General features: G+C 50.4%; 2 protein-coding genes and 2 long non-coding RNA genes across 10 annotated transcripts; 2 read left to right on the top strand and 2 right to left on the bottom strand.

Moving 5' to 3' along the window:
• Positions 1–58,634: 58,634 nt before the first annotated feature.
• LOC122208328 lies at positions 58,635–72,875 on the bottom strand. Of its 3 annotated transcripts, XR_006197202.1 has the most exons (5): positions 72,617–72,875; positions 71,735–71,833; positions 61,254–61,611; positions 60,023–60,217; positions 58,635–58,917 (listed from the first exon to the last, which is right to left on the bottom strand). It is a non-coding gene; the product is annotated as an uncharacterized LOC122208328 (long non-coding RNA). The 3 variants fall into 3 exon arrangements; XR_006197201.1 differs by lacking the exon at positions 58,635–58,917 and having other exon boundaries at positions 59,746–60,217; XR_006197203.1 differs by lacking the exons at positions 58,635–58,917; positions 71,735–71,833 and having other exon boundaries at positions 59,746–60,217.
• A 264-nt stretch (positions 72,876–73,139) lies between these two features.
• Positions 73,140–200,886, top strand: CHST8 (carbohydrate sulfotransferase 8). Of its 4 annotated transcripts, none has more exons than XM_042919854.1 (4): positions 73,140–73,469; positions 136,667–136,882; positions 198,728–198,765; positions 199,321–200,886. In XM_042919854.1, the coding sequence occupies exons 2-4, from the start codon at positions 136,753–136,755 to the stop codon at positions 200,428–200,430; spliced, it is 1,278 nt and encodes a 425-aa protein (XP_042775788.1). In that variant the 5' UTR covers positions 73,140–73,469; positions 136,667–136,752; the 3' UTR covers positions 200,431–200,886. The 4 variants fall into 4 exon arrangements, with proteins under 4 accessions (XP_042775788.1, XP_042775785.1, XP_042775786.1 ...); XM_042919851.1 differs by lacking the exon at positions 73,140–73,469 and adding an exon at positions 131,674–132,622; XM_042919852.1 differs by lacking the exon at positions 73,140–73,469 and adding an exon at positions 133,035–133,147.
• Positions 200,887–229,168: 28,282 nt separating this feature from the next.
• KCTD15 (potassium channel tetramerization domain containing 15) lies at positions 229,169–244,297 on the top strand. 2 transcript variants are annotated; one of them, XM_042919904.1, is made up of 7 exons: positions 229,169–229,298; positions 230,958–231,053; positions 232,645–232,737; positions 233,371–233,546; positions 238,695–238,839; positions 241,196–241,501; positions 242,718–244,297. In XM_042919904.1, the coding sequence occupies exons 3-7, from the start codon at positions 232,672–232,674 to the stop codon at positions 242,874–242,876; spliced, it is 852 nt and encodes a 283-aa protein (XP_042775838.1). In that variant the 5' UTR covers positions 229,169–229,298; positions 230,958–231,053; positions 232,645–232,671; the 3' UTR covers positions 242,877–244,297. The 2 variants fall into 2 exon arrangements, with proteins under 2 accessions (XP_042775838.1, XP_042775839.1); XM_042919905.1 differs by having other exon boundaries at positions 230,955–231,053.
• Positions 230,410–241,199, bottom strand: LOC122208639. Its single transcript, XR_006197309.1, has 4 exons — positions 239,056–241,199; positions 235,416–235,615; positions 234,105–234,186; positions 230,410–231,177 (listed from the first exon to the last, which is right to left on the bottom strand). It is a non-coding gene; the product is annotated as an uncharacterized LOC122208639 (long non-coding RNA).
• Positions 244,298–280,088: the final 35,791 nt, after the last annotated feature.

Here is a 280,088-nt window from a genome sequence, read left to right as displayed (position 1 = left end):
TGGCTCCTTTTGTCCCTAAGACACTGTGTCCTTCCAGGTTTCCCTGCTCTGCCCACCCCTCTCAACCTAGCCACATGTTCTTGCAGCCCCATAGACACTGATGACAGTTGGCTGCCAGGCGATGGCAGCCCCAGCAGCGTGGCCAGCCAGATGGACACGTGAGCCACCCTTGGGGCCTTGAAGGGGTGTCCCCTGGCAGAGCTGGGACATGGGCCCCGTCCATCTTCGGCTGCATACTGAGGACACTGGTCTGCTGGAAGGCTCTGTGGGACCATGCTGGAGGTGGCCTGGACGCTGGCTCTGACCCTGGCTACCAAGCTGTCCCCCTTGGTGCCACTCTGTGACTGGTCACACTATGAGGGGTCAAGGCCCAGACCCTGCCCTGGATGTCCCAGGACAGAGGAAGAAGAGGAGCCCACCATCACAAAGGCTGCTGTTTCCTCCTGCAATCAGTGGGGGGGTTCCTGATTCTGGGCAGGAAAGCAGGGGGGCCAAGCTCATGTGTGGGGCTCGAGCTCAGGAGGGTCACAGGATGGACCCAGAAAGAAGCCAGCAAGAGACCCTGTGCCAACCACATGGGAACACCAGCCTCAGGGTGTGGCATGTGACATGGGGTGTCATTTGGGGTATCCTTGATAGTTTTGCTTCTGCCTAGAATGGAAGACGGGGCTCAGAAAACCAGCACCAAATAGACTGAACAGAAGGAGTAGAGGGGGCGGGAATGGCACGTTGCTACCCGACCTCTCCGCCAGGGAGGAAAGATGGAAATGAAATGCCGGGAGGCTGCCTCTCCATCACCGCGCTGGCAGGTCCCAGCCTTCAGCCTCTGCAAAGTCAGCAGGGGTAGCAGCCGCAGGCCTCCCACCCACCCCACCCCCCGAGGCCTGCGTGGCCAGCCCCTTCCTCCAGGCCCACGCCAGGGTATCACCCCCATCCGCCAGCCCCCCACAGGAGCCCCCACATCACGGCACACTCCGCCTGCCCTTCCTCCCCACCTGCCCGCCTGCGTATCCGTCTTCCTGCAGAAAAGAGGCGGCAGCGGCTGAGGGGCCCTCCCTAGGAAGCCCGTCACCACGTCAGATGAAGTGGTCCCTGCTGAGTGCTTTGCCAGGGTCTACGAGGCAATTCAAGATGAGAAATGGAATGGTGGCTTCGGAAAGGCAAATCATTCCAACAGCACCTTAAAAACATCGACGGAAACAAGCTCTTTGTGTGTGTGTGAAAATGGGGAATATATTGTTTTTCACTGTTTGGAAGACTGTTTTCTCATCTTGAAATCACAAGCTGTTTTCTTCCAGAGAGACTTATAAATACATCCAATTATCGACATTCAATATAGGAAATAAAGTTCTGGAATGGTTTTCTTCCGTACACGCGGAGTGGGCCGGCCAGGTTGCGCAGGTGATAATGACTTTTATTTCTTGTGAGTTGCATCCGCGCAGAGTGGCTGGTCTCTGCACCTTTTATTGCTTTCACCTTTATTACATTTCCCGTGTTGTGCTGGGCTCTTCATTGGTGTAACCTTATTACCGCTTTCAAGATCTTGATAAAAATGAATGAGAGTCCTAATTTCAAAAGTAGGAGTGTGGGGTCCCAGAGCAAGGGGATTTGCTTAGGTGGCTTGTGTCCTGCAGAGAAATCTCCCTGGCGGGGGACGGCTCTCCAGCTGTCCAGCTCCAAGTACTGAACTTGTTCTGCTGACATTCACAATGGCCCTCTCCCATATTCCGGTCGGCGTGGCATTTTAAGGAGGGCACGTTTGGCCCTTCATGAAATCACCCCCAGACTGTGTCCCCAGAGGCCATTAACCTATCCATGCCACCGTTAAGGCTGGGGTCACCTGTGGCTCTGCCTTTTCCTGACCTCATGCCTATCACCCCTTTCTCTTCAGTGCCTTGTCCCTCCCATGCCTCTTCCTTCCTGAGGGCCTTTGTCACCACACCCCCATGTGACTGCCAAGGCTCCCCGGCTGCCTGCCTGCCTTCAGTCTCTCCCCATTCAGAGCCCCCATGCTCATTAGGATTCTTGGTAGCAAACAGCCCCTGAGTCTGTCTATCTCAAGCAGAAGAGGGATGGAAGGATGTCAGGCAGCACATTTGAAGGAGAGGAAGGCTCAGAAAACAGGCAGGAGCTGGGCGGTTGGTAGCCAGACCAGGCCACACCACACGCTGCTGCCCAGGACCCTTGCCACTACCTCTGCCCTTGGACATAAACTTGGACTGACACAGTATCCTGGCTTCCCTGCCCCCCATGGCCAAAGCCCTTGACAGGCAGTTCAGCCCATTACGAAGTCCAAGCCTTGTGCCCACTCTGGCTATCTCATCCCTTTTGGCTTCAGGGCAGGGGGCAGAAGGGGAGTGTTGGCTACCTAGCATCTCACCGAGGCCCATTCACCAAACAGGCGGGGGTTAGATCCTGCTATGTATACACAAAGCCTTATGACATACAGTGATGGCTCAGCTTGAGGACTAGCAACTCCTCCTCAATGAAACCTTGAGAAGTCCACAACTTGGACAGACTAGTCCTGAGTATTGTGAGCCAAAAGCCTAGAATGCAATTATTTCCATTTCAGCGCTGTGGGGAATAAGCTTAGAAATTCCCTGGGCTTACACCAATGGGTTAACAAGGCATAAAGAATTACAAAGCCATAGGGTGTTCTCACCCAAGCTTGAGTGAACAAGATAAGACCCCCAGAATGAAGTGGGGGGGGGGGGCGCAAAGTCCCCAGAATATGCCACAAAGGTATATGAGGTAAGCAAGATTAGGCAATTCAGGGCGAAAACGCCCCCCAATTTAGTACTATAGCAGAAAGCTGCTTTCACAGGACGGAAGGACCAAATTAGGTAAGCTGGTAAATAGGACTACAGACCGCTGCTGCTGTGGGTGATGCTGCCCAGAGCAGAGCTGATTAACAAAGGAGAAGGTGCCTTGATGACCCTGAGGTTATTCGCCCTATCTGTCTTATCCCCTAGGCTAGCTAAGATAAACAGACGCGGCGCCTCCTGTCTGCCATTAACAACCATCTGCCCATCTGCCCGGCGCCAGGATTTTGTTTTATATTGACCCAAACCCCAACACCGTATATCTTCAAACCCCCTTTTCCCTCATGCCCATGGGTTAATGTTCACCGATTGTCTCTTTGTGCACACCCATTACGTTTGTAAGCCTTCTGATCTTAATAAATACGGAACAAGGACCCTTATTCGGGGCGCTTGTCTTTTCCGGGACATTAGTCATCTCTCGCTTTAATCCTGCATCCCGCTCTTTAGCTTGACAAGAGAGAACTTTAGACTCAGAGTCTGTGACACAGCACAAGTGTGAATTTCTTGTTCCATGGTTTTTATTTTCAGTTTACATGGGAAGGTGTACAATCTTCACTTCTTCGGCTCTAAAGATCTTTCCTGGAAGCCCTGCCTCCGTCTCACCGACAAACAAAGATCCCCACATGCAAAGTGGCCCATTAGAAATCACGTCGTGTGGAAAGAAGCGCGTGGCCTTCAGAGTCAGAAGCTCGGTCCTCTGACTTCCTTCTCTGGTCCTCACTCTTTCCATTTGGAATTGGGCCCAAGATGCCTTTGCCTCCGTATGGGGCAGTTCCAGGGGTCAAATGAGGACTTGGGAGACAGTTTATACAAATGTGGCAGTAGTCACTTGCGTTATTATGATACTTCTTATTAGAGAACATTTACACATGGTGGTTAGGAATGTACAATACCAGGTCCAGTTCCTGGCTTTGCCGTTTACTCACTGTGTGGCATTAGGAAAGTTACTCAACCTCTCTGAGCCTCAGCTTCCTTGTTGGTCAAGTGGGGGTGATGGGTCTCAGCCTGGAGGATTGTTGAGGAGATGAGAAAGGGTGGTCCTATGAAACACAGCACAGCCCCTGGCTCATGATGGCCACTATCCTTACTTCAATGGTCAGGCAAGAAATAGGGGCATCAGGAAAGGACTAGGACCCTTATCCCATGCCCTGTGAGGTCACTCTCAGCCCTGTCCACCTACAGAACACTTTTACCCAAATAAGTGAATCTATAACCCCAAGGCCAGGTGGCCAGGGCTCACTCCCTTCGGGAGGACTGGCTGGCTGAGTGCTGGGGCTGCCTGGCCACCTTGAACCAGCCCTGGGCTCCCTGTATGTGGGCTGGCAGTCCAGCCAAACCCAGGGATATGGAAGAGCATCTTGCAGGGAAACTGAGTGAATGGGGAAAACTGCAGGACGGTGTTCCTGGCTGCACCCCGGACCTCTGACCCAGCCTGGAGCTTCAGTCTGCAGGGCTCCGCTAGGAGGCACGGATTTGCGTGTAGGGAAGAGGGTCTGACGGGAGGTTTGTGAGAGGGGCTAAGGACGTATAACAGATTGCAAAATTGGCCTCAAATTCTTGCTGCATCCACTCCCCTGCTTAGTGATGCTGTGACCCCTCCCACCTGGAAGTGGGGTCTATTTCACCAGCCCTTGAATCCGGGGTGGCCACTTGACTTATCTTGGATAATAGGACGTTAGCAAAAGCAGAGGCCTTCGAAGGTGCTCGCCTACTGGGGCTCACCCTCTTGCAGCTCTTGGATGCCCTGCCACCTTGTAAAGACGCGCTAGCTACTCTGCTGGAGTGTAAGGTGCCTGTTGGACAGCCTGCATACAGCAGACATAAAGGCTAGGTTGGCCTAGATTATCAGCCTCCAGCCAACCCGACGGCTGCGTACCGATGCACGAATGAGTCCAGCAGAGACCAGTCGAGCTGGCCTCTGGAATCCTGAGCTATACAAATGACTGTTTTGAACCATTACGTGGAGTGACCTGTTGTACCAGTTTATCAGAACAGACACAGGGCAGAGGGAGGAGATCCTGGGGCTCTCCCTACAGCCGGGGCCGCGGACAGATGCGGTAGGGGCTGTTTTCACAAGGAGCTCTGGGGGATGCAGGCCCAAGCAACACTGCGGTGGGGCCCTGAGGAGAAAGTGTGACGTTCACCTCACCCCTGCCTGGAGCACAGCCTAGCTTCAGCTTGGAGAAGGTTGCAGGGACGCTGATTCTGCCCCAGCACTCTGTGGTTGCACTACCGTGGGGGCCCCAAAAGGCACCATTTCCCAAAGCTGCTTTTCTGCAGGCGGCTGGGCAGTGGTAGTATAGAGAAGTGGGCAGCAGGCTTGAAGCACAGGAAGTGGGAGAACGCTGTGAGCTTCTGTAAGAATCCTTCTGGGGACCCCTGGGGACACCTGGAACAGATTTTCAAGGAGACTGGCAGGTCCATGGAATAGAGATGGGGTTGGAGCCAATTAAATTGAAATGATTCTGTCGATGGAACAATGTGTGCACCAAAAACCAATCAGTGAGCCTGGCCTGGGGGCTTGGCCTGTGCTGTCACATCCCAGAGCAAGGCTGGCATGGGGCGCCCACAACATGGGATTGTACCGGGTGGCCTGGATGCGTGCCTGAGACACGTGACAGTCAGCAGGGAGTTCACCCCTAGGTTAGCCTTGCTCAGACAGACTCAAACTTCATGGGTGCCAAGCATATGAAGACAAAGGTCCTGCTGCAGAGACACCTGCCTAAGTCTAAGGCTGGGACTGTCCAAGCTGAGCGCCCTCCCTCACCTCTGAGCACTAGCCACTATATTCTGAGCCTCTTTGACAGAGATTAATAGACACTCCAGAAGTTGCCACTGCTGTGCTCAGTCCAGACAGTAGCATGGTCTCTGCATCAGATGTCAAGTTCATCAGTAGTCCGATGAGCCAGCTGGGGTCTCGCTCCCCTCCCCATTTTTTTCTGAACATTCCATTCAAATAGGCTTTGGGAAAATCACAATTTTATTTCCAGATCTCAGAGATCAATATTTAGGGCTTGAGGGAGAATTTACTGGAAATCATCTCGCAGTGGAAACAGCAGAGGCAGGAGCTTCCGTCCATGCGGCTTCCCCGAAGACGCGTCTTGTCTCATTTCCCAGACCACGAATTCACCTGTAGGACCAAGCAGTCCACCAAGCACCGGGGGGTCTCCCGGCCTCCTCCCTCCCGGGTGGGCTGCCAGAGCCTCAGCACCAGTGTCGGTCGGGGGATGGCAGCCGGGCCTTTCTTCACAGAACTCTGGGAGGGGAAGGGACCGAAAACTTGCATCAGGCACCACCTCTGTTTGAGGGACAAAGAGGCCCAAACCGGGCTTGAGAAGAGCTCCTGAAATCTTTGTGGCTGTTCCCCAAACTCTGGTCTGCAGAACCGGCCGCACAGAAAACCAGTTTTAGCTTTGGATCTTGCACCAGGGGCAGACTTTGTCACTTCTGTCACTAGGGGACACTGGCTATGTGAAAATTATGGGCCCTTTCTTCCGGGTTCACATCCTCTGGGGACTTGGACAAGCTCCAAGCTCCTTCTGTGTGGTTTTGGGGGGTGGGGTTGCAGAGGCGGGTAACATTCAGGCCACCCCTCAGAGATCCTGACTGGCTGGGCTGAGGGGGGCCCTGCCGGCTGCCCCTCCAGGGATGAGGCGTAGGCCCTGGTCATCGATCCTGAGTTCATCGGCCTCCAGCACCCACACACTTATCCCCTTTCTTCCCCGCAGTGAGGGCCCTGCATGCCCAAGTCTCCCTCAAGTCCCGCTTCCCTGGGAGGCCCATTCCTGCCCTTCCCACGGCCTAGTCAAGAAAGTTCACTGGCCTGGCCAAGGCACCTGTGGCACCCACAGGGGGCCCCAGCCTGCTGGCCCGAGAGCCCGCTAGCCCATCACTCCCCTCCAAGACTGCCATGAGGTAAAGCTTGCTGAGACAAATGTTAAGAGGCTGTGGAGAAATAAATCGAAATGGCCTCTTTGGAGAGCACTTTAGAAATATCTATTAAAACCAAAAAAATTAAAACGAAGCTTTCTGACCCATAATTGCAACTCTCATGATCTACCCTAAGGCTCCCCCTCCACATGAGCGGGAGGAGATAGAAGCCAGAGCCCTCACTGCAGGATTATCTGTGATAGCGAAAAATTGAAAGCAATCTGAGTTCATAACTCTCACCAGCTCGCATGCTGTGAGAGCAGTTAGAGGGAACGTTCTAGATCTACAGGTATCCACGTGGAGAAATCTCAACAGCACTTTGTGGAGTGAAAAGCGAAGGCACAGAGCATACCTTGTTATGTCGTTAATGTTTACAAACCCATAAAACAATGGACTGTTCTATGAATTCTCTGTGGGCACACGTTTATGTTGTAAAAGCACTTACAAGGTCTGGAGGAAGATAAAAACCAAAGGTTGTCTTCAGGGAGTGGGGGAGGGTGCTGCGAGAGAAATCGAAAGGGAATGCAACTTTATTTAGTGGTCTAATTTCCTAAAAAGGAAAACATAATCATGCGTTTGTGTTGTCAAAAATAAATAAAACTACTTTAAAAAAGAAAATGCCTATCTCTGGGGCACCTGGGTGGCTCAGTCGGTTGGGCATCCGACTTCAGCTCAGGTCATGATCTCACACTCCGTGGGTTCGAGCCCCGCGTCAGGCTCTGTGCTGACGGCTCAGAGCCTGGAGCCTGCTTTGGGTTCTGTGTCTCCCTCTCTCTCTGCCCTTCCCCTGCTCATGCTCTCTCTCTGTCTCAAAAATAAATAAAAACATTAAAAAAAAATTTTTTTTTAAAGGAAGAAAATGTCTATCTCAAGGAGGCACCGCAACCTGTAGGGATCCCTTGCAAACTGAGGAGCTTGTTTTAATCCAGAATCTGTTGGAGGCTCCCAGCTAGCACCGGCACCCCCTACTCTGGCCCATCCCCACCACTGTGCTTCCCTCCCCACACCCCGCTCCTGGCTCTGAAATCACAGTCAGACTCTACCAGGAAAAGGAGGCTGGTTGGTTTGTGTTTTGACGGAAAAGGCCTGGTTATCATTTACGAGGCTCATATGCAGAGCGTTCCAGGGCAGTGCCCAGAGAATAGTTGTGATGCTGGCCGGCTGGGTCCGAGAACCCAGGGGAGGCTCCCACAGGACCAGCCAAGAGTGTCCTTGGCTTGACGCAGGGTAGATATCAAACACGAGCCAGAGAAAGTGAAAACAGAATTTATTGAAGAGCGTAAGTGACAGGTGGAGAATAGCACACGGCGCATCTTGAGAGACTTGGAGAGGAGAGGACACAGAGTCTCATCGTTGCTTGGGGCTGGGGGTTTATGTCAGGGGAAGGTCTAGGGTACGTGTTCCTCCAGGAATCCGGGGTAGGGTCTGGTCAAAGGCGAGCGTCAGGTGAACAAGCGACGTTACTCCGTAAAGCACGGAAGGCGGGTGTATTGATGCTGGTGTCAGCCGAGGTTCCATGATGTCCTGGCACATGTTTGGGATCTGGTTCTTCTTAGGTGTTACCAGGTGTTTGGGGCCTAGGATAAAACTCAGAGAATGATTAATTCTCTCGCTTCTCTCGCTTATTCAGAGGCATGATATGGGACACGAGTAAATGGGGCCTAACTGAAAAACAGCAGAGATGGGGCCTTTCTAAACTGGAATCCCTCGAAAGCTTCCCTACTTCAGTTGGGTGGTTGGGGCTGCTGGGTGAGGGGACCACTCTGGCTCATAAGAGCCCACACCCCATGTGCCACCCCTGTCCCCCGCCATGACTCCCCGCCCCACCCTCCTGCCAATCTCCCTCCTAATGCCATCCCCCAACCCCCGTTTCCCCTCTCCTCTCTCCCTATCCTGACCCTTGCCCCCCAACCCAGGGCCTGCAAACTCCTCCCAAAGAGAGAATCCTCCCGCCCTTGTTTTGCAGACCTTGAGTGAAACCGGTGGCCAGTCCTCTGGTGCAATGGCTGCCAGTGAAAGAGAAACAGTGTTTTAGGCATTTACTCATCAAGAAAGGGAGTCCTCCTCCCCCTCCCCAGGATTTGCAAGACAGAGCTCAGCCCCCTCCTCCCTTCTGATTTCCAGCTTTCTCTGTGGTTTCCATGGATTCCAAGATTGCTCCCAGCACCTGAGCCCAGAGGGAGGGGGAGGGGAGTGATGGAGCAGCCCAGACAGCCAGGGGAGGGCAGGGGAAGTTGCTCAGCGGCAGTCCCCCTCAGGCCCACCTGCCTGACCCTCCTCCCAGAGAACCCAGAGGTTGGAGGGACACCTGGGCTCCCAGGGGGCCTCACTGTCTCCTCCTCATTCTGGAAAGCCCAGGGCATTCCAGGAAACACGCCCTACCCTGAATGACTTCAAAGCCAGCTCACTGAGGGGCTGTCACTCCCAATAAGAAAATGCCAACTGTGGCCACAGCAAGAGGGGACAGTGTCCACACTGGCTGGTAAGGATCACACTATTAGTGAGAAGAGCCGGAGGTTTTAGGGAAGTGGACAAGGACATCCCTCGGTCAGTCTCTGTTCCGCGGGACCCAGGGTAGCAGAGAGCTCACTTGGGTTCCATGTTCCTGGGGCTCTAAGGGCTAGCTGCAGAATCTGGACCACCGGAGAGAAGGTAAAAAAAGGTTAATGATGGAGAATCACTGACCATCGTTCACCTGGGGGTATCCATCGTGCCCTGTTTAGTCCCTTCCAGAACATTCTTCACCCCACTCCCATCCTGCCAGAGCCCATGGGGCACTGTGACTGTGGCTGCTCGGCACCCCAACATCCTTTCTCCCTTGAGCACAACTGTGCAGACCCCAAGCATGGCCGGGCCAGTGCCCCGCTCAGCCAGAAAGGCTTCAGCGGGCTTCTGGAGCACTGCAGTCAGAGCCAGGGCGGGCAGCTGCGTGGGCTACAAAAGGAGCCGGTCCCTGTGGGGCCTCTAGGCAGAGGCTGTCCTTCCTGGGTCCTCCCCCAGCCTGGCCCCAAGTTCTGAGAGCTGCCTCACACCCTTCCAGTGAGGTCCTTGTCACCTTTGTTTGCCCAAGTCCACCTTTGAGAGCCCTGCCTGACATGTGTGCCCGTGGGTGGGTGGTCTCCACTGGTAGGTAGATGCTTGGGAATCCATTGTGATATCAGGGACCTGCCACTATCAAGACCTCTTCGTGTTCTGCCTCAGCTTCCAGAAAAATCTCCCAGAGAGTCTTTAAAAGCTCGTGCCTGGCTTCACCCCAGACCAAGTGAATCAGAATTCCTAGAATGGAGACAGCACACTGGGATTTTTGAAAACTCCCTGGTTGATGCTATTGAAAGTCAGGACTGAGAGAGCTTTGGAACAGAGTCTTCCCCAGATTTGTTGATGGGGACGGTAGGGTAAGGGTCCTACCTGACCGACTTCACAGTCAGTTCCCCACTGGGTCCACATCCCTCAACTCTGCTCCAGCCTCTGGAAGGCTGCCCCCGGGCCCGGCCTCCTCCTCTTCCTCCTCCTCCTTGTTCCTTTCCCTGAAATCCCAAATCCTTAAGGCACACTGCTTACCTCTGATCCGACAACCCCACCCCCGGGATCGTGCCCAAGGGGAAGCCTGAGCGTGTGTCTACCAGCAGGCACTGGCCAGCCTGCTGGAGGCTGAGCTGCTCCGAATAGAGCCGCAGACTGGGGCGACCCAGGGGCCTGTCAATGATAGGTTGGATAAATAAAGTCATGTTCTCATACAGAGGAATGCACGCCAGGAAGAGGAGGAATCTCAGAAGCACAGTGAGGAGTGACATCAGCCAGACACAGACGAGCACATGCTGGATGATTCCATGGCTGCCTTGCTCTCTGCAGTATTGAGTAACTGCCACAGAGACTGCAGGGCCTGCAAGCCTAAAATATTTATTACTTGACCCTTTACAGAAAAATGTGCCAACCCCTGACCCACATGGGAGGCAGAATGGAAAGAGACAGGGAGAGAAGCAAGACTTCTCAATGTGTACCCTCTTTTCTATCACTTTGTTTTTTGGGTTTTTTTTTAAAGTTTTTATTTATTCTGAGACAGACAGAGAGAGACAGAGAGACAGCACGACTGGGAGAGAGGCAGAGAGGGAGGGAGAGACAGAAGTCCAAGCAGGCTCTATACTGTCAGCACGGAGCCTGATGTGGGGCTCGAACTCACAAACCATGAGATCATGACCTGAGCTGAAGTCAAGAGTCTGATGCTTAACTGATTGAGCCACCCAGGTGCCCCTCACTGGTTTTTTGAACTTGTCAATCAATGTATGGCCTGTTTACTTAAAACAAAAAATACGGTAAAAACAAAATCAATGAAAAAACATTTTTAAAGAGCACTAGAAAACTCATCTAAACTGTGGGAAATACGAATAATGGCCACCCACGGCTCACAGGGCCTGGAGGGGGCATGGGAGAAACTTTGGACCCTGGTGGTGATACTGGGTTTAACTCCTCCAGGCGGCCCCATGGGCGCATTCGGTTTACGAAAACGCATGGGCTGCATAGGTAGGATGTATGCACTTTGCCCGGGGTACACTTGTATACACTTTTGCTAAACATAAACAAAACGTTGTAGTCATTGATGGGGATGCCCTCTGGGAAGATGGGGGAAGCATCTGCAGTCCCTCTTACTAAGGCAGGAAAGAAAAGGAACCTAAACTTTCAGGTGCATTTTAAAGTCAGCTGAATATTTGCATCCTGCTGGGGATCTGTCCCTCTCAGCCCCCAAAGCCACCTTGTACCCTACCACCTAGGTGCTGGGAGGTACAGACTGGAGGAGAGCCAGAGCAACCCAACCCCCGATCCTTGTCCCCCTGCAAGATCCAGGTGCCTTTCAACCTTGTCTTACGTGGCATCTTGACACCATGGGATGCTGGGGTCCACTCTCTCCTCCTCGAAACTCTCCCTGCTGTGTCTCCCACCTGCCTGCCCTCTGTGGAGACTCAGCCCAGCCCTCACACCAAGGGCACCCCCTCCCCGGGTTCTGCTGCAGACCATACGTCCTTGTAACTGCTGCCCGCATGCTAGCGGCCACAGCTTTATCTCCGGTTTAGATTCTTCCCTTGGTTCCATTTCTGTGTTGCCCAGTGGAATCATGGGGCCTCTCGGGAATCATCGGGCAAGACAAATAGCCTCAAACAGTCACTCCTTATCCTCCATTGTTATTCCCCACCTCAGTGACCGTGCAGCCAGCTGTCCACACAGAAATCTGGTGTCACCTCACCTTCATGGATACATCCCATCTGTCACCAAATGCAGCCAGCTCTCCCCTAAATATTTCTGGAATCCTCGCCCCTCCCACACCCACTGCTCTGGAACAAGCTCCCTCTCTCTTCACCAGGGTTATCGCTAGAACCTTCAACAAGGCTCTCCGGGCGGCATCTGCCCAGGAATCCTTTAAATAAAAGAGATCTAATCTTGTCCCTCCCGGCTGCTCACAGCACTTCAACCCTTAGGCTAACGCAGGGAGGTATCAGGCAGGGCTGCATTTTAGAATCGCCTGGAGAGCTTTTAACAATGTTGTATCCCACCCTACCCCAAAACCCCAACTGACCCCAGTCTGGGGCCCCAACCATTGGTACAACTCCTCCTGCTTCCTGCTGTCGGCCCCGTCTTTCTCTGGGCCCACCTCACCCCCTGCCCCCCCTTCCCTAATTCCACATTCCTGGCACCCTGACTCTTATGGTGCCAACACTCACCCACCAAGTACGCTGCTCTCCCAGCCTCGGACGCTCGTCTTCCCTCCACCCCCTGCAGGGACCACCTGGACCCTTTCCCTCCTCCTGTCTGCTGAGGAGTCCTTCCCCCGTGTACCCCCTGCTCTGGTCTTTTCCTCCTTATCCCTCCCCGTGGGCCCTGCTCTCTGTCCTCCCCACTAGGACCGCACTCCGGGAGGGCACTGCTCATGTCTGCCTCCGTCTCCTTGACAGAGACTCTCTCTTTGCCTAAACTCCGGCTCCTCTGACCCCCTTCTCGACTAGGCCCCAACCCTGGCCTGTAAGGGCTGCAGACCACCCCCCATCCCACCCCCACCCCACCCCCCCCCCCCCCCCGAGAGACTTGAGCACACTCTGGCATGATTTCTGACAGCTCAAGGCCCTAGTCCTGCACAGCCCAGCCTCCCTTAAGCTCCTGCCCGGGAAAGCTGAAGGCTGCCTTAGAAATGTGCCCTTTGCTCCTGCCAGTGTCTGAGGGTAGGGCCCCCTCTCCCAGTTTCTGGGGGAGGATAGGAGCCTATTTCAGTGAGCTCCAGTTAGCAACAACCACCTGCTTTTGGCCATTTTGCACTTCCCTGACTGCCCCAGCCCTGCTTGCTGGCCCTCCCCATGCCTCCCCCTTTAAACACCCAGTCACCTCCACCCAGAGGAGTTGAGCTCAGTTATACCCGCGGCTCTTTCTCCTTTTGTAGTGGCTACTGAGATCTGTCTTCACTGTCTTCACCTAGCCTCCCTCTGTCTCCCTTGTGCATATTCTGCTACCTTCTCTTGAGAGAAAGGCAGGCAGGGTGTAAGCAGGCTGGTTCCCACGTTTCTGTTGAGGATCTGAGGCCCCAGGCTCTGCACGTGGCCAAGCCCACTCAGGAGGGAGTGCCCCTGCCCCTAAGTGAGCACCCCAAGGATATTGACCTCCAAGGGCTGCTCTAACAATTCACCACACACGGGGTGGCTCTAAACAACAGAATTTGTTCTCTCGTGGTTTGGGAGGTCAGAAGCACCAAATCGGGCTGTCTGTAGGGTTGGTTCCTTCTGGAGGCTCTGAAGGAGAATTGTTCCATGCCTCTTCCCTAGCTTCTGGTGGCTTGCGGAAGCCCTCGGCCTCCTTGGTTTGTGGTGGCATGGCTCCAGTCTCGGCCCCCGTCTCTCATGGCCTTCTTCCCTGGGCTGTGCCTTCTCCCTTCCTGTCCCTTATAAGGACACTTGTCATCGTGTTTAGGGCCCGTCTGGATTCAGGATGATCTCGTCTTGAGATCCTTAACTTAGTAAACTTCACAAAGACTCTTATTCCAAATCTGGTCACATTCTGAGGTTCCGGGTGGGCATGCCTTTTGGGGACCACCATCCAACTCACTAGACCTAGGGCATGGTGGGCACCCCACCCTCCTTGCTTGTACTCACACCAGCATCACCAGGGAGATAAGACAGATCCATGGGGGAGAGGGCCAGGCAGGGAAGGTCTCAGGAGTATGGGACGGCCTGAGACAGAGGGTCTGAGAACCCCACATTCCAGCAGACAAACCCTCCCATCCTCTGTCAACTCCTCCCCAAAGATGAGCACTCAGCTCAGACAGAGTCAGGACACCTGGGTTTGAGGCCTGGCTCTGCCCGTCTACTCACTGTGATCTCTGGCAAGCAGGTCCCCTCTCCAGGCAAGATGAGCCCCACCCCCCGCCCCCACCCCTTGCAGCTTGGCTCCAGGACTGTGAATGCGAACCACAGTACATCCTTCTCACATCTCAGAGAGTCAGGTCTCCCCCACACATCCCAGCCCGGGAAGGGGGAGAAAGAGTGGCTGGGTGTGCCTGGGGGAGGGATGTGCCTGAACTGGTCATGTGGCATGATTTGGGGAGCCCTAAACTTCCCAGATGGTCGTGTCCCCACCGTGGTTTGTGCAGATGGCTTCTTCCAGCATCCACTGAGTCCCCTGCAGACAGCAGGGGAGGACACATGTGGCCAAGCACAGAGCAGGATGCAGTAAGCCAGACACCATGGGGAGTCCTCTGGGAACAAGGGTGGGGTTGTGAGCCCACTCAGCAAGGTGTCCTGGAAATCCATCAGTGGGGTTTGATGTCCACACAGGATATCAGGGGACTCGTCTGCACAGGAGCCCATGGGGCAGAGAGAACCCAGATGGAAACAAGAGATCCGTACCCACGACACTTGCATGGACCCCAGACCTGTCCTAAGATGTGCAGAGGACGAGCACATACCTGTCCACCCTCACCCCCACACTGAGACATGTGACCCTTCTGGTTCTGGGGTGATGCCAATACCCAAGATTGGGCCCAGAGTTGGGCCATCCACATTCTCTTGTTGGAATATTCAGGTCATGGAGGGCAGCCACGACCAGGGTGTGTGTGGCCATGTTTGTGCAGGGGCTAAGCCGGGGTGGGGGTGGTGGGGGTGAGGTGGGGGGGTGGAGGGAGAGGACTGATACTCATTCAGTTCCAACTCATTTCGGTCTCATAACGCACTGATGACATAAGTACCATTAGAATTCCCATTTTATAGATGAATACACTAAGGCTCAGAGAGTCTAAATAACTAGCCTAGGATCACACAGCTCTTCAACAAATAAGAAAGGCTTCCAACCTGGTTCGTCTGGCTTCCAAGTTGCTCTTTACCACCTCGGCCAAGGCCCAGGGCAAGCCATGAATGGCATAATGAACACATCACATGGGCTTATCAGCCAACACCAAAGACTCTGCCATGATGGTCCCCAAATAACATTTTCAACAATGGTTGTATTAGGGTTGTGGGACTGTAAGGGACATTCTTCTCTGTTTTCCAAGTGTTTGTTAATGTGCTGATGTTATCTTTAAAAAGCTAAACATTGAAAAATTATCTCCCCAGTTGCTCTTGTCGAGAGTACAGCTAGGATAATTATCATTCAGAAGCGGGTGCTCAGGGGACAAGCTGGCCATTCACAGATTCTGCAAGCCCTATTTCCCCCATTTCAATTCAGAGCGCCAGAAGATTCCACACCAGTACTGCCTTTCTGCACGTTCACGCAGAGCCGTTTCTACCAACCCACAACTTAATGCTGTGCCCTCAGTTTCTGCTGAGGATAAATAGACACAATCCAAACGTGTAGATAGTCTCTGCATTTTCCATAAAACTGCTCTCACAGACACCATCTGCTGTGTTGTTCACATCCCTTGCAAAGATCCAGTTGACAAACCCCAATTCGTAGTGGGAGGAAACACTCTCTTGATCAACCTGTAAACTCCTGAAGAGCTCAACTATGCCTGTTTCATTCACATAGTTTTCATTGTTTTCAAATGACCAGTGCTACACTGGGCATTTACTAAGCACTCAAGCATTATTTGTAGAATGAAAAAAATAATAATGTATTGACTTGCACAACCAAGAAGTCCAAAGGTATGTCTTGCCTCAGGTACAGCTGGATCCAGGGATCCAAATAGTATCATTAGGTGTCCACCCTCCCATCCTTGGTTCTGCTTTCTTGTGTTGTTTGCCTCCTTTCTCAGGAAGGCTGAGTCCTTATGGCAGCCAAGACAGCCACAAGAATTTCCAAAGTTATTTCTACACACCAGCTTGTGATCCCATAGAAAGAGGGTACTTCATTCCCCCAAAGACCTAGGGAGGACTTTGGTCAGCTGGCATGGGCCACATGCACATCAAGAAACCAACCAGGATGGCTAAGGGAATGAGGTCCTCTCATTGGCCAGGTCTGGGTCATGTCCCACCCCTGAAGCAAGGGGGAGGAGTCAGCTGCAGACCACTCTGGGACACAGAGCCTCTTCTGCCTAGCGAGGACAAGCTCTAGCACTAGAAGATGTGGAGGGAAGCTTGCTGAGTCGGGGCCACCCCCAAGCCCTACAATGCCCCAACCCCGACTCCAGATTTTTCCCCCTCTGTCCTGTACTTCCCCATCCTGATAAATGGTACAACCACCAACTATTCAGTTCCTAGAGCCTGAAAAGTTCAGATTATCCTTTGCTCTTTCTTTCCCTCTCCTGTGGGCTTACAGAAACTTGAGGCATGTGGCCACATGGGCCCAGCCACCCAGCAGTCCAGCCTTGGCCCAGCAGCTGCTTGACCAGGCCTTTCACAGCCCAGGGACAAAGAAATCATTATGCCCATTCTATGGATAAATACACCAAGGTCAGGCTGGGCTAATGATGCCTCTCCTAAGGATATGCAGAACCAAGGCAGAGTCCAGGTCTCCCAAGACTGAGTTGAGAAATACACCCCCTACTGCACCACACCTTGGCTTGTGGCCCTGTTTGCAAATGACCACCTGTACCAACAGGCCATGGCCCAAGGTCTCTGGCTTGGGAGCACTGGTTCTCTCACTGTGGGATAGGAGGAGACAAGGCTCCTGTGTGGACAGGGACTGGTGGCCACCACTGGTTGGCACTGAGCACATCTTTCCTCAGGAGCTCCTGGGCTTGGGTTCTGAGGCTAGCCATCACCATAACAGGCTTCTGGACACCCGGGAAGCTGCCAGATGTGTCTGCACACAGGCTAGGCTCTCAGTAAAGCATGACCCCACATGGTGGAGGGTAGGAAGGCCTCCAGACAAGGCCAGTTGTTCCTGGAGACAAACATGCCTTTGCTCATGGGCTCCTTGGATTTGGGGGATTTTAGTCTCTGATACAGAAGAAAGGCTGTACTTTGGTTTAGAGAATCCAACTCAGCTCACATCACCTGAGCCCCACAAGGTGTCTGGCAGGTGCGAGGTGCAACTCTGGGCAGTGCTGCGCTCAGTTCCTGTGCACGGTGACCCCGGGAGTTGTGCATCCTGGCCTGGCATTCTCATTTACATTATTACATATTACATCATTACATTAAATTATCTCATTCCAACCTCCCTGAAGCCCCATGATAGCCTGGTCATCTGGGCCAGTCGGGTTCTCCAGGAAGTGGAAACCGAGATGGAGTTAGGGGTGCAACAGATTTATTGAGGGCAATGTCTGTGAGAGATAGCAGGAGATGAAGTGATTGGTCAGGGAGAGCCTCAGATCCCAGTGGAGATGTGGCAAGATCTCAGCCAACCTTACAGGGAGCTGCACAACAAACACCGCCCACTAGCGGAGTCCTGCATGGACCCAAACAGCCAGGTCCTGGTACCCCTGCTGTGCTCGGTCACAGCCAAGGGATGTCCAGGAAGAGCCTGGTTGTGGCTCGCAAGTTCTTTGCAGCTCAATGACAATCCCTGAAGGGGACAGGAGGACTTTCATGGCAGCCTTGTGACCATTTTGCAGATGCAGATGCCTGTGCCAAGAGAGGTGAGTGACTCCCAGAGACGTGTAGCTGGCAGGTGGCAGAGACGGGCCAGTGAGGGACTGCCTGGCTCAGACCATGCTCTTGTCAAGCATAGGCTATGCCCGGCTCTTAGCTGGTGAGACGCCATTTTCTGCCATTGGTCAGGACTCCGGGACACATTCCCTTCCCATTCTCTGGAAGAATGACCACTGCAGCCAACTGAGGCAATGGCCTGTCAAAGGCCCCAGGTCCCTGCTAAGCCTTGCCCAAAGCTCCTGTCCCTGGGAAATGTGAGCAGGGTCAACAGGCAGAAATTCAGTCTTCCTGAACATCACAAAACTCTTGCTGTGTAATGAGAAGCCACTTGGATGTGGAGGCTCCGGTTCTAACAGGGATTCATCAGAAAGCCGTAGTATTCCCCCACTCTTCCCAGGGCCATTCTGAGCCATCTACCTGTCACCCACAGAGGTGTCTTCTCACTCCCACCTGCCCTACTGCCTGTGACACAACACGAGAGGTGATTTTATGGCTGCCTTTTCACCCTACCCCGTTGCCAGCTGCCATGATTGTCCAGAAATGCTTCTGGTTTGGGTTTTAAGAACTGGGGAAGGCAAAGCTTTTGATCCCCGTGTGTCCCACAGATGGAAAGCTGACTCCTCTAAAGGGAAGCTCAGACACACGTAAGTTCATTCTCCGACCCCAGACTTTTTTTTCCAGCCCCCCAATTCCCCCTTTCAGCAAATGGTTCCACCCTCACCCCATTGCTCAATCTAAAACTCAGAAGTCAGTACTACTCCCTCACCTTAGCTTCCCCTCCCCTGATCTCAAGGAATGAGGAGCAGACCAGCAAACCCTGTGGTTCTGCGTACCCTGGGGTTACCCCTCTCTCAGCGGCTCCACTGCTGGTCTGCCTGCTTCAGCTTGAAACCTATGAGGCCGCTCTTCACCCTGGAACTGGAGGGGCCTGGTTACATTTTACATCCGGTCACCCTCTTATGGTGGGTCTTCTGGTACTCACAGTGATAGCAGACCATGAGGTCCTCAACCCTGCAATTCAAAATTGCAATGTCAGGATCTCACCCCTGAAATTGGTCTGGAGTGGGGCCTAGACCTTGGAATTTATGAAGCCCCGGGCGCCCGAGTGGCTCAGCTGGTTAAGCATCTGACTTCATCTCAGGTCATGATCTTGCAGTTCATGAGTTCGAGTCCCACATTGGGCTCTGTGCTGACAGCTCACAGCCTGGAACCTGCTTCAGATTCTGTGTCTCCCTCTCTCTCTCTCTCTCTGCCCCTCCCCGACTCATGCTCTGTCTCTCTGTCTCTCTCAAAAATAAACATTGAAAAAGATTAAAAAAAAAAGAATTTATGAAGCCCTCCAGGAAGGCTAACTTTTATGTGCATGCAACCAGGACAATGGCATAGAGCACCATGCTCAAAGAGGGCCCCGTGCTTGGGGCTGAATCTCTGCAGCCACTGTCTTGAAATTCCTAACAATTTTTATCCTTGAACTGGTGTTTTATTTTGTAAATCAAGTCCAAAGAGACAATGGCAGGCAAGTGGTGGCTCAGTCGGTTGAGCATCCAACTCTTGATTTCAACTCAGGTCATGATCCCAGGGTGATGGGATTGAGATGCATGTCAGGCTCTGTGCTGAACATGGAACCTGCTTAAGATTCTTTCCCTCTCTCTCTGCCTCTCTCCCCTACTCGCACACCTACTCTCCCTCTCTCTCTCTAAAATAAATAAATAAAAATAAATAAAAATTTAACAAATTAAGTGTTTCACCATGCGTATCTTCTCTTTAAAATGTGACAATGGAACATGTGCTGAGGGCTTGGAGTGTCCCACTTTTATCATCTCCCCACATCCCAGGACGAGTTCCCAGATGCCTACTCCCCAGCCCCACCCAGCAACTGCTGTCACCTTCCACTCCCTGGGGGCCTGAGCAGAGTCAACGGGGGTTGGGAGTCAGTGTTGGGCTGCAGGATGGGGCCTGGGGGCCTCTGAGGATCTGCATTCATCCCACAAGTATCGCCTATGTCCAAGGGAGGGAAGCATTAAATAGCAAAATAATAAAAACAAACAAACAAAAACCCATCAAGAAAGGAGGAAATGTTTCCTGCTCTTTGAGCCAGCTTGCTTGCTTGCTTTCTCTTTCTTTCTTGCACTGGGCCCTGCAAAAATGTAGCCCTGCCTCCAGCGGTCGCTGTTAGTGCTGGTACTCACCATCTGAACTTATACTGGATCTCTCTACTGACAGCACCATGGCGCCTTCCCAGAGGCCTTTCTCTGGGAGAAGATGGGGCAACCACAGCTGCAGGAGAGTCCCTGAGGGCCTGAGCACAGTCAACGGGGAGAGGGGGGAGTGTCAGGGTTGGACTGCAGGATGGAGGCCTGGGGGCCTGTGAGGATCTGCATTCATCCCACAGGTATCGTCTATGCCCAAGGGAGGGAGGCATTAAATAGCAAAACAATAAAAACAAACAAACAAACAAACAAACAAAAAACCATCAAGAAAGGAGGAAATGTTTCCTGCTCTTTGAGCCAGCTTGCTTGCTTCCTTGCTTGCTTTCTCTTTCTTTCTTGCACTGGGCCCTGCAATAATGTAGCCCTGCCTCCAGGGGTCACTGTTGGTGCTGGTGCTCACCATCTGAACTTATACTGGATCTCTCTACTGACAGCACCATGGCGCCTTCCCAGGGGCCTTTCTCTGGGAGAAGATGGGGCAACCACAGCTGCAGGAGAGTCTAACAGGGCAGATGGAGGACTATCACCCTTTACCCCCTTGTCTGTCAACCTCTCTGAGCTCCAGTCCTCTGCTTCCCCCTCACTCCCTACCCATCAACCCCTGGCCTTCTTTCCACCCTCTCCCACCCCTCTGTGTCCCCTTTGCTTGGACTGCTCCTTCCAGCCTTTTCCATGGCTGGCTCCTTGGGCTTTCTTTCAGAGGGGCCCTCCTGAGCCCTGTTGCATTTCCTCCACGGCTCATGACTATCTCTGAAAGTCTATTTCATTATGTGTCTGTGGGTGCTCTGCCATTATATGTCTTTCCTTCCCTGCTTCCTGAGGGCAGGACTCTTTCTGTGTGGCTCACTGACATGTCCCCAGCACAGCGCTGGGCACAGAGTCGGAGCCCAGTAAACATCTGGTAAAGAGACAAGCGAGCAGAGGACTAACTTAGCATTTGGGCTAAGCTCCATCTAATGGAGACTCCATGAGTTTCCATCTAAGGAATGACTTCCAAGGTGCTAGGCCAAGACCTGACTGGACAGACCCTGTCTGGCTGGCCCACGCAGGGTGCGATGTGGAGCTGACCAGACCCACTGCGAAATGTTCAGCTCATGCCATAACCCACTCTCGGCAAGGTGGCGGGGAACACCAGCGGCCCAGAGGGAAAACCACGGCTGCTTCAGCTTGAATGACGAGGGAGGAGGTGAGGTGTTGGATACACTCAATTATTACCCCAAACCCTATCATCGCTCATAATCTGCCTGAGATAAATCACAGGCAGGTAATTATTATGTCAGGCCAGGTAGCAGGGAGAAGTTTTAAAATAGCAATCAAAGAACTTCCTGGTTAATTCAAATCTACCCTGACTCCCTCCAGGGGATAGAAGTGCTTTGGCTGTAGAATTGGCCGGGCGCGGAGAAACGCAATTGCTCAATGCAAAACGGGGACTCCTGGACTTAATGTTTCTCTCTGTCAGGTTTCAGACTAGCACACCTGTCAAGAGTCCTAAATCAATGATCACCCATCCAGAGTAAATCATATTGCAGTGGAGTCCTATATTTTGGGTGTCAAACCCATACGTCCCAGCCTGCTTGCCAGAAGTCACCTGCCTCTGCTCCAGTCAGGCCCCAGGACGCAGGCCCCTCCTCTTAGTGCTACCTCTGGCCTTTGGCCCCTGGGTTTCTCACACTAGCATGCCCTCCCCCCCCCCATCCAAATGCCAGCTCAAGCCACCTGGGCCCTGGGCATCCTGTACCCCAGGCCTGTACCTGCACCCCAGGAGCTCCCACGTGCCATTCCTACCCTCAGAAGACAGTGCTGGGTTATCTGCCCCTGGTCAGATACTGGTCAGAACCCTGGGCTTTTCTAGAGCTGAGGCTTCCCATTCTCGTTCACTTGAACAATACAGCCCCCTGGGACTGGCTCTGCCCAGCCGCAGAAACCAGTGTGGGCTAACGTAAGCCACAAAAGAGGGGCGGGTTGACTGGAAGGGTGCTGGGCAGGGAAAGGTCTCGTGGGGTGGCAAGCACAGAACACCCAACCCACTCTGGGCCAAGGAGACCCTTTCCAGGCAGGCAGGCCTCAGGCTGGGCTGGATTCAGCCACTATCTCTGGGCTCTGGGCTCTGGTTGACTCTCCTGGTGGCATTCCTGGGCTCCACGTGGTGGCAAGGTAGGTGTTCGCACCTGTCCAGGTGCAGGCCCACTAGGACATGGTGGACAGTGCTCCCCCTTACTCAGATGAAAGCCCTGGGGTTAGTTCTAGTGGGACCTGTGTGGCCAGAGTCACATGTGCGCCCCAGAGCCAATCACCGCGGCACGGGAGAGCAGGGTTCTGATGGGTTTGGGCCCTGGGCCGCATGCTGTCCTGTGACACAGCCTTTAGGCTGAGAATGTGGGACAGCTGGGGCGTTCCCAGAGAAGGGGGAAAGGGCTTTGAGCCGGCAGGATGCTGTCCCCGCTGCAACCCGGCCCGCCTGAACTTTGTTTTCCAAATTAATAATTACGTGGTTTTCCTTGTAGCTTGTGCTGTAATTCCATGGTGGTGAATTATCCGAGTGGAAAAGTGCCCTTGGAGTGCATCCTCCCCTGGCCTGGAGCTCGGGCTAGCCAAAGGCACTGCAGCAACAAGGGGGTGGGTTGTCCATTTTCTCCCTCACCGTCGGGTGGGGCAGAATTTACCCGGGATTTGTAACTGGTCAAATCTGAATGCCGCTAAGCGAGGGGGAGTGGGCAATCCCACAGAAGGCCATCAGTACCCCGGCCCCACCCAATGGCAGTGATTTTACGCACAGGCCTGAGCCCCTCACCCTCAGCCTGAGACCCTCCAGATGAAGTCCAAGCCCATTATTTCGGTCCTCCAAAGCCCCCATCTGCCCGCAGCCCTGTGTCCTCTCCAGTCCAGCCTCAAATCCTACCCTGGCCGGACCCCAGATTTGGGTGGTCAGTGCTCCTTTCACACCTCTGGGCTGCTGTTCCTTCACCTGGCATGTTCTTCCGGACTCGTCCACCAGGTAACCCCTACCTGTCCCTCACCACAGACCCAGGTGAGAGACACTGCTCTTACCTGAGCCCAGCAGCACCCCTGCCAGCCCCCCATTCCTGGGTCCCCCCCCAGGAAACAGACAGGAGCTTTGGTGCCATTGGGGGGCCCTGCAGCGAGTCTTGGCAGGTGTGCATGCTCTGGGGGCTCTTAGGGACCCATCTCTGGGGCCCCCCTGAGAAGCTGGAGGTGACCTCTCTACCCACAGACTTTTTTAAATGAGGGCTCTTGGCCAACATAGTAAGACTACAAATAAAGAAAGAGAAAAGCAGCACAAAGATTAGAAAGGAAGAGACAGTATTATCATTCTTGGCAGACAATATGTTTATGTTTACCTAGAAAATCCATGCCCATTAACTGCACAACAATTAGAGCCACTGAGAGAGCCTGGGAGAGTGGTTTGCTGGAAGATAAATTGGGAAAAATCCACAGCCTCCCACACGCCAGTGGAGGGCCGACTGGAAAATGAAATGAAAAAGGGGCCTCGTTCACAACATTGATGAAGCTACAAATTCTGTAAACTTGACACGACCCACGCAGGACCCAGAGGAAGAAACCATACAACATTAACAAGGACAATAGGATGGGCCTGGTTGGAGAGAAATGGTTTTTTTGGACGGGGACACCCACTATTGTAAAGATTCCAGCGCTCTCCACGTTTATCTGTGTTTTTACTGCAATTCCACTTAAAAAAAAAAAATCCCAAAACAAACTTGCTGGCGTTTGAGAGGAAAATGCACAAGTTCATCAGCAGCCATAACCCCCCCGCGGGGACACCACGGCCAGCGCCCCTTACACGACCACGTGGCACCGTGGCACCGGGGGTGTTCTGGCTCCATGACCTCTGGCCTTGGTGCTGTCCCCTGGGTGGGTGACCCAGGACAGACAAGGTTGCCTACAGTGTGTTCTGAATCTGTGATGGGAAGGTGACAATCTCCTGAGGGAAAGGGTGGCGGGCCCAGGGGAGGGGACCCCATGGTGGAGTCTAGACCAGGGAGGATGGCTGCCTGGTGACGATGTCTCTTCGGGCCCTCAGGGCTCCCAGCGCTGTGCAGATGTGCAGGGGAGAAGCAAGTAGGTCAGGGCACAGAGGACTCCACCTCTGTCCTGACGCTCTTCTGCGGCTTCCTGACACTGGGAGGCAGAGATCGGATCCCCTTGGTCTGCCACTCCTTTAGTTGTGACCCTGGACCACTGTGCCCCTGATGTTTTTCCGTCTCCCCATCTGTAATATGGCGGGTGGCTGCATCTCAGGGACTGGGGCTCTCCAGCAGGGCCTCCTTTCTTGGCAGGTGGAAACTGCCTTCGGATAAAGGGGAATTCGGATGTCCAGCTGGCTGGGGGGTTGGGGGGAGGCGGACCAGAGCTGAAAGCCTGGGACAGCCTGGGAGAGAGGTCCAGAGCAGGCCACTCATCCTTCTACAGAGGACAAACAGGCTGTAGGGAGGGGGCATGGACTGGTGAGTGGGTCTGTGTCCTCAACCCTACATCCGGCCTTCCGGAAAGCCTGGAAGATCCCGTTTTCCCGATAAGCCTGGGAACTGCGGTTGGAGTTGGGGCTTTGTACTGGTGGCTCAGGGAGCGCCCCTTCTTTCTCTCCCCTGACCCGCTGCCCCCATGCTGGAATTGGGGACGTTTTGCCGCAGGATGCATGATGGGGCTGGGTGGGGGCTGCAAGTTCCGCCTCAGAACTTAGGTTACTCTCAGATTCATGGGAGCCGTAAACCCGCGCCCTATTTCTGCTCTAATTGAGGCTATTTGTATTGTGACTAAAATAATCAGAGACAATTTTATTGGTATGTTCTAAAAAATAATTACATCCCATACATTTAAGTTACGTAACCACAGTGACAATCCGACTGGGGACCCCAGGGCCCCAGCTTGGAGGCTCTGTGCCAGAGGAGCCCTGTCCCGGCTCCAGCACCCGACAGCTTCCCAGAATCAAGAGCAGACGTGTCACTGACGGAAATGCATCCCTAAGACCTGCGGCACAGTCAGGGGCCCTCCAGAAGACGGCCAGTAAAGATTTGAGGGCGGGCATGCCAGCCCAGTGACCCCAGAGTGCTGCAGGAAAGCAGAAAGAGGGGTTCTCTGGATCCCGCCCAGACCTGGGCCCGAATCTCGCCTTCAGGGTGGACATCTCAGCTTTGCCGCTCCGCAAGGAGTCATCGGCCTTCTGGTCACCCCGTTCCCGTCTGGGGACCCCCCCCCCTCACTCTTTGCCCTCCAGCTTCTGCAGCAGCTGACTGTCCCGCCAGCTCTGGGGCAGGCCAATCAGAGCGTGGTATTCCCCAACCATGGCAACCGGTTCAGCGTTAGCTAAGCATGTTACCTACTCAGAGACCTGGAGCCCCAGGGCTATCCCCGGATTTCTCCCATACACGAGCCAGCGCATCCCACTTTGGGTTAAGTATGGTCGAGCTGGGCTTTTGTCCCTATGACCCGAGGAGTTCCAAGGATGTGATTTGCATAAGGGAGGGCAATAGCCTTCATCCATGCGGAGATGCGTGGAGGTGAGTCACGTGCAGCGCCAGGCACAGCGCCACCATAAACAGTGGCTGTGACTGTTGTCAGGGGCATCATGGAGCACTCGTCACTGGTGCGAGGAGATAGGGAGGGGCTCGGAGGGCACCCTGCAGCCCAAGAGGGGCCTCTTATTGGGAGGTTCTGGCCCACGTGTTCACGGGAGGCAGGAAGGGTTTTCCTGCTGGTTTGGCTGTGCCCCTTGCTTTCTTCCTCGGGACCCTCCTGCGTGGGCCTAACACAGCCGATTGTGCTCAGCCGTGGCCCTGGGTCACCGGAGGCCCTCAACTAGGCTCCTGCTCCCCTTTCCTCCTCAGCATCCCTCAGCTCTCAGCAGAGCTGACTGATGGACGCCTCGGCATTCCCAGTGGGCGCCGCGAAGCCCTCTGGGCCCTGCATTTGGAGCCGAGCAGGGTCTGGTGCGTGTGCCTGCCAGCCCCACAACGCTACCAGAAGCAAATCTAAACTCCCAGCTGCTGGGAGCCGGCTCTCTCTCCCACAGCAGCCGCTCCCCGACTCCCCAGGAAGCCACATTTGTCAAAGCTGCTGGCAGATGGTGGGAGCCTTGCCACCCTGCCCAAGAAAGCCTTCCGTCTGCTGGACTCAAACCGTCTTGATCTTAGGGAGAAAGCCCACTGTCTACCTGGTGGGGGCGACACCTTCTACTCCCGGGTCTTCCCTGGTGGGTCCACTGCCTGGGGAAGGACCAAGAGACATGCTGGGGCTGGAACACCCCTGGGGACCCCTAGTCCCCAAGACCACGTGGTTCAGTGGAGACGCTCACGCTTGCACGTGTGCATACTCACGTGTGCACACCCATGCACACTCACATGCCCCGAAACTCTTGCTTGCTCTGCCCACACCAGAGCAGAGAAAGTTCGGCAGGCAGCCCTCTATGGAGCTCCACAGCACCCACATGCCCCGGGCTCTATGTGATGTAAGCCCAGGAGACCACCTGCTTCTGGACGTCCTTGTCCTCCCTGTCCTCGGGGTCCCCAGCCTGACGGGTGGGTTGTAGCTACTAGCATCCTTGGTCCTTGTGAGTGTTGGGCCCACCTTCTCCATGGGACATTTTCTCTTTCCAGCCGCAGGAGCCTTGCCAGAGATCCCTGATTTCATTCCTTCCTGTGGTCAGCCCATACGTGCCACAGACGGCTTTGAAACTCCAGCTACCCTCCCAGGCCCAAATGTGAAGTGCAGAGGACTCCAGGCCCACGGCCTCAGGGAGACATGCAGACCCAAGGTACCTTTGGTACAACCAGTCCCTGGAGTTCAGTGTGTGTGCATGTGCGTGTGTGTGCGTGTGTGTGCGTGTGTGTGATGGAGGCACCCTCACCTCTGGGTCTGGGTTACAGGCCTCCCCTTCTTTGGGTCCTAGAGGGCACAGCCTGGCAGCGCACATACCCCTCTCTCCCCCACCAGCGGCAGCCCCTTCCTCCCAGTGATGGCCTCAGGGATTCCCCACTCCTACCTACCTGCTCCCACAGAGCCGTCCTCCAGACAAGGGGACTCCTGGACAACTTCCCACAAGGATCTGCTCACCCAGGACAGGCAGTGCCTTCCTCGAGCCACAGTGTAGGGCTCCCGTGCCCTGTGTCGTCTCTGATCATGTAGAACATGAGTCTACCTGACCTTAGACACTACAGGGGGCACCTGAGAGTCCGTTCTCAGGAAACCTCCCCTCTCCAGCCCAGTGTCAAGGAGCCAGGCCCTTCCAGTGCAGCCCCACCAAGTGGGACCCTTGTGTCTCCTGCCGATAGCCTAGTCAGCCAGGCCTGCTCAGCTCTTCCCTGACTTAGCTGTGCAGGAATCGAGAAAGACGGGAGTGCCCTGTGGGCCCAGAAGAGCCAAGAAGCCTTCATGCAGGAAGCCCTCTGCCTCCTCCCTTGGCCTCCAGGCCAGCTGGAGACCTGGGTCATGGTCAACCAGAACCTGGAGCATATGCAGCCTCAGGCAGTGGGCAGGGGGCTGGGCCTGCAGGAATGTGGAGCCCCGAGGTCCTGTCTTCGGGCTGCCAATGTGCACCCCTCAGGGGGCTTTGGGAGACACCATCCTCGTTCCCTGCTGGTAGAAGGGTAGCACAGACAACCTGGAAAGATGTAGAAGAGAGGAGGAAGGAGGGAGGAAGAGAAAGAGTAGGAGAGGGAGAGGGAGGGGAAGGGAGGGAGAGAGGGAGAGAGAGAAAGAGAGATTGAGAGTCCCTCAGAGGTATCTGGGGAAGCTGCCAGGCAGACTGGGAGCTGTCAAGGAGCAAGGGGAGTCCAGGTGGGGCTGCTAGAGGGACAGACAAACAGCATCTGGGTCCCACAGGAGACAGATAGGTCCACCCTAAAAACCAACCTTAAGACATCTGTGCGAACAGCCCTAAAGACCTCACTCCACCCCGTCCCCACTCCTTGTTCATTTTTGTTAATGTCTATTTATTTTTGAGAGAGAGAGAGAGAGACAGAGAGAGAGAACGAGTGGGGAAGGGGCAGAGAGAGAAGGAGACCACAGAATCTGAAGCAGGCTCCAGGCTCTGAGTTGTCAGTGCAGAGCCTGACACGGGGCTCGAACTCACGAACCGTGAGATCATGGCCTGAGCCAAAGTCGGATGCTTAACTGGCTGAGAGGCCCAGGCGCCCTCCCCCACTCCTTGTTCAGAGGAGGAAACTGAGGCAGATGGAGCTGTTCCAGGTTCCACTGTGGGCCGTGGGTGTTCCAAAACCCAGATCTCTAGACTCCTAGTCCGGTGCTGGGCTCTCGCCAGCGACTGCCCCACACCACGGCACCCGTCCATCCCTCCACTCTCCCTCCATCTGCAGGATGGGGGTGTCGAGCCAGAAAGTTGCAGATGCCCCTTCTGGCTTGGATATCCAGAGACTTCAGACCCCTCCCTCCGAGTCTTTGGGAGCCCAGCAGGAGCTCTGGCAGGTCCAGAGTCCCCTCCCCTCTCATCAGTCAGCACCGGATCATTTTTTCAAATTAGCTCTGTCAATCACAAAAGTAATACCTGCCGGCTCGTTAACCTATTTCACACAGCACAGAAAATACAAGGTGGAAGCTGGAAGTAAGTGCCTCCCACCCCGGTCTGTCTCCACTAGGTGCCAGGTGTTCTGTGCAAACAACGAGCAAACCCTTCTCTATCTCTTTAGGCTCTTCTTCCTGCAGCATCAAAGAAGACAGTCCGGAGTGGGTGAGCCAGGGACAGTCCTGAGGCCAGGCCCAGCGATCCCACACCCGAGCCAGCCCCTGCCCCCTGCCTGCACCGGCCCCTCCCCGCGCCAGTCCCCTGCGCTGAGCCCAGGGACAGGGGCTCATTATCCCATCCTGTCTGCCTTGGATGCCGCAGAGTGACAGCTGTTCCGTGTTTAATTACTGATGGGCTGCGGCTATGCCAACCCATGAATAAAATTACAAGTTGTTCTGCAATGCAAATACCACACCGCTAAGTCTGAGGGTCTGTGAGGTGCTTATTTTGATTGGCTGGCTTTTTTAATGAGAAAAGTTTCATTACACTTTAAAGAACATTAGTAATGATGAAACTCACACACCTAAAGATTTATATAGCACCGCAAACAAGTAGCAAGGAGAAGGGAAGTTATTTATAACTTCAAATATGCTCCTGCTCGGCTGATTGCATTGTTTTAGGGAGCAGAGCATTTTTAGCTGATAATTGCTTTAATGATAAATGTGGAAACTCAGGAACCAAAATATCTGAAGTGTCTTTAAAAGGCAAAAACCTCAGCTAAGATTGGGATGAGCTGACCTAATTTAGGGGAGGGGGCTGGAGAAAGGGGAGGGTGACCTCAGCAGGGCACGGGGGGATAAGAATAAATTACAAACCGTGGGCACTGGGGGGACTAGCCACCTGTGGGTGCCACCGGGGACAAGTTCAGCCTGTGGAACTGAACCGGAGTCGTGAGCTTCTCCTGTTGAAGCTGCCACTGCCTGGACCGCCGGACTATTTCTCCTCTGTGGTTGGGCCAGTCCCTTCTGAGTGATGCACCCACGCTCTGCGTGACCAGACATCTCCTCTGAGCCACAGCTGGATGCTAATACAAAGTGTGGATACGTGATCTAAAATCCACAGAGATCTAAAGACAGAACATCTGATCCGGCTCCCCCTCTCCCCGCGAACATGGAGCTTCCCCTGGGAAGGTGGGAATTCGCCGATTCATGGGCCTGGGAGTTGTCATTTCCCTCACTAAGTTTTCCGCGGAGATCCTTCGCTCTGCCGACACAGCTGAGCAGCAGTATAGCTGCTCCCGCTGGCCTGGGTCCTCGTCTCCAAACGGAACAGAGCTGACAAACGTACATTCTTTGTACCAGCCTCTGGTACATTCTTTTGCTCACTCATTCTGCCAGCGTGTGTTTGTTGGGGGTTTACCATGGGGCCAGACGAGGAGGATAGAGCCTGAGCCTCCAGAAGCAGCCAAATGGGGACGGCAGAGACAAGCCGAGCCCCATTAGGGGGCGATAATGGAGGTATGGATGCCCAGCTCAGGGGCAGCAGAGGAGAAGGACCCAGCTCTGCCTGGCGGGAGGAGGGGGCATCAGGGAAGGGGTCATCCAAGCCAGCCTAAGAGTTTGCTGCAGGCACCCGCCGTCTCCAGGGCTGTGGAAGGGAAGGGGACTTTTAGGCCAGGAGCACAGGGTGGTGTCTGTGAGGGGGGTGATTTGGGGCGAGGTGGAGTGTCAGGGCAATGCACCATGGCTTGTCCTGGAGCACACCTTTGCAGCTCAGAGCTGGGGTTCAGAGAGGCCCGGAGGTGGCTCTGATGGGGGCAGGGAGGGAGCCTGGAGAACGGGGCGGGCCAGCGAGCAGACCCGTTTAAAATAGTGAGAAGGCAGAGTCAGTGTTTTCTGCCTCCTTTCCCCGAGAGGTCAGCCAAGCAGGGTGTCTCCTGTCCCCTCGGCCAAGGACCCCATCCTGGCACAGAGAAACGGAAGAAAATGGGGCAGAGATCCCAAACCAGCTTGGGAACGTGTGCGCCTGCAGTCTTGTTTCTGTGCATGCGTCCACCTGTGTGCATGTCCGTGTGTGTATTGTGTGTGTGTTCCCACGTGTGCGCACGACCGTACACGCTTAGGTGTGTGCGTGGCGTGTGTATGCATGTCTGTGCAAAAGTGTACGGGGTGCCCACATCTGTGTGAGCGTGTGTGCGGGTGTCAGTGTGTGTGTCTCTCGTGTGTGAGCGTGCACGCTGTGTCAATGTGTGCCCGCGTGTGTATTTGAGACGTGTGTGTGTGTGTGCGCGCTAGCCAGAGGATCCACGTCTAGAGCAGACACTGCGTTGTTTTAATAAAGCCTGACACTCTGGGATCAACACCATCTGACACCGTGTTTGGAGCCTCTCAAATGAATCTGGTGCAGCCACGCACACAGCTCGTTCCCTTGGGCAGCTCAGGTTGCCGGAGTCTCCTCGGTGAGGGAAGCAAATAACCCGTAACTACCACTGCTGCCCCTGGGACAGCCCACGCCAGGCTCAGGGGAAGGCAAGGGCGAGAGGGCATCTAAGGAGAGCCGGACCAGGTCCCCCCACCCGGGCCCACCCAGCCTTCAGCCTCAGGGCCCCTGAAGACAGGAGAGGTGCCCCAAAGCCCAAGTGTCTGTGTACGTGCACATGGGTGTGTGGGGCGTGCACACACATATACATAAGAGTATACGTGTACAGGGGCTCCTGGGTGGCTTCAGTTGGTTGACTGTCCGACTCCTGATTTCAGCTCAGGTCATGATGTCACGGTTCGTGAGTCTGAGTCCCACGTTGGGCTCTGTGCCGGCAGTGAGGAGCCTGCTTGGGATTCCTTCTCTCTTTCCCTCTCTCTGTGCCCCTTTCCTGCTCACGCTCCTTCTGTCTCTATAAATAAATAAATAAATAAAGCATTTTTCAAAAAGAGTGTACATGTGCATATCCGTGCAGGGTGTGTGTGTGTGTGTGTGTGTGTGTGCGCATGACCTGTGTTTCCTAATCCAGAAACAACCATCTTCGTTGACCACAGATTTACTCAAAGTCACGTCCGAGGGGCGTGGGGAGGGGGATAGCTCTCTGACCCCCCAGTGTCAGAACTGCCCAGGCAACAGAGAGGTTGCTCCGTGAAATCAGGACAAGCCCCCGCCCTGTGCACCATGCCACGGTGGGAGGGGACTTCACGGCCCGCGGTGGAGGCCTGGTCTCTTCCTACTGGCTTGTTGGAGGTTAGCGGGCAACAAAGCCCGCAGGGACGGGGTCATTATTGGCTTTGAGGAGTCTTTCTTGGGCGGCAAAGTCATGCGAGCTTTGTTTCCTCTTCCCTCCTCAAGGCTGGGGCAGGCGAGGGGCTGGGAACCAGGCTGCGGCTGAGGGATTGGGAGACTGACTGAGTGGAACTTGCTGATTTTGGTGACAGCAGTGGGCCGCAGTTGTGACACAGCGGCCTGAGTGGGCCGAGTATCAGGGATGCACTAGACAGAGACAAAAGTGTAGACCACTTGCCAAGCCACCAGAGACAGAGGGGAGGTAACCCGGTGGGCGGATGGACAGAGCAGATCCAGCTACGGAACACCTCTCACCACAGACCGTCTTCACCCAGGAGCGGTGTCATGAGCTCATTTCACAGGCAAGAAACCGAAGCTCAGAGACATTGTACAGTGGCCTGTGGCCACTCAGCATGCCTGCTCAGAGCTCTGGCCTGCACTGAGATCCTGAGCCCACGGTGCTGCCTCCTCCATGCAGCCCTCCTCTCTTGTCACTCCAGCCAGGTAGTAGAGCCAGGAGGGCCAACAGGACCTTGAGCTGGAAAACAAGGTTTTCCTTTCACCTCAGCCCCAAGCCACAGATCCTCATTTGCTGAATGATCTTCATTTGCAAATTGTGCTCTAAGGGGGGGGGGAAAATGCCTTACTTTGCATTTTAAGGAAAGGCAATAGTGAAGTGGTGGGTAGAGGTCTGGGCTGTGAGGTTGCATTTCAGAGGCTCTGCAAGAAGAAGAGACTGACTCTGGGTCCCAAAGAGGAGCCCAAATTATACTCAATTTTGTGAAAGGATAAAATATTAGGTGTTAATTAGTCCCTCTAAAGTCACTACCTGGTATGTATGTGTGTGTGTGTGTGTGTGTGCGTGCACATGCCTCGTGTATGCATATAAAAACACGTATGCATATATCTACGTGTATATATGTATATATGTGTGTGCATATATATGTGTATATACATAAATTATTATTCCTAGATGAGTTTGGGGCGAGATTAGTTTTACAGCATAAACCTAAATAGCATAGTGGTGGTTTTTTCCCCTCGGAAGTAATATGCTTATCCACCAATGTTCTCTAGTAAAAGCTTGACTTTGAGGTAAAAAGATAATCCCAACCTTAGGCTTTCTGTATTTTCGAGACTTGCTGCATGCATCCCTCACTGTAAATATGGAAACACAGAATGCGATTTCACCATAACACAGGATTGAAGCAGGGACGTCAGGTTGTAACAGGAATACGAGTGACAACTTTTATTCTGATAAAGAAAGCCTAAGCCTCACTCACTGATCTCCTCTGATCGAAAGGCTTTGCGGATATTCATTGTCTTAATGAATTCAAGCCATGGAACCTGAAGTGGCTGTTAGTTTTCCCGTCTTCAGACAAAGGAGCTGGGCCTTCTTTATCTCCACATTTCCCAGAGACTTTATCATAAGAAAAATATGTTTGCCCCTTGTTACCGTTCACAGGGGGTTGGGGGGAATGACTCCTCAAACCCTAGCCATCGACGCGCGTGGTGAGGAAGTATTCAGAGGGTCTTAGCTGACGGAGCACGTTACTTACCAGGCGTGGGCTGTGTGCGCGGAGATGGTGGTGCAAGGAGGCCTCAGATCCCTCCCCGAAATGAGAAAAATGTAAAGACGCAGACTGGAACGCCCTGCTGATGTTCAAGAGAAGCCGCAGCCGTGTTTTGCAGACTTCCGAGGAGTTTCTGCCGGGTGCTGGGCAGCTGAGCCAGACGCGGTGGTCGCTTGGTGTGGACCCAGAGTCCTCCTTCCTGGGTGTGGAAAGAAGTGAAAGAGAAGGGTGGTGACAGGGAAAGTGAGCAGATGCTGGAGGACATGATACATGTCTTCTGCTCTCCGGGGTGAGGCTTGCGGTGAGCGCAGTCACCGGGAGGTGGGGGCCAGTACCTGCTACATCTCCAGGCCCCTCGGGGGCCCCAGCCACAAGGCCATGAGCACATCCCTGGCTGCACCAGGACAAAGCCCTGGGTGCTGGGTGGTTTATCTGACCTGGGCATTAACTGGTGTGGAGGAACTCCTTCCAGCACTTTCTAACTCAAGGAGCACCTCTTGTCCCTGGGGCCACCAGCCACGAGGCAGCTGTGCCGGGCCTGGACCGCCTGAATGTCCACACCATGCTGAGTTCTGTAGCCGGGCTCTTGTCTTAATTGCCCCTTCCCCACTGCGGTGGGCTTATCTGTTCTGGAGAACGCCTTTCCAGAACAAGAGGGATGCACCTCATTCACGCAGTGGGATGAAGCATACCCCAACTCGGAGGCAGAGACCCGGGAGTGAGGGTGAACTCCGTCACACAACAGCTGAAGAAAAGGTGGATGGAACAGAAAACCATATTGTGCTAATATCAAGGAAGGAGAAGGAAAAAACCAAACTTTAAAAATATTTACTCCAGTGACAGTAAATATCTGGAGAGGCCCCATGGACGGTTGACTCGGACGAGTGACACGGAGAGTGAGTTTGAGAGGATTTTTCGGAATGCAGCAAAAAAGGACCAGACGAGGGAGAGGTAATCAGAGAAGGGACGACACCATGGAAGGCAAGATATTGGGAATCCAGTAAGGGTGAGGAGTGCCAATGAAGAGTAGAGCACAATTAGCAGAAACGAAAAACCTTCAAAAATGCAAAAGAGGAAAACTTGCTGAATCGAGACAGATGTGACCCGTGTGTTGAAAGGGTTCCCTGTACACCTAGACAAAATGAATAAACATCAAAGGATGGCTGGTGGAAGGATCTAAGCTCTTGGATTAATGTGGAATAAGGGCCTCCCGTGACAAACATACCGGACTGGCCTCACATTGTCCACCTTCTTGTCTTCCTTGGAGTGAGCCTTGCCCTGACCTTTTGGCTTCTCTTTCTCGGCTCTCCCTGCCCCTGCCGTCAACCCATCATCACTAATCCCAGTGCAATGTACTTGCACTTCTCCTGGCCCTGCCCCTGGGCTGCCCAGAGGCCCCAGGTGGGACATGAGTCCTCGATGCCCAACAGGCAGAGTCTCGGCCAGTCAGGCTTTCCCAGACCAGGACCCCTATCTGCAAGTAGGATCTGGGTAGGCAGAGGGGAGAGACCCATCCTTCTTTAAATCTGGATCAATCAATGGACAAACCCTGAAGAGCAGAAGACACATAACTATTGGACCACATTGTAGACCAAATGTGTGACCTGCTTCCCCAAGTCAGTGGGGGTGTGCCCAGGCTAAGCCAGAGGCCACCAGTCAGGGCTGCCAAGTCCCTGACGATCTACCTACCTACCCCATGACCCAGCAAGGGAAATGGGCTGCTCACCAGTCTCTTCCGCAGCAACTGTCTCCCAGAAGGACGAGAAACAAAATTAAAATCTCAGGTGCCTTTACCCAAGGGTCATTCCAGCTGGAGAGCCTAAATATCATACAGTGTATGAATGTGCTGCATTTATTATTTTCACCATGGAGACGTCCAAGGAAACTGACCTTTTCAGCTTCAATAAAAACGGATTTTCCTGTAGGTCCTTTGACAGCAGCTGTGATGGTGAGCCAGGCTGAAACTCAATATTAAGCACCAAAGAACAGAAAAGGAGGTGCCTTCTCTTGGCCTGGGGAGGGTGGTGGGGAGTTATTGACTCTCATCTGCAGTTACATATGGGAAAGGATGTGGGGGCCTGAGCCCTGCTCTGAGGAGAGGCCTACCACTCCTCTTGGACCCTGATTGTTTCGACACCCCTCAGCATCAAAAGTGCCTGTTATTCAAGCACTTGGTTCAAGGAGGATTATATTCAAAACAAAGCCACAATAGTGGGCTGTTTTGGAATTCAGAAGGGCTGGGTCTGACTTGCTCAGGATGCAATATCCCCTCTTGTAAAGTGCCCGAGAGCCCCCAGATATCCGACTTTGACCCATATTCCCCTAAAATGCAGCCTGGGGCTGGCCATCTTTCTGCTGCTTGGTCACACTGATGGGAGAAAACCTTGCAGACTTTCTGCCCCACCATAATAGCCAATACACAGAGGAAAAATTAACAGTCAACTGGCAACAAGGCTGCCTTGCACTGAAACAAGATGTTTAACAGTAGCAAAACCTGGATTTCCTGTTAAAAATCGGTGGCTTGGTTGGGGGATGGATGACAGTTCCAGAGTTACCGCAACATGATACTCAGAATGTCTAGGTCTCCACGAAAAAGGTGAAGGAGATTAAAAAGTAAAATCTTCCAACTATAAAATAAATAAGATGGCAGGGGGCGGCTCCTGGGTGGCTCAGTCAGTTAAATTTCTGACTCTTGATTTCAGCTCAGGTCATGATCTCATGGTTTGTGAGTTTAAGCCCAACATAGGGGCCACTGGCAGCATGGAACCTGCTTGAGATTCCCTTTCTCCCTCTCTGTGCCCCTCCCCTGCTCATTCTCTCTCTCTCTCTCTCTTTCTCAAAATAAATAAATAAAACTTAAAAGGAATAAAAATCAAATAAATAAGATGTGGGGATATAAAGTACAGTATAGGGAACAGAGTCAGTAACATTGTAACAACTTTGTATGGTGATGGTTGATAACTTAACATTGTAAGAGGACCATTTTATAGTGTGTATAAATGTCTCATCACTATGTTGTGGACCTGAAATTAATACAATATGGTATGCCAATTATTCTTCAATGAAAAGCAAAACAAAACAAACAGTGGCTTGACCTCAGGCATTTCCTCCTCCCCCTCCCAACCCAGCCACAATGAAAGTGAATAAATTTTAAAAGGTAAAACCAACAAGGACAAACACAGATGAGGAAGTAAGAGCAGTGAGGGATTTCAGTGAATTCTGCAAGGCAGAAAGAACAGGAAGAGTGAAATCTGAGAGAGCAGAGCAGAGAAAGTAACACTGGAGGCGCCTTGGAGGGGACACTGGTGAGCATGACTCCACAAACCACAGGATGCCCAAGCTCAGGTGTGGAGGAGCTGTGTTCCTGGAGCTGGGAATGGGAGAGAGCTGTTTTAATGGGGGATTAAAAACAGGGCAATTGAGGAATATCACAGAAGATGGCAGGGTAGGAAGCTGTCCCTTCATCCAAGTAACTATTGAGCTGTCAGGAGCTCTCTGAAACTGCTGTCATGAAGACAACAGCCCACATTTATGCTCCTGGTGTGGCTTACAAGTGCCAGGGTGGGCAATAAGGAACTTGTCCCCTAAACATCAGGGTTGTGGGGTTTTAAATTTTTTTTTAATGTTTATTCATTTTTGAGAGACAGAGAGAGACAGAGGGTGAGCAGAGGAGAGGCAGAGAGAGAGGGAGACACAGAATCCCAAACAGGCTCCAGACTCTGAGCTGTCAGCACAGAGGGCAATGTGGGGCTTGAACTCACGAACCACAAGATCATGACCTGAGCTGAAGTCAGACACTTAACCAACTGAGCCACCCAGGAGCCCCCAAGGTTGTGTATTTTGATTGCTGATTGCTGCTTTAGATCACTGAGGTACTGGCAAGTCATTGCTTGAAACTCCGTGGGCTGAAGCAGTTTTCCCATCATGAGAGAATTTAAAGAGATAGTACTCCACCCCAGCCATTTAACTGAATGACCACAGAGACAACAGAATAGAAACTTTAGTGACCATCCACAATAAGGAATACACACTTTGCAGAAATAGTTTGGGAAGCTCACACGTTTATGCTCCCAGCCCTCAAAAAGCAAACTTCAATGATCTCTGGGGATTGGGAGAATTAAAGTTCCAGAATTACTGTAACATAATATTCAAAATGTCCAGTTCTCAACAACAACAACAACAACAACAAACTACAAAACATACAAAGAAATGAGAAAGTATGGCCTATTGACAGGGGAAAAAAAATAATTTAATGGAAACCATCTCCAGGAAGACCAGGCATAGGAATTATTAATCAAAGGCATTAAATTGATCGTCTTTAATACATTCAATGAGCCAAATGAAATGTGCAAAAGAAATAAAGAAAACAAGGGAAATGATGTAGAAAACTTGAGACTATCAACAAAGAGAAATTATAAAAAAGGAACCAAACAGAAATTTTGAAGCTAAAAAATACAATAATTGATATGAAAACTTGCAGGAGGGTTTGACAACAGATATGAATAAATAGAAGAAAGGTTCGGTGAACTTCAAGATGAGACCATTGAAATTATCCATCCTGAAAAGCAGAAAGAAAAAAGAATGAAGGAAAATGAACAGGGCCTGAGGGACTTGTGGGACACCATCAATATAACACAGAAGAGAAAGGGGCAGAAAAAATATTTGAAGAAATAATGGTGAAAACTTCCTAAATCTGATGAAAGACATGGTATAAACACTCAAGAAGTTCAACAAACTCCAAGCAGGATAAACTCAAAGAGATGCACACCGAGACATATTATATTCAAATTTCCAAAGACAAAGAGAACAAATTGGAAGTGACTAAGAGAGAAGTAAATGGTCATGTACAAGCGTTGTTCTCTGATTTATCATCAGAGATCGTGGAGGCCAGGAGGCACTGGGATATATTTAAAGTCCCGAAAGAAAAAAAAAAAAGCTCAATCAAGATTTCTATACTTGGTAAAACTATTCTTCAAGCATGAGGGATAAATTAAGACATTTATAAATAGAGAAAATCTTTACCAACAGACCTTCCCTATAAGACATGCTAAAGGGAATCCTTCAGGTTGAAATAAAAATACACTAGGTAGTAACTACAAGCCATAAGAAGAAATAACACCAGTAATTCATAGATAAATATAAAAGCCAGTATTATTATAGTTTTGATTTGGGTTGTAACTTTTCCTTTTTCTTATATGATTAAAAAGAAATGCATAAATTATTAATAGTAAATCTATATTAATGGGCATACAATGTGTAAAAATATGATCTGTGATAGTAATAATGTAAAGGAGAGGGATGGAGATGTATAGGAACAGAGTGTTTATATACTATTGAAACTAAGTTGTTATTATTTAGATTCTTATAAGTTTAAGGTGTTAATTATAATCCTCAAGGTAATCACTAAGGGACTAACTAAAAAATATACAAGAAAGAGAATCAAAATGGAACACATGCAAAAAAAATCAAACTAAATTTAAAAAAGGCAGTAATGGGAGAATTGAGGAACAAAAACATGTCAGACATATAAAGAACAAATAGACACATATTTGTTTCTATTTACAGAAATGGAGAGATTATAGAAAACAAATACAGAAAATGGTAGAAGTAAGTCCTTCTCTATCATTAAATGTAAATGGATCAAATTCTCTTACCAAAAGACAGACATTGGAAAATTGAATAACTAAAATAAGAGCCATTAATATACAGTCTACAAGAAATGCACTGTAGATACAAAGACAAAAGAAATAGAAAGTTAAAAGATGGGAAAAGATATTACAGCAAATAATAAGTGAAAGACAGCTGGGAGTCTATATTATTGCAGACAAATGTGACAAAATTTTATCTAAACTAAGAAAAAAAAGTGACAAGACTCAAATTTCTAACATAAGAATTTAAAGTGGACACATTTCTATAGATTTTATAGAAGGAAAAAGTGTTTTAAAACAATACTGTCAATGCCAACAATTTGGAGAACCTAGACAAAATGGAAAAATTTCTGGAGGCACACAATCTACCAAAACACACTCAGAAAGAAATATAAAATCTCAACAGACCAATAACTAGTAAGATTGGATCAATATTCAAAAATCTCCTAACAAAGAAAAGCCCAAGACCAGATGTCTTCACTGGTGAATTCTATCAAACATTCAATGAATTAACACTAATTTTCCCTAAACTCTTCCAAGAAATTGAAGAGGAGGGAATACTGCCTAACTCATTCTAGGAGGCCAACACTATACTTACACCAAAGTCAGAAAAAGACTCTTATAAGTATCATGTCAAATTCTCAATAAAATAGTGGTAAACTAAAGTCAGCAGCGTATTAAAAAGCTTATACATCATGGCTAAGTAAAATTTATTCCCAGAATGTAAGGATGGTTCAACATACAAGAAAGAAAATCAATCAGTATAATACACCATATTAATAGAATAAAGGAAAAAACATGTGATCATCTCAATTGATGTAGAAAAAGCATTTTACAAGATTCAGCATGATCAAAACACTCAATAAACCAGGAATAGAAGAGAAGTTCCCCAATATGCAAAAGGCTATGCAAGAAAAACCCACAGCTAACATTATATCCAGTGGTGAAATACTGAAAACTCTTCTCCTGAGACCAGAAAGAAGACAAAGACACCTGCTTTTATCATGTCTATTGAATTGCTATTCACAACTTCTATTCAGTTGTAGTGCAGGTTCTAGCCAGAGCAATTTTGTAAGAAAAAGAAATAAAGGCTATTCATATTGGAAAAGAAGAAGTAAAATGAATTCTGTACACAAATGACAAGATCTGATAGGGAGGAAATTCTAAAAATACACACAAACAATTAGATCTAATACAAATTTGGAAAAGAGTCAGAATCTAAAATCAACATGAAAAAAATAAGTATGTCTGTATACCTGTAATGAACAATTCAAAAATGAAATTAAGAAAACAACTCCATTTACTATAACACCAAAAAGAATATTTAAGAATAAGATTTGTACACTGAAAACTATAAAACATTGTTAAAATAAATTAAAGGAGATCTTAGTAAACAGAAAGACATCATATGCTTATGGATTTGAATAATATTATTAAAATGACACTACCCAAAGTGAACCACAGATTCAAAGTAATCCCTATGAAAATCCCAATTGTATTTTTTATAGAAACATGAAAACCCATTCTAAAGTTCATATAGAATCTCAAGGGACCTGAAAAGCTAAAACAATCTTGGGGAAAAAAACCGAAGCTGGAAGACCCACACTTTCTGAATTGAAAACTTAATAGAAAGCTACAGGAATGAAAAGAGTGTGGTACCTCCTTAAGAAAAAACATTAAGACCAATGCAGTAGAGTAGAGAACACAGAAATAAACCTTGAATGCATGACCAGTTGACTTTCAGCAAGGGTGCCAAGATGACTCAATGGAGGAAAGGCAATGTTTTCTTTCTTTTTTATTTATTTATTTATTTTTATTTTTTTAATATATGAAATTTATTGTCAAATTGGTTTCCATACAACACCCAGTGCTCATCCCAAAAGGTGCCCTCCTCAATACCCATCACCCACCCTCCCCTCCCTCCCACCCCCCCATCAACCCTCAGTTTGTTCTCAGTTTGTAACAGTCTCTTATGCTGTGGCTCTCTCCCACTCTAACCTCTTTTTTTTTTTTCCTTCCCCTCCCCCATGAGTTTCTGTTAAGTTTCTCAGGATCCACATAAGAGTGAAACCATATGGTATCTGTCTTTCTCTGTATGGCTTATTTCACTTAACATCACACTCTCCAGTTCCATCCACGTTGCTACAAAAGGCCATATTTCATTCTTTCTCATTGCCACGTAGTATTCCATTGTGTATATAAACCACAATTTCTTTATCCATTCATCAGTTGATGGACATTTAGGCTCTTTCCATAATTTGGCTATTGTTGAGAGTGCTGCTATAAACATTGGGGTACAAGTGCTCCTATGCATCAGTACTCCTGTATCCCTTGGATAAATTCCTAGCAGTGCTATTGCTGGGTCATAGGGTAGGTCTATTTTTAATTTTCTGAGGAACCTCCACGCTGCTTTCCAGAGCAGCTGCACCAATTTGCATTCCCACCAACAGTGCAAGAGGGTTCCCGTTTCTCCACATCCTCTCCAGCATCTATAGTCTCCTGATTTGTTCATTTTGGCCACTCTGACTGGCGTGAGGTGATATCTGAGTGTGGTTTTGATTTGTATTTCCCTGATAAGGAGCGACGTTGAACATCTTTTCATGTGAAAGGCAATGTTTTCAACAATGTCTGCAACAGATGTCATCCAAAGAACCGGAAGTGAGAATGTTATCAGACTTTTCAATAATAACAGTAAAAACTAGAACACAATGGAAGAATGTTTTTAAAACTTTGAGAAAGAATTCTTTTCAATCTAAGATTCTATACCCAGCCATGCTATCGATCAAGAATGAAAGCAGAATAAAGACATTTTCAGACCTTCAGACACTAAAATTATTTTCCAAATACCCTTCAGGAAGCCAAAGAACATGGCACTGAAGAACATGTCCCAGCAAAATGAGAAAGAACAAAAATGGCATCACAGGATCAAGGGAATGGGGGATCCACACAGGAGAAGACTAAAGGCTGCTCCTAAGCAACAGCTTCACAGAGATCGCAGCAAGAGGCAGAAAGTTCCAGAAGGGAAGTCCTCAGGAATGAGATAGAATGAATGTGTCAGAGCTGAGGCTCCCAGATTTTCTTGGTTTGTGGTGTCCTTGTCTTGGTCATTTTTTTTCTCGGTGCTCTTAGGCTAAAAGACACACCTAACATTTCTGTTTATTAAATACTTAGGCCCAAACAACATAATCAATATTTATGTCCTAACAACTGAGTAGCCATTTGAAAAACTAATGCACATTAATTGAAAGAAAAATATTCAAGGGTGCCTGGCTCAGTCAGTTAAGCGTCCGACTCTTGATTTTGGCTCAGGTGATGACCTCACGGACGTGAGATCCACGCCCTGCCCCTTCCTGGTCTGCTGTCAGCACAGAGCCTGCTTGGGATTCTCTCTGCCCCTCTCTGCTTCTCTCTCTTTCAAAATAAATAAATAAACATTTAAAAAAGAAAGAAAAATACTTGAATTCCATTATTTAATAACTACAGTTACTTCTTAATGGGATGTGTGTCCCTGTTGGACACTGCACAGCTTCTCGAACCTTTGACTCAGGTATACACCTCTACCCTCATTTTCTGTTTTGCATCTATATTTGCCCAATGCTTGCTTTCTATCATAGTAATTACCAAAAACCCAGCTTTGCAAACATGGGGCATGATTGAAAGGAATGTAGTTTACACTATCATTGAAACAGTGAACTACTTTGTGCTAGTAGTTTGTGATATCTAACAAACACCCAGTACCACTGTGTTGCCCTCGAAACTTTAAAATGTCCCATGGTGCTTCTGTGTATTCACTACAACATCCTGGGGTGCCTTGGTGCAAATTGGGAATTGTGATATTAAAGTGTATCAAAAATATTTTCGATAGGCTTGTGGCAGGAATTTCAAAATATGTGGAAAAAAATAATGATGGGTGTACTGAACACCAGGCAAATGAAAAAGTGAAGCAATTGCCAACTCTAGAGGGAAAGCAAAGTTTGGACAAGAAAGGAGATGAGGCGATACTCCTTGATTCAACAACAAACAATACTTGCAAAGTCATAATAACATAAATACTGACTGTAGTCTTAACCAGAAGAGGGACCCGGGATGGTGGAGAAACAGTAGGGAGGGGGGCCCTAGGAACGCTAGAAACTCATTCACACGGTGGGATATTAATACGGAACAACAGACCCCATGAATGAAGACAGAGCCAGGTTTGGGACTGCGGATTGGAAACATGGAGGGAAACACGGGGGGGAGCAGGCGTAAGAGGTAAAAGTGTTGTCTCTGGGAGCAAAATTGGGACGTAGGGAAGTAGAATGTTGTTCCTTATTATAAATCTTTTCGTAATACTTGACCTTGGAACTATGTGCATGCATTGCTTTGATAACAACATTTAAAAATTAAACAAAACAATACTAGAACCTAACAGATGTAACCCAGATGCCCCTTACGATCTGGATAATATTTCATATGCAACAGAAAGTCTAGGAACTCTCCTGAGATTTGGGCGGCTCTGAGCCCGAGAGTGGCAGAGATGGATTATATTCTCACGGTGCTCCAGGCCCCCGCAGCCGCTTCTCTCACTTGTCCTCTGCTTGCCATCCCAGCCCGCCTTCCCCAGCTTCCCCAGCCTCTCCAAGCCAACAAGGCCGAAGCCTGTGAATGTGTGGACCTCTGAAGAGGGGGTGCTGATTGGACACCCCTTTTTTCCACGCCAGGCCTGGGCTCTCCCACTCCAGCTGGCCCTCTGACCCTGAACCTCCCACCCCAGCCTGTGCCGACGACGTTAGCCCCCAGTAGCTCGGCCCCCAGCCCACTGCGGCTGTGCACAGACATCCACACAGACACATGCACTTGTACCCACACACAGGCTTCTGCACAAAGAGCAGACCCTCTGAGAAGAACCTGGCATGGTCATCTTTCCTTCGCCGGATTCCAACCTCCCAGAAGAGAGTGGTGGTTTGAAGCAGCAAATTTTTCCTCCACTTCAGTCATCCCCCCGACACTGCTAAGCACAAGAATAACAGTGACTGTGGGCTGTGACTCACGGTGGTCCGACAACGTGATGGTAACAAAGCTCTTCCCTGGCAGCTCACGATCCCCAGGCTCTGCGTGTTTGCACGCAGGGAGCCACGCAGAGAGCCACGCAGGGTGGCCTGGCCACCATCCACTTTAACCGAATACAAGATTAGCGCTTAATGCACTTACATTTCCGCGATCCAGAAATGCAGACTGACTCACTTGGTGGGATCCTGATAGGAAGCCTGTGGTCAGGTGTTTTCGGCGTAAGGAGCTGTGCCTCATTCACCCAGAATAGCTGAGCAAGGACTTGCAGCCCCCGATGAGAGTCTCCTTCCCGTGTGGGCCAAGGACTCTGTTCGAAGGGCAGGTCTGTGCCTATGGCATTACCCCAAGCTCTTGGGAAACAGCACTCTGCATTTCTCTCCCATCTCCCCGGTGGCATTGTCACAGCCCTGGGGAAAATCTGGAGTCTAATGCCTCTTCAGGGGGTGGCCAGGACCCACCTTTGGTCCTCCTGGCCCTTCCTGAGGACACTGTCCACACAGATGTTCCAGAGAGGCGCTGCCTCCAGCTGGGCGTCACCAGGATGAAGCTACAAGTCTCCCCACGGACAGGGCAGCCTGCGGGAAAGGACCCGCTGCCCTTCCATGTGACCCATACTGAAGTGATCCTCTCTACTCTGCCATGTGGGGCCCTGAGGAGAGGGCAGTGGAGGGCTCCAGGGAAACGTTCAACCTCCATGGTAAAGCCAGACCTCCAGCGTCGGCAATGAAGTCAGCATCCTTGCGACAACCAGTGACCACTTGACCTAGCCACACCGACCTCCAGTTGAGCCCAAGTGTGGACGCATGGCCTTTCCCTTAGGACTCCAGAGGACGGAGCTAGGACAATAAAAGAGGACAAAGGCCAACACACCCAGGCAGCTTGGGCTCCTTCTTGGGCCTGAGGGCTTTGGGCTCTCCTCCCACCTCCTGGGCCATCTCGTGGGCATCATCATCTTTGAACCTGTCCTCTGGAGGCCACTTGTCGGAGTTTTTGCCTTCTTTGGAATCTGCCTGCCCTCCCTCTCCACGCCCCTCCTGCCTCCTGCCTGGGCAGACACAGCCTTCTCCTCTTGTCCAAGGTTCCCTGAATGAGGCCCTGAAGGACACTGAAATAGTCCTCTCTTTAGGTGAGCCTCCACACTCCCACCCCCTTCCCCCCCGTGCCAGGACCCCCTGAAAACTCAAGTGCCACAGGTCAGAGGAAGGGGAGCCAAGAGTCACTGAGGATGGCATGCCAGAGTCCCATCACATCCACATCTCGAATATTCTCCCTGGAGCAGGTCAATCTTGCAGCCATCACCAGAATCCTGGGGCATGTGGGTTGGTGTCATCCTACTGAGGCAGGATATGTGCGTTGGGCAGGCACTGGGCCAGGTCCCCAGTGCTCTCCTGAGCTAGATGCACAAGGACTGTTGCCTCCCACTTCCTGGAAACCCCCTGCCCAAGTCCTCCATGGAAATTCCCTTTTGCTGGGGGCCTGGCCTTGAACTTCAAACACACCGGCTATGACTGCCTGAATAGCCAGCCCTGTGCCCTGGCCGAAGAACAGTATGGCGGGGAAGCACATACTGTCCGGAGACGTTCTGCGTCGATTGAAGCCTTCAGTGTCTGGGAAGCAGGAAATGCTGTCTCCTTCCACAAGCGAGTCTGGTCCTCACTGGTCTCAATGCCACCGCAGGGCCGGGATCAATACCGGTGAGAGTGGAGATGCGTCCTGAGTTGTTAGTTGTCCTTCTTGGTTTGGAGCATAATCCATAATGCTCGGCTCCCGGTGCCTGGCTCCCCACCAGCTCTGGGGATTACTGAGGAGTGGGGCATCCAGTCAGGGTCGGGGCACAGGGTCCTGGGGGCAGTTCTGGGAGAATAAGGAGGAGCAGGAGGCTGAGCTGACTGTCAGCCGCTCCAGCAAGGAGCCTGGCTGCCCCTGATCTAGGGGACACACTCATCCTTCTCGCCCCAGCACCAGGTGCCCGGCCCCTCCCCAGACCTCCTCATGCAGCTGAGCAGCCCACACATCCCTGTCTGTCAAACTTGCCAAGGACAATTTGTTAAGAACCGTCTGTGCAGCCATAATGAGACTTGGCCCTTCCGCTCCAGTCCTGGTCGGGGGTGTTCCAGGGAAACAGGCTTTCCAGGGATGCTTAGGCATGGCCGTGCCGTATCCTGGCAACCAGACCCAAAGCCAAGTTCTCCTGAGACCCTGGCTCCAGCCCAGCGCTGGGCAGAGTGGGGACTGGCAGCGGTGCAGGGCTGCCCTCACTGCCCACCCCACCCCTCGGCTGGACCCGACCGGTGCAGGAGTCCACACCCCTCCTTGGGCAGCCGGCCACCCCCTGCCCTGGCCTGCTTTTCCACCATCTCCTCTCTGGGCTCCCGGGGCTGTCCTGGGGGCACCCCCGTAAGGGGGTTGGAGGGGTGACACTATTCCTCCAGTGCCCACCCACGGACCCATGGCTCCCTAGCTGCCCCCACCCTTCTGCCACTTCTCATTCTCTGGACAATTTGTTTAATAGCAACAGGTGACCGGGATCAGCAGTCGAGGTGACTGTGGTGCCTGCAGACCTCCAGCCACAGAGCTCCCTGCCCTCAAGGCAGACCTTGTCTCTAAGCCCGGCCAGGCCATCTTCTGTGGACACCTCTGTCTGCCCTTCTGATCCAGGAGCTGGAAAGGGAAGCAGCATGCTCCCGGCCACAGACCACCCACCCTCTGTGGGAGGACTTCTCAAGTGGGTGACGCTGCCCACAGCCCATTCAGTAGCCCAGAGAGGTGCAGGCCCCTCGCTGCACTGCAGTCCGCCTGCTCAAGCCCACTGACCAGTCCATCAAACTACCTCCCCTCCTACAGCAAAGCTTTGGGGAGACAGGCCCCGGGCTGGAGCGGCACCCCCACTCCAGGGCTTCACGTTTGGCCTCTAGTGTTCCCACTCACCAGGCTTCTGAGAGCATCTCTGATATCTCTGCCGTAGGCAGCTCTGCCCCCAGGGTCTGTGGTGAGCCCCCCCACCCCCACCTCCTCTGGGCTCCAGGGAGAGGACCTCCTGGTGGGGCGGGCCCACCCAAAGGCCTCTGATCTGTTGTTCCCTGGGCTCCCCCTCAGCCCCTGTCCTCGCTGAGTCACAGCAGCTAGGAGCCTGCAGGAGAGGAGAAGGCCCATCCCCATGGAGTGGACACCATGGCGCTCCATCCAGACCCTTCTCCAGGGCTGGTGCGCCCACCTCGGCTGGGAATATTGCTGTGTACTTCCCCTGGAATCATCTCGGCAGCCAAGATGCACCTCTTCCAAGGTTATGCCCCTCGGGGGCGATCTTGCATTCTGGATGAGGAGGGGGTACAGAGGCCTGTTCCTTGCCTCAATTTGGGGTCGACTCTGAAGGGCACCTCTGGTGCTTTCTGTGGGACTGGCTGTGGGCCTCACTTGTGACCCCACTTCTCTCTCTGCCCACTCCTGCTCCCCTCATGTCCTTACAGGGGTCCCTCCTGAGAGCCCTCAGTATAAACCATGTGCCCCAAACTCCTCACCTCAGTCTGCTTCCAGGAAACTCAGCCTAAATGGCACTGGGCTCTGGGGCCAGTGGGTCATGGGGATGAAGGGCTTGTGCTCCCACCCTGTTGGAATCGTCACTGCAAGCTCAGAGTTGTAACTCCAGGTCTTGACCTCCAGCTAACCAAGGTATGGGCCTGACCCCCAAGGGCCTGCCCTGGCTCACCACCTCTGTGAAAGTCTCCCTCCGTGGTGAACACTATTAACGCTCCCCCAGACCCTCTGTGATCCCCTTTGCACATCTGGGCATTGGTGCCCCAATTATAGGAGCTGCACCAGCAACTTCTCAAAGGGCTGCCCCAGGGGATGGGAACTGCTTTGCCCACAGGCCCAGGGAGTCCGTGTTCCTTGGGTAGCCCTTGGGGGTTTGTTGTTGTTTTACAAACACAAGAACAAAGCTTTCAATATCTTGTAGCTAAAACATTCTGGAAGGGAAATCAGCTCTTACAGTGCACTGACAACCAACCCGCCTGGAGTCAGCCTCATCCAGTCCCTGACTTACAGCTTGCAGGGGCCAGCCAAGCTCTTCTGTCATCAGCGGGGAACCCACGGAGGTGGAGGGAGGAAGGCCCACCAAGGCCCACACAGTGGCTGGGGCAGGAGTGTGAAAGCCCAGCTCCTTGCTTCAAGATGGCAACAGCTGGGACTTTGTCCGAGATGATCGTCTTGTCTGGCCCCCTCCCTGCCCTGCCCTCTTCCCTTCCAGCCCGTCCCTGGGACCACGTGTGTGCTCACCTGGGGTCTGCTCCTGAGAAGCCCCACGGGAGACCTTCTTTTATCAGAGAGAAAGCAGAGCCCAGAGAGGACTCACACACACACACACACACACACTCAAGCCTGTGGGCCTGTGGGATTTCCACGTTTGTGTCACGTAGGGAAGAACTTTCTCCCACTCAAGGATCCACCATGTGAAGGTTGCTCGCCCACGTTTTCCTCCATGATTTTTGAAAGCTTCGCTTGTTATAATTAAATCTTTAATCCACTGCTTGGAATTTATTTTGGTGCATAGTATAGGAAAGGAAACCAATTTAATATTTTTTCATAAACAGTTAACTAATTATCACAGCACTGCTTATTTATTTATGTGGTTTTTAAATTAAAAATGAATTAGTACATGAAATGATTGCCAAGATATTAAGTAAAAAAAAAAATAAGAAAACATAGTGCAGAACAGTGTGTATAATAAGCCCTTATTTGTTTAGAAAACGACATGCATGGACAGTTCCTTAAAGGATTTATAGAGAGCCTTTCTATAAACCGTTAATGGTCGTTGCCTCCAGAGAGAGGGACAGGGGTCTGGAGTGGATATCTACTTTTCACTGAATGCCCTTTGACTTATTTGAATTTTTTATCATGTGCAGCTATGACCTTTTTAGTAAAAAATAAATTAATTTTAAAAATTCAAGACTCTGTAAGTTGCAAGCAAGAAAACATAGCTGAGTTAACTTAAGCGTAAAGGGACGCCTATTTTGAAGGATGTGGTGATCACCCACAGAGCCCAAGGGCAGGAGGGCTGCCAGTGTTGAAATGCCTGGAACCAGGGATGCAAATCTAACAGGACAGCCCTTCCTGCCTGTCCAACTATCCCCATCCTAGATCAGAGCACTTTCTCCCAATGGAAAGTGTCTAAAACCCACCTGTCCCTGCCCTCTCCTTCACTCAGACAGTCACAAGGCTCCTTCTTCTTAGAGCCCACCTTCCTTTCACAGGGTGCAGGTCATTTAACTACTCTGTCTGTGCCTGGCTCCTGTGGTGCCACCCGTAGGCTCAGTGATGACAAATCCCATGGAGAGTGGTAGGTTTCATTTAGAAGAGGTGACATGTTAAGAATCTTCTAGAACAGGACTGCACCCCACTCAGTTGCCAGTCTAAAGGAGATACCATTTCTTCCTGCCTAGGAGGAATACGGGGGTGATGGGACCAATGAATTTTTGCCTTCCACAGATCTCCGGTGGCTTGCTTCCCTGGCCAGCAGTCGCCCCAAGGTCATGAGGGGAATTTTCGACCCAGTGTTTTATGGGGTCATTCCAGAAAAGAGCACTGGGGAAGATCCCCTTGAGTAGGCCAACTGCCTTGATAGTTTATTCCCAGCTAGACCCGGAGGTGAGAACTGTGGATTTCCTGAGGGACTGAGAAGCAATAGGCTCCTGTTGACCAGGTTTTCTCTTTCCCAGCAATACATCTCTTGTGAAAATCTGAGCTGTGCAACTGCAGGAGTCCCTTATGGCTTTACTCTCTGTTGTCCCTTCACCCTAGACCCAAGAGCCAACAAGCATTAGAGGGGCTAATATGTAGCTCCTCTAATGTTGACGGGTTTCTCAGTGTTAGGCGTGAAGTCCTCGCTGTTGACTTCCTCACTCACAACCTGCCTCAGTCAGCTCATTGTCTTTCAAGGACTGTCTACTTACAACTCCACTTCTGGTACCAAGGTTGATATCTCTTACTATTCTTCTGATTACACCATCCAACTAGAATAGGCTTAAACAAAAATATAGTTTTTTAAAGGCTGTAGAACTAGGGAACAGAAACGCAGGTCTCAGGAAGATCCACCACTCAGAGCCTGGACTTCCATTGCCACATGGTTGAAAACATGGCCGCCAAACTTTCCTGGCTGTTTAAGTTACAGATTTAGTCACATGAAAGACTGACTTTCTCGAATTCCTGGCCAGAAGATCTTGACAGGCCTACCTTGGGTTAGTGCCCACCCCAACTCAACCCCTCAGGCAAAGCTGGAGGTAGGGTTGAGGGTTGGGGAGAAGACAGGCACATTGTACAAGATGGCTGCTAGGCACTCACCAACTCTGTCAAAATAAGGGGCTACGACTGGAGATTATTTCGAGCTAGAAGACACCTCTCAAAGATGGACAAAATCTAATGGAATAGAAGTTTGTTTTTCTATATGTATGAGAAATATATGTGAATTACAGAAAAATCATTGAATCCAGGAAAACAGGAAACATCCTTGGTCTCATCTACTGAAACAATTACCATTAACAGCTTAGTGTTCAACTCTCTCGCCCCCTCCTCCACTACATCCTTGGGTGGACATCCTTCCAGTCTTTTTTCTCTATATTTATAATAAATTTTACGTATATGTCATACCACAGTATGAATGCTCAGTCAGCTTTATTAGAGAATCTAAAGTCTTTGATCTTTTTTCTCTTCTCTGTTGCATTAGAAACGGAATGCAAATATTTCATCTCTCCTGCAGGAAGGTTTGCATATTAAGCCCTTCCTGCCCTTGAGAAAAGAAAGGGTAACCAGGTTTTTGGCTGCTAAATGATGGGCTTAATGGCTCATCAAATCAAGCCTATTGTGAAAGAATGAGAGAAGATGAGGGGTTTGTTGGCATTTGAGGTGAGCAATAAACAATACCCTTCTCTCCCCATCAAGTTTTGAACCAACCGAACAATAAAACTCAGTAATCAGGCAGATGGAGATGAAATTGTCAGCTTCAGTTTTGATGAGGCTGATGTGAAGTCCCTAGGCTCTGCAGCCCCTGTGGGGTTTCCTAATATTACACCCACCACCAATCCCTTCCCTACCAGCTAGAACAGTGGTTAGTGACATCCCCTTGCATAAGTATCTACAAAAATGGATCATACCATATTCACTTTGCTCTGAAACCTGCTTTGTCCTTTATCAATACCCTTTGCTTTATAAATCTTTAATTGGGGTGCCTGGGTGGCTCAGTCGGTTAACCAACTTCAGCTCAGGTCATGATCTCATGGTCCTTGAGTTCGAGCCTCACATCGGGCTCTGTGCTAACATCTCAGAGCCTGGATCCCACTTCTGATTCTGTGTCTCCCCCTCTCTCTGCCCCTCCCATGCTTGTGCTCTCTCTCTCTCAAAAATAAATAAACATAAAAAAAAATAAATCTCCTTTAATTGGCATCTCAGTTGTTTTAACATAGGGACTACTATGAACATCCTTATTTATATATTGTTTTTAACCTGTTTGATGATTTCCTTGTGATAAATTCCAAGAAGTGGATTACATTAAAATTGTGTATGCATATTGCTACAATGGTCTCAGAAAGATGGTAACAATTCAGAATCTGCCTAACAAGGTATGAAAGTTCCTGTTTCCCAATAGCATTGGTAATTATCCTTTTTTGCTCTTTGCAAATAGAAAAGACCAGAAATGTATTGTTTTAATTAAAAAAAATTCTTTTATTTTAGAGAGAGAGAGAGAGTGGGGGAGAGAGGCAGAGGGGGAGAGAGAGAGAGAGAGAGAGAGGGAGAGAGAGAGAGAGGCTCTTAAGCAGGCTCCATGTTCAGTGCAGAACCCAACACAGGGCTCAATCCCATGACTCTGGGATCATAACCTGAGCCGAAATCAAGAAATCGGACACTCAACTGACTGAGCCACCTAGGCGCCCCAGAAACATATTGTTTTAATACATATTTCTAACAGTCGCTAAAGTTGAATGTCTTTTAATGTTTATTGAGGCTTTTTTGAGTAAGTAAATTTTTTAAAGTATAATTTATTGCCAAATTGGCTAACATACAGTGTATACAGTGTGCTCTTGGCTTCGGGAGTATATTCCCGTGGTTCATTGCTTACGTACAACACCCAGTGCTCATCCCAACAAGTGTCCTCCTCATTGCCCATCACCCATTTTCCCCTCTCCCCCAAGCCCCCATCCACCCTCAGTTTGTTCTCTGTATTTAAGAGTCTCTAATGGTTTGCCTCTCTCCCTCTCTGTTTGTAACTATTTTTTCCCCTTCCCTTCCCCCGTGGTCTTCTGTTTAGTTTCTCAAGTTCCACACGTGAATGAAAACATATGATATCTGTTTTTCTCTGACTGACTTATTTCACTTAGCATAATAGCTTCCAGTTCTATCCACATTTGCTGCAAATGGCATGATTTTATTCTTTCTCATTGTCATGTAGTACTCCATTGTATATATAAGCCACATCTTCTTTATCCATTTGTCAGTTGATGGACATTTAGGCTCTTTCCATAGTTTGGCTATTGTTGAAAGTGCTGCTACAAACATTGGGGTACGTGTGCCCCTGTGAATCAGCACTCCTGTATCCTTTGGATAAATTCCTAGTAGTGCTATTGCTGGGTCATAGGGTAGATCTATTTTTAATTTTTTGACGAACCTCCACACTGTTTTCTAGAGTGGCTGCCCCAAGTTTCCATTCCCACCAACAGTGCAAGAGGGTTCGCATTTCTCCACATCCTTGCCAGCATCTGTGGTTTCCTGAGTTGTTAATTTTAGCCACTCTAACCAGTGTGAGGTGATATCTCAGTGTACTTTTGATTTGTATTTCCCTGATGATGAGTGATGTTGAGCATCTGCATTTCTTTTGGAAGATTGCATTTGTCTTTTCATTGTTTTCTCATTGATTTTTAAGAGCTCTTTATATGTTGAGGACAATAACTTTTTGCTCATTGTAATGTATTGCAAACCACGTCCCATATACACTCCCTGTCAAATTTTGTTTTCTGGTTTTATGGATGGTGTATGGGAATCATTTGGAAATTCTTCACCATACACATGTTAGGTACATTTATGAAGTATTTACTATATACCAGGCACTGTTCTAATTGATTCACATGTATTAAATTATTTAATCAATACAACAATAACCCCGTGAGGTATATACTATTTTGTACCAATTGTACAGATGCAGAGACAGGCACAGAGAGGTTAAATAACTTGCCCAAGGGCACATAATCAGGAATTAGGACTCAAGTCCATTGCCTGGCTGTGAAGTCCTTGATCTAATCATAACCTAATGCTGCATTTATTTACTGTAAACCCTGGAGAATCTGAAACATTTCCTTGGTTTGCGGCTGGCATATGAATGTTGAAAGTCTCCCCAGGCAGTTTTGTCATACCCCAAGGATGAGCACCAGTGATTAGTGGTGTTTTATTTGTGTTTTGCCCTACAGAAGTTTTAAGTTTTCATGTAGTCAAATTTGTCCTATTTCTATTTTTCTTTAGTACTGCATTAAGAAAAAAAAGCCTTCCTCAGCCCAAATCTGTCAGGTATCGATTGCTGCACAACACTTCACTCTCATGCATAGTGGCCTAAAACAATAAATATCTATTAGTGTTTATGACTCTGTGGACAGCATTTGGGCAAAGCTCTGCTGGATGGTTTCTCTGCTGGTCTCACCAAGGATCACTCACGTGGTTAAAACTGGCAGTTGGTTCTGGCTTTTGGCTCAGATGCCTTGGTTCTCTACCACATCACCTGTCTTCCTCCAAGAACTTAGGCTGGCCTCCATCATGGCACAGTGGTCTTCTAGCTATGAGAGGGCTAAGTGGAAGCTGCCACGTCTCTTAAGGCAGAAGCTCCAGACCGGTCCAGTGACACTTCCCTACACTATGCTGGCCAAAGCAAGTTATGAGGCCAGCCCAGATTCAAGGGGTGGAGAGACAGACTCCACTTGTTGATGGAAAGAACATCCAAAGAACATTGCAAAGGGCCACAGACACAGGAAGATAGATTCATGGGAGGACACTGTTGTAACAATCTACTGTAAGATGTTAAAATCGCTCTTCTACCGTGTCTTCTAGTACTTTTTTTGAGGGAAAATTCACACAACATAGAATTAACGATTAACCATTTTAAAGTGTACAAGTCAGCGGCATTTAGTATATTTACAGTGTTGGGAAACCAACATCTCTATCTAGTTCCGAGATATTTTCATCACCCCCGAAGGAAAACCCATACCTACTGATAGAGCAATTATTCCTTAATCTCCTTCTATGCAGATCCTGGAAACCAATGCATTCTGCCTCTATAGATTTACCTATTCGGGATGTTTCCTATAAATGGCATCATACAACATTTGGTCTTCTGCATCTCACTTCTTCCACGTGGCATCATGTTTTCAAGTTTCATGCACGTTGTGGCACATGACCGATGCTCCATTCCTTTTTATAACTGAATAAAATTCCATGGTATGGACATGCCACATTTCGTGTATTCATTCAACATTTGGCGACGTTTGGGTTGTTTCCACCTTTTGGCTTTCAAGAATAGCGCTGCTAAGAGCATCTAGCACTCTTGATTCTTCTCACGTTGAAATTTTGCCCACATCTGGGGTTCAGTTGTACACAGTTTGAGGTGGAAATCAGGTTCTTCCTTTTACCCCAATGGCATGTGTTTATAGACCATCCTCCTTACACCAGTGTTATCTGCCACCCTTATTGTCATGTGATGGCATGTGCCCTGGGCAAGTTGCATAACCTCTATTGTACTTTAGTTTCCTCATCTGTAACTTGGGGTAGTAGTAGTAACCAACCTCACAGGGTTATTGCTGGCATTAAGCAGATTCATACATGTCAAATGCTTTGAACAGGGCCTGGGATGTGGGAAGTGCCCGTTATTATTCTTAGTATTCCCAAATTTCTACATATGCAAGAATCCACTGTGGACTCCTTCCTGTCCAGTCATTTTCTTTGTCTGTTTCCATTTGTAATGAGCATTGATTTATATTTGTTTTAATTTCCCATAAACCGAGACTACCTTCATTGTTCTTTTTTTAAAAAAGTTCTTAGTTTATCTTGGCCTTTTGGAATTCTTCCAATTGAATTTTATCAGATTCTTCCCCCTAAATCCTGCTGGGATTTTTATTGGAGTTACTTTTATAGATTAATTTAGGGAGAATTGAAATATTTTTATTACCAAGTCTTCCTATGCCATAATATGTATCTTCACTTATTAAACTCTTATTTTATATATCACAGTACAATTTTGTAGATTTTTCCATATAGATATTATAGATTTCTTTTGGTTTATCCCTAGATATTTTATATTTTTGTTGCTATGGTAAATGGGATTTTTTTCATTATATTTAAGTAGTTACTATTTGTATACAAAGAAACTATGGATCTCGGTTTTTGTGTTGTTGATGTTCTGGTGGCTTTCACTTTTTTTTTAAAAAAGCATATCTTTGGGGTGCCTGGGTGGCTCAGTCAGTTAAGCATCTGATGTCAGCTTAGATCATGACATCACGGTTCATGAATTTGAGCCCTACATCGGGCTCTGTGCTGACAGCTCAGAGCCTGGAGCCTGCTTCAGATTCTGTATCTCCCTCTCTCTCTCCCTCCCTGCTTGCACCCTCTCTCTCAAAAATAAATAAACCTTAAACATTTTAAAAATATATAAAAAATTAAAAAGCATGTCTTGGAACAATTGCCTTCTTTTCTATTTTTTCCATCATTTTATCTCTTTTTTTTCTTGACTTATTGCACAGACTAAGCCTCTCAGGTAACAGGCATTGCAGGCATGAGGGAGTATTGAGGAGTGGCAGTGGGTGGCAGTGAAGGTGTTCCAGTGGAACAGTGTGAATGGGAATTTGCAGGAAGAAAAGTGGTGGTGTGTTTAGAGAATGGTGCAAAGAGAGGAGAAGCTGGTCTTGAATGCTGGGGTGAGGATTATGGATTTGACTTGGCAATGGTGGACATCAGACTGGTGTGGTCAGGTTGTATTTTGGAAGCACGGCTCAGACCGTCTGGCAGGTGAGACCCAGACAGAATGGCCGGTTAAGTCCTCAGGGATCATCAAATGAGTGGTGGTAAGGACGGGAGCTGGGTAAGAGCGTCTGCTGGTGCCCTTTGTGATGAGGGACACCAGGTCTTCTGTTGGATCAGGTCCTACGACCCTGGAGCCCTATGTAGTCTGGGGAGCACACCCAGAATGAAAGTCCATGCTTCTCCTAAAGAGGTTCAGGTTTGTCAGAACCAAGCTAATGGCTCTGCACCCCCTCTAGAAGAATGTCTACACTCAGTTATGCCTTCTAGAGGGCGTGGGGTTTTGTGGGTTTTGTTCTTGTTTTTGTTATTAATTGTTGGATGTAACATAAAGAGCAACCATAAAAACTCAAGATTCCAGGCCTCAAAGGGATATGGCTCCACCCTTTAGGGTAAACTCATCTCACACACCAATGGTGGTGACTTCCTCATTCTGAGGTCAAGGCATCTCCAGTCCCCTCCTCCATTATCTGACTTTGGTTTGCTCAGCCCCATAAGGGTCTGGGATCACAGTGGTCATCTCCAGGTTGGTGGGGATGGCTGGGGAGCAGGCCTGGGAGACAGTGACCAATGTGGGACCAGTACTTCCCCACTACCCCCCCCCCCACCTAGTATCCCCAGGACAGCCATTCAGACTTCTTCCCTACCCTCCTTATCCAGCCGTCATCAAGCAGAAGGGCATGAGGTGGTCAGAGGAGGAGCCCCCATCTGGAGACTAGAGAGGAGAAGTCAGCTCAACACCCATAGTAGCAGGGGCAACAAGGAGCAAATAGGCAACTAATAGGCAAGAAAAGAAGGGACAGCTCTGGGGCCAGAGGAGAGCAGGTTGATGGGCACTGGGGTGGGGGGGGCCCTGTGAGGAGTTTGGGCAGCGGGTCATGTGCTTAAAAATGGGAGTTTGACTGGGAAAACAGGAACACTTCAAAGTCCTCAAGGGAAATCAACATGGGGGAGGACAAACCCTGGTGGAGAGCCCTTTGCTCCCCTGACCCCAAACTCCACTAAGGAACCCGAGCCCTGGTGGTGAGGAGCCTACCTGGACCACATTCTCAAGCCTCACCCTGGTTCTGCTGGGCTTTCTGTGGGGTCTGCCTGCCTTTTGTCATCTTGATTCACACAAGCACGAGAGCAATGCAAGTGTCCCTGGCTTCTGGGACACCAAAGCCCAAGAGTGATGGTGGACAGGGGACAAATCCTGATTTTCTGCCCAAGCCTAGCCTTGGATTCCCAGCTGGGACTTTGATTTGGTAGGTGGCAAAATGGTATCCAGTAGAGATTTAGGTGATGGGCTGCTGGGTAGGCAGGACTGCTCCACCCACACCTGCTGTTGCTCAGCAGCCCCACCTGGTGGTGCTTGAGCTTCACCCAGGCAGGGTAGAAACCCAGCTCTATCTCTGGTAACAGAAGGTGTAGAATTTTCCAGGTTATCCTGGGCAGACCCCAGACTCCAAACAAGGTGGGAGGCCGTTCACCCCTCAAGCTGCTCATTCTGATTATGGGGATCCTGGACCCTGCCTCAAGGAGGTCACCAAAGTTGCAGTCCCTCTTTCCATGACAGATCTGGGCTGGCAGGCCATGCTCCCACCCCATCTCTGCTTGGCTGGTTGCTCACAGTGGATGAGAAGACCCAATCCAAGCCTGGCGCCACAAACGCGTTCACATTTGCTGGGAGGAGAGCCTATCGGAAATCAGCACGGACGGAGCATTTTAATTAACGGAGCTGGTCTGAAACATTAGGCTGACGCAAGTTTGCTCGGTGCTGAGGATGATCACAGTTTAACGTCAGGAGAGAAAAAGCAATGAAGGAGATAGATCGGATGAGGCAATATTGGGAGTTTACGAATCCTGTGCATCTTCTTGTGGCTTCGCAGTGATCGCTTTTAAACTGGCTGTCACCCACGCGTGAATTATCGTCTGAACCTGGGCGCATGGGGAGGCGGACAAGACATACACCCTCACACAGGACATGGACACCCGCCCGGCTCATAATTCTTTCTTATGCTGCAGAAGTGGAGAGTGCTGCGATAGCAAAGAGAGATGTGACCCTTGTGATGTCTTTGGAAAAAAAAAAAGAAGAAGAAGAAGATAGAAAAAAAAACCAACCCCGAGGGCAGGAGAGGAAAGAGGAGAGCTAAGAAATAAATAACAAAGCAGGATGCTATTTACATACCCAGAGAAGGCCTCTGAGACTGAGCTCAGTGCCTTGGATGTCAGTAATAACTTGGTGATGGAAATAAAGAGACTACTGCAAACCCACATCACCCGAGATGGTATCAGCACTGTCTTTGCCTTTGTTTCCAGGCAAATTCCAGCACAGCAGTGGGCAAGACAGGCCTGTTTCGGGGAACAGTGAGGTGGGTGGGGGTGGTGAGTCCAGTGGTCCCCATGAAGACTCAATTATGTTGGCTGTGAAGAGATTAATTAGAATTGAATTTCCTATTGATGTAAAACTGCCTTTTGCACCTGCTGCTGGCATCCTCATTACTGGTTTTCTATTACAGGGGATTATAAGATGCAGTGCAAGAAAGTTTATGCTTCCTGAGCGATACTTTTAAAGCAGGTTTACTGTACTTTAACTGGTGGAGAAGAGGGTTACCTGGGAGAAATAGGATTGAACCCATTTTCTCCTTCTCCTTCTCCTTCCTTCTCCTTCTCCTTCTTCTCCTCCTTCTTTCTCCTTCTCCTTCTAGACAAAGGCACCTCCACCCGCTTCCGGAAATTTAAGGCACAGAGGTTTTAATGTCCGCTGCCCCGGTGATGAGCTGTGTGAGGGGAGGTCCGGGCTCCTCTTGCTCACTCTGTGCCTTGACACTTACCAGGACGATGAAGTGGGTGGAATCAGGGGTTCCCTGCACTCGGAGAAGTCACGGCGAGTGACTCCCTGGAAGAGAGCACCCAGAGATCTGAAGTGGGGAACTGGAGCCCCTGGGATTTCTGTAAGGGGCTGGAGGTGCGTGTGGAGGCAGCATCTGTGGCCTGGGGAGAGCTGGCAAACAAATGCCAGGTGAGCGAAAGCTGCCTCCTTTTGCTCGAACTACGTGCTCCTCCCTTCCAAAGTCAAGTTTGGGACGCACTGCTTGGGAGTGGGACCATCCCTGCCCAGATTAGGCTCAGGAAATGTGCATTAAATGGGAAACAGAGGTATCACCCTCAAGAGCCCTTTATCCTCTCCAACTGGGGTAATGACTAACCTCTTGGCCTCTTGTCCTAGCTGTTAAGTGGGTAGAAACCAGGATGGAGGAGGCTCTGGGAAGCAAATAATTCTCAGCAATTTTGTGTAAATCTGAATTTCATTGAAATCACCGTAAACGATGCTACCTTCCAAACATGCCCTGCATTTGGGTCTGAAAGGATGAAGGCAGTACCTCACGTTCTTAACACCGGTGCACCTCACATCCTGGTTTTCTTGGGGCCCCCAGGAGTGGGAGTTGGGGGCCTCGATGGGAAGCAGGAGCAGCAGAGGGCCCGCCCACACCTGCACAGACCTGTGCTATCTTTCCCTGGTATTTGGGGGATGAACCCGTCTTGAGCCCCAGAGCCTGCAGATGTCCTTGCTTCTTCCGAGTAGCCATCATGGTGAATTCCCAGGGAGGGGAATTGGGGGTTGGCCATAGTCCTTGCCTCTCTGAAGCGTCACCAAACTCGCTCAGAATTAAGGCAAAAGGACTATCCGGCGCCTCCCCTGGCTGGGCCAGTCCCTCTCTGGTCTTCCTCTGGAAGCAGCAAGGCATCCTTCGCAAAAGCGGTTCACCGAGGAACCTCCTGCAGCTCTTCAGCCACCTGGCCCAAGCGGTGGGAGCGCTGGTATCCAAAAGGGTCAGGAAGCGACCTCAGAGATAAAGATACGACTCACTCAGAAACAGAGAGGAGCCAAGCTCTTGTGGTGGAGTTGCGGTGTCTTTTATATGACTGACGATACTATACTCTTCACCCTGTCAAAGCGAGACCTCTGTCATGCAGTCATTCGAGGAATATTGAGCACCTACCAAATGCGGGGGGAAGCCAGGAATACAGCAGCGAACGCGGCAGACACAGTCTCTGAAGTTCCCGAGCTTATATTCCGGTGGGTCAGTGGGGCCTTCTAATTAGACAACGCGGTGTCCTTACTCTGGAGCTAGAGCCCTAAGGGAAATCTGTCACAGCCACAACCATTGCCTCTGGGCTTGTGGAGGATGAAGAAGCTGTGGAATGAGAAAATGCTTTAAAGAAATATTTTTATTGTAAAATGAAGCAGACAGAAAAAAAGAAGCCAAATAAATGTATAGCCTAAGGAGTTATTATGGAGACCATCACCATATCGAGGAACAGAACGTCACTCATGTCCCCAGAAGTCCATCACGCACCTATCAATCTCAACTGCCTTCCTCCCTGGAAAAGTGACCCCCCCCCTCCCCCTGCTGACTCGTGCTCTGTTCTCTGGCTTTCTTTATAGTGCCTCACTTGAGTGTGACTTCCTAGATGTATGAGGTAGTCTTGCCCATTTTAAGAGGTCAGATCTAAGGATGCCTGGGTGGCTCAGTCAGTTAAGTGCCCAACTTTGGCTCAGGTCATGATCTCATGGTTTGTGAGTTCGAGTCTTGCATTGGGCTCTGTGCTGACGGCTCAGAGTCTGGAGCCTGCTTCTGTGTCTCCCTCTCTCCTTGCCCCTCCCTGGCTCACGCTCTGTCTCTCTCTCACACACAAATAAATAAACATTTAAAAAACTCAGAGCTACCTTTTGATATATTTTTTTTTAATGTATAGGTTTCCCCCTTCCCTTTCTTTCCTTTCCAATTTATCTGTTGACGAATCTGAACCTTTTGGCTCACGGTTTCCCTCAGTTGGGATTCTGCTGATTGATACCCTGGATGCCATTCAAGAGCGTTCCTCTGCATTTCCTGCAAATTGGCAGCTGAATCCAGAGGTTAGATCAGCCTCAGGTTCAGTCACTTTGGCAAGACCACAGGTAGTGATGTGTTCTTTCATCAGGAGGCACGCGATGTCTGTTCGCCTCTTTTTGTGGAGTTAACGGGGCCTGCCGGCCGTTGCTTCTCAATACCTAGATCTGTTCCTTCACCGGGGGTTTTGAAATGGTGATATTCTAATTTCATCGCTTCCTTTGATATGTCAACTTGAGTACTTCTATAAAGAGACGCTCCCACTAGTCTCCCCTGTGGCTACCCAGTGGTACAATTCACATAATAAAGGCAGGATAAATGTTTCTTTCCTTTTATTTACCCGTTTTTGAGAGAATACATTTGTTTCTTATCCTCTGAAGGCGGTGGTGTTTTAAGAAGTGTTATGAATTAAAGGTTTAAATATATCTGATGGGTTTGATCCATTATAATTATAATCTTCATTGAAGCTCAAATGGTCCCATATTTGGCCACTGGGAGCCTCTCGCAGACGGCTCACGTGTCCTTTTGACACAATGTTTTAGTCCCTGCTGTCGTGCTACCTGTTGTGGCAAGATGTGTCTGGCTCATCTCACGCATTCCTCACTCCAGACTTGAGACGCGATCAGCCATGGAGAAGTCACACCTGGAGAAATCAGCCATTTCTCCAAGAAGTCATGGTGTCTATTAGCGGGGAATCTCTTTTTTTAAAAAAAAAACAAACAAACATGAAACGTCAAGAGTATGAGAAGACAAGCCACAGACTGGGAGAAAACATTGTAAAAGACATATCTGATAGAGGGCTGCTATCCCAAATATCCAAAGAAATAAAAAGAAATGAGCTATCGAGCCACAAAAAGACATGAAGGGAACTTAAATGCATATTGCTAAGTGAAGGAAGCCAATTTGAAAAGGCTACATCCCTCTGATTCCAACGATATGGCATTCTGGAAAAGGCAAAATTATGGAGACTGTAAAAAAAGATCGGTGGTTGCCAGGGGTTAATGGGGAGAAAGGGAAGGAAGGGGGGATGGAGAGATAGAGCACAGGGGATATTTAGGGTAGTGAGACTATTCTGTGTGATACTATGAGGGTGGATATGTGTCCTTATACATTTATCAAGACCCATGGAACACACAACCCAAAGAGTGAACCCCAATATAAACAAGGGACTTGGGTTGACGTTAGTCAATATTTGGATGTTGATTGTTGTAAATATACCACACCAACGCTGGGTGTTGTTGGTAGGGGAGGCTGTGTGTGTGTGTGTGTGTGGAGGGGATTTAGGGGAAAATGTCCTTTCCACTCAATTTTGCAGTGAACCTAAAACAGCTCTAAAAAATAAATTCTGTGAATTACTAAAAAAAGATAAAAAACCCCATGAATGTATACTGATTCTTAAATTCAAATTCAGAGTTATTGGGTATTTTTCTAACCTCTTCTTTTTTATACCTGAATTTCTTTCTCTCCCCCAAGACTCATTTCACCCTGTAGCATACACACAACAGTCTCAGTGTAAAACATTATTACTTCCTCAGTCAACATCTTCACTGAAAACAGGTAACATTTTTCCCTGTGCTACCTCATTCTCTTATCCCTCCCATTCAACAGGGGAGGGGCAGAACGAGACAGGGAGAGAGAGAATCCCAAGCAGGCTCCACTGTCAGTGCAGAGCCCAATGCAGGGCTCGAACCCGTGAACCATGAGATCATGACCTGAGCCGAAATCAAGAGTCGGACGCTTAACTGACTGAGCCACCCCAGGCAGCCCATAATTTATTTATTTTTAAGTAGGTTTCATGTCCAGCATGGAGCCCAACATGGGACTCACAACTGTGAGATTAAGACCTGGTCAACTGACTGAATCACCCAGTCACCCCTGCTATATGCTTTCTTTTTTAAATCCTCATTTACTCTTACTTCTATAGATAATTGTCTTAAATCTTTATTTATTTTTGAGAGGGAGAGAAAGAGCAAGCAGGGGAAGGGCAGAGAGAGAGGGAGACACAGAATCTGAAGCAGGCTCCAGGCTCTGAGCTGTCAGCACAGAGCCCGATGCAGGGCTCGAGCTCACGAACTGCAAGATCATGACCTGAGCCGAAGTTGGACGCTCAACCGACGGAGCCACTCAGGCGCCCCTAGATAATTTTTTAAAAGTGCTTATTATTGACAGAGAGAGAGAGAGAGAGAGAGCACATGCACGTGCATGAGCCGGGGAGGGGCAGAGAGAGTGAGAGACAGAGGATCTACAGCGGGCTCTGCACTGACAGCAAAGAGCCTGGCGTGGGGCTCGAACTCACAAACTGTGAGATCGCAACCTGAGCCAAGGTGGGAGGCCCAACCGACTGAGCCACACACAGGCGCCCTCTTCTATAGATAGTTTCAATTTAATGTTCACCTCCTTATGTTGATGTCACTCTTTGGCCCTCTGAGGCTCATTTCCTAGTAGATTCCTCAGGAAGTTCTCATGGGGACAATATTTCCTGAATTTTTGCATGTTGGTGTGAGTTTATACCCTTTGCACTTGACAGTCAGTTTCCCTAGATATAAGATCCTTGGTTCATATTTTATGTTCTTGAGTATCTTAAATATAGTATTCTACTTGTTTGTGGCATGTGTTGCCATCAAAAAGTTGATGGTAATCCAATCTGCTAAATCGTGCTATTTTCGCTTAGCTACTTGCAGGATTCTTTTTCTCTAAAGTCTCATATTAAACTAAAATTATGGCTCGGTTTTGGTCACTCTGGGTCAATATTTTCAGGAATGTGGTGTGACCCTTCAATATGTAGTTTCAACCCTTTCTTATTCCTGCAAGATTTTCTGGGACTATGGCATTTGTTATTGGTTCTATTCCCTGCTTGCTTGCTTTTCTTTTTTTCTTTTTTTCTTTTTTTGTTTGGTCTTCAGGGACTCCTATTCTCTGTGTGTTGGGTAGTCTTTACCTAGCTTTAAGATTTGTCACTTTTTCTTAAATCTTTGTTCATTTCTTTTTGATTTCTCAACAGTTCCATTCCCCCCCATATCCTCTACTCCTGTCGTGTGTGTCCATCCTTGTATTCTTTCTAATTTAATTTCTCAAAATTACTTCTTTTAGACCCAGTCCTTTCCTTAGTTTGTCATTTCACTTCTGAGCTTTCTGTTTCTGACTTATGTTGTTTGTTCATATATCAGTTCCTTAATTTATTCTAGCTCTTTTTGAAATAGTAGGTTATAGCTTTTTATTTGCTTGGTAGGCATGCCTTTCTGGTTTGCTTTTCACTGTCTGTAGAGATGGCATTCTACTGCTCATTCTCTTTTTTCTTAAAACAACTTTGTGCGGGATATGACCTTGATCCCTTTCTCTTGCCCGTTTTTGCAAAGGTGAAATTAATTTTTCTGCGCTTTTAAAAGGAGGTTTTGTTCGAGATAGCTTTTCTAACTTCCAACTTTCTAACTTCACAAAGCTCCCTGTTTCGTTTCATGCAGTTGAAAGGCAGGTCTCCACTTTCATCTGGCTCTTCTGTTTGCTTCCTCTCTGTTCTTGCTCTGTTCAGTTTTGATCCTTCCTTCAGCAGGGTCTCCCCAGTGTGGGGCCCTGTCCTGGAAGGAGGACCTGGCTGGTCGGCTTCAGGACTTCCCAGGGGCTGGGCTGCTCCGTCCCCTTTAAGTGTTCTTACCTGATGACCCTTCGCACTTGCACGCTCTCAGAACGGGCAAAATGCCTCCTGGTTTCAGCTGCTGTTCTAAAACCGGAGCTCTGGGCTTTCCAGTGAGCACCTATTGGCTATTTTGGGGCGCTTCTGTTCTCAGGCCTGACAAGCACCCCGTTTCTTCCTTTCGCCACTATCCTGATGTTTTGGGGGATACATTGCCCACGAGTTTCATTGTGAATGTTTCCCACAGGTGTTTGTTCTTCCTACCGAGTCGGGCTGTTTCTATTAGGGGATTCAAGGGTATTCAAAATTATAATCCCCTAGCACTGCCACCATTTCCTCAGAAATACCCCAGGGAGAACTTCTAACGTCGTCACTTTAATACCACCAAGGCGTGCTTTATCACAACCAGACCAGAGGAGAAGAACTATGTAAACAGTAATTTATGTAGAACGTCTTGTGCTGATGATGACATTGTAGCAGGCCCTGTCGATCCCCTCAGCACATCCGAATTCAACCCAGGGGACAGTTCCAAACTCCAGCTTCTACACCTCTCCTCATCTCTCTCTAGAGCTTTCCCTGGTACCACCAAAGCACATTGGCTTGCTTTATGCTTCCTGAGATCACTCTCAGATAAAGTACCTGAGCCTGGATGCTTGTCTTGGGTCTGCCTTGGGGGGAATACAACCCAAGACAGACACTAAACTGTGTTCCAGGAGCCTTGCCTGTCTCAAACATCTCTTGTGTGGTATAACCTGCTTATGATTTTCAAAAATGGAGTGATGTTGGCTTAATATTTTCAAGAGTCTTTGGTGAGAGATATTTTTATTCTACACAAGTGAAATGCTTGCCTCTCCTGTCTACACACCCCTTTATTCCCTCAAAGGGCCCTGGTTGATTAGCTGTTTCCCCTAGACATTGTCTTTCCTAAATGCTAAGTCTGTTTTCTTGAATTCGGCAACCCTATTCTCTAATCGTAGAGTCTACCCTTTTTCTGGGCATGAAAACGAGAGTCCTTTATCTTTAGACATAGAGTAGTCTTTGTGTTTAACCAAATGTATATTGAATTATCTCTGGTTCTTTGTGGCCGGAAGTCTTATGAATGAGGTCAGGCCAGGTGAGATAGGTCAGGTCAAATGCCACCTCTTCCATGAAGACCTCACTGATGCCCCAGGGAAGACCACTCAGCCATGTCTCTCGTGCCTCCACCATAATCTGCCTTGCATTCTAGTCTGTCTGTCTGCCCATCTGTCTGCCTTACTCCTTGACTGTGAGCTGCCCTCCCCTGTCCTGGCCCTAGCAGGCCCTCAACAAAGGCTTTGCTGGGCAGTCTAAGCCTAAAGGCAGGTGGTCCAGACACCTGTACAAGAGGCTGGGGCTTCACCCTCGAGCCTGCCTCCACCTGGTGCACCATGTCAAGCACGCCCCTAACCAGGGCTGAGCCGGGCCCCTGCCCTGCTCCCCTGATCTGGGGACAAGGCACCAAGTCTGGAACAGGCACAAAGGGTGGACTAATTTGAGCCCAAGCCATCACCGCTATGAGCAAGCAGACAGGAAGCTCTGTCTGAGGACAGGATGGGGAACAGAGTGTGACAGGCTCCGTGCTGGGACCTGCGGGGCTGCCTTCATGCCACAGGGCCCTTCGTGTGGTGTCAAAAGAGGAGATTGTTGGTTTTTTTTTTAACCTAACTTTAAACACTATTGACAGCAAGATGTCTCCAGCACGAAAGCCAACAGGGAGGCAATGGCTCTGTGTTTCCATAGCTACCGACAGGACGCCACTGGGCACTGCTCTGAACTCTAGAGCATCTTGGGCTCTGCCTGTAGGATGAAGTTTCCTGGGCTCTGGGAGAACTCAGCAATGAAGTGGCAGTTGCTTAGCTCAGTTGCTGCTGCTGCTGCTGCTGCCGCCTTCTATTTTCAGTGACCGGGTTTCATTTCTCCAGGTGTCCAAGGATGTCCGGTCAGAACACTCCTGCACCCAGGAATCCTGGGAAGCAGGAGATGTCCCTTGCCCCACAAATCTTCTGCAGGGCGTGGCATCTGCTTCCAAAGCCTGGTGGCCTTGGTGCCTTCTTGGCCCTGAGGGGTGGTTTGGCAAGGCTGGGAGGGCAGTTTCCTGGGTGGCTGGCTGGCTTTCAGTGACGGGTTGGGCACCGGAATGGAGAAGCGGATGATACGTTTTAGCATCATCTGCTTCCAGTCTGGAAAACCCTTTGGAAGGACTACAGAACCAAACCCTCTCGGGCTTTTCCGGTTTCTCCTTGAGACGGGACCTGCAGGTGCTTCTTTCCAAGGATACTTGGATATTTCCCGTGGAGGCATCTTCACACAGAGGAGTGGGCTGCATGGGGACAGGCATTCCCGATCTTCTGCCCTCGTGTGTCCCACAGAGAGACATGCCGCCTGATTGACGGGCTCCTTCTGGTCTCGTTTCCTTGGATGCGTCATGCACCAGGCTTTTGTTTTGAGTCCCGGTAGAGAGATTCATGCCGCCAGGCGTTGTGTGGGCTCCCGGCACAGTGTGAAAATACCACTTGCTCAGGATCGCCTGGAGAAGCAGGGAGGTACCTGTCGCTGTTTTCCATCTCTGCTCAGGCCGCCCATGTGCACTGTGTGGCTCGACCTGCCTGTGCTAAAGGGGTCTGAGAAACCCTTGAGCAGAACTGACTGCTTTGGGGAGATTTTTGTCTCTCCCGGGACAAGCAACAATCGCTACTGATCTTAGTGACCCCTTTGCTTTTCCAGCTCTGAGGACAAAGACCTGTGGCTCCTCCAGAATGAGGTCCCCCGCCTGGCTGTGAAATTGCCACGTGTGTGACCTCTGTCTTTGTGTCACATTTCTGAGCTCATCTGATTATAAACCTCCCAAGTCAGGGAAGTCTCAAGGTACATATCCTTACCCGATGGCATGCTCCCAGTGGCATTTGATAAAGGTTTTTGGAATGTTCCTATGGCAATAGTTTGTTCTGTTCAAAACAATCCTTTCTTTCTTTTTAAAATCTTCAAGCCCAATTCTTAATAGTAAGCATTAGATGTAGAATAGCATTCAAGTTCGCATCTAAAAAAAATGCTTTTAGCTAGCTCAGGAACTCAGAAGACACTTAAGCCCCACTTTCCTACCACATGATAGAAAGATGTGAGTGGATTTATAACCCTTGATAAGAGCACAAGGAGTTTTGAAACTGCGCTCTAGGCTGATGATGCTGGAGAGGCGATCCTGTCCTGAGAGGCCCCACTGCCCCTCTCAGACCCCACGGAGCACTTGGTGATGTCGAAAACCCTGTGCAACCGCCGTGCTCTGGGGAGCGACCAGCAAGCTGAGATGTGCCCACCCGGGCGAGGCCAGAGGGAGACCTAGAGAATCAGCAAGCTCTCCCAATTAGGCAGCATTTAAAAAGAAGGGCCATGGGGCACCTGGGTGGCTCAGTCAGTTAAGCGTCCGACTCTTGATCTCGGCTCAGGTCACGATCTCACGGTTTGTGACATCAAGCCCCACATCAGTCTCTGTGTACTGACCTCGTGGAGCCTGCTTGGGATTCTCTCTCCCCCTCTATCTCTCTGCCTGTTCCCTGCTTGCTCTCTCTCTCTCTCTCTCTCTCTCTCAAAATAAATAAATAAACTTAAAAAAAAAGAAGTGCCATGAATTGATTTCATACAGTAATCTCCTTATTTTAATAGTCACCTCAGTTAATAATGAACAACACAACACATAGCCAGAAAAGGAGGGTCAGCGATGTCAAGGTGATGGAATAGAGAATTATGCATAATGAGCTTGTTTGTATCTGGATGTAGATAGATGCACGGCACCACCACCGTGGCAACAGCAGTCAAAGCCGTTTACCATCTCGGTAGAGGAGACCGCCCCCCTGCAAGCCTAATTCCCACTGTCTTTGACAGTGAAAAAGTCAACTTCAGCCCCATCCTGCATGACACGACTGCTGAGTTAGTTTGGTTCCAATGAAATACCACTAACCGAATTGTGCCGTATAAATAGTCTGGAATTTTAAATTCTTTACCCCAAAGCAAAAAAGAAAAATCTCTGGACCGCTTATGCTCAGGGTCTCTTGGACCCCCTCTTGCAGGGAACCCCCACCTTTGTGTCCTCTCCCCATGATGGACAGGCCATCGGAGGAGGACTGGGCTCAAGGATCTGCGGGAACTGAAGGAAGGGGCAGCAGACCGCCCCAGTGGTGTTTTGTTTTGTTTTGTTTTAATTAAGAAGCACTAAAATGAACTTGAGCTTGGCAAGACCTCAAGACCTCAGGCTGGCTCTGAGCCCAGTTCGCACGGATGGGCTGGACTTGGACTTGGGCCTGGCTCCCTCCTGGGCTGTGGGGTCAACAGGGGCGTGTCTGTAGACCCTCTCATCTTCGACCGGGGGAGGAGGGCTCCCTTCCTGGAGACCCCAGGGGTCCCCTAGCCCTCTGGCCTGGTTGCTGCCGACCTCCCTCCGGATGCTCAGCTCCCCACTTGGCTCTGTGAGACACCCTCCCTGCCCCCCCCACCCCCACCCAAAGGACCTTTCAAGAAGTCCTTTTTTGCTCAAGGCAGCCACAGTTTTTATTACACGCTACCCAGAAAAGCCTATCTGCTCACCAATTCTCATTCGTGTTAAGGGTGGACACTCGCATCACTGTAGCCTGTGGCAGAAACCTACTCTTAATTTTATTTATTTATTTGTGGGAGACAGAGAGACAGAGTGCAGGTGTCTGGGATGTGGGATTGCCTGGAACCCCCAGCAGCATTGCTAATGTAAAGGACGTTCACACCGGCATCCTGGCATCAGGAAATCTCAGGCTACTCAACAAAGAAGGAAACAAAGGGACCCGTTCCTTCGAACTTCTCCAAAGCCCAAGGGGTGACAAGAAAGGCGAATCGGGTCATAGGGAGAGGAGGAAAAGGGGCAGGGAGGGGACATTCATCTAACATGGTTCCACATGGCCAAGGGAACCTCTCTGGGCCTTCCTTCAGGTGAAGGATTTTTAGGAATTGTGGCATCACAATGCAAGCCTGGAGGGGTCTCAAGAGCCTGGGCTATACTCCCCTTGCTGCTCAAATGGGAAGGAAAGGCTTGGCCACCGTCCCACACCAAGGCCACAGCAGAGGCAGTTGGGGAAGGCAGCTGTGTCCCCAGGGAAGGGACTCCCATCTGAATGGTGCCATGGTCAGCATGTCACAGTGCAGAGAATTAACTTTGGGAAGCCCCGTGGTCACAATACTTCAGAGGCCAGTACAGGACAAGATGTTTGACACCCACGTCTTGAGGGGGCTGACCTGAGTGACCCAGAGCAGGCCAGCCTTGCGATTCTGCTTTCCAAAATGTTCTCACACCCGTCACCTTATCTGTGGGTCCCTGCCGCCCTGAGCAGGGTGGAGTCTATTTTTGCAAATAAGGAAACAGGCTGGGAAGGGCTAGGAGACACGCACAAGACCACCCAGCCCATGCCTTGGAAAGCTGAAACACCCCCCACCTCCAACCCCCCGTCCATGCCTTTATTCTATTCTTTCTCCCATGGGATGCAAGGAGATAAGGTGTTCTGGGATCTGCTGCTCCAGACGGCTCCCACCCCTTCCCTGGAACCCTGCTCTAATTCTCACAGAATGGAAGGTATAGGACTCAGGACTCAGCCTTGCCACCAGATTCATAAGCCCTTCATCAAACACAAGGTGCTGCCCCACTGTCCTGCCTGCAGCTCCCCCGCCTCCCCCACAAAGGTAGGCGAGAATCTTCCCTCAAGGGAATGGTCCGGGGATCTGGAGCCCAGGGAGGGGATGGTTCGCCTGCCACCCTCAGCCGAACCTGGTCGGGCCCCCTCCTCCTGCCTCTCTGACAACAAACAGAGTGGCTTCTGAACCTCTCCGTGACCTCCTCTGGGGCCTGGGGTGTGGACTTGTGGGGGGATCTCATGTAAATGTCTTTTCACCTTAGTTGGGATGAAGGGAGAAGTTTGCCACTAATCTTACAGCGGAGACACACGTGTCAGAAACTGCAAGCAAGCACACAGGGCTTCACGCCGGAAATTTACAGCGTTTCTCCGCCTCCCTCGCTGCAGAGGCCAAACCTGACTTTCAAAAAAGGGACACGCAGCCCTTGGCAGACCCCGAGGAGGAAAACACAGGGCATGTTGGTGCCAGGGGCCTCGGGCCCACTTTGGGGACTTCCCTGAGGGCCTCTCAAAATAAGAAGCAAGTCTGAGTGACGAATTGAAAATGTAGCGTATGTCAAAGGAACGCAGCCCTGTTGATTCCTAGCAATGTCTGCCTGAATATTAGATGCAAATAAGTGCTAATAAGTACAGTTGGAAGCGCTAATGGAAAAACCGTCCTTCCCAGGAGGATCACTGCACACAGATGTAGGGGGAGCTGAGAGGGCCTGGCGGGCCCCACTTGCTGCTAGCTTGGTCCTGGTAAAGCCTGTGTAGACATGTCCCGTGCAAGTGGAGCTTGTGTGGACTCATCCAGGGGAGGCGCTTGTGGTTCAGAGCCTCCTCCTGGCTATAAGGCTGGGCTCAGGGGATGGGAACCCCTCTCCCCATTCCCTCCCCGCTGCCTCGTGACTGTGTGTGTGTATTCGCCTGCAGGAGTATGCATGGAACTGAAGACGTTCCCTGGACCACCAGGCTTCTTTGGCAGGTGCCCAGCCAACTAGTGGCCGGGACCCTGGGTGGTGAGAAGGGACAGGGACTGGAGGTGTGGAGACAAGGGGGCCCAGGGGCAGGTACAGGGCCAGTGTTCTCTGGGCTCATTAGGCAAGTAGCTTTCTGCTCACTTCACCCCCACCGTCGCCTTTGTTCACCATCTTCTTTCCTCCCAATCTGCTCTGATAGCTTTTGGAAAAGGATGCCAGTGCCCTGTCTTTCCTGACACTTGAGTCCTTGTCCCTGATATTCTGTTCATCCAATCTATACCTGACTGAGGAGTAGGGCACTTTCAGCCACACACATACCCCACCCCTTCTATATGCAAACACAACACACATCCAGTGGTGCACGGCTAGGCCTAGCACCCTGGGTGTGGAACAGTCTCTGAGCTCAGGATCTTGGAGAGGGCATCCCACCGAACCCCTTCCACTTTGGAATCAGTAGCCCCACCCTGGCTCCAGCACCGTCCAGAGGTGTAGACTCCAGCAACCTGGTGGCATCCTTGTATCTTGGTTCCCTCAACCATGAAACGGAAGTAATAGTGCTTACTTTGTTGTTGCAAGAATTAAGGAAGATCGTCATAGCGTTGGTCCGCTAAAGTTTGTCTTCTCACCTTTCCTGTTCTCTCTTTGAATGTGCTGAACTCACCTGGGGCATTAAGGAAGGCTCAGGGCTGCCCTGGGCAGCCTGGGTGCCACCCAAGCCTTCCAGAGCCCTACTGCTGGGGGCTCCCTGGCCTTGCTCAGGAGTGGCTCTGCTCCCTGCCAGGTCTGCCCCCAGCTGTCCCCTCCCTGGTCAGTCAAAGGCCATGAGCGCACCCCACTCCCCAATTCCATCCTACGCTCTGAGTCAGCAGGGTGGAGCCATGAGGCCAATCAAACAGCAGATACAATGAGAGGAGGGTGAACATCCTGTATTTTACTAAAGCTTTCTCTGCAGCTTCTTCAAAATACTGGGGTTCCCCTAAAGATTAAGGGGTGACTGATTTTACAGTTTCATCAAGTTCCCATGAGAAGCCAGCCTGCCTTCCTTTCCAGAACCTGCTTGCCCCCTGCAGGTGGGGGCTGCCTCTTCTCAGGAAGAAAACAGGACTGGAGTCAGAACCCCTGCTCTCTCCTTCACATCCCTGCTCTGTCCTGGTGCTCTGTGTGGCTGTGGATCCGTCGCTTCCCCACTGTGTTGTTGATGGCATGTACAGGGAGCAGTCGGCTGACCCACCTCTTTCACGTTGACCTCGTTCACGACTCCCCTCCCCCACCAGATCTCAGGACGTGACCCAACCAGGACTTCAAGAGGTAGCCCTCGAGGGAGAGCCTGGGTCAGCAGAATCCAGAGCCCAGGAATTCAGGGAACGGTGAAGACACTCGGGACCGCCCTGGACCTTGACCAAATTCCACTGAGTCTGAGGCCCAGGGATCCCCCAGAATGTACCTAGGGATCGGTCCTCTGCGTTTCACCAGCCCCACGCCCCCGCAGCGTCGGGTCCTGAGCGTGCGCCCCTGCCCAGCGGCGGTCACGGCCCGCTCCGGTGACGCCTAGTCATTTTCCCAGGTCGGCGCCGGCGTGCGACCCACCGAGGCAGCGGCGGCACTCTGGCCGCGCTCTGGAGCCAAGTGGCAGCCTCGAGTCCGGCTCTCAGGGAACCCGGGAGACGGGCGAGGCCCCCAACACGACCGCCCCCACCCCCGCGGCCGTTGGACCGCGCCCAGCAGCGGCTCCTTCGAAGCGCGCGGCCCGTGGGGCCGCGGGAGCCGCAGAGCGCGCGTGGGCGCGGCGCCCGCGAGCTCCCGGGAGGGACCCGCAGATCGCAGGAGTGATCCCCTCTCCGCCCGGCCCCCGCCGCCACCGCCACGGCGGGGCGGGGCCCAGGCCGGGGGCGGGGCGCCGGGCGGGCGCGGCGTTATTTCCAGCCTTTTGCCGGAGGCTCCGCTCGCACTTCGCTGGGAGCCTTCCCGGCGCGCTAGCCGGTTCCGGCGGTGCTGTGGGGAGAGAGGAGAGGGCGGCGGCTGGAGGTGGGAGGCGGGGGACGGACCCGACCCCGGGCCGAGGAAGAACACGCCACCGCGCCCTCTCCCCCTCCCTCTCCTGCGCGCTCCGGCCGCCGGCCCGCGCCGCTCGCCTCACCCACCGCACCGGGCTCCGCCTGGAGCGGGAGGAGGCCCCGGGCCCGAGCTGGGGCGGAGGTCCTCCCTGCCGCCCGGGCGTCCGGGAGCGGAGGATTCGCCGTGGAGTACCGATCCCGGGCTGGCGGCGCCCGCGGCCCCGCGAGCGCCGGCTGCGCCAGGTAAGTGCGCTGCGCACCCCCTGCCCCAGCCCTGTCCCCGCCCTGTGCAGGCTCCCGGCTGGGAAGGGCGCCCCGAAGGGTCCCTGGAGGACCCGGGACTGCACTGCGTCCCGGCGCCGAGAACCTACAGGGTTAGGTGTCCAAATCCGCGGGCGGAGACAGGGCGCGCGGGGTTCCGGTCCGGCCGCGCTTTGGGGACCGGCTCCAGTAGCGGGAACTTTAATTAGACTTTTGCTCCGTGGCTTTCACTTGCCGCCGCGCGTCTGTGAACTGCCGCCCCTCGGGCTCCCTCGGTCCCTGCGGATGCTCTGCTGATGTTCCCAGCCCTGGGTGCCGGGCGTGTGGAGGCAGCGTCGGCAGCGGAGAGGGCCGGGCTGGAGCGCCAGGGGCGCCCAGGGCTTTCCCGCGCGTTCGGGTCTGGGACTCGGGGGCGGGTTGCCGCGGGCAGGGGCGGGGGAGGAGTTAGGAGCTGCCTGGGCTTCCTACGGAGTGGCGGAAGGTGCCCCCGCGCTCCGTAGCGCGCGTCCCCACCCCGCGACTCTCCTGGGCACCGGCCTGTTTTGTACTCGAGGCGAGTGTGTGTGCGTCAGTGATCGTGTGAAGGTGTGTGCGTGCGAGTGTCGGGGAGGGAGGGAGTCCGAGCCTCAGGCGGCTCTGGTGGGCGGGGGAAGGATCTGCTTGGCCGCCGGACCCAGCCGAGCCCGGCAGCGGCTGCAACTCCCAATTACTAGCTTCCAGGTTTGCACGCCAGCTCTGACCTCGCGGGAGGCCGGCCCCACCAGGCGAAGGTGCGTTGGCGGGTTTTGGTAGTGCCAGTGTTGACGCTCGGGTCGGAGGGGACCCCTGGCCTCTCCCAGGCGCAGGACTCCCCGCCGCCCTAACTTTCGCCATACATCTGGGCCCCAGGCCCCGCGACCCCGACCCGGGGCTAGCGCGGCAGCCTCACAACGCCCTCGGCTGTGAACCCTGGCTCCCGGGTTGCTCTCACTGAGAAGTAGGGGCCGATCCTGGAGCTCAGAGTCTTAAGCTGTTTAGGGTATGGGGGGTGGGGGGGGACACCGGGTCCTTGAAGCGCCTCCCAGTTGGACCCTGTGCAGTGATTGGCTATGCTGGGGAGACTGGGCGGCAGAGCGGTCCTGGGCTGGCCCTGTAGCAGAGCTGGAGCGGGAGGCCGTTTGAGGGAAGGGACGGTAGCCCCCGCGGAGTGCGTGGTGGGAGAGGCGGTGGCAGAGGGATAAGGGGCAGACTAGTCCCTTCCCCATTTCTGGGATGCTTACAAGCTGCACTACTAAACCCACTTTCTTTGGGTAACCTCTCACATCCGAGTTCACCTCGACCCTTGCCTATGGGTGGGCAACTTCTCTGAAGTCCTGCCCTAGAGCAGCGTAGCCTCTCCAACGGAGTGCGAGAACCCTTTTTAAGATTTCCCAACTCTCATGGCCTCTCTTGCCCACCCTCTGTCCCTGTCCCACAGGCAAGGCAGACAGGCTGCAGGAAGAGGTGACATTCTGCTCCCTGTGGGAGACCCTTTTTAAATCCAGATAATCCATCACAGAGGGCAGGACAGGGGCTGAGGAGCCCCCTTGGGGGGGAGTTGGAAACACAGTTCAGGGCCTTCATCAGACCTACCTCGGTGAGGTGACCCACAGAAGGGATAAAATGCAGACCCTGAACGAGATTGAGTCTCTTAGGGAGATCAATAATTTAAAAGAGTTTGAACACAGAAAAACCTCAAAATCAGGCCCCATCCCAGAGCCTAGCCCATTCACCCTGAGACACATCGATGGCACAGCTTATTTATTTATTTATTTATTTATTTATTTATTTATTTACTTGGAATCAGACTCCACAGAGTGAATTATGTTCCCCTGGTATTGATTTTTAAAAAGACCCCAAATTAAAAAGTCAAGGCTTTCTTAAAACAAGGTCAAGGATTAATTATTTATAGAGAGACATCAATCAGCTGATGTGGGGGCTCATTTATAAAATGCCTGAGCGGGCAAAAAGGAGCATGGGCTGATTTTCTCTGGCTCCGGCTGGGAGAGGAGCAGGCTTTTCTGAGCTCCTGGCCTTGGCAAAGCTTTCCTGGATTGTGACCGGAGGAGGATCCTTTGTAACTCAGCCTGCTGTTTGAGAAGCCTTTTTAATCTTGTAGCCAGAATACCACTTGGGAAATTTCATGCATATTTGCTGTGTTTCCATAATGAACATTTACTGATTACAGAGTATCAAGGGAATTTCATTTTTTAAACATTTATTCAAATGTCTGTTTATGTAAGCTAATAAGTCTGGGAAAGTTGGGCAGCTACTTTTTTGCCGGATGGTTGTTGGGAAAGTATGCCTCGTGGGCTCACTGCAGAATTTGCGCTGGATTCATTGAGAAGGTGGGAAGTCAGAGTCTCCTGGTTGGAAACGCCCTGCAGACTGCCTCACTGCTCTTCACTGAGAGTTTGTGCCAGCGGCGACCTGATAGGCTTTTTGTGGTTTTGCTGATCGAAGAGATGGGCGCTTAAAGCTTTTATAGTGATTTTGCTGATGCATTTTGGTTGGAGGCACCTGTGGTGGGCGCCGGAGTCTTATGGGGGCCGGTGGGGGGAGGTGTGATGCCCCCTCTCCTGCTGCCTGGCCTCAAGTGTGACACGTCTGCCTTAGCTGTACTTGCAGTGCCTCCCATGTGTGGTAGCTACATTGGAGAGCCGTGGCACAGGGAGGGAGCCTATAGGCAGGAATGTGGACCCAGGGCATGGCAGTGCCTAAATGAACAACTGTGGCAATTAGATCCAGTAAACACTGTGTAAAACAAGGGCCCGGCCTTTCAGCTAATCAGAAGGTAATGAGTTAGAAACAGGAGATCTATGTAGTCCTGGCCCAGGGAGATCAATGTGGCCCTGCTGTGGGACAGTGAGAAATTAAAAAAAACAAACTGAACATGGTTGTCTGGATGTGAATGCGGGAGATGGTGTCCTCGAGCCTCAGGAGGTGTGCTGGGAGCAGGCAGCCTGTGTGGTGACAGCACGGGGACAGTAGGCTCCCTCGCACTGTCTTTGAGGTCACAGCCAGGACTAGTCTGACCCCAGAGCAGTTGTGTTCCCTCCCTCCTTGGAAAAGTCTGCCCAAAGGCAGAGGGAAGCCCTGCATGCAAACAACCAGGGGACAGGGCTGCATTAACTCAGGTGGCAGAGGACACAGGAGATGCCGTCTCATTTCTTCCCGGCTCGAAGGCGTGTGACCCTGCGGTCCGCAAATCACCGTGGCAGAGGATGAAACTTACAAACTGGTTGTGGGAAACCAAGTTGTGACTTTTCCCCTGTACAAAGCTACCTGTCATTTGTGATCTGGGGCTGTAGCGTGCACCTGCTGGCCCAAATACAGCCTCGGTCACCACCGGCAGGACGGGGAAGCCTGCATCGGGGGGGCTGACCCCGAAAGCAGCCCTGATTCCCTCTCAGAAGCCACCTTCCAGGAAGTCCTGGAGTGTCCACACTCAGGCAAGGAGCTGGGTCTCCCCACCCCGGCTCCTTACCTTGAAGGTGGGCCGTGCGTTTCTGGGAAATGAGTGCTTTTTGCTGCTGGTGACTGAGGGCCAGAGGTGGCCCTGGCGAGCAACAGTTATTTGAACTGAATTAGAGTTGTCGACATTGAAGTCTGGAGCCAGATGACCCCATCCCACATTCCCATGGTCGGACCCATTGTGGCTGTCCTTCCTTCTGCCATCAGTGAATGTTTGAGGAGCAGGCGTTAGGTGTCTGTCTCTGCGCCAGGCTCCGGGGACAGAAAGTGAACCAAACTAAAGAGCAGCCCCTACCCTTGCGGACAGCCATTCCCTCATGACTGATTCATCACTCCCTGATTCATGGTCTGCCGGGCGACGCCATTACTGAACAAATAACCAACACGTGTGGTTCTAGGCTGTGAGAAGCATATAAAGGAAACATCTGGGTGTTTCTGAGATGCAAATAGAGTGATCTGAGCTGGACTGGGGGACAAGGACCTCCCCGAGGGGGTGACACTTCAGCTGAGGCCTGAAGGAGGAGCCAGAACTAAACAAGAAGGGGACGGACAGAGGGAGGGAGAGAGCTTGGCAGGCATAGCGTGCGAATGAGTGACAGGGAGCGTGGAGGGCCAGCCAGGAGCCGTGGGAAGGCCCATGTGGCCAGCACAGTGGAGAGGTGGATGCAGTTGGAGGCACAGCCAGAGCCCTGCCCATACAGGGCCTTGAAGGCTAGGGAGAAACTTAGGACTTGACCCTACCAGCTGCTGCAGAGGAGGGAGCCCAGTGAGGAGGGAGCTACGGCAGGAAGGGGACGGAGGTCTTAAAGAGGAGCAGACCGAGGGGAATCTGCCAGGGCTTGGTGTGGGATGGAAGGTGGTAAAGGCCATTGGGACCCTGACTTCTGGGTCACCAGTGGGAGCTGTCAATTCCCTGAAGCAACAACTCCCCCCCGCCCCCAGCCCTGCCCCGCCAGACCAGGAGTCCCAAGCTCCTGTCCCCTCTGGTCGGGTTTTGTCCTCCCGGCCTGGGGCTCAGGCAGCTGCTTGTGTAGCCCTGCCTCCGTGCCCCTGCCCACATGGCCCAACTTCTAGCTTTTCTGTATGCTCTTGGGCCTTCTGCTACCTTCCTGCCAGCAGGCAGTGAGAGTCAGTAGTGACAGTCCAGTGCCCCGTGCTCTCTAATGAGGACAGGCTACTTTGATGCCCACTCTCCTCCGGAGCTGATTGTCTGCAGGGCTACCGACCAGAGGTGGCCTTGGCCTGTGTGTCATCCCCTGAGCATCCTGGGACGCTGGTAGGTACTTTATCTGCCACCCACTTGTGCCTGACCTGGCAGCTGGCCAGCACCAGAAGGATCTCCTCTCCTGTGCCCTTCCCTCACTCCAGCCTTCTCTCCTCCCTTCCTCCCTGTGGGAGCCAGTCTGGACCTGCTCCTGCCCTCTGCTGGGGGCTCTGCCCCAGGCTCAGAGCTCCCCCGCTCCCTCCCATGTCAGCGGATTCCCTGTGGCTGTCTGCAGCTCAGCTCAGCATCCCCACAGACATCGACTCCGTCCACCCAGCTCTGCAAGACAGAGCTGGGATGGGGGGGAGCGGGTCTGTGAGTCACCCCGCTTCCCGTTGTGCCCACGCTGCTGGCTGTGGGCCCTGAGCCGAGCGGCCGCTGAGCTGCAAGCAACAGCCCAGGTCGCTGTCACCTTGTCCTCACTCTGCCTGGGCCTGAGCCAGCTCCTCCCCGGCTGGGCCTGACTCAGGGACAGGAGGGATGAGAGCCAAGGAGAGGATGCTAGGAGGTACAGATTACTCCTCGGGCCCCAGGCCTTTCGGGAGCTGATCTCTCCAACACTGGGACCCTTTGCTTGGAGGGTGGCCTCCCCGGACTGGCCCTCCTTCGTATTCTGGCTGCTGCCTCACCACCATAGACCACCAGACGTGCCCAGGTGCTCATCTGTGGGAATGTGGCACAGGAGAGCCCTTCTGCCAGCAGCCCCTAGCCCAGGTTGACTCACACTTGGCAGACTAGTCATCCCCCCCTTCGAGGCTGCCTCTTCTTGGGGGCTGACTCATCTCCCTGGACAAGACCCATCTGCCCAAGCCTCTGAGCAGTGAGACCCTCCTCCAGCCCTGAGATACGAGGGCTTTGCTTCCCGTGCTCCTGAGGGGAGCATCCCAGACACCCAGCGGATACTGACTACAGTCCTTCTATGGGCAGAGCCGCCTGCCACGCCCCGGGGAGGCTGAGTGAAGGTACAGCAGGTGTCACTGCCGATACGCATATCTCTGGCTGTCTTGGCCATGATGAGCTCCAGAGAAGGGACTCGGTGATTGCCGCTGGCAGGCAGAGTGAGCACAACCGTGCAGTCTGGCTACACTGCTGGAGCCACTGTGTGATGCAGGCACTCTGTCTACGCTAGCTGAGCCAGTGCATGGTGCAGGTAGTCTGTCTATACTGGTTGAGTCTAGGGTGTGAGTGCTGGGACCTTCCATTTAGCCTGTGCCAGCCCCGCTCCTTGCAGGACTTCGTACGAGGTTCAGAGCTCTCAAAGTCTCTGTGGCTTCAGGTGCTTTCCCTGCACCCGGGCTCTCTGACACTTCCCTTCAGACACTGGCCCTGTCCATGAGACTCTGTGTCCCAGAGCCGAGGTGGTTGAGGCCCATGCGCAGTGCAGTCAGTCCACACTGGTTGAGCCCAGTTCATGGTGTAGGCGGTTTGTTTGTACTGGTTGAGCTCAGCACACGACTCAGGCAGTCTGTCTACACTGGTCAAGTCATTGCATCATGCAAACCATCTGTCTAAAATGTTTGAGCCGGTGCTCCAAGCAGGTACTCTGTCTATACTGGCTGAGCCAGAGGGTGATGCAACCAGCCTGTTTTGGCTTCTTTTGCTCCTTCACTAGGAATATTCTTTTCAGCCCCTTCCCATGTACACTTCTGGGTCCGATTCGAATCCTCCTTCCAAGAAGGTTTTCTTGACAGCTCCCTCAGCTTTCCCACATCTTATTCCAACCCCCTTCGCAGAGGCTGGCGCCACGCTGGGAGCAGTGTGGATGTGGGGCCTGGTGATGCCTCATCATCTCACCCGGATGTCCGCTCCCCGGTTTTTGTGCTGCGGGCTGAGCCTGTTGCTGCCTCTGGGTGCAGAGGCTGCCCACGATCAGCGGTCCTTGCCACCTCACCGTCGTCACAGCAGCCACACACAGGCCTTTTCTCACAGGAGTCCCACGGGCGGGGATGACTGCCTCAGTGTGCATGGTAAACGGCCTTTCTCCAGTTGGGTCTGTCTTGCCGTCTCCTGCTTAGATTTGGGGCCTCTTTGTCCACTGATGTCGTCTCACCTCCTGAGGGTTGGTCTCATATGCACATTTAATGTCCATTCATCCCTGTGAAAGCACTATCTGTGCCTCTTATTTATCTCTTTAGTTCCCTGTGCCATGAATTGAAGTGTCAATGGACAGCCACGACGGCTGCCATGTCAATGCAGCCAGCTCGGTGTTATGAAGGATGCCAGCATCTGGGGCCAGACTGCCTGGGTTCAAATCCCAGCTTCACCACTTGGTCACCATGTGAGCTAGAGGCTCAGTTTCCTCATCTATAAAATGGGGATGAGTAGAATCCACCTCATGGGCCATCGTGCTTCACATACGGCCAGCCCCAAATAGTGGCAGTATTATTACCAAAATTATTATCTCCTATGTTTGTTCTCTTGGCTGAAGCTTATTTAGCCCCTTTCTATCTCTAGTGCGAGGAAGCATGTCGATCGGGACCCTGCCTGGTAACATGACACATGCTTAGGGAGCATGTGGCCCCACTGGCTTGTGCCCTCTAGAGTCTCGCCCTTTCTAGGCAGGTTCCCATCCATATCTTTCCCTGTCCTGTATTCAGGACCTTTTAAAACTTTTGAAGTATAGTGTGCCTACCAGGATTGTGCAGTGCAGTGAAAATCTGCAAGCCAAACATGCCTATATGCCAGCACCAGAGCAGGACCATTGGGGCGCCTGGGTGGCTCAGTCAGTTAAGCACCCAACTCTTGATTTCGGCTCAGGTCATGATCACACAGTTCGTGAGATTGAGCTCTACATCAGGCTTTGTGCTTTCAGCATGGAGCCTGCTTGGGATTCTCTCTCTCTTTCTCTCTCTCTCTCTCTCTCTCTCTCTTTCTCTCTTTCTCTGCCCCTCCCCCACTTGCTCACATGTGTGAGCGTACTCTCTTTCTCTCTCTCTCAAAAATAAATACATAAACTTAAAAAAAAAAAGGATCATGGGGGCACCTGGGTGGCTCAGTTGGTTAAGCGTTCAACTTTGGCTCAGGTCATGATCTTGTGGTCTGTGAGTTCGAGCCCCGCGTCAGGCTCTGTGCTGACAGCTCAGAGCCTGGAGCCTGCTTCGGATTCTGTCTCCCTCTCTCTCTGCGCCTCCCCCCCACTCACACTCTGTCTCTCTCGAAAGAGAACAAATGTTAAAAAAAAATAAAAAAAAAATCATGACCAGTGTCCCGGGGGTCCCTGGGTCCTCTTCCAGACGCTTCCCCTCTGCCCCAGGTAACCTCTATCCTTCCTCGGAAGGGCACTGATTGGTATCCTTGTTTTAAAACCCGATGTAGGTAGAATCAAAAGACTGTATGCTTTGGGGTCTGGCTTACCATCATGTTTGTGAGACTCACCCATGTTGCTGTGAGTGGTTTGTTCACTCTTGGGACTCCATGGTGTGAATATACCCCAATGTGTTTATCCATTCTCCAGTGGATGGACATTGGGAGCCGGGCTGCTGTGGACACTCCTGCACGTGTCTCTTGGGCGTCGGTACACATTTTAATGAGCATATACCTAGAAGAGACTTGCTGGGTCTCAGGATGTGCGTTTGTTCGTCCCATGTAGAGGCTGCCAATTTTCTAAAGTGGCTGGCTAATCCCCTCCACGCTGACACCAGTTAAATATGAGAGTTCCAGTTGCTTTTTGTCCTTGTCGCTACCTCATGTGGTCAGTCTTTTTCATTTTAGCCACTCCATGAGTATGTAGAGATATCTCACTGTGGTTTTAATTTTATATTTCCCAGATGGCTAATACAGTTTATTTTTTATTTGTATGCTAAGGATATGTTGAACTTGAAAACGTTATGAAGCAAATTTGAACATTCACTTCCATCTCCAAATTGTGGTTATCTGGAACGTCTGGGGGTGCTCGTGGTTCCCTCTGCGGGGTGGGTTTGAATCTGCCACGTTGGAATGGAGCGTGGAGTAGACAAGCATTTCTCTGGATGAGGCTGGGGACCCGGCCACTGGCCTCAGAATCACCCCAGGGGCCGTGAGAGATGCAGGTGCTGGGCCTCTGCCCCAGCCCCCAATCACCAAATGAATCCTGGTGATCTGTCATTCTCTCTGTGGCTCATGTTGCCCTTCACAAATTCCATGAACATATACCACCCTGTCCGTCCTGTTCCCTGCTGTGACTCAGTACCTAGAACAGTCCTGGCACTGAGCGGGCGGGGGGGAGGGGGAGTGCTGAATACGCACTGAATGAAGGAGCAGAAGATAAAGCCTCCCGTTGACCTTTGCCTTCTCCCACCCCAGCTGACTTGACCGGGATTTGTTGGTAGCCTAGGCTGCCGTGAGGAGGGCTCTGGAAGTTGGGCTCTTGGACTTTGGAGGGTGTCCTGTCCTGGTGCTCTGTCCCTTTAAATGACCTCCTTATCCCCAGAGCCAGCTTCCGACCGATGCCTTTGGGTCCTAGGTTCCAGGCTCTCTGCTGGCGCCTCCAGAGCCATGTTCACCCCCAGAGCTCCAGGCACTGGCTGTTTAGGAACGTCTCCCTGGGTGACCTTATTTCTGATGGGCTTGTCTATCTTTGGGTCTCTCTGGAGGAGCCTGAAATCCGCCCTTGAATGCAGCACTCCACCCCTGCACCGTGCAGCTTCCTCTGCTTTCTCAGCACCACGTTTTCACAAACGACATGCCCCTGAGCCAAGTGAAGGCGAGAGGGTCAGGTCAATTACCGTCATGCATTCGGGCTTATCGAATTTTGATGGGAACCCTGATAAAGCCCCCTTTCTCTGGGTGTGGCTTGTTCTGATATTTGTTACTGTAGAAAGCAGCACAGCCTGGGGGATGAGAGTTCTGGGTCAGACCCCTTGGGTCAAGCCAAGGTTCTGTTCTTGTTGGGTTTTGTGACCTAGACCTTGCCCCCAGGGGACAGAGGCAGATTCACACACAGGTCAGGCCACCAGCAAAGGGGTGGCTAGGGTCACTGAGATCTCTGAGGTTGTGGAGTGAGGACAAGGGATGCTGGCTGGGGCGTCTGTAAGGGGGCTTCATGAAGGAGGGAGGCCTCGGCTGGTCCTCAAAGATGGGGAGGGGAGAGGTGGCACCTCTCAGTGTGAGCCCTACTCCTGGGGGCCCGCAGGGAAGGAAGTGCACTGAGCCCCCACGAGAACATAGTCTAGTTTACCCAACACACAAGGGTGTAGAGCCATGATCAGAGTTCATTGGTGAGTTACGGAAGGCTTCCTGGAGGAGGTGAGCTTGGGACTGCATATCAAATGCCAAGAGTGAGAACTTTATCCTGGTGCCAGTAGAAGTTCTCTCCAAACTGCGGGATCATGGGGGCACGGACAGCGTGAGCCAAACGCCATTCACTTGAAAATAGGGCAACAAAGAAACCATAACACACACATTGTTTGTGTGATGTGGAGGCGGGTGTGCAAAGACGAAGAGCTAAAAGCAGTTAGGGAAAAACAACACCTTTTTTTTTTTTTTTTTTTGGTGGAAAGACAGATGAGAGAGGTTGATGCTCTTCTGTGATAACTAATATGAAAGGTTTATCAAAGTTTAAAAAAAAAACAAAAAAAACCCTTGACACTTTCTCCAAAATTGATTTGAAGACTTGGCAGATTTGAAGAATCATTCAGTAGCGTTTTATGGGTCGATGCTAATTTGAATCAGCAGACCCGTGCATCGCGCCAATTTACTGCCAAACCAACATTAAGCACGGACCTTTCGTGCAAGGTTTATAGGCGGACAGCTCATAAAGATGCATGCTTGACAAGTATTCTGCTTCTCTTAGGATGTGCAGTATGAAGTGTTTATCAAAAACCAACTAAATCGTCCTTGCCTTTTCCTCGTAAACAATCTCCGGGGACTTCAGGCCTGGATCGCAGGCGATATTTCATGCAATATTTCCTGTGCAATATTTCACCACTCCGGGTACTGATACATTGGGAATCTTCGTCTCCAAAAGCCCCGGGTAGTGGTAGGAGAAGGAGCCCTTTGGGGTGGAGGATGCCCTTAGGGACCGCTTTGGAAATAACTTGTAACCCGGGCCATGAGAAAGCTGGTGACATTCTTTCTAATGGGGGTCTCCTAAAAAGGAATCAAATGGCATCTGTGGCCCCAAGGAAATACATCTCCTGCTTTCGTTTTTGTTTCTTGGGCTGATGTGTGATGGATGATCGCCGCATGTCTCTCTTGGTTCAAATACGCATCAGAACCTCGTCCATAAGGAGATCCCTGAGCTTTATTTTGCACGTCAGAAAGTGCTTAACGATGAAAATCACCGAAACTCCTGTCTGTCATCACTGAAAAACGCAGCTCATAGTGGCCACAAAGGAAAAGTGGACTTGGGTGGTGCTGGGCTTGCTACTCTGCACCACTCCAGCCCCCCAGTGCCGCCCAGCACAGTGGTAATCACCTGGACTCAAATGAAGCAGGTTGCTGGAACGAGGGGGGTGCTTAGCGTGCAGACCGCCGGCAGCACAGAGCCTCGTGGGTTTTCGCAAGGGGAAATTTGATCTTGGGCAAATGTCAAGACGTTTTTGAAATCTGTGTTATGATATCAGCTCATTGCCAGCGTAGGGCTTCATCTGGATTTCATAAATATTGTATGGACCTCGGCCAGCTGGAGAACACAACAGCTACCCCCGCCCCCAACACGCGCGCGCGCGCGCACACACACACACACACACACACACACACACCATCAAAATTGCAATCTATTGCTGAGTTGTCATGAAAAGCCAATTGGTGATATTTCAATCACAATGTTCTTGTAACAAATTCCATTCAAATTCCTTCCGAAAGGGAGCTGAGCCTTCCTCCTGCTGCTGAGAGAATGGTATGCTAAATGTAGCTTCCTGGGGCCCTGGCAGCCATCCAGGGCTTTGTAATTTATAGTTCTCCTTCGTGGTTCTCCAAGTGACCTTGGAACCTCCATGCTGGTGGATTCCTTAGGTTCACACGTTGCCCTCCATCCTCTCTTGTGAGCACGGTCCCCAGGCACGCTTCCAGCACCCAGCAGCCTGGAGCTTGAGAGAAAGGATGTGAGCAGGGGCGCCCAGGGAGCACATGGCAGGTGATTGGAAGATTGCTTGTTGCTTGTGACCTTTCCTCTGAAATTGATGTCAGCCACGAAACAGTCCAATATTGTGTTTAAAGGCAGCCTGCAGGTGACAGGAGCCTCTCTCCAGCCCCAGCACACAGCAGGTAATCCTGGAAAAGAAGGGAAGGGACACTCCACAATTACATTTCATCAGCTATTTTTGGTTGGGGAATAAACAAAATGGCCCAAAGTGCTGCTCTTACAGATTCTAGCAGAGGAGTGGCATGTAAGAAAGATTAATGTACAATTAAAACCCATGTACGGGTAAATTACAGGGTGACAGCTATCTAATGCAAACACCGCAGACGTGTAATTAAGAGGAGTTACGGGCTCTCGAGGATGGATTTGCTGAGGAAAGTGTGAGGGAGCTGTCTGTCAGAGCCGGCAGGACAGGGCCAGGCCGTCGGGACAGCCTGGTGGCTGGGGAGGTGGTGGTGGGGGCCCCACAGCCATTGGGGGGGCCGCCCAGGGTGTGATGGGAGCCACAGCCTGCCTCCTCAGCTGAGTCTTGTTTCAAGCTCTCAGCCCTTTCTGGGGCCACCCTCCTCTCCTCCTCCTCCTCACCTTTGGCTCTGTGGCAATGAGTGCCATGGATGTCTTCTTTTACGTTTTTAATTTCTCCTGCTTTGTCAGCTTTTTAAGGAATATGTTACATTATGTGGAAATTGGATGCTAACAAGATTTGTATGAATAAATTAGACTCTTAACTTTTTATGTTATTACAGAATTGAAATGGACTCTAATGACAGTCAGAATTAATGTTCTGTTTCAAATAAATGCCGGGGATGTGACTGAATTTTCAGTGCACTCTCCTGTCTTGAGTCTCTAGCCCTTTTCTGCGAGGCCTTTCGGGAGAGAGTGAGTCTCTGGGAGACCTCCCGGCCTTTCCCATGGGGCAGACTTCTCGCACTGCCTGATAACCGCGGGGCTGCTGGGAAAATCTCATGCTCCCGCTCCCCCCGCAGTACCTACCCCCAATAAGCCTGGCCCTTGGCCTGGGGTGGGGGACTCCTTGTCCAAGATTACACCCCATCCTGTGTCCTCCAGCCCCAGAGCACCCTGTGGACCAGCTGAGGTCTCATTGTGTTTCCCTCTGCTCACTCCTGCCCTCCTCACTTCCCACAGGGGTCTCCCCAGAACCCTCCCCAGGGAACTCAGCCCACAGCACTGCCTCTTAGGGATTTTGGATTTCCTACACCAAGCCTCTGCCAGGTGGGTCTCTTCTGCTGGAATCAGAGTCCCCAAGGACCAGCATTGTTCTTTCTGCCCCTTGTCGCCTTCTTGAACCCAAGGCTGGGTGAGTTGCTGACCAGGTCTTGGCCTCCGTCCTGGTCCCCCTGAGTAGGGTTTGAATAGCAGCTCTCAGTTGGGCGCAGATTTAGAGGGATTTTCTGTGAAAAAACTCTGATGTCCCAAAGGGGCATGGCATAACGGGTTGAGGACACTGGGTTGTGGAGACTGGTTCCCACAGCTGATGGTGGGAGGGAGGAAGGACCTGGTAAGGTGAGCAGAGAGCGGGAGGCAGCCCAGACATGGAGCATCACATGTGGGAGATTCGTCCCCCACTGCTGCCAGGACTCACGGCAACAGACAGGTGCCGTCTGGGACTCCAGGAACCTTACCCCTTGGAAGGGGGCATCACACCTCAGTTCCAGCTGTCCTAGCAGGAAGGGGTGGGGGCCCAGGGTGGCCAGATCTTTGAATATTCAAGAACCAGGCAGATTTAAAAAAATTTTTTTAAGCTTATTTATTTGTTTTGAGAGAGGGAAAGCACACGTGTGCACACACAAGCAGGGGAGGGGCAGAGAGAGAGAGAGGGAGAGAGAGAATCCCAAGCAGGCTCCACGCTGTCAGTGCCGAGCCCCACGCGGTGCTCAAACTCACAAACCGTGAGATCATGTCCTGAGCTGAAGTCAGAGGCTCAACTGACTGAGCCTCCCAGGCAACCTGGAACAGGCAGATTTTTGTGTAAAATCTATTCCTTTAGAGTATGGAGACTAATTCAGAATTTAAAATCAAAGTCTCACGCTGACCAAACAATGTTATCTGTGAACGGCATCTGGCTTCTGGGCTGGAGGGATTTGCACTCCAGAACTTTATTGGCAAGGTGGCCAGTCTTCCCTCTGGAGGGTGAAGGCCAGAGCCCTGGGAAGTTACAGGAACTGTCAAGACCACAGGCCATGGCTGCAGAGATGGGGGCCTGCAGGCAGCGGTGGCCTGCCCAGATGTGGCCTCTGTCCTTCCCCCGCCATCTGCTGGGAAGGAGGTCCTCGCCGTTGGGGTTTGGGCATCTGGGCTGCTGGCTGGGCCCTAAGTATGGTTGGATTCTGGCAAGCTTAGCCTTGCCCAGTCGGGCCACTCAGCTTGGGGCTCTCTGGATGCGTGGGTAGCAGAGAAGTCCATGTGGACCTTTACCCTACCTCTGAGGACCTCACCTCAGCGTTCCTGTCTCCACCTTCACTAGTCCTAGAAAACCCCTGCAGCAATCCTTTAACAAGAGTAAAAATAAGATTAAAAAAAAAAAAAAGTAAAAATAAGAAAATAAAAGTCTCACCACCCACTCAGCCCATTTTCTGGAACCGGGGTTCCCATACATTGTTACAGAGAGGGAATATCTTATGTTTATATCTCTTTCTGTGCATAAACCCATAAGTCCTATTCATTTTATAAAAATGCAATAATTTTTATGCCTATGCGCATAACCTGCTTAATCACTTTATATATCACAAACGCCTTTCCGGGGTAATGGATCTATTTCCATCCTGCTTGTGACACCTGCACAACATTGCTTCGTAGGAATTTATCATAATTTACATAAACAGTCCCCCTTTGGACATTTTAGTGGTTTTCATTTTTGTTTTTCGATTTTAAAGAATGTTGAAGCGAACATTCTTGCTGTATTCCTTTGTGTCACTTCAGGATAAATTTCTCGAGGTAGAATTGTTGGCTCAAAGGGTATGCTTGGTTTTAAGACTCTTAATATTTCCCTACAAATCACCTTCCAGAAAGACCGAGCGGTGCACGAGTGTGCCGTTTTCACACCAGCGAATCTTCCTTTTTTAAGTCTTTGTCAATTTGGTAGGTTAAAGAGGGGCATGCTTATTGCTTTTTAAAAAATATTGAATTTTCATCAAAGTAATACATCTACATAGTTTTAAAAGCATACGTAAGAAAAGGCTTGTCATAAACCCAGCACTTCTCCGCTTCATCCTTTACCACTTCTCCCAGTCCTGCTCCCCAGAGGCAACCACCTAGGACTCTTCGAGCCACTTCCCTGCCATGTATTACTACCTCTATATTTCTGCATAACATGTATACTGCAGGTGTAAAATGGCCAGCCAACTATCACAGTACCGTTTATGGGGCACTCACCCTTTGCCGACTGATTTTCAAATGCCAGCTTCCTCGTTTGCTTAATTTTTATATTTCCTGGGGCCATTTCTGGACTCTTCTGTTTTACTCTGCCTATTCTAGGACCAGAACCCATACATCGATTAACGTATCATATGAACACCTTTTTAATATCTTAGAGGGCAAGCGTTCTCCCCTTATTCTTGTGTGATATTACATTTTTATTGTTTCAGGTGCTCTTTAGAAGTATTGGGTCAAGTTTCAAATAATACCCCATAGAGATATGTGTTGGGATTGTGCCTCATTTATAGATAAACTTAGGACACTTTTGTAGATAAACTGGCCTTTTAACACATTTGTTTGTTATGTTTTGCCATATGGAGTCTCGTGAGCCATTTGTTCAGCACATATTTCTCGAGAGCCAACTGTGTGGCAGGCACTGTTCTAGGCATTGGGTATACACCAGGAAACAGCAGGGGAAGATCTCAGCTCCTATGAAGCACCATGCTAGTTACTTTGAAAAGCCAAGCAGGGTAAGGGGGATTGGAAGTGGAGGGGGGGCAGGGGGGTGGTCACCATTGTGAAGGTGAGGCATGAGCAAAGATGAGATTTGAGGGGAATGTTGGCATGGACCATGCAGATGATCCAGACCAGCGGTTCTCAACCTGGGGCAGCTGTGCCTCCAGGGGAAGTTGGGGGGTGCTACTGGCATCTAGTGGGTACAGGTCAGGGATGTTGCTGAACACCCTACAATGTACAAGACAGTTCCCACAACACAGAATTGTCTGGCCCCAAATGTTGATCATGCCAAGGTTGAGAAATCCTAATCTAGGAGAACATCTGCCAGGCAGGGAGGCACTTAGTGAAAAGTCTTAAGCAGGAGTAAGGAAGAGAAAAGAAGTGGAGAGAGGGAGGGCAAGAGCAGCTGGGAATGAGGCCACAGAGGTAGGGGTGGGAGGGAATGGGGAGAAGGCCGAAGATTTGGGCCTTGTAGGGCAAGGTAAGTAATCTGGCTTTACTTGCAGTGAGGTGAGGAGCTACTGTGGGGTTTTGGACAGAGGAGTGCCATGATCGACTTGGGTTTCAAGAGGATCACTTTTTTCACTGCCATGCTGAGGGGCAGTGAGAGATGATGGTCTGAGCCAAGATGGTGGCAGTATCGTGGAGCAAATAGATAAGATTCCAGATCTATTTTGAAGGCAGGATTTCCTCATGGGTTAGATGCGTTGTGAAGAAAGCTTTTGGTCTGAGCACCTGGAAGGATGAAGTCACCCCCCAGCTGAGCTGGGAAAGACAGTGGGCAAAACTGGTGTTGGGGGGGTTTAGACGTTCAGTTAACGATAGACGATATTTGAGATGTCTAACACACATGCAACTGCAGATGTTCGATGTCTGGTTGGATATACGAGGGCGGAGCTCTCGAGAGAGGTTAGAGCTGGAGATATAAATTTGGGAACCGGCAGCACACGGTTTTTGAAGCCACAAGACTGATTGAGATACATAAAGGAGTGAGTGCAGAAAGAGAAGAAAATAGGACCAATAGCTGACACCTAGAATATTCCGACAGGAAAAAGTCAGGTTGATGAAGAGGGACCAGGAACAGAGGTCCAGAAGTGACCAGTGAGGTAGGAAGAGAGCAGGAGAGTATGAGTATGGTGTCCTAGAAGCCAGGTGAGGAAAGTGCTTCATGGAGGAGTGCATGGTCATCTGTGTCAAATGCTGGTGGCAGGTCGGGTAAGATGAGGACCAGTGGTTGACCAATGGATTCAACAGTGTGGCCTAGGAAAAATGGCTTTGGTGGAGTTCTGATCTAAGTGGGGCTATGAGAGAATGGGAAGAGATGAGATTGTGAATATGGTAACAAGATGCTTTGCTGCAAAGGAGAGCAAAGAAATGGAAAGGTAGCTGCCGAGGGAAGGGGGTGCCGAGAGGGTTTGTTATTGCTTTTAGGATGGGAGAAATCACAGCATGATTTTATGATGATGGGAATGATCCAATAGAAGGTGGAAAATTCTGTAGGAAGGAGAGGAGAGACTTTCCAGAGTGAAGTCCTCGAGAAGGTAAGAGAGAGCATTGAATTAGGTGGAAGTAGAGGCACTGGCTCTGGGAGCACAGACACTTGAGCTCTGGAGAGAGCCAAGAAGGCAGACCAGTGGTACCAATATGGCGACTGGAATCTGGGAGTTCTCTCTCTCTCTCTCTCTCTCTCTCTCCACCCACTCCGACTTTCTTGAGATATAATCACATACCATACCATTCACCCATTCACTTATTTTTAAGATTTTTTAAAATGTTTGTTTTTGAGAGAGAGAGCGCAAGCAGGGGAGGGGCAGAGAGAGAGGGAGACACAGAATCCAAAGCAGGCTCCAGGCTCTGAGCTGTCAGCACAGAGTCTGATGCAGGACTCGAACCCACGAACCATGAGATTATGAACTGAGTGGAAGTCGGACCCCCAACTGACTGAGCTACCCAGGTGCCCCCCCCATTCACCCATTTAAAGTGAATAATTCAGTGCTTTTCACCATGTTCACAGAGGTGTGCAACCATCACCACAAAAGGAAACTCTGTCCATGTTAGCAGTCACTCCCTACTTATACCTCCCCAGTCCTAGGCAACCCCTCTTCCACTCTCTGTCCCTATAAATTTGTCTATTCTGGGCATTTCATGTAAATAGAGTCATGTAATATGTGGTCTTTTTCTCTTTTTTCAGCTTTTTTTTTTTCACTTAGCTTAATGGTTCCCAGGTTCATCCGTGGGTGTGGTACTTTATTCCTTTTCATGGCTGAATAATATTTCACCACAATTATTTTATCCTTTCATCTATTGATGAACATTTGGGTTGTTCCCACTTTTTGGCTATTATTAGTAAAACTGCCAGGCACACATTTGTGTGCATGGTTTTTGTGAACATACGCTTTTGTTTCTCTTGGGTACGTAGAGAGGAGCAGAATTTCTGGGTCACTTGGTAAGTCTATGCTTAACCTTTGGAGGATTGTTTTCCAAAATGGCTACACCACTTTACATTTCCACCAGCGCTGTACTGGTGCTCTAATTTTCTTCATCTCCTCACCAATACTTATTATTGTCTGTCCTTTTGTTCCTAGCCATCGTAGAGAGTGTGACGTAGTATTTGATTTGTGTTTAGTATTTGATTTCACTATAGTTTTGATTTGCATTTTCCTAATGAGACATGATGTGGAATGTCTTTTCACATGCTTATTGGTCATTTGTACGTCTTTGGAAAATGTCTATTCAGATCCTTTGCCCGTAAATTGATTTTGTTTTTTAAGTTATGGAATTGTAAGAGTTCCTTTGTATATTCTGGATACAAGTTCCTTATCAGATGTATGATTTGCAAATATTTTATCCCATTTTGTGTATTGTCTTATCACTTTCTTGATGGTATCATTTGCAGCGCAAAAGTTTTTAATTTCTGATGAAGTCTGACTCACCTATTTTTTTCTTTTGTTGCTTGTGTCTTTTGTTATTGTGCCTGAAAAGTCCTTTCCTAACCCAAGGTCATGAAGATTTACTCCTTTCTGCTTTTTTATTCGTGTTTTTATTTAATTTTTCTCTCTAGTTGAATTGGCAAGTATTCCCAGGATAATATGAAATACTAGCAGGTTTCCCTTGTTCTATTCCTGACATTAATGTTTCAACATTAATTATGATGCTGCCTATGGAATACGATTTTTAGAACTTAAAAAAATATCCCATGTACATTTGTGTTTATAAATAATCAAGGGCTCCTTCCCCCCAAATTTATTTGATCTCTCTATGGAGATAAACGTGGTTCTTCCCCTTTGACCTATCAATGTAATAAGTGGTACTAATAGATATTCTAATATTGAGCAATTCTGTATGCATTTCTGGATTAATCTTAATTTGTTGGGGTACATAATTATTTTATTATACTGCTGTTTAATAGCCAGAAGTTTTATAATTTCCTTTGTGACTCTTTGACTCATGAATTAATGAGGCTCTTAAACATTTCAGGGGCAGTTTTTCCTTTTCTGCTTTTCAGTTTTATTGCATTGTACTCAGAGATTGTGGTTTGCATGCTATTAACTCTTTAATTTTCTTTTTTTCTTTTTTCTTTTGATTATTTAATTTTAATTGAGAACTGTTTTGTGTCCTGGTTGGTATATGGTCTTTATTATTATTATTATTATTATTATTATTATTATATTTTAAAGGATACATACCCTCTAATTGTTGGGTGTAGCATCCCATCTATATCATCTATATATACCTATATCCAATCTTTAGCTCAATCTTGTTACTTGTATTGTTTGTATCTTTTTATATCCTTATTGTTTTGATGCTTAATTTATCAATTTCATAGTGAGAGGTATTAAAATTTCCCACTGTGATTATGAATTTGTTAATTCTTTTTTGTAATCTTATCAACTTTTACTCCATATTTTTTAAAAGCTATATTGTTAGTTGTGTATAGGTTCAAGATTGTTATATTTTGTTAGTGAATTATTCCTTTTTTCTTTGTGTAATGACTCTTATAATCCCTATTGATGCTTTTTTGCCTTCCATTCTATTTTGCCTTATATTACTCTTATAAAAACAACCTTTGCTTTGTAATTTACATGATATATCTTTTTAGTATCTCTTGACTTTCAGCACTTCTGCATCATGTTTTGGAAGGGTCTCTCACAGCGAGTTAATCTTTTTTTCATGGTTACTGGTGTATTTGCATTCTTTTGTTTCTTTTGTGTTTTCTACTTTCCTTGATTTTTCATTTTTTCTTCTGTTTTAAAAAATATTTTCTGAGTAATATTCCATTTTACATATATACCACATCTTCTTTATCCATTCATCAGTCAATGGACATATTATTACACAGCCATAAAAAAGAATGAAATCTTGCCATTTGCAATGACATGGATGGAGCTAGAGAGTATCATGCTAAGTGCAATAAGTCAGAGTAAGACAAATACTGTATGATTTCACTCGTATGTGGAAGTTATGAAACAAAACAAATGAGCAAAGGGAAGAAAAGAGAGAGAGAGGCTAAGAAACAGACACTTAACTATAGAGAACGAACTGATGGTTACCAGCGGGGAGGTGGGTGGGGGGATGGGTTAAATAGGTGATGGGGGTTAAGGACGGCACTTGTTTTGATGAGCATGTATGTAAGTGTTGAATCGCTAAATTGTACACCTGAAGCTAATATTACACTGTATGTTAACTGGAACTTAAATAAAAACTTAAAAAATATTTTCTGCTTTCTCAAGGATTAATTGTACTTTCCCGCCCCAGCCATTTTGCTCCCTCTACTGATTTGGAAGCTACACATTCTATTTTTTATTCTTTCAGTGATTACTTTTACATTTTTAATGTGCATACTTGACTTAATACAGTATGAATAGAACCAAGATTTCTACCTTCATCCATGACAACACAATGATCACAGAACACGTCAATTCTGATCATATTCCCATCTCATGTCTTTTGTCTAGTTTTAGCACTATATTAATAAACTCCCCAATCTTTATCATTATTAATGTTGTTATTATTTACAATTAATGGTTATTTAGGTTGACAGCTGTTTTCCAGGGTCTTCGCTCACGCTTGCTGATTGCATCCTGTCCCTTCTCTCTGGGTTCTGTTTCCAACTGCTTCACAGAATGGATACTACGAAAAGTATTTCATAGTTCTTTCAGGCAAGACTGTGGAAACTCTCTTGGACTTTGTTCTTTTCAATATGATTTTGCCCTGATTGGTTGAGCTGGGTCTAGAACTCCGGGATGATAAGTGTTTTCCTTTAGTCTTTGGAAGACCTCATTTGTTATTTTCTGGTCTCTACTATTTGTCAGAGGAGCCTGGAGTTGGTCTACCAGTCCTTCATGGATAATATCTTTCTAGATGCTTTTGTGATTTTCTCTTTGTTTTGATATTCCTCATCTTCACTCAGATATATCTAGGTATATAATTTTATTTCCCCTGCTTGGGAGTTGAACACTTATTTATTCAATCTTATGGCTGTCTCAAGTTCTGAAAAGTTTTCAGTCATCCTCTCTTCAAATAGGTCCTTTCCTTTATCCTCAGTGTTAGCCTTTGAGATGCCAGCCACATGCATGAGGGACAGTGTGGCATGACAGGTAAGAACATGGACTCTACAGATATCTGCATGGATTTGACTCTACTTCAGTGCTTATTAGTTGAGCAAAATCACTTAAACTCTCCATTTCTCAGTGTTCTCACCTATAGATTGGCATGGTAATATTACTAAACTCTTAGGTTGTTGTGATAATTAAAGGAGTTAATATATGTAAGGTGATTAAAATAGGTCCTGGCACGTGGTCAGCTCTATGTGAGTCTTAGTTACTAGTGTTCCTTGAAATGCTCCAGAGACCCTGCACCGACACTAACATGTTTACCTACAGATCATGATTGTAAGTTTTCTAGATGGATCTGACTTTGCTTCAGTCCCTGGGGATGCATTTCTGCCAGTCTCCATCATCATTAGTATTATTTTGGACCTTCTCATTTATTCTCTTCCTTGGAACCTCGGTGTCATATTTTCCCTGAATGTGTGCTGGGTGGTTTTGTGAGATTTATGTCTAGTTCACTGCATCTCCTGGCTTACTAATTAATCTGTTATTAAACTCTTGTATTGTATTTTTAATTTCAATTGCCCTTTTTTTTTTTTTTACTTCTAGAAATTCTATGGAGATTTTTAAGACCTCTGTGCTTGTGTTTGTAGTTTCCTGTTCTTTCATTGTTTTTAGTCCTTGTACTCAATAATTGAAAACATAATTATATTATCTTTTTGGGTTTTTCCTTTTCACAGGTTCATAGAGTGCTGCTAGTCCTTATTGTTTTCAGCTGATTTTCCTTCCTGGATCATTTCCTTGGGCAGATTATAATTTCTATATGATATTCTAGGGAAGCAAAAATTATCCAAACTAATTTAAGATTGGTGATTTTTTTTTTTTTATGGTAGCCTTGTGCTTCCTGAGTCGTAAAAGTGTTGCTTCAGAACATTTCAAAAATTGTTTCTGCTGAGAATCCCGTGGATGCATCAGTTGGGACCCATTTTTCCCATCATTTCTATATGTGTGGATTCTACACCACACAGATAGTGTAAATCTGGACTCCATGGCCATGGGCAAGGTTGGGACTTCCATTCTTTCTGGAAACTGCCCACCCCCCAAGATTCTTTGTGTGTCCCCAGAGTAGGGTTGAGTGTTCCCACCCCCATTTCACTCAATGGGATGCTTTCTAGAGACTGAGTTTTGTGCAGGACCTCCCTTCCTACTCCTTGTCACCTTTTCACAAGAGGGATGAGAGCCCAGGCTGGATCCCTGTCCCTTGTGGACACTGGCGCCCCTGTCCTGGCCTCTGGGGTCTGCCATCTGTCGCTCAAGGCCTCTGGGGCACCAGCTGACAGTTTATGCCTCCAGCTCTCACATCTCTTCATTTTTTGCACCTGAGGATTTCCTTTTCTTTCCTTCAAGGTCAATTACGTATTTAATCATTTTATATTGTGTTCCATCCAGCATTTCCATGCATTTGGAGCTGGGGGTGATGATGATGGGGAGGGGGACTACATGTCTGCCATAATCTTTTATTTAGGGTTTTTACATCTAGAGTGACAAGCAAGATTAGTCTGTGATTTTATTTTTGTTTCATCTTTGGCAGGTTTTGGTACCAGGGTTATGCGTTATTCATAAAATTAATTAGGAAGTTTTTCTCCTTTCTTTATCCTCTGGAACATTTTAAATAGCATAGAAAATTTCAGTTCCTTGAAGGTTTGAAATTTTCTGGTGAAATCTGTCTGAGGACTATGCCTCTGGGGGTAGGGATGATTGTTTTCCACACTTACTTTCTAGTTGGCTTTTCTACTTCTTAAATCGGTTTGTATAACTTCTGCTTCCCTAGACTATCATACGTTTAATCAAGATCTTAAAACTTATTAGCATAAAAATTCCATGTGGCATTCTTATATTTTAATAATTTTTTTTGCATCTCTGGTTATATCTCTTTCCCATGAATGCTTTTTTCCTCTTTTCTTGATTGGACTTTGCCAAAGATTTATATATTTTATTGACCCTTTCAGAGCAACAGCTGTTGAGTTTATTTATTCATGCTGCTATTGAATTCCTAAAAATCAGTACTTCCTCCTGTCATCTTTAATCCCCTTTTGAGGTTTATTATCTTGCTCTTTCTCTAATTTTTTAAGTTAAACGTCTAGGCCATTTCTTATTTTTTTCTTTAAGAATGGAACACTTAAAGCAATAAAACTTCCTTTGAGTACAGTTCTGGCCACATTCCATACATTTTGGTGTGTGCACATTGTTACCGTCATAATTTTTCCCAGCCGAAAATTGCTATTTTTATCTCCTCTTTGAGTATTTCATAGCTTTTTCATTTTCCTCTTGTTGTTAATTTCTGGTTACATACTATTGCATCCCATACATTTGATAAAAATGACAATATTTTCTTGAAATCTAAATGATCTTGATTGTAACTCATACCCTTATTTTATGTTCCACAAAGAAAAGAAAAAAAACTGCCACTTCTAACATCCTGTCAATCATAAGCTGTATCTTGGTTTCAGAGATGATGTGAAGAAGTACATCTTAGAATGTCTGAAAGGTGGAACTTATCACTCATTTTAAATTTAAGTACATCGAGGTTAGAGAATGTGACCTCTCTTGTATTAGTTCCTTGCAATAGATTTGAACCTGGTATGCAGTCTGTTTTTATACATGTTTTACTTGTATTTGAAAATAACGTATCTTCTCTATTTGATGGCTAAAGGAATATATACACACACACACACACACATATATATATATACACACATATATACACTGCACACACTATATATATTTCTGTATGTTCCGTATATATATATGTACACTCACACACATGTGTATATAAAATCAATCTTGAAACAGTGCTTTTTCAAAATTTCTGTATCCTTGCTAGTTTTTGTTAGTGGCTTGATCTTTTCCATTTATAAATGAGACCTGTTAAAATCTTCCACTCTGGAAGATTTGTTCACTATCTTCGTGACTGCCACTGTTTGCTTTAGAATTGACCCTTGGACAACGCAGGAGTTAGGGGCACCTACACCCATGCCGAATATTTCAGTGTAACTTTTGACTCCCTCAAAACTTTGCTAATAGCTTACTGTTTAGCAGAAGGCTTACTGATAACATAAATAGTCGATGAACATATTTTGTATGTATGTTATCGTACCTCACTTTTCCTTAATGTTTTTGGTATCTATAGGCTGCATGGTTCATCTGGGAGATTTTTCAAATTGTCACAAATCTCTCAAAAATCTCTAATATATTATTTGAAAAATCTTTGTATATAAGGGGTGCCTGGGTGGTTCAGTCAGTTAAGCGTTTGACTGCGGCTCAGGTCACGATCTCACGATTCATGAGATCGAGCCCCGCATTGGACTCTGCATGGAGCCTTCTTGGGATTCTCCGTCTCCCTCTCTCTCTGCCCCTCCCCTGCCCTTTCCCTCTCAAAAATAAACTTAAAAAAAAAAAAAAAACTGTTCCTGGCCATGGGCTTGTTTTGAGGATTAAAAGACATGGTACATGTAAAATGCTTAGGCCATGGCTTGGCATATAGGAAGCACGACTAAATGTTAGATGGGCTTAATCCCTTACCATTTATCGTCATCACTGATATTTGGGATTTATTTCTATCACCTCATTTGTGGCTTCTGTTTACTTCTTTCCTTTCTTGTGCTCAGTATAATCAATGTTTTATTTCTTTTTTTTCCCTGTGTTGATTTGAAAACGATAGATTTTTTCCTATCCTTTGAGTACCCTTAAAATGTTAATGTACACATTTAACTATACATTTTTTAGCATGTAGAAAGTTATCATCTCTGTCGTCCTTCAAAACAGTCAAGGATCTTCACCTGCAGGAACTGCACACTGAATAGTCTGTCCCTGTATCTTCCTCCTTGTTATAGTTGAGGATTTTTTTGACCTTAATACAAAACAAGTATTGTCAATAGATAGAGTCAATAGTTAATTCAGTTTGCTGACACATTTCTATCAATATTTGTGTTTTTTAAATCCTGCTCATTTCTCTCTGGGTTCATTTTTCCTGCAGAAATGTATCCTTGTGTAGTTTTTTCACTAAAAGACCCATGTTTTTATTTTTTTAGTTTTTCATTAAAAAAATAGAATGACTTCTATTTACCTATAGCACTTAGGCAAAATAAATTCTCCTTCACTGTCTTCTGGGCATCTCTCTCTCTCTCTCTCTCTCTCAAATAGATCTCTGTATGTTTGTTTGTTTGTTTGTTTGTCTTGAGAGAGGGTGCAAGTGGGGACAGGGCAGAGACAGAGAGAGAGGGGGAGACAGAGAATTCAAAGTGGGCTCCAGGCTCTGAGCTGTCAGCACAGAGCCCGATGCGGGGCTCAAACTCAGAAACTGTGAGATCATGACCTAAGCCAAACTCGGACATCCAACCAACTGAGCCACCCAGGTGCCCTGGGCATCTCTTGATGCTAAGATGTCTGCTATTGGTCAAACTGTTGGTAGATAATCTGTCTTTTCTTTCAGGTAGACTTTAAGATTTTTGGTTTTGGTTTTGGTTGTACCAAGATGGGTGAATTTTTTTTTTTTAATCTTTACCCTGCTTAGCAGTGTGTATACATTTTCAGTATAAGAAATCATGTATGGGGCGCCTGGGTGGCTCAGTTGGTTGAGCGTCCGACTTCGGCTCAGGTCATGATCTCGCAGTCTGTGGGTTCGAGCCCCGCGTCAGGCTCTGTGCTGACAGCTCAGAGCCTGGAGCCTGTTTCGGATTCTGTGTCTCCCTCTGTCTCTGACCCTCCCCCACTCATGCTCTGTCTCTCTCTGTCTCAAAAATAAATAAACATAAAAAAAATCATGTATTTCTTCAATTCTGGAACATTCTTAGTCATATCCCATCAATTTATTGCTTTTCCTGCCAGTTCCCATTCTCTTCTTCAGAAACTCTGTATTCAATGAATGGGATGATTCTTTCCAACAATTGCGTAAGATTCCAGTGCTTGGATGGACCAAAACTTAATTAAACCTTCTGGTACTGATGGGAATTTATATTTTTCCACCTTTTTTTTGTTCTATTAAAAACAATGCTGTAGCCAGCATTTTAATCTCTCTCTTTTTTCCTTAGATTGTATTTTTATTGCATTCTGTTAGATAATGACTTCTCTGAGGTTTTTTTTTCCCATAGTGTAATATAAGCCTATTTTTCTAACTATTCTATGAGTGATTGAGAAAACTATATTCTATTGGTTGAGTTCAAAGGTATAAGAGAGAGTGCAGAGTTTAATTAGTCAAATCTTTAATATTCTCATTTAACTTTGCTTGCATAATTTGTTCACTTAAGAAGTGTTAAAACCTTTATGACTGGGGATCTCTCAAGTCTCCTATTGCTCTAATCGTTTGCTTTATAGACTCTGAAGCTATGTTGTGAGATGTATCGGTGCCTATGTGTAGAGATCACTCCATGGGATTGACCGCCCAGTGTCCACCGAAGCCTTTTTGGACCTCCTTCATGGGCACTCAGGTCTGCCAGGTGCCCTGACCTCCCAGTGCCTGCCCAGTCACCCATCCTGTGCCCGCTGCTCTGGGTTTTCAGGGATCCCTGGCTGCACCTGCTTTGCTGCTATACCCTGAGCAGCTTTCCTCCCTGAATACAGGCTCCACGCCCCCACCTCATTTTTATATCTGTTGGAATCCTTTCAGTGGAAATTGGGTGGGAAAGGAATTAGGCTGTTGGTGCCTGTTGCCTGTGCCCTTAACACAGAAGTCCCTTTCCTTCTGGTAGCAACTTTCCAAGCATGAAAGTTCTTTCCCTTACTCGGCTGACCTCCTTCCTTCGCTCCAGCCTACCCATGTGTCCAGGTGAATGCTGTCCATTTATACATGCGTTCATGGTTGGAAGGAAGGTTTCCAGCACCCTTGGCACCTACATGGGGACACAGAAGCTGTGTGGGGCTGACAGCCTGGGCTTGATTCCAGGAGAGAGGCTTCTCTGCTTCCCGGCTTGTTAACAAGGCCCGGGAACTCGTTCTGCTGATGAGATGTTAGCGTATGCCAGCAGTGGCATCTGCTGGGTACCTCCGGTGGGCCCGGCGCTGGGTTGGGTGCGTTCCCGCGTGACCTCATACATTCTCATGGCAAAGCCGAGAGAACTGCTAATGAGGAGGAACCCAAGGTTCAACCCCATGGGTGTGGTCTTCCAGCCAGTCAGGGGTCCAGAGGGATTTTCACGCAGGTCCTCTATTCCTGGCCACCTCGTGAATTTCAGCTGGGGGTAGAGCTTAGCACTCCCTGGAGCCCCTTTCTTAACCCAAGGGAGGGTTAACGGAGCGCTTTGCATGAGGGACAGTCTGGCCTCCACGGCTGGACCATCAGGGGAGAGGCAATGCCCACTGCCCAGCCACATTGTGCCCTGTGGCCTGCACAGCACCTGCCCCAGCCACATGGGGGATCCTTGCTCCTTTGGCCAGGTGTTTACCCAGTGCTACTCAGGCTGCCTGTGGGTGGGCAGAGTGGACAGATGGATGGCTGCCTCCGAAAGATCTCTTCTCTACCAGCAGCCAAGGTGGATTTTTTTTTTTTTTTTTTTTTTAAGAAAACTGCAGGGGTGCCTGGGTGGCTCAGTCGATTAAAGCGTCCAACTTCAACTCAGGTCATGATCTCATGGTCATGAGTTCGAGCCCCACATCGGGCTCTCTGCTGTCAGCACAGAGCCTGCTTCAGATCCTCTGTCCCCTTCTCGCTCTCTGCCCCTCCCCCACTTTCTCTCTCTCTTCCTCTCTGTCTCAAAATAAATAAATAACTTTAAAAAAAAAAGGAAAATTGCATACATCTGGTGGGAGAGGTTCATGCCCCTGCTACCAGACTTTTGCTTGGGGGAACCCCCACCCCCATCCCTTACTGCCCCTCCTTCAGTCCCTATGCCACACATTCTAGGCACAGCAGCCTTTCTTTGGCCAGACTCAAGCCGCACACCGCGGTCCCTTGCTTCAGGACTGTCTGCATCACTGGGAACCACGTGAGGGTGTGGGAGGTACAGGCTGGCACACAGTAGGTGCAATGCTCAGTGAGGGCTGGCAACCAGGGGGTGAGGTGAAGGTGGGGAGATGGTGAAGGCAGGGGGAAGAGGAGGAGATGAAAAGGTGGGGGAGGATGCTCTTGAGCCAAGCACCAGGTTCTGCCTGTTCTGAACGCCTGCTGCCTTTGCTGCACTGTTCCCAGAGGGTGCCAGCTCTGAATGCCTGTTTAAGTCACTCCACGAAGCTCAGCTTCTCAATCTGTTTTTTATTTGCAAGGGCCAGATTCATCTTCCTTTTTTAAAAGTCAAGCTTCTGAGAAAGTCATTTAAATTCACAGTGATTCTCCTTTCAAATAGCTTCTTTGAATGGGGTTTTTGGAGTCATGGATCTTAGGGGCTCTGCCAGGAGAGGCTGAGGGTCGTGCAAAGACTCATTGACAAGGGTGCTTATTGTAGATGAGGCCCCAGGGGTCCTCAGGGTGGGAGGTCTCTTCACATAATGGGGTGTGTGCCAGGGACCTGCAGTCCGTCCGCTCAAGGTCACTTTCCGAGGTGACCGATGGTTATTGATTCTCCTGGGAAGAAGGAGAGCTCGGGCAGCCACCACTCCTGATGTTTGCGTTCACTGAGATCAGAGTTTGCAACGCCCACACTTTGGAATATTCTGGACAGCTAAGAAACGAGGTAGATCTGTATGTACAGTCTGGGAAACATGTCCAAGATGTGTATTTTTTTAATGTTTATTATTTTTGAGAGAGAGACAGAGAGCAAGCAGGGGTGATGCAGAGAGAGAGGGAGACACAGAATCTGAAGCAGGCTCCGGGCTCCGAGCTGTCAGCACAGAGCCCGACGCAGGGCTCAAACTCATAAACCGTGAGATCCTCACCTGAGCCAAAGTTGGATGCCCAACTGACTGAGCCACCCAGACACCCCCCAAAATGTATTGTTAAGTGAAAAAGCCAAGTGTGGACAATACATACACATACATTTATGGCTAAAAAACACATAGATGTAAAAACGCCACAACTATATATTCACTATTTACATATCTGTAAGTACATATCTAGAAAGGAGTCTGGAAGCAATTACAGCAAATTACCCCATTGTGGAGTGGCCTGGATTGGGCTGGCTTTCAAAGGAATCTTTAATTGTACTGTTTGATTTTTTTCTGTGAGAATGTATTCGTGTGTGTGTGTGTGTGTGTGCATTTGTGTGTGCATGCGTGTGTGTGTGTGCATGTGTGTGTGTGTGTAATTTAAAGAGATGTGTGGATTTGGAATTGAGGCTCTTCGTGATTTACCCTGAGTTTCTGGGATTTTCATTTTTATTTCTTCAAGTGATGGTGTTGAATGGCTTACCCAAAGTTTATTGGACATCCCCAATGGTTATTTGATGATTGATAAATAAATCACATGTATAGTTTAGGTCAGAGGTCAGCATACTTTTTCCTAAAGGACCAGATAGTAAGTATTTTACCAAAAGGTCTCTGCTGAATCTGCTTAGCTCTGCCACTGTCACATGAGGCAGCCATGGATGTTATGAGGATGAATGGGCGTGGCTGTGTCCCAATAAAACTTTATTTATAGAAATAGGTGGCTGGTAGGTTTTGGCCTGTGGACTGATGGTGGCTGATCCCTAGGGGTTTAATTGAACCTCAAGGCACAGATGGGTATGAAAATAGAGAAAAATGGCAAATGGAAATACTTCAGGAATTTAATCAGAACTGTCATGTTGAAAGCATTGTTTGAGGGGCCACAAAATTAAAAACAAAATAGTGTGGCTTTTCTCAAGCACTGTCCTGCAGCCTCTTCCAGCTGGACCAGGGTGAGGGAGGGGCTGCCGGCACCCAGGAGAAAGGCCCTTGGATGAGTGCGTTCTCTGTGGCTGTGGCAGAAGCAGGCCCCCTGGAAAGTGCCCCAACAGTTCCCCGATCCTGTGCAAGTCTGCGAGGCGCCTTATCTTGCACATGGTTGGCCCTCAGCGAGCTTTGGTAACGTGAACAGGGCTCCGAGTGGCCCGGAGGAGGCGGTAGACAGGGTCCGACTTGGGGCAGATGAGACACATTGCCAGGTTTGGGGAGAGGCTTGGCATCCCTGCAGCTGGATGCTGGGAGCTGAGCCTCTCCCGGGCTAGCCTCTGCCCTCCTGGATGGGGTGTCAGAACCGTTGTGCCTCACTCAACTTTCTCCTGGGTCACGGGGCTGAGGTTAAGCACCACGGGCTGCTGGACAGGAAAGACTCATTAGCGCCCAGCTATATAGGCCATGCTAATTAGACACGTAGCTGGGGATGGAACACTTGTGTCTGGCATTGAGCACCTCACACCCCACGTGACTTGGAAGGTCAGGCGACCCATAGAGAGTGCGTTTCCTCTTGTCCACACCCACTGCAGCCTTCCATGCTGAACCATTGTGTGTGTGCACGCGCGCTTGTGTGTGAACAGGCACACACATACACGTGCAGATGGGTGTGGTGGAAAAACAATCACTAACACACAAGGACCTGAACGTCCTCTCCTCCCAGCTTCACAAGGGGAATTGTGCCTGCCCAGCATTTCCCAGGTCTCTGTGTGTAGTCAGGGTGACGAGAAGAAAAACAAATCCCGTGGTCCTGGAACAAGAGGGGACAGGGTTACTCAAGGAGGAGCAGAGTTGTCACAGTGGAGGAAAGAAGGGAGTAGAAGGAGGGGGGCGGGCAGTGGCCAAGGAGGCCGAAAGCTGGGTGTGAGGGGAGAAGGGATTGGGGGTCGGCTGCTGTGCATACACGGGAGATCTCAAGGCAGGATGGAGACAGGGCTCTAACAGGCAGCTGGGCATTACCAGCGGGATCCCTTTTGTTACCTTGGGGAGCTTTAGGGATAGATTTAATTAGAGGTTGGTTGTTAAATGGGTATTTTTAAAATTCAGTTTGTTTAAACTATAAAAACAAAAACAAAACCAGTTCGTCTCTTCCACCCCCCACGTTCCCCCACCTCTGGCAACCACCAATCTGTTCTCTGTATCTATGAGCTTGTTTTTTCAAAAACCTGTTTATGTATGTTTAGATTCCACATATAGGAGAGATCACATGGTGTTTGCCTGTCTCTGATTTATTTAATTCAGCATTATGCCCTTGAGGTCCATCCCTGTTGTCACAAATAGCAAGGTTTCATTCTTTGTTATGGCTGAATAGTATTCCGTGTGTGTGTGTGTGTGTGTGTGTGTGTGTGTGTGTGTGTGACCACATCTTTATCCATTCAGCCATCGATGGACAGTTAGGTTGTTTCCATGTCATGGCTTTCGTAAATAATTCTGCAATGAACATGGGGGTGCGTGTATCTTTTCAAGTTAGTGTTTTTCATTTTCTTTGGGTAAATACCCAGAAGCAGAATTGCTGGATCATATATGGTAGTTCTGTTTTTAATTTTTTGAGGAACCTTCACACTGTCTTCCACGGCGGCTGCACCAGTTTGCATTCCCAGCAACAATGCACAAGGGTTCCCTTTTCCCCACATCTTTGTCAACGCTCGTTGTTTTTTATCTCTTGGATGATATCCATTCTAATAGGAATGAGATGATATCTCATTCTGGATTTGATTTGCATTTCCCTGATGATGAGTGATGTGAAGCATCTTTTCATGTACCTGTTGGCATCTGTATGTCTTCTTTGGAAAAATGTCTCTTCAGATCTTCTGCCCATTTTTAATCCGATCGTTTGCTTTTTGCTATTGAGTTGTATGAGTTCCTTATGTATTTGGGGCATTAGCCCCTTATCAGATGTATGATTTGAAAATATTTTCTCCTATTCAGCCCTTTCATTTTGTTGATGGTTTCTTTTCTTGTGCACAAATTTTTTAGTTTGATGTAGTACCACTGGGTTTATTTTTGCTTTTGTCATTTTTGCTTTTGGTGTCAGACTCAAAAAATCATTGCCAAGTCCAAAGTCAAGAAGCTTACCACCTATGCTTTCTTCTAGGAGTTGCATAGTTTCAAGTTTTTCATTGGAGTCTTCAATTCATGTTGAGTTATTTTTTGTGTATGGTGGAAGAAAGGGGTCCAGTTTCATTCTTTTGCATGTGGCCATCCACCATCATTTGTTGAAGAGCCTGTCTTTTTTCCCATTGTGTGTTCTGGGTCCTTTGTCATAAATTAATTGACCATAAATCTGTGGGTTTAATTCTGTGCTCTCTGTTCTGGCCCATTGATCTATGTTTCTGTTTTTATGCCAGTACCACAATGTTTTAATTCCTATAGTCTTATAATAAAGCTTGAAATCAGGGAGCATGATAGCTCCAGGTTTGTCCTTTTTTCTCAAGATTGCTTTGGCTACTTGGGGTCTTTTTTTATAGTTCAATACAAATTTTAGGATTATTTTCTCTATTTCTGTAAAAAATGCCATTGGAGTTTTTATAGGGATTGTATTGAATCTGTTGATTGATTGCTTTGGCTAATATGGACATTTTAACAATATTAATTCTTCCAACCCGTGGGCATGGAATATCTTTCCATTGGTTTGTGTCTTATTCAGTTTCTCTTCATTATTGCCTTACAGTTTTCAAATATACAAGTCTTCAACCTATTGGTTAAATTTATTCCTAGGTATTTCATTCTTTTTGATGTGATTGTAAATGGGATTATTGTCATAATTTCTCTTTCTGATAGCTCATTATTAGTGTATAGAAACACAACAGATTTTTGTGTATTGATTTTGTATCCTTTAACTTAACTGAATTTATTAGCTGTAACATTTTTTTTGATGGACTCCTTAGGGTTTTCTGTATATGAAACATTATGCCATCTATAAATAGTGACAGTTTTACTTCTTCCTTTCTAATTTGGATGCCTTTTATTTCTTTTTCTTGCCTAATTGCTCTGGCTAGGATTTCCAATATTATGTTGAATAAAAGTGGCAAGAATGGACATCCTTGTCTTGTTCCAAATTTTAAAGGAAAGGCTTTCAGCTTTTCACTGTTGAGTTTGAGGTTAGGTGTGGGATTGTCATATGTAGCCTTTGTTATGTGTAGACACATTCCTAAACTTGCTTTGTTGAGAGTCTTTTTTGTTTTTATCATAAATGAATGTTGAATTTTTTCCATTGCTTTTTCTGCATCTGTTGAGATGATTATATGATTTGTCTCCTTTGTGGTATATTACATTAACTGACTTATGAATATTGAATCATTCTTGCATCTTTGGAATAAATCCCCCTTGATCATGGTGTATGATCATTTTAATGTATATTGAATTCAGTTTGCTATATTTTGTTGAGGATTTTTGTGTTTATTTTTATCAAGGATATTGGCCTCTAATTTTCCTTTCTTGTGTCATTCTTGTCTGGTTTTAGAATCAGAGAATTGCTGGCCTTGTAAAAAGAGTTTGAAAGGGTTCATTCCTCTTCTGTTTTTTTGGAAGAGTTTGACAAGGATTAGTATTAATTCTTTGAATGTTTGGTAGAATTCACTAGTGAAGACCCGTGGTTCTGGACTTTTGTTTATTCGGAGGCTTTCGATTACTGATTGCACTTTCTTGCTAGTAACCAGTCTGTTCAGATTTTCTATTTCATCATGGTTCAGTCTGGGTAGCTTCTATGTTTCTAGGAATTTATCCATTTATTCTAGGTTGTCAAATTTGTTAGTGCATAGTTGTTCATAGTAGTTTGTATCTCTGTGGTATCAGTTGTAACATCTCCTTTTTCATTCCCGATTTAATTTATTTAAGTCCTCTATTTTTTTTCTTGGTGAGTCTAGCTAAAGGTTTGTCAATTTTTGTTTTTTCCTCTAAGAACTGGCTTTGAACTTTTCATTGGTCCTTTCCATTGTCTTTTTATCTCTGTTATTTATTTCTGCTTTAATCTTTGTATTTCCTTCCTCCTACTAACTCTAGGTTTCTTTTGTTTTCTTTTCTTTTTCTAGTTCCTTAAGGTATAAAGGTAGGTTATTTATTTGAGACTTTTCTTGTTTCTTGAGGTAGGCATTTATTGCTATAAACTACTCTCTTATACCTGCGTGTGCTGTATTTCATTTATTTTGGTATGTTGCTCCATTTTCATTTGTCTCAAGGTATTTTTTCATTTCTCCTTTGATTTCTTTTTTGACACATTTGTTGTTCTGTAGCATTGTTTAATCTCCACATATTTGTGTATTTTCCAGTTGTATTCATGTGATTTCTAGTTTCATACAATTGTGGTCAGAAAAGATGTGCAATATGATTTCAGCCCTCTAAAACTTGTTAAGACTTGTTTTCTGGACTAACATACAGTCTATCCTGGAAAATGTTCCATGTGCACCTGGGAAGAATGTGTACTGTGTTGCTTTTGCGTGGAATGTTCTGTAAACATCTAAGTCTATCTGGTTTAATGTGTCACTGAAGGCTGATATTTCCTTATTGATTTTCTGTCTGGAAAACCTATCCATTGATGTAAGTAAGGTATTAAAGTCCCCTATTACTACCATAATGCTGTCTATTTCCCCCTTTAGGTCTGTTAATATTTGCTTTATATATTTAGGTACGTATATGTTGGGTGCATAAATATTAACAAATATTATATCTTCTTGTTGGATTGACCTCTTTATCATTATGGCGTATCCTTCTTTGTCTCTTATTATTGCTTTTGTTTTAAAGTCTGTTTTATCTGATAATCCTCCAGATTTCTTTTGGTTTCCATGGAATATCTTTTTCCACCCCTTTACCTTCAGTCTATATGTGTCCTCACATCTGAAGTGAGTCTCATGTCGGCAGCATATAAATGTGTCTTTTTTTAAAAATCAATTCAGCCACTCTATGTCTTTTGATTGGAGAATTTAGTCCATTTACATTTAAAGTAATTATTGACAGGTATATGTTTATTGCCATTTTGTTTGTTGTTTTCTGATTATTTTTATAGTTTTTTGTTCCTTTCTTCTGGCTCTCTTCCTTTGTGGCTTGATGACTTTCCTTAGTGGTATGCTTTTATTCCTTTCTCTTTCTTTTTTGTGTATTTTCTATAGATTGTGCTTTGTGGTTACCATGAGGCTTACATATAACAACTTATATCCTATTTTAAGTTGATAACAACTTAGGTTTCATCCCATTGTAAGCTCAACATTATTATTCTCCCTCCCCCAATGTTTTATGTTATATGTCTTTTTTCTTTTTTTTAATTTTTATTTAATTTTTTTAAATTTAACGTTTATTCATTTTTGAGAGAGAGAAACAGAACATGAGCAGGGAAGGGGCAGAGAGAAGGTGACACAGAATCTGAAGCCAACTCCAGGCTCCGAGCTGAGAGCACATAGCCAGACACAGGGCTGGAACTCACGAACTGCGAGATCATGACCCGAGCTGAAGTCAGATGCTCAACCGACTGAGCCACCCAGGCACCCCTATACTTTTTTTTTTTTCATATGTATCTATCCCTTAACTAATTGTAATCATAGTTATTTTTTACTACTTCTGCCTTTTAACCTTCATACTAGTTTTGTGAGTGATTAAAGTGGATTGAGTGGGTATTTTTCTGAAAAGGACCTCAGGGTTGCCAAAGGCAGCCTCAAGGGCTGAGCTGTATGTGGTCACGGTGGCGCACACGCATATGTGTGTGTGTGTGTGTGTGTGTGTGTGTGTGTGTGTGTGTGTGTGTATCTAGGTTTGGACACACGACATTAGCCCAAATGGGTATAGCCAGCATCATTTCACCTTGAAGAATGATGTCCATAGGAGGAAGGTGAAGAGTATATTCATTTTTTTCTGTGTCCTGGCAGGCAATGGCCAGCCTCATGTGGATGTCACCCAGAGCCCTGGGTCTGGACTTGGCTGTGTGAAGGGCAGTGGGAGAAATGACATTGGAGAAAGCCTTAATGCAGCACCCAAACGGAATTTCCTCCCCTGCTGGAAGTTAGATCCAATTCACACCCTCGCGCAGCTTGAAGGCTGGCGCTGGCTCTGTTTGGTAACATCACAGCAAACGGCTGCCTCGTCTCTATTTTGGTTCTTGCCACTGCAGCTTCTTTCTGCACCTTTCAAAAAGTGTTCCTTCCTACTGGAAGGCTGGGGTGCCAAGCTCCCCCAGCTCCTTCCCATTTTGGTAAATTAAGGAACAAATGGTGCCAAATTGTCCTCGTCTCTTTCACAAGATTATTCGTAACCAGCTTATTTTCTTTTCCTCTATTGAGTGAACGCATTAAAACTAAAATTAAATCATTACCCGAAGCACAGACTACGATCCCTTTCATAATTACATCCTCTTAATTGGCATCTGAGGGCCCAGCTCATTTTAATGCTTGCTGGAAAATGTCTGAGACACGTTTAATTTTTTTTTTAGGTTTAAAGGTCAACAAGAATATCTTACCTTAATTTGACAAGTGTGCAGGAAATAATGTAAGACTGGTTTATGTTCAGGTAATGCACAAAGAAATCTATAAATCAAGCTGGGCGAATATTAGATGATGCCATATCGGAACCATCTGCCTTCATTCTCAGAAGAATCGATACCACAAAGAAAGCGCCGAAGATGTAGTGATTTATGCCCTTGTGTCGGGGGAGAAATATTGGCCATTTTTAGAGTCACTTCATATCATCCTAAAACAACAGGGCCTGAGGGAAAGAATGAGAGTGGCCATAACCCCACACATGTCAAGGAGCAAATCTGATGCTTGGCGTTTGATTGCCTCTGCTTGAGAAAGGATGATTCTGAGGTCCCTTCATGCCACGACTCTGCCTTCTCTGCTATTGCGTGTGGGAAGGCTGCCATGAACGCTCAGATAGTGCGGACGGGAATTAACTGAATTGCATCTGGGTGATTGTTGCGGGGGGTGGAGGCTTAGAGCTAAGGGACCCTGGGTTTTCCATGCTAGCATGCTGCTTAAAGCCCTGCCTTCCTTTCAAGAGCCTTCCCTGGCCTTCTTCATCACTGGGCTGGGAGAACACACAGCCTCCAGGAACTCTACCCTCTGTTACATTGGATGTTGGGGCTTGGCCCCAACCAAGATGTCTGAAATGGGAGGAGGTGCCGCGGCTTTGGGTGGTGGAAAGGAAAGTCTCTGAGCAGTTAGGATTTGGAAAAACAAGTGACGTTGTCTGACCACCTTTCCCAGAGGTGGTGGTCGACGGCAGGACTTCTCCAGGGAGACAGAGGAGGAGGAACAGATCAGGTGAGCATCAGGCAGGTGTATCAGTCTCTGGGGAGGGAGAGGAGGATTTGTAAGGCTTGAAAAAGAACATTTCATAATTGGAGAAATATTCTTGGCGGGGGGGGGGGGGGTGATTCCAAGCATCAAATTATATTTTCAGACTCAAACTAACAGCAAGTAAAGCTTTTCACAATTTATCCTGGTGGGTGGGGCTCTGCAGACTATGGAATAAAAGAGACTTTGGCGATTTCGCTCTGTGATACTTGTGTCTGATACACTGTGGACTGTCACTGTGCGTTTCTGTTGCCACGTGGTACTCCAGTTCCCGTTCCGTGTCATAAACAGAAGCGTTTTCTGTTTTAAGGTGAGGATGGGCTTTGAGGAAAAGTTTGAGTTTTCTGTTTACTACAGAGCAGCACAAAAAAGGGACTGCGAGCCTGTTACATCTCCAGTTTTATCCTTTCCAAGAGTCGAAGTTGCTCCTAACACTACAAGCTGGAAATCAAAGTAGGATCATTTCCATCGCCACAGGCGCCAGTACACTGTGCCCATGACTTTTTGCGCTAAACAAACCCACAGACACATCCTGCTTCTCGGAGCCTGGGCATGGCTGGATGCCTGGCCCGCTACACCTCCCTCTGGCTGCCGGCCGTGGAGGTCACGTTGCCGTCTGCAAACCAAAACTGAGCATCAGGACCCTTGGTTTTGCTTTTCTCTGTCTCTTTTGGGGTAGCTGACGATGCTGGAGGCTCAGATCAAGAGCAGTGCATATCTGTTGCAAAGTTGAGGCACACCTTCCTTGAGGTGTTGGCACGCTCTGGGCAGCGATGCCAAACCACCCTCATCCCTTAAATAGTATTGGACCAAGATCACATGTAATGTATTCTAAAACCTGTGGGTTTTATTTTTTTTTTCTGCAAAACACCATTCTCTGCTTCACAGGAGAGGAGCTGATAGTGGAACACATCAGGATCTGAAATGCTTGTCACCTGTCTGTACGAACCCCTCGGTATCTTTCAGGACACAGCCCCTCTCGCCCCCATGGGGAAACCCCCATGAAACCGGCACAGGGGCAGCCAGACCTTGCCTGGGAGGAGAAGCTGAGAACATAGCCTGGTGGAGTTCATTGAGAAGGCCAAACGAGCGACTTAGCAAGAGGAGCGTGTTGAAAGTCTTGCAAAGAGTCAAATCTAGTATTTGGCTATTAGTTGTGATGAGTGGATGATAAAGGACCCCAGGCACAACCACCTGGGTATAGGTGACACATGGTTAAAAAGGTGATCTGAGGAGATGCTGTTTGTCTGAGCCTTGGAGACCGCTGATAGCCTTGGTGATGTCTCTGAACCGGAGTCAGGTTTCTTCGAAGTAAATGAGCTTAACTGGAAAGTAATATTAGACTTCCATTATAGGTGTTCTTGCAATGCCCAAATCAAGACACGGACTGTGTACGTATCTGTGTCTGTGTCTGTATATGTAAATAAAAAGGAAAACTTTACAAATATTTTCAGAACATGCCCCATCATTCCTCGCCAAAGCTTCAGCTTCTAGAATCTTGCCGATTTTTAAGGAAGACTTCAACCTCGCTTGCAAAGTAATTAATTACGTACACAGATAAAAGAAAAAAAAAAAAAAACTGACCAAAACACCCACCCAAGCCCAAGGCATCGAATGCCATGCTGTTTTCCTAATTCTGTGAAGATCTGAGCGTCCGTGAATCCACAGTGCATACTGGGTTCTTTTGGTCCAAACTGAAATTGTCAAAGGTACTTGGTGACTATATGAGCTGAAGGTAGAACTTACCTTATTTTTAATCATCAGGGAAAAGACCAATTGCATTCAACTTTCAAGATGGACCATTCTGACTTGCTTGGCACTCAGCAGACAAGATTGAAGTAGTTTAGCAAACGCGGAACGTCAAAATAAATACCAGCCCTTTTGCTCATCGTAACACATGCCAGTAGAGGTAGCCCAAGGCCGTCACTGGCTGCAGAGGCATAGTGCTGAGAACGGCTGCTCGCTTTCCCTTCTTGATGAAGCACTCGATGGCCAGTTCCATGGAAGCCCTTCCCAGGAATGTCCCGGTTCTCTGTGGGTCTGCCTGTAGCCTGAGCTCCTGAGATATTTCCCAGAGACCCTCGTTAGAAGCCTCCCCAGCTCCTCTTTACCGGCCTCCATGCTTTGCTAGGTGATGTGCGAGAGGGCATTGTTGCTCCCGCCCCAGGTGGATGGACTTGCCCGGGAGAGAAGCACTTTGGGGAGCTCTGGTCACTTTCCCAAAGTAGTCACTAACATGATGGAGCACTCCCTGTGTCCCTTATTGCTCGGTTAGTCCTTATAACAACTTGTGAGGTAGTCATTATTAGCCCCATTCTGCAGGTGGGAAAATCGAGGCACTGAGGGCTTAAGTATCTTGCCTGGAGTGACACAGTCAGTGAGTGATGGAGCCGGGATTTGGACCAGACAGCCTGGTGGCTCTAGGGCCCTCTTCCCACTCATCACTGTGTGTCTCACTGTCCTGTATACCAAGCCACTGAGCTTCCTGCACTTCCAGCCATGAAACCAAACAGGGAGGGCAGGCTTCATGTTGAGAGTGACTTACAGCTCTTTCAGGATCCAGAATACTCACATCAGAAAATCTCATGGCCAGCAAGTGGACCTAAGACACATTGATGCAGAGCATCAAAGTAAAAACGTGTAATTTTCAACATCAAAACAAAGTCCCCTTACAAAAGTGCCAGTTCTTGTAAAATGGCAGACACGCATGTTCACATCGTATCCAAAATTTCCCACCCAGACTAATTTCTTCCTTGGCCTTCCTGCTTCTGCCTACCTCTGTGGCCGGAGGTGTCCTGCTGCAATCCAAGCCAGATAGTGTCCCCGTTTTACTCAGGATAAAAGGCACCTTCTTGCCAATGGCCCACTTTTGGGTAGTAATGGCCCATTACTTCCCTGACTGTGTCTCCTTTCCCTCTTTATGTTCACTTCTCTCCAGATACACTGGGTGTAAAGGTATGCTCCCACTCCAGGGCCTTTGCCCAGGCTGTTCTCTAGAATACACATGGTTCAAATATCACCCTCTCAATGAGGCCTCCTTCTACCCACTTAGGTCTTGAGCCTCCAGTCCCCCCACCGTCCTCCTCACCCTGCTCTGTGTTTTTCTTTTCTCCATAGCATTTATCACTCTCTCTTGTCAAAATAATTTGCTCATTTCTTTTGTGTATAGCACTTCTCGTCCTGGCTGTCTCTCTCCTGGTTGGTATTTAATTCTGTGAGGGCAGGATCTTTATCTGTTCTGTTCCCGATGGATCTCGATTGCTTAGAGCAGGGCCAGGCACATAGTAGCTGCTCATTAAATGTTTACCACAGGTCTGGCTACCTCTAGAGGGGAGGGAGCAGGGGAAGTAACAGCATGGGTACTAAGGACACTCCAGATATTGATTATTGTTTTATTCTTTAAGTTGATGGCGAGTATACTGGTTGTCCCTTCCATTCTTTATATAAAAATTTTTTTAAAAATATTTATGTATTTTTGAAAGAGAGAGAGAGAGACAGAGTGTGAGCAGGGGAGGGGCAGAGAGAGAGAGGGAGACAAAGAATTGGAAGCAGGCTCTAGGCTCTGAGCTGTCGGCACAGAGCCTGACGCAGGGTTCAAACCCACAAGCTGTGACCTGAGCCGATGTCAGATGCTTAACCGACTGAGCCACCCGGGCGCCCCTTCACATACATATTTTGTATATCTGAAATATTTCATTTTGAAGAATCAAGCAGGGTCAAAAAGGCCAATTGTTACATGGTTTGTGTAAGTGGGAGAGTCCCCTTCCCCATGTGAGCATAGTGCCTCATTTTGGGGTATTATCTTAAGTCAGTGGCCGAAAATGGAAGTGCTCGGGCAGATGCGTTTGTAACGGGGGGAGCTGCAGAGGGATAGAAAAAAAGGTGGGGCGGGGACTCTGACCATTAGGGCAGCTTCGCTTGGAAGGTAAACACAGTGAAGGGCACCCGAGCTGATTTGCAGAACTGACTGTCAAAGCGTATTGGGGACAGAGGAGAAATGAGACAAGTCAGCTAGGATCACAACTGTCTGGGACTAGCTTCCCAGGGCAGGGTGCCTGGGGGCGGGTGTCAGATGACTCTTGGCCAAAGGGCCTGCGTCCCCTCTGTTGGCCAGAGGAGAACTGGAAAGAGGAGTGATGCTTCCTGAGCCACCAGGAAGGGCAGGGCCAGACCTGGAAAGACCTGGGTTCGGGGATCTGGCCAGAGATGTCAGACGGTGGACCCTTCTGGGTTGGGATTGACCTGAGCAGGACAGAACTCAGTGCTTAGCTAGGTGACATCCCGTGGCCCCATCAGATCCCCAAATCCTCCAAAGGAAATCCAGTTTTTGGATGTGTTTTTACTCCCGTTCCGTTTATGTCTGTGACACTGAAAGAATGAGCCTGTCGGCCTTGGGGAAACACTAGCCCTGACCAGGGCCTGTGGTCTCCGGGTGAGGCGAGCCACTACCGGCTCACAGCTGGGTGGACACATCTCGTCCCTGTGCATGCTGGGCAGCTTCAGTGCCTCTGATGAGCACGACTCCTTCAGAGGAGCGGCATTGATCAGGCCGGATGGAAAACAAGTGGCCAGGACTATGATGAGTGAATATTCATTTGGAAATGTCAATGCGCAAGGGGACATTATGCGTGCCGTGACTTGCCTGGCAGAATCGATTCAGGACCTGAGGTGAATCAGCTGTCTATGGGGGCTGAGGTTTCTGGCCAGGGACCCTGGGTAGTGTGGTGGTGGGGGGGGGGGGGGCGGAAAGGAGCCCGAGAACGTCATGAACAGTGAGGTCAGACATTTCCCATCCATCCCACCCCTCCACAGGACTGCCTGCGTTATAGGGTGTGGGCATCTTGTCTGGGCCCTTGTCTTCAGGGGTCCCTCCCCGCACAGCGGCCACCAGGCCTGGAGACATCTGTGTGCATGGATAGGCGTTGAAAGCCCTGAGGACACACAGCTGCTGGGGGAGAGGGGGACCTGTTGAGCCTTCCTCAACCCAAGGGTCCTCCTCCCTCCTGGGCACACTGCGGGGAGGGGCTTCAAGATGTCCAGCTAGGGGCGATCTCCAGTCTCTAGCTGAGACCCTTCTCCCTGCTTCTGTCAGCACATCCCACCTCTGCAGAAGTGGGGGCCAGGGCCAGGGGAGGCTGGGAGATTTGGGGCCAGTGTCTTGTCTCTTCACCCTGCAGTGGGAGGATGGATGTTCGGATTCACCCGCTTCACCCTGGGAGCCCTGGTCCCTGGCTGGAAGCTTCCTGGACTGAGGTGAGAGGTTATCACTCTTGGCCTGGGAAACCAGGAGCCCTGCCAGGTGCACTGTCACCTGGGTGCAGTCCGCCTCTCCCCCCAGCCCCAATTAACCATCTGCAGGAGCTGCTATCAGCATGGGGGAGGGCTACGGTCCCCACTTCTCCGTGCAGACTGCTCAGCTAATGAGGGGGTTTGTGAAATTTTTAATTATGGCTTCCATGCCTGGCTTAATTATTTGCATATGGCTTTTACAAGTGAGAAGAGGGCGCCTGCGTGCCGTGCTTCTCCTCAGCCCCACGTTTGACTTTAATTAAAGGCAGAACCTGAGGTCTTTCCATCACTAATGATCGTGGAAAATTAGCTTCCAATTCCCAGGGGTCGCCAGAGTGATGCACCCTGAGGCGGAGAGGGGACGGAGGGGGAAGTGGAGCGGGAGGTACAGATGGCAGATGGCCCTGCTGGGCTGCCACTTCTGAGCCCCTCTCGGCCCACCCTCCCCCCGCCCTCGCCTGCCCTCCAGACCCCTATGGAAAGGGGGGCCTTGTTCTCCTCTGCCAGGAAGGAGGGCTCACCCCAGGCAGCAGCGGGCGGCAGGGGGAGCACTTCTGAGCTTCTCATGGTCATTGTCCTGGTGGCTATAAGGCAGAAGGATGAGAGCTTCTGAAATGCCCACATGCGTGCTTACACACACAAACACATGTCCCCTCACACACATGCTCACCCAGACACATAGACATGAGCCCTCACCCTCTCCATTCACAGGATGGCGTCACAAAGACACACGTGCATGCTCATCCATGCATGTGCACACACACACATTCACAGATGGGTTCACATGTGAGCCCAGGGCCCTCTCAAGGTCCTTCTTTGCTCTCACGGTCCCTCAAGGTCTCACTGAGGCCGGGGACCACTTGGGAGCCTGCGGGCCAGTGCTGCAGACAGGAGGTAGCTGTGTGGGGAGGGCAGGCCAACAGAGCAGGCTCAGAGAGGGCTTCTGAGAAGGATGGAGTGGCCCTCACCCCCTCCCTGCTGACAGACCAGGTCTGTGCTGACGTGGATCCAGAGTGTGCCTTCCTGGGCCACACGCGGCAGGGCTAGTCCTGGGACACAACACGGGGAACGGCAAACAGCACTTCCTTTGTACTTAGACCTGAATTCAAATGCGCCTCCACTGCTTCCTCACAGTGTGGCCTTGAGCAAGTCACTCAGCCTCTCTGAGCCTCATCTGTAAAATGGGGTTAGTTATTCATGCAGCTTTTGTACAGAGCAAAGGGAAGAATGCATAGGGGACTCAGTAGCCAATTCTATGTCACCCCTTCCCCTTGTCTCCTAGTCTTTGAGTTGGGGGTGCTGACCTCTCAAGACCAGCTCCAAGAAGGGCAGCTTCATCCCACTGGTCCCAGGCCTGCACCTACCAGCATGGGGCATTCCCAGCCCCTGGCATTGGGTCAGGGAGGTGCCGTCGGCTCAGGGTCCAGGAGTCTTATCTCATGGTGAGGGACGGGGCTCCCCCTCTCCTGCAGGACGTAGCAAGGATGCCTGTAGGCTGGACTGTGGCTGTAGCCATCAAGCAACCATGTAGAGGCCATCTGAGGATAAAACCTGCCCAAGGACAGAGGAGTGGAGCCTCAGGAAGGACCCGGGTCCCGATGACACTGTGGAGCTACAGGATTCCCACAGCACATCCTGCTTGTCACAAGTCCTGTGTCAAACGCTGGCCTGACATTGTCTACACACAGTTGATGACAAGCACTGAAGCAGGCAAAAGCTTGTCTCCTGGCAGCTTGCCAGGCATGCTCATCCCTCCCCCTGCCCCCCAGACACTGCTGCGTTGTGCATGCCAGGGCTGAGCCTTCTCTACAAGGGCTGTGCTACTTTGCTTGGGCTGCTGTAACAGAATACTACAGACTAGGGGGCTTCAGGAGCCGAAATGTGCTGCCTCTCAGTCCTGGAGGCTGGGAGTCTGACTTCAAGGTGTCAGCAGATTTGGCTCCTTCTGAGGGTGGTCAGGGAGATGTGTTCCAGGCCTCTTCCCTGGATTCTGGGCATTTTAGGGTAATCTTTGGCATTCCTTGGCTTATAAATCTCTGTCTTTATCCTCACATGGCATTCTCTCTGTGTGCATGTCTGTCCAGATTTCCCCTTTTTATAAGAACAGTAGTCTTTTAGGCTAGGGGCTCATCCTAGTGCAGTGTGACCTTGTCTTAGCTAATTATCTTTGCAATGACCCTTTTTTCAAATTAGATCATATTCTGAGGTACTGGGGGTTAGGACTCCAACATGTGAATTTGGCAAGGGCAACACCATTCAACCCAAAACTGGTGCACATGAGTGTGTGTGTGTGTGTGTGTGTGTGTGTGTGTGTGTGTGTGCGCGCGCGCGCGCGCGCCATTGCTGGTGGATCCTGTGCCACTGCAGTGACTGTCCACCAGGCAGAGGCCAATGCCCTGTGCTGGAAGCCTGTGTTTCTGCATGAGTGCCATCCACTTACAGAGCGGTAGGACACAGCTCCTGACCAGCCAGGCTGCTGTAGCCTCTCTCCTCACCAGCTGACTCATAGGCTTTTTCTCCTCTCCGCTGATTTTGCACAAAACTCCTTGAATCATTTTTATCCAGAGGTCAGGTGCCTTTCCCCAATATGGACTATGTTTTTCATGGCCACGGTGGCAATGGGTGGACCCTAGGTCAAATACAGCTTGGACATGAGTTTTGATTGGCTCAAGTCAGTTTAAAAAATGTGTCTTGCTTGCCAATTTGAGAATCAAGAAATTTCTGATTAAAAATCTAGGTTTCCAAACTAGAAGATCTGAAGGCCTGGATCTGCTACCAAGGGTCATTGGCCATGTCATTCTAAAAATAACTTTCATTTTTATAAAGTGTCATATAGTTAGTATTAGAAATGGGCTTCTTCAAACAAGTGTTCACTGAAGAACAATGATTGGCCACTCTGGTTCTCATTATGAAAGTGTATATTTCCACTTGTATCTTTCTCCTTGCAAATGCAAGACGTTAGGGCTTAAGTGCCCCTTCATTTGACACGGTGACACAAGGGCATGAGTGGGATCTCTGTGGGTGCCATCCTGCTATGGGATGCTCCCAGTCAGCTGACTGCTGCCTACATCCTTGCCCTAGCACTCCAGCCTGGCAAACATACCGAGGAATACCATGTCTAGGGATCATTAAAGACTTAGCACATTTTCTGCCTGTGTCCTTGAGGCCAAGAAATGAGAACGCATGGACATGTGACAGCAGAAAAGAGGCTGAAGGCTCAGGGAGAGAAAAACCAGACTCCCTTGTGTGTTGTTTTAAGGTAAGCAAACAAGTCTGCAAAGCCATTTGGAGACAAGGGCAAGACCACTGGGGGGAGCATGTGCCCTGCAGGGAGAGGACTACCCAGTGGCCTACCCCACCTGTCCTGAGCCTCTTCCCTCTACCCAAGGACAGTAGTATTCGTCACAAATAGCCCTGTGGTATCAGTCCACCAAACCAACTCACTGTTGGGGAAAACTGAAGCTCAGAAATGTAAGATGATACCCAAAGTCTTCTAGTGAGAGAATGTAGTGCTGAGTGGCAAATACTTGGAGCCCAGGTCTCTTTCCTTTACACTAGTCTCTCACTGTTACCTGTGTTAGAAGAAAGCCCAGGGGCTCCAGGAATCCACGGGCGAGTGTCACAGCTGACCTGGGGACCAACAGGGGATGGTGAGAAATGAGACTGAAGGCAGGAGAGCAGCAGACGGTGGATACTCAGTGGGCCTTGTGGGATATGCTAAGACATTCAAACTTGGACCACTGGGCAATGGGGGGCCCTTAGACCCTTTTGAACAAGAGAGTGGCAGCTGCTGTCCTATGGCCACTCTTGTGGAGGTAGGGAGCTGTCCAGGCCCTCGGTGCTGAATCAGCCTCACTGAGGGCTTGGAAAAAAAAAAAAAAAGATGGACAGGACACATGTAGGAGTGGGGAGAGTGGGGAGTGAGGGTTAGGGTGGACCCACATTTCTGACTTCCCAACACCCTGTGGTGAAAGAGGGAGAAACCATTGAGGATCAGTGGGGTAGAGGAGACCCGAAGCACAGGATGTCCCCTGGAGAGAGATATGAGGCAGAGACGCATGGAGGAGGCAGGCTCCCGTCTTATGCATAGCCACTCATTAGAAGCTCCAGGTTATTCACAGCCCTGGCCCCCTCCCAGTAGCCTGAGGGAGACCCAGTTCTCCACAGAACAACCAGGACAGGGCCAACAGACTTGATTGCTCTGCCGTATTCTTAGTCTTTGAGCCCCCAGGTTGGAAGACACCAGCTGTTCTGAGGAGAGCTCCAGGGTAAATCATGCTGGACTCGTGGGGATCAAGAATGTGATGATTAGCCATGGAGCCAGCTTAGAGAGGCCAGCCTCTCCCAAAGGGGATGGCTGTGCATGTGAACTGTGCAGACCCACAGGGTACACCTGCTGGACTCCACATGACCTCAGCCCAAAGGACCCAGCTGGTCCTAGTGTGCAAGGATCCCTCCCCCTTCTCCCTCCTCTTACTATCTCTCTCTTTGCTCACCGCACATTGCCCAAGCACCTACTCTGTGCCAGGCATTATTAACAGCTGGGAATACAAAAGCAAGTCCTCTGGGGCCTCCCTGTGCCAGCCACAAGGAAAGGGATTCCCTGGAAGGAAGCCAAACCTCCTTGCCATTCTCTCTTCTTCTGGAGTCTATGGGTTGCTGTTTGCAGCTTGGAGGCAGCTGCACCCTGCCAGGGGCCAGGGCATTCTAGGTTTACTCATACACTCTTTTCTGTCCATATTATACCCCAACTTTCAATTTTGAGAAGTAAATATGCAATTTTTTCCCTCCCTATAATTTTCCCTGCTGTGGCTGTGGATGTCAGAGCAGCTGGAAAATGTGAATAGCTCAGTGCTTTCTAAAAGTAAAAGAAGGCCGTGCAACATCATACATTGTCTGCTGCTCTTGGCAAAATCCAGTGGCTCTGTTGTGGCGGGGGAGGGGGGGGATGCTCTCCAGGCTGTACTGTCAGGGGAACTTTTAACCCAAATAATCCATGCCCCCACCTTCCATTAGCAATTAGATAATCACCAAGAACTAAGCATGTGTGTGCACACACACGTGCATGTTGCAGGGATGTTAGTAGAGGTGAGGTGAGGGTATCTGCTTACGCAGTCAGACTTTCTGCGTGTTCCCCTGGAGACTTTCAGACCTTCATGTCTCAGTAGCTGAAGGTCAGGACAGTCTGATCTATGCTTTTGTCTGGGAGAAGCGGTGAATGGGGAGTGGGAAGGCAAGATTTGAGTCAGGCAGATCTGGGATGGCTTATGGAGAGTGTAACCTTGGCCATGTTTAGTCTCTCTGGGTCTTAATTTCATCATCCGTAAATTGGTGGCAAAGTTGGGAGATGTGCTGTCCAGACCCCCTTCCAGAACACACTGACCACCCATGAGATTTGTGGTCAGCAACCATCCCCCAGCTGTCAGCTCCTTTAGGATCTTCTTTGGCTACAGCAGTAACTGTCTGATCTGGGGTCATGCCTTTCTCTGGGCATGCCACATCCAGGTACTGAGTAAGGCAAGGCATAAAGGTGCAGCCATTTCTGCCTGCTACAGGACACTCCCATGGGCTACACCTACTTCAGAGCTCCCTGCCCAGCCTGGGTTGGACCAGCATCCCTGTCTGCCTTCTCCTGCTCACCTTGGCTTCCTCCCTTTTCCCTTCATAGGTGTTGATCCTTAATTAACATCTTGCACCCCAGACTCCATCTCTGCATCTCCTCACAGAGAACCAAACCTGTGTCAAGTAGGGAGAATGATTTTCACTTCAAGAGGTTATTGTTCAAGGGGCTCCTGGGTGGGTCAGTCAGCTAAGCATCCGACTCTTGATCTCAGCTCAGATCTTGATCTCAGGATCGTGAGTTCAAGCCCCACATTGGGTTCCATGCTGGGCATGAAGCCTACTTAAAAAAAAAAAAAAGTGGTTACTGTTCAAAAGTGAAATGGGATGTTTATATAGTATTCAGCATGGTACCTGGAAGGTTAACAAAGCATAATACACGTCTATTCCTTCTCCTTTTCTTTCCCTAAAAACTATGACACTAAATCCCATTCCAGACCTTGAGCAGTTGTTCATAGCCTGTGCTTTGTAATATTGGCTTGGAGAAAGTGGCCCTGAAAGTCTGTGCTGCCTGCTAAGTTTGAGGGCCTGGTGGAGGACTCTGAAGCCAGTCTTGTCCCTGTGAAGTTCATTATCCATGGATCACATCAGCCCTCTTCAAGGTTCCTCACTGAAAAGAAATTGAGCATGCAAATGCTCTTTTATCATAATCACCACGTATCCACAGGGTAATTCATAAAAGAGCTGGAAATATATTGAAATTCAATATTGTTTGAGTCCAAATCAATATTAATAATTGTTTGCATTTTTAAAGTGCAATTTGCAATTGAAAAATGCACAAAGATCAACCAGTAGTTGCTAACACATCAAATTTTCCTATTAAAGGCATAGTCCCTTAACTTTAAAATGTTTCTTTACAACAAAAGGTGGCACTGATCCATGAAAATGGTTATCTATTATTTACATGCACAACATTAGAATTTGTTTCCATTATGCATGAGTTGAAAGGCCAGTTACTTTTACTTTTAAGTTCTTGTTTTTTAAAAAATTAGACGTTTCATTTTGAGATAATTTTAGATTCACATAACAGTTGTAAGAAATAACACAGAGAAATCTCACGTACCGTTTTTCCTGTTTCCCCCAGTCCATCTTATAAAATTATAGTACAATATCACAATGAGGATATTGATATTGATACAGTCAAGATACAGGACATTTCCATCACCACAAGGGTCCCTCATGTTGCCCTTTTAAGTTCTTTAAAAATTAAAGATTTTTAAATGACAAAGGTGATGATGGATACAGTGGGATCCCCATCATTAGCCTTGTGTCGATTTCTGCCTTGAAATGTATTCTATCACTAAATGAGGCACTGTCTCAGCTGGGCTCAGTGTAGATGTTGAAACATGGAGAGCAGTGGTCATCTAGGGAGGGAGTGGCCTCAGCTGGGAATCACCTCAGCCAGGCAGGCCTCAGGGGAGCAAGACTTTGTGGCTTAGAAAGAACCTGAGAACACAATTTCCAGATTAACACTTGCATCGGAGCCCTTTGCTCCCTCCAAAAGGTCAAAGTGGTCTTAAAGGGAAACAGCTTGGCAGCTTTGGTCCATTGGAGCCCAGCAGCTATCCAGATTTGTGGCAAGAGACAGGTGGCAAGTGTGGATAAGGGATGTCCTAGCCAAAGGATCTCCTGCTCTGCCTGAAAGAGGCCTCGTGTGAATGAAATTCACAGAAACGCCTTTCTGTTTTGACATTTGTCTCATACCAGAGCTGCAAGGAACTTGAGAACTCATCTACAATGGATATTTTGGATGCAGACTGACTCTGAGATTAGTGAATTAAGTCATGAGGGTCCCACAGCTGATGGGGGGGGGAAGGGCAGCCAGACCTAGAACCTGGCGTGGGCTCCCACTCTGAACCTGCTGTCCATCTCATGATATCTAGCTGCTTTGTTCAGGCTGCCCGAGCCACAACCCCAGCTCCCCCATGTCCTGGTCATGTTTCACATGACCATGAACTTGACCATTCTCTGGTCCTCAGCTCCTGGGCCCACATGCAGTCATCTGTGGCATGAGTGAAACTTAACAGGAAGAGGGTGATTTTGGCTCAGTATCAAGTTTTAGTTTGCTTTTGTTGATTTTTTTTTATTGTGGTAAGGTACACATGATATAAAATTTACTATTTTAATCATTTTTAAGTCCAGAAGCATCAAATACATTCAAATTTTTGTACAGCCATCACCACCACCCGTCTCCAGAATCTCTTTCAACTTCCCCAACTGAAACTCGGCCTATTAATTAACAACTCCCCGTTCCTCTCTCCCTCACGGCCCCTGGTAACCACTATTCTGCTTTCTGCTTCTGAATTTGACTGCATGGAATCATACAGTGTTTGTCCTACTGCAAATGGCTAGTTTCACACAACATAATGTCCTCAATGTTCATCCGTGTTGTAGCATGTTGTGTTCATTGACTTGTCATGTGTTTGTTTTGTCTTTAGATCCATATATAAATGAGATCATATGGTATTTGTCTTTCTCAGTCTGAATTATTTCACTTAACATAATATCCTCTTGTTCCATCCCTGTTGTTGCAAATGGCAAGATCTTATTCTTTTTTATAGATGAATAACGTTCCATCATGTGCTTGTCTGTATGTGTGTATACACACACACACACACACATACATATATATATATACATACACACACACACACACACACACACATATATGCGCACAACATCTGTTATCCATTCACCTATAGATGGACACTTGGGTTACTTCTATGTCTTGGCTATTACAAAAATGCTGTAGTGACTGTATATTACCTTTTCGAATTACTGTTTTTGTTTTCTTCAGGCAAATGCCCAGAAATGGAATTGCTGGATCATATATGGTAGTTCTATTTTTAATTTTTTGAGGCACCTCCGTACTGGTTTCCACAGTGGCTGCACCATCTGCATTCCTACCAACAGTGCAAGAGGGATCCGTTTGTCCATATCCCCCCCATATCCTCTCCTTGTTGTATCTTTGTCTTCTTGCTTATAAGCTTCTGGCTTATGTGAGGTGATAGCTCATTGTGGTTTTGATATTCATTTCCCTGCTGATTAGTGATGGTGAGCACCTTTTCCTGTGTTTTTTAGCCATCTGTATGTCTTTCTTTGGAAAAATGTCTATGCAGGTCCTTTGCCCATTTTTTAATTGGATTATTTGTGGGTTTTTGTATTGAGTTGTATGAGAGCTTTACATATTTTGGATATTAACCCCTTATCAGATACATCATTTACAAATATCCTCTGCCATTCAGTAGGTTGCCTTTTCATTTTGTTGATGGTTTCCTTCACTGTGCAAAAGCTTTTTTGTTTGATGTAGTCCCAGCTGTTTGTTTTTGCTTTTAATTTGCCTGGGGAAGCATATCCAGGAAAATAATGCTAAAGCCAATGTCCAAGAATTTACTGCCTGCGTTTTCTTTTAGGAGTTTTAGGGTTTCAGGTCTTATGTTTAAGTCTTTAAGCCATTTTGAGTTTATGGTTGGTATAGTGAAAGAAAGTGGTCCAGTTTCATTCTTCTGCATGTAGCTGTCCAGTTTCCCTAGCACCATTTATTGAAAAGACTATTCCCTGTTGTTTATTTTTGCCTCTTTTGTTGAAGATTAATTTATTATATAATTGCAGGTTTATTTTTGGGCTCTTTATTTTGTTCTGTTTATCTATGTGTCTATTTATGTGCCAGTCCCATACTGTTTTGATTACTATAGCTTTGTAGTTTAGTTTGAAATCTGGGCTTGTGATACCTCCAGCTTTGTTCTTTCTCAAGATGGCTTTGTCTCTTTGTGGTCTTTTGTGGTTCCATATAAATTTTAGGATTATTTCTTCTGGTTATATATAAAAAATAATATTGGTATTTTGATAGGGATTACATTGTATCTGTAGATTGCTTTGAGTAGTATGGACATTTTAACAATATTAATTCTTCCAATCCATAATCATGGGATATCTTCCTATTTATTTGTGCCACTTTCAGTTTCTTTCATCAATGTCTTATAGTTTTCAGAATATAGGTTTTTCACCTTCTTAGTTAAATCTATTCCTAGGTATTCTGTTCTTTTTGATGCAATTATAGATGGGATTGTTTTCTTGATTTCTCTTTCTGTTAGTCTGTTATTGATGTATAGAAACACAACAGATTTCTGTATATTGATTCCATATCCTACAACTTTACTGAATTACTTTATTAGATCTAATAGTTTTTTGGTGGAGTCTATATACAGTATCATCTGCATGTCATCTGCAAAAGTGGCATGCTTCTTCCTCACCAATTTGAATGCTTTTTATTCCTTTTTCTTGTTTGTCAAATGTTTTTTCTGCATCTATTGAGATGATCATATAACTTTATCCTTCATTTTGTTAATGTTTTGTATCATGTTGATTGATTTGTGAGTGTTGAACTATACTTGCTTCCATGGAATAAATCCCACTTGATCATGTTGAATTATCCTTTTAATGTATTTTTGAATTCAGTTTGCTGATAATTCACTGAGGATTTTTGAATCTGTGTTCATTAGGGATATTGGTCTATAATTTTTGTTTGTTGTAGTATCTTTATCTGGCCTGGGTATCAGGATAATGCTGACCTAATACAATTAATTTGGAAGCATTTTTTCCTCTTCTATTTCTGGGAATAGTTTCTGAAGGATAGATGTTAACTCTTCCTTAATTATTTGGTATTGCCAAATTCACCTGTGAAGCCATCTGGCTCTGGACTTTTGCTTGTTGGGAGTTTTTTGGTTACTCATTTAATTTCATTACTAGTAATTAGTCTGTTCAAATTTGCTATTTCTCCCCGATTCAGTTGTAGAAGATTATACGTGTCTAGCAATTTATGCATCTCTTCTAGGTTGTCCAATTGTTGTCATTTTTTTAGTAGTCTCTTATAATCCTCTGTATTCCTATGCTACCAGTTGTAACTTCTCTTATTTCCAATTTTATTTATGTTGGTACTCTCTTTTTCTTGATGAGTCTGGCTAAAGGTTTATCAATTTTGTTTATCTTTTCAAAGAAACAGCTAATAGTTTCATTGATCTTTTCTAATTTTTTTTCTAGTCTCTATTTCATTTATTACTGCTCTGATTGATCTTTATTATTTCCTTCCTTCTGCTGACTTTGGGCTTTGTTTGTTCTTTTTCTAGTTCCTTTAGGTGTAAGGGTAGATTATTAGAGATTCCTCTTGCTTCTTGAAGTAGGCCTGTATCACTATAAACTTTCCTCTTAGAACTGTTTTGCTGTGTCCCAATGATTTTTAACCATTGTGTTTTCATTTTCATTTGTCTCCATGCATTTTTTTTTGTCTTCTCTTTGATTTCTTTGACCTCCTCTTTGATCCATTGGTTGTTTGGTAGCACATTGTTTAGCCTCCTCATGTTTGTGTTTTTCCCAATTTTTTTTTTTTTGTAATTGATTTCTGGTTTTACACCATTGTGGTTGGAAAAGATACTTGATATGATTTCAATCTTAAATTTATTGAGAATTATTTTGTGACCTAACATATGATCTATCCTGGAAAAATGTTTTATGTGCACTTGAAAGGAATGTGTATTCTGCTGTTTTTAGATGCAATATTCTGTATATATCTGTTAAGCCCATCTGGTCTAATGTGTCATTCAAAACTGCTGTTTCCTTATTGATTTTCTGTCTAGATGATCTAGCCATTGATGTAAGTGGGATGTTAAAGTCCCCTACTATTATTGTATTACTGTCAATTTCTCTCTTTATGTCTGTTAGTATTTGCTTTATGTATTTAGGTGCTCCTGTGTTAGGTACATAGATATTTTCAATTGTTTTATCCTCTTGTTGGATTGATTCTTTTACCATTATATAATGCCCTTCTTTGTCTCTTGCTACAGTCTTTGTTTTAAAGTCTTATTTTGCTTAAGTATTGCTAACCTAGCTTTTTTTCCTCTCCTTCCTTCCTTCCTTCCTTCCTTCCTTCCTTCCTTCCTTCCTTCTCCTTCCTTCCTCCCGTCCTCCTTGTTTCTTTCTTCCTTCCTTCCTTCCTTCCTTCCTTCCTTCCTGACTTCCTTCCTTCCTTCCTTCCTTCCTTCCTTCCTTCCTTCCTTCCTTCCATTTTCATGGAATATCTGTTTCAGTCCCCTCAGTTTTCATCCCCTATGTGTCTTAGGTCTGAAATGAGTCTCTTGTAGGCAACATATAGATGAGTTTGCTTTTCTATACATTCAATCACCCTGTGACTTTTGATTGCAGCATTTAATCCAGTTACATTTAAAGTAATTATTAATAGTAGGTGCTTGTTGTCATTTGTTAATTATTTTTGTGATTGTTTTGTAGTTCTCCATTCCTTTCTTGTTCTCTTGCTGTCTTCCCTTGTGTTTGATGACTTTTAGTGTTATACCTGAATCCCTTTCTCTATTATAGGTTTTTGATTTGTGGTTACTATGAGGTTCATCTATAACATCCTATGTATATAGCAGTTTATATTAAATTGATGGTCATTTAAGTTTAAACACATTATAAAAGCACTATTTTTTTTACTCTCCCCTCCACATTTTATGTATATGATGTCATATTTTGCATCTTTTATGTATCCCTTGACTAATTTTTGTAAATATATAATTGATTTTACTACTTTTGTGTTTTAACCTTTATATTAGCTTTATAAGTGATTGATCTATTACCTTTGCTATATGTTTGTTTTTACCAGTGAATTTTTTTCTTTCATAATTTTCTTGCTTCTAGTTATGGTCTTTTCTTTCTTCTTTCTGAAGAATTCCCTTTAGCATTTCTTATAGGCCAGGTGAGCAAACTTTTGTTTGCTGGGAAACACATGATCTCTCTTTCCATTCTGAATGATAACATTGCTGGGTAGAATATCCTTGGTATAGGTCTCTTCCTTCCAACACTTGGAATGTTTCACGCCATTTGCTTCTGGCCTGCAAAGTTTCTGCTGAAAATTCAGCTGATAGCCTTATGGGGCTTCCCTTGTAGGTATCTTGTTTTCTTTTGCTGCTTTTAAGATTCTCTCTTTATCTTTAATTTTTGCCATTTTAATTATTATGTATCTTGATGTGGACTTCCTTGGGTTCATCTTGTTTGGGGATTTCTGTGATTCCTGGACCTGGATGTGTGTTTCCTTCCCCAGCTTAAGGAAGTTTTCAGTTATTATTTCTTTGAATAAGTTTTGTGCCTCTTTTTCTTTCTCTTCTCCATCTGGGACCCCTGTCATGTGAATGTTATTATGCTTGATGTTGTCACAAAAGTACCTTACCGTATTTTAATTTTTAAATTTTTTTTTCTTTGTACTGTTCAGTTTAGTTGTTTTTTTACTACCCTGAATTCTAGGTCACTGATCTGCTCTTCTGCATCCTCTGTTCTGCTGTTGAATCTTCTAGTTAATTTTTCATTTCACTTGTATTCTTCAGCTCCGACAGGTTCTTTTTTATATTTTCTATCTCTTTGTTAAAGCTCTTACTGAGTTCTTCCACTCCTCTCTTAAGTCTGGGGAGTACCTATAGCCATTAATTTGAATTCTTTATCAGATAGATTCCTTATCTCTGTTCTGTTTAGCTTGTTTTCTAGGGTTTTGTCTTGTTCTTGTGTTTGGATCATATACCTCTGTCTCCTCACTTTGTCTGACTCTCTGTTCGTTACATATGGATATATGTGGTGCTCCCCTAAGTGGGCTGCAAGCACCCTCCTGTTGTGACTGGGCTGACTGCTGAGGGTGCAATGGTGGGTGGAGCCAGTTTTCAGTCTGACTGTCTGCAGGCACACTGGTGGGCTGGGCTTGCCTCACATGCAGTGGGCTGAAAGAGCCAACTGAACTACTGTGCACACTGGTTGGTAGGGCTCATTCCCCACTCCCTGGGTCAGGATTTGCTCTGGAGGTGTGCCAGTTCTGACCAGAGCTGCCTGCTGGGTGTGGCAGGTGATAGTCACTCTGGAAGGGCACAGATCCTGGCTGGGGCTGCCCAGTGTGAGAGCCGCTTTGGAGGGGCACCTGCTGGTGGGTTGGGTTGAGTGGGGCTAGTCTGCAGGGCAATTTGGGGGCAGGGCAAGATGCTAGCAAGGTAGAGGGAGAATGTCAGAACTGGCTCCCACCAGAGTCTGCCAAAGCAGAAGGAGGACAAGAGAAAGAGTACCTGCCAGCACTTCCATTCCTGGAGGAAACTCCTACATATCCTGAACCCTCCAATATACATCCTAAAATTAGTCAATAAGTCCCCTTCATGAATACCCCAGGCACTTTTTAAACTGCTACTTCTGGGGGCGCCTGGGTGGCTCAGTCGGTTGAGTGTCCGACTTTGGCTCAGGTCACGATCTCGCAGTTCATGAGTTCGAGCCCCGCGTCAGGCTCTGGGCTGATGGCTCAGAGCCTGGAGCCTGCTTCGGATTCTGTGTCTCCCTCTCTCTCTGCCCCTCCCCCGTTTATGCTCTGTCTCTCTCTGTCCCAAAAATAAATAAACGTTAAAAAAAATAAACTGCTACTTCTGTGCTGGGTCTTGGGCCCAATGATATAGTGCATTGGCCCTTTAAGACTAGAGACTCGGTTTCCCTATAACCCTCCAGCTCTTCTGAAGGCAGGCCCTGCTGATTTTCAAAGCCAGACATCGTGGGGGCTCATCTTCCCTGTGGAGGTCCTCAGGGCCAGGGGTGCCTGGTGTGGGGCTGGGTCCTCTCACTCTGTGCCTGTGTTGTCCCTCCTGTTCATGGGTTGCCACATGGAGGGCTGCATTCCCAACTTCATCTCTTTGGCCTTCTTTTTATGTCTTTAGCTCAGGAAGATCTGTTTGGCCAGTCTTCAGGTTTCCAGAGTGAGCTGTCACACATGTAGGTGTTGCCTTGGTGTGTCCACAGGTGGAGGTGAACTCAGGATCCTCCTTCTCCACTGTCTTCCCCCACTCTCTTCACTGACTTTTGATCAACACATTCAAACTTTAATTTTGTGTAGGGAGTTTCCTAGTGTAATCCATTTTATGGCATCTAAATGACTTGTGTATTTGTTTGTACATATATAATATGCATTAATACATGGGCGTGTATAGCGATAGAGTCCACATTTACCTCCACGAATGTATTAGTCTTCAAGCCCTGTGATTTGAAATCTGCCCTACCAGACTGAGGATACAGAAGTGGCATCCTGGTGTTGAGTGTGTGCTGGGTATGTGGGAGCTTCCAGGCTCCATCAGGCTCTCTAACGGAGCTCACTTCCTTGCCTCTTTTCTCACAGGATTGGGCTACTCTTTGGACGTAATTCTAACCCAGACCTGATCAAAACAAACCCACGGCTCCCTAAAACATGCATGACATTTTAGAAATTCCAGGTTCATGGAGTGCCTCTCTTCAGATGGCCCAGACACCTCCATCTGTTAATCCACGCTCATGTCACACGAGGCACAGGTTATGTTGGTCCCATTCCCTGTGCCAGGCACTGTGCAGGGAATACAAAGATGAGAGATCTCGATGCTGCTCTCAGGGCTCTGAGGGTCTGAGATAGGTGTGTGAACACTCTCCATGTGGTAGGAGAAGGGCTGTAATTGAGGTACACATGCTCACAGGATTGGGGGTGCTGAATCCCCATCCCAGATTCTGCCAGGGTAGGACTCAGTTTCTCTACCTACTGAATTACTATCCCCTACCCTGCTTCATAAAATTCCCTGAAGTCCTGGGCAAGAGACTGCATCCATGGTGTGGTCCTACCCCTGAAAGTAATCAAGGGCATTGTAGCTTATGGCACCTTGACTGGGCTCTCAGGACCCCCTCGCTGCAGCTGCGTGTTTGCAGGCTTCCCTTCAGGCTCTTTGTGTAAGCAGTGGTGGGAAGCCATGCGGTAGCATTCCTAGTGGGTCTGTGGGGACAAGGCTTCAGGGCTGTTTGAGCCCGACTTATGCCTTGGCCTCCGCCTTAGGGCTCCCTTTCCTCTCCCCCTACCCCCAGAAGAAATCATGGGGGATTGGAGAGAATCCCTGCCTTGTAGTGGGGAGGATTCTGGCGGGTGAATTACTTCCCCCAGGAGTGGGGTACAGCCCTGTGCGCTGGGGTGTGCTGAGGCTGGGCCTAGGGCATTTCAGGACCTAGGTCAGCGCTCTCCCGTGTCCAGCAGGGCTGGAGTCTGCAGCCCCGCCCCAGAGTCTGAGCACTTGCAGCCATTCGTCACCCTCACAGAGCATTGCAACTTTATGCCTACGCATAAAAACTGGAGGGACTCATCCCAGAGTTTGCTGCCGCCGCTGCCGCCGCTGCTGTTAGAACAGTTTTAATTAGCTGCAGGATTTTAATGAGCTGAAATCAAGAAGAACCCCATCTCAGAAGCAAGCAGGAGCCGCACACACGGAAGAACTCGTCTGACAAAACAGATGGAGGTGGTGTTCTCAGGGGACTGGGCTGTGTGCTCCATTTCGGTGAGGAGCAAATGAGTTACTGAGGCCAGGAGGCTGCGGAGGAGAGGCGGGAGGTCAGCCCCAGCGCAGGAGCCTCGGCAGGGGCAGAGCGGAGGCACAGCCCCCTCTGCCGCTCCGGTGGAATGCTTGGTGCCGGATTCAAGGTGACGGCAGTGCCTGGCTCCATTCTCCTCAAGTTGCCATAGCAGCCTCTCTCCCGATGAGCAGCTCCTCCTGGAGCCCTCAGCCGGGAGGGACGTCATTGTTCGCTCCTGCCCGTGCAAGGAGGAGACTGACTGGACAGAGAACTTTCTGGGGCCCGGGGTCCACACACCAAGTGGGTGCTCCCATGGGCACATGGCCGGATGCCTCCGGCTGTCTCCAGTGGGGCACGGGAGCGGGTCCTCACAGCCAGAGGGGGTCCTCTGGGTGACTGGGGGAAGCATCCAGGCCTTGGAGCAGCCGCAGCCAAGCGTGTCCTTGGAGCCATCCGTCCATCCGCCTGCCGGCCTGTCGCCACTGGAGGTGCGTGTGTTTTGGCTGAATTCCCAAGTCCTTGCTTGTGCCCTAAAGTGAATTTTCCCAAGAGACAAATTTTTAAATCAGATAAATAAGGAAATGGGAGGAATCCTTGGCCTTGACCTGTGTCCCAGGAGGTGTTTACAAGATTAATTGGATTTTTTTTTTCTTACAGTAAAAAATTGGCAATGCCATTCAGCCCTCAGGGAGAGAAAGCCACCGGGAAAACGAGGGATTGTGAGCACAGGACCTTCTGGAAACTGAGTGGGCTGTTTATTTTTCTTGCCTCACTCCTCCCTACTCCACCCCCAGTTATTTGAATTGTCTTATTGTCTGTTGGTCTTGGCAGAGAGGCAGGGAGGAAGGGGAGGGTCTTCCACTTGTCATTGGAGCCGAGTGCGATGCAGTGTGTCCCAGATGGGAGCAGAGGCCTGTGAATGTGTTTACGGGGCCCTGGGCAGCCTGGCCCCAGCCTGTGACGGATCATAGGGTCCACTTCCCAGGCAGCAGCTGGACTCCCAGGAGAGGGAGGTGAGCAGCCTTTGGACCAGCATCTTCCCATTGCCTTGAAAATAACGTGTGACTTTGAAGACAAGGACCCTCACAGGAACAGTAGGGGATCAGACGTGCACACTCTCTGAAGTGTCTGGTGATCTCCTAGCTCCCCTCCACCTGTAAAGGAAGGAGGTTCCTACAGATTCTGTGATGTTGGCCCCCTCCTGGGGCATTGAAGACCCAGCCAGACTGCAAACCAGCGACCCAGGAAGGGAGGCATGCTAACCTTTTGATTCCCATTTGCACAGAGCAAGGAGTTAGCTGGGTAGGTGGTCTCCAGTGAGAACAAACACCGAGAGGAAGGTCTCAAAGGGGAAGGCTGAGGTCTGATGCTTAGGGCTGGCCAGGGAAAGCCATGCATGGCTCTGATACCAGCTTCCCTCCCTTCACAGAGAGGGTGCTGCGTTCTCTTGGAGGGGGGCGGGTGTAGAGGGGTCAACAAAAGGGAGGGTCTCTGAAATCAGACTCTTGAGTCCCTGATGCTCTGGCCATGGTGAAAGTGCAGGTCCTGGGGCTGGTTTTCTTCCCCTCTCCCCAGATTTGGGGGCAGAGATGTGGTCCTCATCCTGGTTCCACGCACATGGGCTGCTGGGGCCTGGTTCCACGTGGTGGGTTTGGTTTGGGTAGGTTCAGGAACAAATGAGGACAGGTCGTTGCTGCGGGACAGGGGTAGTCAGTACTGGCTTGTATGGTGACAGTGTGACAATTAGGGAGAAGAGGGGGCTGGCCAGTTCTTTTGTAGTCACTTGTGCAGTGCTATTGACCATAAATAATGCAATGATGATCGCATGTGCTTCTGAGTCCCCCCCCCCCTTTTTTTCCATCAAATAGAGCCTTTGGGTTGAGATTGGGTGGCATTTTATTAACAGTTTTGCCAGGTAGCCCTGTGCCCTAGCCATAAACTTGCCGTTCTTTTTCCCCTCCTTCCTCTCTTTCCCTCGCCCTAGGTCAGATTGGTCTCCTGACCACGTCTGTCTGACTCAGGAGGCTGGTGTGGCTGCAGGCAGTGTGTCACCACCACGGCCAGGATAATCAGGGTTTTGCAGCAGTTTCTTTACAGCCGGGGCCTTGCTGGGGCCTGTTGATGGAGTGTGTGTGCCGTGGCATATGTGTGTGTGTGTGTGTGTGTGTGTGTGTGTGTGTGTGTGTTAGTGCGTGTGCCTCTGCTCCAGAAAGGTCTTGAGCTGCTCCCCTTGCTCCCTATCTGAGGGTCTTGTCCTTGATGAACCAGTGTGTGTGACATTGTTCCCACTCTTCTGACTCCTTTCTGTGACTGCATGGGCCCCCCCAGGGGTTAAGCCAACTTCTCTGGGGCAGGAGGGCCCAGAGTGAGGGCCAGAGAGAGCAGCTCTGTCTCCCCCCATCCTCTCCCACACCTTGGGGCTGGCCAGGGTGGTCCCGGCACACAGTGCCTATCATTACGAAGGGAAGGGCTTGGGAGACCTTGGGACACAGGGCATCCTATGGGCAGTGTTGAGAGTGACCTTGCCCTTCAGTGGGGCCTGGGCCTGCATGGCTGCACCTGTGTCTCTGCAGGACAATGGGCCAGGTCCCCAGGACCCATCCCGGGCAGCCGTAGAGGGAGAAACCACAGGCCCCCACGAGGGACTCCAGGGTCTGAACCTTTGGGGACAGGTGGCTGCCTGTTTTTACCCTGTGTAAGCCCCGTGGGTGTCCCTGGCAATGGCAGGAAGCAGCAGTCTTTCTTGGGGTGGGGCGGGGGGGCGGGGCATTGGAAGGGAAGTCAGGGCCAACTTCAAACCTGGAGCCAGCTCCAGAGACAAAACTGAGCCCTGCTCAGCGCTGCCTCCCAAACATCAAAGCTGGGAGGTCGTGGGAACCACCTGCTCAGCACAGCCCAGAGAGCCCGGCGTTCAGGCGCGTTCCCCATGCATAGAGGCCTGGGGCAGGTTAATTAAAGTTAACTGAGTGAAAACATAATTACAGTGACTGCAGAGGGGAGAAACCCAAACCTGCAATTTAACACTCTTCAGCACCAGAGCTTTGCTGAGGACAGTCTAGTCCTTGGGAATCTTTGTCTGGGCCTGGGAGGGAAGGGCTCCTCTTACCACTTCCTGCCTCCTGCCCCCCAGGAGCATGAGGACACAGAGGGACCATAGCTGGGGCTTCCTCCCCCAACGCCTGGGTGCCTGGTCAAGAATGGGCTCCCTGACCAAATTACTGTGCCTGAGAAGACCCCCGGCAGGGAAATGACCCTGTGCCAAGCAGCACATCTGGCCTGGGGTCCCCACCACCCAACTATGATCTCAGAGGCTGCTGGAAGCTGTCCCCCTGGCCTCTACCTCCCTGAGCACTGCCCTGTGCCAGGGCTGGGGAAGCTTCCTACAAGCCTGTTTTTGTAGAAAGAGGGTGGTATCTCTAAGCCCGAACTTAGGAAGGGGCAAAGACGAGGGCACAGAGCAACCTTCCACCACCAACAGGGGAAGTTCTGGAATGCCATGTAGCATGGCCTCCTGTGCAGATCCCTCTCCGGCCCCTATCCTGCTCCACCCATGCCTCCCCCTGCTGCAGGAACTTACATCCTTCCTATGAGCAAATGGCCTTGGGGTGCCCCCCTCTTGACCCACAAGCTTGGCCCATTTGGAGTCACTGGTTGGTATTTCTGTGCCCTTCAGGAGGAACCAGGGGGAGGGGCAAGTCACCTGGGCATGCTCTGGGTCTGCAGTGGCCAGAGCAACAGGTGTCACAGGGATGTTGTCACCGGTCTCTGAGCCTGGGATCTGTCAAATTCAAGTCAGGCTGCCTCAGCTCCAGGCCAGAGGGCCTCATAGTGGGAGTAACTGTGATCGGGCCAAAGCTTCAGTTCCCACTGATGTGACGGAGTATCCGGTGGGGTCTCCATCCTACCAGCCCATCCGTGGGTCAGGGCGGCACAGCTCTGGCTGGTGAGGGGAGCAACCAGGAGGGGGAGTCTCTGTCCCTGGTAGCCTCTGGGCCTGGGAGGATCCTTCTCAAAGTATCTCGCTCTGTGGAGACACTTGTCCCCAGCATCCTGCAGGGAGCAGCCAGGGCAGAGAGATCCAAGAGCTCCTCTGTCCACCTGGACAGTTATAAGGGACAAAGGCCCAGATTGCTGCCTCTTCTAGGGGCGTAGACCCTTTCTAGGGAGCACACCTGCTCTGTTGGAAGCTCAGAGAGCCTGGACAGTGCGGGGCCCATTACAGGCTCTGGGTCTCAGGGCTCCAGCCTGGGCTTCCCCAGGCAGAGGCCGGGGAGTGTCTCTCTCCATGATTTTTCTGGGGGTGCAGATACAGGAGACCCTGCTGGGAAGCTGGTGTCCCAGCAACAGGTAGTGACTGGACTTCCCTCAACCTCTTTGGGCTTGAAGGATGCAAGGGACATACCTGAGTACATTCTAAGGGATGGAGGGATCCAGGGATCATGCTTGGTCATAGGCAGTGACTGGGGCCTCAGCCCACGTAGGATGCCCTGTGCCTCAGTGATGGACCATCTTTCTCCCCATCTGCCCTGTAGACTGTGGCCTGATGGACGCTTGGTGTGGATGATGAGGGAAGAACGCACCTCCCACACCCGAGAGGTGAGCCCGAAGCAAGCCCCGGATGACCCCACGAGCCGGAACGATGCGGCTGGCCTGCATGTTCTCATCCATCCTGCTGTTTGGAGCCGCAGGCCTCCTCCTCTTCATCAGCCTGCAGGACCCCACGGAGCTCTCCCCTCGGCAGGTGCCAGGTGAGCCCTTGCGCTCGGCCCCGCCGCCCACTTGCCCCAGCTTTCCTGTCCACAGTGCAGGCCTCCACGGCTGCCCTGGTGCCCAGTCTGTGCTGAAGGTCCCCGGCAGGCAAAGGAGGGGTCCTGGCCTTCTACTGGCAGGCATCAGCCTCTGGCCTCTGGCCTCTAGCCTGTGGTCACTCCTCTTGAAGTGAGGGCCAGGCTGCCTGTCTCTCAGCCAGTTGTTGCTTTGGGTGAAGCTGAGGCTTAAAGAGGATTCCGCCATCTCTTGGGGCCTCTCCCACACTGTCTGGGACATCAGAGGGTGAATGGCTTCTCCTTGAGCCTGTGGCCCCCATGGGACTCTGTTTCTCTGCCAGCCCTGGAACCCCTCGAATCCAGCCCCTTGGCCTGGGCCCCTCCTGCCTTTGTGAAGCTGAGATTACCCCACCTCCCACCTGCATCCCACACGTCCCTCGTGAGCCACTGAGGGGAGCACCCTTCATGACTTACAGAGGTCTGCTGAGGACAGGTGGGGTGCAGCGAGGAGACAAGGGGAAGGATGGTTCTGGAGCCTCAGGCAGGCAGAATGTGGAGAGGGAAGCTTAGGAGGGTGTCTGCTGCTCAGACACAGCCCTTACTCGTCTCTCAGCTGTGGGCCTGGGGGCCTTTAGCAGGGAGGTCTGTGAAGACACCCATGTGCTCCAGGACGAGGACAATATGGAAGAGTAGAGGCCGTGGATTTAGGCAGAGAGATTCCTGCACCACTCTTGCCTGCAGGGCTCACCCTATAGGAGAGCAGTGCCCAGCCCTTCCCCAGCCCCACCCTCAGCTCTGGCTGCCTCACCCCTCCTAAGCACAGATTGAAGGCCCATAGGCATCAGGTAGAAAATCAGAAGGGGCACAAGGAGACTAGAGCAGGGGCCCTGGGCCTGGCAGCTGCTACCAGAGGCCCCGGTCGGGGAGGCCAATGAGTTCATTCTTTCATCAACTAGAGGCAGCCAGGGCAGTGGGACCCCAGGAGACAGCAGGCAACTCACTGACTCACACCTGGGCTGGGGCCTCACAGAGGGTGAGGGAGTGGCTGTCAGAAGTGGTTCTGGCTCCTCCCCGGCTTCTGAAGCAGCAAGGACATGTGACCAAGCTGGCTCCTCTGTGGGGACCTCACAGCCTCACCTGAGCCTTAGAGTGGCTGACAGCCCTATGTCGGCAGAACCTGGCCCCATGGGTCAGGCAAGCTGAGATTGGCATCCCCAGTTGTATGTTATCTGTGCAGAAATGAGGTCCTGAACAAGGGTCCTCAAGTATGGCTTGGGGTAAATGGTGTATCCTTGGGGGTGACCCATGGATCTTTGGTGCCTGTCTTGGTGCGTGTGTGGTTGGGGCACACACATGGGCAGAGGGTCTTTGTGTTCGGGGTCTGTGCTCTGTGGGACAAGCCCGGGAGGGAAGGCGTGAGCGTGCCTTTGGGGCAGGGCCATGCCCCCGTCCATGGTACACTGCTGGGACAAATGCTATATTCCTGGGTAGAGTTGGGATCTGGTGGCCGGGATGTGTGTCCTGCCATGTTGCAGCCGGCCGTCAGATCGGAGTGCTTGATCTTTGTGTGTCCTGTGAGTGGCAGATTCTTGCCCCTCACACCAGCTGGCCTTGCCCTGCACAGCTGTCCCTGAGCATGTGGATCTTTTCCATCACCAGTGGGGCCAGGGCCCACAGGACGGCTAGGATCCAGGGTGGAGTGACGAGCCAGTAGAGAAACCGAGAGCCTCGGGCTGGCAGGGTGTGTGGGATGACACGAAGCTCAGAGGAGTGTCCCCCTACAGTGGGGATAGCGTGGGCCTGGCAGACCGCGCACAGAGCACACTTGGGGCTCGAGCCGTGTTCTTCTGGCTGTAAATGGAGCTGGACCACTTTCGCCACGTGGTGGGTGAGAGGCAACCTTGACGTTCTACGTAAATCACATCAAACGCAGTCATAAAACTTTAAGTAATGCTTATGTTACTTTCCCTGAGCAAAGTGTTCCTGACACAGGCTGTTTGTGTTGATTTGTTACTATTCATTTATTCTTTCCCTGTACTTCTCACAGCAGCCTAATTGTGATTCGGTACCAAGAAAGCAATATCAAAGTAATTTTCCACAACATTAGTTACAATTTTCTTCTGATCTTTCAAGTGAAACAATCCCATCCTGTTGGCTTCTCTGAGCATATAAACCTTGATTACATTTATCTGTTGGAAACCAGTGCTTACAAAGTGTCTGTATCCAGTTGCATGGGTGGGTGGCCCCCAGAGCCTGGACAAGCCTTCTCCCTGTGGATTTCTGCCTGTGGGAGGTACAAAGTCAGGAGGCTGCCCTGCCATCCAGATTGGGTAAGGCCATTGGGAATGCCATCTACAGAAGAAATTCCACACAGGCTACACTGGCTGTCACAGTGGCAGAAACTTCCCTGGGAACGCAGTGTCCGGGAGCCACTGTTGGTGGCGTTGACCACGGCAGAGGGCAGAGGGGTTGGGGCGGCAGGTGAAGATCCAGAAATAAGCTTGAGAGTGGGAAAAGGAGCCTTTAGTTGCTTGTGGCCCCTCGGAGTCGGGTGTTGTTCAGATTTCTCCTGCAGAGTTATTAGGTATTAATAGCATCTGAAGCTCTCAGGGACCAGACAGCAAACCTCGCCTGACTCGTGCACTCGATGGAATCATATGGGCTTGCCAACTTTTGTAAATCAAGCCATTTTTCCAAAATGTTTGCTATATTTTAAATCGATCAAACCTCTTGAAACGTGAATCGCTGCTGGTTAACCTGTTGGGTAAGATTAGATTTTGGTGTGCATCAGAGAATTCACCTATCCAAATGATTTTCCAGTCTCTAACATTGCCAGGCCACAAGGCCTCAGGAAACTCGCTTCTTGACTCAAGAGACTAGAATTGCCCCTTCTGTAAGCGGAAGACTCAGAGAATAGGCCAGAACCTGGAATAACACATCCCAGCCTGCTGGTCCTGGAGAGGCAGAAGACAGACTCCACGTGTGTGGCTGGGCAGACTGAAATTTTATCAGGGGCCCCTCTTTATGAGCTTTTTCTTACAGAGGGTTTAGAACCGCCCAGAGTCGGTGAGAATAGTACGATGGCTCCACGCACCCAGGACCAGCATGCTCCAAATGCAGTCAGGCTGCCGCACCTACGGCCACATCCTCATCTGTCCTGATTTTTTTTTTAATTTTTTTTTACACTTTATTTATTTTTGAGAGGAGAGAGAGAGAGAGAGACAGAGCACAAGTGGGGGAGGGACAGAAAGAATGAGAGAGAGAGAGAGAGAGAGAGAGAGAGAGAAAGAGGGAGGGAGAGAGGGAGGGAGGGAGACACAGAATCCAAAGTAGGCTCCGGGTTCTGAGCACAGAGCCCGACGCGACATGGGGGCTCGAACTCACAAACCGCGAGATCATGACCTGAGCCAAAGTCAGAGGCTTAACTGACTGATTTTTGAAGCCTGTGCCGGTACCATATCAATTCAGCCAGAAATGTCACGATATATTTCTCACTTTAAGAGATAAGAACTCTGTTTTAAAACTTTCAATAATTCTTTACTATCCAGCGTTCAAATTCCTAAATTGAATCCCAACTCTTATAAATACTTTTATTTCCACTTTGTTTTATCCAGTATCCGGATACAGCCCGCACGCTGCAGCTCAGAGGATGAGTCTTTCAAGTCTCTTTCAATCTGTAATATTCTCTCCTCATCTTGATTTTTCTCTTGCTGTTTATTGGAGGAAACTGGGTCACAGGTCCTACAGAGTTTCCCACCGTTGGGATTTTTTTTTTTAATTTTTTTTTTTAACGCTTATTTATTTTTGAGACAGAGAGAGACAGAGCATGAACGGGGGAGGGTCAGAGAGAGGGAGACACAGAATCCGAAACAGGCTCCAGGCTCTGAGCTGTCAGCACAGAGCCCGACGCGGGGCTCGAACTCACGGACCGCGAGATCATGACCTGAGCCGAAGTCGGCCGCTCCACCGACTGAGCCACCCAGGCGCCCCCCACCGTTGGGATTTTTGTTGGTTTTACTCATTTGGTGTCGTTGTCTTCTGTTCTTTGCATTTCCTGTAAATTAAGTAAACCTAGCAGCTTGAACAGATAGAGGCTTCTTTTCTTTTCTTTTCTTTTCTTTTCTTTTCTATTCTTTCTTTTCTTTTCGGCAAGAATGTCCACGTGGTCATATGTGCTTTCATCAGGAGGCACACATCTGCCTGGCTCTCTTTTACAATGTCAACTAGCCACTGATGATGCACCTAGATGTATCCATTCTTCCGGGGCTACACAATGCAGTGCTCTGAGTTCATCATTCCTTCTTCATTCTTTTAAGTGGGATGGATTTTGTTTTAATGGGACGAGGGGAGTCGTTGGTAGTGACCCAGGAAGCCAGGGTGACGGTGGATTGATTGGTTTATTCATTGGTAAATAAAAAAAATTTAAAACTTGATCTTCTGATACAGATTCTGTTGTTAACACACTACGAGTTCTTTCATTTTTTTGATGTTTGGTTTCTAGGGTGAGTTTTCTTAAGGCAGGGCCACCCCATGTTTCAGGGAAGTAGCTCTTTGCTTTCCTGAAGCCGTGGAGGTGTGGGTGGTGGAGCTGGGGACTGGGCTGATGCTGGGGTGTCAAAGGGGGAGGCAGCTACAGTGACAGCAGGGGTCCCTTCCTGCTCAGGGGCCCCGAGTGCAGACAAAGGGACTGGACAGCCCCTGGTGACTTCCTGGTCTACAATAACCTGCCCCCGGGGCATTCCTTCCGCAGCACAAGGGCATCCAAGGATGGTAATAATAACAAACATTGACCAGGCTTTTACCATGTGCCAGATCTTGTGTCAAGCACTTTACAGGTATTAATACGTATAATTCTCATAATGACTGATTATTCCCATTTACAGGCGCAGTGCCGAGCGGCCGCTTGTGTGGACACACAACGGCATTGCTGCCACTCGCAGTGCCACTCTCAGGCACCTTACGTGTGTTTAGTACTCACTGAATACTTTCAAAACCCCAGGAGTTAAGTACTATTACACCATCTGACAGATGAGACTACTGAGATAAGAGAGGTTGAGAGCCATGCCTGAGGCCACACAGCCTTGGGGTTCAGAGCCAGGATTTGTCCTTAGACAGCAGGCTGTCGCCACTGCACCTGCTGCCATCCTAACAGCTGTGATGCTCCATATTGTCTGCTCTGGGCCCAGAGCAGAGCCTGGGCGGAGAGAGAACCTGGATGAAGATTTGGAGGCATGAGGGAATTTGGCATGGGAGGAACTCCTGGTGGATTAGGGGCAGGAGTGTGACCCGGGGATCTAGACTAGTACTGCAGACATGGCCAGTCCCGGGGCCCGTAAGCCCTTTTTTGGAGCATCTCAGAGGAGCGAGCCTTTGCTGCAGGCTGCGGGGAGCCCCGGGGATCCTGAAGTGGGGGCGGCTGTTAGAAGGCTCACTTTAATGGCTGCGTGTTTGGAGCTGTGGGCAGGAGCAGGGGAGGGGAGGAGAGTGCGAGGAACCACAGAGTGGTGTGGGAGAGAGGGCAGGGACTGGAGAGGGTAGATTCGGGGTGTTGGGGCAAGTACACAGGGGGGATGGTGATGAGGGTGAGGGGGGCTGTTGTCTCAGTTCAAGATGCCTCTGGCTCTGGCAGATCGAGACGGGGGTACCACTTACCGAGGCAGGACACGCCAGATGGGGAGCAGTTTGGGGCAGGGGGCCAGAGACCACACGTTTTGTCTTGGGCAGGGGCATCTGAGTTGCTGGGTGGAGTTGCTCTGGATTCCAGACACACAGGCCGCAGGGGACGAGAACCAGCAATCCATCCCCCCCCCCCCCCCCCCCCCCCCCCCCCCCCCCCGCCAACCCCATCCCTCCTCCACCTGCACCTCTGCTCTCAGAACGCACACTTCGCTCCTTTGGTCTCAGACACCTGAGGGCAGTAATGGCTGGAAGAGCCAGGAGGGCTGCCTGGAGGAGGGGAACTGTGGTTGTTAAGAGGTGACCACGTGCTGACCTACAAGCAGAGAGTAGTGAGACTGTCCTGGAGCCGGGGTCTCTCTCCAGAGCACACGGTGCTGAGCCATCTTGCCTAGTCTCTTACCGCTAGAAATCAGCAGCGCCAGAATTCCCACGCCCATGGGCCCGACCGACTCCCGGGCTCCTGTTTTTGTTCCCTGGAGGCGGGGCTGTGTTGGCTGGAGAGAGTGTGGCCTTCACTCTTGGTCCCGTGGTTACCAGGGACGCACAGCCCTGCCTGTGCCAGATACTTGTCTTGTTTGTCTTGTTTCTACAGCAACTCTTTGTCCAGGTATGTCCCCTCGGAGCCCTGAGAACACCCCGGGTGGGTCAAGGCCACAGGAGTAACTGCTGAGGGGCTCTCAGAAACTCCCCACTGTGAGGCTGATGGGGCAAGCAGAGGTATGGCGGCTGCCCCGCCTCTGCCCTGGCACCTGGGCCAGGCTGGTCTCGGGGGAGGGGCAGCCTGCTGGAGCCAGGGTGTCTGAGCTATGCTCCTTCCGGGCCATGGGAGCCGGCAGCCCCTCCAGCTTCCTGGAACCATCTGCTTTCCCCGGGCAGGTGGGTTTTATTGGAATCCTCTCGAGTCTGTTTCCTGAAACCATTTTCTAACGGCATTGCGGAACATCATATATATTTTCCACAAACCTTGCGAGGCTGACACATCCTTGTTGTGACTGTGAATATCAGAAGTGACATATAATTGCAGTGATCCATCCTGTTAAGTAGCTGGCAATATATCATTGCAAAATCAGCAGGGCTGGGACTCTCAGAACCCGGTGTTTCTGAACAATGCACCTGCAGCATGTTCAAACTCTCTTACCAAACACCGCCGAAGGCTCATGAGGGCCGCCTCGCCCTCCCTCATCTTGCTTTTCTGTGACCACAGCAAAGAAAATTTTACTCTAGGTAAAACCACCCTCTGAGTTTCCCATTCTTCGGAGTTCCCTCTCCTCGGCACAGAATGCATTGGGGTCAAAGTCAAGGCTGGGGGTCAGGATCCTGGTAACAGTGCTCCTTACAAGCATCACCCTTGGACTTTTTGGGCCCCCCCTTTTCCTTGTAAGCTCCAGGGCAGCTCTGTGGGGTTCCTTCTGGTGCCGTGGGGTGGGCAGTGAGCCGGGCAGCCCAGTCACCGCTGTGTCGGCAGGGGAAGGAAACCCGTGGGCTCAACAATTGCAGGATTGGAGACCCAAGTGGCCAGAAGCCCAAGGACGTGATGGCTGAGCCCACCTTGATGGGGCGGGTGCACTGAGGCAGAGTCTGCCTATTTCGGGGTTACTACTCACACTTTGTTCTGTGCTAATTCTGGGGTAGTGCTGACTTAGACTCTGGGGTGAAGGGTGCCTTGTGGATGTGCAGAGGGCAATACTGATGGAGGGACAGACATAGGTCCTGCTGGAAAAGGGGGTATGGTATTAGGACACACAGCCCTCGAGTGTGGCCACCTGGAGCCCACTGATTTGGTGGGCCCCGGGGTGCTGGCTTTGGAGCTGAGTCCGGAATCTGCTTTTGGAGGTGGGGCTTCATGACAGACCCTCCCTCCTGCCCTCCCTGGGAGGCCATGTAGGCCCAGTCTCTACAGGGAGACCTTCTCTGTCCCCACCCTCTCACACTGAGGCTGGGGCATCCCCAGTGGCACCCCCCGGCCCACAGCTCCCCAGCATCTGCTTCTCTGACTGGGCCTCAAACATTTCCTCCCCTCCCTGCAGAAGACACCCTGGGGGTCTCCAGCCAGAACCTCACTTTCCTTTGGTGCGTTAAAATATGCTAAATGAAAAATAATGAGCCTGTAGGAACTAATAACAGGAATCACCTAATTAAATTAGGAAACAGACATCCTATCGCCGTAATCTGAAAATTGATATTAATAGAAAGTGGTCCCAGAATTGTTATGCTAAAGGTTCCTAGGGGTGGGGAAATTAAAAAGGAGAGCTGAACGGAAAATTGGGACAATCGTATCCAATAAGAGCAAGACTTAGGTTTTATAGGAACTAAAGGAAAACGCTAAAAATAGAAGACAGGATCATTGTGTGGATCTAATGAAGTAATGGACAAACATGGCTTTGAAAGCTACAGAGCTCCACGTGCGTGTATGATGATCATTTTTTAAATGAGACAACGTAATTAAGCTTCAGTGTGCATGAAACGTGGTGATAGTTACCGTTTATTGGCGCCTGGCACTGTCCCCAGTGCCTTTGCTTGTTCCTCCGCCTGTGAGGCAGGCATGATTGTCCTCAGCTCAGACTCAACAGAGGGTAAGGTGGTTGCCCAGAGTCCTGTGGCCAGAGTGGCCCGAGCCAGGATTCAAACCCAGATTTAGCTGGTTGCAAAGCCCCTCCCCAGCTCACTCTGCCTTCCTTGCCCGTTGCTACTAGTTGGTGTCGTGGTCTGCATTTCTTGTATCTTCTGATGTTTTTCTGCCGTTTCTTCAAAGTGCATTTCTTGCTAACACCCAGCGGCAGCCCCAGCCCCAGGGCTCCTCTGGTGGCTTGGGTAACAAAGCCCACACAAAGCCACCTTCTGAAATTACAGTCCAGCTGGGAAACTGGGTCTCCTATTGTGTCTGGGCCTGGGCGGGGGCCGCGCAGGGCCGCCAGTTCCGATGCTCAAGCCGGCTCCCGGAAGCCCCGGTTTCAGGTTGCGTGTCCACAGCACCGGATTGTTCCCCTAGGCCCCCTACTTGGAGGGGTGAATCAGGCTCTGTTCACCTGCGACGTGAGTCATGGCTTGGCGGGCCCAGAGCGGGGCTCGGGTGTGGGGTGACCCTTTTCCCACTCTGCCCGGCCCAGAATGAATTGGAGGGACCCAGCGGGGACGGGAGGAGGGGGTCAAGATCTGTATGTGATATGCCCCAGCATCACATTTGGTCTGGGACGCTGTGACTGCACCTGGGCCAACGTTGAGCCCCAGGAAGATTAACCCAGGGTGACAGCGGGGGGGTTACTCCCAGGACTGAAATTCCTCTCCCTCCTTGTGTGCCCCATCACCCCCCCACCCCTGACCCCATTCACCAACCAGGCATCTTTAGTGGGGGCCGCCTGACATCAGAGCCAAACCCCCCACTCAACTCAGGGGTTCTGCCAGGAGAGCAGAACTCCAATCCCGAGGGGTGGCCCCCTCTGCCTGGCTTGCTTCCCTCTCAACCACATTTGGCCTGGGGGCTTGGGGCTGTGGTGGGAGAGGGGGTGCTCAGGACCCCCTCAGATTCAGATTCAGTGAATCTGAACATTGCACTCCCTGCCAATGTGGGGAAGGGTCCAGTGGGGTCCTAATGTGTGCTTATGGAGTCCCTCTCACCTTTCTGAAGTCCTGCCTTGCTATTGTGGGCAGCAGAGAAGTGATTCTGTGCCAGAGAAGGGTGCAAGGACAGGGCTGTTGCTATGGTTGCTGTCCTTCTCCATGGCCACTGGGTGGTTCTTGGCTTTTTAAACCCTGAAAAGGTCATGGTGGTAGTTATGACAACAGAACCACCGGGGAGTTGCTTCTGAAGGCCGATGCGGGTCCACAGTGAAGTGAGCCCGTCAGGGACACTGTGGGTGTGGGCTGGGGCCCCGCATGCCTTGGGTCGGGCCTCGGTGGGGCTCTCACCGGGACCCCGCCTGCTGGCCCCTCCTGCTTATGGTGACACCTTCCTGGTGGCCTGAGGGTCAACGTGTGTCTTTTCCCTCCTGAAGTATTTGCAGGAAGTCAGGAGCTCAGGCAGACCCCATCTAAGCCACAAGCTCACTGTTACCTCTCTGCTGATGTTTTCATGATAAAGCTTATTTCGGGGATTTGTGGCTCTGAAGTTTTGACTTGAATCATGGTGGAGCTCAATGGACAATTCTATTGAGGAGGGCACCTTTTGGGATGAGCACTGGGTGTTGTATGGCAACCAATTTGACAATAAGTTTCATATTAAAATAATTAATTAATTACATGAAATACTATACAATCATTAATAAAATAAAATAAAATAAAATAAAATAAAATAAAATAAAATGTTTTGTTTAGATGGGAAAACTAGCTTAATGGGTTCTGTTGCCCCCAATAGCTGAGGTCCTGGAGCCCCTGCACAGCCAATGGCTCCTAACGGAGGGGTGAGAAGCACCTGGGGCGGTCTTCCCATTCTCATGGTCTGGGGTCCAGACGGGACACTGAGGGCTGCTTCTCACCAAGCCCTCGGTCCTGGCCATGGCATTTTCCAGCCCTCCACAGACGTTCTGAAGACCATCTATAGAGTAGACGGGCCCCCATGCAAGCCCCGCTGCCCCCAGCTTGGTTGTACCCAGAGCAGGTCAAGCGTCCAGTCCCTGGACAGTGGTTCTCAGCCCAGGTGGTTCTCAACCTGGGTTGGACCGAGGGAGTGGTCAGTGTACCTTTCACCACATTTTGGTCGCATGTCCACGCGTGGCTCATCCTGGGAAGGAGAAACCTACAGACATTTGTGAATGCATTCGACCTTTGCCCTCAGGGTCTGGCCTGCCTCCCGAGAGAGGGAGATGGGGAGAGAAAGGATGAGGTGGGATGTCACTGAAAACTGTGTGGGGTCACTAGGTCCATCAGAAAATGCATCCAGGGAGGGGAGACTAGGGAACTGGGCCACCACTCAGCTCCAGCTGAGTTCTGGGCAGTGTGAGCCCAGAGTGCCCAGACCCTCTTATTTTATTTTTTCCAAAGAAGCTAGGAGCCTGTACCATATTTCTGTGAATTCTCCTGATTTTTAAGTGGCAGCTCAAAGTTTTGAAGTTTAGAAGACTGTTTCAGGGTCGGATAATAGTTCATGCTTGGTACCTCCTGTCGGCTGGATGGACGGGAAGGAGAGGGTCTGTCCCATATCCCATACCTCCCTCGGGCTGAGAACTGCCCCCTCTTGCCCTCCCTGTGCAACCCCCGCCCCCCAGGACAGAGAGGCGGTGGGTCTTCCCGGTGGGGAGGGAATTGGTTAACTATTTCCTGCCCTGGGAGACTTACATGAAGCCAAACCCTAAGCAAGTCATGGATAGTTTGTCTGGGTACGTCCAAGGGCCCTTGTCTGGTTCAGGGGCCAGGAGCCCTGCCAGATAACTGTTCATGACTTCAGCACGGGGACTGGGGGACGAGTCGGCAGAGGTGTGGGGGAGACAAGGGCCAGGGGTAGGGGCCTGGGGAGGCACACACTAAAAACCTTCCTTCATTCGCACACAATTACTCATATGCAGGTATTTTTACCACTAACACCAGCAAATTGCTGTGAGTAAAGGATCATTTCTGGACAAATCTTCTTGCAAGGGTGGGCCTACCAAAGGGCTGGGAGTGGGCTGCGGGCACCCACTGGGGTGGGTTTGGGTTAAAAAGGATATCCTGTTTCTCACAGTGATGCCAGGGATGGCCACGCTGGCCTTCTTTGTTTCCCACCGGGGATACTGTCTGCAGTAGTCACAATCTGTCAAGGGTCTCCTGTGGGAGGGACCAAGGCTAGCCCAGCATGGGACGCTTTGCACTTCCCTTCCCTGCTGCCTCCACCCACGTCAGGGATGACGCCACCAGGGCTGTGAGTGGGACCAGAGAGTTCGGGAGAATCCTGATAGCATCCAGGGAGTGTGGTCTGAGCAGTGATGACGATATATGAGTGCTGAGCGCCTGCTGTCTACCAGGCACTGCACTCTATGTGCTTTGCCAATACCCTTTCGCCGAAGCCTCATAGCACCAGGTCTCTATTTTAACAGATAGGGAAACCGAGGCACAGAGAGGTGGAGTCATTGGCCCAAGGTTACACAGCCAGGAAATGGCAGTGCCTTAAACTAGATCCCAAAGATGCAGGGTCTTATTGGTGACTCTGACAGCCACTCAGCTGAGACACAGTGTTGGAGGCCAGGCTGGGGGCCCGCACCACACTGCCATGTTTGGGGTGTGCACCATTCCTGTGTGCTGCAGACTTGTTCTGGTCTGTGCATACGCGTGTGTGGGTGGAGGGATGGGACCTCTGTGAATGTTGTGTGGGTGTCTGGCTCTCGTCTACAATTGTGTGAATAACCGTGTGCACGCACAACCATGGGGTACAGGTGTGTGTACTTTGGGCTGTCAGCTCTCATGGGAAGCACTTTCATTTTTTGAGTGCACACTGATGCTCACACCTGCCATGAGCAGGTGTGGGACGCTCGGTCAGGGCCCAGGCGGGGGCAGGTGACTTTGGCACCACAGGGCGAGTGGCCTGTGTGTTGTCAGTCACAGAAGTGGGTGAGAAATCGCCATTCCCGTAGGAACTCGGTGAAACCAGTTCTTGTAACCCCCTTGCCTGAGACCTGGGTAGACCAAATAATGAAATTACATTCATAATATTTCAGGTCGAACGATCGCTGTTCGAATTAGTTCCTTCCCAGAACCAAGCCAGAAGTAGCAGTGGTAATTAAAGGATTTGTGGACTTAAACCAAGTCTGCTCGTCGGGCATGTACAATATACGGAGCTTGGAAGATCTGTGTGGGCCTTGCATCCCCCTGGGGAGTGGGAAGGACAGTCAGTGAGAACAAGAAGCCCACACGCCAGAAGGAGGTGGGTTCTCACTGCTGGGGGCACTTTTCCACTTTCATCCATTTATTTCAGAAATATTTACTGAACTGCAGCCTGGCTGGGCACTGTGATTCTGCAGAGAGGAGGACCACGGGTACCCTGCTCTAATGGAACTCACAGGGAGTAGGTGGTGGGGAATTCTCAGTGTCCACCCTGACTCCTTCCCCAGCTGGCCTTTCAGCAGTGTCCCGGGAGTGCTGTGATGTCTGATCCTCCTTCCACTTCAGGGCTTGCAAGTTAAGTTCTGAGCCTGGGACCCAGCTAGGACTTCCTGGTAATCAGAGAAAGAGCAGGACGGGCATTTGTGTGGCTTGGCCCCCACCTAACGCATCCTGTGTCCTAGAGGAGGGTCATGGGAGCTGGGCCCCACGGCAGAAGTCACACCCAAGGCCAGAACATCCCTCCACCCAGCCAGTTTTTTATTTCTTCCATTTGCTTCACTGAGGGGAATACACAGCCCCCTCCTTAGGGAGCAGAAAGTGCCAGAATCCCATGAAAGCAAATACCAACAGTGTGGTCAGCCTCGGCAGTATGGCTGACTGAGCCGATGTGCCCACCCATCCTAGATAAAAAAGGACCTAAAACCTCTTTAAAATCCAAGAAAGAGAGAGAAATCCCAGGAGCCAGAAAATGAGAGGGATTCATGAGAAGCAGTGAGCTCTAGGGGATGCCTGCCACCGGTGCCCGGGGCTAGGGCTTTAAAAACAAAACAAAACAAAACAAAAAAACCCAGCTTCGTTCAGGTATAATTCACATGCTGTAACATTCACCTATTCAAGGTGTACACTTCAGTGATTTTTAATAAACTTAGCCGTGCAACCATCACCACAATTCAATTTTACGGAATTTCCGTTGCCCCCCCCAGAAATCTCTCATGCCCATTTATAGTCACCCGCTGTTGCCCCACGCAACCACAAATCTGCCTTCTGTCTTTATACGCTTGCCTTACGTGAACGTCTCACGTCAATGTGATCATACGATATGTAGTCTTTCACGTCCAACTTCTTTCACTTAGCATGTTTGTGAGATTCATCATGTGGCAGCATCTATCAGTAGTCTGTTCCTTTTTATCCCTGAGTAATATTCCATTGCATGGCATTATGGTTTGGCTATTCAGCAGTTGATGGACATTTGAATTGTTTGTATGTTTTTGGCTATAATGAATAATGCTGCTGTGAACATTTACATGTCTTCATGCAGACCTATGTCTTTATTCTCTTGGGTGGATACATAGGAGTAGAATTGCTAGTCTGTGTAGTAAATTTATGATGAATTTTTTGTTTATTTTAACTTTACTTATTTTGAGAGAGAGAGAGAGCATGAGCAGGGGAGAGTAGAGAGAGAGGGAGAAAGAGAATCGCAAACAGGTTCTGTGCTGTCAGCACAGAGCCTGACACGGGGCCTGATCCCACAAACTGTGAGATCATGACCTGAGCCAAAACCAAGAGTCAGATGCTTAACCGACTGAGCCACCCAGGCACCCCAAATTTATGTTGTTGAAGAAACTGCCAAACTGTTGCCAAAATGTCTCCACCATCTCCTTTCCCCCCAGCAATGCACAAGGGCTCTGATTTCTTCACATCCTCATCAACACTTGTTATTATCTGTCTTTTTAATTATAGTCATTCTAGTGGGTGTGAAGGGATATCTCATTGTGGTTTTAATTTGCCTTCTCTAAAGACTAATGATATTGAGCATATTTTCATGTGCTTATTAGCCATTTGAATATCTTCTTCAGTGAAATATCTATTTGAATCTTTGCCTATATTTTAAATTGAGTTATTTGTCTTTTTATTGAGTTGTTATTCTTTATTTTACAGATCCAAGTACTTACTAAATTTGCAAGTGATTTCTCCCATCTGTGGTTTGTCTTTTCAGTTTCTTAATGGTGTCTTTTGAAGTGCAAGAGTTTTTAAATTTGGAGAAGTTCATTCCATCAATCTGTTTTCTTTTTTGGATCATGATTTTGGTGCTGTATCTAAGAATCTTTGCTTAACCCTAAGGTCAATAAAGACTTTCTCCTATGATTTCCTCTAAAAGTTGTATAGTATATAGTTACATGCCACTTATATAACTCTATATAGTATATATTATATATAGTTTTATCTCTTACATCTATGCCCATGATCCATTTTGAGTTAATTTTTGTGTTTTGTGTGAGATCATGGTCTATCATTTTTGTCTGTGGATATCCACTTGTACCAGCACAACTTATTGAAGACTGTCTTTTTCCCATTGTATTACCTTTGGTCAAAAATAAATTGCCCACAAATATAAGAGTTTCTCTCTGGAGTCTCAATTCCATTCTGTGGAGCTGTATGTCCATCCTTACACCAATAGGACAATGTCTTGATTACTGTAACTTTGTAAGTTTCGAAATCAGAAAATATAAGGCCTCCTGCTTTGTTCTTCTTTCTCAAGATCATTTTGGTTATTCTGGGTCTTTGTAAAGACCATGTAAATTTTTATGTGAATTTTACGATTTGCCCATTTCTGCCAAGAAAAAGCCTACTGTGATTTTGATAGGTGTTGCATCGAATCCAACAAGCAACAATATTGAGTCTTCCAATCCATGAACATGGAATGCCTCTCCATTTATTTAGGTCCTCTTTAGTTCCTATTAGCAATATTTTATACCTTTCAGTATACAAGTCTCACCCTTCTTTTGTTAAATTTATTCCTAAGTATTTTATTCTTTTTGATGCCATAGTGAATGAAATAGTTACCTTAATCTTATTTCTGCGTTGTTCATTGCTGGAAATACAATAGAATTTTCTGTATTAGTCTTATACCCTGCAACCTGTTAAGTCTAGTAGTTTTATTGTATGTGAATTCCCCAGGATTCTTAAATACAGGGTCATGTTGTCTGCAAATAGTTTTACTTCATTTTCAATCTGAATGCCTTTTTTTTTTCTCTTACCTGACTGCACTGGCTAGAACCTCTAGTACAACATGAAATAGAAGTGGTGAGAGTTGGGGCGCCTGGGTGGCTCAGTCGGTTAAGTGTCCGACATCGGCTCGGGTCATGATCTCACAGTCAGTGAGTTCAAGCCCCCGTCAGGCTCTGTGCTGACAGCTCAGAGCTTGGATCCTGCTTCAGATTCTGTGTCTTCCTCTTTCTCTGCCCTTCCCACATTCACGCTCTCTCTGTGTCTCTCAAAAATGAATAAATGTTAAAAAAAAAAAAAAGTGGTGAGAGTGGACTTCCTTGCTTTGTTTCCAATCTTAGGAGGAGAGCTTTCAAGTTTTCACCATTATGGATAATGGTAGCTATAGGCTTTTTGTAAATGACCTTTACTAATGTGAGAAAGCTTTTTTCTACTGCTAGTTTGTTGAAAAAACATTTTTTTACCATGAATGTCAGGTTTTGTCAAATGCCTATTCTATATCTATTGAGATATTTATGTGGTTTCATCCTTTACTCTGTAAATATGGCATATTACAGTAATATATCAACCTTGCATTCTTGATATAAATCCCGCATGCTAATGGTGCATAATCCTTTTTATATGTTGCCAGACTCAGTTTACTAGGATCGTGTTGAGTAAATTTTTGAGGAATAGTTGTCTGTAGTTTTCTTGTGATGGCTTTGTCTGGCTTTGGTATCAGATTAATGTAGGTTTCAGCATGATTTGGGAGGTATTTACTCCCCCTTTTCTATTTTTCTGCGAGAGTTTGTGTAGGGTTGACATTATTCTTTAAATGTTGGAAAGAATTTGCCATTAAAGCCATCCAGAACTGGACTTTTCTCTGTGAGAAGATTTTTAAATTACTAATTCAATTTCTTTACTATAGATCTATTCAAACTTTCTACTTCTTCTTATGTCAGCTTTAGTAATTTATGTCTATCTAAGGTTTTATTCGTTTCATTCAAGTTGTCTCATTCATTAGCATAAAGATGTTGATAGTATTTCCCTGTATTCGTTAGTGACATCCCCTCTTTTGTTCTTGAGTTTAGTAATTTGTGTATTCTTTTTTGTTTGCAAGTCAAGCTAAAAGTTTATCAATTTTGTCAATCTTTTCAAAGAACCAACTCTTAATATCATTGCTTTTGTCTTTTTTTCTGTTTTCTGTTTCATGGATTTCTATTCTAATATTTATTATTTTCGTCTTTTTGCTTACTTTGAGTTTAGTTTGTTCTTCTTTTTCTAGTTTCTTAAAGTGGAAGCTTAAGTAATTGATTTGAGATCCTTCTTTTCTAATAGTCATTGTAGCTATAAATTTCCCTCAAGCACTGCTTTATCCACTCTCATGATGTCCTGAGCCAGAGCTCTCTTGCAATATCTGTCTGATCTGTAGGTCTGTTGCTCCCCACCCCCCCCCCCACCCCCCCCCCCCCGCAACTTGTATCACAACCTCAGGCTAGCTGAGATTTTGGAATTACTATTTTCAACAACATTCCCAGACATGGGATGTTTCAGACTTCATGGCCTACTCTACCTTGGGAAAACTTCAGTCACTAGGGAACTGGGTGGGGGTGATGGAAACAGACCCAGGCTAAAATGCCATAGACTCACACTCTTCTTCCTGAGGTTCAGTAGAATTTCTTGAATAAATGCTTCTTCTTATGTTTTATCTTTGGTTCATTTCTAGAAGTATTAAATGGTTAGGTTTTTTATGTTTTAATTTTTTTCCTGCTCTGTCATTTCTTTTGGGGAAAAGAATTTGCCAACCTCCTCACTCAGTCTTTCCAGAAGCAGTACCTTCAGGACTGGGATCATGATGTCTACACAGACAGGAGATGAGGTCTACGGCCTGACCAAGGTGCTACCCTGGAGTGCAACTGCTCTGTAAATAGCACCCTCAGAAGGCATCGGGATCCCTGCCCACTGGCTCAGTTTGCTTAAGACAGCCCCAGTTTATACCTGTGGCCTGGTGTAATTATTAGCAGTGTCTCTCCCACACTTAGAGGTGACTTAATTTTGATGACAGATCATGGCATAGATGTCATTCTGTAAGATGAAAATGTAGCCAGAAAGCATGGGATGCAAGAAATAATGCTAAGAAAATAAGTTGTCAGTATGTAGATAAAAATAATAATAAGCACTCATTTTGGGGGGGAGGGGTTAGGAACTACAATGATGTGGAAGTTCAGATGGGGGACAGTAATTGGAGTTAAAAATCTAAGGGAGTCTAAGTCTGTTAGGGAGGAACACTGGGATCCTAATAAACTTTGGACTTTATTTTAAAATATGGCTAGGGGCGCCTGAGTAGCTCAGTTGGTTTAAGCATCCGATTCTTGATTTCAGCTCAGGTCATGATCGTACGGTTCCTGAGATCGAGCCCCATGTCGGGCTCCAAACTGACAGCATGGAGCCTGCTTAGGATTCTCCCTTTCTGCCCCTCCCCTGCTTGCATGCACGCCTGCTCTCTCTCCCTCTATCCCTCAGAATAAATAAGTACTTTAATCACCTCCTGTTTGCCTCACCAGAAGGGGTGGATTCCCAGCCAGTGGTTATGAGGATGGCCAACACTCAGTACTGGACAGATGAGCTCAACAGCAGTTGATGAGTCACGTGTGCTCACAGCCTGAGGAGGCCACTGCATGCCATGCAGGGTCACAGGGAGACTGAACAGCAGGAATCAGCTTTGGGAGGCAGACCAGTAGTGTCAGGAGGGCGGGGTGCTCCCTGGTTCTCGCAGGAAGATGCCACTAGCTATTTGAATAATTCCATGAGCTGGTAGGGCATTGATACCTGTCCTCAGGTAAGCAGGAGCTGTGTCTGGTCCCCTTGATGAGGATGGTTGTTTGGCTGGGGGACCTCATCTGCAGGAGCAGAGTGGAGAGGGAACTTGCAATGATGCCTCCCATATTTTACCAGGTATCAAGGCAGCACATGACATTGAGCCTTACTTGTAGGCCTTATGCCGTGGTGGCAGAGTGTCCCACAGAACCGAGTAGAAGAAACATGTCATCCCGAGTGGGGGCTGCCTTGAGTCAAAGTGAGCTGGAGAGGAGGCTCCTGCCCCAGTCACAGGACTTCCCCAAACCCAGCTAGGGTGCCGGGACCCTGGTCATCCTCTGCCTCTCCACTCTGCCTGTCTGCATGTCCATCCCTATTGCCACCATCTGTCTGTCTTTGTTTACAGGGACATAGTCCCAGGGTCTACCTTGTGCCTCCTTCAAAACCAGCATAGCTGGAGACTGGCCAACCATGTGACCTCACCCCGTGGACAGCCACCAAGTGTCAGCCATGAGGCCCTGAGCCCAGCATTGATGTTTCTGGCACTGATATCCCCTACCTGCCCTAGGTAACCCCAGTGCACCTGGCACAAGCCTACCATCCCTGACCCACACAGGGAGTCTGTAGCCTGGCAGTGCTTGCTGCCATTTCCAGAACCAGTATAGTCCAGTGGGTGGGTGAAGGGCTGTGTGGAGGTCCATAGCTAGTGTCTGCTCCCCCAGTGTAGGAGTGATGACTGGTCACCCCTGGCAGGCACTGCTGCTTGGGACCAGCCCTGGCATACTGGTCAACAGGAAAGGAGAAACAGGTTCCCACCTCAGGCGTCTCTGAGGCACTGTCTCAGATGCGCCGTGCAGGTAGGGGCAGATGTGTGGGCAACACATTCCTCCCCACTCCCCACTCCCCACTCCCAACTTCCTGGGGTCTCTATTCCTCAAGGCATGTGGCTACCCAGACAAAACTACCCAAGGCTACCCAAGGCAAAACCCAGACATTTTGGGTTATTACTGCTGCACAGGCTGGGACTGGGGGTTTTGAACCTGCCGGTTATTTTGAGCCACAGATTCCCCACAGAGCCTGGCTGGGGAGTGCAGGGCTGGATGAGAACATTTGGCTTCCATCTACCTAGAACCAGGAGGGGCAGCTACTACATAGATAACTGTTCTCAATCAGGCCTGTGGAGGTGTTAAAAACCTGATGCCCCAGCCGCCCCCTAGACCCAGAAAATCTGAATCTCTGAGAGAGTCCCTCAGTCAACTCCATTGTGCAAGCAAGTTGGAAAGCCATTGGATTCCGAAGAGCGTTTCTTGACTTTAATGTAACTACAAATCACTTGCATAACCTGTGAAATTGCAGATTCTGATTCTGTAGATCTGGGTGGGGCCCAAGATCCTGCATTTCTATCAGCAAGTGCCTATAATGCTGGTATATATACCAGCAAGCATATATACTGAGAGCTTCCTAAAAATGCAGGCTTTCAAGGCCTGACCCTAGATCTGCTGAATTACAATCTGCATTTGAACAAGATTCCCGGTGGTCTGAATGCACTTGAAGGCTGAGAAATGCTGGTTTAGACTTTAATGGCCCAGCAAGCCTAAGAGAGTGAGAATGCTTTCAGCTTCATCAGGGATCAAAGGCAAACATGTCTTCGTTACCAGATGACAAAGCCTCTGGTCCTTTCAGCTGCTGGCAACTCTTTTCAGGAATTAGGACCCAGCTGAATGTGGCTGTCCCTTTGTCCTCCCCAAGCCCCCTGCTCCAGCCTCTTCCTTCTCTATCCCACCCTGGTATGAGATCCTGACTCTGGGCTTGCCCTAAGCCTCTGAACTTGGCTCAGCTTTGTGAATCAGCCCAGCCCATGGGAAGGACTGTGCAGCCTACTGAGCACATAGAACCCTCTCCAACACAGCTTACCGCCCCCAGTCCACCCTGGCAGACACCTGACCCCAACATCAAGGCCACAGTCACCTTTTCCCACACACCCACTTCTCTCTAGATGACTCATCCAGGATGCTTGCTCTGTTTTCATGTTTGCCCAGCTGCCACCTGAGCTGTAACCCCCTTCTCCAGCCAGTAAAAAGCTCCAGCCTTGCTCTTGAACAAAGTCACTCCCTCTCCTTGCACCTCAGTCCTTCCCTTCCCCACTCACCCAGGGCTGCTGTTTGGTCAAGGCCAGGGGTGTGCTGTGAATGGCCTGAAGCTCCTGATCCACTGTCCAGCACTTGTCCCTGATCCACTGCCTTGTCCCTGATGTGGTCTGAGTCCCACAAGAGCCCAGACCCAGGCCTCTATTCCCTGGCGTGGATAACATGGGGATCTTGGCTGGTGTGTTGCAGCTTCCCCCGGACCTGGGGTCAGGAAGGGAAAGTAGATCCAGAGGGCCAGTTTCTGAACTGATGGGGATAGGCCTTGAGGGAGCACTAGTAGGTCTGTGATTTAGTAAACAGAATACAGTACTTTCTGGGACTGTCAGCTCTGCATCCCAGCTCACTTCTGGTTGCCTTGGCAACTCAACAGGTTCAACTTCTTTTTTGAGCATCAGTGTCTGCTCAGACAGGAGGTGACAGGACCCCTGGAGGTGTACAGATCTTCAGATGGCAGACAACTTGGCACTCAGGATGACCTTCACCTTCCTGCTGCATTATCTGGCCTTGGTTGTCTCCTAGCTACCTGCACGATCGTATGATCCTGCCCAACTACCTATCCATCCATTCATCTGTTTATCCAGAAGGTAGTTGTTGAACACCTGCTATGTGCCTGGCCTCATGTTGGCTTCCTCAGGCAAGCCTATGAGTTCCTGGCCCTCCAGGTCAAACAGGAATGTCTCCGTGGGTCCAGAGGTACCTGGGCAAGCTTGGAGGTCAGGAAGTCCATGGGGACTTTTTACCAGCACATATGGGAGCCCATTTAGAAGATAATGTGCACTGCAAGCCTGCCTACCACCTTCTGCCAGACCCTTCTTATGTACATGTAATTTGCATAAACACAATCACAGTCCACATACTGTAATCTGTTTTCTCTCGCCTATCGCTACACGGTAGCCCATTTTTCACATAGATCCATGTAGATTTTTTTTTTACGCCTTTCAGCAGCTTGATGGTATATCATTGGTTTGTTTAACCAGCTCCCTACTGATTGATTTATGCTTAGGCTGTTTGCAGTTTGGGGCTAGTTCATGAATCATTTCTATTTCCTCTGTTGTCATCTTTTTCTGTTTGCTTCTCTTGGTCTCTCTCATGTTGGAGGCTGTCCTCACATGCTTGGTGGCCCGTAGATATCTATTCATAGTTGAGAGCAGGGCAACAAGCACCTGATTGATGTGGTGTGGACGGCAGGGCTTCCTTCGTAGTGTGTGGTGAGAAGTCAGCCATCTTGCTGGAGATTTCCAAGGGTGAGAATGTTAGTTCCCTCTCACCACCACAAACCACCATAGACCGGAGGGCTCAAACAGGAGACGTTATTCTATCAGTCCTGGAGGCTAGGAATCCACGTTCAGAGTATCGGCAAGATTGCTTTCTTCTGAGGCCTCTTTCCTTGGCTTATAGATGGTGTCTTCTCTCTGTGTCTTTACGTGGTCTGTCCCTGTCTGTGTCTGAATTTCCTCTTGTGAGGATATCAGTTCCTTTGGATTAGGACCCACACTAGTGACCTCATTTTAACTTCATTTCCTCTTTAAAGACCCTGTCTTCAGTTGCATTCAACTATCTGTCCCCTTGAGCCCGTGGATTCTGTTACGACCCTCCAACCACTTTCTGACTTCCAAAAATGTATTGGAATCTGTGCCATCCTCCTTCCAGTTCTCTTTGTTCCCATGGGCATCTGTTTTATTCCTTTGCTGTCATTACACTGGGATTTAGGAGGAAGATGAGACAGATGTACGCATTCGGTCCACTCTGTCCCCCCGCAAGCCTCCTGGCTTCTCCCCAAGAAGAGGGATAAGCCGCAGCCTGCAGTGGGGGGCTCTGAAGCAGGATCCAGTGGGGAGGGCTTGCAGTTGCCTGGAGCTTGGTGCACCTATGGAGCTGCCCTTTGAATCCTGAATCCCTGTTGCTACTCAGAGAGGGAAGGAGCCTCCCTGGGAGGTTCGGGTTCCCAGGGCCTGGCACCCGCCTTCCTGCCAGCCTTCTCTCCCCACCATCAGTGATGTCATAGGTGTGACACTCTCGAACCAGAGACAAGGTGGGTGTCTGACACCTCCAAAATAATACGTGTTTTCCAAACTGTTGCTGAAGCTGCTAAAATGTTTTTTAAAACCATTTACACTTCCCTTGGTATGAAGCAAATACCTTCTGTCAGCCGGGCACGGGTCGGGAGGGGGCGCGTAAGACTGGAGAAGCCAGATCAGAGCAGCCCTGGGCCTCAGTGCTCCCTGGGGCATAAGGGTGGGTATGGGGGAGACCCAGGCCTGGGGAGGGGGGAGGTGTCCGCCCTGTGTCTGTGAGGGAGGGGGCCTGCAGAGTGGGCAGAAGGGGCCACACGGCAGTTACAGGGTAATCCGTGGTGGCAGTGATCTGTGTTTGGTCCTGATGAAGTTTTCCCTTCCAAGGCCTCTCTGTGCCCTTGCAGGGGAGCAGGTTTGTATCTGAGGGTACACCCCCCACTTCTGGCTTCTGTTTTGGAAGGTCTGAGCTCATCGAGGCGTTGTTCTAAGGAAAAGGGACAGAGGGGATATCTTTGAAAGACATAAGGCAGATTCAGTGACCAAAGCTGAGAGCAATGGAATTTGCCCAAGGCTAGGAGGCGAATGGTGTTTGGGGCTCCCTGGGTAGTGGGTGACAGGCCCAGGGAGGTGGACCTGGGGAGACTGGACAATGCCAGAGGGTTATACCATGTACCTGCTTATAGTGATCAGGGGGACCAAAGCAGCAGAGGGCCCTCCCTGGACACCCTGGACTGTCTAGGCCCAGTGGCCCAGCGGGGGTGGGGGTGGGGTTACTTCACGGGACCCCAGAGAGGGGGAGGGGCCATGCATGGCTGAGCCTGGGGCTAAGCTGCCCTTAGCAGGATGGGGCCTGGAGTGATATATTTTGAGTTACAAGAGATAAAGAAACTTGTGCAGTGGGACCCAAACGGTTCACAACAGGCCTGGGCTTTACATGGTGTGTGACCTCCTCCTGCAGGCAGCACTCCGGCCAGCCAGGGAGGTGACACTGTGTGCCAGGGAGGCTGGCTGACCTGTGTTGTGACAGCGCCACTGATGCAGCCCCACGCACACTCATATGTGTCGGCTGCTGGATGACTGCGGGAAGGCTTAGGGCCGCAAAGGGGACACTTCCCTTTCTGAGAGCTTCAGCACTATTTTCTCCGTGGGCAGCACTTTGGTAGGAGGGCAATCCTGCTGTCTGCCTCAGTGGCTCACTCCTGCAGAGGCTGGGAATTTACCCCCATGAGCCAGGCCTGGCCAACCAGAGAGCCCTCCAGTCAGGGGAGGGAGAAGACCCAGAGGTTTCTGGTATGTTGGGGAGTGGCAGGGACGGACTGTCTGGGCCCCGTGCCATGCACACCACACACCACCCACCACACCACCATCCCGTGGGCGTCTGTTCCCCAGCCAAAGTCATGCCCAGCTGACTCTCCTCCTCCAAGCCTGGCGTGTGCTCACTGAAGAGGGGGCAGCCCTTTCCCCACCTTCCCCCCTCAGGGGCTCCCGCAGGACAGAAGCACCTCGTGCTGATAAGAACCGGGTAGCTTCTCCATCCCAAAGCTATGGGGAGGCAGGAGGTGGGGAGCAGCAAGGGTGTGCAGCCTAGGAGCTTCCAAGGGCAGGACCCTGCTCACTTACCCTGAATGCTACCCCTTCGTTCCTCTCCCCCTGCAGTGGTCGGCCTAGCCCGGGAGCTGGGGCCACAAGTGGGAGAGCCCCCATCAAGGATGACCATGGCCATTGTCGCGGAAAGCAGAGGCAGCCGGCCCTGTGCTCTGGCCTAACCTGGACACAGGGAGGAATGGTGCTCGGACCCCAGCAGACGCAAGCCAGGGCAGCCGAAGCTTGGTCTGATCCGAGATGCTCTCTGCCTGTGCTTGGCCTATACCTATGGCCATTTCCAGGCTCAAGGCCATTTGGTCCAGATATGCCTGCTCTGTGGCAACAGGAAACCCAGAGTCCACACATTCACGAATGAAACCCCTGTGGGAAGTGATAGGGCCTGACAAGAAGGCTGCGGTCTCTGGAGACCTTTCCTGGGGTCCCCGTGGCCACTCCTTAGAAACTCACTTCAAAGGTCCCTAGAGTTCTGTTGGCATTAGAGGTGTGCACTTGGTGTGCCACCAGCAGAGGGTGCCCTGAGCCAGCTCACGACATTCTAGTCTGCCCTCAGTCCTCTGAGACTGGGCACCCCGAGGACAGGACTCGGGTCTGTTCCTGTCTCTGCCCACCTCCAGCCACCTACCCACCTCCCATCACCGTAATGGATGCAGGACTAGCACATGCTTGGTGCTTAATAAATATCTGTTGAGTGGTTGCGGGGATAGATGGATGGACAGGTCGATGAAAAGGAAAGGAAGAAAGAGGGAGGGTGGAAAGGACAAATGGATGGATGTCTGCATGAATGGATATATGGATGGATAAACAGACGGATGGGTGGGTGAGTAGATGGACAGATGGATGGTGGGGTGGTTGGACAGATGGACAGAGTATGGACAGATGGCCGGGTGGTTGGGTAGATGGACAGAGGATGGACGGATGTCTGGGTGGATGGATCAGTGAGAACGTGGATGGGTGGACAGATAGCTGGGTGGACAGATGTATAGGTTAATGCATTCTAAGAAGGAACCAAAAGGTCAGTAAAGGTTTATTGCTGGACTGAAGCCATGGCCCCAGCTATGGATGAAACTCTCTTAGGAAACAGAGAACACTTAATAATACCTCCAGAAAAAGGACCCAGATGGTGATATTTTCTTGCAGGTCTCATGCCTGATATTCCTGTGTTCTTGTCATCAGGTTCTTGCTCTGTCCTCCCTGTTTCCTGGGTACAACCCTTCCCCCCCTCCACCGTGGACAGGGCATTCAGGACTGGAAACCGGAAGGGGCGTGACTGCAGAGATGAGGTTTCTGGGGAGAAACTACTGTTTCCCACCCGAGTGTAACCGCCGGCCCAGCCTTTGCTGGCAGCACACCCTGCCCCTTACCTGGACACGGCCCTTCCTTCCCCTGCTTCCTGTGGTCTTTAGCAGGGGTTCTGGTATGAGTACACTAAGTGGATCAATCGCGTGTCAGCCCTTTGCCAACAGCGAGCCGCATCAGTCAAGTGCTGAGTGACAGCTAATCATTTTCCACCTGGTGTTCACCCTTGCAAAGATCCGAGGGCTCTGCTCCCAGACCTGCTGGAGACCAGGAGGCTGTCAGACTCTGCCCCACTCCCCTGCAGTCTGAGGGCACTCTCCCGGCTGCATTTCCAGCCCCAGCATGTGATCACGCGTGAGTGTAAGGCTTAGTGGGAATCTGTGCCCACCCAGGGCCTGTGAGCACACATGTGCCTGTGAGTGTGCACAGATCTGCATGTGTGAGCATATCTGGAGGGTGAACACCTGGCCCTTGGGACATGACATGCCTGAGGGCCCATCCGCCAGTGTGTGCATATGGCTGTATTTGTTTGAGAATGTGCCCGTCCCTATGTGTGTGCGTGTCTGTGTGCACATCCGTGCACATCTGAGTATCTGTGTGAGTGTGTGCATGCACAGGCATATAGGAACACATGTCTATGTGAGCATGTGTCACTGTCTACATAAAGGGGTGTGCTAGGTGCCTGTGTTTGTCATCAGGGTGCTGCTGTCATCAGGGTGCCAGAGGCTACAGCCCCCTTGGGTACTCCTGAGTCCTCTCCTGCAGGATGCCCTCCTTGTACCGTCTCAATGTCACTCCCACCCTAGCTGGTGCCTGGAAGGGAGGAGTGGTGGCCAGAGCCCTATGCTCACTCATTGTCCCTTTCCTGCTGGAGAAAGCAGGTGCCAGAGAGAGGAGGGCAGCTGGAAGGGAGGAGGGTCCTGGGTTGACAGGAACAATTGAAAGGGATGGCATCAGGTCAAGCTGTATTCAGGTGCTGTCTTGGTGTCATCAGAACTCAGCTTCTCCATTCCTCCCCTCTGCTTTCCGCTATGGGCTTCACTCCCAGACCACCTTGCGCCTAGAGGTGGCCCTTGCATCTCCCAGCCTCCATTGTCACCCTAACTTTGTCACCTGATGCTCCATGAGACAATTCCTATGGCTGGGGGATGGACTAAGCCACTGGTCCATCTGGATCACATGCCCCTCGTGGCGTGTGTGGTGTCACCCTGTCTAAACCACAGGGTCCGAGAACAGGGAGGGGAAACCAGGGACGGTGGGCCAGGAATGGGAGATTTGGTGGGCAGAAGCTGTGCAGGGGCACTTTGCTCCCTGCCGTTGATCTCATGTCCCAGGCATTAACAGTGCATCCCAAAGGGCACCGGGCCTGCCTCCTTGGTGCCCCCAGCCCCACCTGGGGGCTCACAGCAGCTATTACACAGGCCCTGGGGGAGGCCAGCCATTCTGGCTTTAGGCTTTCAATGACCCTGGCCTCTGACCGCATGCCCTTGACCAGGCTCCAGTGGTTTCCAGCCACCCAGGCCCCGAGCTGGCTCCTGCCCCTGAAACCCAAACCCTGGCCGGGCCCCATCCACCTGCTCCACTGCTGCCCTACCTTCCCGACTGACCCTAACCCGCAGTCAATATCTGCCCTAAGCAGCTTCTCAGAAGAAGGGCAAGGGGCTGGGCCAGGCCCCCACCCCTGGGGCCAGGTACCGTGTGGGAGGGGCTCCCCCATCCTAGACGAGGACACCATGGCTCCTCTGGGTCACAGCCGTTCTGCAAAGTGCGACTGCAGGGTTGCTCACAGCAGGCAGGCAGCTCTTCCAAGTCTCCATGAATAATTAAAAACACCTTAAATGTGCGCCTGCAGCATGGAGGACGCCCCCTCCCCCACTGTGTGTAGGAGCAAGCCCAGCCAGTGCTGCCGGGTGGGCCCCATCTGCCTGGGATGGCGCTGGAGTTCGGGGCGGGGAGCGCCCTCTCTCCTTCCCCATTTCCCTCCCCTCCAAGCCCCCAGGGCAGGAAAGGGTCAGCTGGGAGGGCTTGCTGCCGAAGGCAGGCCTGGCGAGCCTACCTGGGGGCTCAGGGTGCACCTAGAGGCCTGCTCTGGGGTGCGGGTGGAGGGTGGGACTGGAGAGGAGGACTCCGGGAGGACTGCCTCGGGGCCATCCCCGGGCAGCCCCTTCTCTGGCAGCTGCTCTAGGAACCCCAGACGGAGGTGCCACACCTGGGCAGACCCCAGCCAGGGGCCTGGCTAGAGCATAGCCAGCCTGCAGCTGTTCTAAGGCTTATCTCTGGAGGAGGGACCTGGCAGGTGACGGGCAGAGGGGGCAGGTAGGTAGTGATTGCCCTGAGCTCCAGGGAACTGTGTGTGTGTGTGTGTGTGTGTGTGTGTGTGTGTGTGTGTACACATTGAGGGGGGCAGATGTCATGAGGGCCATGAGCGTGTGTGTATGCAAGTGTGTCACATGGTGTGGCTGGGCGTGGGGTTGAAGGAACACACCTGAGTCTGCACGTCTGTGGCTTTGCATGTCCGAGGTCCGATCAGGACTCAGAGGCCCCAGAAAGGCGTCTCCCTCTGGCTCCAGGCTGACCCCCGACAGCTCCAGGGCATCCTGCACCTGAGCTCTCTCCCCTGCTGCTCCCAGTGGCTCCTCCCAGCCCTGGAGTCCTAATCCCTCCAACCTGGGATTCCTGGTAATGACATTTATGGAAGGTGAAAATTGAAAACCAGCTGCCACATCCTTGGGGCACTGGGCCTGCCCGGCTCTCTGCTGGGCCCTGTGTGGAGTCTCGGGGGCCACACACAGCCCTTCTCCTGACTGTTCCTCCTTCCTCATTAGTAGACAGGGGTGACTCTTCCTCATCTGTTCCAAATGCCACAGGAGCAGGAGACAGGATTTCGCCCCCACCCCCAGCTCTCCCCTGTCCTTACCTGGGACTCCGGGGTCTCAGTAGAGGGCGTGCAGAGGGAAGGGGTCACGGTATGAGGGGAGCCAGGAGAACCTGGCTGGGCAGTCCGCTGCAGGTCACCCCCACCTCTGGCCCCGACCTTCCCTGTCCCCGGTGTCCCCTTGCGTGCCATCATCCAGTAATGCTAGATGCTTTGGGGAGGCTCAGGCCAGAGTGGCCTAGGCTCTCTCCTGATCCTGTCCCTGAGAGCCCACAAAGCAGCCACCGGATCGGCACAAATATAGGTGTTCTGCACTCTCTGCCCTCTTCCTCTTCGGACGTGGAGAGGGTGATCGGCTGGGGGTAGAGTAGCTCAGCTCTACCGTGACCCCTTGGTGGATGGGGCAGAGGGCCCTGGGACCACTGATCTCTTGAGGCGACTGTGCTGCCCACTGGGAGTGGAAGATGGGGTGTCGGGTAGGGCAGGGGACGAGGCGAGTTGCACAGCAGGTCACACAGACCTGGCCGTGCTGGGTAGGGGCACTGAGCCCCTTAAACAGGAAACATCTGGGTCCGCTTCCCTGGAGCAGAGAGAGCCACCAACTATGTGCCTCTCGACAACAGTGCCGAGCTCCAGACTTGGCAGCGGAAGGACTGGGTTTGCTTCTTCATCCCGACTGTCACAAAGGAGGGAGCTGCCTGGTAAGCAGCGAGGGAGACTGAGCGCTGTGAGCAAAGCCAGTGGGAGGAAAATGTGACAGCAGGCCTGGCCTTCGGGCCCGCCCACCTGCCCAGCCTCGGGGCCGCGGCTCCCACCCTACGCACTCTAGCCTGTCCATGATTCCCAGTTTCTCCTGACCTGAGGTCCCCTTCCAGCACATGCTGAGATGATGCACTTTGTCCAGAATCACCTGGGGACCATTGACGGCCGCGCGTCTGGCTCCCAGATGTATCTCACAAATCATGATCCCCCACCACCCCGTGTTTCCTTACTCCGAGGCTGTGTTCCCTGCAGGGGGAACACCGGGTATCTTGGGCATGCCCCCCTCCCCAGGAAGCCGTCCATCTGTAGAGCTTGGGGTGCACAGCCTCCGGGAGGCTGGACCGGTTCCCATGGAAGCTCTCAGCACCATCCAAGAGGTCCCCGCCACGTGGGACCTGGGGACAGGAGTGGGGGGTGGCGTGCGTGCATCTGTGTGTACACTGTGTGTGCCTGGGCTTCTGCAAGCCTGTGGGCATGCGCATCCACGCCCATGAGTGTCTGTGCACATGTGTGTGCCACACAGTCCCGGAGGGGGCCACAGCAGGGCCCAGAGTCTGTGGCTGGTCGGGCTCCTGCTTCCCACCCGAGGGGCGGGGCTGCTGCTGGCTGGGGGTTGTGCATCTTGTCGCGGCCGACTTCTTTATTAATCCCTTTTGTGAGCAGACTCAGGAGTTCATGTTGTGAATCTGGCCATTTGCTCCCGTTTCGTCTGTGCCCCCCGGGAGGAGGAACACATGTTAAATATTTGCGGTTTTGCTGCGTTAGGTTTTAAAGTTCAGCAGTAATTACCGTGACCAGGTGCCAAGTGGATCTGCTCCCTGGGGAAGGCTCCTGCCAGAGCGGGCTGGTGGCTGTTCGCCAGGCCAGCCTCTGTGTGCTGTTCCCGCAAACCTGTGCGCCTTCCCTTCCGAAGGCCCCTCTGCCTTCCCTTCCGGACCCCACCGCCTCACCTGAGCCCTGAACCCAGCCAGGCTGACCACCTGTGGGTGGGGCACAATGGACGCCCCACGGTGGGTGCTCTCGCCAGAGGGCCAAGGGCAGGGCTGTGGGCCGCCGGAGCACCAGGGTGGGGGTGCCGTGAGCAGGGTCTGGGGGGCCGGCAAGCCCTTTATGCCCCATAGCAGGTTCACAGCTGCACCTGTGACCATGGCAGGCAGAACTGCCTTTATTTCCAGAATAGATTTTCATCGTTCAGCTCCAGACCCCCAGCCGGGCTTGTGTTGGACTTCCTGGCTATTCTGTCCGGTAAATTCAGTCCAACCCGTGATTTCTTGGGCAAATTCAGGATAATGAAGACAGTGCCATCCACTTCAGAAATCGCTCTGGGCACAGGGCTGGGTGGGGGGAGGTGGGGGTCCGTGTCCTCCGTCTGGGTATAGGTAGATGCTGCTTTTGGGGTGGCTCTGTTGGCAGAGGTGGGTCCCTTATGCTTTCTGGGTGGCAGCTGCTTCGCCCCTTGGCTTTTCCCAGGACCCCATGTCACACCCCCTCAACAATGGATCCCTGAAGGGTAGCTGCCAGCTCCCAAAATGGCTGGGGGGACAGGTGCCTGGTGCCAGGCAAAGAAGGGGGCAGGTTCAGGCCAAACCTCCCATAAAGACATCCCACGGGCCTCATGCAGTCCCAGGAGGGAACTCCTTGCCCAGATGCCCTTCTGACCATCCTTGGGCCGACTGTAGGCATCCAGATGTGCACCTGCCCTCAACAGGCTCACAGCCCACTGGGGAGAGAGGTGTGGGAGAGCTCAGAGCGGGGGAGGGAGGCAGACCCCACCCCTGACAGCTCCCCGAGTGGCTGTGAGCTGGAGGCAAGCGGATTTGGGAAGAGAATGCACCGTGAGGCAGGCTTGCCCCATTGAGGGAGCCTTGGGCCTCTGGGCAGAGGCCAGCTCACAGACCACATGCTATTGGCTGCACCAGTTCAACTTCTGGGCTTGCCCTCAGTGGACCACATCCTAGTCCTGTGGGAGGGGCTGGGAACAGACAAGAAGGCGTCTCATCAAATGCCAACAAAGCCTTCTGGCACAGGGAGCCGCGGGAGTGGGAGGGAGGGGAGATGGGCCCACTTCCGTGCTGTACCAGAAGGCCCTGCCATTTGGACATCCCCAGAGCTCCAGGGGAACTTAGAGGGAAAGCCAGTGGAGGCCCAGAGGGCGACAGGCTTCAATCAAGGTGCCTCTGGGGCAGCAATCTCATCTGAAGGTCCAGCTGAGGGTGCATCTGTTTTTAAGCTCAGCCAAACGTCTGCTGGCAGGATTCATTCCTGTCAGGCTATTGGCCTGAGAACTCCCTCACTCAGTTCCTTGCCGTTCGAGCCTCTCCCTAGAACAGCTCGCAACACGGGAGCTGGCTTCTTTCGTAGTGAGTTAGCAAGAGAGGGCAAACAAAACAGAAGGCTGGGCGTCTTTGTAAGTCGCTCTCAGAAGCGACATGCCGTCATGTTAGCTGTGGCCGGCCCACACTCACGGGGAGGGGGTAACAAGGGCAAGTTACCAGGCAGTGAGCTGGGGGGATGTGATTGAGGGGCTTTCGGGGGGGAAATGGCGTGTTCTGGTTTACAGTGCAGAAGGACCACTCTGGCTGCTGTGTGGAGAGAGCTGAAGCCAGGGGACCATTTTGGAAAAACTTCACTGGGAGTCTCCCCATGTGTAAGGTGGGTGTAAGGCTAGTAATAGCGCCTTCCTCAGAGAGCAGCATGAGAACCAGTGAGACAATAAGGGACCGTGCCCAACAGGGGGCTGGGCAGACGCTTGGACGTGGTGTTGTCTCCCCTAGGGTCTGGCATTTGCCACTGCCCCCTTCAGGCCAATGGAGGTGTCTTTAACGTGTCTTTAGGAGTGCGAACAATGACTGGAGACTGCTTTCTTTTTCTTCTTTTTTTTTTTTTTTTTTTTTTTAATGTTTATTTATTTTTGAGAGAGAGACAGAGTGTGAGCAGGGGAGGGGCAGAGAGAGAGGGAGACAGAATCCAAAGCAGGCTCCAGGCTCCGAGCTGTCAGCACAGAGCCCGACACGGGGCTCAAACTCACGGACCGTGAGATCATGACCCGAGTCGAAGTCGGATGCTTAGCTGACTGAGTCACCCAGGCACCCCGGGGTTCAGGTTCATTCTGGAGCACTCCAGGCCCTGTGGGTGGGGTGGGGGGGGCAGCCAGGTTCTCTGGTTTGCCCGACTTGGGCAGAGGAGAGGTTTGAAGCCCTGCTATTCTTCTCGAGGGCTGCCTAACACTCCATTTCCACCTGAAGCAACTCACGGCTTCAGGGAAACAGGAGGGCCATCTCAACACCTCCACTGTATGAGCAGAGATTGGGACACAGGCGGAGGGGGTCCCTTATCCACGTGCTGGGACGGCAGGGCTTCCACCACACGGAGGGAGGGCCGAGGCCGTGTGAGTTCGGCTGAGAGCCGAATGTGTTCTGTTGTGTTGCTGCCTCTTTCTTGAGCGCCTCTGAACACCAGCCCCCCCGGGCTCCTGATTGCCCTTTAGGGACGAGGTCAAGCACATCCACCCGTCCTCTGGTCCTCAAGCCAAGAATCCTCGTTCTGCGCGGGCTCTTGGGAAGCTCCCGCTCGACGTGTGAACCCTTGTTCTATTTCTCCCCGAGCTGGGGTGTTACTGCAATACAGTTCTGCTGCTAACGCCCAGAGTTAGCATCACACCCCACACACCTTACTGCGGACACCAGCCACAGTGGGGTCTCCAGGCCACCCGCACTGCTGACCAACAGGCCACAAATGGAGGGGTTTCCGTGACCTCCTCCGGTTGGATAATTCCCTACAATGGCTCACAGACCCTGTGAAGTGCTCTGTTTACAAATTAGTCTTCTTATGAAGGATACACATAGGGCAAGGTCTTTGGGAGGGTCCTGAACGCAGACTTTCCGTGCCCTGCCTCCATGGAGTCGGGGCACATCCCTCTCCCAGCACGTCAGCGTGCTCAACTCAGGGGAGCCTCGCTGTCAGGAGTTTCTATGGAGGTTTCAGTAGGTAGGCATGATTGATGAATCATTGACCGCATAATGGAACTCAGTCTCCAGCTCCTCACCCCTCCTCAGTCAGGCGCTGAAAGTTCCAAGCCTCTAATCAAGTGGTTGACCTTTCTGGTAACCAGCCCCCACCCTGAAACTGTCTGGGCGCCCCCACCCCCAGTCACCTCATTAGCATAACAAAGACAGTGTCACTCAAGAAATTCCAAGGGTTTGGAAGCTCGGTGTCAGGAGTCTGGAGACAAAGATGGGTTATATTCTTTATTATACCACAGCCCGTTCCCAAGTGAACGCGTCGTTGTGAAATGCAACGTTAGCCTTCTTTCCGGATCCATTTATAATCCCCTTGTTTTTCCCTCTCCCATCAGTCCCGCTTTTAATTTATGCTATCATTTCTTGTATGCCAAGATGGAGTGGAACAGGTAAATTATTACTGGTTCTAGCTTCAGCTCCAAAAGGACATGTAGCCGAAGAGCAGAGACTTCCTCTGTGTGTCACATTTAACATGTAGGAGCACTGTGCTCGAGGGCCCCCCTCCACATCTGCAGCAGACACTTTCGTCCCTGAGCTTGTGCATTTTCCAAGTCAAGCCTCCTCTCTCTGGGAGCAGACAGCAGCAGGGACCCACTGGGCACAGGGGTAGAGATGAAGGGACTGCGTGGTGGCTAGCTGGGCCAGACCCTGGGTTCCGAACTATCAAGAGAATGCCCTTCCCTTGTCCCCCCAGCTGCAGGAGCTCTGTGAGGGGACAAGGGAGAGGTAGAGCACTTACTCAGAGCTCAGGCCAGGAAGGCACCAGCTGTGGAGTCCGCTGGGAGTGGGGACCCACATTCCTCACCCAGAGCTGCCCCTAACTGGGCCTCTCCTGCCCCCTTCTGCCATGCCCAGAGCACCACCCTGGGAGCTCAGGCTTACCTAGAACACCTTCCCTGCCTGGTAGGGCACGGGAGTGGGTGAAGACCCTGTAGGGTGAGTTGGGGTGAGGTCACAACGACAACCATGAAGGATCGGAGGTAGGTTCCCCAAACATCCCCCGCCCCCAGCATCAAGCCGGGCGGGCCGGTGAGTGGGCGGTCTCTGTCTCTGTCCCAGGGTCCTCGATGCTGTCCCAGGCAAGGCCAGAGACTGTAGCAAACATCAAGGCAGGGAAATCCTGGGCCCAGGGGAGAAGGAGGCATCCTTTAAAGGCATGAGCTTGCTGGCAGCCAGCAGTGCTAAGCCTGGCTTTGGATCAGAAAATCCCAGCTGTTGGCAGAAGCCAGACACTCCCTGGAAACAGCCTGGCTGGGGAAAGATGGAAGAAGAGAGGGGCGGGGAGAACTCCAGGCCCCCTCCCCCGCTGGCACACAGCCTCCCGCCATGGTGGCCACCATGGCCGCCTTGCCTCTCAGCGGGGAGTGAGGGGCACATCCAGGAGAGGCTTAAAGTGCCTCAGACACAGAGCAAGCAATCGAGCCGGAGAAGAGAACTCACAGATTGATGGGGAAAGGCCCACAGCAGCAGGAGGACGTGGACCTGAGAGGGGGTGATGCCTGCCTCCAGCCTAGTGCTTCCCCTTCTGACTCCCCAGCCTGTGAGCGGCCTGAGGGTTTGCTCTAGTGCATTCTCTCCTGCCCCACCCCCCATGCACTCGAGCTTGCACACACACACACACACACACTTTGCTTTGCTTTCTACAGCAGCCATAGGAAACCATCCTCTCTCCCTGCGGCCAGAAGGATTGCTCACGCCTGTAAATGGAATAGAGTGTCCCCTCTCTGTTTCTAATTGAGGATAGTGTTTTCTCAAGTACCATCCCACCTCCTACAAGGAGGATTGCTCCGTGCTGAGAGGCCTCAGCCCAACAAAGCCAAGAACTTGTGACCAAGACAGACATGGGGAGGTGGGGGAGGGGGGCACGCCTGCTAGGATTGTGGGCCCAGCTGTCTCTTGGGAGAGCCTCTTGCCGCACTCCCCTGCATGGACCCTCCTCTGGGACCTTCTTGGAGGCTGTCTCTAAAATTCTTGCCTGAGCCTGTGCTCCACTGAGTTTGGGGAGTCTAGCAGCACCCCAAGCTCTGCTCTTGGGCTGTATGATTTGCATTCGTTCTTGTCACTCTCAGTGGTGCTCACTAAACTGAGCCTGGGCCCCTGGGAGGCCAGAAAGGAGGCTGGAGGATGGCTAGGGAGTTGCTTCAAAGTCCAGGTGTGCTTTGGAAGTCGGCAGTGAAGAATTAGCCAGGAACTCAGCACTGACCTGGGGTCCCGCGTGCCTTCCCCGGTGCCCTCTGGGACCCCCTCCCTGTCTTCCCCACCCCACGCCAACTCCTGAGGGCCCGTATTTATTCACAAGTGTGAGGATGGAGGGAGTGGAGGAGGGGCCACACCAAACTCACACGGGACTCTCCCAGATCCTGCCGACCAGAACGGAGTGCTGGGGCTGGGTGGCGATTCCTAGCTGGTACTGATTTCAGTGCTCCCCGGCCTGCTTCCCCCTGCCCTGCCTGTGATTTGCACCTGGCTGCTTCTTTAGTCTGGGACTGCCATCTCCAGAGAGTGAGACCTCACCTTTACAAAGAGGGTCCCTCTGAGGGCCCTTCTGGGGCACTGTGGGATGTCTGCTTGAGTTCAGACTGCATACACAGTCCAGCGCCTCCCAGGCCAGCTGGGGTGACCACTTACCTGGCAGATGAGTGTGTGGGGGCAGCTTTGGGGACATGATGCACTACAGGGCATCCCATGCCCTTGGGGCTGTGGGAACGTCCTATCCAGACTTCCTTCCTGTTCTTTAAGAGATTGACGAGTGCCAGCAGACACATCGGCCCCCACCCCATGCTCCCAACCCCATACCATGGAAGTTATGGGTCTGTGGCCACGCAAGATACAACCCACAAAGCTGTCCCCAACACATGTGAAAGAAAGAACGTGTGCTGTGTCATTGTCGTTCCACACCCAACTGCAGGGCCAGTGGGACGTGCGTTCAGAGCTGTCCCCAGAAGTGGGGATTGGCCGGGGTAGGATTCGTCGTGGCCACGATTAGAGCTGAGACGAATGGAGGAGACAGTTTGCCTCCCCATGCTATCGGGCTTCATGGTCAGCTTTTCAAAACCCAGGAAATAGCCTTAGGACAAAACTCTGGGGAGCAAGGGCTTGGGCTTGTCACACTCTCCTCTGAAGGCTGGCCGTTCTCCCAGGATGGACACCTTAGTGGACCCTTCACTTGGGCGTCCCCTGGGCCTTCTGCAGTTTGCTCCCTGCCCAGCTGAGTCCCCTTGCCTGATCCGAGCATCTCACTGTCCCCGTGACCGCTCGTTATGTTGCTTCTGCGTTTGATGGCCATCTACCTGGCCCTGGGCTGTGACTCGGTGCTTATCTCCAAGTTCTGGAGAATTTTCTCCTGTCATCCTCAGCAACAAGTAGGTGCAGTTTTCATTATCATAACACACACACACACAAAAAAAATGTAGCTGAGAAAATAGATATGTGCCTTCTACCCTACACTGGGAACATCTTGACATTTAAATCCAATTACCCTTTTCCCATTCTTGATGAGGATATGACATGTAGCTAGAGAACAGTGTGCTAGATAAATACATCATATTCTCTGATTGCTTAAAACTTCCCAGGACTGATGTGGGGACTGTGTGTCCCCCCCCCCCCCCCCGCCCCCGGTCACCATCAGCCTGTGGGAGAGGCCAAGGTCATGGACCGGCCAAGTGAAGAGCCTTGGCCATGGAAATGTTTGAAAAATTTGGGCTCATTTGACCCCTGCCCTTCCCTGAGCCATTAATTGGGGAAATGGAACGGCAGGAGCAGGACTCCCGGCAGCCTTTGTAAAGAGCCCGTGGTCATTCCGAGCTCCCCATCCCTGGGCTTTCAGCAAAACGCCACCAACCAGTCGGTGGGATTAATTAAACACATTCCCATATTTCTTCAGAGCTTGAGTTGTCTCAGAAGCAAAGAGTAATTGACTCCAGATGAATCAGGAAGCCAGTAAGGAGCCCTTGTGCTATTATTCGGATGTAAATACTGGTTCTCTTTGACATCCGGAGAGAGGGGAGGCAAAGCTCCTTACCAAGTGCACAGACCCGTCCCTGGCTGGAGAGAGACAGCGGGAGGAGAGGAAATTGCCAGGATTAATTAAGGCCGCAAGAATCCCGCCTCCTCTGCCTTCCAGAAGGGCTCCCTGGTATGGGCTGTGTCTGAGGAGACCAGGCAAAGCTCTCCACCCCAACCCTGCCCCCCTGCAGAAATCCATTTACAGCTGAAGTTACAGGGTTTGCCTTGACTCTCCTCGCTCGCTCCATTTCCATCTCCGAGAGACAGACAGACAGACTCATTTCAACTTGGTTCCAACCACCTGATCTCTTCCCCAGTCTTGACTCAGCAGCCAGAGCTGACGTTTGTCTCCACCCACACGAGGCAGAGGGACCATCAAGCAGAGAAAGGTTACCCCACCTGACTTCACCCATCCCCCAGAAGTCATCCAAGCAGAAAACCTTCCCTCCCTCCCCTCCCATCAGGGCTGGGTGACCAGCTCTTTCTTCCCCAGAGGAGTAGATCATCCTCAGACACCCCACACAGCTGAGTCCCAAATCAACACGGTTGTGGTGGGCTCTGTGCTCAGCACTGGTTCCTAAATAGAAATTAAGTCCTTCATTTACTTTTTGCTGCAAATCACAGTGTGAGACTCGAGTGGCACTTACGTTTGTAAATGCGTGGGTGTGATACTGTTCATCTGCTTGTGTGCTAAATGGAATTCAAGACTCACTCCATCAGCCCTAAAACACCTATTCCCAAGGGTTCACATGTGTTTATGGATTCTTACAAAAGCACGTTTTTGTCTCTTGTAATATTGCCTAGGTAAGAGTTGAAAATGAGATCTCTCTTCTCCGACATCCAGGCTCTAGGCATCTCTCAGAAAGAGACGGTCAAAGGATCTGATGAGGTCTTGGCTGACAGACAAGCCCACCTTCTGGCAAGTGGCACCTCACACTCAAGGCTTTGGTCTGGTGTCGTCTGGTTAGAAGTCAATCCTCAGAAGCAGGGGTGATGATGGAGACCCTGTTATTTTCTGTATAAGTCCTTACACACTGCTTTTGAAAAGAAAGTATGTGTTCTAATATGTTTTCTAAGTCAATTTGTGATCGATTCCTGTAACTTGTCCTGGAATTCGATGCCAGTAGGAGGCTGTGCTCGAACCATCCAGCAAGCCAGAGAACCCCTGAGTGGAGAAACTCAAACTGGCTCATAGGAGCAGCTCCCTCCAAGAGTTGCCTCACAATAGGTGGTGGGATTCCTTGGTAGATATCCCCAATCCCTGAGGCCAAGGGGAACCCCTCCAATGACCCGCTTTCTCAAGGCTCTTGTATATTTGTGGAACTGTCTCACAGAAACCCCATGCCATACTAAGTTCAAAGTCTGAGCACCTGCCAGGGTAGGAAGACTCGGGTTTCCCTGTGGACTTTCAGCCTGTGTGGCCATGGGCCATGGGAAGTTGGGTCTGGGACAAAGACAAGCTGCTGGACTGAGTCACTTCAGAGAATTGGTGGAACAGTCTTCCCAGGGAGCAGAAAATCACACTGAAACTGATCAAGACTGGCTGGTTAAGGCATATTCTTAGACTCCTGTGGTTAAGCCACAGCGTGGAGCTTCAGCCAAAGGTCCAGACCAGTGGATCTTAGCATTTTGGGGGACCCCTCTTTCTCCTCCCCACACCTCTCTCTTACACACACACACACACACAGACACACACACACACACACTTTGTTCACCATTTGAAGAGAGTCCAGGACCCCTAAAGGCCATTACATGTTCACCTCCTTGCACAGTGAGCCCCTCTGGAGATAAATTATTTATTTTGGTATCAGCTCCCAGACCTGGTATCTTCTGCATGTGCACATCTTGGCTTCTGAGCTTAGATTTGGACCTTGAGGAACTGTCTGTAATGTTAAAACTCGCTTGTGACCATTTCGGTGAATCATGATGGCCACAACCTCACATAGGCTCTCCAGGGTATCGACAGACTTCACATCTTCCATTTACAAGGGCCCCTGGGAACCGGGGAACAGAGCGTGGGGTTAAACCCCCACCTAAACGTTAGGTGCTGCCCATTGTCCTGAAAGCAGCCTTGCTTCTTTCAGCTGGCCGAGCTGCCTCCACAGGGTCCCATTCTCAGAGAATTCTGTGTGCCAGGACTCAGTCTGGTTTTGATCACTTAATCGCTAATTGCTCTGTTTCTTGGTCCGGCTTAGATCCCAGCCAGAATATGGTCTTTTGAGCTCCTCAGTCTGACGTGGTCCTGCCTAAGTCAGCTCTGCCTGTGACCTCAGTGCTGCCGGCCCCTGAACTAGGGTTGGCCTCAGACCGCAAAGCTATATTTCTTTTTTAGCCTGTCGCCTGTTGGGTTCCTTGGGAAAGCAGTCTCTGAGACAGAGATTTGTGTGCAGGAAGTCTATTGGGACAATATTATAGCAGAGGAGAGTTAAATTAGCCTCGGAGCAAATTATAAATGTCTTACTGTTGTCCATTCCAAGTCAGTGTGAACTGTTTCTGATACTCCTTTTTGACAGGGATGGAAAAGAACCTATTTGTTAGAGCAGTGGTCACATACCTGAGGCCACATAATCTTCTCTAGCTCAGATACCACACCTGCCACGGTGGTTACGATTAGAGCTAAAGCTTGATAGAGTTCATGGTCATCTGTCTTCTTCCAGAACCCATTCATCTTATGTAGGGACAAGACTGGTGAATTTTATTTTATTTTATTTTATTTTATTTTATTTTATTTTATTTTATTTTATTTTATTGAGAGAGAGAGAGAGCACACAAGCAGGGGAGGGGCAAAGAGAGAGAAAGAGAGAGAATCTTAAGTAGGCTCCACGCCCAGTGTGGAGCCCAACTCGGGGCTTAATCTCACAACCGTGAGATCATGACCTGAGCCAAAATCAAGAGTCGGTGCTTAACCAACTGAGCCACCCAGGTGCCCCTGAACTTTTAGGTCTTTAGAGGTAGTACTAATCTCTGCCATTCCTCTAGTAATACTACCTTTGATTCAATATCCTGGTTCAGGGGATGAGTAAATTTCCAAGGCTTCCACTAGGCATTCCTGACCATGATAACTCTTGTCCCAGGGGTCACGGACATGGGCGTTCTGCCAATTATACATCCAGGGACTGGGGGAAAATGATCACTCAGTAGGGAAGTTTGTGAACCCAACTTGGGCCATTTTTTACCTGACCTCTGTATGCTGTCACTCTACCAGGAGGCTATAGTGACCCTACAGATTCCCAAGGATCAAATCCCCATGTGTAAATGTCAATTCTAGAAATGTTTGGGTGTACCCCTTCCCCCACAGTGTATACTTAACCAAATAAATGGCTACATGTCACTTTGGGGAAGGACTGGGGAAACTTTACTTTTTACACTTGCCATGATGTTATAGACTTCTTCTTGGGGACCTAACCTCTCCTTAAGTCATTTGGTTCTGGATCTGAAAACTGACCAAGGGATCATACATACCCTTTTATTAGGACAGCTGCCCTTAGCCTCCTGATTCTTCATCCCTGACTTCTTTTGGTTTTATGTGTGGATCAATACCTTTAAGGGCATCTGGGTGGCTCAGTCAGTTGAGCAACTGACTCTTGACTTCGACTCAGGTCATGATCCCAAGGTTGTGGGATTGAGCCCTGCATCAGGCTCTATGCTGAGTGTGGAACCTGCTTAAGATTCTCTCTTTCTCTCTCCCTCTCCCTACCTCTCTCTCTCAATAATAATAATAATAATAATAATAATAATAATAATAATAATAAATTCCTTTGTTGGCCACGCATCTTTCCTGCCCTTAGGGTGGTCATGTTTTAGTAACTATCTTCATAGCTCACTGCAGGTCAGTTCCTCTTGGCTGCCACACCGACAGTGCTGCTCACTAAGATTCATTTATGTTGGCCAAGTACTGCCACGTGGCTTCTATCATTTCAAGATCGTATCGTCCCCCCTTGTTATCTGGGAATCCAGGTCTGCGATGGCATCTCCCACATTCAGCCCCGTCCTACAGAGGAGAGCCGCCTCTGAGCTTCTCATCGATGCTGGTGTCGCTCTCACCAGTGAATTCTCTATTGCTTTAGCCAAGGGGGTAGCCTCCAGGACCTCCCACAGAACATCATCACGTGGTGGGTTGACCAGCTTTTCATGGATCACCTCTGAGAGTGCTTTGATCTCCTCATCCAGTGTCTGCCACTATAGCTCTGTCATTTCTGCTTCATTCAGTGTGCGCCATGGTCTTCTCTGTGTTTCCAAGAGCATCCTAGCAGTGTGTTACCAACATCATCTGGGGTCCTTGCCATGCTATTAAATCCTGTATGCCAGGAGAATGCTCCCCTATGAAGTATTCCTCCTTATCCAACTTTATGTTCTGCTTGCTTATCTGACACCCTCAGAATCAAGTTTGGTGAACACTCCTGGCTCCTGCCAGCACCTGTTTTCCAGGTCCTTCACCTCTTTCTGGGTGTGGTCCCGTTCCTCTTCACATACAACAATCTAGGTGTCTCCACCCCATTTCTCAGGGTCCCAGTCCTTCTTAATCAGGCACCTGACACTGCTGAGAATTCACCTTCTCTGCAGCTCAGCCACTCTTACCATTAAGCCCCGCAACTGTCCTCTTGCTGCAGAGGACAAGTCTCTCGATAGCGTGCCAAAGAGGCAATAGCCAACCAATACCATTGTCCCTCAATTACCATTTGCCCCATATTTCTCAACATTTTGATACATTTTGGGACACACCAGTGCACTTCCGCTGGCATGCCGTCCTAGTTCACCCGCAGGAAAAATTTTGACAGTCACATTCCTGCGTCTTGCCAGGGGCTGCCTGTGCTCCACCTACAGTCAGGTCTGGGGTCCTCATTGGTGGCTGGTTGCCAGGCGATTCTAGTCTAACCTTAAATCTTAGCATCTGCGTTTTCAGACCACTGGCACCGAGTGCCACATTCCTGGGGAGGAAGACTCAGAGGAGGTGCAGGGAGTGTATAGGAGGGGGTTTCCGATGGAATTGACACCTGTGGGGGGAGAGAAGGAAGCAATCGGGCAGGAGAAGAAGCTGGACTGTGACGTAGCCAGCCAGTCCTACAGGGAGCTCTGGAGCTGGGTGGGCAGGAGAGATGTCCTGAATTGATGCAAGAGGTCTGAGCCTTTTTACTCCACATCAACCCATTGTTGGTTACAGGCAGCCCCCAGGATAAAAATACACCCTCAGTTGAGGTGACTGACCTCTGGAGGGAAACGTGGCTGTGCACCCCATCATCCCCCCCAGTTTCATGACTGCAACCTTCACCTCCGGCTCCCAGCCCCCACTCATCTGGCCGCTCTGTCCCACCTTTGGCAAGGATTGCCCAAGGCTTTGGTTGCAGAGGGGGAGGGGGGGGTATTTTTTCCGCATTGCTTTGCTTACTCAAGGATCATTGAAAGTTAACTGCAGCTGATGTTATTGAATTCGGTTCTTTTTTCAGTTCTATAAAAGCTTTTTCCTTCCAGGTATTGCCGTTTGGTTTCTGAGATACAAGCACGACGTCTGCAAAACTGAAATAGCTTTTTTTTTTTTTTTCACACGGCACTTTAGAGTTCTCAAATCCGCTCATACAATTTTTTAGCAATTTAATTGAGGTATAATTTATATATAGGGAAACACCTTCATTGTGAGCTTTGACAAATGTATACCATCACCCCACTCAAGATATACAACATTTCCCTCACCCCAGAACCTTCCCTCGTGCTCCTGCTCACCCCTTTCTGTCCCCGTCCCCCGCGGCACCGATGCGCCACCTGTCTTATTCTCTCTCTAGGGATCAGTTTCGCTTGTTGTAGAACTTTGTGGGTGAGACCCTACAGTGTGGACAGTGTGGCTTCTTTTGTTCCGCATGTTTGTGAGCATCGTCCTCATTGTCACATGTGTATATTGGTAGTCTGTTTCTTCTTTATGGACAGGAGCATTCCATTGAACGGAAACGCCATACTTTTTATCCATTCCCCTGCTGGTGGGCATGTTCTTAGAGTTTACTGTCACAGCACATCTGGACACAGGCATCGCTGTCCTTATTGAAGTGGTGCTGGGACCTGCACACAGGTATGTGGCCAGGCGTGGCCAGGACCCCAAGAGCCAGGAGGCCAACGGCTACCCTGCACTCCAGCATCACTTTACGAAGGAACCCTAGACAGCAGCGATCTGACCAAAGCCCTGGTGCATTTCGTAATTTCTTCCAAGCCATGTATTTTTCCAGAAGATGCTCTAGGCATTTTCTTTGGATGCTACTTGAGCTAGCATCCTGCCACACAGTATTAATTCTCCTTTTTAATTCGGGGTAATTTGTAATTGAGGGGCAGACCTACAGAGCCATCGTTTTTGGCACATGCACATCAAAGGGACAATATATCATGACATCAGACATTTTGAGAAAATTGCTTTTCCTCCCTGAATGCCGAGTCATAAATAATTTCAGGTTGGGAATACCTCTGGTGAAAGCATGTGATTGACTCCAGGGAGTGGCCTGTAAATACTGAGCCCCAGAATAAAAAATGAGTGGACTGATTTGTGGGGTCACTTCAAGTTTGGACCTTGGTATCACTCATAATAGATGCTGTGGGTGCCCTGCCCAGATCTGCTTTCCTGGTGGGTGTGCCTGTCCCCCGCTGCTGTGCAGGCTGCTAATGGCTCACAGCTGTGCCCTTAATCAGAGACTTGACCTCCGCCGACAGGAGCTGCATCTGAAAGGCGATGCCTTCCTCCTGGAGGTGGTCTACAACCAGCCATGTGGTGGTTAATGTGCTTTGGAGGCAAGGGACAAGCACATGATGGCATTTGCTCATTTCTGTGGTGTAAATACTCCCACTGTAGCCAGTTCTAAGCTATGTTGCAAAAATAAATGATAGGGGCACCTGGGTGGCTCAGTTGGTTAAGCATCTGACTGCGGCTCAGGTCATGATCTCGACGGTTCGTGAGTTCAAGCCCCACATCGGGCTCACTGCTGTCAGCTCAGAGCCCACTTCGGATCATCTGTCTCCCCCTCTCCACCCCTCTCCCATTCGTTTTCTCTCCCTCTCTTTATCTCTCTCTCTCTCTCTCTCGTTCTCGCTCTCTCAAAAATAAACATTTAAAAAATGTAATAAATAAGTAAATGATAAGTTGCTTAGGGGTACAAGCACATGCAAATAATACTGTTTAATAAGTCAAGAGAATGATTAACACAGAATTCAGTGAGTACCCCCGTTTGGAGAGGGATGGGATGTCTGAGAGGGGCACAGAGGGGTCCTCCGTGGTATGATAAAGCTCTGTTTCTTAAACTGGGTGACTAAGACCTGGGTGTTTCTGTTCTTATTCTTTTTACTTTATATGTATATTCCTTTATGTGTATATTTTGTACACTATGTATCTTTTTTGCATGAATGAAATGTTTCGTGAAAAAACAATTCTAAGGAAACCCTTTAAGCCTTGAACTTGATTTCCCCTACACATCTTTGGGGCATGGCTCTTTGGTGGAGACGCAGAGGCAAGTTCACGCTCCTGACGAGCTCTGGGCTGGGGGAGCGGTGTGGCCGTGGATGGAGCCCGCCATTTTTCCTCAGCGTGGGCAGCAGGGAGAAGTGAACGAGGGGCCGTGGATTGTCTGGTGTCCCCTCCCACCCCGGCAAAGGGGAGAGCTGCCCTCTGGCCTGAGCCCAGGCCTCCCCTCCCACCCACCCCCCCCCCCCCGACCCCACATCCACGCAATTCTTCTTTGGACCTGGTGGGGCTGTTAAATCCAGGCCATCGATACATTTGGACCTTGCAAAATCCGCAGTCTCAATTGCCCCAGGCACTCTGCTTCCCACCTGCTGTGGGTGAGGAGAAGCTCTCTCAGGTCTTCATTGCCATCAGTCTGTCTTCCACATGCACGTTGGGTGTGGCCCCATAGCCAGCGGGAAGCGGCTCCACAACTTGGGGCAGGACGGCTTGCGGCTCTGTCCCTACCAGCAGCCCCGGTGCCCCTTCAGCAGAACGTTCCTTCCTCAAGGTTCCACTTCTGCTGGCAGCCTGGGCTGGGGTCCCAGCTGAGGAGGGGGGAGATAGAGCGTCTGGCCCACATCGGGACACCCAGGGGCTCTTACTGTGTGAACACACCGGGGGGTTCCTGTGTGTTCCTTCACCAAGCCCGTGCGTGGGCCAGGTGGTTCACATCGTCCTATCCTCTGGGAGACACATTTGTCTTTGGGAACAAAGCCACTGATTCCCCATTATAGAGATGGTGAGACTGAGGCCGCAGACAGAAAACTTGCTGCTGGCCACCGGCTCTATGAGGATGCTCGGTGCTCAGGCCACCTTCATTAACTGGGGGCCGGTGCAGGGAGGGAGGAGGGGCCGCAGTCAGAAGGCAGCCAGGACCGAAAGCAGAGGACAAAGAGAGTCTAAAGAAAGAAGTCAGGCTGGGAAGCTCAAGTCCCACAGGTACGCACAGACAGACACCTGAGGGCATCAGAGAAGTTCCGGAAGCTGTTTCTGTTAAGGCCTGGGCTGAAACTGGAGGGAGAGCCACAAGGAGAATCCCACCCCGAGGGGAGCACTCGAGAGGCCCCTGTGGGGAGGAGGGGTGCTGAGCACTGAGGCGAGGAGGCGAGGGCAGCCCGCGTCCCACGCTCAGCAGGGCCCCACCTTGCCGCCACGAGCCCAGCGCCATGAGAAAGCAGCAGGTGGCGAGCACAGACCCTGGGGCCAAAGAGAACTGGGTTCAAATCCGGGCTCAGCCATCTACCAGCTGTGCACCCTTGGGTGGCTTAACATGTGTGCATCTCGGTTTCTTCCTGTGTCCCATTGGGTCAAAATCACACTGACCTCATGAGCTTCTGTAAGAGCCCAGGGCTACCAGGATCTTTTTGGCTACTGGGGCTTGGAATCAAAGCCCTCCACGCTGACCAGGACAGCTGGGTGGGCGTGAGAGCAGAGAGCGGTGGGGCTGGTCACTCGGGCAGGTGCTGCAGCCTCTCCTCCGTGGACAAGCAGGCTGGTGTCCTGAGGCACCGTGGGTGTGGTGAGTGGGTGCACCTCCCGGAGGCCCCGGGCTGCGGAGACAGGAGACCAGCCTTCTAGGCCAGGCTTACACTCCTGGGAAGGGAGCAGGAGCCTTTGTGGAGGGCACTGTGCCTGGGCTCACACAGTGCCAGGGTCACGAAAGGGCCGGGGTCATTGCACAGGTCAGGCAAGGCGCCGTGGCAGGCACTCTGGATCTCTGAGTGGTTCTTGCCCTCTATGTGTTCACGAGCTGCATCGCATGAGTCCCGTAGGGCCTGAGCGCCTCCGTGAAGCCTGGAGCCGGTGCTCATGGTGACCCCAGGTCCCAGGTTCCCTGATGTGACTGAGGGTCCACATTGCTCAGAGACATGCCAGTGGGGTGAGTCCTGGAAGGACCCAGCCCCTGCGTCAGGGGGCTCTGCATCAGGCCTGCCCAAGAAATGGGGACCCTCCCCGAGAAGGAGAGGCAAACAGGTCTGGAACCTGAGAGAGAAATGGGACCCAAGCAGGGTGTGCTGAGGGGGATGGTGACAGCATGGGTCACTTAGGAGACCCTCTAGGAGTCAGTAATTGGGATCATAGGGGTCACAGTGAGGGTTGGGAGGATGCGAAACTAGATGCCTTCGTCGGGGGCTCTGGCCCCAGCAAAGTCACCAAGGGGGACAGACCGCTGCCTCCTGGGAGTCTGTTGCTCATTGCCCTCTGGGATTACCTGGGCCTGAGGGCCTGTTCCTGAGGAGAGGCCAGAGTTACCGGCCGCCTGTGTCTTAGACCACTCCTCCCTCTGGGCCCCCACCCCCAGGCAGTCCACAGAGGCTACCCAGAGGGAGAGAGAGCCGCACCCCCTCCACCCCCCGCACCAGCAGCCAGGCTCCGGGAGGCCCACCTTCTCAGTCTCCCTGTCAGGGGTCCAGAGCTATTCATCCTCTTAATTGGTTGCTCAGAGGAGACCAAAGGAAAAAAATAGGCGAAGCAAAATAAAACCTCCTTTGTAGTCTTCCACAAATCTGGACACCAAAGCCTCATGGTTCTCCCATGAGACGCTGGACACCAGGCACCCACCCCCCAGGGAGAGGAGAGGCAGTAGTGGGCGGTGGGCCGAAGCCCCTCGCACTGAGCCTCCCTTCCAGAATAGCACCCGTCCCTCAGCAGGCACGTGCACCCCCACCAACCCCTGCAACCCTTCTAGCCGTGCCAGGGAGGGCCCGAGGATTTCATTATGAGCTCAGATTATTATCAAGTACAAGGGGGAGTGAAGGGGACGTTATAAGCTCTCCTTTTAATAATGAATCCCATTTCCTCTTGCATTTGGTTTTCTTGCAACAGATGCTGTTGCAGAAAATGGAACAAAATGGAAAAGATAAAAAGGCGAGTCATTAACTCGGCCCGAAAGCCTTCCCACCAGATGTCAGGGACAGTGGGGCAGGGTGCCCAAGGCCCGCCCACCGCACCCTCGCCTGGCACGGCCGCCCGGCGGCTGCTTCGGGGACCCATATGTTCGGATGATTCTCGGCTCGGCTTGGTGTTGGGGAAGCATGGAGCCGCCCCCCTGCTGTTCAATAACTGATGACCATTTTTCTCCAATTATACTGAAATTGAAGGATCCTCAGACTTAGACACCCAAGTAAAATAATTAGTGCTTAAAATGTTAATCGTGCTCAGATGTGCCTTTGCCGGTGGAGGCTGTCTGCAAGTGAGGGTGCCGGGAAGCAAGCTCTGCGGAGAGGACACTGCCTTTGCACCTCCGCCTCCCCCCCACCTGCCACCGCCCGCCAAGCTGGCCTCCTGAGGAACCCCTGGAGGAACCCCCGGTGCCCGTTCGGACCTGTGATGGCTGTGTTGAGACCTCTGTGACCTCCTCCCTGGCCAGCCCACTGTCCCCCGAGCTACCTGATGGTTAGAACGAGGGCACAGAGTCAGGTATGGCCCCGACCCCAGCTCTGCCACCCACCCAGCCAACCAGCGGTGTGGACAAGGGCGGGACACCCAACCTCCCTGAGACTCATTGCCCTCATGCAGAACAGGGATAGTAAAACCAAGCCTGCTGAAATGCCTAAGAGCACAGAGCATTCCTTTAGCCGCCCTTCTGTCCTCAAGCACCACCAGGCCCCAAATGAACAAATACAAAAGCAACACTTCCCCTCCACCAGGGCCAGGTGGGTTGGGGGTCAGGGCAGAGTTGTCCTGTTGTGGATAGTCCGGGGGCCACTTCTGTGCAGCCTGCTGGTCCCCGGGGAAGGTCCTGCAGATCGCGCCCCAAGCGGAAGGGCTGTGGGAGCCTCCCACACCCGCCACCGTCCCCCCAATCTGCTCACCCACTGGGGAGAAACACCTCCCTGCCCCTCGGAGAGGAATTCACTTTCCCTGCTTGTGACTTTACCCATGTGTGCACCCCAGGTCCATTCTCTGCAGAGACGACATGCCTAAGAGGCTTAGGCTCCTTTATGCTGTGCATCCCAAGGAAATACGCTTAGATATTCCGTGTTCCCTGATCCACCACATAATAAGATTCCTTTATCTCTCGTTGTCATGGGAAGTATATATGAGCTGATTAATATTAATGTGTTGGCCGATTAATATTAATATCGGAACCGATTCATACTTCACAAGGCAGTGATGTTGATGAGCACCGAGAAGCCCGGACAGCTGTCGGGTTTGGCAGTTCCCAGGGGAGATGGCAGAATCAGTGGTGACCCCATCCACCGTGCCTCGTTACGGACACCGTCATTAGCAGTGTCTGTCAGAGCTGGCATGGAAGTGTGTGTGGACTCTGATCGTGGCAATTAAAACCCTTGCCATCCGAGACAGCATATTTTATCATTTAAATAGCATTTTACATTCTCCTAACATATTTTCCCAGTAACATTGTTAAATTAGGTGATAAAAGGTTATTTCTTGCTTCTGAAGTTGAAATAACGTTACCATTATTTCTTATCTGCCTGGAATTAGAAAGGTTTCGGTATTATACGTTCTAAGGGTTTCATTATCAAAATTTGCCAGACTTCAGAAAACAAACAGCATTTTATTTTTGCCCTCGTTTTAATCAAAGATGGACAGAGCTTTGTCTTCTGCCGTTGGAGATGGCTTCTGGTGTTTGGTGAAAAGGGAAGGGTCATTTTTCGCAACAGCGAGACACGTACCCTCAGGGCTCAAGGGGGTCACTGGGGACCCTGGCTTACCTTCGATTTGGAGCTGTCCCTCTTGCCTACAGGGAAGGCACAACGAGAGGCTGTGCCTTTAGCCAGCGGGGCTGGACTGGAGCCTGTCTGTGGCCCCATCCCTGTCTCCTCTCCAGCTACCCACCTGTCCAGCCCTAGTGCTTGCCTGGCCTCTGTCTCAAATCCTTTCCTCTGGACCTCGAACCATCTACCCACCGCCCACCATCCACCCACCCACCAGCCCAGCTGCCACCAGTGTGCCACCCACGTGCCGTCTTCCCATCACCTGTGCTCCATCACATCTGACGTGGAAGACACCCCTTGGACAACACACGAGACTCCCCCCACCCCCACTTGCCAGTTAAATGTGCCGTGAGCAGGGGCTGGGGCCACACACCTGGTAGTGGATCACTTTCTCCCAGTGCCCAGCATTCCTGAGTCACCCTGGAACACGACTTCTTATAGGCAGTGTCTCTGATGTGGCATTTTAGGCCATGGGCTCTTCTGGGGACACATCTCTGCCTTGAAGAGACGTGCTGTGTTCCCCTGGGGTGAATAGACCCTCCCTGACACTTGATCCCAGTTCTACCTCCTCCCATCCTCTTTCCCAGGGCTTAGATGCCAGGGACAGGATTAATTTCACCAAGGAGGAGGCTCCTGCTCTCACAGACTTCTGGCCAGAACACAGCGGTAGCTGGTTGGCGGGAATGGTCCTGCTGCACTGTGCCCTGTCCCCTGCCCCCCCCCCCCGCACCTTCCCCAGCCCCTGCCCTGCCTCACAAGGTCAGCCTGTCCCAGATGTTGGGGGCATGGGTGACAGCGTCTCTGACAGAATACTTCAGCCAAGGACGGGAGCTGCCAGTTTCTTCCTGAACCTTGAGGCTGACGTCAGTGTTCCTCTGAGCTCTTCTTGGCAGGGTGAGGTCTCAGTGGGAAGCGATCACTCTCTACTGATTGTCTGAGTGAGAGATGCCAGCCCAGGGGCGCCTGTCTGCAGCCAGATTGGTCCTCACTCTCCTGAGGAGCTCAGCCCTACAGAGCGGCTCTAGCCTGACCCATCCTGCTCCCTCCCCACCCAAGACAGGGCTGCAGACTAGAAGATGGCCCCGGTGGATTCCAGAAGCTGTCCTGAGCGCAGAGGAAAGGTGTCATCCTTGGGAGGATGCGTTGCCCTGACCTCAGCTAGCTCATGCTCTTCGCTAGTGATGCAGGTTGAAAGCTGGAAATGACATTCTCAGGAGGTCCGCCACCCATGACTGCCCCCAGCACCCAGGGTAGTGCCCTTCCTGTACACGTCCCGGTCTTCCAAAATCCCCGCCGTCTCCAATCGCAAATTCTCACAAAGCCTCGGGTATTCAAAGCCTGCTGCACCCTGTTCACGCTGCCCACTGCCCCCACACCCCATGTGTCCTGTGCTCTCCCTGTGCTCCTACACAGCACCCCCTCGCTCTGTAACCACCTCCCGAACAAACAGAAAACATGCTCGTTGCCGTTTGTAAGCAGCCCCGGCGTGATTTATTGCCATCATCACAATATTTTGTTTGGAGCTGTAAACCTCCAGACATAAATCAAGTCATTAGAAGGAATGACGTTTAATCCTGCAGAAGACGCCTCGGTGGGCTGCACAGCTCTCGCCCAGCTCGCGAATCATTAATTCTAGAGTGGACGGCCCATACACACACCTCCACCAGCAGCGCCTCATACGCACCACACACAGGCGTGGAAAGCCGAAGGCACAAGCCGGGCTCCTTTTGTTTCTTGGAATAGCATATTCACAACTGCAAAGAGGTGCCCAAAACACACGCCGGGTCGTCTGGAAGACGGGAGAGTCTTAATTCCGCAGGAAAAACACGCAGCCGGGTGGGGCCGTCTCGGTGCCTGCGATGGCTCACGTCGTCCTGAGAGCTGCTGCCGGTCGGACTTCAAAGGAAGCCGGAAAACAGCTCAGGACCGTCACCAGCTCCTTCTTTCACAGAGACCCCCACCACCTTCGAGCAGCCATTACACGGGACCAGGCTCCATCTGCAAGGCCGGCGGCTCTCATTTCCTGAAGACACCTGCTGAGCTTGAAGGGAAGGTTCAGAGACCTCAGACAGTGCCTTCCAGAAGCCCGGCAGCCCCGCCCCACCCTGGCAAAGGGCATTGGGCTCCCAGCAGATGGGGCCTCTCATAGTTAAGGAGGTGTCCCCCCAAAACGCTGGAGACGGGAGGGGACCCAGGGTCTCGGCCGAGAGGTTGCCTTAAAGACTTCGGCAAGTTCTCAGTGCACACCACAGTTGTGAAAATTCTGGATGACATTTGCAGGGTTTGGTTCTACTTAATATTCCTGTGCTCAGAGCTAACGAGGGTGTTGTTATGCGGCGTTATGTTGGCTGTGCTCTCAAGGATGCTGGAAGGCGCAGGGCTGGGCTGCATGGTTTGTGTCTGGACAGTTTTTACCCACACTCTGCACTGTTGCCAGCTGAGAGCTTCTGTCTGCGAGCCTTACTCAATCTCGTGTCTCCGCGTCGATATGGCCTACCTCGGGGTCGGGTCTTCTCCCCTATCGGCCCTCTGTCCCCCTGGACCTCCCTGTGACAGTGTGTGGGGGGGGACAGACATTTTCCTACCCTCCCCCTCACACACCGGCTCACCGAGCCCTGCAGCCCTCCCTCCTCTTCCCATCTCCCCACACTGCCTGAGCTCAGGCACCCCATTTCTCACCTGTGTTAGGATGTAAGAATCCTAACCAGTTTTGCCCTTCCTTTAGGCCTTACTCTTCTCTGGGCCGTTCCCCAGTTGCCTCTAGAAAGACCTTTGAATATGCAGCTGGCAGGGCCCTCCGTCTTATCTCAGCCATGCTGTCAGTGCCTCAGAACTGGTCACCTTCCCTGAGCCGGGGGCTGTGAGTCTTTGTGTGAGTGTGTGATGTGGGTGTGGAGCCCAGCCCACCACACAGTGGTGAGAGGATAGGATGGCCTGGGGTTGCTGCGGTCAGGCCACAGCCAGCCCAGTGTGGCCCTCGGCTGGCCGGACCCCAGGGCACCGGGCTGGGCAGAAGCAAGGGCTGGCCCGCCAGAAGGGAAAGGAGGTGGGTCTTGGCTGGATGTCCAGCGACGGTGGTGTCCCCTACAGTCAGCATCCACCAAGGCCAAGATTACTGCTATACTCCAGGCCTTGCCCCTCAGAGAAGCTGGCCAGAGGCTCCCTGAGCTGCTGGGGGCCCAGTCCTTGGTTGGATGTGACTCGACATTCAAGGCCGCGCCTCGGGAGTCACATCTCCTCTCAGATATGGACTGCAGCTACCCAGGCGCATGGCAGGGATCAGCTGGACGGACTGCCAGCTCCTGCCCGCAAGTGCTCCAAGCAACTCCAGGCTTACCCTGGTGACCTGTGAGTTGCCAGAGGCTCTGTTCTGCTCAGGGGCACACGGGACGATCCCTGAAATGCAGCTGCCGTTCCACGGTCTCTGTGGTACTGGAGAGCCTAAAGCTGCAGCTGCCGGAGTCAGGCTGGGAGGGAGGGCTTGCTGCCCAGGCTCGGGGCCCCTCTGGGTGCAATCGGTGGGCAGTAGGTGTGACCACGTGTGCACGGCCTCTGGGGCGCCTCCGTCCCTGAGCCCCCTAGGCAGCCCCTTTGTGGGCCCGCCTCCAGGAGCCTGACTCCCCCACCCCCACCCCTGGGGGGGCCTGGAGTGCGTCCCTCAGGACAGAGCGGCTCTTGCAGCAGGCCCAGGGTGGCTGGGGAGTGGGGAGCTCCAAGGAAGCATCGGCTAGAACGGATTTACTTATGCGGCTCTCAGGGTATATCGCAGGCAGCGGCTGTGACGGGTCTGACAGCCACAGGCCAGCTCAGTAATTGACGCCGCAGCCGGAACGACACATCCTGAAGCCAGCCAGAGCTGGACCGATCATTATCTTGTGACGGGGCCACCACAGGAATGAGGCTGCCCCGCCGGCGGCCTCTGATGGCCCAACTGGGTTCCAGTGAAGAAGCGCCCGTCACGGGGCTGGGCCAGTTGGTGTCGCGGGCACTTCCCCTGCAAACAGGCAGCCTCAGGCTCCAGCATGACTCACTCATTTTTATTTCTTGGAAACCTCTGGTGGGAATTCACCAATACTTAGACCAAATTAGGCCCCCGCCAGCCAAGCAGGAGGAGTGCCATTTGACCTGGCCACAGTCGCCCAGAACCTGAGTCCGTGGCTCCCTGTGGGCTCTGGACAAAAGGCAGACTCTGATTGGCTGCCGCAGCCCGGCTTGCCCCTCCTCTCACGCACCCTCACCAGGCCCGGGACAACCCCAGGCCGGGACGTGCTCCTGCACACGTACGTCCGCCCAGCTCATCCCCTTCTCCCGCATCCTCCGTTCTGCCCTCTGGACGTCTACGCTTGGGAGACCCCGTAGACCTCTCAAACTCAATGTGGATCTGCACCCCCTCCCCAGGAAATGGCATCAGGGTCCCACTGCTCAAGCCAGAAACCAGAATCTTCCTTATTCTGCTCCCAGTCAGTCCCCAGGTGGTACTGACCCAGAGCTGGCTTGCACCAGCAGCCCACAAGGGCCCAGCCCCCCGTTCACATCACTAGCTTGAAATCGGTCATGGAGAAGTGTTGACACCACAGGAATCCGCAAGCACTACAGAGTTGCTCCTCCCCACCACGCAGGGGGCCAGGGTTAAACATTCACCGAGCACCACCCTGCTCATTCTTCCCGAAATACTCGCCACGTCTTCCTCCGCCTTCTGCCATGAGCGCCGGCATTCAGGCCTCACACGTGTCCTCCCTGGACGGTGGCAACAACCGTGGACCACCCTTTCTGCTTCTGTCTTCCGCTCTTCATCTCAGAATGGTCCTTAAGTTCCAAATAGCTGCCAGCTTAAAGCCTTTGTAGACTCCCCTTGGGCCTCAGGAGATAAGATGAGGGGTCTTTGCCAGGACGATAGGGCCCCCAGCTTGCTGCCCCCCCCCCCCCCGCCAGCCACAAGCGTGCTACCATTTCTCGACACCCTTCGGTCTCTCTGTCCCTTCATCCCGTAAACCCTGGTCTCATGGTGCGAGGCGATCTCCTACAGGAAGGCCCTCATTACCCCCAGGCGCCGATGACTTGTCACTACCTTAGGGAGACCTCACCGATACCCCTCCCCTGTCACATGCCACCTGCTGATGCACCTCTGCAACCATCACACGTGAACTGCTCAGTGCCTCATTTCTTGGCTAGACCGTAAACTCCACAAGGGCAAGGGCCATGACTGTCCCATTCATGGCCAGGACACAGTCACCGGTGTGTAAGACTCTGCCTGGCATGCGCAGGTGCTCAGTCCGTGTGTAGAGAATGGACAAACGGTGCTGGCCAGCATGCTGTGTTCTGTCGCCTGCAGGGGAGGCAGAGACGGGCCGCCAGGGGGCACTGGGGCTTAGCCGGCCAGTGTCAGGAACTTCATTCTCTCTCCCCTGCAGCAGCATTCACAGGCTCCTGCTAATCCTTCCAGGCTCATGTGTTGAAAGAACACACGAAGGCAGAAAAGGCATGACCTGTTCTAAGCCATGCGCCACGTACTCTCTGAAGCTGTACACGGACGTGAACACACACGCTCCCCACCCAGAGCACGCTGCGTCACACGGCAGGATGCATGCACGGAAAAGCAGTGTGATGCACCCCCTCAGTGTGCATGCTGTCCCTCGTTGGTTCCATGTGACATGCACACGTGGAGGTACAGTGCAGTGCGTGGCCCCTGTGGGGGGGGGGTGCACGACCCCCCCCCCAACATGGTAGGAATTGCCCCCAGGCTCTGACAGAGGAGAGCTTTGGAGCAGGAGCTGGGGACCCCTTCCTTGTGGATAGGCAGGCATACTGGAGTGGGGGGAGATGCTCAGGGACATCCCTTCAAGTGATGGGCAGATGGGTGACTGTGGAAAAGCAGAACAGCTGTTGGGTTTGCAGACCGGCTAACTGGCTGGCTGGTTGACTGACAGGCAGCTCCAGTGCCCCACTCTGACAGCCGTACGGGAATTCACCGCCCAGGCTGAGCTGACAGAGAACCACCCGGTTGAATCGTGGATCCTAATCACGGAGGCGAGGGAATGGAATCGCTAAACAAAACAAGTAGTGGTCAGAGCCGTCAGGTGCCCATCAGCCCGAGACGGGAAGATTCCTGCTTCCCTCCTCTGCAGACAGGTCCCAGAGTCCCCGCGCCGGTGCAGGAGCTGGGCTCAGAGGAACTCAGCTGCTGTGAAGGTGACCCAGCGATAGGAACCCCAGGCTCTGGCGGCCTCCCTCCCATGGGCTCTCTGTGCCAGGCACCGTGCATGTTTCATTTGCACATTTATGGACCTGCAAGATGGGTGTTTTTATCCCATCTTACAGATGAGGAAGCTAAGGTTCCGTGAGGTCGAGGGATCTGTCCAAGGTCACACAGCTGTGCTCTTGCTCTCTTTTCTTTTAAAATACACGACCCCTTGTTGAAAGCTATGACTCCGAGTGGTGTCTCCAGGAGAAGGGAGGGGAAGCCCCTCCTCTGGTCTGGGCCAAGGGTCAGGGGTTACTGTGTCGCCTCACCATGAGGTTGGTGGTCTTCGAACAACTGGAAGAAGCCCACCCACAGAGGCTGAGGCAAGAGGAGAGGGTCCTGCGGCACCACCCACCCCCCTGCCGGGGTGGGAGGCGGGGCGCTCCTGGCCTGGCTCCTGGCTCTCCCTGAGGTCCACACTCTGACCGCAGAGCAGCCGGGAACCCTGTCTCCCTGCCCTGGGCCTGGGGCAGCAGAGGCGGGCACGGCTGTGCATGGAGCCCGAGCAGAGAATTTAATGAGTCGGATTTTCCTGTGATCACAAGTGAGAATTTAAGACCCTTCTGTGAGGCTTCCTCCATCTGAATTCTGTGCCTTGAGTCCAGGCTGCCCTCTAATTGCTGAGTGTGTTTAAACTTCAGTTTTGCATCTCATCTGCATAAATTAACAACCGGCCCAGAGGAAGGGAGCGGCTCACAATGAGGCATCAGAGGCCGATGAGGGGTTGGCCCCTCAAAAGGGCAGAGCCTGAGCTGGTGGGAGAAGAGCCAGAGGAGGTGTGGCCACATTGGGGCCACAGGCCTGGCCTGGTGCCCCACAGATGGCAAGGGGAGGCCGCCAATTGGGTGCGTCGTAGATCTAACCACCCCTCCTGGGTGGCGTGGACAGGCTGCTAGACCGAGCTGGAGAAGCTCCTCCAGGGGCAGCTCTCAATCCAAGCAGCACCAGCCTTTCCACGGGCATTTATTGAGCTCCTGCTGTGTGCTAGGCATTTTGCCAGACTGTCCGACCCAGAAAAGACATGGTCCTTGCCCAAGAACATGGAGAACTAACACAATCTACTGATCAGCCGGGGACATGTTTTCTCACCTCCTCCAGACTCTTCCTGCCCTGCCTCTAGAGTGCTCTTAAAGCCCCCTGAGGTCACATTACCCCCTGCTAGGGGTTGAACTGTGTCGCCTCCCCCAAATTATGTTGAAGTCCCAAACCCTGGGACCAGTGAATATGACCTTATAGAGCCCTTGCAGATGTGATCAAGTTAAGATGAGGTCATTAGGGTGGGTTCTAATTCAAAATGACTGGTGTCCTTTGAAGAAGAAGAAAAGTGACAGGCACACACAACGGAAGATGGGGGCAGAGGCTGGTTTTCAGCGGCCACAAGCCAGGGAGCGTCTGGGGCTGCCAAGAGCTGGAAGAGGCTGTGGAGGGAACACGGCCCTGCTGACACTTCCATTTCAGACATATAGCCTCCAGAACTGCGAGAGAATTGTGTTTGTTATTTTAAGCCACCCGGTTTGGTGGTGCTTTGTTACCGCAAGCCCTAAGAAATTATTATACCCCTTGTGACAGTTAATTTTGTGTCAACTTGACCAGGCTGCCGTGCCCCGATGTTTGGTCAAACACCAGTCTAGATGTTACTGTGAAGCTATGTTTTTAGAAGTAGTGGATATTTAAGTCGATAGACTTAGAGTAAGGCAGGTTACCCATAATGTGGGTGGGCCTCGTCTAATCAGTTGAAGGCCTTAAGAGAAAAGACTGAGGGCCTCCAAGGAGGAGAGAATTCTGCCTCCAGGGGACCCTCAGACTTGTCCTACGACATTGACTCTTCCCTGCCTCTCCAGCCTGCAGATTTTGGTCTTGCCAGCCCCCACAATTGCATGAGCCAATTCCTTAAAATAAACCCCCCGCATATATATGGCCTGGTCACGGAGGACGAATTGAGCCCCTCATTCAGAGCCCTTCTGTACTTCCTGCGGAGTGGGGCCTGGCAGTTCCCTCAGGGCTTTCTCCCCTGATCCCAATGAGCAGCACACCCTCCTGGCTCAGTTTCTCCTGCCAGCATCCCTGCCTCACTCCTTGTGGCTCATCACCACTGCGTGAGGACCCGAACGCTGCCGGGCCCTGCCGGCTGCCCCACGGCACAGAGACCTTTCTCACGGCGCATGTGTTCAGTGCGGGAGCTTCTGTGAACAGCAGAGCAGGGCAACACTGTTCATCCGGCAGACACGCCTGCCAGGAGTCTGGCGTGGGACCGAAGCTTGGACTCTGTATCTCATACATGGGGGAAAGCAAGATGCAGTGGGGGCCTCGTTTCCAGTGTCTTCCCTGGCTCAGGCCAGCCTGAAAGCCCTGGGAGTTTCCTGGCCTGTTGGGCAGCAGAAGTGGACCCGTGGGTGGACAAAGCGGATGATGGTGGCCACGCAGGCACAGCCACCGGAAGATCCAGGGTACACAGTTCGATGTAGCTCTGAGCATCCAAGGACCACAGGTCTGAGAGTGCACAGAGCAGGGACTGTGGACTCACACCCATGCCCCAGGGCCCTGCTGGCCCCTTCCGTTCTCCCATCTGTTTCCCTTTGCAGGTCTGACTCCTTTGGGGCAGCCCTGTCTGCCCCCAGGCCGCAGCGTTCAGGGTAGCAGGACCCTCTCTCCACTATCAGGACCTGGGACTGAGATTTGAGCAGCCAGAATAGCAGTCGCTGTCCTCAGACGTGGTCAACCAAGGGTTCGTGTGGCACTTCCAGCCCTTTCCAGGGACTCGGATCCTGTTTTAACTCATGTCAGTGTCGCCGGTCTACACAGCCTGACCCTCTGTGGGTCCTGGGCATCAGAGATTAGGGCTTTAGAATTGAACCCAGCAGGTCTCTCTCCTGTGACTCGGACAAAAGGAGGCAGCAGCCCATGTGACCATGAAGCCCCCTCCGCAGCTCTGCCCCAGACCCAGGCTTCACAGCCTAATTATAAGAAACTGGGCACATACACCATCATCAGCCTCTGCCTCCCCTTGGCAGGTAACCAGCAAGCTTTCAGCCAAACACTCAGAGGAAAACCCTCAGCCAATGAAGAGTTCACAGTGTGGAGCCCACTTGGCAGTCTCAATAACTCACGCCTTGTTTATTCTCACCAATGCTCACTCTTACCGTACAGCCTGTGTTTCAACCGCTCTGCAAATGTCATCTGTCCAGAAAGAGAAAGTGGTTGTTTTTTTCTCACCGTGCAGGGGATGAAGCTCCCTTACAGATTGTTAACATTATGTTGAAAGGAGAAGACAGGTAACTCAGACGCTGAACGTGGAGCATGTACATGACCGGCCTTGGGATTCCTCTGCCGCAGGGTGGGGGTGAGGGAGACCGCGGAGGTATGCGGCAACATTGGTGACATCAAATGGAAAAGGAGGCTAGGGGTTGTGGCTTGTGTTGCTCAGCAAGCCCACTGTTTTTATTTGATTGCGTGTCCATTCGAGGGCTTGGGAGGGGCTGGTGGTGGTTATATTGAAGCCAAGCGCCGCCGCCCCCCCCCGGCATAAGTCCCCCTATAGCACTGAGTCTGGTGGCTCCTGGTGGCAATACCTTCTTCATGGGTGCAGCAGACGTAGGACCCTTAGCTCCCCTTCCCTGGTCACTCCACAGAGCTGTCCAGTGTCCTGAATGCAGCCCACTGTGGGGTATGCAGACCCCAGCCTCAAGGCACCCAAAGCCTTCACTTGCTCAGAGCTAGGGGTGATCTTTGTTTTGGCTTTTATCCAAGCAGTGCATGGAAGAGTGGCTTCTTCCACAGGAAAAGTAGGGCCAGTGGGCCCCTGGCAGGGGGGAGAGCCTGTTACATTTCCTTCATTAACTTCCTGTCTTTCTTCCAAAATGGCATATGGGAGAGGGTCAGTCTTTGCCAAGTGAGCTGCGGTAAGTTGAAAGGTTGAGAACATACAGCTTGTGGCAAACTCGGGCTCCACATAAGATCTGTTGTTGGGTTTTCCACAAGACAGTTATTCTTTTCAAAGGGGGCAGTTGCAGCCGAGTTGACTTTATTGGGTAAAAGTGGCCAAGAGGTCAGGGACTCCCCCAGACCGGGGCTCTGTCCAGCAGGAATGTTCTCTCCAGCCTTCAAGTGGGCCAACCTCGAAAACCCCCTTGAGGCTCAGCACCCTTCTGTCCAGTCTGCACAGATAAAATGGGACAGGTCCCACAGCCCACCGCCCTCCAGGCCATGAGGACAGGGCCAGCGGGAGATCACAGCTGTGAGGGCTGACATCTCCATAAGGACATCCTTGTCCAGCTCCACCGGCTGGCAGGGTGCCTTTTGAGAGCAGCTTTTGAGTCCCACTCTTGGCCAAATCTGGCATGACTCATTTGCTCTAGAAAAGGAATATAAATAAGTGCCACCATACCTTGACGAGTTGACAGGATTGACAAGCAGAGTAAATTCCCGTATCTGAGACTCTGAGGAGGAGAGGTGATTTAGCAGAGCCAGCTGCCGTCACCAGAAGAAAATAATTAAGGAAACCCAGCAGTGTGGAGGAAAACTGAACGTGCAGTGAGTCCCTTTTGGTGAAGAGACTTGTGATCACTGGCTGCAGGAGGAAACCCGCGTGTGTCAGAAAGAAAGGAGCTGGAGAAGCTCAGGCTGGAATGAGGCAGAGCAGAGTAGGGGCGGGGGGAGGGGGCTGGCAGGCTCTGGGATGAGAAGGGGACCCTGGTGAGGACCCCTTTTCAATGTGAAAAGACTCCTGTCTCAGGGTCAAGTACCCACTGCTTGCATCCCATGCCCCAAGGGGTGCAGCCGGTTCTATGTGGAGCTCCCCCTCAGCCTCCGTGGAAGAGTCTGGAAGCCCTGTTTCAGGGCTCCCCCACCTGTACACACATATTGCCCATAAGCTTGGGGATGCCCAGGAAGGTACGGACACCCTGTCCTCTGCCCAGGGAAGGGCACACCCCTGTTCCCAGCCCAAAGGGATCAAAGAAAAGTATTGCAACAAAAGAAACATGCAGCGTGCCCACATTCCACCTTTGTGCCACGTTTGGAACTTGAGGAAGTTCCCAGTAGGCCCCGGGAATGTCGGCTTTCCAGCCCAGGGGTGACCTCGCGTCCCCACCTCCTCGGTAGCTGGTAAATGAAGGAGATGTGTAGGCACATCCTCAGACTGACCAGTATGAGGTCAGGGTCATAGCAGTGGCTGAACCTGTAAGACTGGACCTCGTGGAGAAATCGGCAGAGTCCCTGGGTCAGGGACAGAGGACCTGGATGTCCTCTCAGCAACTGGGCTCCAGCCACTGGACCTATACCATGTATACAGAGACGGCAGGACCCCCATGGGGCCCCATGCTGGGCGCCCAGGACATCTCGCACACACAGCCCAGCAGCAGCCAGAACTCGGTCAGGTGTGCCCCATCGTGCCAACTGGAAGTTCAAGTCTTCGCTTGTTTAAAGGGTGGCTGGTTCCGATTGTGACTGTGGCCTTTGGCAAAGCCTCAGAGTAGAAACCGCCGCTTCCGTGGCACCAGAGCTGGAAAAGCCCTGATGCCTCGGTGGCCAGGCAGGGACGGGGGAAGGAGGCCGAGACTCCGAAATAAGTTCCCCCAAAGGAAATCCTCTTGTTTCCCTAGGACCTCCTTCAAAACAAACCAGAGTGTGAAGCAGAATCATCTTCTCTGACCAAAGGTTCACTTCCCCAGAGCCTGTTATCCCGGTGACTTTGGCCTCCGCGAAGCTCAAGGGAAGGGGGGGACATTGCGGAGTGTGGTCAGCAATGCACTGATCTGTCTTCATCTTCCTCCAGTGCCAAGTGCTTGCCGGACAATCACTCCACGCCTGGGCTCTGCTCAGCCCTTTGGGGGAGACCAGCGTGAGCAGGAGGTGGCCAGCTCACGCCAGAGCCCCAGGGCCAGCCGAGTTGGCCAAAATCTCGAAGTAGATGCCTAGGTTAGAGGACTCCCCAGAGCCAGTGGGGAGGCACATCCAAGGGAAGGCATGTGTTCCACTCCCAGGCCTGTGTGTGCAAAGGTGTGGGTGTTTGTGGGATTCCGAGTACAGAAGCTCCACATGGACTAGATCGAGGGCTGGCCAATGCATAGAGAGGATGGGCAGAGCTTTCTGAAGGGTCCTTGCCCCATGGCTTAATGATAGCGTGAGGTTGTGTGGGGGTGCGGGGCAGTGCTATGAGATTCCTGGCTGTTCCACTGAGCAGATGTGTGGACACACCTGGGCAGGGCACCTTTCGAGACCTTCCAGGTCACATTGGGAGGTAAGATGCTGAGAAGTCATCAGCTTGGGAGCCTGTGGGACCACATCTTGCTGCACCCTCATTTTCCATGTGGGTAGAGGAGTTGAGGGACACTCACATTGAGCCATGCCTGCTCCTCTCTGCCCCCCTGAACTGCCTTTTCGCAGATCCCGCCCCCAGTGCCCTGCAGCCCGCGTGTCCAGCATCAAGAGCCTGTGAGCGGGTCCTTGGGAGCCACATGGTACTTCTGCTGCTAATACTGTCCTCTCTGCTTTTCAGGAATAAAGTTCAGCATCAGGCCACAGCAGCCCTACAACGTGAGTTCTGAGAGTCAGATAAATCTCAGCACCGGCAGCCTGGGGAAAGTTGGGGAGGGCAGGGGAGAACACTGGGAGCTCATGTTGAATTCATTCTTGGAAAGAAAAATGCGTCCAGTCCTTCCCAGGGGCCTTGGGAACAAAGCCCACGGCTTTGGCCCCATGAATTTCCCTTTCCTGTCGGATGGCAGCTTTGGGCTTGTGCTAATAGAGGCAGTAAATTTGCGCCAGCCTCCTCAGGCCGCCGGCTCCCGCCGGCTTGCCTCGCCGGGTGCAGGTTCCTGGGAGGCCTGCGCCATCTCGTGGCTGAAAAGATACCTGCACCTCTGCCTCAAGACCATGGCCCGCTAGGGGTGGGGGGCCTTTGGGGACCGGACCTAGGCTCAGACCAGAGGGGTCAAATCCCACAGGGTCAGCTAGTCTCTTCCTTCACCCGGAATAAACTCAGGCCACAGAGGGGGCAGGGACCCCGGCCACTGTGAGCATCTGACCTGTGAGACCCTCAGCGCCCAGCTGCCGTGTCCACCCTGATAACCATTTCTCTTCTTGACTCAGGATCTCCCACCAGGCAGTTCCCGGGATGGTGACTTGAAGGCCCCTACGGAGAAGGTCACCCGAGACTTATCCAGCCGGGCCCCAAGGGGCCTCAACCTGCTGGTACCCGACCGGCCTCGAGCCCCCCGAAACATGGGGGCCCGTCTGCGACCCCGGCAGCGCCGCCGGCGGCTGCTCATCAAGAAGACGCCCGCTGCTGCAGCAGCCGTCCCGGCCAACGGCTCGGCCGGTCCCTTTGTGCGGCCGGCGCCCTGGGCCGCGGACGGCCACTGGGTCACCCTGCACCGGAGCCAGCAGGAGCGCAAGCAGGTGATGCGCCAGGCGTGCGCCAAGTACCGGGCGAGCAGCAGCCGCAGGGCGGTCACGCCCCGTCACGTGTCCCGCCTCTTCGTGGAGGACCGCCATCGGGTGCTGTACTGCGAAGTGCCCAAGGCGGGCTGCTCCAACTGGAAGCGGGTGCTCATGGTGATGGCCGGGCTGGCCTCGTCCACCGCGGACATCCAGCACAACACCGTGCACTACGGCGGCGCCCTCCGGCGGCTGGACACCTTCGACCGCCAGGGCATCCTGCACCGCCTCAGCACCTACACCAAGATGCTCTTTGTCCGCGAGCCCTTCGAGAGGCTGGTCTCCGCCTTCCGCGACAAGTTCGAGCATCCCAATAGCTACTACCACCCTGTCTTCGGCAAGGCCATCCTGGCCCGGTACCGGGCCAACGCCTCTCGCGAGGCGCTGCGGACGGGCTCCGGCGTGCGCTTCCCCGAGTTCGTCCAGTACCTGCTGGACGTGCACCGGCCCGTGGGCATGGACATCCACTGGGACCACGTCAGCCGGCTCTGCAGCCCCTGCCTCATCGACTATGACTTCGTGGGCAAGTTTGAGAGCATGGAGGAGGATGCCAACTTCTTCCTGAGCCTCATCCGGGCGCCGCGGAACCTGACCTTCCCCCAGTTCAAAGACCGGCACTCGCAGGAGGCCCGGACCACGGCACAGATCACCCACCAGTACTTCACCCAGCTCTCGGCCCTGCAGAGACAGCGCACCTACGACTTCTACTACATGGACTACCTGATGTTCAACTACTCCAAGCCCTTTGCAGACCTGTACTGAGGGGCGGGGCCCGCGGCCACTCACCTGTCCGCGCGGGCATCCCACTGTCCGTGGTCCCTCACCCGAGAGCTGACACGTACCCGGAGCAACAGGGCTCTGCAGATGTGAGGAGCCGTGGCTGCTCCGTGCCGCTGGCCCGAGGTGGAGGACAGAGGCCCGGGCGTCGGGTGGGGACTCTGGCCCTTGTTCCATACCCACTTTCTCACTCCTCCGCTGAGGAAGATGCCGGGGGCTGAGCAGGACCCCAGGAGTCCTAGCTGCATAGGCCTAGCTCGGCCAAGAGTCAGGATGACCAGGGAATTCTGAGGCCCTGAGGACGAGGGCCCCAGCGGTAAGGGATTTCCTGCAGTCCCTTAGCCATTGCCTTGTACCAAACCACGTGGTTTGCAGCTTTTCTATGACCCGGGGGGAGGTTCCCTCAGAATGAGGTTCCAAATAAAGCACATGGTTTCCAGAGTAGCGGTGTCTACACTTTGTGTTGGTAGGGGAACACACGGGCCCTTCCCCAAGCTGTGGGGGCTCTGTCTCCCTCCCCAGGACAGCCTGAGCCGGGCACCCGCAAGCCCCGCCCAGGGGAGCCCAGGGTGGGAGTGGCCTGTGCGAGAGGGGAGCTCCCGCTCACCTCCCACTCAGGCTCCAGAGGCCAAGACTCCATCAACAGGGTTCTCTGTTATCAGTACCAGCACATTCATCCTGAAAGGAGAAAATAGACCTATCCCTGTGGAGGCCCACTGGGGTCCCTTCTTGTCACTTTGTGGGGGCCCCCTGAGGACGGCCAGAGCTCTCTGGGCAAACCACTGGGGTCAGCGGGGTGCTGCACAGAGGTCTTGGGGGGTGTGGCATTTCCGGTGGGGATCGCTGCTATCCCTCTCCCTAAGCAGGGCTTTATCTCTGTCATCTGCAGACCCCCATGACCTTGGCCTTGGCCCCTGGCTCCACTCACCTGACCAGGCCACCTTAGAGCTTTCAGGACTGCCCACCCCTGAGGGACCACATTCTGGGGGAGGAGCAGGAGAAGCCCACGGGGGAGCGGGGGACGTCTCCCAAAGTATATATTTTCATACACAGAAGTGGCTCTGAGATGGTCAAAAGCCAGGGTGATTCTTGAAAGGTCTCAAAGTGTGTTGGAGCTTTGAGCGCGGCTGTGGCCGTTCCTGTTGGGGGTCTCGTCTGTAATGGAAACTGCTGCCTATTTGTAAAGGTCTGTCTGTCTGCTTCCAGGTCCCATCTCTCTGTCAGTCACATGCCCTTCTGACTCTCTCTGTGGGTCTCTTTGCGGATCTCCCCAGGAGAGTGCTCTCAATCGGTTCCCATTTGCTGGGGGAGAGGCTGCTGGGGCCCAGGAGGAGGGGACATGCTGGTGCCTGCTGCTCCCTCCTTTGTGTCTCCACCATGGGCTCTGGAAACTTAAAAAAGTAGGACGAGGAACTGAGGCTGCCTCCCACCTGCTTGGGGTCACATGCCTCCAGGAACCCTGAGCAGGGTGAGCGCCCCCTACCAGGTTCCAGCAGGAGGGGCTGGCCATCTGGCGGGAGGAACTCACAGAGGTGAGAAGGAGGCTGTGGTCAGGGCCCGAGGGGCTCTTGGGTATGGAAGTGGGGAGACGGATGGATGCCTAGGGGCTCAGAGAGCCAGAGAGGCTAACCTGTACCTCTGCCAAGGCCAGGTCAGTGTGAGAGGAGGCAGGGAAGGAAAAGGGAGATGGAAGTCACCACGCGAAGCTAGTGTCTCTGGTCGTGGACGCATCTGGTGAAGCCTGAGGCAGTGTCACCATGTCATCTGATCAGCAAAGGGAACTTCTGGGAGCCTGAAGGACACTTCACTCATGGCTGCTGCTTGGAGACAATTCGGGTTGTCATGGGACCATCCCCCCATGGTGTGTGTGTGTGTGTGTGTGTGAGAGAGAGAGAGAGAGAGAGAGAGAAAGAGAGGGAGGGAGGGAAGGAGGGAGGCATGTGTGTGGGAAATGGGAGCAAAAAAAGACGTCTTGACTTCTGAAGAGTCAGAGACAACCAGGCCTGAGTTGGGCAGATGTACACACACAACATATCCATCCAAGAGGGGCTTTCCTTCTGGGTGGTGACAAAGAATCCAGCCAATGATCATGATGACCACTTGATGGCCCCCAGCATGACCTCCAACTGTAGGCCAGAGGCCTGAGCCCCGAGACCTCCCCTACCTCCACCGAGGTGGTGCTGAACCTCGACGCCTCCGGCCCCCAACCCCAGACTCAAGCCTCATGTAGCCTGAGGACTTGAGGACAACACATGAATGAGTGTGGGTGTGTGTGTGTGTGGGTGTTTGGGTGGGTGGGCAGTGGGGTAGAGTGCTTCCCCCCTGGGGCCTGTGAGCCGCAGAAACCCTGGAGTCCCCTGGAAGGGGGATGTGATGTCCAGCCAGGGGGTCAGGTGGGAGATTCGGGCACCACTGGCCTCTGCGATGTGGCCAAACCTTCCCCCCTGCCCACAACCCCACAGGCTTGGCTACACACACAGGGGCCCGGGACAGACATAGTCAGGCGTAGATGGAGAGTCTTCAGCACCCACGTCCCCTCCCAGGCCTTTGCCAACTTCATCCTCTGGGTGGAGCCCATTGGTGGGGCTGGGAGCCCCAGGAGAAACCCAGGGCCAGGAGGTGGCCTGCCCTCACTCCCCCAACTCCTCCTCGGCCTTTTTTCTCTGGGGATCACCCATGGCCGATCACGGGGATTTCCTCCCGGTGTCTCCCCACCACCCCAGAACTGGGCACCAGGGGCTGAGGGAGACCATGGGCCCCAGAATGGACCCCATAATCTCCAGGAGCTGGGGGCAGGTGGTGTGGGGCTGAACAGGGCTGGAATAACGCTGTCCCCGTCTCTGGGGGCCCATGCTGATGGTACAGTGATGCTGAAGAATGAACACACACCCTGGGGTAGACAGACTCACAGAAGCCTCGCCTGGGGAGGGGAGGGGAGAGGATGAAAGGTGTTAGCCTGGCTGCTCTGGCTGGAGGGGTCCACTGCTCAGGCTTGGGGGAGGAGGGGTCGGTTGAAGGCAGAGGTGGGGGGAGGGGAAGACAGCATGGAGAGTCCTGAGCTCTGCTCCATCCCGTTGGCCTGGACTGGCCTGGAAGTGAGGCCTGCTTGCTGCGCGCCGACTTCACGGGGCCCAGAAGGGCCTTTTTGCACCGGAGTCCCCGCTGTGAGGCGGCAGCAGAGGGTACCCAGGAGTCTGGCTGGGCTGGGGCCGCTTGCGAACAGATGCTTCTGTCCTCGCCCTCGCCTGTGGGCCTGCCTCCTGAAGCAAAGGCGGAGACAGTGGGCTGCAGGGCTGCTCTCCAAAGCACATGAAACCTTGGGCAAGTGGCAAGGGTCACAGGTCAGAAGTGAGTCGTTCCAACCCAGGGGCGCCTAGGGCCTGCCAGCCCGACTCAAGCGCCATAGTGGGCCAGGCTGTGCAGGCCTCTCCCATAACTGCCCGATATACCCCTCCCAGCACCCCTGACAATATGCGCGCCTCGCCCTACTTTATAGGTAAGGAGCCGAAGCACAGAGAGGTTGTCAGAACTGCAGAGTGCCAGGACCCAGAGCTGGGATCCCACCCACGCGGTGGGGCTGGGACCCCTCTTGTGCCATCACCGCGCCCCCAGCTCCCACGACTGTGCGGTATCGGGTTGGGCGCTGGGATGTCGCCGGTTTCCGCCGGCAAGGCAGCACTCGGCCACAAGGGGACGCTAAGTCCTCGCTCTTGAGCAGCGGCCCGGGCTTCCCCAGCCCGCCCACGAGGTGGCAGCAAAGCTCCGACTGCGCAGCTCTGGGCCCGGTGGCGAATCCCTCACCGCCGCCGGAGACCCGGTCCCCGGCCTGCCCCCCCCCCCCCCCCGCCCCGCCCCGATTGGCCCGTCTTCTGCCCTTTCTCCTTCCATGGAGTCATGGGGGTCCTGCCTCCCCAGATATCTCTGGGCAGACCCCAAAGGCCACTTCCAGAGGACCCACCGGCCCTAACTCCAAGTCCGAAAACAGCCCCAGTCCCCCCACCCCGCACCCAGCCCACCTCACATGGGCCTAATGGGGCTGGAAGGTCCCGGGACTCTCTAGAAAAGGCAGACACAGGGAGGACGCAGAGCATGGAAGGGCCACGTGTCACCAGGGGTGAGGAGGGAGCTTCCACTGCCCTTGCTGGCTCCACTCTTTGGCGACAGGCTTAGACTGGGAGCGGATCCTGACCTGCCTCAGGACCTGTAACACTGCCTCACTCCCCCGGCAAACCCCACCCCAGCCAGCGCCCCCCTCCAGCCTGACCACCACACTGCAGGAGGACATGACAACAGTCGGGAGCACAAACGACACGGGCCCGTTAGCAACCTGCTGTGTTCGTTCTCCCCCTTTCCTCAAGGGTGACCTCAGCACGCATATGTGACACACTCATGCAGGCATGTCCCTGCACACACACTTACCCATCCTCGTGAATACACACGCACACAGAGATACGGATGCACACACACATGCAGATGCACACATGCTTGTGAACTCACACCTACACACACACACAGACCCGGGTGTACGTGGACACAGACACACGTCCACACACTGACACAGACACACAGAGAAAGGTGCACAGCTAATGGCGTGCCTCTCGCGTGCCTCTCGTTCCTGAAAGGAACGGGAGGGACCAGAAAGGCCCTCACTGTCCTCCGTTGTATTTTTGCTCCCTCTGTCCGGCTCTCCTTCCCGCCCTGTCGGAGCCCCCACTCACTCTTGCATCTGAGCCCTTTGTCTCTCCTTCAAAGACGTTGCTCACACACTCACCCCTCCTTCCGTATCAACAACCCATCTTTAAAAAAGAAAAAGCCAGGGGCGCCTGGGTGGCTCCATGGGTTAAGCATCAGACTCTTGATTTCAGCTCATGTCATGATCTCATGATTCGTGAGTTCAAGCCCCCACATCAGCCTCTGTGCTGATGGTGCTGAGCCTGCTTGGGATTCTCTCTCCTTCTCTTTCTGCCCCTCCCCAACTTGTGCTCTCTCTCAAAATAAATAAATAAACTTTAAAAAAACATTTTAAAAAGAAAGGAAAAAGCCACAGCCCTACATCCCCTCCAGCTCTTGCCCTGTTTCTGTTACCTCCTGCCCTGCAAAATGTATCCGGCTGCCCCATGCCTCCACTGGCCTTTTGCTCTTGAACCTGCTGTGGTCTACCTTCTGGTCCCGCCACCCGTGGAAAGAAACGGCCCACTTCCGCGTCTTCAATTCTCCCACCTTCTGAATTCGACATTCTGTCTACACATGCCCTGGATGAGCTCAGCAGTCTCACATTCATATGATCCCTGACCTCCAGACCCCCATGGTCAGCAGCCCGGCCCTCGCCTCTGTTGGCAAGTGTAAGGGCACATCCCTCCGAGCCCCGAATTTCTCCCCTGCAGGCCTCCCCAGCCCCAGGCTTCCTGTCTCAGGCCTCCACCCCTGCATCAGCCTGGACTCTCCCCTTCACACTCGTTCTCTCTGCCCCCCAGCCCTGAGTCCACGGGTTGCCTTCCCCCTCCAGTGCCGTCATCTTAACCCAAGCCACTGACATCTCCTTCCTAGGCTCCTGAAGCAAAACTGCTCTAAGCATTATATACCTATTAGTTTATTTAATCCTTACTACAACCCTGTAAGGTAGATGCAATCATTATCCTTCTCCATTTTTACAGATGAGGAAACTGAGACACAGAGAGGTTGAGGCACTTGCCCAAGCCCACACGGCTATTAAGAGGATGTTCCAGGATTCGAACCCTGGCAGTTTGGCCCTGGTGTCCACCAATGGGCCATCCTGCTTTTTGTGCAGCGTGGAGGTCAGAGCTCGGCTCTCCTAGAACTATGTGGTGGGTGGAGGGAAGCGGACAGAGATGGTGACCCAAGGGGTCTAGACTGGACAAAGAGGAAGGGCTGCTGGGCACAGGGAAGGTGGGAGTTGGGAGTCTGTGAAATTGGAGATGATGCGGCTTCCTGTGGCAACGAGGGCAGACTGTGGCCAGGGATGGGGGTCGGTGGCTGGCCAGGATGGGCAGAGGGAAAGGTTACTGGACAGAGATGACCTCAGTTCCAGAACTGGCAGACAAGTCATGTCCCACAGACATACCCCCTTCTCCTCCTCGGGGGTCCGAAGATGCCATCATCCTACACCCGTGTTGCCACCCAACTCACTCAGATCACGCCTGTCTCCTGGAGCAGCCTGTGTCTGCCCGACTGTGCTCCATGACTGTCTGTATCTACCTGTCTGGCTCAGCCCATCTGTCTGAGGACGTGGTGATGCCAGGGCCACAAGTCAGGCCTCCCCTTGGGGTACAGAGCCTGGGAGCCGGGGATGAGGGGGTGGAAACCCGGGCTGCTGATGCTGGAAGTTGTTCGCGGGGAGACCTGGGTGCACAAAGGGCAGGTCCCACAGACCCAGGGGAAGGAGAGAACCCAGGGGTGCAGGGTAGGCAGGGAGGGCCAGTGCAGGCCAGCAGGGAAAGCTACATTCTTACTCTGCAAGCCCATGTGCTGAATTTTACTTTTCCTTTTATTTATTTCTTCTTCTTAAATCCTGTTTCTCTCCCTGAGGCATCTAATCTATTATTTAACATTGGATTGTACGATTGAAACTCCCAGGCAAATTGAAAATTATTTGTGTTTGAGGTTTCAGGCATGAGGCAGAGGCAACCATTTCTGGGAGATCCTGGGCACCGAGGTGAAGGAGAAGAACCCGCAGCCCCTCTCCTTCAAGGGGCTGGGTGGAGCAGGGGGTCCGCAAGGCCCAGCAGGCCCCTCCCGGGGGCTCTCAGCCTTGCGCACCCAGACCCCGAAGCTCAGGGGTCATTAATCTCCACGTGGCATTTCACTTGGGAAATGCTGTCAACACCTCCCACTGGCCAAAGTCCTCATAGGCTAAGCAGGTGCAATCAGTCACCCCAGCCCCGTGCCCACCCGGGGGGAAAGGCCTCGGTCACAAGAGAATTAATGACACGGGGACAAGGGCTCACCAGCATTTTTCAGGGGTTAGGCTCTCCCGGAATTGCAGCCAGGCGTTGCTGGCCTAATGGGGTGCCCAGGGGTGAACTGAGGTGGGTGGGAACCAAGGGGCGGGGCTCAGGGTGGGGCTGAAGTCTGACAGGCTTTGAGAAGGGGAGAGGTGTGGTCGCATTTGCATAGCAGGAAGGACCATTAATGAGGCAGGGAGGCCATCAGCAGGCATCCATTCCACATTTTCTGAGCGGTCACCCGTGTCAGGTGCTGTGCGAGGCACTGTGACCACCTGATGATGGCACACATACTGTCCCAGCCCAGAACCAGGGCCCAGCATCGGGGATAACGGTGAGGCTGAGCCCGGTGAGGTTTCCCCACATGGCCCTTGGCCACTCAGGTACACTGGAGCCTCCATTGCCCCTCCAGGAACACTGGGAGAGGCAGGGGGTCACAAAGGACCGTCCTGGACCAGCCGGCTGCCAGCCCCTTCCACAGATGCTGCCAGGACTCTGAAGTTGTGCCCCCTCCGTCCCTCACTCCTTTGTGCAGCGACACCCACCCTGCACCCACCCCATTATGTCCACAGACATCTCAACTCCTGGGCAGTGTCTGGCACCAGGACTGAGCCGCTACGTACGCTTATCCATTTTGCCTCCTGTCCTCCCTCCTGTGACCCAGAGCCAGGCCTGGGGACCCAGCCTGGCCCCCACCAGGGCCAACAAGGGGCTCGCGCTAAAATGCGTGTATTTAGAATGAATATAAGTTTGCAACCCGCAGGGGGTGGAATGTATGCAAAAGCTTATATCACACCCATATGCACACACACACACACACACACACACCTCGGTTTTCAAGGAGGGAATGTAAAAAGCCACATGTTTAGACAACAGCGACAAGGACTCGAACTTGTAACAGCCGGGCCCTTTTGGTAGCAAGTATAACGAATCAGTAGCTCCAGCTTCCGATGAAGGAGGCCCTTCTGAGGCTCCGATACTGCGTGGGCACACAGCTGAGCCGCAGGACCTCAGAGCCTGGGACCCTGAGTGCCACAAAGCCTTTCGATATCAGGCTCAACCCTCCCCCCTCTCCCTCTGCGGGATGTTTCATGCTCCTCTGTCCCATTAGGACCCACTTCCTCTGCTGTTTCTATGCCCACGGCAAAAACACCGGCGGAGAGCTCGCTGTGGCCCCCGCTGGCCTGGGTGGCCCCTCCATGCCCAGTCCTGACCCCAGGAGACTCCGACGGCCCCGCAGAAATCTGTCCTGCAGAAATATCAGGCAGGGGTACAAGAAGGTGTGTGGACGATGTTCACTGAAGCATGATGTGAACTATCAAAGCTCTGCAAGCAGCCTAAATATCCATGAGCAGGGGAATGGATGGACAAAGCGAGATCCGGCTCTGGCTACCTGATACAATGTGTCCATTAAAAAAAATGTTCCAGTGTTTATTTATTTATTTTTAATGTTCATTTATTTTTAAGAGAGGGAGACACAGACTCCAAAGCAGGTTCCAGGTTCTGAGCTGTCAGCACAGAACCCGACGCGGGCTCAAACTCATGACCGTGAGATCATGACCTGGGTGGAAGTTGGACGCTCAACCGACTGAGCCACCAGGCGCCCCAATGTTGATTTATCTTTGGGGGGGGAGGGGCAGAGAGCAAGGGAGACACAGAATCAGAAGCAGGCTCCAGGCTCTGAGCTGTCAGTGCCGCAGTCCTTCTCATTCATTCAGCAGACACCTTCTGAGTACCTGTTGTGAGAGACCCACCATGCTCAGTGGAGGGGACACGACAGTGAGCGAGAACAAACCCCAGCACAGTCTATCTGGGGAGTCGGACTCTAATGAAATAGTAGCACCCAAAGGTGCAGCGTCAGGACCCTCAAAGAGCTCTGAAGACAACCCAGACAGAGAAATCAGGGAAGGCTTACCAGAGGAAGTGGCAGTGGAGCGAAGATGAGGACAAGTGGGAGAGGATGGGAAGAATATGTGCAAATGTCCCGCGGCGAAAGATTCTATGGCCGGGCCAGGGACAGAAGGAGATTGCTGGGGCTGGGGCTGGGACAGAGAGGCTGGGGTAGATGTCATGATGTGCCACCCAGGTCCCCTTCAGGGAAAAAAGATTTCCAGTCTCTAGATTGCTGCTGGCAGACGGTCCACCACTGCCAGGTCTTTTAAGGGATCACCCAGGCTAAAGACAACTGTCTGCCTAAGGTCACATCACGCCTAATGACAAGTCAATATGGGAATAGAAAGGCCCTGTGTCCTCACAACAATTCTGAAAAGTTATCCAATTCCAAAGCTCCACATGTGTAGACAGAACAATGGCCCCCCGAAGATGTCCGTGTCTTAATCCCCAAAACTGGTGAACGTGTTGGCTTGCACATCAAAAGAAATTTTGACATGGATGGATGCATGGATGCTTGCTGATGGCCTCCCGGCCTCATTAATGGTCCTTCCTGCTATGCAAATGCGACCACACCTCTCCCCTTCTCAAAGCCTGTCAGACTTCAGCCCCACCCTGAGCCCCGCCCCTTGGTTCCCACCCACCTCAGTTCACCCCTGGGCACCCCATTAGGCCAGCAACGCTGGCTGCAATTCCGGGAGAGCCTAACCCCTGAAAAATGCTGGTGAGCCCTTGTCCCCGTGTCATTAATTCTCTTGTGACCGAGGCCTTTCCCCCCGGGTGGGCACGGGGCTGGGGTGACTGATTGCACCTGCTTGGCCTATGAGGACTTTGGCCAGTGGGAGGTGTCGACAGCATTTCCTATGATTAAGGATCGTGGAGAGATGACCCTGGATTACCCAGGTGGGCACAATGTAACTCCCTTAGAAAAAGGAGACAGTAAGGGTCAGGGTCAGGGAGGGGATGGGACAACGGAAGCTGAGGTCAGAGTGATGGCAAAAAGCAGCCGTGAACCAAGAATTCAGGAAGCCTTTAGAAATTGGAAAAGGCAAGGAAACACATTCTTCCAGAGCCTCCAGAAGGAAGACAGCCCCGCTGACCCATTTCAGACTTCTCAACTCCAGAGGTGTAAGATATTAAATACGTGTTGTTTCAAGCCACTAAATCTGTGACAAAGTGTTACAGCCGTTAGAGAAAACTAACACAGCATCTTCTCCAACTTTTCTCTCTGCCCAGTCCCGCATTCTTCCCCTCCACTCCACGCAGGTTGATCCTGGGAACCTTCCCTAACCAGTCTCTTGCATGCTAATGAGATCTGATTCCTGGGAAACCCCCCCTACGGCACTGAGCACCCAGTGTTCTGAGAAAGCTGAGGTTGGGTGGGATTTCAGAGCAGATTCGCCCCTCCTGACTGTCTAGCAACAGGAGCAGGTGGGGCGCAGGCTGTCATAAGGTGACCAGGCAATTGTCAAAACTTTCACCATTGGCGAATTGGGGTTGTTTTGCCCCTGGAAGGAAATGCAGTGGTACTTGAGAAATATCAGGGAAAAGTGAAATCAGTGGAATTCAGTGGCTATGGCTAAATTCGGCTAACACTTTGATAAGAGATAAAAGGCTGAGAACCGTTAAGAGCTAAGTGTGCCAGCCGGGAGACCTCTGTAGACCAGAAGGGGGCCCTCTGTCCCCCTGCAGAGAAAGGGCAAAGGACGTGGGGGACCGCAGAGCAGCCAAGTTCCAAAGAAGATTGGGCGACCTAAGCAGGTCTGCTGTGCCAAGGCCATGCTCTGGGTGGGACAGAATGGCACGGTGACATGTCAGATGGGACATCTGAACTGATGCACCCCAAAATCTGAGATCTCAAGATTGCCTTGAGCCCTCTGAGCCTGCAGAAAGCGGGCCAGTCTTCCCTGTCAAGGACTAATGCTCCCCTATTCTTTGAAGAAGAGCAGAGGCCTCTGCTCTGCAAGACAGGATGCAGCTCCTCTAGGATCTGCCCCATCTCTCTTCCTGGCCGCTAGCCTTGTAGTCAGGGATCAAGTCACAACATAACTAAGCCAGAGAAGTGCTGGGTTTGATAAGGAAGGAAAATAACTACAGCCCAAAGGAGCTCCAGGGCCTGTAGCCCACGGGTACTGGCAGGAGCCAGAGAACCCAGGGGGGACTGGTTTCTGAAGGAGCATGGGCCGAGATCACATGGCAGGGAGGGGTGGAGGGGCAGGGGCATAGACTAAAATAGGGTTGCTGAGCTTATCAATACAGAATTCAGTATCCTAGCAAGGGCTACAGGAGATGGGGCAGACTGTGGCAGAAGCGTGAACAAAGAAATGCCCGAACTTCCGTGTTAGATGATGGCAGAAGGTCCAGCTAATGCTGGAGTGAATGGAAGACCCAGAAAACAGTCGAGACCATGCCCTTTGGGGGCCCGATGGGCACACCGTTTGCCAAAGCAACAGGGGATGGGCTGGCTAGAGTAGCACCAGGGTCACCAAGGGCAGGAGACAGCTCGCCTCTGCAGGCCAGGGCTGCTGGTAGGAGAGGCTCTCATAGCAGCAATGAGGACAAGAGGACCCCGACCACAGAGGGCTAGTGGTGGTACTTCCCCATCACAAGCACGGTGGCTACGGTTATTGCAGTGAATGGTCAGGTCAGCGTGGCAGCTGAAGTGGCCTGGCCTGTGGAGAGACAGGGAGCCAGTCGGTAGAACAAGGTGCTCCCTGGGGGCAAAAATAGATGGGAAGCCAACAACAGTGCTACTCGGGGTCGGTACAAAGAAATCAAGAATGGATGATCCGGAGCCTGAGGGTAATCTTCCCAATAAAAAACAAAAACAAAAACAAAAAAAAAACAAAAACAAAAACAAAAACAAAAAACAACAAACCTCAATGACTCTTTGCCCGGTTCTGGATGTAAGCCAGTTTTCAGGCTAGGAACCCGGCGACTGAAAGAGAGGTTGAGCCCCCAGGATAAGCCTATAACAGCAGAGCCACTACATCTAGTAATTATAGTCCTACTTCTTCCCCAAAACGTACACTGGAGAAATAGGACACCCAAACAAATCTAGGACTTGATATTGATATGGTGAGGTCTGGTAGGTCATGGTGGCCTTCCTTTACAGCGGGGACATATAGGGCCAGATAATAAATGGAATGCTGGCCCAGGTCTGGCTTACAGTGGACCCAACAGATCCATGAATTCACCCAGTGGTCATTTCCCTACTCCCCAAACGTGTAATTAGAATAGACATACTTAGTTGTTGTCGCAACTCCCTCGTTGACTCTTTGGCCCGTAGTGGGGCAGGCCAAGAGGAAGCCTCTGAAACTGCCCTCTGCCCACTCCCAAGATAGTAAATAAAAAAAACACATTGCAGGGGCACTTGGGTGGCTCAGTCGGTTAAGCATCCAACTTCGGCTCAGGTCATGATCTCACGGCCAGGGGGTTCGAGCCCCACATCGGGCTCAGAGCTGGAGCCTGCTTCAGATTCTGTGACTCCCTGTCTCTCTGCCCCTCTGCCTCTCTCTCTCTCTCAAAAATAAATAAACATTAAAAAATTAAAAAAAAAACATATTGCATCTGAGGGGGTGGCAGATATTGGAGTTACCCCTCAGAACTTAAAGGATCCAAGGGTAATGGTCTTCAGTATAGCTCCATGGAATTGACCAGTTTAGCCCCTGCAAAAACAAGAGGGATCCTGGAGGACAGACAAGGGATTATTGCAAACTCAGCCAAGTAGTGGTCAAAATTACAGTTGCCATGCCAAATATGGTGTCTTCGCTCGTGCAAATTATCATGACCTCAGTACATGGTCTTTGGCCATTGATCTGGAAAATGCATTATTTTCTATCCTTATCAGAAAAGAGGATCAAAACCAGCATCCCTTCAGTTGGAATGGGTAACAGTATTCATTTACAGTCTCGCCCCAGAAATGTGACTCTCCAGCCCTCCGCCCAAGCACAGGCCCAAAAGATCGGGACTGGCTAGACAGTCCAGAATATCACATTGGTCTGCCATATCAATAACCTCACGCCAGTCAGAATGAATGGGCAAGGAGCACCTAGTACACTGTGGCCTTAGTGAGACCCATGCACTCCGGTGGGTGAGAGGATAGCCCAATGGCGTTTCCGGGGCCTCTCATATCAGTAACAATTTTAGGAGCTGCAGGGGTCTGGGGCATATCCAGGACAATCAGGGCAGAGCACAAATAGCGGCATCTTGTACCTTACCTCAAAGAAGGGAGCACAACGCTTGGTGGGTCTCTTTGGGTTCTGAAAACGTAGTTCACATGTAGGAATACCCCAAACCACATACCAGGAGACATGAAAAGCTGTCAGCTTTACGTTAGCCCAGAGTAGGAAAGGGCTTTGCAGCAGGGGCAGGCTGTGTGACAAGAGGTGCTGGCTTGGGCTTTCTGACAGAGGAGACCCTATGGTACTGGAGTATCAGTATGGAGTATCAGTAGTAGAAAAAAGATACCATGTAGAGTTGTGGGCAAACCCCAAGGAGAGAATTCTAATGCAGAACTTAATGTTCTGTCCCCAGGCCGTGCCACGTGGAAATTTACACATCTTTTGAAAACCGCTTCCTGGCATGCTGTGGACTTTGGTATAGACGGAGTACCTGAATGGCCACAAGACACTGTGGCTGTGCAGCTGTAATCACCTGTCTTGGTCCATTCAAGCTGCTATAACAAAATAGCATAAACAGGGTAGTTTAGAAACAAAAAAAATCTCTCTCACGGTTCTAGAGGCCGGGAAGTCCAGTTCAAGATCATGGCACCAGCAAGGTTGATGAGGGCCCTCTTTCTGGTTTATAGTTCACACCCTCTCACTGTGTCCCCACATGGGGAAGGAGCTAGGGATCTCTCTGGAGCCTCTTTTATAAAGCACTGGTCTCTTGAATGAGGACTTAAGGACTTCCTAAAGGCCCCACCTCCCAGTACCATGTTTGAGGGTTAGGATATCAATATATGAGGTGGGGGAGGGGCGCCTGGGTGGCTCAGTCAGTTAAGCGCCCGTCTTCATCTCAGGTCATGATCTCCCAGTTTGTGAGTTCGAGCCCCGCGTCGTACTCTGTGCTGACAGCTCAGAGCCTGGAGCCTGCTTCGGATTCTGTGTCTCCCTCTCTCTCTCTCTCTCTCTCTGCCCCTCTCCTATTCATGTTCTGTCTCTCTCTGTCTCTCAAAAATAAACTTAAAAAAAATTTTTTTTGATGAAGTGGGGGAAGCACAAACATCAGAACATAGCACTGCCCATGATAAAATGGGCTCTGTCCAACCTACCAAGTCACAAGGTCAAGTGAACCCAGCAGCATCCAGTATAAGACAGAAGTGGTGCCTCCAGGACCAAGCGTGAACGGGACGAGAAGCCACACGCAACACGTGTGAGCATATAACCCAGGCTCTCTTTTTCTTCACCACTATTGCAACAACGCTTCTCTTTTCTCATACCTATAGCCACACGGCAGGGGATATGGTCTGCTAATGAAACAGGGAATAGCCAGAGCTTGGTTCAGAGGGGTATCGGCTTGTGGAAGCAAGTTAAAAAATGTATGATGTCTGCACTGCCGCCCCACTCAGGGGTGGTCTTGCTAGATGGTGGTGAAGTGAAATCCCCCCAGTGGGTACAGCTCCGGGAAATGCCCCTGGTCATCCCCTTCGGTAGAAAGAGAAGCACTCGTGGGCCCAGAAGGAGACCAATTAGAAGAAAGGACAGGGCTGCGGGGCAGTCATGGTGATGGGATGTGGCTCAAAGTGTAAAGCTTGCTCTCTCACATGTGAACATTCATTGGAGAGCACCCATCATGGGAAGGGCACTAAACAACTAAAGCAACAGAATGACTTGGCCAAGTGACATCACCCAACTGCTGGCACAAAGAATACAAGAAAGGAGTAGCCGTGGGGGCAGGGATGAAGGGTATGAGAAGTCTAACACGTGGGATCTTGCTCACAAGGCTGATGTAGCTGTTGTGCTGGCTGCAATCTTCCAGCGACAGAGCCCAACAGTAAGTCCCAAACCCAGCATCATTCCTTGAGGACACCAACTGGTCACCTGGTGGTAAATTGACCACACTGGATCCCTTTCATTCTGGAAGGAGCAATGATTCATTTTATTAGGAATAAACACATATTCTGGGTACAGGTTTGCTTTTCCTACCCACGAAGTCTGAGCCAGGCTCCCATCCAAGGACTTATAGATGCACCAGCACAGGACCCCACAAAACATGTGTTAGATGAAGGGTTACAGCAAAGGAGGTGGGGGATGGGCACACGACCATAGGCTACACTGGTCATATCACTTACTGTAGCACCCTGCATCTGTCAGTCAGATAAAGCAAAGGAAGGGACTATTACAAGCACAGCTAAAGTACCAGCTCAGATGTGATATTTTGCAAAGATGTGGTCCCATTCTCGAGAGCAAAGTGTACACTTTGGGGTTTTTTTAATGTTTATTTATTTATTCTGAGAGAGAGTGCACACACATGAGTGGGTTGGGGGTGGGGAGGGGTAGAAAGAAAGGAGAGAGAATCCCAACCAAGCAGGCTCCATGCCATCAGCACAGAGCCGGACGCAGGACTTGATCTTGCAAACCGCGAGACCGAGATCTGAGCCAAGATCAAGAGTTGGACACTTAGCCAGCTGAGCCACCCAGGCTCCCCAAGAGCAAAGTGCACACTTTAAAGCAACAATAGCTTGACATGGGTCTACTCCTATGTGATATGCAGAATAATGACCCTTTCCCCCAAAGATATCCATGTCCTAATTCTAGGAACCTATAAATATGTTCCTTCACGTGGCAGATGTGATGATGTTGACCTTAAGGTAAGGATATTATCTTGTATTACTAAATGAAAGAGGGAGGCAGGAGAGTGTCAGAGAGATCCAGTATGGGAAACACTCAACCAACCATTGCTAGCTTTGAAGATGAAGGGGAGTCACCAGACAAGGAAAGCAGCCAGCCTCTAGGAGCTGGAAAAGGCAAGGAAATGGATTCTCCCCTAGAGCTTCCAGAAGAAATGCAGACCTCCCTGCACCTTGATTTTTAGCCCAGTGAGACCTATTTCAGACATCTGACATCCTGAACTATATATAAAATGACAAATTAGGTTGTTCTAACTCACCGAGTTTCTGATAATTTGCTATGGTAGCATTAGGAAACAAATACACTAGATCATAGGCAAGATGTGCCTGGGAGCCAAGGAGCAGAAGGGTGTCCTGCTTACCAGCCATCTACTTGGGAAATTTGGGATTCCCATTCCCACACCCCTGGCTCCTAAGGGTCTAGAGATTGGCTTCTTCCAATGAACACAGCAAGAGTTTCATGAGCTATAAGCTATGGATGCTGCCTGGGCACTTTAGGCAACTTGTGCCAAGGGACCAGCAAATAAGAGTCACCATCTTGGCAGGGGTAAAGGACCCTGATCATCAGAAAGAGGTAGTTGTGAGATACACACACACACACACACACACACACACACACACACAGTAGGGGCAGGAAGAAATGTATTTGGTGTTTGGTGAATCCACTTGGGTCCTTCTTGGTACCTTCCCCAAGTTTGACGCTAAATGGACAAGTGCAGCAACTCTGGACTGAGGTCATGTTGGTCAGGGTTTCAGAGCTCAGGGCTGAGGGTCTGGTTACTCTGCCAGGTAAGCCATGGAGGCCAGGACAGTCATCAGCTGAGGATGGGGGCGGGGGGGTGGTGGCGGGGGAAGAGGAGAATTCCGAAAAGATCACCAAGGTGAGGGAACGTGAGTACATCTGTAGCCTCAGACCATGTGCAGCAGTGGGGGTTGTCATTAGTCCCACTGAGCTTCCTCTTCTCTCCCCCAGGGACAGGCACACCAGGACCCTTGAGGGGCTACTCCCCGAACGTGTATGAAGAAGCAGGGCCTGGTCGTGCAGGAGATGGACTGTGTTGGACACTGTGGTCCAGGACCCAGATCCCCCTTCAGTAATGAAGGACTTACCTCCCCAGCTGGTGGGGTCTGCAGAGAGCCTTCTGCCAGCAGCTCCCTTCAGAGAAGGCTCCAGGTGAGGAGTGCTGCCTGGCCCAAGGTCCCACCCCCATCCATGACACATCCGGTGATCAATATGGTGACACAGAGGCCCAGCATGCTCGCCCCAAATGAGAGACAATCCTGTGCTCCTTGTGAGGTCAAACGTGGCCACCGTTGGGACTGTATGAGAGTTCAGCTTCTCCCCCGGCTCACTCCTCCCTTGCTCTCCCTTTTACAAATGTCAGTGTGAAAAAGCACCCCCTGATAAACCTGCAATAACCTTCCCCGAGTCTGCTTCCCAGGTTGCTGTGAGACGGGGCTGAAGAAGAGGTGGGCCCGTCCCCACACACCACACGGGATGGTGTTATCCTCAGATGGAGGGAAGCCTTGGCCTTGGTCTGAAGCAACAGCTACATGATCTTTTGAAAAGATCTCTTTGGCCACCAAGGAGAAAACAGATTGTGAGGGCAAAATTGACAGCTGTGAGGCCAGATGAGTGGCCGCAACAGACATCCAGATGAGAGGTGATGTCTGGACGTGGCGTGGCGACAGAGAACCGTGGGAGGGGCCGAGGAGTAACTGGATAGGCCGTGGTGATGATGAGAATGGACAAGGGGGTACAGAAGGGGGCGGATCCTGGGTGACTGACTCCCCGGCTGTCAGCTCACACAACTGAGTGGTGGGGGAGATGGGGACACTGAGGAGGAGGCCAGGCTTGGAGAGGGCAAGATCATGAGCTGGAGTCGGGACATGTTGAGTCTGGGAAGCCTCTGAGACACCCTGGGTGAGGCATCAGGCAGGTGGTGGGATGTAAGTCTGAGGGTCACTGATGCGGCAGAGATGCAGGAGATCATGCAGGGAGGAAGTGAGGGAAGGGGAGGGAAGGGGAGGGAAGGGAAGGGGAGGGGAGGGGAGAGAAGGGAAGGGAAGGGAAGGGAAGGGAAGGGAAGGGAAGGGAAGGGAGGAAAGGGAAGGGAAGGGAAGGGAAGAGAAGGGAAGGGAAGGGAAGGGGAGGGAAGGAAAAGGAGGGGAGGGGAGGGGAAGGGAGGGAAGGGACGGGACGGGGAGGGGAGGGGAGGGAGGGGAGGGGAGGGGAGGGAAGGGAAGGGAAGGGAGGGGAGGGGAGGGAAGGGAAGGGAGGGGAGGGGAGGGAAGGGACGGGGAGGGGAGGGGAGGGAAGGGACGGGGAGGGGAGGGGAGGGAGGGGAGGGGAGGGGAGGGAAGGGAAGGGAGGGGAGGGGAGGGAAGGGAAGGGAGGGGAGGGAAGGGAAGGGAAGGGGAGGGGAGGGGAGGGGGGGAGGGGAGGGGAGGGGAGGAGGGGAAGGGAGGGGGGAAGGGAAGGGAAGGGAAGGGACGGGGAGGGGAGGGGAGGGAGGGGAGGGGAGGGGAGGGAAGGGAAGGGAAGGGAAGGGAGGGGAGGGGAGGGGAGGGGAGGGAAGGGAAGGGAAGGGAAGGGAAGGGAAGGGAAGGGAAGGGAGGGGAGGGGAGGGAAGGGAAGGGAAGGGAAGGGAAGGGAAGGGAAGGGAAGGGAAAGGAAGGGAAGGGAAGGGAAGGGAAGGGAAGGGGAGAGGGGAATGAATCAGCAAAGCAAATTGAAAAGCAGTGAGCTGAGTGGGAGGAAAGGGGATAGGTGTGATTTCTGCTCTGCAGAGGTCAAGTGCGACAGGCAGTGCAAGCAAAGTTATGCTGCAGACACGCATGCCCCTAACATCTCAAAGACCTAAAAAGGCAAAAGTCTATTTCTCCCTCGCCGTGCAGGTCCTGCGTGGGTCAGCAGGGACTCAGCTCATCATGGTCAGTCAGGCACCAGGTTGATGGAGACTCCGTCTCTCAACCACCTTCCACGATTGCCCAGGCAGAGAAGGGGCGTGGGAAAGGCACACTGGCTCCTCGGGTCTCTGCCTCACATTTTGCATGGCTTCACCTAACTTCCAAGGCGGCAGGGAAGGACAGTGCTGCCCGGAATCTACGGAGGAACAGAGTGGGGAGCTCTTGGTGGCGCTACCCTCCAACACACCGAGGAGAGAGGAGTGGTGGCTGAGCCAGATGTCACCGAGGCCGGGGAAGGTGCAGGTGGAGAAACGCCCTCAGAATGAGCAGACATGGGTCCCTGTGACCTGAGAAAGAGGTGACATTGGAGACTTGAAGGGACTAAGGCTGGAAAGTGAGGACGGACTGGAGGTGTGTAGGAGACAAGAAGCCCCTTTCCAACACGTCAGCTGGGATGGGTGGAGGGAGGCAGGGAGGAGGCTGGAAGGGGCTGCTTAGACTAGAGTTTTGTTCTGGTAGTGGGAGAGAACAGGAACATGTGTTGAGGCCAATGGGAGGATCTATTGAAGGGAGAGGCTAACTCGGCAAGAGAAGACAGGGTCAGCACTAGGGTAAGGGGGCATATATGTCTGTGTGTACCAGTGCACCTGAGACCCTGGGGTTTCCTGAGCTTACTGCCAGGGCCTGCTGGGCATATGCCTCGGGTCCTCGTCCTGAGGGGGGACAGCACCCACCAGTGTGTGCATCCCAAGGCCCAAGGGGTGGCCAAGGGGCTGCCATTTGTGGGGGATGTGCACACAGTATGGATGAGGCCCCCGACAGTGTGGGACAGAGCCTAGCCAGGTGAGACGGGGTGGACTCAGGCCAGCTCTTCCCAGGCCGCCAGATTCCAGCACAGTACTCCAAGGGATCCAAGAATTCCAACTGAACCCAACGTGCCAGTTGGGTTCACAGTAGGCCCCCCAACAGTTAAAAATCTACATATAACTTTTGCTTCTCCAAAAATTTAACTACCAGTAGCCTACTGTTCACCAGGTGCCTTACCGATAACGTAAACAGTCAATACATATTGTGTATGTTACATGTATTAATAACTATATTTTTTAAGTAGGCTTCATGCTTAGCAGGGAGCCCAGTGGGGGACTTGAACTCACGACCCTGAGATCAAGACCTGAGCTGAGATCAAGAGTCAGATGCTTAACCAACTGAACCACCCGGGTGCCCCAATATACTGTATTCTTACAATAAAGTCGGCTGGTAAAAAAGGAAATTCAGACTATCATAAGGAAGAGAAAATACACTTGCTGTACTACACTGTAAAAAAAAATATGCTATCAGTGGACCCATGCAGTTCAGACCCACGTTGTTCGAGTTGTTCAAGGATCAGCCCTATATACATTCCCACACAAATTAGATTGGGAGTGCACACACACACACACACACACACACCCAGAAGGATACGGTTTGTATCAGTCAGCTTTTGCTGTGTGACAAAGAAACACAAAATCTCAGTGGTATACGAAAAGGCATTGATTTCTCATGCATCTGTGGTAGCTCGTGTGGTCCCCCCCCCCCCCCACATGTCTCATTCTGGGGCTCGGCCTCGAGGATCAGCATTTCTTCCTACTGCCGTGGCAGGAGTCCAAGAGGCAAGCTCGGCCACAGGACTATATTTCAGGTCTCTGCTCCTGCCATGTCCGCTAACTCCCCTTCGGTGAAGCCCAGTATCAGAGAGCAGAAAAGTACATTCTGACAAGCATAAAGCTACAGCAAGGGTAGAGATGTCTAAAGCTACTACGGGGCAGGGAAAAATTGGAATCGATAATTTAACCTATCGCATTCCAAACTGAGGCTCCCCTAGGAGGAAAATGAGATAGCTGGAGGGAGGGGGGTAACTTGTCATTAATTCTAACTACTAAAAGAATAGGTGTTTTAATTTTTTTACAACATACATGCGTTCTGATATCTCTTCTGCAATAAAGCAAAAATAAGGAGACCTTGATTCTCTCCAGTTCCAAACAAAATCCTAATAGAAATTTTTTACTAGTTGATTCACCTAGAAGACTGGCTAGCCATCTTCAAACAACAGATTCTGTTTTAGATCCTGACCTCACACTATAAGCAAAAGTTAATTATAAAAGGATAAGGGACCGAAATGTAAAAATAGAATTGTAAAACATCCTAGGGAGATCATATTTTGAAATATATCAAGATGTCTTTTCTTTTTGCACTTCCTTGGGTGACCTTCCAGCTTTTCAGCCAGAGGCTTGTATTGCCTAGAGGTGGAGGAGGATGGAAGAAGGGAGGGGAGGAGGGAGGGAAGGAGGGGAGAGAGGGAGGAAAGGGCGGAAGAAGCTGGGGAGAGGGAGAAGAAGAGGGGGGAGAGGAGGTGGAGAGGAGGCGAAGGAGGAGGAGAGGAGTGGGGAGAAAGGAGAGAGGGCAGCAAGCAGGCAGGAGGCGGAAGAGAGGAGGGAAAGAGTGGACATCACCTGCCAGGCAATGCCCTCTTCCAAAAGCAGTCTGGTGGGAGGTAGGAGGTGGGAGGTGGGAGGTGGGAGGTGGGAGGTGGGAGGTGAGAGGTGAGAGGTGGGAGGTAGTCTTTCCTTCCCTCTGACAGTGAGAACACACCAGTTTCAGTAAATGCATTAAAGACCCAATTCAGACAGGAGAAGCTCTTTGGGGGCCTTGGCACAGGAGACACAGAAAAGCTGGCTGAGGGAGGAGTGAGGAAGGAGGCAGAGGCCAGGCGTGCATCAAAGAAGGGGCAAGGGAGGGCACCCACCATGCCCAGTCACGTGGGGAAGTGAGTGGCAAAAACAAAATGCAAGAAGATACACATGTTGACTATCATTTATGTAAAAGCTTAAAGCTAACACAGATGTTATCACTGTTTTATAAATACATTCATGTGTTGCAAAAAGTATAAAAATGTGCTCAGGAGGGTTGCAACTAAGGGAGAGGAGAAGGGAAGAATTTTAAACTGGTCTGTATCATTTCATTTGATTTTGATTCTGAAGGAATCAGAAGGAGAGAGGAAGAGCAGAGAAGAGAAGAGAAGAGAAGAGAAGAGAAGAGAAGAGAAGAGAAGAGAAGAGAAGAGAAGCGAAGCGAATCTTAAGCAGGCTCCATGCTTGGGGTGGAGCCCAACGTGGGGCTTGTTCCCACAGCCCTGGGATCATGACTTGAGCTGAAATCAAGAGTGTGACGCTTAACCGACTAAGCCACCCAGGCTTATTGGATTTTCAAAAGAGGCATCTGAAGCAAATATTCAAAAGTGTAACATTTGTTCTATCTGGGTAGTGGGTATAGGGGTGTTTTCCATATTTTCTATACTTTGAGATAGACAGTAGGGGAAAGACGGGCTGTCGATTAGTATGAATGGTTTGATGCCATAGTTCAAAAACCATGTGCACCTGTGTCTTTGTGCCTGTGGTTCTATGTGACTCTATCCGTGTACATTACATGTGTGTGCCATGTGTCCCTTTGTGTGTGCCACTTGTGTGAGCATGTGTGTATCTGTGTATCTATGTGCATGTATCTGTGCAACTGTGTGTGTTTCTGTGGCTGTATAGGTCTGTGACTTTGAGTGTACATATGTGTGCGTATCTGTGTGAGTCTGTGTCATTGTGTGTCTGTGCATGCTTGTGCATCTGTGTGTATGAGCGGGAAGAAGGATGGCTGGACAAACACCAAATCATTGACACGTTTCTCTCTGGGAAAAGGGAACAGGATTTTGGTTTCCCCTTCATACATTTTACTCTGTGTGTGTGTGTGTGTGTGTGTGTGTGTGTGTGTGTGTGGGTTTTTTTTTTTACAATGATAATGTATTCTTTATTAAAATTTCAAAATACTTTGAAAAAGACAGTGAAGACTTTCACAGTTTGAAAAATGAAAAGAATTTACCAGCAGATCGTTGATGCCTTCCAGGGTTCCTCTTTGCTCCCTGGGCCCCAGCCTGGTGGGGTGGATTCCATCTATCCCCCAGGGCCCTGAGGACACTTCCTAGCTCCGCCCCACGGGCATGGCCCAAAGCAAGCATGAAATTTCTCTGAAGTCTTGTGTCTTATCTTTAAACGTTAGGCAACTTTTACGTTCTCCTCTTTAATGTATACATGTTTATCTTAATTATACAATCACGAGGTTTTAACCCCCAAGTCTTGGAGCCAGGGGGCCATTCAAGGGGGCTCCCTCTCCTGCACGTTCCGCAGCTCCCATGCATCTCCTGTTGGAGGGAGGGGGGTACGTGCCTAGCCAACTGCAACTCGAGTCGTGGGGGGGTGGGGGGGTGGAGGGGGTGTAACCACAGTCTGCGGGCGGCTCTTGGAAGGTCAGCTGGAAGAAGTGGCTAACCATCATCATTTCAAGAGCATTTACACTCTTGCAAGTTCTTTGCACCTGCTGTCACACTGAATTCTCCCCGCGTCAACTTGGTATTGTTATAGCTCTCTTGTTCTACAGGAGGATACTGAGACTCCGAGAGATGAGGCCCAAGGTCACCCAGTTGGACTCAGACTTCCAAGTTCACGCAGTGGACTGACTGTCTCCCTACAGGATAGGCCCAAAGAGAAGGGATTGCCTGTGCCAAGCAAGAGCGTACTGAGCTTTGGCCGGAGGAGGGGGGCCCGGGGCAGGGTTTCTGACTGACCAAAGGCTGCTTTCTTCACTGTCTCAACTCTTTTTTTACCCTTGGACCCGTGCAAATCCATCTGTAGTGAGTACCCTTTGTGCCGTGAGTCCAGGGTCACTTCAGTGGTCACCTGGAGCCAGAGTGGCAGCCACACAAAGTCATTTGCGGGCAAGACTTGGCATTTAAGGCCACAGACTAGGCTGACACGGACTGAGTGACCTGGTGAACCCCAGAGAGGGCCTCACAGGTCTCCAGAGGCTCCAGAGGCTGCAGCAGCTTCGTCTTTCTGGCAATCTTTTTTGCACCGGGAGAGCAGTCCTGGGCGCTGCTTCTGCACCTCTCCCCAGTGTCGGAGGCCAGGCCTCTGTGGAGACCCACTGCCCTACTGACCAGATGCTGCTCAGGGAACAAGGAACAGCCTCATCCCCCACGTCCTCCTGCTGGGAGGACCTGGCACTTTACTAATGCAGCTGGAAAGAAGAATGAGACCTTGGAGGAACCTCAAGGGGAGGTGGGCTGGGGGCCTGGGGCCGGCGGCCGGGCTTGGCTGCCTCCACGTTTGGGTCTCGTGTCTCCGGGGGCCACAGAAGGGCATGGATTGGCATCGCTATTTCAAGCTTCCCTGGAGGTGCCTTTGGGCTTTGGGGCTTCCCTTCCGCCTTCCTTCCAGCTCAGCGTTTGGCAGGCCCCAGCCCCCAGAAGCAAGCCCATTCTCTCCCCCTTCCCCCAGGCAGAGCCCGGCTGTGCCCAGCGGGCACCTTCCTCCCCAGGGCTCAGGACAGACTAAGCCCCAGGCAGGACAAGGGCTAAACCTGATTGGTCCGAGCTAATGCTTTTCCCGGGGATTGGCTTGTAAATTGGCCAATGGGATCATTTCCCTGCTCTCCAAGAGTGCCCAAGTAGGGGTGAAGCGCGGAGCTACAAGAATCTTGAGACCAGAGAGGAGTGGCCTGAGGGCAGGCCAATCAATGTGCGGGGGACCGCAGACAAGTGGAGAGAGCGTGGGTCCTTGAATACTCTAAGGCCCCTGGATCGACACCGGGGCCACTCAGCCTCCACTTGCCCTTATGTGAGAGAATCAACTTCTCCCATCTTGAAGCCATTCGGAGGTAGCTTTGGTTTTGTTTTTTTGTTTTTTTTGCACCCACATTCACATAGACCCTTCGAGAATCTGGTAGAAACACTAAAACTTCCCTTGGAAAAAACGCTCAAATGCAAAGTGGTGAGCCATTTGCGGGTTTGGGGGGGAGGTGGTTTCTGGTCCCCCACAAGCCATCCACAGGCCACCACTACATAAGAATGCCTGGTCAGGAGAGCTCAGTCTTGTGTCATTCCTGTCACCCCGATGCCGGCGCACAGGGAAAGAAGGCTGATTTGGCTCTGAGCAGAGCGCCAGGGCTACAGGAGGAAGGCAAGAAGGGTGGGGTGGTCTGCAGCATCCGGAGGCAATCCCTGCTCTCTGTTCCCCCAGAAGCTGTAAGTGCCCATTGAGCATAGTGCTGGGGACTGGGCAGAGTTCTGTGACAGCTGGCTGGTCTTGTTTTATCCCCTTCAAGGACAGGCAGGGGCAATCTGCAACCCCCCCCCCTCCCCACACACACACACACACACACACTGCCACCCCTCAGACACATCTGGACCTCTGCTCTCCCAGGAGTGGGTCTCCAGCTGACAGGAGACCCAGTTTGGAGTGGGGACGTGTGTGTGGCAGAAGTCACATGACTCAGCTTTCTGTTCGGTCTCCAGGTTCTCTGAGATCCTAACCAGGAGGGTTTCTGGGATGCAAGCCACGTGGATGTCAGACTAACCTCTGGGCCAAGCCAGTTTCCATCCTATCCTGGTCAGGGGACATCTCTGAGCCTCGAGGTGGGCACAGACCTAGGAGGGCCAGGCTTTCAGCCCAGGGGAGGTCTGGAGTTGGGGGAAGAGCTCTGCCTTAAAACCCCAGCACCTCCCCCGACCCCTCATTTTGAGCTCATTTTACTTTCCTTATTGGGGTCCTTGTTTCTAAACATTGTCTGCAAACAGCAACAACTTAAATCACACTGGAAGCCACTAGGAAGCATCTGGAGACTGAGGTCTTGTCCGCAGCACCTGGACGCAGGGCCTGACCTACATCATGCTTCACATGAGCACCCGTGGAGGAACCCCGAAGCAAGCACAGGTTTGAACCCACTTTTAACAATATGAACTGTAATGGTTTAAGCTCTAGTCAAATCTACTGATAGGGCAAGTGACATTCTGATTAGACTAACATCCAATTTAGCCTCTTGGACCACAGTAATGAAACAAGACGCATTTTACAACATGTTTCAGTGTTTTCAGTCCTAATTATACCTCTTCAATTAAAAAAAAAAAAAAGCCTCACCCTTGCGTTATATACCACAGATCATTAAATGCCTATCACAGTCCATGCCCAAGTCTCTCAATGTAAAAGACGGTTGACATTTAGCCAGGAACTTTTAAAACACTTGAGAATAAATTATGACCCAAACTTACTCTTCTTAATGACACGTATAAAGTTCAGCTCTTTAATAAAAGGATTCAGGAATATGAAAACAAAGTTCCCAGCAATATTAAGGAAATAAAGGTCCTGCAAAATGGTCAGTTCTCGTTTCGATTAAATTGTGCATTTTTAATATAGTTGGTATAAAGTGAAACTCTTAAAAAAACATGGAGGAATTTAAAATAAAGTGGAACATCCTATTTTCAGGGTCACCAGTACCACAGTGAGATTTGTCTCTTAAACAATGACACTTAGTATCTCTGTAGTTCCATGAATACTTTTGAAGTGTCATATTAAAACCAATCTCATGGCCTTGAGGCAAAGAGAAGCAATTAGTCTTGGAGTTGTGAATAAATAAAAATCCATTTATACACCCGTCCTTGACATGTACCTTGCAAATCTTAGAAACTTCATCTAGTGGGAAAAGAAATGTTAAATCATGAATACCAATACTAATCACACCGCCATGTGGCTTCCTAAAACAGTTTGGTTTATACCAATCTTTCAAGTATGAATTTATATGTATATATTCATCCACATTGAACAAAAAACAAAGACACTCTAGCAGACACCTTAGGAGAGAGTGGGAGAGGAGTGAGGGACACTAGGGGCCACGAGGGCCATGACAAGCAGGTTTTCAGTGGGTCTGCCCCTCAAACACCAGCTTCACCAGTGCATTTTTCCTCATGCTCCCCTTCGCCCCAAGCACTCAAAAGCTTGGAAAGGGGGTAATTTCTGTCCCTGAAGTAGTCTGGGGTACCCACACCCTACGCCATTTGTGTTCCCAGCCAGTATTTAAGGTAGGGCACAGGAGATCAAAATATTTGGATACTTGCTTCGTTTTTTTCTTTTTGGGCCATTCCTTCAGGGCCGGGTGGGGTTAGCGTTGATGGAGGCTTTGCTGTTCCGTGGCCCTGCGCAGCCCTGGAGAGATTGGGGCCTCCGCTCCGTAGCAGAGCAGACCTCCCGGGCCTGGCTTGGCCACAGCTGGGAGAGCAAAGAGTGCTGCTGTCAGGCCAGAGCTGGGAACCAGAAGCCCGCAGGCGCCAGGGCGTGGGGAGCTGAGTGGGCAGCCCGTGGGCCGCGCTGGAGCTGTTGCACAGATCCCTGACCTACTTCCAGGCCCCCTTTCTGTTCTAGGAGCAGCTAAAAATCCATAAATTAAGGAAATTAACTGATGGGGCCTGCGGCATCTTTGTAAGCTATTTAAATCTATAAATTTACAACATCTTCTGCATATATCAAGTAATTGAACTAACTGCAGGGATGTAACTTTAATGAGAAAATTTCCCCCTTCTCCTGTAGTTCGAGCTCTAAAATAAATAAATAAATAAAACCTTCCCTTAGGAGGAAAGTTTCTGCTTATTCCCGCGTGGAGAAGTTACAGAAGCGCGGTCCGGGCGCTCTTTCCACGCGCCAGGTGCCCTAGTGAAGGGAAGCAGGCCCTGACTCGGTCCTCCTGCCACCCGCGCCCCCCCCCCTCCGCCCCCGCCCCGAGCGCCCCCGGTGAGCGAGGCCGCTAGAGGGCGTCTAGGTCCGGCTGGAGCTCCAGGAGGGGGCCTCCGAGCCGCTCCCGGCCGGAGCGCACCCGCCCTCCAGCGGGAGCCAGGCTCCGGCCCGGGCGTCCCCGGAGCCGGACGGGGGCGCAGTGCAGGCCAGGCGCACTAGAGACTCGGCGCACCGTTTCCTAGGAGTCGGGAAATGGGAGTTGGGGGGGGGGGGGGGCGGGGGATCGGGCGGGGCGCAAGGGAAAAAGCGGAGCGGGAGGAAGGTGGGGGAGGAGGTAAGAGCGGAGGAGGAAGGGGCAACGGACCCCGGAGCCCGGGAGGGACGCCCCGGGCGCTGGCCGCGGCGCCGCGGGGAGTCTTGGCCGCAGAGCTCTCCACCGCGCCGCGCGCGGAAAGGAAATGGCGCATCTGGCCGCGGGCTGCGGGCCGGGCGCCCCCGCGCGCCCCTCCCCCGCGGTGGCCGACCGCGTGTCCGCAGACGTCACGGGCGGCGCTGCTCCCCGGCAGAGGGGCAGTCGGGGCCGAGACCCGGAGAGGGAGGCCGTGGAGGGGGAGGGGCGGCCCTGGCCCCCGGCTCCGCTCCAGCCCCGGCCGACTCGCAGCCCAGTTTCTTCCCAAGTCCCGCCCCCTACCCCCGGGCGCCGCGGCGGCGGCTGCTCTCCTCTTTGTAACCGAAGAGTCAAGAAATGTGAGAAACGTGCCCTGTGTTACTTATTTGGGAGCCGAAAATTTATGCCCAGCTGAAAGCGCCCGGGGAAATATTACATCAGATGAAATGACAATGATTAAAATCAGCTTCTCCCCCGCCCCCTCCCGAGCCCGGAGGAGGCCCGGGCGCCGCGTGGCCGGCCGGCGGGGGGCGGGGGGCTGGGCGGCGGAGGGCGCGGGGGCCCGGGCGCACCGCTCCCGGGAGGGTCCTGGCGGAGGCCCCGGCGGGAAGGCTCGGGCTCCGGGAGAGGCGGGTGGGGATCGCCCGGCGAAAGGAGGGGAACCAGCGCATTTTTGTCGCCGAGCGCGGCAGGCGCGGGCGCGCGGAGCTAATTGCGACTCTAATCCTCTGCCCCGCGGCGCAGCCGAGCCCCGAGCCAGGAGTCGCCGCGCGCTCCCGCTCGCGCTCGCCGCGCTGGGTAATTTGGAGCCGGATCGCTGCCCTTTGCGTCCGGGCTCGGCCGCGACGGGGCGCGGGCTACGGGCTGGGGTGGGGGGCTGGTTTTCTCGCCAGCAATCAGGGAAGGCCGCTGGAGAGAGAGGAGGGAGGAGAGGAGGTGGGAGCGGCGGGAGGGCAGCCGGAGAGCGGCGCGAAGAGGAGGCGGCGGTGGCGGCGGCGGCGGCGGCCGCGAGGAGGGGAGGAGGCGAGGGGAGGGCGGGGAGGGGAGGCCCCGGCGCGCCGCGCCGCGAGGGGCCGCGCGAAGCGGGGGCCGGGGCGGGAGGGGTGGGTGGGGGGAGGGTTGGGGGCGAGAGAGAAAGTAACTCCAGGACGAGACCGGAGCGACCCGCGCAGAGAGCATAGGCGGCCAGGCTGCGCCCGGCGCCCGAGACCGGCGGCTGCGGGGGGCGGGGGCTGCGCCCGAGCCCGATCCGCCGCTCCGGCTCCGAGGTAAGCCCCGCGCGGGCGGCCACCGCTCGGCGCCGCGCACCCCTGTCCCCAAAGTGGCGGTGATACCGAGAAAGTAGCTCGGCCGGGGTTCGGACCTGGGTAGGGGCGGCTGCTTTGTCCCGGTGCCGGGCGGCGGGGGCTGGCGGCGCGGGGGCACCCAGCACAAAGGCCTGGCGCGGGAGGGGGGGGTTGCCCACGTGGGCTGGCCCTGGCCCTGGCCCCGGGTGGACCCTCCCCACGCGGGCGGACTCCGAGCTTCCTGCCGCGCGGGGCGGGGTGTGGGGGTGGTGGTGTTGCAGGTCCCGGCACTCGGGCCTCAGTGCAGGGCCGAGCGCCCTGCAGGGCCAGCGAGTTTCCGGGGTCAGCACCAGGCTCACGCCTCTGGGGCTTCGGGGCGCACAGGGCCCGGCTTGGCGCCCAAATCAGAGAGAAAAAGTCTCTAACGGGACAGATGTGCGTCGTCTGACGCCCACCACGCGAGTCCGAGACGGGGCGGGGGGGCCGGCGAGCTGGTGGTGGTCCCAGGCGCGCGGGCTTGGCGGCCCCGGGCGGGCCTTGCGGAGACGCCTCGGGCTCCTGCTGCCCGCGGGTACCCCCTGACCTGGACGCGCGCACGGGGCACACATTCGGAAATGCCCCTCTCCCGCAGCCCAAACGCCTTTCCGTCATCCCTTGCCCCCCACCTCGACTGCAGAAAGATAAGCTTCAAGTTTTCACTCCGTGTCTCAAATGTGCATGAAGGAATTTAACTGCACGAGTGAATAACAGCATTAGTTTCAATTAATTTTTTTTTAATCCCGGCAACAATAAACTTTGAGAACAAAAGCGCTTTTACGTCCTTAATTAGGCGAGCTTCCCATCTGTGGTCTCTAAGTGTCTGCCTCTTGATTTAACTTTGTCCTCCGCCCCGCCCCCGCCGTACACCCCTCCCCGCCCTGCCAGGCACTCCGGTTCCGTGGCCACCCCCGCCCCGCGGCGCCGCCGGCCTCGGCCCAGCCGGCTCCGGCCGCCCCGAAGTTCACACCGGCCGGCGGGCTCTGCGGCGGGGCTGGCGCGCACCAGGTGGCATGCCCGCCTCCCTCCGCCGCCCTCCCCCTCCATCCCGGACAATTCCGCAGGCCCCTGGCACTCTCGCCCGCGGCTGGCGCCCAGGGCGCAGAGCTGAAGGGAGCTCGCGAGGCGCCTTCTGTTTACCTTTTATGGTTAAAATAACAGCTTAGCAAAGAAGCGACTTCACGAAGAAGCGATTTAGTGAAATCGTCTCAAGCTGCCGCAGCTCAGCCAGTTTAATCACCCCCAGAGAGCTGAACAACTGCGAACACAATGGGACACAAAATCATTTTGTGTGTAAATGAGCGTGGCATTCTGCTCGCTTCCCTCCGCTCGGCGGGCGGGGCGCGGCGGCGGCGGCGGGCGGGCGCGGGACCCGGGGCTCCCACCGCAGCTCAGGGAAGCGGGTCAATACCTAGCCAGTTTGGAGACCTGCGGGCCCTGGAGCACGCTACAGCGCGGAGACCCCTGCAACAGGCGGTTTGGGCGAGCCTCGGGAGGGCCGGGGCGCGCTGGGGCTGGGTGGTGGGTCGTGGATTTGCCGGTGATGTTGAAGAAATGAACTTGCGTCTCTTACTGCACCCACTTTTGTGCTTCTGACCTCAGCAGTGGTGTCGGGGGAAGGGTCGTTGTCCAGCACAGATGCGTTGGCCGGAGGCAGCCCTGGAGGTTCTGGTGGAGGCGTAAAGCCTGGGGCTTCCAACGGTGAGTTTTTTGGTTTGCCAGTGAACATCAGGTCGCGCTTGTGATGGAGAAGAGGCTGGATGAGAACAGGATTGAGCAGCTTCTGTGATGGGTACTTGGTGTTAAATGTCACTTGAGTAGTGTCCTGGTAGTGGGGAAAACATTGCTCAGTCCGCTTTGATAGAATTTCCATTGGAATCCCTTCCAGCACACTTTATCCTCAGTTGTGGCTTTCCTTGTGACTCCTCCCCCAGCAGAACCTCCCAGGGCAGGAAAACCCATCCTGAGGTCTGTTTTGGTTTCTCAGAACTTCCTTGAGATAAGTGACCTGCATTTCTTTTCTGAGCTGGCCAGAAGTCAGGAATGCCAAAAGCCGCAGACCCTGAGTAGCTCCCCAGTGAGAGTATAAATTAAACATCACTGTTTAATCGCAACCCCCACCCCAGTTTCATGTCAGGGAACCTTCCAGAGCACTGAGGGCAGAACAGATCCTAGGATGGTAATCTCACTTAAATTTGCAGTATTGACGTTCGTTGGACCTTGGTCCGTGTTTTAAAATTGGATGTTGAATTTCAAGGCACAAAGTCAAACCTGCGACGGAGAAGTCCAGGTTAGGCTTGTGGGAGCCAGTGTGTGTGTATGTGTGTGGGAGGGGGTTGGTGTTCACTGTGCCCTATGAGACAGCCTCAGGTCAATGCAGAGGTCTGCATAGACCTCTTCTCCCCCCTCCCCCGCCCTTCGGCAGGGTCCTAAGGTGGCTTCTAGTGACTGAGAGACAGTCTTATTTCAGGTGGTCGTGGCACACAGGAAAGTCACTAGTGGAGAAGAGCAGAACGGAAGGTCCGTTTGCTGAGCTGCTCTCTGTTTCCTTCCGGCCAGCTCTCTAGTGCCTTGGGGGGGTGTGATCCTGAGGGGGTCTGGAATACATTAGGCACAGACAAGACCATTCTGGGGGTCTGGGTTGAAACTGCAGAGGTGCAGGCCAGGCAAACAAAGGCAAGTTTCCTCTCTTAGGCGCCCTAGGGGAGAGGTGGCTTCCTAAGTGACTTTCACTCTTCCCTATGCCCTGGCTTCTGCCTAAAGAGACTTCTCTGTGACTGGCCATTCTCACACTGCATCTTAACACCGTGGAGACGGTGTTCAGAGTCCTGGGCTCCCGAGCCCATGGAGGCTGGGGGATCCTCCCTGAGCTGTGGTCCACAGGGCTCTCTGCTGATGCAAGAGGAGACACGGTTGGTAACATGGCTCTGAACCAAAATACCAGGAAAATCAGATTTGTTCTGAAACATTTTGGGGCAATAATGGTGAGCATATGTTTCAGCACTGTCATTAGCCGAATTAGCAGACGTGGAGCTGCCCAGAAAACACGTGTGTGTGTGTGTGTGTGTGTGTGTGTGTGTGTGTGTGCGCGCGTGTGTGCGTGTAAGCTGCTACGGTTTTGGAGCGTGGGGATAGGGTAGTGGCGGGTGGAATCTGGAGAGGGCTGTGTGGTGGGGGGTCCCAGAGAGAAAATGCAGAAAGGAGGATTCCAAGCGTCTTTGACTCTGGGAGACCCAGCGCCCATGACTCCTGAGGAGTAAAAGCCCTATGGTTTTGTCGGTGCTCCCCACAGATACTCTGGGCAGCGATGGAAGCCTAGATGCCTCACCGCAAGGAGCGGCCGAGCGGGTCCTCGCTTCACGCCCACGGCAGCGCCAGCACTGCGGTGAGAGCCAGCAGGGTGGGCTGGGGCAGCGGCCGGTGGCCCCCTCTCTGCCCTTATCCCCAGCGCCTGCCTGCTTACCTGCCGCCCTTCCTCCCAGCCGCCGCAGTCAAGAGATGGCTGTTGACTGGCTGTGCGATTATGTATTTTTTGAAACAAAAATGCTCTTAATTTGATGTGAAATTTACTACATGTATAAAACTCAACGCCTTAGGTGCTGAGGAAGTCACTAATTTAGAGGTGTCTCGTTACTGAGACAAACTTGCAAAAACCCCTGAATCCCAATTCACAAATTGGTGATTCGTTTGTCAGGGGATATTTCACATCTAACACATAAGCCCGCGACCTTTAATTAGAATTTTGCAGTTTGTTTTATGCCCCTGGAGGCTGACACCTTGAAAATTTTTTTTCTTGATTTCTTATTGCTAATAAGCATCTTTCTTTTTCCCTCTGGTTCTTTGAAGAAAATGATGCAAATACACTTAATTACAGTGGTGGCCATAATTTGTCAGCTGAATATGTGATCAGGCACAGGCAGAAGTGATCTGATTAGATCTGTGATCACATTGGCAATAAAAGGGAGTGCACAGCTCTGTTGTGGAGAAGCTCTCGTTTTCACCTTGTTTCCATCTCCAGGAGGGAGGAAGCATGTCCCGGTTGTCTCTTACCCGGTCGCCCGTGTCTCCCCTGGCCGCCCAGGGGATCCCACTGCCAGCCCAGCTCACCAAGTCCAACGCACCCGTGCACATCGATGTGGGTGGCCACATGTACACCAGCAGCCTGGCCACGCTCACCAAGTACCCTGACTCCAGGTAAGAGCTGAGCCCCTTGGAGCACCAGGCGCACGGTGGTTGTTGGTCCCATCTGCAGCCCGCTGCCAGTGGGCTCTGTCTCCTCTGTCAGCCGCTCAGGCTCTCCAGGGCCCTCCCACTCTCCTGGACCTGGAGGACTAGAGTTTGGGAGGCCGAGTCTACCTCTTAAAAGATGCTTTCTACAGGGACTTGTGGCCCTGTGCTGGTGGTATTGAAAGTGCCCGGTGGAGGGGCGCCTGGGTGGCGCAGTCGGTTAAGCGTCCGACTTCAGCCAGGTCACGATCTCGCGGTCCGTGAGTTCGAGCCCCGCGTCAGGCTCTGGGTTGATGGCTCCGAGCCTGGAGCCTGTTTCCGATTCTGTGTCTCCCTCTCTCTCTGCCCCTCCCCCGTTCATGCTCTGTCTCTCTCTGTCCCAAAAATAAATAAAAAACGTTGAAAAAAAAATTAAAAAAAAAAAGAAAGTGCCCGGTGGAGCTCCCGACCCACCGGCAGAAGCCCCTGACGCAGGGCCAGCCCCGCCTGAAAGTGGCCAGCAGCTGGCTGGGGAATCTCAGGTACCTTCAGGGTCCCCTTGAGCGAGCCTCAGGCCTGGCCTTTGCAAAGGATCATTTGTGAGCCGTGCTGCATACTCCTTGGGATCCTGGGGGAGAGAAGTATTTAAGCCCGTTTCCTACTCTGACCCTTGGTTAAGTACACAAGGGGGAGGATGAGGGGAGCTGCAGTTTCCAGCTTTGTCTGTCCGCGTGGCCACTGCTAGACCCTCGGGTGTAGCAGCCGGCTCCCTTGGGCAGGGGTGGGGAGGTAGGGGGAGTTGCAGATGAGGTGTCTCTGAGCAGGAGCATCCCAACAGTGCACCCGGCTCTCCGCCCAGCTCCTGGAGCTCCTGACTCCCGGGCCTATTTGTGGGAGGTGCTGGGCGCTGTCAGATCCCCCGCTCCCGCCACTTGGGCACATCCCTCCCAGGGACCTGGTTTCCCATTGGCATAGGAGCAGGGCGGACCAGAGACGGCTGGGTCTCTGAGCACCCCCTGGAGATGGTACAGCACGCTGCATGCAGAGCCCACGACTGCTTGCTCCTGGCACAGCGAGGCGGCCACCGCCCAGGGCTGAGCAGCAGGAGGGCCAAGGCTACAGGGTATCGCCCTCGTTTTATACATTTAAAAAAAAACAAGAGGAGTTAATTAATCCCCCAGACGCCAAGGGATCATCTCTGGGAAGCCTTCTTGTCAGTCTGCCTTATCGCTGGTGTGAAGGCTCGTTGTGGAGGAGTCCTAGCGCATGGCGGCTTGATGAGGGCCAGGGCGGAGCCCTCCACGGGGGCAGGAGTGCTCCCTCTGGGAGCACATGCTGGAGGTGGATGTAGAGTCCAGTTCAGAATTTGGGGAGTCTGGGGCACAGATGGCAGTTGGGACTTCATTCCCTCGGCCCAGCAGAGGCTGAGGCCTGGGGCAGGCACTGGTGAACTTGGGGCCTCGCCGGGGCCGCAGCCACGAGGCCACGCTGGCGGTGGCGGCCTGCGAGCTCTGTCTAGGATGGGAGATGGATTCTGCTTATTTAATTTCAATTTTGCCTTCTGCGGCATTCCCGGGTTGTTTGAGATAGATCATCCCTTAATCGGTTGGCGACGTTTGTGAGTGAAATTCATAAAACCCTTGCCCACAACCTCTCTGAAGAGTGTTTCTTGAAATCAGACACTTGCCTTTCTAGAGCCATCGCAGCTCAGGCCTGCAGGGAATGGCTGCCTCATTCGCGTCTCCAGGCTGCTGCCTGGGAGCAGCAAGGACAGGGGGGTGGCCCTCCCCTCCCATACCCACAGGGCAGCTCATCCTTGCCCATCGTGCTGCTCTGTGGTGGGGCAGGCCTCCTCACCAGGGAGCCGAGGCCACGTGGCTCGCGATCTGGCAGGTGGGACCCTCGGATGTGCCTGGAGGGGGTGGCAGTCTGCGTGCCTTCCCCGAGGCTGGGGCTCTGCGATGAATCTGTTGTTCTTGCCTGGATGGCTTCTGGCTCAGGGCAGGGCTGCTCCCTGGGCCTGAAGCTTCGGCCTCGAGGCCAACGGGCGGCGTGACCTGTAGGACAGTCAGCGGACAGTGAGTCAGGCCCGGCCTGGGAGGTGGGTGGGGCTGCTGTGCTGGCAAGAGCCCCTCAGATCTCTCTCATCCTTCTTTCAGTGAATCATTAAAATTAAAAAGAAATGTTTTTCACCAATTCCGGAAACCAAGATCAATCCCTCTCCCACTGGCATTGATGTATGAGTCACCAAGCGATGGAGAAGATTGCTAAGGTCACCGAGGAGGCAGGGGGTTCTGGGTATCAGGAAAGTCCCACCTCGGGCAGTGCTGTGAGACCAGGGGGCTAGTGCCCTGCACCCTCGGGGCCCGTGCCCACGGGACTATATCTGGGCTTCTGGTTCTTGGCTCATCAGGGAGCAGGTGCTACCACTGGGTGGCCCAGGGAAAGCCATCAGCCCTTGCCCATAAAGAACAGAGCACGGCTGCCCAGGGCTGGAAATGAACTCCAGGGGCTGCCACCTCTCTCACCCCTGCCGGACATCCGTTAGCTGCTGCCATCACAGTCCCAAGCTGGTATCCATGCCGGCTGTGGGAAGCCGCAAATTACTAATAAAATCTTCCACCGAAACATCCAGGAAATTGGAGCCAAAGCTTAAACAAAAGACCTCCATCAGCTGGGGTCAGAGGCGCCCCAAAACCCTGTAGCCTCTCTCTGAGGGTAGCCCAGAAAGGAGTTGGCTCCCAAGACCCTGCAAAGTGATGGGGGGTGGGGGAGGCGGGGGTTGTCCTTTTGTGACCATTGTCCTAACCTGCCCTAAACTGCTCTCATCCTTGGTAGCCTCAAATCCTGAGGGCATGGAAGGCCTTTGTCCTTTGGAGAGACACTGATGGTAAGGTCTAGAACCAGTCTTAAAGTAAGGCGGATTGAGAACCTTCTAGCCATGGACCTACAGGACAACCTAGAACCCAGCCAGCCCTGGAATGTGGGTGACCCAGGAAGCCCTCTAGACCAACAGGATGGTGTGGAGCCCCAGCCAGCCGTGGCCTAGAACGTTGCTTGCTGCACAGAGTGTTTGAGCTCAACCAGGAACAGGAGAGAAAGTTCCACAGGGAGGCTGAGGCCGTGGACTTGCTGGCTTGCCTGTGGATGTGGCTCTTCCTTCTTCCTGCTGGTGCCATGTTTGGGCCCTCGGCTGTCTGCTGCCGAGGACTGCCCACGGGACAGGCAGTGTTGCCTCGTCCCATCTGTCTCTAGGGTGCTGGATGGCCCTCATTCTGACATCTGAACGCCCAAGCTCTGTGGAGGTCAGGTTTTGGGGACTTGGGCAGCTGGAACAGGCCATGAAGCCCGTAAGGCTTTCCAGCAGGGGCTGCGTCCCCCGGGCCTGGGGAGGTGAGAGGGCTCCATGGCTTGAGGAGTCCCGAGATGAGTCGTATCTGGGTGACGGCAGTGCCGGTTCCACAGGCTGGGGCCTCTCCACGCCACATCATAGACTCTGAGCGGCTCACGCGCGTCCACGAGTTAGCCTTGCCTTTTCTACGGCCCCACTGGGACAGGGGCTGGGCCATGTCCCCAGAGGGAGAATGTGTGACTGCATGGCTGCTGCACACCTGAGCAGGCCCTCCCAGCCAATGCCTTGAGTGTGCCAGGCCACCAGAGTGGGGGACAGTATAGATGGGAGGCTCTGGGCGAGGCTCTGGAGACTCTAACCCCTCCGCTTCCGCCCGGCTCACGTGCACTGGCACACAATGCTCGGGCAGAGCAGGGCCTCAGGAACAGTGACTTGGGGTGGACGGAGGACTGGGCTGTTGGCGGAGAGGGGAGTGTCCCTGGAGGGTCCTTGCTGGTAGGGGCAGTGAGGCAGGAGGCTTAGGCACCAGCTTGTGCGGGCTGGGCTAGGAGGCCTCAGTCCCAGACCAGGCCACCGTTCTCCCGGGCTGTGCCTACAAGCTGCCGCCTTGGCAGGGTTTAGCCGGTGTGGGGCCCCGCCTGCTGAAGGATGTCTGGGGGTGTCATCGCTGAGGGGACACTGCCAACCTCCCACCTGCTCCTGAGTCAAGCTCTCGGCTGTCCCCACCCCTCCTGGGGGCTCCTAACTGTCCACAGCTGGGCCTGGGGGCAGCCAGGGAACCAGCCAGATGGGGCCAGCCACCCTGGGCGTCGGAGAGGCCCCAGCCCTGGCCCTGAGGCCAGGGTCCTCCCTGGAGCGGATGGGGACAGGTATCGGGGGCTCCCCGCGAGCATCCTGCAGGTCCTGTGTTTCTGTCAGAACCAAGTGCCCTTCAGAGGACAGGGTGCCGGGATGGGACCTGTCCGTGTGCATCCGCCAGCGTGTGGGCACACTGGAGTGCGTGCCTCTGTGTAGACCGTGGTGCGTGCAGACGCGTTCACACCGCAGCGTGTGTGCAAGCACGCTGTTGAATGCACGTCTGCTGTGGCACATGCTGTCCCTCCCGCCTGCCTCTCTTCCTCCCCCAGGCCCCCCTGAGCGGGTGACTGCATGGTCTGCCTGTGAGTTTGTCCAGTGCAAATGGCTGTGTCTCCGCTCGGTTCACGCTGGCCGGCGTGTCCTTTGCCTGGGCGTGTCCGGGTCTGCGTGTGATTTGTGTGTTGCAAGGGAGGGGACCGTGTGAGCCTGTGCCTCTCGCCCAGGTGTGTCCCGTGTGCCGCTCATTTGTGTGGCTTGGGCGAGGTGTGGGACCCAGGACTGTCTTGCCGGGCTTACACGTGTTAGCTGGGTGTGTGGCCGTGGGCTGGGGTATCTGACGGTCAGTGGGAGTTTTCGGTGGGGGGGGGCGGGGTCTGTCTGGCAGGGGTTGGCGTGCATGGGGCAACGAGGCTGTGTCTTTGTCTCACTGTAGTTTTCCAAGCCTGTCGTGTCCGCGGGTGCATGCAGCCAGGCGCGTCTCTCTCTGGCTGTGGCTTGTGAGTGTAGGCTGGGTATACAGCGTGTGCCAGTGTCCTGACTGCGGCCTGGCTGCCCTTGGTGTATGCGGACATCCGTCATGCCTGGCACAGTCCCAGAGTGACCCATGTGAGGCCCCCCGCCCCTCCAGCAGGGCAGACCCTAAGGGGTGGGGGCAGGGCAGGTGGCCTGGCCCTTCCATCAGACATCCCACTCTCTCTCTCTCCCAGAATAAGCCGCCTCTTCAATGGCACTGAACCCATCGTCCTGGACAGTTTAAAGCAACATTATTTCATCGACCGGGATGGGGAGATTTTCCGCTATGTCCTGAGCTTCCTGCGGACGTCAAAACTGCTGCTCCCGGATGACTTCAAGGTAAGTCTGCAGCCGGCAGCTCCCCAGCGATGCCTGTGCGGTGGCATTACACAGGGGACGCTGTGACTTAATAAATGGACCCATGGTCGTCATGGCAACCATAAAAAGTTAAACGATGAAGCCGAGGGCTAAATCAGTTTTTCTAAACTAATTTTGTTTTCTCACGTTTTTAGCTTATTTATCAGGGTGTAACAACAATTAAGCAGTAGTGCTTACCCCATTTCGTTTGCCGTGTTGAGGGACAGTCGTGCATCAGAGTTACGGGACTTAGAGGTTCCCACGTGTGCTCCTTGTCAGCAATTTGCAGGGGGAAGCCTGGTGCAAACTCAATACCTTTTAAATGAAAGGTTATCCCCCGGTCTTGGGGTGAGCCTGTCCGGGGCAGCCAATCTGGCTCTGAGAGGCTGCCTTAGTGCTGGGCCCCTCCGTGGCTCCGGGGATCCCAGAGGAAGGAAGCTTAGACCTGCCTTGAACCAGCAATTGTCCCTCCCTCCCTCCCTCCCTTCCTGCACCCAGAGGACCAATGACCCTGGGGCTGTTTTGTCCTCCATCCAACTGATGCTGGGTGCCAATAACCAAAGTCAGGCCGAAGATACAATGAAATCCGGGGCAGACACGGGTCCTGTCCTCATCGCACTTACAATCTAGCGAGAAGACAGATGTTCAACAACAGTGAAATGCTTGAATCCCTTGGTGGGGGAGCAGATGTTTCCTGGAAGTGAAGCGTGGTGAAGGGGAAGCATGGAGAACCTGGCCCCAGGGGGGTTGGAGGGAAGGATGCTTCTCTGGATGGCGAAGGAGGAACAGGGGCAAACAGGTGTGAGGGTCTTGGTGAGCGGGCAGGGTGGCAAGAAGCTTGGTACCGTCCAGAACCAGAGAGGAGGTGTCAGCCTGGGGCTGTAGGAACAGGGACGGGAAAGGAGGCTGCTGTTTGAGGTGGGACCTTGGTGGCTAGCTCGGCATGTGGCTGGTGGCATTTTACCCTGAACGCGGTGGCAGGGATGTGAGCAGGGAATGACAGGTCTGCTAGCCTTGGCTACTGTGTGGAGAAGGAGGGTGAGGGGCGGGAGCAGGAGGCCAAGGGAGTTTCCTGAAGGCCTTGGCCCTGATTGGAGGCAGCAAAGATGGGGCAAAGGGGCAGACTGGGTTTATGTTTAGGACTTGGCCATAGAAGGCCGTGGCATGGACCGGTGGGGGGTCAGGGCATTCTTGAGGCTGCCTCCTGGTCTTTGGCTTGCAGCCTGAGTGGATGCATGGAGGCCCAGGGGTGGAACGGGCTGGAGGGAGTGTTACACCTCACTCCTGCGTGGAATTGGTGGTGTGGCATCGGGTGGAGAAGTTCTGGGCCATAAGAAAAAATGTGTGCCGATATCGTTTGAAACCTCTGGAGTGGATAGAGCAGATGCCCAGGATGGCACCCTGGGGAGCCCCTGTGGAGGGAAATTGGGCTTTCCAGAGGCTGGGGGGCCAGCAGCGGGAAGGAAGGGGCTTAGGGCCTATAGGATGGGCCCTGCTTTGGGGGTTGGGCCTCCTGACTCAGCCTTGAGCTGAGCCCCAGTGACTGGCCCGAGTCATGGGTCCTGAGCTACTCAGGGCCAGGGCACATATGGGTGCACATGTGTTTGGGGGACAGATGGCATGAGCATGCCAGCCTGGGAGTCGGCTGCCTGGGGGTGGGCTTCCCACTCCCAGACACCTCCTCACCTGCCTGCTAGAGCGGGGTGGGCCCGGCACCTGGCGCATTTTGTTGTCCTTTGGCCCTCGCCCCCTTCTCTGAGACGGGCGTTTATGTCCATTTTATAGACGAGGAAACCGAGGCTCTGAGGAGGTAACTGATGATCAGAGGCCTCAGAGCTGGTAGACAGCATGCGGGACATCCAACCCAGGGAGGTGTGCCCTGCCTCCCTGCTGGGCTGTGAGCTCCTCCGGGGCAGATGAGGGTGCTGCTGCTCTGTGCCCAGCCTCACTTCTCTGGGATTCTAAGGCAGCAGGTCTCCAGACATAGGCACAGCCTCAGGCTCCACTAGTGCAGCCCCCTGGTCTTTCCGGAGGCCTCTCTCTGCTCCAGGGGTTTGGGGCCAGATGGAAGAGAGCGAGTGTGGGACTTGTGGGACGAGTCTGGCAAAGGTGGACACCAACTGCTGCCTTTCGGTCAAGGCTAGACTCCCGTGCCTGTACACATTCACCTGAGCCTCATTTCCCCCATCTGTACAATGGGTACAACCATCCCAGTCCACGCTGAGCCCTGGGGGTCGCAGCTCCACGGTATTGCATGGGGCCAGGCGGGCGGCGTGGGGGGCTGGCCTTGGAAAGACCGGCCCCCACCTCCCACCATCCCCTCTGCGCATGCCCACAGGACTTCAGCCTGCTCTACGAGGAGGCGCGGTACTACCAGCTGCAGCCCATGGTGCGCGAGCTGGAGCGCTGGCAGCAGGAGCAGGAGCAGCGGCGCCGCAGCCGCGCCTGTGACTGCCTGGTGGTGCGGGTCACGCCGGACTTGGGTGAGCGGATCGCGCTCAGTGGCGAGAAGGCCCTCATCGAGGAGGTTTTCCCCGAGACCGGGGACGTCATGTGCAACTCTGTCAACGCCGGCTGGAACCAGGACCCCACGCACGTCATCCGCTTCCCGCTCAACGGCTACTGCCGGCTCAACTCCGTGCAGGTGAGGGCTGCGTGCGCGCGCCCCACCCGCCTCACCCCTGCCTCCCCACAGCCCTCCGGCAGCAGGGATGGGTGGAGGGAGGCGCGGTCCCTGAAACGGTGAAGCCCTCCGTGCCATCTCACAGAAAAGGCAACAATGTGTCGATGCATAATTTATGTCCCGCTCATAATTAAATGATGGCGCCTGGGGGATGGACTTAAAAAAATTGATCCGTGCTTTTTTTTTTTTTTTTTTTCCAAAAGGATGTTCTATAAAAATGGCCCAGAGTATTTTCAACAGAGTGTGCCTCATTTGACACCCAGAGTCTCCCTTTCGATTCAAATTGAACCCAGGCCATAGGAGCGGCAGGTCAGAGGCTGAGTGGAGGTGGCCTGGAGCCCCCTCACGCACCCTGCTGACCCACACAGCCGCAGGCGCCCAGATGGCTGCCCAGAGCCGTTCTGAACTGGCCTCCCTCCGATGCGTCTCAGAGCTGGAGAACCCCAGATGGATGGGGCCTATTCTGCACCAGCTCTTTCAGACCTAAGAGCAGACTCCTATTTCTGCCTGAGGGCAGAGTGGGCATTGGGGGGGGGGGGGGGGGCGGGGGGAAGAGTCCCATCCTCCCCCCTCAATGCACACATTCCCCAGGCTGTCAGTCAAAACTTAACTACTTGTGGGACACAGGGGTCAGACACAGTGACAAGACCCCCCCCCCCCCCCAGAGGCACAAACCCACGTGGACATGGAGGCTGGTAGAGACTCAGACCCCAAGTGGGCTCCTCCTTCTCCCCACCCCGAGTTCCCTTGAGCTGATGAGCCCCCAGGCCTCAAACCATCTGGGACTCACAGCTCAGGGAAGCAGGTGGCTGCCCAGAGGCCAAGGGCAGAGCCTCTGTGGAGTCAGGCCTCAGTGAGGCGGGGGAAGGGGCTGGGACCACGCCTCCGGAGAGAGGGGGCAGGTTACATCATGGCGAAGAGAAGGGGCCCAAAGACTCTCTCTGCCTCTGGATGAAGGCTGCGGACCTCTGAGCGCAGCAGGGTAGGGCAGCCTTCCCAGGTTTGGTCACTCAGGAGGACCCAGGGTCTGGCTGCTCCTGTCCCTCCTGTGGTTGCTCAACTTTGGGCTGTCAGGAGAGGGTGGCCTTGCCCTGGCTGATGCCTACCTGCCCACAAGGCCCAGCCAGGCAGACTCTTGCAGCGAGGCATTGCTGACCATCTCTGTCTTCCCTGGCAGGTCCTGGAGAGGCTGTTTCAGAGGGGCTTTAGCGTGGCTGCATCCTGTGGGGGTGGCGTGGACTCCTCCCAGTTCAGCGAGTACGTGCTTTGCCGTGAGGAGCGGCGACCGCAGCCCACCCCTACTGCGGTCCGGATAAAGCAGGAGCCCCTGGACTAGGCCCTGCCTCAGTGCCCACCTGAGGCCGTGTGGCCCTGGGGAACCCCCCGGGGCCCTGGAAACGGTGCTGGGGAGTTCTGCCTGTGCCTGCTTAGCAGTGGGCGTGAGACTGAGGGTGGGGCTGGAGCGTCCAAAGCCAGCCCAGGGAACCCCAGGTATCATGGCAACAGAACGTGGGGCGCCGGAGGCATGCCCGCGGAAGGACCGTTAATGTGACCCAAAGATGCTGCGGTGGGGACAGTTCTCGGGGCACTGCGGCTCCCCGGCCTGGCACAGCGTTCTCCGAGGCAGGGTCAGCAGAGGCCTCCCGGCCCACTCCGGAGGAGCCGTTCATCCTTCTCCACGCGTGGCAGACTCCGCGGGGTCTCCTTGCGTCACAGATGGCTTATTTTTCTACAGTATTTAAGATGGAAGTAACTAACTGCACAAGCCAAGAGAGGCCGACAAGGACCAACGCTTCTTCATCTGGTGCTCAGTTCTTAGCCGGACGTGTGCGTGCCCCCGTGGCAGAGGAGCTCCCGGGGGCCGGGGCCCAGGTGCCCGCAGAGTGGGGCTGGGGAGACCTCTGGTCCCTGTTCCAGAGACAGAGGCAAGAGTGGCAATACCATAGGAACGGAAGCAGGGCCCCCACGGGGCAGGGCTGCTGGGAGGAGGGCTGGATGGGTGTGGGGGATGGATGGCTCTGGAACCATCCGAGACCCTCACCTTTGCTGCCACCCAGGGTGCAGGCCACACTTGGTGAGTCACCTGACCTACCAATACCCTGGGGCTTCCAGTCCTGAGTGTACTCACACCCGGGCTTCTGCAGAAGTCTCTCCCCATCCAGACCAGCCACGGGGCCACACCGCATCCTTACCTCAGGAACGGGCCCCACGGTGAAGGGGCCCATGTGTCAGCGTCCTCTGGGTCCCCAGCTCAGGAAGCCGTCCCCAGCTCCGATTTTCCCACACTAATATGCACACTGAATTTGAGTTAAACTGTACCACTAGCCTGCCAATAAGACTGGGACACAAGGCATACCTGGGGCTGTTGGCCCCGGATTCCAACAAGGACTGGCCCGAGGGGTGCTCACAGACCTGCTCCCTCCCAGACGACAGGCCCAAAGATGGACACCCCTGGCCTTGTCACCCTTCCCTGTGTGCTGGCTCCACCCAGGTGGGGAAACCTCGGAGGGGCGCCCCAGCCAGCCCCGCGCTGTGTAACAACGCCTGTAGACTTGTATATGACTCCTTTAATATTGTAAAGATGCCGATGTACAATTGTCGTGTGTTTGTGTAAACACATTACGTTCCTAGTTCATGCCATAAATGATGCTATAAAGCGAATGACTCAGGCTCCGTCCTGTGCAGAAGCGACAGCCGTATCCCGCATTCCACGTAGCGTGGGGTGGTTTGGGGGCGGGGTTCGTCCCTGATGCGGGAGAACCAGCAGACCCTGCAGAGGTAGCTGGGGGAGGGGGAGGGGCAGGGTCCCGAGCGGGCCGTTATTTATTGCATTTGGGTGTTTCCTCTCTGCTGTGCCTGTCGCCTCTGGGCAGCACAGATTCTGAATTCTGATTCACAGTCCCTAACCAGATGCGAGCCGGGAAAAGGCAGACAGAAGGTGTCCGACGGCTTTTGAACCCAGTCAAATGTTTGAGAGTTTCCCCTCTCTGGCTTTTGGTTGAGGCTGGCGTCCTCTTTAGAGCCCCACGGAGCAGTAGAAGGTGGCCAGCCACGGAACTTGCAGCCCCCAGCCTAACTGCCGGTCGCCGGAGCGCAGAACAGGACCTCGGTGGGTCTCTTTCCAGGGGTGCCCCCTCCGTTCTAATGAGTCTTTTTGTGTTTTTCCTCAAAGTCCTTATGTTCCAACCCAGAGGACCCTTTTCCATGCCCGGTCAGGGACACCAGCTTCAACCTGCCTGCAGGACAGGAGCACAGAGCAGCCTCATCCCGTCTGAGGCCACAGAGCAGACGCCATCAGACAATCTAATTTGCTGGACAGAGTTGCTAGCCTTTTCCTTTGCTTAGCAACGCGCCTGTGGTTGGCACATCTGTATTTGGGCATCTGAGGTTCACATCTGAGAGGAGGAGAAAGTGTGTTTATTAGAAAGGAAGTCTTGTGAAAACAGCTCAGTGCCGTGTGCGTTTTTGGATTTTTTTTTTTCTGGTGTGACTGCGGGAGACTCCCTGACATTTTCAGGCAAACCATCTTTTTGATTAAACCGTTGTGCTAAAAACAAAAAGAGTAACGACCTTACTGAATGTTACTCCCGTTTCTTTACTAATTGAGTAAAATCAGGAAGTCGATTTTGCATAAATCGGGGAATTTCAGACTTTGGAGACAAAACTGTGCTCCCGTAGTAATGCTAAAATTCTAATATATGCAGTCCCTTAAACAGCACAAATTATTGATTCCTTTAAAACATTTTTGTACTTCTGGAATGAATATATTCTAAGTAATCTTTTGATCAAATACCAGCAGCCTAAATGTTTCTTCTGTTCTTCATAAGCCTCAAAACTGATTATTTCTTATAAGCCCATGCTGCCAAACCTCTAGCAGTGCAGGGTGAACTAGGCAGCCCACAGCAGGTGGCTTCTGTCACTGTCCTCACATGGGCTCAAAGCCAGGTCATAGGGGCACCTGGGTGGCTCAGTCGGTTAAGTGTCTGACTTCAGCTCAGGTCATGATCTCACGGTTCTTAAGTTCAAGCCCCACACTGGGCTCTGTGCTGACAGCTCAGAGCCTGGAGCCTGCTTCCTATTCTGTGTCTCCTCTCTCTGCCCCTCCCCTGCTCATGTTCTCTCTCTCTCAAAAATAAGTGAACATTAAAAAAAAAAAGCCAGGTCACAACACTAAATATCCTTTAAAAAGTGGTTTGTTTTTTTTTTTTTAAGCTACCACTTGACTGTGTTCCTTAGAATAAATAAAGGCTATTTTATAAATTACACACACAGCTTGACTGCTTTGTTTCTAATCCATTGAGGCAACCACAAGAAGGTACTCTGGCTTAGATGATTCTGAAACCAGCACTCCTCACACTTGGACTTGGCTTGGCCAATGACTAGCCCCGAGTAGCCCAAGTCCCAATTCCTGACCTCATTTGAGGAGCTGCTCGGAGGGCTGGGCCCTAAGCGGCTGCACGGTCCCCAGGCAGCCCAGCGTGCACCACGCTGGCAGTCCTGGGAATGAGGGCAGTGAAGGCATGGGCTTCCTTCACCTCTCCCAACCCCCCAACCCTGACCCCTGTGTCCAGGGTGCAGTGGGCCTTTTGCACTATTGTGTGTGTGTGTGTACCAAAGCAGTACATTTAGAAAATGGGCAGAGAAACACAGATGTGAGCAGTGGGAACAGCATCTCCATTGAGCCCCGACCGAGGGAAGACTAATCTGGCTGAGCCGAGCAGAGCCTATGGCTATGAGGTTGGAGGACTACCCTTTCTCCCAGCCGGGAGGCAGACCTGCGTTCTCTGGAAAGATGGACTACCTGCTAGGATGGCCCCATCCCACTGGGCCCTGTCCTCCCTCCTGACTCTCCGGAAACAGGAAAACAGCTACAGCGGCCCTGGAGGACACAAAGACACACAAGATCGGAGTTTCTTCTGAAGAGGTGACAAGGTGGAGCATACAAAAATGGGAGCAGCCAGAGGATCTTCCGTTTGACCCTTGGTCCAACCCAATGGGAGATCTAGACAGAGGGACAACTGTTGGCCACACAGGGCAGCCTGTAGCCTTGAGCCTGACACCTAGGCTAACGCGGGGTGTTGCAGATACTAATGTCCAGTTTGATGGCCATAACTTCCATTTGGCTTTAAGGTGGCTGGGCCACAAAGCTCAAGACGGCTACATAATGGCGGGCTTGGCCAGGTCACAACACTGATGAGGACATGGCTGTCCCTCTTTCTGCTTACTTCACCCCCATCCAAAGGGGGTGGCTCCAGGTAGAGAGAAGCCTCACTCTGCCTGGAGATGGGGGCCCGTGAGGTAGCCCTTTCTGGACCAACAGAAAGAGAAAGGTATTGGTGGCAGGTAAGAGCAGCATCCTGCTGGGAGCCAGCCTAGTTCTAAAGTGGCCCAAGTGAAACCCAACCGCAGTGAGAGTTGGAAGGTCAGAAAAGGAAGGCTACCCAGGAACTCTCCCTGGATCTCACAGCCCCTGCCTCAGTCCCTGCCCTCAAGGCCCAGGAAGGCCAGGTGCATTTTTCTGTGAGCTTTCAGTGGAGCAGAGACCACGGCCCCCTGGGAAGCCCTTCCAACCCCATCCGCTGCCCGTAGCTGATCTTACTGGGAACACAGGATGTCAGCCCTCTTCCCCTAAACCCCAGAGCCAGACAAGCAACGTACCTGCCTGAGCCGTGTGAGTTCAAACCTCTGAGCTGCAGGCGGAGTGAGAAGCCGCCAGGCATGGCTGCCTGTTGGTAGCTGTTTACTCACAGGGACGAAGGCCTCCTTTGTTTCTCATCCCACCCTCCTACCCCCAATGGAAGGATGTCTTGGAAGCTACTTGTGCTATTTTAGGCTCATATAACTTTGACTTGAAGAGTGGGCTGATGTGGCTGCTGAGGCTTTGGACATCGGCTAGCAAAAGGGTCCCCGCTTCCTGCAAAGGTCCTCATCTTCCCATCCACTTGATGAGCGCCATTGATGGATGGCCAGCATGTGCCAGCCACTGCGGGTGCTTGGGGGACAAGACGGCCCAGGGGACGGAGAGAAAACATTTGTTTTCCCACAAGGATTGTTTACTCGAGGTTCTGTAGAGTTATCAGGAAGAGAATTTCCCCCAAATCCCTTGATTTGCACATAGAGCCAACAAGCTCTCAAGCTAGCACCTCCACAAGCCGCCTTTGAAATTCTAATGAGAGACCCAGTGGCAGAGGCGGGGACAGGGGACACTCCCTGGAGGGAACACAAAGGAGAGGGCTGGAGGTCAGCTGCATTTGGATTTTCGTCTTTATTTCCATTACACAGAACAGCCAGTCCTGACAGCCATCTCTGGGCCTGGTGGCCATGCTGGACAATGCTCTTCCTGGACCCAGAGCCATGACTCGGGGATGATAGGGGCTGGGTCACCCAGGGCCTCCCTCCCAAGACCTCCTCACACAGCAATCACAGACCAGGACAAAGTCTTAAAAAGCAGGGGCGGGGCCAGGGAGGGGCCAGGACGCCCAAGCCAAGCGCCTGGGAGGATGCCCTCGGCGCCTGCCCTGCCCCCACCCCCACCCCCACCCCGCCACCCCCCATCCCCTTCCCGGGAGAACACAGGTCCTCACGTCCCTGCCTGGACAGCCGGAGGTGCGCCACCTGCCAGCTGCTCGAGCTGCTCCGGGCCAAGCCTGCTGCTCGAAGCCCGTGTCTACAATGTCACCAGAGCTTCCTCTTCTGTGTCCTGGACCCGGTCCAGGGCTCCCGAGGAAGCTGCGGTTTGGGGTGAGCAGTCTGCACCAGCAGGGCGGGGCGGCCGCTCCCACTCCGGACGCGGGCCACGCCTTCTTGGACGCGAACACACCCCCATTTCCCGGGGCCCACGGAGACACGCCTCGCCCTGCAGCCAAACAGCAGGAAGGCAGATTTGTACGAGTATATACAAGGTCCTGGAATTCTCGCCCGGTTGCCACACAGTCTACGGAGCATAATTGGGGGAGGTTGTGCAACTGCCCGAGAAGCCAGGGCTCTCCACGTTCTCATCACAGGTGTCCAGTGAGCCCCGGGACAGGGCCAGACGCCAACACTGCCACCTTTGGGTGGCACTGATGGCCTTGCTCCAGCAGGCTCTGCCTAGGGTTAGGGAGCCCAGGTCCCTAGGAGCTGGGCCAATGGGAGTGTAAGTTGGGGAGACGGGACAAGGCCTGCAGCGCACCCCCCCCCGCCCCCCCCCCCCCAGCCTTGGTGGTGGCAACAGCCCTGCCTGGCAGGCCTGTGAGCACAGGGTTGCCCGGAAGGCCCCCAGGCAGGACTCACACCGGTCCTCTTGTAGGGGAGGGGTCCCAAGGGGAAGCCCCACCCAACTAAAGCCACCTTCCCCACCCCATGGGGCCTGTGCCCAGCAGCTGGGCTGCATTCTCAGTCTCTAGGAACCCCATGGGTGGGTCCTTCCCTGGGGCCCAGTGAGTCACTTCCCCAGGCCCCCGAGGCCTTAGTTGAAGGTGCCTCCCTCTCCAGCAAAGCCTTCTTTGTTCTCTTGCTGGCGTCACTTCACCACCCTCTCCTCCCCTCTCACTTGCAAACTCAGGTCCTGCGGGGTTTAGGGGGCACCAGCTGTGAGCGGCACAGAGGTAGGCAAACATGCCTCCTGGGAAGTGGTCTGGCTGTGCGGAAAACTGGAACTGTGCTCTGGCTTCCTGCGTCCCTGCCCTTTCAGGGCTCAGTCTCTCACCCTTCCCCAGGCAGCTGGGGAAGCCCCTACCTCCCTACACAGGTGGTGGGTGTGCAGCCTGCAGGGCACCATTATTGGATGTGCACCAGGAGGCAGGGTGCTTTGGATGCACTCACCCTGGTCAGCACCACCCGGAGCTGCTGAACTGGCCCCTGACACTTCTCTTTCATTAGGGAGAGGCTTCCTCCGCTCAGATGATGGCAGTTACCATCACTCACTCTCCTTGTTCTCCCTTTCCTTGGTGTCCCTTGCCCTGGTGGAGGAGCCCAGTGGAAGCCCAGCCCAGGAAGGGAATTCAGTAAAGTGCTTTCAGACACGACTTCCAGTCGGCCTCCTCTCCCCTCCCCACCTGCCAGCCCCAGCCGGACAGGCCACCTGGCGGGCTCACTGTCCTGGGAGGTGCCCAGCTGCCGGGTGAGCTGGACCACCCTGTGCTAAAGGCAGCTGTTCCGCAGTGCATCTTGTGTGTGTGAGCACCAGCCTTGCAGCCAACTTGGGCTCTTGTTTTGAAGAAGTAGAAGATAATTTTTTTTTTAAAGACTGCATGCACATGTAAATTTTATTTACAATAGTAAAAAAAAAAAAAAGAAGAAGAAGAAGAACAACAACAACAACAACAACAACTTGGGGAGAAAAACCCCAGTGTCCTAAAAGCAAAGGAAAGATGAAGTCCATTATGGAACATCATTTGATGAAATGTATTTATCCTTCCACCGATATGTATTGCCTACCGTCTCCCAGACACTTGCAGGGCCTCTGGTCAAGAAGAGGGGTTACAGGAAGCCAGGCCCTGAGCCATGTGCATTTCACCCATCAGCTCACCAAATCCTTAAGCTACACCCATGATGAAGGAACACTCAATAGTCTTGTTTACACAGAAGAAGAAAGGTGTGAGGTCCCTCAGCTAACAAGGGCCAGAAAAGCAGCCCCAGCTGGCTCCAGAGCCTGAGATCCTGCCATTAAAAACAATGGCTAGTGTATTAGTTTCTTATTGCCACTGTGACATATATCTGCAGACATAGTGGCTTTAAAACAACACAAATTTATCATCAGACAGTCCTAGAGATCAGAGGTCTGAAATGGGTCTCATCGGGCTAAAATCAAGGTGTCAGCAGAGCCATATTCCCATCTGGCGACTCTAGGAGAGAATGCGTTTCCTTGCTTTTTCCAGCTTCCAGAGGCTGCCACATTCTTTGACTCATGGCTCCTTCCTCCATCTTCAAAGGCAGTAGAGTAATATCTTTAAATCTTTTTGACTCTGACTCTTCTGGACTCATGATTACATTGGGCCCACCCAGATAATCCAAGATAATCTCCCTATTTTAAGGTCAACCTATTAACCTGAATTCCATTTGCAACCTTAATTCCCCCTTGCCATGTAACCTAACATATCTAGATTCCTACATTTAGGATATAGACATATTTGGGGCATTATCCTATTTACCACAGCTAGGTAGCAACTTCATCCACTCAAAAACTACTTATTGAACACAAGCTACGTGCCAGTTGAGGTTCTGCTGGGGATACAGCAGTGAATGAAGAAGACAGAAATCCCTGACCTTATGGAGTTTACACTGCGGTGGAGGGATATAGACAATAAATAAAGTAAGCAAAATGTAACAAAGTTAGATGGTGCTAACTGCTAAGGGAAAAGGTAAAGCAGGGAAGGGGGTAGGCAGTGTGTGTGTATTGCTATTTTGGTCAGTGTGCTGGACATCTGTGATGTGCTCCTCTCCCTGCCCTATGCCTGGCAGTTGGTATCTATGAACAACACCAAGAGGTTCCCTTCCCCTCTGGCTTTCTGTTGGGCACGGATGGTGGGAAACACCTTCAGGAGACTGGAGGGATGCCAGGGAGGTCAGCATCCCTCATTCTCCCTCCAAAGGTCTCAGCTCCTACTAGGAAGCTTCTCCTACACAGCCCACACCCAGCTCCAAGAACAGCTTCCTTTCTTTGCTCCTCCAGGCCTAGGAATGATAACTGTGGCTGCCTTTACTAGTCCCAGGGGGATTCACTACCTCTTCTGCTTTTCCTATCCAAACCTTTGTAAATAGTACTTTATTAAACTCCCCTCAGATAGTCCTCCCTGGAGGCTGCCATCTGTTTTCCCTGGAACGACTGGCTGTGCTGACAACATTTAGAGAAAGCCCCAAAGAAGGTAAGGTGGGAGACATGCTGGTGGGAGAGCCTTGGGGCTAGGTAGTATAAAGGCCCTGTGGTTGAAGCACGCATGATGTGTTCGAGAAACAGTAAGGAGGCTTGGGTGGCTGGAGTAAGAGAGTGTAGAGTGGCAGATGAGGTCACTGGGATACCTGGGGTAGGACAGATGTCAGATCACGTAGGGCCTTGGAAGAGGTGCTGTGAGTGCCCTACCTATACCCCCTCAGCACTCCCCACTGGATGCACACAAACTCTGTGGCTTCCTACTGCTCCTGCAAATCTCTGTCTGAGGGCCTTTGTGGGCCACAGGTATACACCCTGGTGCATGGACCAGGCCAGGGAGTTAATGCTCCTGGGGGTATCCCCCAACCTACGTGGAGCTGGTGAATAAATACATAGGTGCCTTGCCTCTCGGGTTTGACACTTGTGTGGCGTGCTCTTGGCAGATTCTCAGAGATCCCCGGGGGGGGGGGGGGGGTTGAGCTCCAGCTACCCACAGCAGTAATTCACTTATTAACACACACTGTACTGGCCTCCTTCCTTTTCCCTGTCTCATTTCCTTGTTTATCCCCACCCCCGCCCCATGCTCCCAGAATCACCTCTCAAGTGAACTACCTATACATAAGCCCTTGTCTCAGTATCAGCTTCTAGAGCATCCCAATGTAAGATATCCTGCGGGCCATTATTAGAACTTGGGCTTCTGTGAGAGTGAGAGAAGTGAGCAGAGGAATGACGTGGGCTGAAGGGGGCGAGGGAGAAGCAGGGAGACCAGCTAGATGCTACTGTAATAGTTCTGAGGACTGAGGATGTGGCTTGGAGCACGGTAGAGGCAGTGCAGGTGGTCAGAAGTGGGTAGATTCAGGGTTTTCTTCAAGGGAAGAACCCCTGTTCACCTGTGGGATATGAGAAACAGTAAGGTGTCTAGGGTGATTTCAAGGTTTTTGGCCTGAGCAAAAGAAGGACAGAGTTGCCTTTTACTGGGATGAGGAAGACTGTTTGGGGGAGAGCAAAGTAAACAAGGCTGGGAGCTCAGTTTTGGACATGCTGGGTTGAGATGCCTGTCAGACGTGTGAGTGGAGATGTCCAGCAGGCAGATGGTCAGGTGCACCAGCAGGGAACCAAGGAAGGAGTCCAGGCTGCAGGGAGAAGTTGAGAGTCTTCAGTGGCATGTACAGGCAGGACTGGATAAGGGCTCCAAGGGAGGGAGTGTGGAAAGAAAAGAGCAGAAGCCCCAGGACTGAGCCCCGGGCACCCAACACCCAGAAGTCAGAAGAGAGAAGATGGGACCAGCAGGGGAGTCCAGAAGGAGCAGCCAGTGATGGGGGAGGAGGGCCAGGAGGCTGAGAGTGGAGAAAGAGATCAACTTGCCAGATGCCACTGATGAGGCAGGTAAGATGTGGTCTGGGGCTGGATGGCTGGATCCAGCAGGTCAGCTCATCAGTGACTTTAATACCAGCTCTGTCAAGTAGAATGAGGAGGCAAGGACCGAAAGGGAGATTATTCAAGAGAGAACAGGAGAAGAATCTAAACATACATGGACAACTCTATTTCAAGTTAGTTTTGTTTCGGGGTACCTGAGTGGCTGTTGGTTGAGCGTCCGACTTCGGCTCGGGTCATGATCTCGTTGCGGGTGAGTTCGAGCACTGCATCAGGCTCTGTGCTGATGACTCAGAGCCTAGAGCCTGCTTCAGATTCTGACTCCCCCGTCCCTCTGCCTCTCCCCCCACTTGTGCTCTGTCTCCCCTCTCTCTTTCAAATATAGATAAACATTAAAAAAAGTAATTGGTTTTGTTTCATTTTTGCAATAATCCCAAATTAACAAAACAAAATTGCAAGTGCCAGGCAAATTGGTTTTTTGATGAACCGCTTCACAGTAACGTGTTGGGATGATGCTCCATCACCCCCCAGATACTTCAGTGTGTTAGAAAGAGACCTAAAGAGTTGCAAAGAGGTGACAGAACAAATACTTGTATAGCACTATTCACAACAGCCAATAGGTGGAAACAACCCAAACATCTATCAATGGCTGAGAAGATAAACAAAATGTGGTATATCCATACAATGGACTATTATTCAGCCACAAAAAAGAATGGGTAGTGATAAACGCTACCACATGGATAAACTTCAAAAGCAATATGTGTAGTAAAAGAAGCCGGTCACAAAAGACGCACATAATGCATGATTCCATTGACATGAAATATCAGAATCAGTAAATCCATAAAATCAGAAAGCAGATCAGTGGTTACCAGGGGCAGGGGTGGGAGAAAGGGGGAATGGGGAGTAACTGCTTAATGAGTATGGGGGTTCTATTTTGGAGTAATGAAAATATTTTGGAACTAGACAGGGGTGGTAGTTGTATAACATTGTTAATATGCCGAATGGCACTGAATTGTTCACTTTAAATTGGTTACATTTAGAGGTGCCTGGGTGGCTCTGTCTGTTGAGCATCTGACTCTTGATTTCAGCTCAGGTCATGATCCCAGGGTTGTGGGATCGAGCTTCATGTCTGGCTCCGTGCTCAACATGGATTCTCTCTCTCTCTCTCTCTCTCTCTCTTTCTCTCTCCCTCTGCCTCCCTGCCCTACTCAAGCTCAGTCTCTCTCTCTCTCCCTCTCTCTCTGTACCCCCCACCCCTCTCCACTGCTTGCACCCACACACACCCTCTCTCTCTAAAATAAAAAAAATTTAAATGGATACATTCATGTTATATAAATTTCACCTCAATTAAAAAAAAAAAAAGACTCAGATCATGCATCCTCGGCAGGAATATCCAAGAAGGGTCTTTCTGTTCGTCTCATTGGTCCTATGAGGTGACACATGGTTTCTATTTGTCCATTACCAACGGTGCTTATTTTGATCACTAGATTAAGACGGTGTCTACTAGGCTTCCCCTCCATAAAGTCACTTGTTTTCTCTTTGTAATTAATAGCACATTGTGGGTGGCTGCTTTGAAACTGTAACACCTCTTCCTCATAGAATTTTCCATCTATTCATTTATCTGTTTAGGTCAGTGACTTCCTACTCATTCATTTATTCTACTCAGGGGGTTATGATCTGTTACTTTCATTGCTTATTTTGGTGCTCTAACTCGCCCAGATTTGGCCAGTGGGAGCCCCCTTAGGTTGGCTTTCATATTCTTTGGACACATCTGCCTCATTTTTCTAGTACCTCCTTGCCTACTGGCACAACAAGCTCATCTTGTGTTTTCCCTGTTCTAGTCCTGCAGTCAGTCCTTCTGGCAAAGAACACTGGTTCATCCCAATGGATACTAATGGAAAATAGTATTTAGAAGCCAAGATATAGGGTCAGGTGTACTCATTACTATTGAGGTGTCCACCTTCCCAGTGGACAATCCCAGGGAATACATGGGCGCATGTACACATATATACTCATGTTTTTATGCATGTTATTTCTGTATATATAGAAAATCATGAGTTCTTACCAATACTTCCAATTCTACTCCAACACCACATGTCTCAGTCTCGTGTTCTCCTGCTCATATTTGAAGCTCTTTTCTAGCAGTGAGAAACATCGCTCCCATAGCCTTAAAATATCCAGTCAGTGCCCTCCCCACAAACACTCAGACGCCTTTCTCATCCTGCTTGGGCTCTGACACATGTGCTAGGTCACACCCCTGCACAGATGCTCCCCGTGCTAGGTCACACCCCTGCACAGATGCTCCCCGCATCCACTGTGGGTTCACAGCCTGCCCCCCCCCCCCAAACCCCTGTGCTGAGCTCCTCCCCCATGCAGATGTCCTCACCGTTCGGTTTGCAAGCACTGAGCTTTGGACCACCACAGCTTCCTCCCTTGCTCAGCTCCACCTAATAAATTTTGGCCTGAATTGTTCAGGAGAGAAAGAGAGAAAGGAAGCACTGATAAAACATCATAAAAAGCAGATGAACAGACCCCATACGTTCTATATTTACAGTTTTGAATTTCGCATGGAAATAAGACTTGTAGAAATCAAACTAAAATTATCATTGGTATGGTTGTGGGTTAAAATTATGACGGCTTCTTCTTCTTTTCCCTGCTTCCCGAATTATCTGGAATATGGTTGCGTTGCTTTTCAATTAAAATATTTCAAGGAAAACATAATTTAAATTGCACTCCCTACATCAGCTCAAGCTGCATACAGCACGCTCAGGATTCATGCTGATGGTCCGAGAAGAGGCCCCCAATTTTAATAGAAGACCTAGAGAAGAGTAGTTTTATATCAAAACAAACCTGGATCAGAACACAAAGTTCTCATGAATTCGAAAAATAACACCTGAGTTCCAGTTCTGGGGGGAAATGATACTCTTCCCTGCTTCTCCCTGTGTGGGAAGGCTCAATATCATGTGCTGCCTTGACATCAGGGGACTTCGTGCCCTAACCGGAAGTTTCCTCCTCAACTCCTGCTCATAAATTAAGTTCCCCAGCCAGACGACTCTCCTTATCAAAGTGACCGGCACAATTCCTGTTCATCCCTGATTATCAGGTTTCGGTGCCCTACTAGCTCATGGAATTATTGAAACAAGCTAATCACATCCTCCTGCAGGAACCAGGGGGTACCTCAGTCTCTTGACACTCTGTAGCCTGCCTCCTGTAGCCCCTGCTGGTTCATTCTGTTCCCAAGTGCAAGCCCCATGTGACCCTGTGTAGCATGTGGTGTCCTCCAGGCTATGAGTATATGTGACTATTGATCTCACTTGCCCAGTCTCAGCGGTTGTGTATTCAACCATCCCCACAACCCTAAGGCAGGAAGCCCTCCCTCACCAAGGGGGTAAAGAAGAGGTGATCAAAACATTGCTCTCTAATTACAACTAAATATCCTGGAAACTACTTAACAGACAATGAATAGAAGACTCTGAAAGCTGGAAAGCAGAAGATGGCCTAGCCAGGGACCCCAGGACTTGAGGGACAACAATGTAGTTAGTGCCCCAAGGACTGGGCACTGAAGATTCCTTCAACACAGAAGCACCAGTAGGCACAAGCACAAACAAAAACAAACCAGAAAAGCCTGCTTTCACTGGACCAAGGGCAAGTAAAGGAAGAGTCCAGAGGAGACCTAGTGGGGACCCTCAATGGCTCCTCCACGACAGAGGCACCAGCAGGCAGTCTGATCCACCTGTAGCAGGTGTACAATCAGAGTACAGGTTGGTGAGCTGGTCCAAATGCACAGGGGGCATCAGCTGAGCCCTGTGTCTACTTACCCTAGTGGCATAAAAAGACCCAGACCCAGCAGCTTCTGTCCCCCATCCCCAGCCCTCCAACGGAAGAGAATGACCCAGCAACACCAGGTACCCCTGAGAACGACACCAACAGATGACACCAACAGAGACTAAGCCCCAGCAGTTCTGGAAGAAAAAAACCTAGAAGACAGGAATCACATTGGAAGGTTTCTGATAACCAAACCATCATAAATATATGCATACCAGAACCTATACATTAAATCTAAACAGAGCAACCGCCCACTAAAACAGATTTAAATAGGTCAAGAGTGTCATAACATAATATCCAAAATGTCCAGGATACAACTGAAAATCACTCGTTTCCCAAAGAATCACAATTTGAATGAGACAAGGCAATGGACTCCAGTATCTAGATAAATCAACGTTGGAAGTACCTACCAAGAATTTTAAAGCATTAGCATAAAAATGGTTCACCAAACACTTACAAATTCTCTTGAAACAAATGAAAAAAAAAATCTTAGCAAAAAGTAGCCATAATTAAAGAGAACCAAATGCAAATTACAAACTGGAATATACAACTGAAAAGAAAAACCTGCTGGATGGACTCCATAGTAGAATGGAGGTGATAGAAGATATAAACAATAAACTTGAAGACAGATCAACAGAATTTACTCAATCTAAACAACAGATGGAAAACAGCCTGACAAAGAAAATGGCGGAGACTCTGTGGAGTTCTGTGGGACAATAGATGTAACATTCATAGAGAGTCCCAGTAGAGAAGAGAGTGTGGGTCTGAAAAACAGTTGAAGAAATGCTATAAAAAAAATTAAAATAAGGGGCACCTGGGTGACTCAGTTGGTTAAACACCTGACTCTTGATTTCAGCTCAGGTCTCAGTCTTGGGGTCCTGAGTTCAAGCCCCAAATTGGGCTCCGCACCGGGTGTGAAACCTACTTAAAAAAGCAATTAATTAATGTATTAATTAATTAAAAATAAATCAATCCCATGCCAAAATGTATTATAATCAAACTTCTAAAAACTAAAGACAAAGAAAAAAATCTTTTACAAAGCCAGAAAGAAATGACACACTACCTGTTAAGGAACATCAGTTAGAACGAGAATGGTTTTTTCATCTGAAACCACAGAGCCCAGAAATAAGTGGCCTAATATTTTTCAAGTACCGAAAGAAAAGAACCATCAACTGCAAATTTCTCTATCCCGTGAAATTCTCCTTAGAAATGAAGAGAAAATAAAGTCATCTCAAGCAGGGAAGCTAAGAGAATTTGTTGCTCGCAGCTCTATCCTTGGAGGAAACTCTCCAAACAGAAAGAAAAATGGTAACAGAAGAAAGCCGAGACATTCAGAAGAGAAAGAAAAACAATGGAATGGGTAAAAAAAATAAAGGTAAATACAATAAACTCGTCGTCACCTCATGAGTTTCTTTAATCATATTTTGTGGTTAAAGCAAAAGTTACACTATGATCTGATGTGGTGTTCAATATAGCGAGAGGCAATGCTTGCAACCATTATGTTTAAAAAGCAGATATAGTAAAACAAATGGTTTTTACACTTCACTTCAAGTGGTCAAACAATGACACCAGTAGACTGTGATATGTTATATATGTATAGTCAGTCCTACAGCAACCACAAAGAAAACTATACAAAGTAATATACTAAAAAAATATATCAAAACATCAAAACGAAACTTACAATGCTCAAATAGCCCACAGGAAGGTAAGAGCAAAGAAACAGAAGGATGAGAATCAGAGGCAAAAAACAGAAAACAAATAATAAAATGACAGACTTAAGCTCCAACATATCAATAAATACTTTAAAAATAAATGCTCTAAATTCACAAATTAAAAGACAGAGATTGACAGAGTATGCAAAACAAAACAAAACAAAACCACAACCCAAGGATATGCTATCTACAAGAAACTTACTTCAAACATAATGACATACGAAGGTTAAAAATAAAAGGATGAAAAAGAGACATCATGCAAACACTAATTTTTTTGAAAAATTGACAATGACTTTTTGGGTTTAACACCAAAAGCAAAGGCAACAAAACCAAAAATAAGCATGCATCAAACTAAAAGGCCTTTGCACAGCAAAAGAAACCATCAACAAAAATGAAAATGTAACCTACAGAATTGGAAGAAAATATCTGCAAATCACATGAGTTAATATCCACAATACATAAAGAGATCATATAACTCAATAACAACAACAACAACAATAATAAACAACACACAAACAATCCAATGAACAAAGATCAGAGGATCTGAATACATATTTTCCAAAGAAGACATATGATATTCAGATGGGCAACAGGTACATGAAAAAGTGCCCAACGTAACTAATCATTAGGGAAAAGCACATCAAAATCACACTGAGATATCACCTCATGCCTGTTAGAATGGCTGTCATCAAAAAGATAAAACAAATGCTGGAGAGGATGTGGAGGAAAGGAACCCATGTACAATCCCCCTGTTAGTAGGATTGTAAACTCGTACAGCCACTATGGAAAACAGTATGGAGAATCCTCAAATTATTAAAAATAGAACTACCATATGGTCCAGCAATTCTGCTTCTGGGTATTTATCTGCAGAAAATGAAAACACTAACTCAAAAAGATATACGCAACCCCGTGTTCACTGCAGCATTGTTTACATCAAATGTACATTGATGGATAGAGGGATAAAGAAAATACGGTATAGTTGGGGCACCTGAGTGGTTCAGTTGGTTGTGGGTCCGACTTCGGCTCAGATCATGATTTCTCGGCTTGTGAGTTAGAGCCCCAGGTTGGGCTCTGTGCTGACAGCTCAGAGCCTGGAGCCTGCTTCAGATTCTGTGTTCCTCTCTCGCTCTGTCCCTCCCTTGCTCGTGCTCTGTCTCTCTCAAGAATAAATAAACTTAAAAAAAAATTTTTTTTTAAAGAAAATATGGTATAATGGTATTCCATTATATACGGAATATTACTCCACTAAAAAAAAAAAAAATGAAATCTTGTCCTTTGTGATAACATGGATGACACCTTGAGGGCATTACAGTGAGCAAAATAAGTCAGAGAAAGACAAATACCGTATGATCTCACTCATATGTGGAATCTAAACAAGCAAACAAAGAAAATACACAAATTCACAGATACAAATAACAGATTAGTGGGGTTGTCAAAGACAGAGGCGCGGCTGTGGAAAATGGGTTACAATAGTTCTTCTATTTATAAAATACTTAAGTCCTGAGGATGTAATGTATAGCATGGTGACTATAGTTAATAATACTCTATTGTATATTTGAAAGTTGCTAAGGGAGTGAATCTTAAAAGTGCCCAACACAAGAAAAAAATTTGTGACTGTGGGTGATGATGGATGTTAACTAGACTTATTCTGGTGAACATTTTGCAATATATACAAATATCAAATTATTATGTTATATATCTGAAGTCAATATAATGTTAAATGTCAATTATATCACAATAAAAATAAATAAATAAAATGATGGAAGAGATATATCATGCAAAAATTAATTTTTTAAAAAAACAGGAGTGGCTATATTACTATTAGATAAAGTAGACCTCAGAGCAAAAAAGGTCACTAAGCACAAAGAGGGACATTACTTAATCCACTAAGAATATCTAGCTATCTTTAATGTATGTGCACCAAACAACAGAACCTCTACATACAGGAAGCAAAAACTGACAGATCTAAAAGAAGAAATAGACAAATTCACAGTAATAGTTGGGTACTTTAACAGCCCACTATCAGCAAATGATGGATACACTAGACAGAAAATCAGCAAAGATATCAAAGAACCATCAGGATCTAATTGCCATGTGTAGAATATTCTACCCAACAACAGCAGAACACATTATTTTTAAGTGCCAATAAAATATTCACCACCATAGATGATATCTTGGGTCATAAAAGAAACCTTAACAATTTTAAGAGAATTGAGGGGTACCCGGGTGGCTCAGTTGGTTAAGCATCTGACTTCAGCTCATGCCTGGATCTCACGGTTCATGAGTTCCAGCCCCACTTCCAGCTCTGTGCTGACAGCTCAGAGTACGAAGCCTGCTTCAGATTCTGTGTCTCCCTCTCTCTCTGTCCCTCCCCCGCTCACATTCTGTTTCTCTCTCTCTCAAAAATAAATAGACATTAAAAAAATAAAAATAAAAATAAAGGAATTGAAATCATTCAGAGCATATTCTCTGGCCATAATGAAACCAAACCAGAAATCAATAACAGAAAGACAGCAAGAAAATCTCCAAACACTTTGAAATTAAACAACATACTTCTGAATAATCCATGGGCCAAAAAACAAACTCTCAAAAGAAATTTAAAAAAATATATATCACTGAGTGAAAAGGAAAACACAACATCTCAGAATTTGTGAGATGCAGCTAAAGAAGTGATGAGAAGAAATTTTAGAGCCCTAATGCTTAGATTAAAAAAAAGAAAAGCATCAAATCAATTATCTAAGCTCCCATCTCAAGAATCTAGAAAAAGAAATTAAAAGTATACACATTGGAATGTCAGAAATAAAACATTCTCCATGCACAGATGACATGTGTCTGTGAGTGAAATCCCAAAGAATTGACAAAGCAAAACAAAACAAAACAAAACAAAACAAACCTTCTAGAACTAATAAGTGAGTTCAGAAGGTTGCAGGAGATAAGATCAACACCCACAAATCAATTGCATTTCTATATATTAACAATGAACAAATGGAAATCAAAATTTAAAAATGCAATACCATTTAAAATTGCTCCAAAAAATTAAATAATTAGATATAAATCTAACAAGACATGTACAAGATTTGTGATGTTACAAATCCTGATGAAAGAAATCAAAAGATGTAAATATGTGGAGAGATATACTATGTTCATTGATTGAAAGACTCAACATCATAAAATGCCAGATCTCCCTAAAATGATTTATAGGTTCAATGCAATGTCTATCAAATTCTCAGCAAGATTTTTTTGTAGCAACAGGCAAAGTTATTTGAAAATTTATATGGAGAGACACAGGCCTTCTCTTGGCCAAAACTATTTGAAAAAGAATACAGTTGGAGGAAACGTTCTCCCTGATGTTAAGGTTCGCTAAATAGCTACAATAATTAAGATAGTGTGGCTATCGGCAGAGAGATAGACACATAGCAGGACAAAGTAGAGAACATCAAAATAAGATTCACACAAAATGCCCAATTCATATTTGGCAAAGGAGTAAAAGCAATTCAATGGAGTGTTTGCCTTTTCAATAAATGCTGCTGGAGCAATTGGACATTTCCAAGCAAATAAATAAATAAATAAACTTTGACTTAAGCTTCATTCCTTATACAAAAATTAACTTGAGGGGTGCCTGGGTGGCTCAGTCGGTTGAGCGTCCGACTTCAGCTCGGGTCACGATCTCGCCGTCCGTGAGTTCGAGCCCCGCGTCGGGCTCTGGGCTGATGGCTCAGAGCCTGGAGCCTGCTTCCGATTCTGTGTCTCCCTCTCTCTCTGCCCCTCCCCCGTTCATGTTCTGTCTCTCTCTGTCTCAAAAACAAATAAAATGTTAAAAAAAAAATTAAAAAAAAATTTAACTTGAAATGGATTGCAGACTTAAATGTAAACTATAATAAACTCACAAAATATCTAGAAAAAAACATGGGAAGAAATGTTCAGGACCCAGGATGAAGGAACAAATTCTTAGAATGACATTAAGAGCACGATCCATAAGAGAAAAATTTGATAAAGTATACCTCATCAAAATTAATATGAGAAAACCTTTGCTTTGCACAAAGCTCAGGATGAAAAATGCAAACTACAGACTGAAAGACAATATTTGCAAATCATTTATCAAATCACTTTATACAAAGGACTAGTATCTAGAATATATAAAGAACCCTCAAAACTCAACCATCAAAAAACTCAAAGAATCCAATTTAAAAATGGAGATAAAAAAACCACACAGACATTTCACTGAAGAGGACGTACAGATGGCAAACAAGCACATGAAAGAATGTTCAGGAATGGGTGATGGATGGAAGTGTTGAATCACTATACAGTACACCTGAAACTGATATAATGCTGTATGTTAACTATACTGGAACTAAAATAAAAACTTAAAAAAAAAAAAGAATGCTCCACACCCTTAGTTTTTGAGAAATGCAAATATAAACCCCACTGAGGGGGTGCCTGGGTGGCTCAGCTGGTTAAGCGCCCGACTTCGGCTCAGGTCATGATCTCACAGTTGGTGGACGTGAGCCCCGTGTCGGGCTCTGTGCTGACAGCTCAGAGCCAGGAGCCTGCTTTGGACTCTGTGTCTCCCTCTCTCTCTGCTCCTCCCCCGCTCATGCTTTGTCTCTCTCTCTCTCTCTCTCTCTCTCTCTCTCTCTCTCTCTCAAAAATAAATAAACATTAAAAAAAATAAACCCCACTGAGATATTACTATACATGTAAATGTATAAATGGCTAAAATAAAATTGCTGCTGAGTATGTGACAACCGAATCACTCACACAATTGCCACTGGGAAAATAGAAAATGGTCAGCCACTCTGAAAATTAGTTTGACAGTCCCTTTTAAAACTAGAAATGGGGGCGCCTGGGTGGCTCAGTCAGTTGTATCCGACTCTTGATTTCAGCTCAGGTCATGATTCCACAGTTCATGAGATTGAGCCCCACATCAAACTCTGCACTGACAGCACAGAGCCTTCTTGGGGTCTCTTTCTCCCTCTCTCTCTCCCGCACATCTGCACTCTTTCTCTCTCTCAAAATAAAGAAATAAACTTAAAAAAATAATAAAACTAGAAGTGGACTTACCATACAAGCCAGCAATTGCACTTCTGGGTATTTTTCCCAGAGAAATGAAAACGTATTTTCATGCAGAAGTGGTGAAACACATTAAGTGCTCGTAAAAGCTTTATTCATCATAGCTCCAACTTGGAACCTATCCACATGTCATTCAGTGGGTAAATAAACAAACTTTGATACATCATCTCATGAAATATTACTCAGCAATAAAAAAGAAAGATCTGTTGAAACACACAACAGCTTGGATGAACCTGAAGAAATTATGTTGAAACAAAAAAGTTAATCTTAAAAAGATGATACTGCATGATTCCACTTATATAACATTTTTAAAATAACATAATTATAGAGACTGAGAATAGATAAGTGGTTGCCAGAAGGGATGAGGGGAATGGGGAAGTAGGGGTGGGAATGTCTATAAATGGGTAGTTCCATTGTGATGGTACAGTTAATTATCTTGACTGGGGTGATGGTTACATGAAGCTATCCATGTGATAAAATTGCATAGTTGCATAGACACACACACACACACACACACACACACACACACACACGTGTACATGTATAACTGGCAAAATCTGAACAAACTCTATGGATTATACTAACATCAGTTTCCTAGTGTTTTACTGTATATAGTTATGTAAGATGTCACCACTGGGGGAAACTAGGTGAAGCATAGACAGGCCCCTCCCTATATATTTCTTTGCAACTTCCTGTGAATCTGTAATTATTTCAAAATAAACATTTTTTTAAAAATCAAAACAAAACTTGAGGCTTTGAGCTCATGCCGCAGGCCATGGGGCTTCTCCTCAGACTCTGGGAGGCTAGTCTCCATGCTCTGTTTCCTGCTCTGAAAGAAGCTCCCCATTTTATCCTATGCCCCTGGCACGGTGCCTATGAGGTGTTCAGTACATGTCTGCTGAAGGATTTCACGTGACTCCAATGATGCAAACATGGAAAGAACACCAAACAGGAGTCTGATCCTTTGGCATTTTCAGTAAGAGCAGGCAGGTGACAGGAGCGCAGAGCTAAGGTGCTGGTCATGCAGAGGGTTCATCACCCATTTTCCTAGAGGGCAGGCAAAGGAGGTCTGCTGTTAGAGAAGTGCATCAGAAACCAGGTGAGGCTAAAGACACAGAAATGTCATGGTGGGTGGTGAGGGCATCAGGAGAAGAGGCAGGGAGGTGTGTACTCAGCCACCACATGGCCCTGAGAAAAGACGGAGGCTTCTGGCTGTGGGCAACACCCCCAGGCGGGCAGATTTCTGGCTTCCTGTCCCCAGCCCCTGAACCTAGGGGCTTATGCCCCATCTGTGGGCAGGCAGGGGCAGGCTGTTTTGCATTCTCGCCATCTTTTTTCTTCCTCATCATGGCATACACCACCTTCTTTCTCTTCTTCCAGTTACAAAACGAGAGCTCCAGTGCATACACAGCAATAAATGTAAACAGTTGTTGAGATGAGAGTAGAGGGTCTGGGTGGACATTTCACATGGGCTCAGCACACAGGACCTCTTGAATTGTAAACAGACGTGCTTTGGGGCATCCTCTGGCTTCTGCTCTGTTCTTGGCACCCACTGTGGGCCTGTCTCTGGCCAGGGGCAGTGACAGGGAGCATTTTCTTAAGTTCCCACTCAGTGACTGTTTTAGAGATGGAAATGCTACCCAAGTGACTCCAAAAGGAATTCTAGTATGTGCATGGGAGATCCTGCTTCTGCTGGAGCTGCTGGCAGCTTCCTTGCCTCTGGAAAAGCCTACAAAGGAAACAGATGCCCAGGAGAGAGAGCTGAGGGCTGGAGGAGGAGTCTGAGACCTGATGAGGGTCTCTCCTGCCTCCAGCCATGTCTGAAGCAGCCTGCTCCACTGCCCCTGGGCTTTTCAGTTATTTGAACAAACAGATTTCCTTTTCTCTCTTAAGGCAGTTTGAACTGGGTTTTCATTGCCTTGCAACATAGAGTCCTGACTGATAAAAGGATTATCTACACTAGTATTGTCATGGGCCCAGTTTAGTCAGCCAAACATGATGTAAATATGGATTTCCAGGATCACATCTACTGCCTAGCATAATAGGGAAAACTCCCCATTACAATGATAAACTAAAAAATGGTGTGAGACTAGCCCTCAATTTCTTATAAAGGGAAATCTCATCTGAGGAGTAGATAGCAGAACTGAATGGAACAATGTTAATGATACCTCCTCAGAATTTCAGAGACTAAAGATGAGGATAAGTTTGAGGCAGTTATTAAAACTTCTAAGAAATGTATTCGGCCCTGGAATACCCAGGATTTAGGATTTCTCCCACAGTGGTCCAAGAGAGATAGGTAAGAAACGGGAAAAATGATAAAGATCTAATTAATATTCATAATTTTGAGAGGTGATTGCACCTAAAAAGGGAGAGCAAGAAGTAATGAAAATAGAACAATCTGGAGACAGAAATATTCTTGGAAATGAAAAACAGATTGGTTTTTCTATGAAGCCATGAGAACAGAACACTCAAGTTTGAAAAAGAACATAATTATAAGCCAGTCTTATTTATGAACATACACACAAAAATACCTATAAAGTGTTACAAACTAAATAAATCAATTTAAAGCCCATCATAACCAAGTAGGGTTTAACCCAATAATATATGGAAGGTTTATCATCAAAAATTTTGATGCAATTAACTAAAAATAGATTAAAGGAAAAAAGAAACACATAATCACCTGAATAGATGCAGAAGAAGCATTTGATAAAATTCTATATGTACTCATTATAAAAATTAGGATAAAAGAACTACAGCAAAAACCTACAGCAAAGATTTTACCTAATGGTAAAATCCCAGGAATCTTTCCTTTAAAGTCAAAAGACTATGAGGGTGCCTATTATCACTGATCCTATTTAACCCTATACTGGAAATTCTAACCACCTCAGTAAGGAAGAAGAAGAAGAAGAAGAAGAAGAAGAAGAAGAAGAAGAAGAAGAAGGAGGAGGAAGTGGAGGAGGAGGAGGAGGAGGAGGAGGAAAAGTAGAAGGAGAAGGAGAAGGAGGAGAAGAAGAAGGAGAAGAAGAGGAAGAAGAAGAAGAAGAAGAAGAAGAAGAAGAAGAAGAAGAAGAAGAAGAAGGAGGAGGAGGAGGAGGAGGAGGAGGAGGAGGACAGGGAGGAGGAGGAGGGGGAGGGGAAGAAGTAGTAGTAGTAAAAGGATTGGAGACATCATAATTACCTACATGGGGAAAAAAAGCTGGAAACAAGTAGAACTGATGAGAGAGTTTAGCAAATTTCCTGTAAGCCTAATCAACATACAAAAATGGCATGACCTGATGCCAGCAACAAACTATTAGAAAAAGCAGTTTTAAAAAATACCATTCACAACCACAACAAAACCGTAAAGTACCTAGAGATAAATTTAACCAAACACATGCAAGATATTTTGGAGAAAAACTTTACAGAAGGACATAATAAAATACTTAAATAAATGGAGAGATGCATAAACAGTGTTCATTGATGAAAAGATGGCATCGTGAAAACATTTGAATTTGCCTATATAAGCATTAAACACACTGCGTCTCCAACTAGAATGCCAACTTTTTTTGTTTTGCAACTTGAAACACTGATCTTAGAAGTTACATGGAAAAGGTAACAAATAGACAAGAAAATTATAAAGAAAAACAGAGAAGTATGACTGGTTCTACCAGAAATAAAGGCTTATTACAAAGTTATGGTAATTAAATCAATGAGGTACTAGCATGGGTAGAAGAGAAGAGCCAAAGGGCCGGGGCAAACAAAATGAACTGACGAATGTAAATATAAAACCTTGGCATATCACAGAGGTGACTAAAATGAGTGGGGGAAAGAAACTATTTGGTAAGTGTTGTTGGGACTACTGGCTACATAAATAGAAAAAAAATAAAATCACCTCCTCCCACCTTCACACTATATATAAAAGTAAATTCCAGAAGGACTGAAGTCCTAAATATAAAAAGCAAAATGTAAAATCTTTTCAAAAGATAACATAGGTGAATTTCTACTCCTGGTCATCATACATCATAAACAATTAGAAAACTGGACAAAATATATGAATCAACTGTTTTCTGACATTGAACAACAAGCAGTGTGGGACTGAGAGAAAGGAAACAAATGAAGTGGGCTCTTATAATCACCTTGGCTTTCTGCTTGGAAGCATTTTCTGGCCTGTGCCACAAGGGAAGGAATTCAAACAGAGCATGGCATTCCTATTCAATTGAGAAGACAGAGACAGAGACAGAGTTCAGAGAGGCTAAGGGGACTGGAGTTTGCAGGACACAATAGAGGCGAAGAAGGAACTATGCACAGAAAAATCTCTAGAAATATGCATAGGTGTCCTCTTCAGTCTTTAGCTGTGCATATATAGAGTGAGACTCAAAGAGGCTAGATAAGGAACAACTACCAGGAAAAGAACAACTACTAAGGAGTAATAAGTGGAACAATTCCCAGAGCTCACAGAGAGCTGGGAGACATTGGAATTCTAACAGGCAGAGTGGAAAAAATTTATTGAACACTGAGGCCATTCAGTAGATACTCCAGAAGAAACACAGTGTGATATTAAGGCTACACTAGCCCTAGCATAAAGACTACTATAGATTCACCCTAACAACTTTTAAAAACATGCCTCAAATGATCCATGGGTTATTTAGTTGGCTGCCAAAACAAAACTTAACTCTTTTTAAAGGAAGAGAACAAAATCCAGGCACTAAACAATGTCTAGCATCCAATAAAAAATTACTAGACATGTGATAATGTGAACTAGAACCATGAGGAAAATGAGTCAATTCAATAGAACAGAAATAACAAAGATGATAAAACTATTAGACAAAAATTTAAACACTTATTTTAAAAAATTCAAATATATATATATATATATATATATATATATATATATATATATATATATATATATATTGGCCAAATAGAACTTCTGAAAATGAAAAACATGCATTTGAAATGAAAATTTCACTAGATAGGACTAATATCAGAATAGACACCAAAGAAGATATAAATCAGCAAACATAAAGACATAGGATTTTAATACATAGAATAGAAGCAAAGTAAAGCAGAAAGAAAAAAAGACTTAAAAAAATGAACAGTCTTAGCAACTTGTGGAAGAAAATCAAGCAGTCTAAAATAACTATAAAAGGAAACAAAGAAGGAAGTGGAGGAGGGGCTTTTTGCCAGGAAATGATGATCCAAAACATCCCACATTTGAGGAAAAATGTCCACGCTTAGATAGAAGAATCCCAAACCCCCAAAGAGGATAAGCATAAATCATAGTTAAATAGCTAAAAGCAAGTGATGAAGCTATTTTATTTACTTACTTACTTACTTAAAGGTGCATTACAACATTACATACAGAGATTACAAAGATAATAGCTAATGCTAAAAAAAAAAAATAGTTAACGCTGACTTCGGTCAGAAACAATGTGATCAAGAAGAAAATTGAATAACATCTTTAAATGCCGAAAAAAATGTCAATTTGTAATTCTACATCCAACAAGATAATCTGCAAAGTTGTTTGCTGGAATCTGTCTTTATTTTACTTCCATCTTGAAGGTTACTTTTGCTGGAGATAGAATTGACCTATTTTGGGGCTCCTGGGTGGCTCAGTCAGTTAAGTGTCCAAATTTGGCTCAGGTCATGATCTCACTGTTTATGGACTCCAGCCCCACATCGGGATCTGCACTGACATCTCAGAGCCTGGAGCCTGCTTCAGATTCTGTGTCTCTTTCTCTCTCTGCCCCTCCCCCACTCATTCTGTCTGTCTCTCTATCTCTCTCTTAAAAATAAATAAACATTTAAAAAATTGACCTTTTTTTTCTTTCAGCATTTCAGAGAATATGTCACTTAGCAGACCTTTGCCTCAAGAAAAGGTAAAAGAAATTCTACAGCTGAAGGAATATGACACTAAATGGAAATCTGACCAACACAAAAAAGGGAAGAGAGGTGGAAATGGTAAATAGGTTGATAAATATTAGCTCTCCCTTTTCTTGTTTTTTAAAAAATTTCTTTGGGACACCTGGATGGCTCAGTTGGTTAAGTATCTGACTTCAGCTCAGGTCATGATCTCACAGTACATGAGTTTGAGCCCCACATTGGGCTCTGTGCTGACAGCTCAGAACCTGGAGCTTGCTTTGAATTCTGTGTGTGTCTCTCTCTGCCCCTCCCCCACTTAAATATTTTTGTCTCTCAAAAATAAACATTAAAAACATTTTAAAAATTCTTTAAAAGATATTTGATAATTTAAAGCAAATTTGAGATTTATAACATATATAGAAGTAAATTATATGATAACAATTGTACAAAGCACATGAAGAGGTAAAAAGGAACTATGCTATTGTATTGCTCTTCAATTATACATAAAGTAATATAATAATACTCGGAGGCAGACTGTGATAAGTAAGATGCACCAATAAACCCTAGAACATGACTAAAAATATAATGAGGAAGTATAGTTAGCCAACATAGAGTGGAATAATAAAAAAAAATACTTAATCCAGAAGAAGACAGGGAAGAGGAACAAAAGAACAATGGATATGGAACAAGAAGAAAACAAATAGCAAGATAGCAGATTTAAACCCAACCATATAGATAATTACTTTAAATATAAATGATCTAAACACTCAAAGGCAGAGATTGTCAAACTGTATAAAAAGGCAACATAAAACTATATGCTGTTTAAGAAACACTTTAAGTACAAAAACACATATAGGTTAAACATAAAAAAGAAAAACATATATCATTCAAATATGCATAAGAAACCTGAAGTAACTACATTAATATCATACAATGTAGACACCCAGAGAGAATATTATTGTAGATAAACAAGAACATTACATAATGATGAAAGGATCAATCCATCAAGGAATCATAAAAAAATTATATACACTTAATAATACAGCTTCAAAATGCCTAAAGCAAAAATTAACTGAAAAGGAGAAATAGATAAAATTACAATCATGGCTGGAGATTTCTATATTCCTCTCTCACTAAGTACATAGAATATCAGTAAGGATATAGAAAACTTGAACAGTATTATCAACCATCTTGACATAACTGACCTAGAACATTACATTTAATAAGGATACACAGTCTTTTTAGTGTATATGCACCATTCACCAAAATAAACTATTTGCTGTTATACAACACAAGTCTAAATACATTTTAAAAGATTTAAATCATAGATGTTTTCTGACCACAAAATATTAAAGATTAATAGCAATTAGATATTTTTTCACAAATATTTGAAATTAAACAATAGTTTTAAATAATCTATGAGTAAAGAAGAAATCACAAAAAATTAGAAAATATCTTGAATAATAATGTAAATGCAACACACTAAAGTATTGGTACACATCTAACGTGGAGTTGAGTGCACCTACGTGGTGCTTACAGGAAAACTAAGAGCTTTCAATGTATATATTTAGAATACAAGAAAAGTCTAAAGTCAATGATCTAAACTATAACCTTAAGAAGCTAGAAAAAGAAGAGCAAATTAAACTTAAAGGAAGTAGAAGGAAGGAAATAACATAAATAAGAGTGGAAATCAATAAAACTAAAAATGGAAAATAATAGAGAAAATTAATGAAATAAAAACTGGATTCTTTGAAAACCTCAATAAAACCTATAAACTTATAGTTAAACTGATCAGAAAAAAAGAGTGAAGGCACAATTACCAACATTAGGTATAAAAGAGGAGTCATCGTTAAAGATCCTACAGACATTAAAAGAATAAGGAAATATCAAAACTTTAATGTTAGTAAATTTTAAAATGTAGATGAACTGAGCAAACTCCTTGAAAAATACAAAGTATCAAAACTGACCCAGGAAGAAATAGAAAGTCTGAATAGTCCTCCATCTACGTTTGAAATTTTCGTTAATGATTTTTAAAGCTTCTAATAAAAAAAAAATCCAAACCAAGGTGGCTTCACTGGGAACCCCTATCAAACACTTAAAGGAAGAAATCACTCATAAGTATACATAAATTGTTTCAGAAAATAGAAAAGGAGGGAATACTTCCCACAACTCTTATTATGAGGTCAATATGAACCTGTTAACAAAACCAGACAAAGACATTACAAGAAAACTCCAGACTCCTATACTTCATTAATATAGATGTATAAGTCTTCAACAAAATACTAACAGATAACTCCAACAGTAGATGACCAAATGAGGTTTACCCCAGAAATGCAAGGCTGGTTTAACATTTCAAAATTAAACAATGTAATTCACTGTATTAACAGAATAAAAGAGAAAAATCCATATGATCATCTCAACAGATGCAGAAAGAAGCTTTAACAAAATTCATCATTCATTCATGAAAAGAAAATGCTCAGCAACCAAGGACTGCAAAGGAACGTCTTCAACTAGTAAAGGACATCTGAAGAAGCGATAGCTAACATCACACTTAATCATGAAAGATTTGATGCTTTCATCCTAAGATCAGGAATAACAAGATGTCCATTCTTACCGCTTTTTGTCAACATTGTATTTAATATCTTAGTCAATGCAATAAGGCAAAAAAATGAAATGTATTATTTTTTTAAATTTCAGTATACCTGACACATCATGTTACTTAGTTTCAGGTGTACAACATATGATTCCACACCTCTATATGTTATTCTGTGCTCATCACAAGTGTAGCCACAATCTGCTTGCATGCAACACTATTATGATACCATTGACTATATTCCCTATGCAGCATCTTTTATTCCATAACTAGAAGCCTGTATCTCCCACTCCCCTTCACCCATTTTGCCCATTGCCCCTCCCCTTCTGGAAAATGAAATTTAAAAAATAGGCAGCTTGTATATGAAGAAGAACATTTTCCTTTCTTTAAAGATGACATGATAGGGACACCTGGGTGGCTCAGTCAGTTAAGCGGCCAACTTTGGCTCAGGTCATGATCTTGCAGTTTGTGGGTTCAAGCCCCACATCTGGCTCTGTGCTGATGGCTCAGAGCCTGGAGCCTGCTTCAGATTCTGTGTCTCTCTCTCTCTCTGCCCTCCCCCACTTGCACTCTTTCTCTCTCTCTCTTAAAAATAAATAAACATTGAAAAAAATTTTTTTAAGATGACATGATAGTTTACATTTAAAAAATCCTAAGGAGGGGAGCCTGGGTGGCTCAGTCGGTTGAGCGTCCGACTTCAGCTCAGGTCACGATCTCACGGTCCGTGAGTCCGTGAGTTCGAGCCCCGCGTCGGGCTCTGGGCTGATGGCTCAGAGCCTGGAGCCTGCTTCCGATTCTGTGTCTCCCTCTCTCTCTGCCCCTCCCCCGTTCATGCTCTGTCTCTCTCTGTCTCAAAAATAAATAAACGTTAAAAAAAAAAAATTTTTTTTTAAATAAAAAAAATAAAAAATCCTAAGGAATGTCCAAAAGCCTTCTAGAAATAATAAATAAATTTAGTGAAACCTCAGAGTTCAATTTCAATGTGAAACAAAACAAAACAGTTCTCTCCATACTAGCAGCAAAGAATTGAAAAGAAATTTAAAAAAATTGTAATAGCATCTAAAACCATGAAATTATATAGGCCTAAATTTAACAAAACATTTGCATGACCTTATACTTGAAACTAAAAAACTTTGTTGAGACCAATTAAAGAAGACCTACGTAAGTGGAGAGTGGATACATATTCCACGTTCATGAATTGAAAACTAAATAGTCCTAAAATGTCAATTCTCTTCAGGTATACCTACAGATTCAAAACAATCCCAATAGAAATGTCAGTAGGCTTTTTTGTTTGTGTGTTTGTTTGTTTGGGTTGAAATTGACAAGCTGTTCTGAAATGTATATGGAAGGATAAAGGCCTAGAGCATCCAAAGCAATTCTGAAAAAAAGAGAAATCTGCAGGACTTTACTACCGGATATCAAGACTTTCAGTAAAACTATCGTAATCAAGGCCATGTGGTACTGGTGTCAGGACAGATCAGTAGATATAGACTCTGAAATGCAGATCAGAACAGAGGTGCAGAAATAGACCCACACTTATATGGTTATTTGATTTTTGACACAAGTGCTAAAGTTTTTTGAGTGGGAAAATGACCGCCTTTACAGGAAATGGTGCCAGAACAATTGGACATCCATATGGGAAAAAATGAGCTTTAACCATTACCTCACAGCCCACACGAAAATTCACCTGAAACAGCCCTAAATGTAAAATTTTAAATTATAAGACTTCTAGAAGTAAATATAAGAGAAAATCTTTGCATACCCAGGGTAGGCTAAGATGTGTTAGACAAGACACATTTGTATTCACAATAGAAACATTTGATCAATTAGACCATCAAAATGAAAAAACTGCTGCTTTCTGAAAGGCACTGTTTAAAACTAAAAATCCAAGACATAAACTGGGAGAAAACACTCTTTTTGAATGTTTATTTATTTCAGGGGGGAGGGGCAGGGAGAGAGGGAGAGAGAGAATCACAAGCAGTCTCTGCACTGTCAGAGTTGAACTCACAACTGTGAGTTCATGACCTGACCTGAAATCAAGAGTCAGACACTTATCCGACTGTGTCATTCAGGTGCCCTGAGAAAATACGCTTAATACACATTTCTTATAAAAGACTTGTATGATTCCTTACAAAGGACTCAATAATAAGACAAACAACCCAATTTAAAAAAGGGCAAAAGATTTAAATAGACATTTCACAGGCTAAGAAGCACATGAATAAATGCTCAACATTATCAGGCATTAGAAAGAGAAAACATAAGTTAAGATACCCCTGGGGCGCCTGGGTGGCTCAGGCTTAGGTTATGATCTCACGGTTTGTGCGTTCAAGCCCCACATCGGGCTCACTGCTATCAGCACAGAAGCTTGCTTCAGATCCTCTGTCCCCCTCTCTCTCTGCGCCCCCCCCAACTCAATTCCTTCTCTCAAAAATAAATAAATATTAAAAAAAAAAAGTAAGATACTACATAACACCCACTAAACTTGGCTAAAGTTGAAAAGACAGTCAATATTAAGGCTTGGTGAAGCAACAGAACTTTTGTACATCTCAGAAGTGGAAGGTGGTTCAACTACTTTGCAAACAGCTTGGCAATGTTCATAATGTTAAACATACACTCACATATGATCCAGAAACTCCACACCAAGGTACTCAACCAAAAGAAAGAAAAATGTGTATATGTGACCAAGACTTGTACACAAATGTTCATAGCAGCTTTATTCATAATAGCCCCAAACTGGAAATAACCCAAGCATCTAACAACAGATAAATAAAACACACACACACACACACACACACATACACACACTATGGTTTATCCACATAATTAAAAACTAGTTAGCAAGAAAAAGGATGAACTCCAGTACATGGGACAGTGTGGATGAATCTCAAAAGCATTATATTGTGCAAAAGATGCCAGAGGAATATGACATTATTCCATTTAAATGAAATTTAGAAAAGGTAAACTCATCTATAGTGACAAAAAGCAGATTAGGCATTGCTTGGGGCCAAAGGGTAGGAAGGCAGATTGTCTTGGCAGGGGTGAGGGGACATTCTATATATTCTGGGAGGGGGCATACATTTGTCAAGAGGCATCAGATTCTACATTTAGAATGTGTGCGTTTTATTGTGGGTAAATTATGCCTCAATCAATTTGAATGAAGAAGAAAAAATACAGGAAAATATTTTTATGTCATCGAGGGTAGAGAAAGATTTTTTTTAATAAATGTAAAAATTAGAAACCACAAAGGAAAAGGAGAATTCCATTACATTAAAATTCAAAACCTCTGCACATCAAAAGACACCACCAGCAATCCAGCAATGTTTAAAAAAAAAAAAAAAAAAACAGTCCACAGACTGGGAGAAGATATTTATAACCCATATAACTGAAAAAAAGATTAGTATCGAGAATATTTCACAAAGTGTTACAAATCAATAAGAAAAATACTAACAATCTAATAGAAAAAATGGCCAAGATACCATCAGGCAAATCATAGGTGAGGAAAAACTGGATAGTCCATAAACCTGCAAAGAGATATTCAAGCTCACTATTAAACAGGAAAATATAAATAAGAATGGCAAAATGTGATCGTCTGATAGCACCAACTGTTGGCAAGGATCGGGGGAAATGGGGACAGTTTTGTGTTCCCAGGGGGGATGTATCTTCCTACAGCAATTTGGGGAGGAATTTGGCCAGAACTAGGGAAGTCACTTCCCATCACCTGACAGTTCACTGTATACCCTAGAGCCCTCAAGTCTAGGTGCATAAGGAGACATTATAATGTGCTGAGCCCAGCATTGTTTATTAGTCCCAAAGTGCGAATGTCATAGATTTCCATTACTTGAGCAACGGGTAAATAAAACGCAGTATAGTCACATGACGGAATAAAGTCAGTAATTAAAACAAATAACCTAGATCTATAGATGTCAACATGACAAGATCCAGAAAGTATATGTATCTCTATATTAAATGCACATATTTAGAGAGAGAGAAAGTAAAAAAGCAAGCTACGAAAAGATATGGGCTGCCTAGAAAGAGAGGTGCTTAGCAGCACCCTAAGAAGGGGGTTCCCACTTTATGGAGATGGAAGGGGGCGGTGTTGGGGTAAGCAGGTGCAACCTGCCTGCGGAGGACAAGGCGTCTCCCAGGCCCTAGGACTTTCCAGCAGAGACCCAGTACAGGCTTTCTATCAGCAGTACAGGTCTTTTGAATGTGTGGGATGCTGCTGCCCGTCTGTGTCACCCTTGGCAATAAGATATGAAAAAGCGATGGAAAGCGTTGTGATCCCACAGCCCGAGCGCGGCAGAATTCGAGATGAGCAGGCCCACAGGGCCTCCAGCACCACCCCGCATCACAACTTGCCTTGTTTTTCTTCTCCACTACCATTTCACTCACTTTGGCTCCATGGACTTGCTTTGAGGTTTGGCATTTTCAGATTCTTAATATAAACTCAGATTCTTAAAACACCAGCATCAAATCCGTATATATATATATATATATGTATGTATGTATATATAAATTCTCAAACCCTACTTCCTAATTTTCCACCTGCCCTTTGTCTCCATAAAAACACATCCATGTAGGAACAGTATCTTGTAGGTTGTCACCTTTGTCCCAACCAAGAAAAGCGAACCCTGTTTCCTCCTTCTCACACACGCCAACCTCTTTAATCCCAAACCAGTGTGTGGATGAAGCTTGTGACTTTTGATCCCCTGCTGGAGACTGGCTGGGGTGTGGGAAGGCGGGAGGTGGCTGTGTCTGAGGTTTGTCTCTGACCATGACCCTACCCTGCCAAGTCTGTCTTTGTCTGCCTTCTATGGGGAATTTAAAAAAACATTAGTATTTGAGCTGCACAGGATCAACAAAACTGACGAAGGCTCTTTTTGTACAAATGAGAGAACACTGCCGGGTGGGAACCACTTCCCTTTCTTCTCCCAAGAGTCAAATGTATTCTTCTCTGCTTCGGAACCCCCTCCACCTGGCTGTCTGCCCTCTGGGCTGGCCTGTGCAGACACAGGGATGGGCTCCTTTGCCTCTGGTTTCTGGTGGGGGCCAGCCCCTGGGATTCTCCTGCCCTAGACAGGAATGAGAGAGAACGGGGAGGGCATTTATTCCCTACGGGGCTACCCTCGTTGAAGGTCACTGCTCAGAGGGGCTATCACACAGCCCTTGTTTTCTTTCATGTTCAAACTTGACTTGTGTGACAACATCCTAAAAGGGAAGTAAACCTGCATTGCCATTTTCTCAGCAATCTCTCTCCCTCTCTTTCTCTGTATTAGGGAAGAAAACCTCAGTCCTTCCCCCTCCTGTGTGTCTCTCTCCTGTGCTTTCACACAGAACATTTCACTGCTAACACTTCCAAGTCACCAAATGTGTGTGTGGCGGTGGGGGCGGGGTGGGGGTGGGCGGGAGGGTTCCCACAAGAAGCAATCCTGTGACACCTGCTGGGTGTCCTACAATTTAACTCTATTCTGACGCTTTCTACCTGGAAGAGCTCCAGACCCCAGAGGTTAAGGGCTCAGTCCTACAAGGCTGCCCTCCCACTTCAGGTGCTAATCACCTATAGCCACCTGTGCTTCTGGACCCATCGGCTATAATCAGAAGTTCCCATGACCCCCCCCCCCCCCCCGGGTTCAATTAATTTACCAGAGCAGCTCACAGAACTCAGGAAAACAGTCACTTACAATTACCAGTTTATAAAAGGATGATATGACAAAGGACACAGATGAACAGCCAGATGAAGAGATACATGGCGGGGAGGTCTGGGAGGGTCCCTGGCACAGAGCTTCTGTCCCCGTGGGGTTGGGGGACACCAGCCTCCCGATACACAGATGTGTTCACCAACCTGGAAGCTCTGTGAATGCTATACTTTGGGGATTTTTCTGGAATTTCATCACATAGGCACAATCGATCATTAACTAACTCTATTTTCAAGAGAATGAGGGGTGGAACTGAAAATGGCAAGCTTCTAATCATGGCTTGGTCTTTCCTGTGACCAGCCCTCATCCAGGAGACCACCCTCAGTTGCCTCATTAGGACAAAAGACACCCCATCACCCAGAATATTACCAGGATTTTCAGGAGCCAAGAACCGAGGGGCAGAGAGACCAATTTGTATCTTTTATTCCCTCAATCTTTACTTCTGTCTCCCTCTCCTTGTTCACTCACAGCATCTGTTTATGCCACACCTATGATGTGCTAGGTGCTGGGGGCAGGGGAGGGGGGGCGGTGACAGCGAGGACCTGGACATGGGCCCTGCCTCCAGGGAGAACGTGGTGTGTCCAGCAGAGAAGTGCGGGTGCAGAGCTGGGAGGGCCAGGAGAGGAGTGTTTCTGACCGCCTGACCATCCGAAAGCTGGCCTCTGCGTCTTTCTGTACCACAGAGTAAGGACTAAACGACAAACGTGACTAACAATCACTTGGCATTCTCAGTAATACCAGTCAGCCAAGATTTACTGAGCACTTGCCTCCCATGAAGCCCCTCTGTGTGGGGACAAGTGCACAAGCTGGGGGACCACCCCTTCCCTGCCTTCTTGAAGATTAGCATCTATTGGGAGATGTCCAGTGAAGGGGGCCATCTGAGGGGGAAGGAGTCCTTTCTTTTTTTCTTTTTTGAGAGAGAGATGGGGGGTGCAAGTGAGCAAGGGGCAGGGAGAGAGAGAAAATCCCATGAGGGGCAGAAAGAGAGAGAAGCAGGCTCATGTTTTACCAGAAGCGGTACTGTAGATCACCCGATGCGGGACTTGAACTCATGAACCGTGAGATCAGGACCGGGGCTGAAGTCAGATGCTTAATGACTAAGCCGCCCAGGTGCCCTGAGGGGGAAGGATTTCTGAGTAATTTTCAGGGACAGGAGGGGAAGGCCATAGAGGAGGGATTTCAATAAAGCTCTTCTCATACCAGAACGGGCTTCTTTAGTGAAAGTCCATGAAAGTGGTTTTTAAAAAAACATGACACACTACCGCTGGACTCCTGAGTCATCCAGTGACGCATCGGTTCCTGACTAGGCATTCAACTGCCAGGATGTCGCCACCTGTTTCCCCAGGGAGTCTCCGGAGCAGCTTCAGACCAAGGACCTGCGAGCAGGCCCAGGAGTGCTGGATGCGGGCTGCCTTTATGGGAGAGCCTGGTCCCCTCTTCCCCGCCATGAAAGCCAACAACTAAACCCATAATCACAAACCAGGGTATCCCTATAGACCCTGCCACCCTCACCCCTGCTGCCACCTGCCAAGGACCCTCCCTGCCTTGAGGGCTCCCTGCCCGCAGCCGGCAGGAAACCAGCATTGACCGTGCAGAAAGAATGGCAAAGGGAGGGGGTGATCCCATCCAGTGGAGGTGGTCAGTGGGGCAGGGACAGAACCGGGCCCTGAGGCTGAGTGGAGCCTGGAGAGGTGGCGGTGAGGACGAGGATGATGAGGCACAGAAAGTGTGAGCTGTGCAAAGGGCTCCACGTCAGTTAGCAAACTCAGTCCTGCCTGAGCCCTACGGGGTAGTCATGGTCATCCCCACTTACCGGGGAGGAGACCAAAGGTGAAACGGGTAAGTGACCTGCCCACGGTGACCCTGAATGGGTACTTTCGCCGTGGTGCCAGACAGGCTTGAGAGAGGCAGGGCACAGCACGGGTGACGGCCAGGGCCAAGGGGTGGGACAGCACAGAGCAGGTCTGGGGAGAGGCAGGAAATCAGCTGGGTAGGAGCAGAGGCCTGGTGAGGGGTTTTGAGAGACAGGGGAAGCCCCAGGGGGAGGGCTTCCTGGGTCAGGCTGAGAGGTCAGGGCTGGAGGGGGGAGGTGGGAGGGTGGGGTGAGGACAGCCCTGCAAGCTAGGGTGCTTTAGGCAGAAGCACAGCCCCCAACATCCCCCTTTCATTCACATAAAGCTGGGTTTGTTTCCATTTATCTGCTTGACTTTTCAGCCAAGATGCTGTTAGAAAAACATATTGCTCTAATTTAACCCACATGTGCATCCCCAGGACAGAGTCTGAAAGGAAACTTCGGGTCCTGAGTCCTCTGTCCCGTGGAGGTGGCAGGGAAGGGCGCCAGCCTCAGGACTGGCCCTGACCCACCTCTCACGTACCCTCCTAAATCAAGTCCCCACTCCACCTGTGTCCTGGGCAGGCAGGAGGGGGCTGTCGTGGGAAAGGAGGTCTGCCTCCCGCAACTGCCCAACGCTGGTGGGATGGAAACAGGAGGAAGCCAGTGGGCACGGGGTAGGGGTGGAGCCTGGGCGTGAGGGGCCTTCGATCCCCTTCCGCAGGATCAAGGTCTCAAAACTCTGAAGCAAGCAGA

This window comes from Panthera leo, chromosome E2 (assembly GCF_018350215.1).
Source record: "Panthera leo isolate Ple1 chromosome E2, P.leo_Ple1_pat1.1, whole genome shotgun sequence".
Classification (NCBI taxonomy): Eukaryota; Metazoa; Chordata; class Mammalia; order Carnivora; family Felidae; genus Panthera; species Panthera leo.
The sequence above is the reverse complement of the archived record's forward strand: the minus strand, read 5'-3'. Positions and strand labels throughout refer to the sequence as shown.

Bases quoted from the DNA above. Each gene is read 5' to 3' on its own strand.
- CHST8 (XM_042919854.1), top strand. From the start codon at position 136,753: ATGACCCCACGAGCCGGAACGATGCGGCTGGCCTGCATGTTCTCATCC. The intron at 136,883-198,727 runs GTGAGCCCTTGC...TCTGCTTTTCAG, and splicing joins CTCCCCTCGGCAGGTGCCAG to GAATAAAGTTCAGCATCAGG. The intron at 198,766-199,320 runs GTGAGTTCTGAG...TTCTTGACTCAG, and splicing joins GGCCACAGCAGCCCTACAAC to GATCTCCCACCAGGCAGTTC.
- KCTD15 (XM_042919904.1), top strand. From the start codon at position 232,672: ATGCCTCACCGCAAGGAGCGGCCGAGCGGGTCCTCGCTTCACGCCCAC. The intron at 232,738-233,370 runs GTGAGAGCCAGC...TTCCATCTCCAG, and splicing joins ACGGCAGCGCCAGCACTGCG to GAGGGAGGAAGCATGTCCCG. The intron at 233,547-238,694 runs GTAAGAGCTGAG...TCTCTCTCCCAG, and splicing joins ACCAAGTACCCTGACTCCAG to AATAAGCCGCCTCTTCAATG.